This window comes from Neolamprologus brichardi, chromosome 16, assembly GCF_056152115.1.
Source record: "Neolamprologus brichardi isolate AB-2024 chromosome 16, ASM5615211v1, whole genome shotgun sequence".
NCBI lineage: Eukaryota > Metazoa > Chordata > Actinopteri > Cichliformes > Cichlidae > Neolamprologus > Neolamprologus brichardi.
Genome location: NC_142119.1, coordinates 5279118 through 5533207, shown reverse-complemented (window position 1 = coordinate 5533207; position 254090 = coordinate 5279118). Strand labels below are relative to the sequence as shown.

General features: G+C 39.5%; 10 protein-coding genes and 1 pseudogene across 15 annotated transcripts; 9 read left to right on the top strand and 2 right to left on the bottom strand.

Moving 5' to 3' along the window:
* The first annotated feature begins 23566 nt into the window (after positions 1–23566).
* On the top strand, positions 23567–25071 carry cxcr2 (chemokine (C-X-C motif) receptor 2). Its single transcript, XM_006793689.1, has 2 exons — positions 23567–23644; positions 23931–25071. Exons 1-2 carry the CDS (start codon positions 23573–23575, stop codon positions 24990–24992), a joined length of 1134 nt encoding a protein of 377 aa, XP_006793752.1. The 5' UTR covers positions 23567–23572; the 3' UTR covers positions 24993–25071.
* A 4431-nt stretch (positions 25072–29502) lies between these two features.
* Positions 29503–37598, top strand: LOC102793570 (fas apoptotic inhibitory molecule 1-like). Of its 2 annotated transcripts, none has more exons than XM_035909032.2 (5): positions 29503–29617; positions 31326–31456; positions 31592–31820; positions 33577–33626; positions 34911–37598. In XM_035909032.2, the coding sequence occupies exons 2-5, from the start codon at positions 31343–31345 to the stop codon at positions 35058–35060; spliced, it is 543 nt and encodes a 180-aa protein (XP_035764925.1). In that variant the 5' UTR covers positions 29503–29617; positions 31326–31342; the 3' UTR covers positions 35061–37598. The 2 variants fall into 2 exon arrangements, with proteins under 2 accessions (XP_035764925.1, XP_006793755.1); XM_006793692.2 differs by having other exon boundaries at positions 29506–29617; positions 31323–31456.
* LOC102793070 (protein mono-ADP-ribosyltransferase PARP9-like) lies at positions 37590–43190 on the bottom strand. Of its 2 annotated transcripts, none has more exons than XM_006793690.3 (8): positions 42773–43190; positions 40575–41489; positions 40139–40354; positions 39776–39991; positions 39491–39584; positions 38843–39327; positions 38564–38720; positions 37590–38474 (listed from the first exon to the last, which is right to left on the bottom strand). In XM_006793690.3, exons 2-8 carry the CDS (start codon positions 41472–41474, stop codon positions 38179–38181), a joined length of 2364 nt encoding a protein of 787 aa, XP_006793753.1. In that variant the 5' UTR covers positions 41475–41489; positions 42773–43190; the 3' UTR covers positions 37590–38178. The 2 variants fall into 2 exon arrangements, with proteins under 2 accessions (XP_006793753.1, XP_006793754.1); XM_006793691.3 differs by having other exon boundaries at positions 40575–41479.
* Positions 42998–55035, top strand: parp14rs1 (poly(ADP-ribose) polymerase family member 14-related sequence 1). Of its 2 annotated transcripts, none has more exons than XM_087830202.1 (17): positions 42998–43207; positions 43312–43412; positions 43943–43973; positions 45570–45830; positions 46323–46547; positions 46642–48869; positions 49086–49313; positions 49418–49639; positions 50315–50381; positions 50667–50816; positions 51181–51243; positions 51364–51540; positions 52132–52359; positions 52492–53106; positions 53298–53431; positions 53679–53853; positions 54271–55035. In XM_087830202.1, exons 1-17 carry the CDS (start codon positions 43030–43032, stop codon positions 54558–54560), a joined length of 5373 nt encoding a protein of 1790 aa, XP_087686328.1. In that variant the 5' UTR covers positions 42998–43029; the 3' UTR covers positions 54561–55035. The 2 variants fall into 2 exon arrangements, with proteins under 2 accessions (XP_087686328.1, XP_087686327.1); XM_087830201.1 differs by having other exon boundaries at positions 50315–50387.
* A 365-nt stretch (positions 55036–55400) lies between these two features.
* On the top strand, positions 55401–63227 carry LOC148098120 (protein mono-ADP-ribosyltransferase PARP14-like). Its single transcript, XM_087830013.1, has 12 exons — positions 55401–57065; positions 57282–57509; positions 57614–57835; positions 58512–58578; positions 58864–59013; positions 59378–59440; positions 59561–59737; positions 60329–60556; positions 60689–61303; positions 61495–61628; positions 61876–62050; positions 62498–63227. The coding sequence occupies exons 1-12, from the start codon at positions 55401–55403 to the stop codon at positions 62785–62787; spliced, it is 4014 nt and encodes a 1337-aa protein (XP_087686139.1). The 3' UTR covers positions 62788–63227.
* Positions 63228–69539: 6312 nt separating this feature from the next.
* LOC102783799 (protein mono-ADP-ribosyltransferase PARP14-like) lies at positions 69540–84337 on the top strand. The gene is made up of 14 exons (XM_087829578.1): positions 69540–69705; positions 69827–69927; positions 70420–70450; positions 70897–72578; positions 72891–73121; positions 73238–73459; positions 76508–76568; positions 76658–76807; positions 77021–77083; positions 77309–77485; positions 80980–81210; positions 81307–81785; positions 82059–82233; positions 83639–84337. Exons 1-14 carry the CDS (start codon positions 69540–69542, stop codon positions 83920–83922), a joined length of 4053 nt encoding a protein of 1350 aa, XP_087685704.1. The 3' UTR covers positions 83923–84337.
* A 3187-nt stretch (positions 84338–87524) lies between these two features.
* esyt3 (extended synaptotagmin-like protein 3) lies at positions 87525–100531 on the top strand. The gene is made up of 23 exons (XM_035909002.2): positions 87525–88039; positions 88692–88733; positions 89056–89190; positions 89303–89379; positions 89478–89547; positions 89630–89719; positions 89800–89855; positions 89962–90082; positions 90284–90460; positions 91912–91994; positions 92637–92685; positions 92814–92903; positions 93048–93110; positions 93432–93491; positions 95804–95875; positions 96665–96751; positions 96973–97122; positions 97247–97602; positions 97737–97835; positions 97929–98060; positions 98204–98309; positions 99140–99189; positions 99534–100531. The coding sequence occupies exons 1-23, from the start codon at positions 87692–87694 to the stop codon at positions 99565–99567; spliced, it is 2547 nt and encodes an 848-aa protein (XP_035764895.2). The 5' UTR covers positions 87525–87691; the 3' UTR covers positions 99568–100531.
* An 858-nt stretch (positions 100532–101389) lies between these two features.
* LOC102794147 (extended synaptotagmin-3-like) lies at positions 101390–116367 on the top strand (annotated as a pseudogene).
* Positions 116368–118937: 2570 nt separating this feature from the next.
* LOC102784073 (extended synaptotagmin-3-like) lies at positions 118938–142459 on the top strand. The gene is made up of 24 exons (XM_087830012.1): positions 118938–118962; positions 119816–120144; positions 120455–120496; positions 128389–128523; positions 130278–130354; positions 130455–130524; positions 130609–130698; positions 130785–130840; positions 130931–131051; positions 131252–131428; positions 132662–132744; positions 132977–133025; positions 134193–134282; positions 134423–134485; positions 134567–134611; positions 137283–137354; positions 137955–138041; positions 138335–138484; positions 138608–138921; positions 139088–139186; positions 139291–139422; positions 139560–139665; positions 140186–140235; positions 141699–142459. Exons 1-24 carry the CDS (start codon positions 118938–118940, stop codon positions 141736–141738), a joined length of 2502 nt encoding a protein of 833 aa, XP_087686138.1. The 3' UTR covers positions 141739–142459.
* Positions 142460–143043: 584 nt separating this feature from the next.
* Positions 143044–216488, top strand: dnah7 (dynein, axonemal, heavy chain 7). 2 transcript variants are annotated; one of them, XM_087830232.1, is made up of 66 exons: positions 143044–143354; positions 144302–144398; positions 144526–144706; positions 145469–145532; positions 146269–146449; positions 146656–146728; positions 146875–147000; positions 147321–147440; positions 148261–148444; positions 148559–148738; positions 148820–149092; positions 149361–149488; positions 150720–150798; positions 151088–151312; positions 151411–151557; positions 154651–154830; positions 156499–156639; positions 156733–157100; positions 158034–158220; positions 163656–163849; positions 165615–165813; positions 166083–166223; positions 166602–166814; positions 166913–167022; positions 167782–167950; positions 168591–168693; positions 169695–169822; positions 170045–170257; positions 171267–171365; positions 171685–171933; positions 172928–173077; positions 176040–176222; positions 178103–178279; positions 178549–178680; positions 181188–181409; positions 182143–182340; positions 185940–186095; positions 186279–186447; positions 187546–187672; positions 188203–188422; positions 188612–189238; positions 189340–189585; positions 189809–190038; positions 190211–190541; positions 190620–190966; positions 191607–191787; positions 192064–192249; positions 192956–193119; positions 196009–196163; positions 198255–198445; positions 200011–200144; positions 200264–200599; positions 200760–200886; positions 201184–201378; positions 204319–204411; positions 204495–204671; positions 204861–205022; positions 205110–205310; positions 205461–205622; positions 206634–206819; positions 207887–208024; positions 209861–210091; positions 211569–211721; positions 213479–213656; positions 214399–214502; positions 216208–216488. In XM_087830232.1, exons 1-66 carry the CDS (start codon positions 143286–143288, stop codon positions 216412–216414), a joined length of 11997 nt encoding a protein of 3998 aa, XP_087686358.1. In that variant the 5' UTR covers positions 143044–143285; the 3' UTR covers positions 216415–216488. The 2 variants fall into 2 exon arrangements, with proteins under 2 accessions (XP_087686358.1, XP_087686359.1); XM_087830233.1 differs by lacking the exon at positions 171685–171933.
* Positions 216489–217844: 1356 nt separating this feature from the next.
* Positions 217845–250847, bottom strand: slc39a10 (solute carrier family 39 member 10). Of its 2 annotated transcripts, XM_087829792.1 has the most exons (11): positions 250802–250847; positions 239310–239388; positions 234525–235751; positions 233488–233665; positions 225408–225583; positions 224409–224573; positions 224137–224245; positions 223758–224051; positions 223181–223261; positions 220860–221050; positions 217845–220689 (listed from the first exon to the last, which is right to left on the bottom strand). In XM_087829792.1, the coding sequence occupies exons 3-11, from the start codon at positions 235728–235730 to the stop codon at positions 220537–220539; spliced, it is 2553 nt and encodes an 850-aa protein (XP_087685918.1). In that variant the 5' UTR covers positions 235731–235751; positions 239310–239388; positions 250802–250847; the 3' UTR covers positions 217845–220536. The 2 variants fall into 2 exon arrangements, with proteins under 2 accessions (XP_087685918.1, XP_087685919.1); XM_087829793.1 differs by lacking the exons at positions 239310–239388; positions 250802–250847 and adding an exon at positions 238191–238265.
* Between the last annotated feature and the right edge of the window lie 3243 nt (positions 250848–254090).

The window sequence follows — 254090 nt, the reverse complement described above, 5'->3', positions numbered from 1 at the left end:
CACAGGGTTAACGTGGCAACCAACCAGCATGACTTTGGAAAAATAACCACCCTGTCTTCACTGTGGCCCAGAGAAGAATTCCAGTCTCCTACAGCCTGACTGTCAGCTGTGTAACCTCTTTTGTTTTCTTCTAATAAGTAAGAAATGGTAAGTATTAATTCACTGCTTTGCACTCTCTTTCATACTCTGTAAAACTCTCTTCAGATAGCTGATCCACCTGCACCTGTGAGGTTTTGGGCACTTACTTAAAATGACCCAGAATAATTCATTCCAGCAGTACCCAGAGTCCTAGCTGTAATATTATAATTCACAGTACAACAGGGAAGTGGAGCTTCCTGCCAAGAAGACTAATACTTTCCATCTGTGTGTTGTTTAGGAGCCAGTGTATCCCAAATAGTGCCTAATAAGGTTCTGCCTCAGATCAGAGTAACTCACTTCCACTCCACCTAATAACGCATCAGTAACAGAATGACGAGCTTATTAGCACCGGACAGGCATTTTAAAAGTTCACAGTTGTGCACATCAACATCTTATATGCATGCATGTGCACAACCAATGAAACAAAAAAAAGGAAAAAAGTATGCAGACAGGCCTAAAACTGTGCTGTATACCACACCGACGGCCCCATACATGGCAAAAAATAACCAGCTGTTAGTGCCAGGCCAAATGTAATTACAGCACCATGGCCACAAATTGCTTTTGGAATTAAAAAAGAAGAAAAAAAAAAGTAGGCCTCGCTCTTGAAGCTGACTGGAAGTAATCAGCGTGTGCTAAAAAAATATGTGTTATGCCATAGAATTTTCATCTCATTAATTAAATTAGATCAATGTGTTGTAATTGTATTCATTTTTAAGGAATGCGCAGCTTGAACATTGTTTTCGTTTCACATGTTTATTGATTTCTGTGGCGTCTGAGCATTTGTCTTCACAGGTACTGCTTACTTCCTCACAGGTACGCAGCTCCTATCTGTTCCTCTCATCTCAGTTTAAGAACAATGTTTTTTTTTGGGGGGGTGGTAAGTGGTGGTGGTGGGGAGGTAGAGTGACCAAGCACCCTGGATGGTAAAAGTGGGGGTGGCTGGGTTTCATTTGCGAGGTCACCTTGTCTTGCTTTGGGGGGAGGGGGAGTGATGTTCTCAAAGTGTGGCTCTTTCTCAGGTTTTTCTTTTTGTTTTTTTAAATCGGAATCTTTCCAGAATCTTTTTTAGAGGCGAAATTACCAAACATAAAATTCCTGAAGACACAAATCCCATTATGAAACCTCCTGTTTCTGTCATACAGTCAACATGAGCAGCACGTCTCGTCAGCATGGTCGGGTTACAGTTGGAACAGACTGCACGTGGGACACACAAAAGAAGCCTTACGGAGGAGGGGTACTGAGTTACCATGGAAACAGACAGCCCTACCCCGGAGCAGATGGTGGTGGTTAGGGTATCAGGGGCTGGGTGTAGTGATGGCGGGATCCACAGATGATTATCTGTCCCGGGTTTCTGTTCTCAAACAACAGCTTCTGTGTCTTCGTAACAAAACAGGTGGCTCAGGTTTGTGTTATATTGTTAATGCACAACACACGCAACTTCATGGCCTAGTGGAAAAATTTAGTTAACAGTCAGGCTTCATTTAAGGCACTGGAAGATTTCCAGCACTTGTTCAATTGTTTTGATTACAATCTTCAACATATTTTATTTTTATTTGAGCTAAAACTGGTTTGTCACTACTTGGAAGATTTTCATGATACATTTTGGTGGATTACTTAGATATCCACAAGGAACTGAGAGCTGGGCTCACTGCTCTTACCCTGAAGAAATCCTTCTTTTGCATAACAACACCAGGAAGATGCATGAGTCATCAGCTGTTGAACTGAAGGAAAGTTACTCACTGAAAAAAATTGCAGTCAGGAACTTGGAAAAAAAGAGTTTCTGTTTCTCTGATATTCAAATCTGCCTTTTACAAATATATATTTCTTCCTTTGCTTCCCTGACAGGCTGTATTTTATGGATAATTCACATAGACTAACTCTGAAAGCCATAAAGTGATTACTAACTAGTGAGGCTAGGGAATTTTACAGAGGAGCAATTGTCTTTAGCTGTTTTCAAGAAGTCAGGATGAATGATTGAATGATGATCAATCAATGAACACTGTCATTATACTGCCAACCTCAGGGATACTTCAACTGTGGGTATAGATCCATTTCAGGTGGGGTATGGCTGACTAGGGGAAGAATAAGAAGTTAATTGAAATAAATGTTATTTATATCAGAAAAAAAACTAAAATTCAGCTTGGATCCTGTTTTTTGTCAGTGTTAACAATTCTGGCCTTTTGAAGTGAAGCATGTCTGAAAAGGTTTGGAAGAAAAACTGGTGTTTCTCAATCTCAAAATATTATATCAGAATCAGAAAGACTTTATTTATCCCCAAGGGGCAATTAAGATACAACAGAGCAGCATGATGTTGAAGATAAGGACAGGGCATAAACAGGCAATGTATGCCACACATACTTGTGATAAACTCTAACTCAGCTTCCTACATGTTATATCCAACCAGTGCATAAAACAACAAATGTCATTTGTAAACACTTCAAGGTGCAGGAAATATAGCTGGTGAGGATGGCCTCTGGGCTCTGCTGCTGCTTACGACACTCTGAGAAGCACGCTTCCTGCCATTTGGATTTTTTGGCTTCCTTAAATGTAATTAAATGAGATAGAAAAAAAAGAGAATTGGTTATATGAATGAAGCATCATGTTAAATGTGTTACTCGTGTTTTGTTTTTAAAGCATTTTTAAGTGCAGCTGTGTGCATATTTCATCATTTGAAATAACTGAGGGCAACGGTTTTGTTTTACCATGAGTGCAAAAAACTGTTATGGGAGTATCACTTATCAGGCAGTTATCTCCATGCGCTTTTGCATACTCTCCTTTAACGGGGCGATTGTCGCTCAAGAGTTGGGAGTTCGCCTTGCAATCGGAAGGTTGCCGGTTTGAGCCCCGGCTTGGACAGTCTCGGTCGTTGTGTCCTTGGGCAAGACACTTCACCTGTTGCCTACTGGTGGTGGTCAGAGGGCCCGGTGGCGCCAGTGTCCGGCAGCCTCGCCTCTGTCAGTGCACCCCAGGGTGGCTGTGGCTACAATGTAGCTGCCATCACCCGTGTGTGAATGGGTGAATGACTGGATCTGTAAAGCGCTTAGGGGTCCTTAGGGACTAGTAAAGCGCGGATGATCTGATATCGTCATGTTGGTGTTATTCCCAGATCATCATGAAAATGTTGTTCCAGGTTCAACATTGCAAGTGACCAATCACATTATTGTGACGTTATTCTTTTGTGCACCAACCCATTCGTGCATTTATGAAATTCCAATGTTGCAAGGACAATATCAATTCTGCTTAGCGTTTATTAAAGGGTTAGGGTTAGGGTTAGGGTCCGTTGATCGGCGGACAAAGGCAGTTTCTCGCAGCTTAAGTACAGTATGTTTTTTTACGCCGGTTTTTCCCGAAGTCGCAAAAGTATGACATCACAACATTCTGATTGGTCACTTGCAATGTTGATCCTGGAACAACCTTTAGTATGATGATCTGGGAACAACACCAACACGAGGATATCAGATCGTGCAGTAAAGCGCTATATAAATACAGGCCATTTTAACAGATTCTATTTGCACCTTAGTCTGGTTTGGAGGACATGTAACTGTAAATTGTCTCTTTCTATATCTCTACGCACTTGCATGTGGTATAAATACCAACCAAATAGCAAACTATGCTAGTAATTTTCCTACATTGAGCCTCTTAAACTCCTCCACATTCTTGTCACTCTGATGGCGTCATCATGACTGTGCAAAAGACTCAGAAATGCGTAAAAGTATTTTTTGGAGCAAGTCTTTGAATGTGGCCAGACAGTGAGGAATTATGAGTGGGGTAAAAATGCTAAGATCACCCTTGATTCAGCAAGTACAGAACCTCTCCTCCTGGATGACAGGAAAATGGGAGCATCAATCAAAGCAGCCGTGCGAGATGGCAGAGGAGCAGAGGATTTGTGGCTACGGAGCCATGAAAATACAAAAATGAGGCCAAGCTTCAGTATCACTGCCAAGCGGAATAAGTCAAAATTAAATTACCCTGTAAATTCCTTGTCGTGCATGTTGGGGTAATAGTTAATATCCATCAACCATTTCAAACATGTCTGACTAATAAAGAGTGCTTTTTGCCCTTTAACCTTTTTTTCAGGTTGATATCCAGTGACAGATGAGACTTCCGGTGATGAGATGCATGTCCGTAGAGTTATGGGTAGCTTGGACGTGGTCTGTATCGCACATGTGTTTATTCCATCTGGCTCTGCTCATGTCTGAGTGGTGATGTCATGATAAGAGGCCTTTGGGTCTCACAGCTTCTTATTACACCATAGCGCTGGGTCAAAGTTAGACTTTTGGAAGGTTGTGTTTAAGTGTGGGCAAAATTACAACATTGAGTTACTTTTCCAAGTGGAAATAGTTCTCCCAACTGTTGGAGGACATGACTACGGGCATGAGCACAGCTGAAACTCAGGGCTCTGCCCTTAGTAAACAAGTGACTGAGAAAGCAAACAAAAGAATACCAGATTGCCTTTTTACAGTTATTCAGAGTGGATCATCCTCACCCCGTTGTTGCTGTAAGTGCAAACAGGGCAAGAGGTGTTAAACCTGATTCTATGCAAATGCCTCATCTCATTCTCATTCCTCTAAGCTGAAGTAATCATTACAGCAGAACTCTCAGAGCATTTTTAAGAAGAAGGTGAGGAAACTTGAAAGATGTGTCCAGAGCAGGCAACTGGGCACTTCTCAAGCCCAGATAAAATCCACATACTGTAAGTGTAAGTGTCCACTGGCCAAGTAAGCAAGCATTAAACTTGAGTAGAAATATGCCACCAAAAACACAGTGACTTCCAGATGAGAATGGGAAATTCTTGTGGCCTTCTTTCAAGCTTTCCAGCCTGCAGAGACCTAATTGTCTGAGGATCCCATAAAAAAAAGGCTCTTAAAAGAGAAGCTGGGTATTGTTATTCTAATTTCAGTTTACAAGTGTTTTATGCCTTTACAGAAAAAAGTGCAGATTGACAGCACAAATGCAGAAAGGAGACGCGGAAAATCACTTCCTTTCAGCTCACAACAGCCAGTGGTCACCACGTATAGCATGCTTCTCCAGCGATCACAGGAAAAAATGGAGGGAAATGCAACGCAGCTGTCAGCAGATTCAAATCAGTACGTGACAGAGCACAAGTGAGTATGCTGTCAAAAACGTGTTATTTGAGGTTTGAAACCCTCCTTTGTTTGGAAGTATTGGTCCCACCAAACTTTTCGATAATAAAGTAAAAGCAGAAATTCTGCTTTAAATATACAGTCATGGCCATGTAAATTAAAAGGGTAAGCAACAAGTCATCAGCAAGTGTGAGGACTTATATAAAAGCCCAAGTGTTGACAGTTTGCTGGTCTGGAGCTTTCTGGTGTGAGTTAACACAGTGCCACAGAGCAAAAACATCAGTGAGGATCTTAGAGAAGCAACTGCTGTGGCTCATCAATCTGGGAAGGATTATGTAGCCTTTTCCAAACAATCTGAAGTCCATCTACAGTGAGAAAGATTATTCACAAGTAAAAGGTTTTCAAGACAATTGCCAGGAGCCAAGTTAGATGTCAGACTCTACAGGCCTCAGTTAGCATGTTAAATGTTCAATGATAGCTGTCGCACAGCTGACTGTGGAGTAAAATGTAAATAAATGCAGAATCCAATCATTTGCAAATCTCATAAACCATCTTTTAGTCACAATAAAACACAGAAGACATAGAAGACCGAGCAGTCCTGGGTCTTCTATGCAGTATTTGTTATTTCATGATGATCCTCCAGATGTTTTCAATTGGTGAAAGGTCTGGACTGCGGGCTAATTCAGCTCCCAGACTCCTCTACTACAAAGGCATGTTATTGTAACAGATGCAGTTAGTGGTTTTGCACCCTCTTGCTGAAATACGCATGGCTTTCCCTGAAAAAGACACCATCTGGATGGGAGAATATTTTGATCTGAATCCTGAGTATGTCATTCAGCAGGTGCAAGCGGCCGATTCTATAGGCGCTAACCACCGCCATGCCATCAGAGATCCAGACTTCTGAACTCATCCCTTATAACACGCTGGAAGGTTCCTTTCCGCTTTAATCTAGAGAACCTAAGTCTACAAGTGTCTGTGCTGTCCAAAAAGAAATTCAAAAGATTTTCAGAGTTCAATCCATTCAACGACAGAGCTGTTTTCCACTTTTCCTCTGTCCATTTTCAACGAGCTTTGGCCCAGAGAAGATGGTGGCATATCTGGATCATATGTATGCTTTCTGAAAGTGGTCCTGAGCTCACACACTGATTCCCATGACAGAACCTTGCCTGTTTTTTTAATGCAGTGCTGGAAATACTGCCTGAGGGCTTGAAGATCATGGGCATCCAATTTTGATTTTCAGCCTAGCCTCTTCTACACAGAGAATTCCCCAGATTCCCAAAAGCATTTGATAATTTAATAGACCGTAGACGATGAGATAGCCACAGTCTTAGGACCGTTATTCTGAAATTGTTCCACAATATGTTGAGGTGGTTTTTTTTACACAGACTGGTGAACTTCTGTCCATCTTTTCCTCTGAGAAGCTCTGGCTTTATAAGATGCTATTTTTTTTATGCTCACTTACTTTAGCGATCAACTTACCGATTTAATTGGAATATGTTCTTCCAGCAGTTTCTTTTGAGAACCACTTCCTTTTCCATGAAACAGTAAAATGTCTCATTGTAAACATTTGGTTTGCTTTCTTGTTCTATTGTGAATATTTCTTTAATTTGTTTTTTTAAAAATTGAGGTTCCAGAAAAAGAACGAACAAGTATGGCTCGTTTGGACGGGTTGTCATGTGAAGGCCTCTCCTCTCTAAAAAGAACATGGCAGCATAACTTAGGTTTGCAAAGTTGCATCTGAACAAACCACAAGACTTAACAAGAGTGAACCATGAATATCTCTATTTGCCAGTTCTAGAGTCAAACATGTGGCCGTCTGTCTCACAGCTAAAATGGGATCATGCAACAGGAAAATGATCCCAAGCAGACCACCAAATCTACAAAACAATGACTGGAAAAGAAAGACTCAAGATGTTGCAATGATCCAGTCAACGTCCAGACCTCAACCTCATTGAAAGGCTGCAAAGGAACCTTTAAAAAGTTGTGCATAAACCAGTGCCCATAAACCTCAATAAAATGAAGCAGGTTTGTAAAGTACAGTGGTTGAACAGTTCTCCGCAACAATGTGAGAGACTGATAAAGTCATGCTGAAAAAGATGCTGTTAACTACACAAACTTCTATAAAGACCAGAAAACCTTAAAGAAACTCAATAGTTCAAAACTACAGTTCAGACTCATTGTCTGCTAAGGTAGGGAAAATATTAAATAGCTATATATGTGTATAATTACTGTGTTTAGTTAGTTTTGATGGTTAGTAAAGTTCCTGTCATGTCTGTGTGGGTACTCAGGCTTCTTTCCACAGTCCAAAGACATGTAGTTAGTGGGGTTAGGTGAAGTGCTGATTCTAAACCGGCCTCAGGTGTGAATAGTGGCTTCGATGGATGAATTCTGGGTTTAAGTATTTCTCATCAGCTGATCAATGGCAATGAACTTTTGTTCATATTCATTCAGTGGAATCAATCTGCGACAGTCTGAATATGTTGTCACATCTATGAAATGCTTCTTTCTTACGTCATTTCTGGTCACCATCCAAATGAAAGTCTGGTGGTTCAGAGACAAGCAGAGTTTCCAGGCCAGATTGTCTAAGCCACCATGAGCAACCATGGTCTCACCATGTGACTAACGCAGTGGGTTCATATGAGTTAAACACTTCACCCTTTTATATAGTCATGTGGAGAAGTTTCACGTAAGTCAGACCAACGACGGGAGCAGCTGTTTATAAAACATGAAAATAGCTTTATAGTCACCACTGTTTCCACCTCCCGAGCCTGTTTGTACAAGCAGTTGTAAAGTCAGCCTCCACTGATTGATTTTTTTTCCAAGTGAACTGAAATCCTCCCTGTTTAGTTTTCACAACCATTCAAACAGAGCCAACACTAACACAATATTTCCTGTGAGATTTAAACAGGTTGACTGGAGCACACAAATCAGATAGAAGCCCCCCTTCAGTGTTAGTATTCTATATATATGTTATGTTATGTATGAGCATCTAAGACAAAGACAGAATTTAGCAAATTTGAAATGAAAATCTAATGTAAACAAAAAACAGGTTTGTGACTCTCCCTTACATGCTAATGATATGCTTGTTATCCTTGCCCTTTCCATTTCAGTGGTGTTATTCCTGATGACACACGCCTCAGCGCTGATTCAAGTGGACAGTATTTTGTAACCTCCTTGTAGAGCGACAGGTACACTGGAAAGACGTATGAGGTGCATAAGCCAGCAAGCAGACCTGTCTGCTGATGCACCTGTGATCCATCACGGTGGCAGCATTAAGCTCCCCAGATGGCACAGCACCAACCAAGGGAGACTGGAGCAGCAAAAGATGAAGTGCATCTGTACAGGTCCACTATAAGGTCAGAGCAAAGTAAATCTTCAGCAGTTATAGACGAGGCTCTGTGTGGATCCTCAACTGTGGAGCGTCAAATGTCCTTGCAGCTAACTGAAACTAAGCAGTGTTGGTCAAGTTACTTGAAAAAAGTAATCAGTAACTAATTACTGATTACTTCCCCCCAAAAATAATCCCATTACTTTACTGATTACTTATTTTCAAAAGTAATTAATTACTTAGTTACTTAGTTACTTTTTAAAAACACGATTTACAACCCGAATAGGTGATAAATAGATCTTTCAGCCCAATTCTACTTTTTCTGCATAATCCATCATACAAAATGTAATCAAATGGAAAAGTCTCTTTTTAAAACTTGTTTTATTAGTTTTAATCTTTTAACTTTATGCATCAAGCAAAATTTTAATTATATGCACCATTCTCTGACTGGAAGAAATTTGTTTAACATTTAAACCTATTTTCTGCACAAATAGATGCAAGTAAAACACAGCAGAAAATAAATAAAGTCAAAGACTCGCGGTCCTTTTGCTCTATTTTCACCTGTAAAGCAGGAGTGGGGTAGGCGGAGGTTTACCCTGGTGCAGGTGTGCCGCAGCGGTCAGTTGAAGAATCCGCGAGTTTCTCTGTGAGTTTCCCATTACGTCGTAGCGCACTCGGTGCTTGGTTGGAGGTTTAGGGGTTTCTTTTCGCTGTAAAAAGAAGTTTTCTTCCCACACACAACAGACGCTAATGTTTTTGTCACTTTTTATGGAATCAAACTCAAAGTAAGGTCAGTACTTCCACGCTTTACACGCTGCATGCTCATACTCTCTCCCCATTCGATATATTAACCATTGTTGATCTACACACAGCTGTTGTCATGAACGTCGCAATCGCTTACGTCACTGTCATGAGACATTCTCGCAAAAAAATCACAGTTTCAGTAACGCATTAACGCAGCGTTCCTACGGGAAAGTAACCGTAATCTAATTACCGTTTTTGCAATAGTAATCTCTTACTTTACTTACGTTACTTGAAAAAAGTAATCGGATTACAGTAACGCATTACTGCCCATCTCTGCTACTCAGTAATCAATAATACTCTAGTGCTATATTTTTGACTTACATTCAAATGTATAGTGTACATAATATAACAAACTCACATGCATCTGTCCTGAATAAGCTGCTAAAGGCTGATAGTGTATGGAATTATGTAGGGACTCATACAGTTCAGATTTTTGTGCATTCTTTGTGACAAAACACACTTATTATGTTGAGTTTGTGGGATAAAGATTTTTAAGCAAAACCAACTGCTAACCCAAGACAAGGAAGGGTAGAAAGCAGCAATAGAGGAATTTAGTAGAGGGGGGGAAGCAGGTTAACCACCAAAAGTTCACTAACTCAGCAAAGTACTGAGAAAATCAACAAAAGAGAGAAAGAACAAAGCCCAAGAGACTCAAAGGAGCTGAGGAAGAGGAGGTCAACGAAAGCATGTACTGACAAACAACAAGAAAAGGCACACCGACTAAATATGCACAGGGAAGAACAATGGCAGGAAATAAAACACACACCAGGAAAAAACCTACAGAATAAAATTACTTGAAACACCACGCAGACATACACATGTAGAGAACAGGCAGGTAGGAAGCACAAAAAATAGAAAAATAAAAACTAAGAGATACTTTTAAAACCACCAAATGTCTCTCATTCTTTCTGTTTGTTTTTGTGCCACCCTGACTGCAAAATCATCTTAGTGATGATGTTGTCTTTCGCCTTCCATCTACCGAAGTTTAACTGTGGAAATGTCGACTTATATCAAAGACTGAACGGCATTATTAAAACAAATTGGGCATGTGTCCTTAGAATGTGATTCAGTGATAACATCCCTATTACTCTATTCAAGCCTAGGTTTTGGTAGCCAACAGCAAAGAGCAAACATGATTATAAGTTGCACAAGAAACACCTGAGGCTCAAACAAAAACAGCTGTTTTGCCTTTGATTCTTGGGAAAGGAGTGTGTGATTAAGTGCCTGTCTTTCCTGAGCTTTTGTAAAGTGGAAATTCAGGAATTGTGCTTGAGCAAAGTTAATATAGAGTGACAAACATGTAACTCTCACAGCATTACCGCAACTACAGTGGGGCAAAAAAGTATTTAGTCAGCCACCGATTGTGCAAGTTCCCCCACTTAAAATGATGACAGAGGTCAGTAATTTGCACCAGAGGTACACTTCAACTGTGAGAGACAGAATGTGAAAAAAAAATCCATGAATTCACATGGTAGGATTTGTAAAGAATTTATTTGTAAATCAGGGTGGAAAATAAGTATTTGGTCACCTCAAACAAGGAAAATCCCTGGCTCTCACAGACCTGTAACGTCTTCTGTAAGAAGCTTTTCTGTCCCCCACTCATTGCCTGTATGAATGGCACCTGTTTGACCTCATCATCTGTATAAAAGACACCTGTCCACAGCCTCAACCAGTCAGACTCCAAACTCCGCCATGGCCAAGACCAAAGAGCTTTCGAAGGACACCAGGAAAAGAATTGTAGACCTGCACCAGACTGGGAAGAGTGAATCTACAATAGGCAAGCAGCTTGGTGTGAAAAAATCAACTGTGGGAGCAATCATCAGAAAATGGAAGACATACAAGACCACTGATAATCTCCCTCGATCTGGGGCTCCACGCAAGATCTCATCCCGTGGGGTCAAAATGATCATGAGAACGGTGAGCAAAGATCCCAGAACCACACGGGGGGACCTGGTGAATGACCTGCAGAGAGCTGGGACCAAAGTAACAAAGGTCACCATCAGTAACACACTACAACGGCAGGGAATCAAATCCCGCAGTGCCAGACGTGTTCCGCTGCTGAAGCCAGTGCATGTCCAGGCCCGTCTGAAGTTTGCCAGAGAGCACATGGATGATACAGCAGAGGATTGGGAGAATGTCATGTGGTCAGATGAAACCAAAGTAGAACTTTTTGGTATAAACTCAACTCGTCGTGTTTGGAGGAAGAAGAATACTGAGTTGCATCCCAAGAACACCATACCTACTGTGAAGCATGGGGGTGGAAACATCATGCTATGGGGCTGTTTTTCTGCCAAGGGGACAGGACGACTGATCCGTGTTAAGGACAGAATGAATGGGGCCAAGTATCGTGAGATTTTGAGCCAAAACCTCCTTCCATCAGTGAGAACTTTGAAGATGAAACGAGGCTGGGTCTTCCAACATGACAATGATCCAAAACACACCGCCCGGGCAACAAAGGAGTGGCTCCATAAGAAGCATTTGAAAGTCCTGGAGTGGCCTAGCCAGTCTCCAGACCTCAACCCCATAGAAAATCTGTGGCGGGAGTTGAAAGTCCGTGTTGCTCGGCAACAGCCCCAAAACATCACTGCTCTTGAGAAGATCTGCATGGAGGAATGGGCCAAAATACCAGCTACTGTGTGTGCAAACCTGGTAAAGACCTATAGTAAACGTTTGACCTCTGTTATTGCCAACAAAGGTTATGTTACAAAGTATTGAGTTGTATTTTTGTTATTGACCAAATATTTATTTTCCACCCTGATTTACGAATAAATTCTTTACAAATCCTACCATGTGAATTCATGGATTTTTTTTTCACATTCTGTCTCTCACAGTTGAAGTGTACCTCTGGTGCAAATTACTGACCTCTGTCATCATTTTAAGTGGGGGAACTTGCACAATCGGTGGCTGACTAAATACTTTTTTGCCCCACTGTATGAAGGTGTGAAAAGTGCGTTGAGAAAAATCCCCAATTACAGCTTGTAAAGCAGAGGTGGGTGAATTGATCCAAATATCAATAATATCGACACTAATACTGGTATTGGTATTAAATCGATATTAGTGCACTAGGATCAATAGTTTGTTTCTATCCTTTAAGTTCAAAATGTCGCCCACTGGACTGTGCTACATAAAAAATATGAGTTTTTTTTGGAAATATAACCAAAAAAATAAACCGGAATAAACTCGTGTTCAGAATTTGCAGATTAACGATGCTTAATCTCATAAGTCACAACACGCTGCTGTTCCCTACATAAGCTGCCTTTATAAGTTAAAAGTATCAGTATCTCTATTTTAATTGAATGAATATCAAAATTTACACTGTTGCACACCACTACTGTAAAGTTAAGTATCAATTAGTTAAGGAGCCCCAAACTGACCGTTTCACCAACAGCTGAAAAATAAACCATGCATTAATGCAGATATTACTGTGTAAACAGTCAATATCATTCCAGCACAGTCCGAACAGTTTTAGGAAGGAGGAGATTCCACGGAAGAATGAGGCTTCCAGGTCAGTGACTTAATCTTGCTATTAGTCAGATGGATCTTTTCCTTCTGCGTGTCCTCTGGCACAACGTGGGATTTATTGAATGTATTTCTGCAATAATTTATCGTATGTGGAGCGAAAGAGTCCACCACATGTCTGACTTTTGTTCTTCTGCCAATATCAATCATTGCTGAATAATCTGTGATGAACTCAACCACAGAGGCACGCCATATTTGTTTTATCTCACTCAGAGAACTACAATATCATGTGACCTGTCAGATTAATGAGGCCTGCTCACTCCCAAACATGGCTCCACCCACCATTATAATGCCTGTGCTCTGACTGCACCCTTTAGGGCATATTATACATGTTCACTATTAACCTTCTCACACTGAACATCAAAACTCCTTCCTTCTCACAAAATCCGTGCCACTTGTTTTTGTTTAGCTGGAGACATATGGGTGGGACAGCTCTTTTCTCAGTCACCTGACACTTTATTTATGAGTTTTAGATGAAAGGTTGGGGTGAGGTCTCCAGAGAACCTGATATTATTATTACAAACATGTTGTTCTAAATCTGTAAAAGGATACTTGTGGCTCTGGATGGGACAGAACTAAACATTTTCTTCCTTTGTAAGCTCTTGGAAGAATTGGGCTCCATAACTGCACAACAGCCAATTTTTAAAAGAGTTTTTCAAGTGTTAAAAGTTAACATGTTGTATATAACTTTAATTACTTAAGAAGAAGAAGAAGCGAAATGAGGCAGGGCTGTCAGCTCTCAAGACCCTCTTTGCTGCTTTCAAAGGAAAGAGCTGTGGGTTTTGTGGCCTGCCGATTCTCTTTTCATCAGCTTGTTTCCAGCTGTTTTTAGTAGAACAAACTTCTAATAAACTGACTGCTATAAATTGACAGTAAAATTATGCAAGTAAAAACTAGAATTACTGCCTTGTGGTTGTATGATTTAAACAGGCAGTCAAATGCAGGCTTAAATTTATGTCTTGATTTATTTAATGGTCAAGGACCTTACTTAATTACTTGCATTGCAGGAGGAGGCAAAGAAGTGACACGAGGAAGGGGAGTCAAGAAATGTCTCGCATGCAAAGTATGATCACCATTTCCCTTCTTTTCTATCTCACTGATAAAATGTGTCCTTGTCAAACATATGATGTCAGAGTGAAACTGTCCTTTTGTGACATTTTGTCACAGTTAGTGTTTGAATACTTGAAATATGAACAAAAGCGTGTTTGTGTGTTCCAAGCAAACAATTATAACATAATAACAGATATAACCATAGAGCAGATGTTCCTGTAATTCCACGTTTACAACAACTAGACCACGAATTTTTGTGATCACAGTGACTTTGATTTCCAATCTTTGATCATCAAAATGTAATCAGTTACTTCTTAACTCCAAATGAATGACTGCCAGATTTGAAGTAATTCATTTCACTATGAAGTGAATGATGGAAACACTCAGCGTCCTTTAACAGTAATATTCACTTTTTGTGAATCTGCAAAAATGGTGTTTTTTTTAAAAAAAAATGTTTTTTTTTATTTTTTGTTTTTAGTAAACAACTAATTTAGGGTCACTTTTAGCCACTTAGGGCCATCATGTGACAGTATAATCTTTGAATTTGGACAGTTGTCTGGCTTGGAAGGAGGACATTCTGGATCCTTCTCTTATAACGTGATAAGTCATCCCTATTAAGGCGTCACCCTCACTGTGCTGGGTCACTCTGACTAAATCATGATATATTTTAATCCTCCATGAAAGTAAAGATTAAAGCTCTCTATAAGCCTGTTGTGGGAACAAAGAAGTGGACTCATGTAGTTGTGGCAGTTCGTGATGCCTGGTCTGTACTGCATGTTCTGTACTCATAACCGCTACCAGCAGTTTGGAAATCATCCTACATCCTTCTGTGTGAGGGCTGCTTTGTAAAATGACACACCAGTTTGAGTTACAGAGCAGGCAAAGCTCTGGCTCACTGCCACACTGTGAAGCTGAACCTGGAGAAACAAAAAGTGTTTACGAGTGAGGACTGAGTTGGGTTTAAAGTGTCCAATCGCTCCGCATCAGTGTGCAAATGGCTCCAACAGGACATACACAACAAGCCTCAAAGCAGTCCCAAAGTTTTCCTGTTGCTTTGAAAGACAATGGGACGCTCCCGACACCATCCCCCGTGACACCATCCAGCGGCTCCAGTTCACCGGCTTCACCTCCCCCACCAACCACAGCAGGAGCCTTTGCACAGCTGGCCACCTCAGAGACTTTATTCATCCCCATTCCCACCAGGACGTCTCCATTCCAGAGGGATTTATTAACAGATTCTCCAAGAGAGAAAACCCCCTCAAACTAATTGGGTGATACTTTGTCTCACCATCAACCCTGAAGCACTGCACCGCTGATCAACTGTCTCCAGACATGTTTATCACCATCACCAGAGAAACATCACATTCCAGCTTGTTTCAAGGCCCCCATTATTATCGCCATTCCCAAAAAGTCCAAGGACCACAGGGTCTACTAACTACCGACTACCCCCTCAATCTTATTGTAAAGAGGTCATACGAGCACCTTGTGGTGTTCTGGTGAACCTAAAAGTTGCAGTATTTTTTGTTTTAAATCCGTACACGTCTCACACTCTGCCTCCATCAAACCCTCTTGTTTCCTTCTCTTTCTGAATCAAGAGAAACAAGTGGGCTCCTCTCACATTCTCCTTTTCACTTCTTCTGATTGTCCGCTTCATACAAACATAAGATGTTAAACACCACAATGGAGTGGTTCTTTTGGACACAGCAGGAGAAGTTTGCCTAACCATAACCGTACTCGAGATAACTCCTGTCACTGACATTGTGAGAATCAAGAGTGGAAAAAAACTGTCTGAAGTCTGAGCTTTTAGGTTACAGATTAGTCACCTGCACAAACTTGTGCCTCATTATTTTTAAGAGACCATGTTAACATGAGCATCTAACATTGTAGCAACATGCACATAACAAACGATAAGGAAAAGCATAATAGACCACTGGTGACGCCTTTGCACGACCAGCTGTTTGACTTTATGTCCGGATCAATTCCAACTCCATCCTCTAAGAACTGAAACCATAGGAACCTGCCTTGTTTTCGGATTTTAATATGATTATCAAAACTGCTGCAGAACAACTTCTTAAACCTGAGTGTGCCTAAGTTTGTGTCAGGTAAAAACTAAACCTGTTGTTACACATGCACTTCACTTTTTAGACACGCCAAACCAGAGCTACACTTGAAAACCTCAAATGTGTAATACAGCAGCTAACAGTGTGCCCTTTTTTATTCACAAACATGTCTGAAATCTTCTTGTAAACACCCAAAGGAAATTTATACGTGATGAACATGATCTTAATACATCCATCTGACAGCAGTGTAAATCTGAAGACTATTGCAAATGAACTGAAAGTTCATAACAAGGCAACAGTGTCCCAAATGTTTTCTCTATGCAACCCCTACCCTTTGTTAATGCCCTTCATCAAACTTCCACACACATATCCACACTCAAGACCAGTTTACAGCCTAGCATGCATGCCTTTGCACTGTGACAGGAAACTAGAGTAACCCAGACCAAATGTCTGCAGGTGCAGGAAAAACATGCAAACCACATGCAGCGAAGTCCCAGACAGGATGGAACACTGAACTTTCTTGCTGACTGAATGTTCATTTATTGGACCTCTAAAACTCAGATCTATTACTGCTTCTTATTTATGCATAGCTCCTGTATCTGGGCTTGCAAATGTTTGTGAGCTAAGATCAGTGACTGTAGAAATGGCTAAGATAAGATATTTTAGACTTAATTTGAATGGCTGAAAATGCCCTTAATAACAAAGTAGTTAACCTTGGTTAAAATATGTTTCTGAATGTATATGCTGTGTCAAACTCAAGTTCAGTGCACAGTTAACATGGAAATCTACCCACTGCCTGAGGCATCTTGTGTGCATATCTTTGCATTTGGACTTTATTATTATTATTTATTACCATCTTCCTGTATAAACTTGTTTGACGTCCGACGCTATTTAAAGGCATCATGGCTAGAACATAATACTTACTTAGCCTGGCCCTCATTACTTGATCTGTTGTCTTTCAGAGAGAACAAATATTAGAGCAATTTTTGTATCACTCAAATACCTGCTTCCAATATGTTTTTCAAATTGAAGCTTTACATCTGACCTAACTTTATTCCTTTGAAGTTTGAAAAATGTCTACTGTACATCCCCACATGAAAACAACTTACATAACCATGAAACTGGTTATATAAGGGAGGGCCATATCGCTACGGAGGAAAACAAGACAAAGCTCAGCCACTTTGTGCAATTGGCCTGCACCCTGCTGGACTGTCTTCCAACGTTTCACTTTGAAAAATAAGGCGAGGGCTGAAGTTTTGCACAAGCATCACTGTGTCACATTTTAAATACTTCCACATGTAAATGTAATGAAAAATGTAAAATGTAACTATAACACACTTTAGCTGTACATCAATGTGCAGACCTGGAAGAAAAGAAGCATGAATTTTGTTGTTGACTGGATTTACAGGACACTGCCGTATCTCACGTGGTAGTCAGTAGGAACCAAAAAGTGAGCCGTCACTGTCACAACAAAGGTTTTACCGATGAGGGGGAGTGTACTCGTGCTACTGTTTAAAAAATCCAGCTTAACCCGAGTTTAAATAGACACAACCTTTCGGCAGTGTGGTCACAAGCTAATCTCCAACCATCACGCACACAAAAACATAAGCAAACAGAGCAGGATGTGTAAACAGGAGTTCTGTATGGATGGTCTTATTACAAACTGACACACAGGCCGCTTTGTGTGCCGGATTTCTCTTTTGTGACATATCCTAGATTGAGGTATTAAAATAGCAAAGGTCTCCGTATGCCCTTGTATGGATCCTGAACAGAAGGGTGTTTTGTGACAGCTCCCTAATGTCACAGCTAGCAGGTTAGAGCCCCTCAGAGATCAAGTATGGTAAGCAAATAACATCAATCTGGTCTTCAGTATCTTTAAATACAATTATGGTGAGAGATGACCCCTTTTCAAACACATCTAGAAACAGAGTTAGTAACTTGTAAGAAATGTAACGGTAAAGGGATAAACGCATCCAAACATACTTATTTGTTTGTATTTGAGGTGTGTTTTCCTGTTGGCAGCCTCCAACATCTTTACTTGTGGGAAAAATGCAAACTGGTTGACTGGTTTGGTTACTCCAAAAGAAAACAATGATTTTAATGGTTTAAAGTAAAGAAATTAATGACTTTTGTTCAGTCAGTGCAAACAAGTTTAACTGTACATTCAAAATCCCTGGAATATCTTAACATCTAAAAAAGAAAGCAATTTCAGGAAAAATCCATCAACACGAATTCCTCTCATCATACATTCATACATACACACATTTTTTACTTCTTATCTTGGATCACTTCATAGGGGCAGTGTCTGAGCAGAGACGCCCAGACTTCCTTCACCCCAGCCACCTCTTCCAGCCCATCCACGTCATTCCCAAACCAGCTGAGCGATATAATCTCTCTTTAAGACATTCCTTAAAAACCTCATCTAGGAGGTGTCCAGGAAGCATCGAAGTCAAAAGTTATGGTCAGGCTATTATAGACAAGACATATGCAAGAAGGATATGTGCAAATGTGCAAATATAGTACAGGAACAAATAGCCAAACCAGGTCAACTGGCTCCTTTTGATGTGCAGAAGCAGCGGTTCTACTCTGAGTCCCTTTCAAATGACCTCACTTTAATGGGAGAGAGTAGAGCCAACCTTCAGATTCTTTCAGTCACTACTCAGACCTCATATCAGTCTAAATTCATAATCTCACAGGTGGTTAAATTGACAGCTCCATTTTTATGCTCAGCTCTCTCTCTCCCACAACAGATCAGTACATTCCAGTTGCCCAGTCAGTCAGTCTGCACCAATCTGTCTGTCAGTCTCATGCTGCACTCGTCCCAGCTTTAGAACAAGACCCCAAGGTGGGCCATTTACCCTTTTCTGGCTGAGAACCATAGTCTTAGTTTTGGAGGTGCAAGCTGGAAATTTCCACCTGATGAAGCCAACAGAACCGCATCTTCTGCAAAAAGCAAAGATGAAACGACTGCAGTTGTGACTGACTTAGCTTATGTGTGGAAGAAGAGTCAAATGACGTGTAGAAACCCTCCCTTTCTCTGAGTGCCTCATTCACATAGTCACAACAGCCTCAGTCAACGCTTTTATCTGACTGAGGTTTCAAGTTTTGTTTAACCTGATAACACACAAAACCCTGGCTCTTGAGAAAAATAACTTGCTACATAGTCCATCTCCCTGTGATGTTCTCCTCGTCTGTCTATGTTTGTATTTGCGCCAAGTTTGTGAGTTCTTGTGTTGCAGGGTTTTAATTGTAGTAGCAACTGGTGCAGTGGAGGTGGAGTATTAGTGTTAGTGGTTATATTAGTGTTAGTGGATTAGTGGAATACCATTGTATATTTGTCTGCCATTCACACCTTACGTCAGGTGACCTGACAGGATGAGGCAAGATCTCACAGTGGTTTCACCCAAAATCTGTGGCGATAATGACCCGAACCTTCCCCCAAGCATTGGCTCATGTGACAAGGCGCATGATTAAGAGTAGGTCAACACCCATTAGGGTTTAAATACCTGTGATTCTCCAACTTCTGGTTTTAGAACTGAAGAAGCCACTTGATGAGAGGTGAAGTGTCTTTACAAAACTTAAACTCCAGTCACATTTTTTCCAAGCTCCTTACACTACCATGCTGTGGATGACTGAGAACCTACACAGACATTTTATGAGCCTTCATTACTTTATCTTCATGTACCAAAAAACATGTTTTGTGTGAGCGTTGTATCAGTTTCATCAGCATAGTCACTGTTTCTGAACTATATATATATATATATATATATATGTATATACATATAGCGAAATGCCCCCCCGGTGCATTTATAAGAATATAAAAAAGTATATCTGAAAGAGATCTAAATCTAGGAATTAAAAATAAATAATAACTTGCTAAATTTGGGTAAAATTAGGAGATAAAAAGGTACAATTACTAACTATACAATGCTAACTATATAAAAAAGGCACGACAGAGACACTACGAAGTGGATTGTGCAGTAGGTATTGAATACTAGGTTCAAGTTATGGTCAGGATATTGTAGACAAGACATGTGCAAGATGGAAAATGTGCAAATATAGTATAATTTAGATGTGTGTTGTGTAACTATGTGACTGAGTGTGCAAATAGGTCCAGTCTGTAGTGGGTTTGTGGAAGTTTTTGTTGTTTTTCAGTCTTTTGGTGAGTATTGTAAGGTGTTTGTAAAAGTCTTTGTGTATATCAGTCCTTCGGTGGTAGTTAGTTGAGAGCTCTGACTGCTCGGGGGAAGAAGCTCTTGCAGTGTCTGGCCATTATGGTTCTGATGCTGCAAAACCGTCTGCCAGATGGAAGGGGGGAGAACAGTGCATGTGAGGGGTGGAAAGTGTCCTTCACTAAGCTGTTCAAACGTCAGATGTGTCTGTCGTAGAGCTGGGAGATGGATGGGAGAGGGCGTCCAATGATCCTCTCTGCTGTCCTCACTATCTGCTGCAGAAACTTCATTTCAGCAAAAATGCATTTCCTGTACCAGAAGGTGATGTAGCAGGAGAGGATGTTCTCAGTGGTTCCATGGTAAAATTATGGGAGGAGGAAGACTTGCCTTCTTCAGTTTCCTAAGAAAGTAGAGACTTTCTTCGTGATGGTGGTGGTGTTCAGGTTTCAGGAGGAGTCATCTGATATGTGCACACCCAGGAACTTCACACTGTGGACCATCTCAACAGCAGACTGTTGATGTGCAGTGGAGTGTGGGCCATTAAGCTCTTCCTGAAGTTAACAGCCATCTCTTTAGTCTTCTGAACATTTACAGGCAGGTTGTTATTCTGACACCAGTCCACCTGGTGTTGTACCTCCTCTCTGTGCTCAGTCTCAGTGTTTATATGCCTGGAAGTGTTTGATGTAACTAAGAGAGGCCTTGTTTTCTACGTTGTCATGTCAAGTTCTTGCAGATGAAGTTCTATAATGCACGGCAGAAAAATATATCCCTATTGCCAAAGGATGTACTGAAAGGTTTTACAGTTTTAACCACTGTAAATGCAAGATTGTTTAACTATCTTCTCTGGGCATCTGTTGGGTTTTGTGGTCAGTGTTTCAGACTAGAATCTGCTGATTAGACCAGCATGTGGTCCTACAGGTGGAGAAAGTCTTTAAATTGACACAGCAGGGTTATTATGGGAAGTGTTTACATTTAGTATGTGCTGAGTAGATAGAAGGGTGGTCAAGGGTCATGAGGATTCACAAGTGAATGAGCTCTATGGTGGTGATGTCAGAACACTCAAGGAACATCTGTGGTGGGATGGGCCTCCTAGATAACAGTGCTATTATTCAAACTCTCATTCGATTTTCCTTTCATGTGGTCACTTTGTGTAAGAACCACAAAAGCATGGTTTAACAGTGATACTCCTGAGTGGCTAGAGGTCTCTCACTAGTCATGTATCTGTGGATCAGATGTTCCATTTAAAGGTCAAAAAAGGAACAGAATCACATTTTCTTAAAATGCCAGGAGTGTTATCTCTTCCTTTGTGTTCTTTGGTGAAGAAGGTGCAGGTATTAATGTTTTATTCATTCTACAATTTTGAGAATGTAACTATACGATGCATGAATAGGCATAGACTATATACATAAGAAAAAGTACTATCTCTGTTCCGAAGCCTTGTTGCTATTCCTATACTGCAGATTTTAAATACTGTACAACTCAAAATGCAACTGCATGATGCTGCATGTCAGGAGTCGATAGGGGCAGGAAAACAGGGAACTTTGTAGAAACCTTCAGGGACTGGTGCAGTAGGAGCTGCCCCCTCCTCAATACAGCTAAAACCAAGGAGATAGTGATGGCTTTTAGAAGTTCTAGGCCATTCCAATCATCAGTCTCCATACATGGGCAGGACACTGAGGTGGTGTACTCTTATAAATATCTGAGGGTCCTATTGAAAGACAAGCTTGACTGGGCCCAAGAGTACTGATTCTCTTTACAAGAAGGGGCAGTGCCACCTCGCCTTCTTGCAGCTGCTGAGGTTCTTTGGTGTGTGATGAGATACTGAATATGCATTTGATCATACTGTGGTGGCCAGTGCTCTGTTTTAATGATGCTGTGTGTTGGGGCCCAGCTTAATGGACAAAAACACTAAGCAACTGGGCAAGCTGGTGAAAAAAGCCACTGAACAAACTGAAATCTATAATGGACAATGTCAGACTCAAGTCCTTTTAAACATTTTTTTTTTTAGTTTATTTATTTATGGTTATGACTGGAGAGATGTTTGTGCCTGGATGGAGAAGCCGGATGTTTGAATTTCAACTTGGGGATAAATAAAGTATCTATCCTAAGAGTTTGAAAGCACATGATCTATTCTCTGAACACAGATAAGTGCTGCCCCCTACTGATGAAAAGGTCAAAATTTTAAAAAGCCCACCAGTTCAAAACTACTGTATAATGACAACTTATCAAAAACACACTCCAAATGTTAAGTTTTAGATGATGATGATGATGATGATGATGAATAATGCTCCAGAATCTATAGAGGAGATTCTGGATGTAAAACATTTGAAGACTTCACAGACTCTCATTAGACCATATCAGGCGCTCAACTTGTTTTTTGTTGTCCATATTAGATACTGAAAGTTAAGACAGGAAGTCTTGGGTTAGAGGTTTTATTTCTGGGGTTGGATTGCATATTACGTGAAAATTCAATAAATTCAACCACGCAAATGCCAAACTTGTGTGTCATTTGACATCCCCCTGAATTCTTAGTAAATTGGCAAATCAATATAAAGCAATATTGCAGCAGTTCTACATTTACATAGTTTTTGCATATTCACAGTATTACCTGTATACTCATGTACCAATGTGTGGAAAAAGAAGAAAGAAGAAAACTTCATTTCTAGTGAAGTAAAGGTGAAAGATGTGCATAACAAAATAAGACGATTCCCAAGGCCGCAGACATGCACACGGTAACTAAGCATCAAACAGGAAATACTAAGTTTAGAGGGGTTTTTTGCCCTTGTTTGAAACTTCTAACAAGGAATTCCAAACAAGGCGTTTTCTCTGATAAAAACACGTTACACAATAAAACAGAGGCAATGATAAGTTTCCATTTTGTGGGAAAAACCCCCAAATGAACAATTTTGAACTTTGATGGTTAAATGCAACATGGAGTGAAAGGTAGCACTAAAATGGAAACTGAGCTCCTTATCTGATGGGGCTCTGGTGACTGTAGTAATGTAGACATGTATTAGACATGTATTTTGCACGTGCAAATTAAAAAAATAAAGAAATAATAATAAGAAAAAAAACAGTTTAAAGTTTAAATTATCTACATTTTCTGCCAAAGGATCAAATTAGACAAAGTGACTTTTACATAAAGTGCCTCACTGGTATAATGTTTCCTGTCTGACATTTACCTGAGAGATCTGTCAAAATGGTTTAGAAGACAACCTGTTGTCATCTTATTCATGTAGATCGCCACAGGCAGATAGTGTGTGTGGGTTTGCCCACTTCCCTTGAGCTGAACAATTTGCTAATAAAGCACCAGCAACACAGCTCTGCACAACCATTTCACAAGGACTTTAACCACATCTCTGAGCAAAAACAACACTCCTGACAAAGTGTTCAACTTGTGCACATCACAAAGAAACGATGGAACAACGTTTCATACTTTTTGTTTTGAAGTGTTTTGTTCTCACCAATCAAGCTGTGAAAGGATCAGAGGTAATCAGTCGATATCTTTGACATTCGTGCACTTGTTGTGAATGTGAGCAAAAGAAAAGGGGACTATGGATGTGTGCTAGACTAAGAAATGGTTTTCTTGCAAATTTTATTTCTAAATATTCTGACACAATGATGACTGCAACGTGCTGTTTTATTGTTAACTTGTCTCCATCTTAGTACTACCGACTAAAATAGTTGGGGGTAATATTGCACCATCTACTTTGCGCTGTACTATTTCTACCTGTATCGTAGTATTAACACATTGTTATGTTTTGCCCCCCTGCAGGTCTTCACCGATATTGAGAATCTCACTTTAAATTACAGTTATGGCGAGGATGAAGAAAATTTTTCAGAATCTTCTCCTTGCAATAAAACAGTGCCTGGATTTAACAACATGGGGATGACCATCGTCTACATTATCGTGTTTGTTTTCGCCATCGTAGGTAACAGCGTTGTTGTCTTTGTCGTTTTCAATATGAAGAAAAGTAAAACCAGCACTGACATCTACCTGATGCACCTGGCGATTGCAGACCTGCTCTTCTGTCTTACCCTGCCGTTCTGGGCTGTGAAATGTAACGCTGGCTGGATCTTTGGAAACTTCCTGTGCAAACTCCTCTCAGGCTTTCAGGAGGCATCTGCATACAGTGGCGTATTCCTGCTGGCATGCATCAGTGTGGACAGATACTTTGCCATTGTCAGAGCTACGCGGGTCCTGTCCTCCCATCACCTGTTGGTCAAAGTTATTTGCAGTATTGTGTGGCTGGTGGCTGTAATGTTGTCCTTACCTGTGGTGATTAAGAGGGAGAGCATAGATACTGAATTTGGAGTGTCCATTTGCTTTGAAAACGTTACTGGTGAAAGCAGCGATCGCTGGCGAGTGACTCTACGCGTTCTGCGGCATACACTGGGCTTCTTCCTGCCTCTGGTGGTCATGGCTGTCTGCTATGGCTGGACTGTGGTGACTTTGTTTCACACACGCAACCAACAAAAGCACAAAGCTATGCGTGTCATCTTGGCCATTGTGCTGGCATTCATTCTGTGCTGGCTGCCTTATAATGTCACTGTACTGATTGACACACTCATACAGGGAGGATCTCTGGAACTGACTACATGTGAAACTCATTACACAGTGATTGCCATGCTGAGTGTCACCGAAATTCTGGCCTTCATGCACTGTGCAGTGAATCCGGTGCTGTACGCCTTTGTTGGGCAGAAGTTCCGTAACCAGCTGCTCTCAGCTCTTTACAGACACGGCCTCATCAGCAAGAGGCTCCAGATGGCTTACAGGAAGGGCTCTGCTGGCAGTGTAGGCAGCTTAAGATCCAGAAACACCTCAGTCACAATGTAAAAAAGCCCTGATGGATGATTATTTACAGGCTCAGGTGGTGGTCATTTTTTAAAATGCATCTTCAACTGGTCAAATGTCCTCAAAGTGCAATGTACTAAAGATCCAGAAAGTACGTTGATGCATACACCATCATCCCTAAATAGCAAATTCAGAGAAAGTAATAACTAGGTGTGTCACATTTTTTTACTCCATAACTGCTTTTGCAAGTTGTGTGAATTTCCAGGAACAGATATCGGGGGAGCGAATTGTCTTTTTCTTTCTTTTGCTGAGATTGAAAAGGTAGCAGAAAGCAGCATCGCTTGGCTTAAGATAAGATAGCAAACAGGAGAAAACATCTGTGTAGAACGAAATCTGGTGGTGAAAATAGTAATATGCAGGTGTTTCTGGATGTTAGCATTTCACACAGCCAGTTCAGCTGTTTCCTTTCCTTTGGTTTTGTTTTCTAAATAACTGGTTAGTATTTCTCAGTTTAACTCATTCCATTCTATTACTAGAATTTCCAAACAATACCCAAAATGAACTTGGTTCATTAGTAACAATGTTGCTACCAGATTTGAAATAAAATAGTCAGTTCAGTGCCTCACCTGGATGTCTCGTGGTGTAATGTATGGTGTAACTTTTGAAGTAATATTTCAGCATGAATATTGATTACTGAATCTAAGCAGTGCAACATTCAGAGAAAAAGAACGCAGGTGTTCAAGTTAAAAAGAGAATCAGATAACATGGTTAGCACTGTCATATAGCAAGAGAGTTCTGAGAAAGACAGTCGGGGCCTTCCTGTGTGGAGCTTGCCTTGTCTGCCAGGGTTTCCTCTGGACACACTGGCTTTCTCCCACAGATATTCATGTTAACTTGTGCTGTAAATCACTGTAAGTGTTTAATAAAACTGTATAAAAGTGGTATAGAAATGTTAGTTTGACAGGTTTTGTGCTTTGAGGATTCACAAAAATATTGTTGCTGTACATGTTCTAATGACGCTTTAGTGTGTTTGTTCATTAAGAATAAAAAACATTTAAAAATCCAGTGTTGATGTGATATTATGCACATTATTCTGAGGCTGTCCAGTAAATATTTTTGCCTTATTCTACGTAGTAGTGGAGAAAAAAAAGTCTCAGTCTGATATTATCTTTCACACAGGAAGAAGCAGTGGTGAAATCTGCCGTCTGTTTCAAAAACAAGCTGTGTTTGTTTCTTTGATGAAAAGGTTTCATTTAAGTAACAGAAACTCTGTAGAAACTGATAGTTTGTGTTGTAATCAGTGCTAAGATACTGTTTTGTCCAAGACGCTGTTTCTTGCACGATCAAACCAATGTGTATTTCTTTGACTCAGTTTTTTTACCTAAGTGTGAAGTGATGTGCGAATGAGTCTGCAAAGTGTTGCTTCAAAATTAAAACTGCATGATATATGTGCACCGCACTCTGCTTCAAAATTAAATGTCTCCATTATGCAAGCTTATTCTTGTGTTACTACTAAATATGTGTTTAGGAAAATGTGGTATATCCAGATTTGTTTCTATTCAAGCATATTTGTCAAATTCCGTCTGCAGCTAAACTCGAATAAACGTCGTCTCACACTTTGTGGTAGTCTGGCCATTTCCCTGTTTCCGGTTCTGCATCTTGATAATGAACAAGCTGTCTAACAATCATCTTTTGCACAACCTAATAAAGTGACTAAATCGACATTTGACATTTGAGTATATTACAAAGGAAAGTTCAGCACTGTGGCAGAAAATCTTTTTGAAAATTCCTAAAGATAGAGATCTTCCTCGAAGAGGCAGATTTCAAAATGAAACTTTATTGCAGATCTCAGATATAACGCCCCCACTACAGTCTCCACTCTATTGGAGTTTTTTAACAGAATTAATCATATGTAAACACACATGTGATGGTTTCAAAGCACCTTTTCCAAAAACATGTGGAGCAGGCCCACCAGCTGTAAGGCTTTTCTTCTAGGAGATGGAGCTGTATTTTGAGATAATCAACAGCATACAGCACTGCCAACTTTAACCCCTGAACAGCCTAATAATGAACTAAAAGTAACTAAAATGCATGTGAGGCAGCAGTGCATCAAATATTCTGCTGGAATTAAATTACTGGGAATATTTTGACAGACTTGCACATAAAGGTTAAGGAAAAAAAACAGAAAAAAAATGAACAAAGCTTAGGTTCAAGAGTTCAACCAGCTCTTACAGGTGCTTCCTCACTTTCAGAGCTCTTAGATGTAATCAACGCTTCCTTTAGTTAACAGAACAGATGTATTTGCCCCTGGACTTACACAGAAAAAACATTTCCTAATAACAAATGTGTGGATCGTCATGACACTAAAGGTTAACGCAGATAAGCAGGAACTGAAAGTGGCTGCAGTAAAAGGCAGAATGGAAGGAAGTTGTATATTTTAATCTCAAGACAATGAATACAGTATTTGGTGACGTGCATGTCTTCAGGCACTCATTGTTAGCAAAGGGTTTTAATCCAAGGATTAAAAAAATACAGTTGTTTGAGCCTCTAAAGATGACGTGTGTGTTTGTGTGTGTCTGTGTGTGTGTTTGTGTGTGTGTGTGTGTGTGTGTGTGTGTGTGTGTTTGTGTGTGTCTGTGGGGGGTAAAAATTGCACAATACTTAATACAATCATTTTAGTAAAACTATTAAATTAACTTCAATCATATCTTGTTTTTTTTGTTAGACTTAAAACACCCTGTGGTGATGCACAGAGGCAAGACTGCACAAAAAGCATATTTCTGGAGCTGGAGCTGAATATACTTTGTGGTGAAAGGAATTACCACAAGAACACACCCACGCACACACACAGGCTGCACAGTTGTGACCTTAGTCACAGAGAAGCAGAATGAAAAAGGAGAAGGAGGATGTCCCATATTAGGACATTTTTCATGCCAGTGGTGAGGCATCGTTTCCATATTTAGAGGAATTTATTTTTGCTTATCTGTGTCATAATTTTAAATCGATGTTGCGTGACATTTTTGTTTTTAGTCAGTCTCTGCAAAATAGTCAAAAACACCATGAAAACAGTCACTTCAAAACACAGGTGTATGCTAATCACAGAAAACACACTGACGCTCTGAATCCCACACAACTTGCTTGAAAGCAAAATGAAATACAAACAAAACATCATTGCATTTTATTCCACTATGTTAATACTATAAATAAAAACATTTGCTGCACAAATCAACACACAAAAGCTCATCAGCGTTTTGCCCCCCAGGTCAAATGTCTGAGGGGAGGAGTACCAGAACCCCAGAATGTTGTGCTAAAATATTAACTATTAACTATTAACTACTGGGCTATTTCTAGTGTATTGATATGTGAGCTGTCCTTCACGGGTGGCCCTGTTTCCAGGACATGCTGATGTGCTTTGTCTTATATATTTTTGATGTGCTATATATATAATTATATATCTATATTTTAACTAAAAAGAAAAGCTGAAAAAATGCAAATAATGTCAGGAATACAAAACAAACAAAATAATGAGATATACAAGAAAAAGAAGCTAAAAGGAAGATGGAGGTATGTGTTCACTGTGAGATTTGTTGCAATGCAGTGTTTTTAATAAATAAATAAATAAAAATAAATAAATAAATAAAAATAATAATTTTATCTGGTGATTGATCATTTGCATCAAGAAACAAACAAACAACAGAACTTTTGTCCAACTATAAAATACAACCTTCTTTTCATGTGTTATACCAAGTATTGTGCAAAAATCTTGAGCCACCGGTTGTTTCTTCATATTTTATTCCCAAGAAGCCAGACTTTCTTATCATTTTTTTTTACAGTGCTCAGTAGTTGATGTTGGTCTTTCAAAGTTATTTGCTGGAGATTGGAGATTTTAAATAACATTTAGGTACATTGTTTCTAGCAGGTTGTCAGAAAAATACATACTTTGCCCATTTCTTTATCTGAATCTATAAAAAATGCCAAAGATATCACAGTTCAACAGACATAAAACAGCATTTTTGCACCAATAAAGTCATAAAGAGCTATTAGCTGAATCTTTGGCATACCTCAGCGTGGTGTGCAGTGTGTCTCAGTTATGTGCAGTAAGTGAAGGCGATGATCTTAAGAAATAAAGAAAACACACTGCCAGTTCAGTAGTGTTTTCATGGATGGGCTTAACCAGAGCCTGGGCCTCTACGTTAATGAAGCAGAAAAGATCATCGTTACAGAGAACAGAACAAAAGGCAGAGACAAAGAAAGACCTCTGAATGTCCTTCAGAAGAACCCTGGAGAACTACTGCTGAAGACAGTTAAAGAAATTACAAAAGTTCGGACTCTTGAATTTTATGTTTGCTATAATTGTACAAACTCTATTTTTGCATGACAGACTTTATTTCCAGGTCTGTTTACGTGGAAATAAAGTCTTGAACGATATATAATATATCGTTAACTTTTGCTCCTACAATCTAAACACATCTGGTACCTGCGCTGCTATTTCCGGAGTGGGCGGGGGGAAGCCTGCGCGTAGGCCGATTCTATGTTACCATAGTAACAGCATAGTCGCAGCTCATCTGTTGGTTGTCCGCAGGAGCTGTGGAAAAACTGCGATAAAGTGGTTGCTGGGCCATTTCTAAGCGCCGCGGAGCTGCAGGGAGCATCTCAGGACCGGGCAGGTAACATGAAGCTGTAATGGTGGATCGTATTCCACCAGATAGCGTTTGAGGTCATGCTTTCACAGCGCAGATGATAACGTTAGCGGTCAGAGCCACTAATTGTGATCAAGCCTGCAGCAGAGTGCGTTACTATTGGAGTAAGACTTCCGCTTTATTTTCAAAATAAAACTACGTTCAATTCAATTTTATTTATATAGCGCCAAATCACAACAACAGTCGCCCCAAGGCGCTTTATATTGTACAGTATATCCTATAATAATAGATACAGAGAAAAATCCAACAATCATATGACCCATATGATAAAATTTTCTCATATTACTGTGAAATCAGAAATTGCGTCAAGCTGTAAATTAAAAAATATAAGTGCGTGAATGCTGATTTTTTTATGTGTGCTGGTTAAAGTGGTTAACAATCGCAGTTAAGGGTCTTTAAATACTTAAAAAGAAATAATTAAGTGTTAGTAAGTGTTTCAATGTGAAGACAGTTTAACACAGTTTTCCCCAATTTTATTTTAAATTGTTTCTCTTAGCAACCAGTTTAATAGTTTAAATATTCATTATAATATTTTTCTGCTCCTTGTGCATGTGACATCAGATGGGCGAGGCTATTAACATCAGAGCATAATAACTTATATTAAAGAAACATTTCAAGGAAAGATTTTTCACTGTGTTAAACAGTGTAAAACATTGACCAAAACCACCATTAAAAGAAATTTTTTAAAAAGCTGAAACTGTAATGGTGCATACACACTGAACATGATAGACACGACCAGAGCTTCAGGTGTGAAAAATATCTCAGTGACATCTCTTATATCACTCCCCTTTAAATAGCTGTCCAGACAGCACAAAAGCGTACATTATTTGTTGAATTGTGTTTCTTATTTAATAAGCACTCCTTTTAGAGAATATTTGATGACTAGGTAGAAAAAGTCTCTTACGAGTAATAACCTTAATATAATAAGTTATATAACGTGTCTAGATAGAGTTATGGTGTTATTTTCCAGGAATTTCATTTTTTTCATTTTATAATACTAGTCACAATAATAATTATTATAGGAAGAAAGTAATTAATGACTTATTAATAGCTTATCTGCAATTATCACACTCTGAAAAGGCCTAGAAGTGGGCGATCTAATCCTCAGTACACACTGCAGTAGTTGCACATCCTTAATATCTGCACAACCTGTGCAGTGTGAACAACACAGTTTACAGTACAATTTCAAGCATATATATTTAATTTGTGTTATATACTGGGAGTTATTCTATTTTATAACTTTATAATATATGAAATTATTTAATTTAGTTTAGACAGTTACTGTTCTTCCTTCTTCGAGCAACTATAACCACACAGTTTCCTCAAGGTTTAATAAAGTATTCTGATTCTGATTCTCTTTGAGGTTTGACACCCGTTTCTCCACTTTTACTTTGAAAGAACACCCCCGAAACCGGAAGTTTAGATGCCACAAAGAGTAACATTGTAGCTGCGCTCTTTAGCCGTGTTTCTGTCACAGTTATAACTCGCTATTAATACTCTAACGTCGTAGCTGTAGTTGCTGTAATGAAGTAGCCGGGGGGATTCATGCCGGCGGGCTAAGAGCCGCAGAGATACGAGCATTGTTAGCTTTCATTTCTTTAATAGCAGCTGAGGTTAGCACAGGGTGTTAGCTGCCCTTGGTTTCGGTTCACGCTGTAGTTTGGTTCTCCAGCAGGTTCTGAAGGACTCACGATGTCTAATGATCTCGCTGGAGTGTGGGAGGTGGCGCTGAGTGATGGAGTCCACAGAATCGAGTTTGAACACGGGACCACCACCGGAAAGAGGGTCATCTACGTGGATGGAAAGGTGTGCAGTCATACTGTTAGCCGGGGAAACACTGGACGTGTTTTACTGGACTAATCTTATTTATTAATTTATTTGAGTTTATTTGAGTGTTTCTGAGCTTCATCAGCTCCTGTGATTTTCTGATTTATGCTCCAGGAGGTTCTGAGACGGGACTGGATGTTCAAACTGGTGGGGAAGGAAACTTTCAGCGTGGGCAGTTCAGACACCAAAGCCACCATCAATATAGATGCAGTCAGTGGCTTTGCCTATGAGTACACCCTGGAGATCAACGGGAAGAGCCTGAAGAAGTACATGGAGAACAGGTCAAAGGTCACCAGCACCTGGTTGCTCAACTTAGACGGCATTGACTGCAGAGTGGTCCTGGGTGAGCTCCTCTCAGTGTTTGTATCATTCAGCTCTTGTCCTTTTACTTCTGTTACTCTGACAGCTTATAATTATGATTTTTTATTCATGCAGAAAAGCTCTATATTCAAGATTCTGCAAAAATTATGCAAAAAAACCCCTCCCAACAGCCCAAAACATGATCTCATAGGAGAAAAGATGCAACTTATTTTATAGCTTTAATAGGTTACAAAATACAAATATATATCTAAGATACATAAAGCTTTAATTCATCTACATAGTCAGTCAGGATAGATATAGACCTGATATTTAGCACAGTGTGATTTATGCCTCTTCACAGCCACCCTCTAATATTATGCAGTAGCTGAGCCTAAGCTCCTTAACTACTCTAAGCTTGGACCATATACAGCCGTGTCTGTGATCTAGGCGAGTTAATCCTTCATATAATTGTACTGCTTACAGTGGATCAAGTGGCAAACTACCTTGAAAGCACATGTTGCAAATAACCACTGTGCATTGTCTGCATTTGTAACAGAGATATCCCAGCTGGGAAAGAATGGAAATATTAAACTAAACTTTATATTAAAAACAATCTCTGTGGTTTGTCTTTCACTGTATATAGTACATTTTGTACTGTGTTTTATCCAGCATGTCTTGTTCAACCATTCACACACATTCATACAACCACTTCTACGCCTAAGTGCTTTCCATCTAACAGTCACACTCTGATGAGCACATCGAAGAGCAACTTGGGGTTAAGTATTGTGCCTAAGAATGCTTCGGCATGTAGACTGAGACAGACAGGAAAATGTAAATTAATCCAGAAACACTTTGTTCAAAGGATTCTGGCAAGAAACAGTAAATACAACTTTTATTAAAAGTCAGGTTATCATGTTATATATCCATTACCCTGATGTTGATCAAGATAACTGTGGTTGTGATTTTTGCCGTAACTGAGCAGCCTGAATTTGGTTCTTGTTGAGAAACAGAAACAAACAAAGATTTGATTTAAAGTAGCCAAACAGAGCTCAGCAACTCTTTGGAATAATATACAGCATGAACAGTATATTAGATTAGCACAAAGATAATATCTCTATGAAATGAACTCTAATAGGCTGTAATTGTGTGTAATTACTCATTACTCAGTATGTAGCAGCCAGTGTTCTGCCATTGGAGGCATTTTCCATTTTTCTTTTTTTTCTTCCATTTTCATAGACTCATGTGGTCCTGCAGGTCTGAAGTCTTTGCTCTTCCCTGCCTTCAGTGAAAGTAACTTTATTAGCTCTGTTTAGTGTTTCACTGCAGAGAGCAGATGAATGCAGATAAAGATGAAGGCAAACAAGGGCGTTGCTCAGATCAGACGTTGCATTGCCTTTCAGTCACAAAGTTAATGCTGTGGCTCTTTAACAAATGCCAGCTGTGGTTTTATAATATAATATAAAGCGCTATATAAATACAGGCCATTTACCCTTTTTTATAATGTCATGCGGAGAATTCTGTGCTGGTGCAGACCATAAATCTGGCTCTTAGTTTGCAGAAACCACCTACACGTGATTAAATACGCAGAATAGATATGAGTCAGACTAGGACTGGAAACCACAAGACAATCAGATAATCTTTCTCATTCCAGCACCCAGCAACATTACACCTAAAGTTAAAGATAGTCACTAACCTGCTCTCACTGGCTCAGCAGCTGTGTGTTGGCCAGTTTACTTACATTTTTTTTAATTGCTTATTTGGTAAATATTAATTTAAAAAATCTGTCTTTTTACTTGCAGAGAAAGACACCATGGATGTTTGGTGTAACGGACAAAAGATTGAGACTGCAGTAAGTAAAACACGAGTGACATAATACAGGTTGTTATTAGAGCAGCAGTTCCCTTAGTAACAGACCACTAGGGGTCTGTGACCCGGGGACCCTGCAAGAGAGATGGTATAAATCATAGATTCATTAAAGAGTGCTTATGTTGATGGGAGGCTTTCACATTAAGGATTAGAATCAGAATCAGAAAGGGTTTTATTGCCAAATGTTGAGCAGGTTTACAACATTAGGAAATAGCTGCGGTACTTAGTGCAAACATACTGTCATATAACGCTTAAATAGACATGAAAATAAAAATAAGAATAAGAATTGAAAGTGCTAAGCAGATAGATATATACATGAGTGCAGGTGGTGATCAGTGCCAAACATGGCATGATGCAGTGAACACAGCGTAGGGTCATGTGTTAGTGGTGGGAACAGTCATACGGTTATTGTTCATGAGTCCAACAGCAGAGGGGAAGAAACTGTTCTTATGGCGAGAGGTTCTGGTGCAAATGGACCGGAGCCTCCTGCCTGAGGGGAGCAGGTCAAACAGACTGTGTCCAGGGTGAGAAGGGTCAGCTGTGATCCGAGCTGCACGCCCCAGTGTCCTGGAGGTGTACAGGTCCTGCAGAGATGGAGTCTGCAGCCAATCACCTTCTCAGCAGAGCGCACAACACGCTGCAGTCTCTGTTTGTCCCTGATAGTGGCTCCAGCGTACCACACAGTGATGGAGGAGGTGAGGATGGACTCGATGATTGCAGTGTAGAATTGCATCATAATGACGGAGGTGATGGTGGGCTCCCACTTCAGGTCCTGGGTGATGGTGGTACCCAGGAAGCGGAATGAGTCCACAGAGGTGATGAGGGTGTCAGTCAGGATGATGGGGGGGGAGTGGGGCTGTGTGCTTCCTGAAGTCCACAATAATCTCCACTGTCTTCTGGGCATTCAGCACCAGGTTGTTGTGGCTGCACCACAGGAATTAGGGTGTGTGTACTTGTTATGTGTATTTGTATGTAAATTTGGTTTGGATGTTGTCTTTGTGTTCGGATATGTAATTTTATCTGGGGTGTTGGTCTTATTATATTGAATAGTTAACTACAATTGTAAAACCATAAGTTGTTTACTGATGATTGTTTGTGTATTCCTGGTTGTTGTTTTATCTGCTCATTGCCTTTGAATATAAATTGATTGGTTGCTTGTGTGGTGCGGCGCATTTTTCTCTTTTGGGATATCATATTGGATCATTATTTTCGTTTGGAACAGGACGCTTCCTTTCTTAGTTCACGCTTTTGCGATTTGCGCCTGCAGGGTGAGTTCGTGGACGACGGCACAGAGACGCACTTCACACTGGGAGACCACAACTGCTGCGTGAAAGCTGTGAGCAGCGGGAAGAGACGAGACGGGATCATTCACACGCTGCTCGTGGACGGCACGGAGATCGCCGAATGCACAGAGTGAGCGTGACTGCGCCTGGATGAAAGCAGAGATCTGGTTTTGTATCTGTGACGCCGAGTGAGGGCGCGAGGTGATTTAAAGCTGATGAAGTCAGGGACCAACTGAGAGAAACAGTGCATTGCTGCTGTAGTGTGCGGGGTATGTTAGCCATATATATACTGGTGAAAGCTGTCCTGTAAATAGCATAGCTGAAGACAGAAGCTAAGCTTGAGCAGTTTTAGAAGACCGAGGGCAGCTACTAATGCCAGAAACAAGCATTTACTGTCTCCAAATGTTCACACTGGATATTTGATGTGTACACTGGTCTTTATAATCATATTAACACTATTAATCTCAGTAATATCATCAACACGGGAGTCCAGATGTGCCACATTATTCTCTCTCAGCCAGGGTTTTAACACGAGCAGCTGCTTTTGAAGAAGTACTGTATCACACAGCCAAGCGTTACTAGTGAGCTGTCCCAGTAAACCCTCACCTCATTCTCTCTTACCTTAGCTTTCTTGTATTTTCAAATGTTGTGGAGTGGGAGGTTCAACAACAGGGTAACTTTATTCCTTGAATGTAGCAGTGGACTGGTTCCTGTTCTGGTGTTGGCCTGTTACATGCTTTGTGTTTCCATTGGTTAATTCTGTTGATATGAAGTGATTAGCTTCCAACGGCCTGCTGCTGATGTGTCTGAATATTTACAGGGTGCGTTGTTCTCAGTTTTCACTTAGGCATAAATCATTTACACAGCTGCAATCACTCACTGATGTCCAAACATACTTTAAAGACGTTCTGTTCTCTTTAGAAAGATCTGTGACTGTGTTGTGCTGTCAAATCATGCGGTAGTATCATAGAGTGTATGATGGACAAAGCCACTGTGATGTCACCCACATTTGTCAAAGCCACATTTTTGGACCCTTCAGCTGGCCACTGTGACCCTCTTAGGGTTTTTAAACCAGATGTCACAGAAGCGGGGTCGATCAGTCATTGCCCCCATTATCGTCTTTTTGAACATCATGTATTAGATATGATGTAAATGTAGTGATTGATACCACTAATGAAGTGTTTACCGAGGTCACAGCTCAAATGACAGAGGGCTCCTTTTCCACTGAAATCTGTTGAGTTTTTTTTCCTGCTAACTACAAGTACAGAAGTCGCCCCCTGCTGGCTATTAGAAAGAATGCAGGGTAAGGCATTGGCTTCATTTTACCAGTATGGAAGCTATGTCCATCTTATACATGCAGTCTATGGATAATACAGAACTTGAGCTAAACATTTTTATAAAATCATGGTTATCAAAGATTGAAGATTTCTCCAATGTATGTGAAACAAATGTTTGGTAAGAGACGTTCACTAAGGCTGTACTCACACTAAAAAAGCCGTGCCATGCCCGAGTATGTTTGTTTCCCATTTTCCAGTTTGTTTGACCAGACTGCTGCATGCTCCACCCCGGCAGGGTTACATGAACTGCTCCAGTCCAGGTTCAGTTCATGTGCATGTTATGTGACCACTAATCGTGCACAAGTACTTACATGTAACTCTGGCAGTTGTTCAATGACAGCTGCCTGTGTGAAAATCACTGTGTTCAGCACTTCACAAATCTATAAGGCATATGAGAGGATGAAGTGTCACCACTTTAAAATGAAACTGGATGCATAAAATCATGAACGTCACTGTAAACACACACTGATGAACACTCTGAGCCCAGACTGTTAAGGATGAATGCAGGCGATCAGTGGAGTGGTGACGAGGCGACAGCCATGATGTGTGTGAGTACATCCTCACTGTTAGAAATTGGAACCCAGATTTACTCAAACACTGAGCCAATCCAAACTGGGTTTAGGCATTAAAGAAAGTACTGTTGGTATTTAGAAAGAGAGCGCAGTGACAAGATGACATGTAGGAGATTTTGAACTGAGATTTTTGACCCTGCTGCATATATTTCTATGAGTTCCTTTCCTTTGGTGCAAAATATACAGATAATTATCTGTATATTTAACTTAAAGCTCACAAATTGATGTACTAATGTTTGCAACACAATTTATTGCTAATCCTGATAATATTTAATCCAGAATAAAACATGAAAATGTTTCCAATTGTTATTTTTGTGCTTGATATTAAAATGAGCTGACTGTGTGTGTGTTGGAAACATAATATGTTTTGTAAATCATCGGTAGAGCTAACCACACCTTTGAGCTCACATGCCGTTTTGCCCCATTTAGTAAATCTGGCCAACTTAGCAAACTTCATCTGCTGATGTCTGTGAAACTGAACTGAAATGCAGCTGAAAGCTTCGTGAAACGGACACACTATTTGTTTTTCCTGTCAAACTGTTTCAAGGGTCAAAGGTGAAAATGTTTCATGCTCAGTAGACTGTGACATAGTATAGTTATGATTACCGTCTCACTCTGTTTTTCATGTGACAGGAATAATGTTTATACATGTATTTCATTTTGTAAGTTGTTTAAATTGTATTTTATTTCATTAAATTTGTGTAGTTGATCAGGTTTTGTTGATGAGCTTTAAGTAAAATAAATCTGGACACACTTAAAGCTTTGCTGTGTTTAATAGTTGTTTTTCCATATTTCAGTAAATGTTGTTACAACAAAAGTATAAAAACAAAACATAAAATAAGTCCAGATTCCTCAAACAAACAACAATTTTTAATTTTATTTTGACATCAACATCAGGAAAACTGTAACTACTCATGTCCATTATGACTCATTCTCCCATTCATCATGGAGTTCACCACCACCATTATTATTTTATGGACAAACAAAGCTAGATTAAAGTCTTTTCATATTTATTGTGGTATTTGCTGTTATAATCATGTCTAAATTTATGGAGTCATGAGATGCCACTAAACAAATGAACCCTTTCAATCTAAAAACTACAGTGTTGTTGATATAAAACACACATTATTAAGCTCAATCTTGATTGATAAACATGTGATTGGTTCTACTCCTTGCAGTATTGCTATGATAAAATAGATTTTGATAACTTGCTGCTGCCATTATTCAGCAATACATTATGAGAAAAATGAGCCCAGTCATTCCTTCATATTTTGCTACTAATATCCATTATATCGAGTCTATAACTGATACAAACATTTCTTTTTTTCTAACAGTAAATATGCTCATTTTGGATATCCATGAGCTTGTTTTTTCTCACAGGTGATGATGTACCTGGGCAGGGCTTGATAACTGCTAAATATGACAGAGATGTTAGACCCTCCACTCACACTGTCAAACCTAACTTGTGGATCTGTCCCTTTAGCAGGTGGCAGAATGAGACCTCGCTGACCCTCGGTGGGCGTCCCTCTCAGCACGTCAGCCTCCACAAAGTACAAATACTTATCCTTTTCCTCCTTCCAAACATCCATGGCCTCCTTCACTGTCCCAGCAAAGTAGATGCCTTCTCCATATTTTGGGTCTAGATCCAGACAGGGATAAATATCTTTTGTTACTAGGTGTGTTTTAATTATATTATCTGTAGCTTTGATATATATAATGTTAGCATACCTTCAGGTGGTGCACACTCTGCATGGGAACCAATCTGGCTAACCATCTCACAGAACTGTGCAGGTATGCGCTGAAACATTTTCTCAGAGGAGCACCCCAGCTGGTTTTTCTTGAGGTCAAACAGCTTCTTCAAGTTTGAGTTCTCCACTTTATCCACCTAAAAATAAAACATTTCATTTTGAAATAAGGCACAAGGCTTATTTATATAGAGGAAGAAAGTAATAAAGCTTAATAGTAACCCACGAAAAGTTGAGGAACATTTTATGAAACATAATTTACCTTTAATATCCACAGACCAAGATTTCTAAAATCAGATATTCTTTCTTTGAACTCCCGGCTTGAGTTGTCCACTGTTTTTGTCTTTCTTTCTCTTTCACGTGGCACTTCAGCTAACAACTTGCACATTTCATCCTTTTCCTCTCTGACAAACGCCTCCTGGACAGTGCAGAGCATGGCCTCCGCCTGCAACGCAGCATCCACAACATCCTCAGCCGAATCCCCATCTACTGTTAGGCAGGCGTGACCCTTGGACAAAAACTCCTCACACTTAACACCCTTTCTAGTTAAATGAGAGAGCTGCAGGTATTCTCTTTCACCGAGGTGCTGGATGAAGTTGTTGTAGATAACCATGGGGCGAGGGGGCCTGATGAGAAAGTGAGTGAGCCATTTTTCAGCCTCATGTAGTGATTCTTTAGAATAGCTTCTCAAACTGATCTTTGGAATTGGAGCTTTGTTGAATCTGAAGTCTTCTTTGTTATCATATGCTGGTGGAAAAGGCAAAAAGAAACATCCTTACTCATACCACTGGACTCTATGGAAACTCAAGCTTTGATATATGCTACTTTTTTTTAATACTTGTATCTTGACTAAGAAAGCTATTCATTTAGGACACATTCATTAGCCTTGCTGATACATAGCATTTCTGACCTTGCCTATGGGAGCTGAAGTGTTTCACTTCATCTTGTGTGATGCTGGTATGGGGTGTGTTATGCTGGAGAGATTTAATTTTTTCCTTGAAGGCCTGGAAAGAAAAGGGCATTAACAATATATTTCTTAGCATGCGACAATTTGCAAAACATTAATAACATTTCTCTTTGCTTTTTTTGCAACTTATGCCTAAAAATAATCGTTGTTTAAAATATTACAGATCAGATATGGTAACTGACATGGTAATTTGAATCTAAATTCTTGAAAACATTTTTGAAATACAACCTGAAATGTGCCATAGTCTGAAGGAAATATGACAAAATAAATCTCCATCTTCCCCCCAAATTGTTTGGCAAACTCAACCACTGCCTCGGACATAATGCATGCAGCTTCTTTTTTAGTGAACCCAAGGTTTCCTGTGCCAATAGCAGGAAAGGCGACAGACTTGTGTTGACTTGCAGCTGCTGTCTGTAAGCATTCCAATACTGAATTGAAAAGAAACTGTAAAATAAATGGAGAGAAAGATGCAATTAGATTTGTGAGTCCAATGAGACTCCTTAACACTTTGGAGTGCATCATGATTACTATAATACACCAGACTTTCTATTTCCATCAAAATGATCCATAACGTATCAACTTATAATGTACCTTATGTGCTGCTTCTTTTCCATTATTAATGCAAAATGTATGATACACCTCTCTACACCCCAAGTTGTAGGCTTTTGTGACGATGATATGTTTAGTCCGAGGAGCATTTTCTATTTCATCTTGCATTTTCTGACCAGCTTTCTTCAGCAAAGCTTTAGAGACCTGACCGACTTTCAGGTCTCGTTCCAGTGATGTTGTGTTTACAATGACATCGGTCTGAAAGGATACAAAAGATGCTTAGAAATAAAAAAATTGTGCTAGAACAAAACTGTGGATTTTAGGTACTTTATATCTTCATAAATCCTAAAAATAGCTAACTCAAGCTCAATATACAAGAAATGATTGGCATGAAGGTAACCTAAACTTGTCATTCAACTAAAAAGTAAATAGCAATCAATAAAAATGATTATTTTGAAGAAACAATACAGATTTTTACCTTCTGTTCTTCAATGTTATCACTCTTCAGTGCCAAAAGGACATTCCTAATCTGGATGGAAATGTTAGATGTTTTGGTAGCACCACTGGTGTGGGTTCCTGGTGCCTGCCCTTGCGGTGCTAACTGGTAGTGCTGGTGAGGGGCTAGAATCTTATGGCAGGCGTTCATCATTTCTGTGACCGTTGGCTCATCGTGGTTCACAAAGAGTATCTCTCGAGGAAGATTCCAGCGGGAAGAGGAGAATTCATAGTAGTCTCTCACAGTTGATACTATAGTTTCAGCACATTCTGACAGGGGGTAGTTGAACAACCCAGAGCTTATAGCTGGAATGGCAACAGTGTCCAGTTGATCTTTTTCAACTCTGTCAAGAATGCTCCTGATAGCCTGCTCCAACTGTCGTTTGGCTAGTGAAAATTCAGAATGAGTGGGCTTAATTGGCAGACATGGACCCACAGCATGAATTATCTTCTTGCAAGGCAGCATCCCAGCATTAGTGACAATTGCTTCTCCTGTTGGTATGGAACCATGTTTGTGTGTGTAATCATCACACTCTATTTGGATTTGAGGACCACCAGCTTCACACAGAGCATATGCAAGGCCACCACCATGATGAAGATTGGAGTTGGCAGCATTAACAACAGCCTTTACTGTGAAATTGGTGAGATCAGCCTTCCACACGGACACCTCAACGCCTGCACGCAGCTTGACAGAAAACCTCTTCTCTGGGGCAACAGTCTGCCTCTTCTGCTGTCCAAAACTCACATCACTCTCAAAATCCACACCTTTGAAGGCGGCCTCACATCCAAATTTTCTTTCAAGGATATGACTCAGAGCAGATCTACTTTGTTTTACAATGTTGAGTGAAGATTCATGAAGAACAATATCTGATGTATGGGCCATGGTTCCTGAAGAGATCTACAGAAAAAGATTGTGTAGGTGAATCACAGAATGACAAGAATCACACCTCAGGGTTTTAGAATGAATCAGGACCATATGCACGGAGTGAGCATAAATGACACACCTTTAGCAAACAAATAATTGAAGCTGAAATCTATCTAAGAAGTTTGTACTGTTGTGGATTTAGTTAGTGCATTAGTATTATTTCACAATATTGGTCTATCAACGGTTTAGACTATATTTTTAGTGTATGCACATATATATTACCACTCAGGTCAGGGTCATTTAGCAATGTCCTTGTTTTTGAAGGAAAAACACAGTTATTTTTAATCTAATACAAGAAAGATTATAACTAATTACTTAATGGTCAACAGAGTCATTAGTTGGCCATTAATTTGACTGATCAGTTAGGCTCATGTTAAGTCAAAAGGGATGTTATTGAGAATGTCTTCAAATCAAATAGTAATTGCAGAGGAGTTATTAATCCAAACCAGAACACCATAAATTTTATTAATAAATTAAAGTATAGGAAAGTAGGCAAGAAATTGATTACTGTTTAAATAAAAACACATTATTCAGCATATTATTGTAATTTTATTACATTACTTTTACTATATTACAAAAGTACATAAATTTCTCTGTACAGTATGTGTGGAGCCTGTGTGCAACTTTTATTTTCACTGGAAACACAACCACCAAAAACCCATTCACTCTAGGCTGCACACTTTGGGGTTAGTAGTAATGATAATACCCATATTTATTTAATACTTTTTACAGTGTCATCAAATCAAACATATTCTCCTTTGCGACGAGCAATAACTTGAAATGAAGGGGCGTAGGTTTCCATAAATTGCTGTTATACCTTCACTACAGTAGAGGGAGACAAAGACGAACAAATGACACTCTGACTTAGGGATTTTTTTTTTTTTTACCAGAAACAAAAGGTTGCACACCTGCATACGTCAATATAAACAGTTTATTGTGCTTAAATAGCGCTTGAAGCTTTTTTTTTTAAATAAAAAATATTTTGATTAGTTTCTTAAAATAGCACCCTTACACGAAAAGAAGAAAAATAAATCTTATATTGTTTCGCGTTTGTGTGACGTTTCACACAAACTGTCAATGTCGACTTTTATTCAGCGAAAACCCCGAAAACGTTGACGAGTCAACAAAACAAGTTGCTGGATGCAAATGACTAGCGAACCCTAATCGATTACACAGAAAAACCATTAATTTAAATAAATCATAATTTTAGTTTAAACAAATAAAGAACGTTTATTGCGCAGACGCCAGATACTCACCGTCGCACACTTTCAGCTGGAAAGTACCGAAGTGAAGGAGAAAGCGAAAGAATGAAAAGAGGGCGCGGACGTCTCCAAACGGTGGACCGCAGCCAAGTGTAAAAAGTTGTTTTTTCAGCCCTTTCTCTGTAGCTGCACCCTGTTCTGAGCCAACCCTTCAAGGCCAAACTCAACAACACGCCAATAAAAACTGCGTTTCGTTTCATAGGAAACAAAAGTGAAACTAGTTCAGAGCACACAGCAGCCGGCCTGCGAAGATGGCTGGCGTACACTCCTATCCTCTGCTCGTTGAGCTCGAAGAAACCAACATTCCCAGATTAAAAATCAAGTTAGTGAAATACTTTCAAAGTAAGAAATCTAACGGTGGTGGCGAGTGTGAGGTGGAATATGAAAATGGCAGCAGGACGGCGATGGTGCGCTTCCGGAGAGAGGAGGGTAAGCTTGTCACAATAAAGTCATGTTTACTTTATTTAAGCAGCTACAATATCATTTATTATCAACGAAGTTATGTGGTGACATGTGTTTGTGCTGTGTCACAGATCAGAGAAACGTTCTGGCCAAAGAGTCGCATCAGATCAGTTTGGAAAAAGGCGTTTTGAAACTGACGGTTCGCTTACCCACGGAAGAGAAATCATCACGGGTGCGAAAAGTTTGTCATGAATCATTTATCAACAGCTGTTCTGTTCTGTGTACCTCAAATCTGTTCTTATATTGACGATGCTATTTATGAGATAAGGTTTCACTGTTGATAGTGCACCGTGAAACCTGCGTGCCTCTAATTTCTGTCAGACCGTCCTGTTCTCAAAAGGAAATGCGAGAATATTCAATTCCTCAGTTTTGTGTGACACTTGAGCCCCTCTACAGACTCCAAATTATCAGTCAGTTCCATTAAACGTAAATCTGACCATGTTTATCTTTTACTGGAAGTCATGTGACTTTATAAAGCTAAAGCTGTGCTGCACACTGCTTCTCTTCCTGTCGTGCGGATACTGTAAAAGTCAAACTCACTGCTCGGAAAGCATTACTGGGTGCGGTTTGCTCGACAAAGCAGATAATGAATTTGTTTGCATGAATTACTTTTTGGACCAGAAAATATTTACGGCGCTCACACACACACACGCTCGCTATAATTCTAAACAAATGTGACTAACGTGTATTTTCTTTATACAGGAAACTCCGTCTGATAAAGATAAGAAGAAATGTAAGTACTGAGTGAAGTGAACAGAACTGTGTTTATAACCACTAGTGTAAGATCAGGAAGTCCTTTCACTTGTCCACCCCTATAGTTTATCTACTTTTTAGTATACACCACTGTCCACTTTATTAGGTACACCTTGTTAGTATCCTATTGGACCCAAATTCTGACCCTAACATACAAATATCATCAGATTAATCAGACATTGCTACACTTTCAAAAAAATGATTGTCCAGTTTTGGTGAGTCTGTATGAACTGTGGCCTCAGTTTTCTGTTCTTAGCTGACAGGAATGGAGAACAGTGTTGGTCTTCTGCTGTTGTAGCCCAGCTGCTTCAGTCTGTGACATGTTGAACTTTTCAGTATCCCTCAGTTGTAACAAGTGGTCTGACCATTATCCTCTGATGGCTGAGATCACAGAGCCATTGCTGCCGCACAGAACTGCTGCTCACTGCAAATTTTCTCTTTTTTGACCATTCTCTATAAACCCTAGAGGTGGCTGTGTGGGAAAGCCCCATAGTTTGTGAAATATTCTGATCCACCCACCTAAACACCAACAACCACAATATATACTAGAAAATCTCTAGGTTACACTTAGCAGGCTAACTGTGCCAATGTTAGCTATTACTGCAGTAAATGATAGTTGTGCATCTTTGCTTTGAGCCATTACATGCTTTACTGATGGCTAAAGTTAGCGCCATTTGAAATCATTTAGTATCATAGGTAAAGCAATTTCACAAGCTAGCATTTCTACTTATGATTTTACTACTGATGACTTTCGCAAACAACGTTCTGTTTTCCAGCTAGTTGTTAACTTAACACTTCACAAATCTAGCAGTGCTACTTTGTGACACTGGAAAAGCTGAGTTAACACAACAGCCCTGGGCGTTTGAATTAATCAAGTGATCTCATCCACTCGAGGCAGGTTGTCTCAGGTAGTTTTCTCAGACATTCACTTTTTTTTTTTCATATGAATAGCAACTGCCCACCACCAAACACCATTTGGAAATAATCAGTGTTTGTATTGTATTACAAGTCCATCATCTCCTATTTGGCTTGCCTTCCATTTATACTGTTTTAGTTGAGTTATCATTTGAAGTTAAATATTTGTATAAAGGAATTAATTCAATACGTGTGAGGCCACTGAAAGTACCTCAGGTTCTGTGACCCTTTCTGAACTAGATATAGCTAGCTTGTGATTTGTCTGTTTAGCTAGCATTAGTAAGTTGAAAACAAAACAAAAAAAACTGAATCTGTGGATCAGAGATTAGACAAGCTGACAAGCTTTATGAGATAAAACTGCCTCTCCCTCAATAAAATATCCAAAGCTTCATGCTGTTTTAACATGGTGTGCTTTACACTTCAAAACTGGTAGGATACACTAGATGTCTCCTAGACGTTACGTCAATAAGACCATACAAAGTCTGATTATTTTTTTAAGTCAATATTAATGATTATTTTTATTTTAATTAATTTATTGATTAGTGTGAGGCAATAGCTGTGAGTGAAACACCAAAATAAGTCATTAAAATATAAGTGTTTTAGTCTTGCACTATCTAAAAAGTATATGTTTGTTACACTTGGCCACATTTGTCTTTAACAGCAGATGTCGCTGCAGACAAACAGCCGAGTGCTGGTAAAAGCAACCTGACAGGCAAAGTTGAAACAGAAACAGAAGGCGGAGACGATGATACAGCAGATGAAGAGCCATGTTCCACCTCAGCCGTTTTAGGGAATATTCTTGATAATACCAACCAGGAGTTCTTGGAGATGCTGGTGGAAAACATCACAAAATCTCATGACTTCACTTTGGAATTCTTTCCTGACATCTCCTCTGCTGTGGTGACTTTCCAGAGTGGAAAAGGTACCCATTTCAGAATGAAAAGTTCTTGTTTATGATATGATAAGATAAAGTTTAACCGGCCGTTTGATGCTGAAATCTGAATTGCATAACCAGGTCCAACACTCATTAACATTAAACAACATAAAAATATGCCACAAATGTAATAAAGGAATTTTCCTGGACAATGTGGCCATTTTATTTGCCTGAGCTAGAATGACAAAGTTTTCTAGCGCACTAATGCACAGGATAGCAAAGCAACACAGACTACTGGTAGTGTAATGTTGTGCCAGCTATATATATATATATATATATATATATATATATATATATATATATATATATATATATATATGTGTGTGTGTGTGCAATATACCTTGCTAATTATAAATGTGCTGATACTTCATTCTGAAAAATGGGTGTACTCATTATTAAATCAACAAAGAAGATTTATCCTGCAGAATTATTTTTTTTTATTAAAAATGCCTTAAACCGTTTTTAATCTTTGTTTCACAGAAAATGCTAATTTTGTGGCAAAATGCCCCCAAAACAAAATGTTCACCAAGAAGGGATTTTCTGTTCAACCTCTCGAAGTCCCAAAGCAAGTTCTAGTTGACGACATTCTACACTTCAGTGAAGAAGTTCTTCAACTTTATTTTGAAAATGAAGGTGGGGATGTGGAAGAGGTCTTCCTTAATGAAGCGGAACAGTCTGCTGTCATCACATTTAAAGATCATCGAGGTAATTTATTCACACTATACTGTATGTTCCTGCAAACCTACAGTTATAACATGTGTGAATAATAATATACAGTATGTTACATTATTTTTTCCAGCTGTTCAAAAAATCTTCAAGAAGAAGCATTCCATAAAAATGGAAGAAATCAGAGTTTATCCTTTTTATAAAACTCTGGGCGTGGCCCTCTACGGCAAAGACAAACCTTCACTAAAACTTCCCGCTGCCATCTCACAGCCCATTGACAGTGCTGTCCTCAGATACCTAGCTCAAAATAAATCAGCAGCAGAGGCCATTTGCAGTGAAATGGACAAACACTGCTGCATCGTGAACCTCGGCCAAACTACTGTGACCTTGAGTCCTGTGTCTTCTTTACTAAAGCAAAAGGATGCCAAAGCCATCATCAAAGAATGGACTGCTACTGTGAAGCCAGCATTTGCACAATCTGCGTCAAAGTTCAAATCTGTGAAGTTCTGTCCAGATTCAGATGCATGGAAAGAGTCTGAGAAAAAGATCAGAGAGATGTTGCTGAATGAAAATGTGATTGTAGTACCTGATAAAGACAGTGGTGCTTTATCAGTGGCTGGTCTTGTTAGTGATGTCAACAGACTGGAGAAATCTCTTTCTGAAAATATTAACAAGATTGCAAAAAAGATCCACAGGGAGAAATCAAGTAGAACTGAAGAGATCAAAGTGTCACCATCAGTTTTTCATCTGCTTTGTCAGGATGGCCTCATGGACAAACTTCTACTTGTGTATCCAGAACTCAAATTGTCACCAGAGAGTCCTAATCTGAACATAACTGGTTTAGGGGAAGAGATTAATGCAGCAAGCAAAGTTATATTTGATGCAGTACTTGCATTAAAACGACAGAATCTGGAAGTAGATAAATATGTGCTTGAACTGTTGAAGGATGAGCAACAAGAGGAGCTTACAGATGCTCTCCTCACATCTCACCAAATAAACGCAGCGTTTGAAATCAGTGGAAACAGGGTGCAGCTCCTTGCTGTTTCTGACAGAGATCTGTCTCATGCTCAGGACCATCTAGGACAGCTGTTAACAACTCAGTACATTAATGTTGAAGACAGTAATGTCCTGAAGAAGCCAGAGTGGCAGCAGCTGGTCAGTCACTTAGAGCAGGCTAACAGTAAGCCATGCAGAACTCGAATCAACACAACTGCTCAACAAGTCGTAGTGTCAGGACACGAGGATAGAGTCATAAAGGTTCAGCATCAGCTTGGTGACTTCTTAACACAGAACGCTCACATAGAAGAAACTGTTGTGGTCAAAGCTAATGCTGTCGTTAAATACTTGGAAGATTTTAACAAATCTTGGATGGAGAAAGTGAAAGACAAGGTGAGAGTGTCCTACAGAAATGAGGCCATCTGTCTGAGTGGATCCAGAGTGAATGTGACACATTGCAAGACTGTGGTTGAAGGTGCCGTCTCTGCTGTAGTCTTTGACAGTCTGAATGTTTACAAGTCTGGGGTGAAGAAGCTCTTCCAGGAAAATGAAACTTATTTTTCCACAATCAAAACTGAAACTGATTGCCTGGTTCAACTAGTTGATAAGCCAGGTGGTGGACAAGACAACGTTAAACAAGTACCAACACCTTTATACCAACTTAAGATGCCTGGAGGAGTAGAAATTGCTGTTTACAAGGCAGATATGTGCAGTTACCCAATAGAGGCAGTTGTGAGTCCATTTAATCAAGACTTGAAACACAGTACTGGTCTTGCAGCAGCACTTTTGAAGGCTGCCGGCCCTCAGTTACAAGATGAATTTTACAAAATGAAAAAAACAAAGGGTCAACTCAAGCCAGGAGACTGTGTCATAACTGATGCAGGAGGAACACTTTGTTGCCAAAAGGTCATCCATGCTGTGGCACCCAAGTATGAAAAACCACTGCAAGCTTCAGCTCAGTTGAACAAAGTTGTTAAAGGAAGCTTAGAATTTGCTGAGGCCCACGGATGCGTCTCAGTAGCTCTTCCATGTATTGGCAGAGGAATGCGCTGCTTTCCCCTCAAGCAGTGTGAACTCACCATTGTTAAAGCAGTGAAGGAGTACTGTTATGAGAACTATGATGAAATTACCTTGCAGAAGATCCATTTCGTAAACAATGATGACATTGCTGTTCAGGATATGGTGGCTGCTGCCAGGCAGGAGTTTGGAAACCTCAGTGACTCTCATTCTCAACAAACTCCTCATCTCACTGCTCCCACACAATCAGTATCACAGTCTACTGGATCTGACCTGTGTCTGAATCGTGTGCAGACCAAAGAAGGCGTGGACATCGTTCTTACAAAGGGAAACCTAGAAGCTTCCACGGTAATTCAGATTTTGGCTGTTTATGTCTAATTAAAGTGAATAATAAATAAATAAATTAAGAGGCAAATTGTCCAGTACAGGAACCAACGACTTCATGCATTAACTATTAACATGTTGCTATCAAGTGTCTTTATGTTGAATAAATTTCAGGGGTTAATTTGGAGGGGGGGTTAGTACATGATAAATATGTACTAACAGTCTGCTAACCATTTTTAGACGGAGGTGATTGTGAACACTGTGTCTTCAGACCTTGACCTCAACAGAGGTGCAGTCTCACAAGCCATCTTGCGTGCAGCTGGACCCAAACTTCAGCAGTTAGTAGATGCGCAGGGTGCTACTGGAAATGTTGGTGAGATCATTGTTACTGATGGCTGCCAACTAAAGAGCAAACAAGTCTTTCATGCAATCGCACCTCACTATAAGGATCAAGCCACATCTGAAAAGGTGAAGTACCTTACATTATAAGGTAAAAGTTTAAGCTTCAAGGTTAAAAAGCCTGTTTGATCCCACTTTCATGATGAATGTCTTTATATATAACTGTCTTACAGACTTTGAGAGGAATCTTTAAGGACTGTTTGAACATGGCAGAGGATAATAATCTAACCTCCATATCCTTATCAGCCATTGGTGCTGGAAACTTGGGTTTCCCAAAAGATCTTGTAGCCTCTTTGTTGTTGGATAAAATCTTAGAGTTCAGCAAAAAGAAACACCCCAAGCATCTGAAGAAGGTTGTGATTGTACTTTACCCCAGTGATACACAAACTATCCAGGTAAGAAAAAATAACAAGCTTTGAAGCAACACATTCTCAGTGCTAACCAGAAATCTTTTAGGTCAATAAACCATCAGCATTTTTACCCAGTAAAATCTATTTTTCTTTTGTTTCCATTGTAATCTTCTTTTGCTGGGGGTAGAAGTGACCATATGGGGACAATATTATCATCTAATGCCAGAAAACCTGGCATACTGCATCCATATACTCTGATATTTTATCTCAGAGAGTTTTATACTGTTCTTCTTGTTTTTGATCACTGTGTAGTCATTAGACAATTTTAGCTACCCTATTGGTTTTTTTTTATTGTTGTAATTTTAATGTTTATCGTATATGTTAAATCTCAATGGGAGTACTTATATAAATGAAGGTTGAATTAAAAAAAATAATTGGCAAGAAGTAACAAAAAATAAATAAATTAATAAAATACTAGTATTTAACTCATCAAAACGTCTTGGAAGGCTGTTAGTAATATTAACCATGCTGATTCAAGTTAGCAGAGATAAAGCACAGCACACAAATGAACACACATATTTCTTCTATGGGCATAGGGCCTACTTTTGGAGACAGCGTCCAGTAGTAATTAAACTTGTTCTGTTGTGTTATTTAGTTTCAGGTTTGGTGTCAAATTGGTGAGCTTCAGTTGAAGTAATCGCTCTTCTTTTCTGTCTGCAGGCTTTCAGTGATGAATTTCAGAAGAAGTTTCCCAGCGCCTCAAGTGGTTCAACAAGTTCTACACAAAGTAAAGGCAGGCAACACTGTTTGATATGCAGTTGCTATAGAATGCTACCAAAGAAAAGAAGCAAACACTCAAAACAATACAAACAAAACAAAAACTGGATGTATTTTTGCCTGTTTTCAAAGAAATGTAACAAAACAGTTAGTACAAACATTTGTACTAACTGTAATAATAAACTGTATTATTTGTACATATCCTAATGGACAATTAAATTAGTAGTCAAAATTAATGAAGTTCTATTTTGTAATAATTTATTGCTGATAATTCTTTATTTTTGTCCATTTCCAGGAGGCCCCTTCTCTAAAATCACCTCAACCCCAGACATGCATGAGACCAAAATGGGCAATGTGACTATACAGGTAGTCACAGGAGACATAACCAAGGAGACGGCTGATGTCATTGTCAACTCCTCCAATGAAAACTTTACTCTTAAGTCAGGTAATAAAACTTTACTCTTAAGTCATCATAGTAAGAACTACAGTGCTTGAGCTGTGCCAAACCATTAACAGTGGTTGTTATTATTATTTTTCCTGCTGTAAATATTTATTTTGACATATACATATAAATATTAAAGCTATTATAATAATATTTAATTTAATATTATATATTAAAATTAATATATATTTATATATTAATATTTAGGTACAATATAGAGGATAATATTATGTAAATATAGTCCACATCTTTAAAGTATTTTTAGATAATAATACACAAATAAGAAAGAAGGTCACACAGTAATTGTATCTTTCAGATTATGTGTACAGTATGTATTCAATGGTGATGTAACCTTTGCCTTCTCCAGGAGTGTCTAAAGCTATTCTAGAAGCAGCTGGTCCGGCTGTGGAAGTGGAATGCCGCAAACTTGGTAGGAAATCACACCAACTTTTTATAACGCTGTAACTCAGAGTTGGCACCAGATAGTATGGCCTTGTACACACTGAAATTTTTAATAAGGCTCATTAACATACATTACCTTCACCTTTAGGTGCTGAGCCCAACCAGGGCATGGTATTGACGAGCCCCGGTAACCTGAAGTGTAAAAAGATCCTCCACCTGGCTGGACAGACAGACCCAGTAAAAATCAACAACACTGTGAAAGATGCACTCCAGTTATGTGTGAAAAGCTCTTTCACCTCTGTATCGTTTCCTGCCATCGGCACAGGTGAGGTTTGAAAGCATTTTGTCACTGACAGGTCACATATGTAAATGTCAGTTTTAGGCCATGATATTTTTTGTGGGTTAAGCTAAAATATGTTGACAGGCTGCAGCTTGTGCTGTACTGGATTGATGTAATTCAGGAAGTTGTGATGAATGCTATGATTATAAAAGCCTCCTAACCTCCTACTGTAGCTTTCTAATTGATAAACACAGGGTGATGAATAATCCTCTGTTTTCAGCCAACTAAAGGCATTTTGTTATCTTGGGGTGAACTGTTTCCTCAAATGTATGACATGTTGTGCTCTTTCTCTATTGACATGTTTGCATTAGAAGGAGGCGTTGTGTACTCAAATACAATTTAAAATACTTTTATTAGATTCTTTGGATTTAATTTGCAGTTAGTTTGTGTTTAGAAAGATGTGCATTGAGAGATACATCAAATTTCCTTATCACAGAACAAATTTGACATCAAGTTCAAAGAAGGTTTATGGAGAAATTTTAGAGCCAGGAACAGTGAAAATAGTGTTTTAATGGTGTCATCTGTCGATGTGGCTCGCCCCAGCAGTCTTCAATGTGTGCTGTCCCTTTGTTTTAGGTCAAGGCAATGCACAGGCAAGACTGGTGGCTGATGCCATGTTGGATGCGGTGACTGATGTGTTGAGCCAAAACACTGCCAGCCCCCTGACTACAGTTCGCATAGTTATTTTCCAGAAACCTATGCTTAAAGACTTCCACAGCAGTATGCAACAGAGGGAAGCTGCTGATCCCGATTCTAAGGATAAAGTTGAGTGGAGCTTGGGGTACATTGGCTCCAAAATCAAAGGTAAATGGCTCAATAAAGTCAAATGTAAATACACAGAACAAAGAGCTTTTGGTTTCACATTCTCAAATCACATATCTCTAATCAGTTTCAAATGTTAAGTTCTAATGTTGTTTTTGAAATTTGTTATTTCAGCAATCTTTACTGGTGGAAGTGCTGACAAACCAAAGAATGACAAAGATTTTGTCATTGACAGTCTGAAAGTGGAGGCTACTTGTTTCCACATTTGCGGTGACACACAAACCAGTGTTGACTCTGCAAAGAAATGGATAAATGACAAGATATCTAAAGAATATTACAGCACGGAAATTGGAGACAATGCCATCCATAGTTTCTCTGATGCAGATCGACAGAAAATTGTTGACATGCAGAAGACCATGGACATCAGCATAAGGACTGAAAGCAACAAGCCGAAAGCCACAATCACTATAGAAGGACTCAGCAGGGATGTGCTCAAAGCTAACACTGAAATCCTTAAAATGATGAGTAGGGTGAGAGACGAGGAGGAAGTAAACAGGAAAGTGGAGCTGGCCAGCGCTGCGGCAGACTGGCAGTATCAGCAGTCTGGGTTCCAGTTTCAGAGTTTTGATGAAATGACCAACTTCCACCTCGAGGAAGCACTGCAACAAAATTTACAAACTGTAAAAATTACATTCAAGGGTCAAAATTACACTGTCAACATTCCAAAAGGACCTGCCACTGACAGCCAGGGAAATATCATGGAGATAAAGAGAATTGACAAGCTAAAAGGTATTTTAATAAAACCAAGAGTAGTAAAGTAAAGTAGTAATAAGAGATCAGCAGTGTGTTAGCATTTGAAATCTTGCATGATTTCGCCTACTGGTAGGTCTCTCAGAGTTTTCACTACTGAAAGCTGAAGTATCTCCCCAAAAGCTATACAATTTTATTTTGTTTTGTTTTTTTAATTAATTTGTTACTAGGTGATGTTCCTGAGCACTGGGATCCCATGCAACCTAACGCCACCAATCAGGCTTTCCCATTACAAGCTGGGACACAGGAGTATGATGAAATCCAGAAGCTGTTCCAGGCCTCATGCAAACAAACCATTATCAAGGTAGCATCAATCACATTGTCTATTGTTTTAGCACATTAGCATTAGCCCATCAGATTACTAGATTAAAGTGTTTTTTCAGGTGTAAGCTAACTTACAATGCAGCAGGTGACACAGAATTTATATCTCAATAAACGACATTAAAATGTTGTTCATTGAAAATGTAAAAGTTGCCCAGTAATATTCAAGTGTTAGTAGATTTGACACTGTGTGACGATGTTATGTAAATTATTTCTTTTCCTGCTCTTAGATTGAGAGGATTCAGAACCCTGCATTGTGGAGCGGTCTACAGGTTAAGAAGCGTGACATGGAGGTGAGAAATGGTCACCAGAACAACGAGAGACGTCTTTTCCATGGCACCTCCGAGGACACTGTGGCTACCATTAATGACCGTGGCTTCAACAGGAGCTACGCTGGAAAGAATGGTGAGACGTTTGTGGGCATTTACTTCGATTTTGTCAGAGAGCTAAGGAGATAGCAGTAAGCTAAAAAAAAAAAAAAAAAAACAACTACTAAAAGAATTGATCTCCAGGAGGCCCCAGAAGACTAATTAATAATAAATAACTGTTTTTTTGGTCTCTACTGGAAACATGAATTTAATGTTACATGCCTGTTAGGTCATAATGCTTTTAAGAGTTGCAGGTCATAAACACTTTCAAAAGAAACTTTGATTTACACAAGTTTCTCTGATGCTTCATACCCATGCGGTATGTTCAAATTGTAGTCTTTGAGAATATCTACTACTGCTACTGGTAGAACAACAAAAATAATAATAATAATAATAATAATAATAACACAAAATATGTTCGATCTTTTTCATTGGCTTTCTCTTCTATTTTCAGCTGCATGCTACGGCAATGGAACTTACTTTGCTGTCAATGCAAGTTACTCTGCTAGCAATACCTACTCCAAGCCTAATCAGAATGGGGAAAAGTTCATGTACGTCTGCCGAGTTCTGACTGGGGACTTTGCTCTTGGACAACAAAACATGATTGTACCGCCAACAAAAGGCGCCAGCACCATTTCCACTGGTCTGTACGACAGTGTTGTGGACAACATGGCCAATCCCAGCATGTTTGTTGTCTTCCATGATATCCAGGCTTATCCTGAATATTTGATTAAATTCAGGTGATGCAGCTAGTGAACAAGATTGCAAATCTTAACTAGAGATCACCTTACGTCATTACATATAAGGTGATTACGTTTCTCCATATTTTTATTCTTGGACTCTCCTCGAGTGCCTTTACATGAGTCACAGTTGAAAATGATTACATTAGATGAAAGATTTTAATTATGTAAGAACATCAGCATCAGCTTGATTTAACCAACTATTATACAAGCATTAATCAGTGAATGGGAAAAAAATATGAAAGCATTACAAAACAAAATTTGTAATGCACTTTGTAACAAAAGTTTACATGTTAATGCAGGTAAAGCTCAGATTAAGAATCACTTTGAAAGGAAACGTGTAAAAGAAATTAGTTGCTGCTCACATAAACAAACCTGCAGAAATGATCAAGCACAACAATTGTTCTGAATGTTTAAAGTATAATAAATTTAAAGTGGCTTATGTATGCTTGATGTTGTCTCTAATTTTTTCCTCTTGAAGGTAAGCTATGATTTTGAATTTTTAAATTTTTCAGTTTTCCAAATAGCATCTGTTCCAGATTTCTTTCTACATTTGATCTTTTCAATGTGTATGTTTTTTGTTTTGAACCTCAAAAACAGAAGTGTGACTACTAAGATAGATTCTGATTAAAGTTTTGTTTCCTCCAATCAGAAGTAATAAATATTCAATCTCTCTCTTTTATCCAATTCCAAAGGTTTGTCTAAATTGATTACATAGTGTGATCTATTGATCAATGTGATTTTTTTTTAGCAGTAAAATTGAATTTGAAGACATTTTCTGTAAGCAGTACGGGATCTCATTAATTCTTCCACAGTCCACAGGAATGTAATGTCATTATTAAGCATGAAGTTTTACTCCCAAAGACTAGCCGCTTCAGAAAACAAAACAGCAGTAGCACAAAACGTATATATATATATTTGTGTGTGTGTGTGTGTGTCTCTAGAGCTCAAAATATCACCAGAGAGTCCTAATCTGAACATAACTGGTTTAGGGGAAGAGATTAATGCAGCAAGCAAAGTTATATTCGATGCAGTACTTGCATTAAAACGACAGAATCTGGAAGTAGATAAATATGTGCTTGAACTGTTGAAGGATGAGCAACAAGAGGAGCTTACAGAAGCTCTCCTCTCATCTCATCAAATAAACGCAGCGTTTGAAATCAGTGGAAACAGGGTGCAGCTCCTTGCTGTTTCTGACAGAGATCTGTCTCATGCTCAGGACCATCTAGGCCAGGTGTTAACAACTCAGTACATTAATGTTGAAGACAGTAATGTCCTGAAGAAGCCAGAGTGGCAGCAGCTGGTCAGTCACTTAGAGCAGGCTAACAGTAAGCCATGCAGAACTCGAATCAACACAACTGCTCAACAAGTCGTGGTGTCAGGACACGAGGATAGAGTCATAAAGGTTCAGCATCAGCTTGGTGACTTCTTAACACAGAACGCTCACATAGAAGAAACTGTTGTGGTCAAAGCTAATGCTGTCGTTAAATACTTGGAAGATTTTAACACATCTTGGATGGAGAAAGTGAAAGACATGGTGAGAGTGTCCTACAGAAATGAGGCCATCTGTCTGAGTGGATCCAGAGTGAATGTGACACATTGCAAGACTGTGGTTGAAGGTGCCGTCTCTGCTGTAGTCTTTGACAGTCTGAATGTTTACAAGTCTGGGGTGAAGAAGCTCTTCCAGGAAAATGAAGCTTATTTTTCCACAATCAAAACTAAAACTGATTGCCTGGTTCAACTAGTTGATAAGCCAGGTGGTGGACAAGACAACGTTAAACAAGTACCAACACCTTTATACCAACTTAAGATGCCTGGAGGAGTAGAAATTGCTGTTTACAAGGCAGATATGTGCAGTTACCCAATAGAGGCAGTTGTGAGTCCATTTAATCAAGACTTGAAACACAGTACTGGTCTTGCAGCAGCACTTTTGAAGGCTGCCGGCCCTCAGTTACAAGATGAATTTTACAAAATGAAAAAAACAAAGGGTCAACTCAAGCCAGGAGACTGTGTCATAACTGATGCAGGAGGAACACTTTGTTGCCAAAAGGTCATCCATGCTGTGGCACCCAAGTATGAAAAACCACTGCAAGCTTCAGCTCAGTTGAACAAAGTTGTTAAAGGAAGCTTAGAATTTGCTGAGGCCCACGGATGCGTCTCAGTAGCTCTTCCATCTATTGGCAGAGGAATGCGCTGCTTTCCCCTCAAGCTGTGTGAACTCACCATTGTTAAAGCAGTGAAGGAGTACTGTTATGAGAACTATGATGAAATTACCTTGCAGAAGATCCATTTCGTGAACAATGATGACATTGCTGTTCAGGATATGGTGGCTGCTGTCAGGCAGGAGTTTGGAAACCTCAGTGACTCTCATTCTCAACAAACTCCTCATCTCACTGCTCCCACACAATCAGTATCACAGTCTACTGGATCTGACCTGTGTCTGAATCGTGTGCAGACCAAAGAAGGCGTGGACATCGTTCTTACAAAGGGAAACCTAGAAGCTTCCACGGTAATTCAGATTTTGGCTGTTTATGTCTAATTAAAGTGAATAATAAATAAATAAATTAAGAGGCAAATTGTCCAGTACAGGAACCAACGACTTCATGCATTAACTATTAACATGTTGCTATCAAGTGTCTTTATGTTGAATAAATTTCAGGGGTTAATTTGGAGGGGGGGTTAGTACATGATAAATATGTACTAACAGTCTGCTAACCATTTTTAGACGGAGGTGATTGTGAACACTGTGTCTTCAGACCTTGACCTCAACAGAGGTGCAGTCTCACAAGCCATCTTGCGCGCAGCTGGACCCAAACTTCAGCAGTTAGTAGATGCGCAGGGTGCTACTGGAAATGTTGGTGAGATCATTGTTACTGATGGCTGCCAACTAAAGAGCAAACAAGTCTTTCATGCAATCGCACCTCACTATAAGGATCAAGCCACATCTGAAAAGGTGAAGTACCTTACATTATAAGGTAAAAGTTTAAGCTTCAAGGTTAAAAAGCCTGTTTGATCCCACTTTCATGATGAATGTCTTTATATATAACTGTCTTACAGACTTTGAGAGGAATCTTTAAGGACTGCTTGAACATGGCAGAGGATAATAATCTAACCTCCATATCCTTATCAGCCATTGGTGCTGGAAACTTGGGTTTCCCAAAAGATCTTGTAGCCTCTTTGTTGTTGGATAAAATCTTAGAGTTCAGCAAAAAGAAACACCCCAAGCATCTGAAGAAGGTTGTGATTGTACTTTACCCCAGTGATACACAAACTATCCAGGTAAGAAAAAATAACAAGCTTTGAAGCAACACATTCTCAGTGCTAACCAGAAATATTTTAGGTCAATAAACCATCAGCATTTTTACCCAGTAAAATCTATTTTTCTTTTGTTTCCATTGTAATCTTCTTTTGCTGGGGGTAGAAGTGACCATATGGGGACAATATTATCATCTAATGCCAGAAAACCTGGCATACTGCATCCATATACTCTGATATTTTATCTCAGAGAGTTTTATACTGTTCTTCTTGTTTTTGATCACTGTGTAGTCATTAGACAATTTTAGCTACCCTATTGGGGTTTTTTTTATTGTTGTAATTTTAATGTTTATCGTACATGTTAAATCTCAATGGGAGTACTTATATAAATGAAGGTTGAATTAAAAAAAATAATTGGCAAGAAGTAACAAAAAATAAATAAATTAATAAAATACTAGTATTTAACTCATCAAAACGTCTTGGAAGGCTGTTAGTAATATTAACCATGCTGACTCAAGTTAGCAGAGATAAAGCACAGCACACAAATGAACACACATATTTCTTCTATGGGCATAGGGCCTACTTTTGGAGACAGCGTCCAGTAGTAATTAAACTTGTTCTGTTGTGTTATTTAGTTTCAGGTTTGGTGTCAAATTGGTGAGCTTCAGTTGAAGTAATCGCTCTTCTTTTCTGTCTGCAGGCTTTCAGTGATGAATTTCAGAAGAAGTTTCCCAGCGCCTCAAGTGGTTCAACAAGTTCTACACAAAGTAAAGGCAGGCAACACTGTTTGATATGCAGTTGCTATAGAATGCTACCAAAGAAAAGAAGCAAACACTCAAAACAATACAAACAAAACAAAAACTGGATGTATTTTTGCCTGTTTTCAAAGAAATGTAACAAAACAGTTAGTACAAACATTTGTACTAACTGTAATAATAAACTGTATTATTTGTACATATCCTAATGGACAATTAAATTAGTAGTCAAAATTAATGAAGTTCTATTTTGTAATAATTTATTGCTGATAATTCTTTATTTTTGTCCATTTCCAGGAGGCCCCTTCTCTAAAATCACCTCAACCCCAGACATGCATGAGACCAAAATGGGCAATGTGACTATACAGGTAGTCACAGGAGACATAACCAAGGAGACGGCTGATGTCATTGTCAACTCCTCCAATGAAAACTTTACTCTGAAGTCAGGTAATAAAACTTTACTCTTAAGTCATCATAGTAAGAACTACAGTGCTTGAGCTGTGCCAAACCATTAACAGTGGTTGTTATTATTTTTTTTCCTGCTGTAAATATTTATTTTGACATATACATATAAATATTAAAGCTATTATAATAATATTTCATTTAATATTATATATTAAAATTAATGTATATTTATATATTAATATTTAGGTACAATATAGAGGATATTATTATGTAAATATAGTCCACATCTTTAAAGTATTTTTAGATAATAATACACAAATAAGAAAGAAGGTCACACAGTAATTGTATCTTTCAGATTATGTGTACAGTATGTATTCAATAGTGATGTAACCTTTGCCTCCTCCAGGAGTGTCTAAAGCTATTCTAGAAGCAGCTGGTCCAGCTGTGGAAGTGGAATGCCGCAAACTTGGTAGGAAATCACACCAACTTTTTATAACGCTGTAACTCAGAGTTGGCACCAGATAGTATGGCCTTGTACACACTGAAATTTTTAATAAGGCTCATTAACATACATTACCTTCACCTTTAGGTGCTGAGCCCAACCAGGGCATGGTATTGACGAGCCCCGGTAACCTGAAGTGTAAAAAGATCCTCCACCTGGCTGGACAGACAGACCCAGTAAAAATCAACAACACTGTGAAAGATGCACTCCAGTTATGTGTGAAAAGCTCTTTCACCTCTGTATCGTTTCCTGCCATCGGCACAGGTGAGGTTTGAAAGCATTTTGTCACTGACAGGTCACATATGTAAATGTCAGTTTTAGGCCATGATATTTTTTGTGGGTTAAGCTAAAATATGTTGACAGGCTGCAGCTTGTGCTGTACTGGATTGATGTAATTCAGGAAGTTGTGATGAATGCTATGATTATAAAAGCCTCCTAACTTCCTACTGTAGCTTTCTAACTGATAAACACAGGGTGATGAATAATCCTCTGTTTTCAGCCAACTAAAGGCATTTTGTTATCTTGGGGTGAACTGTTTCCTCAAATGTATGACATGTTGTGCTCTTTCTCTATTGACATGTTTGCATTAGAAGGAGGCGTTGTGTACTCAAATACAATTTAAAATACTTTTATTAGATTCTTTGGATTTAATTTGCAGTTAGTTTGTGTTTAGAAAGATGTGCATTGAGAGATACATCAAATTTCCTTATCACAGAACAAATTTGACATCAAGTTCAAAGAAGGTTTATGGAGAAATTTTAGAGCCAGGAACAGTGAAAATAGTGTTTTAATGGTGTCATCTGTCGATGTGGCTCGCCCCAGCAGTCTTCAATGTGTGCTGTCCCTTTGTTTTAGGTCAAGGCAATGCACAGGCAAGACTGGTGGCTGATGCCATGTTGGATGCGGTGACTGATGTGTTGAGCCAAAACACCTCCAGCCCCCTGACTACAGTTCGCATAGTTATTTTCCAGAAACCTATGCTTAAAGACTTCCACAGCAGTATGCAACAGAGGGAAGCTGCTGATCCCGATTCTAAGGATAAAGTTGGGTGGAGCTGGGGGGACATTGGCTCCAAAATCAAAGGTAAATGGCTCAATAAAGTCAAATGTAAATACACAGAACAAAGAGCTTTTGGTTTCACATTCTCAAATCACATATCTCAAATCAGTTTCAAATGTTAAGTTCTAATGTTGTTTTTGAAATTTGTTATTTCAGCAATCTTTACTGGTGGAAGTGCTGACAAACCAAAGAATGACAAAGATTTTGTCATTGACAGTCTGAAAGTGGAGGCTACTTGCTTCCACATTTGCGGTGACACACAAACCAGTGTTGACTCTGCAAAGAAATGGATAAATGACAAGATATCTCAAGAATATCACAGCATGGAAATTGGAGACAATGCCATCCATAGTTTCTCTGATGCAGATCGACAGAAAATTGTTGACATGCAGAAGACCATGGACATCAGCATAAGGACTGAAAGCAACAAGCCGAAAGCCACAATCACTATTGAAGGACTCAGCAGGGATGTGCTCAAAGCTAACACTGAAATCATTAAAATGATGAGCAGGGTGAGAGACGAGGAGGAACTAAACAGGAAAGTGGAGCTGGCCAGCGCTGCCGCAGACTGGCAGTATCAGCAGTCTGGGTTCCCGTTTCAGAGTTTTGATAAAATGACCAACTTCCACCTCGAGGAAGCACTGCAACAAAATTTACAAACTGTAAAAATTACATTCAAGGGTCAAGACTACACTGTCCCCATTCCAAAAGGACCTGCCACTGACAGCCAGGGAAATATCATGGAGATAAAGAGAATTGACAAGCTAAAAGGTATTTTAATAAAACCAAGAGTAGTAAAGTAAAGTAGTAATAAGAGATCAGCAGTGTGTTAGCATTTGAAATCTTGCATGATTTCACCTACTGGTAGGTCTCTCAGAGTTTTCACTACTGAAAGCTGAAGTATCTCCCTAAAAGCTATACAATTTTATTTTGTTTTGTTTTTTTAATTAATTTGTTACTAGGTGATGTTCCTGAGCACTGGGATCCCATGCAACCTAACGCCACCAATCAGGCTTTCCCATTACAAGCTGGGACACAGGAGTATGATGAAATCCAGAAGCTGTTCCAGGCCTCATGCAAACAAACCATTATCAAGGTAGCATCAATCACATTGTCTATTGTTTTAGCACATTAGCATTAGCCCATCAGATTACTAGATTAAAGTGTTTTTTCAGGTGTAAGCTAACTTACAATGCAGCAGGTGACACAGAATTTATATCTCAATAAACGACATTAAAATGTTGTTCATTGAAAATGTAAAAGTTGCCCAGTAATATTCAAGTGTTAGTAGATTTGACACTGTGTGACGATGTTATGTAAATTATTTCTTTTCCTGCTCTTAGATTGAGAGGATTCAGAACCCTGCATTGTGGAGCGGTCTACAGGTTAAGAAGCGTGACATGGAGGTGAGAAATGGTCACCAGAACAACGAGAGACGTCTTTTCCATGGCACCTCCGAGGACACTGTGGCTACCATTAATGACCGTGGCTTCAACAGGAGCTACGCTGGAAAGAATGGTGAGACGTTTGTGGGCATTTACTTCGATTTTGTCAGAGAGCTAAGGAGATAGCAGTAAGCTAAAAAAAAAAAAAAAAAAACAACTACTAAAAGAATTGATCTCCAGGAGGCCCCAGAAGACTAATTAATAATAAATAACTGTTTTTTTGGTCTCTACTGGAAACATGAATTTAATGTTACATGCCTGTTAGGTCATAATGCTTTTAAGAGTTGCAGGTCATAAACACTTTCAAAAGAAACTTTGATTTACACAAGTTTCTCTGATGCTTCATACCCATGCGGTATGTTCAAATTGTAGTCTTTGAGAATATCTACTACTGCTACTGGTAGAACAACAAAAATAATAATGATGATGATGATGATAATAATAATAATAATAATAATAATAATAATAATAACAGAAAATATGTTCAATCTTTTTCATTGGCTTTCTCTTCTATTTTCAGCTGCATGCTACGGCAATGGAACTTACTTTGCTGTCAATGCAAGTTACTCTGCTAGCAATACCTACTCCAAGCCTAATCAGAATGGGGAAAAGTTCATGTACGTCTGCCGAGTTCTGACTGGGGACTTTGCTCTTGGACAACAAAACATGATTGTACCGCCAACAAAAGGCACCAGCACCATTTCCACTGGTCTGTACGACAGTGTTGTGGACAACATGGCCAATCCCAGCATGTTTGTTGTCTTCCATGATATCCAAGCTTATCCTGAATATTTGATTAAATTCAGGTGATGCAGCTAGTGAACAAGATTGCAAATCTTAACTAGAGATCACCTCACGTCATTACATATAAGGTGATTACGTTTCTCCATATTTTTATTCTTGGACTCTCCTCGAGTGCCTTTACATGAGTCACAGTTGAAAATGATTACATTAGATGAAAGATTTTAATTATGTAAGAACATCAGCATCAGCTTGATTTAACCAACTATTATACAAGCATTAATCAGTGAATGGAAAAAAATATGAAAGCATTACAAAACAAAATTTGTAATGCACTTTGTAACAAAAGTTTACATGTTAATGCAGGTAAAGCTCAGATTAAGAATCACTTTGAAAGGAAACGTGTAACAGAAATTAGTTGCTGCTCACATAAACAAACCTGCAGAAATGATCAAGCACAACAATTGTTCTGAATGTTTAAAGTATAATAAATTTAAAGTGGCTTATGTATGCTTGATGTTGTCTCTAATTTTTTCCTCTTGAAGGTAAGCTATGATTTTGAATTTTTAGTTTTTTCAGTTTTCCAAATAGCATCTGTTCCAGATTTCTTTCTACATTTGATCTTTTCAATGTGTATGTTTTTTGTTTTGAACCTGAAAAACAGAAGTGTGACTACTAAGATAGATTCTGATTAAAGTTTTGTTTCCTCCAATCAGAAGTAATAAATATTCAATCTCTCTCTTTTATCCAATTCCAAAGGTTTGTCTAAATTGATTACATAGTGTGATCTATTGATCAATGTGATTTTTTTTAGCAGTAAAATTGAATTTGAAGACATTTTCTGTAAGCAGTACGGGATCTCATTAATTCTTCCACAGTCCACAGGAATGTAATGTCATTATTAAGCATGAAGTTTTACTCCCAAAGACTAGCCGCTTCAGAAAACAAAACAGCAACAACAGTAACACAAGACGTGTGTGTGTGTGTGTCTCTAGAGCTCAAAATATCACCAGAGAGTCCTAATCTGAACATAACTGGTTTAGGGGAAGAGATTAATGCAGCAAGCAAAGTTATATTAGATGCAGTACTTGCATTAAAACGACAGAATCTGGAAGTAGATAAATATGTGCTTGAACTGTTGAAGGATGAGCAACAAGAGGAGCTTACAGATGCTCTCCTCACATCTCATCAAATAAACGCACTTTTTGAAATCAGTGGAAACAGGGTGCAGCTCCTTGCTGCACCATGAGATCTGTCTCATGCTCTGGACCATCTAGGACAGCTGTTAACATCTCAGTACATTAATGTTGAAGACAGTAATGTCCTGAAGAAGCCAGAGTGGCAGCAGCTGGTCAGTCACTTAGAGCAGGCTAACAGTAAGCCATGCAGAACTCGAATCAACACAACTGCTCAACAAGTCGTGGCGTCAGGCTACAAGGTCATAAAGGTTCAGCATCAGCTTGGTGACTTCTTAACACAGAACCCTCACATAGAAGAAACTGTTGTGGTCAAAGCTAATGCTGTCGTTAAATACTTGGAAGATTTTAACACATCTTGGATGGAGAAAGTGAAAGACATGGTGAGAGTGTCCTACAGAAATGAGGCCATCTGTCTGAGTGGATCCAGAGTGAATGTGACACATTGCAAGACTGTGGTTGAAGGTGACGAAATAAAATCAATAATGGGTCAACTCGAGCCAGGAAACTGTGTCATCACTGATGCAGGAGGGCAGCTTTGTTGTCAAAAATTCATCCATGCTGTGGGACCCAAGTTTGAAGAAGACAAACTTGACACCAGCTACAGTACAACAGTCAGGTCTTCTCAATAATAAATTGGAAATAAGTTTAGCAGTTTAGCATCAAAATCTTTAGTGTTAACATAAGATTATCAGGAGAGCAAGTATGACCTTGTACACACTCAAATTTTTAATAAGGTTCATTACCTTCCATTATCTTCACTTTTGGGTGCTGATATTAGCATGATATTGACGAGCCCCGGTAACCTGAAGTGTAAAAAGATCCTCCACCTGGCTGGACAGACAGACCCAGTAAAAAATCAACAAGACTGTGAAAGATGCACTCCAGATATGTGTGAAAAGCTCTTTCATCTATCATTTTCTGCCGTTGGCACAGGTGAGATTGAGAAAACATTTTGTCACTGAGTCTGTTGGCATCTGCGAACTTCAACCTCAACATTTTGTCACATTTCCAAATGTCAGTTTTGGGCCACCAGATTTTTGTAGGTTAAGCTAAACCATGTTGTGCAACTTGTGCTGTACTGGAATGCAGTCATTCAGGAAGCTTTGAGGATTGAGGAACGTACTGATTATAAGGGCCCAAGCTAACTAAAGTAGCGTGCTAACTGATAACTGAGCAGCTGATTAAACACACTGTGATGAATAATTCTCTAATGTTTTCAGCCAAATAAAACCATTTTGTTATCTTGGGGTCAGTTGTTTTTCTCAAATCTATGACATGTTGTGCTCTTTCTTGACACACTCACATTAGAAGAGTGTGTTGTGTGTGCCTAAATACAATTTATAATCTAGTTATTGCATTTCTTAGCAGTCAGTTTGTGTTTAAAAAAAAATCAGATATTTTCTCAAAATTCCTTCTTATCATAGAGTAAGGTCATGGAAGACTTTTGGGTTTGTTTGGTTTTTTTTAGATTGTGTCATTTTTTATTGTCCAATCCAATTTTATTTCTGAATACATTTTTTAAAACAAGTTTAACAGAGTACTGTAAAAAGTAGCAGCACACAACAGATATAACAATATAAACATGTCAACAACAATAATAACATCACATCAGATTATATCACATTCATTCTGAGTTAAAAGCCAAGGAATAAAAATGAGTATTAAGATGTGGTTTAAAAACAGGTGTGAGGAGGCCATCCTAACATGGGCAGAGAGATCTTTCCACATTTGGCCCCTGGATTTCAGCTGGGGCTTAGGGACCACTAGAAGCAGCTGATCAATAGACCTTAGCTTTGATATTTATGGTTTTCTTGATCCATTAAATGTTTTTAAAAGAAATGAAATCTTAAAATGGATCCTAAACAGGGAACCAGTGGAGGGATCTGGTCCTGGTTAAAAGACTAGCCACAGCATTTTGGATTAACTGACATGGAGGTTAGTTACTGTTGGTTTAACGCTGTAGAGTCCCCAGGTCCAAGAGAAGAGCAGCACACACACCACTAGTTCTGAAAACAATAACCTCAGTCTTGCTTTCATTGAATTAAAAATTCAACTCTCCCATCATGCCTTGGGACATGTGCTGCTGTTTAGATGTTCTTGTTTTATTGTTTATGGTTATGTTACTTTTAACTGTTATCTTGAATGTTGTGTTTATGCTGTGGTGCAGAGTCACTGACAGTTGTTGTATTGTAGAGAGAGTGCTGTACCATGAGTTCTGTTGTGCTGTTGTTGACCACTGAGGCACATTGTGGCACTGGCAAGTGTTTTAAAAAATCACCCCCAAGGGAAGGAGGTAAAGAGAAAAATGGATTGGCCCAAGAATTCATTTGTGGCTTCCTCAACTAAGAACTTTCCATTTGGAACTGAATCCATAGTGTTCTAAGTAAGACATGACAATGGTCACTGCTGTGTTGAAGCAGCAGTCAGATCTAGAAGCACAAGAATGTAAAGCCACCTGAATCTGTAGTTAGTAAGAGATCATTAAGATTTTTTTTATAAAGTTCTGATTCATTGTTGTGAATAGTTTTAAAATCAAACTGGAAATATCCAGAATTAGTCTAGAAAAGATTGCAATTGCAAAGATACAGTTCTCTTAAATTTTAGACATAAAAATGCAGTTTTTAAATCTAAAATCAGAGAGGTTAAAAGGACAGTTTAAATGTTTTTTTTGGGTTTTTTTAATCAGACGATCCACCATATCTTTTTTTTTATATAAATGGGTACAACACCAGAAGTAAGACTGCTGATAGTTTCTGGTTTTCTGGTCCTCTTAAAGCCCACAATTATTTCATTGGTCTTTGTCACGTTGAGCTGCAGGTGAATATGTTCACCACAGCCTGGTACTCCATTTCCTCATCCCACTGATACAACCGACCACCACACAGTCATCAGATGACAGGTCTCTGTGCAGTGGCTCGAGTCCATGGTGTAGAAGATCAATAGGAAAAAGGAGAGGATGGGCCCTTGTGGTGTCCAGGTGTTGCTGATCAACTTGTCAGACACACTGGTAGTCTACAATCTAGGACATGAGAGCGGCATCCACCTGCATCGCTGTTAGCTTCTCACCCGGGAGGGTCAGCCTGATGGTACCATAAGATAAGAAACATGACACTAACATGACCCACAGGTCTTCGATGATGAAAACCTTGTCATATCTTGGCAAGAGGTCAGAAAAGTCATTCATGAAGTCTGTTGTATTTAGAAGGTTGGTATATCACTACACATAGCGCTGGACTACTCCAGCTCAGCTCAAACATATCCAGCTCAAAGCTGCCAGGTTTCACAAACAAAAAGGAAACCCAGTTTTTGGCAGATGAAGAGGTTGTTCATGATGAATGAAAGTCTTGTTTGTGATAGATCTATCACTTATCTGGGCACACCAAGAAGGGCTCTTGGAGCCCACTTCACCAGATGGTGTAGACTTGGCTCATCCCAGCAGTCTTTAATGTATATTGTATCTTTTTTAGGTCAAGGCAATGCACAGGCAAGACCGGTGGCAGATGCAGTAATTGATGTGTTGAGCAAAAACTCTTCCAGTCCTCTGACCACAGTCCGCATAGTTATTTTCCAAAAACCTTTGTTAATACAGTGGGCTGGTTTCAGTCATTATGCAAATGTACTGTTTATAAGATTGGGGAAACCTGCAGTCAGCTGAGACTGAAGAAGTCACTTGGATGAGTGATGAAATGTTTCTCCCAGAAAACGTTACGTCCAGATGAACAGAATCAACTTTTGGAGATTTATTTTCCTGGATGATTGAGAATGCATCAAGAGGTGTTACAGATCATTCACACAAGAGGATCTGTGTGGTTCCACAGCACAAGTGAATCAGTGGTGCAGATTAGAAAAGACAATTTGGCTTAAACAAGCAAAAGTGCAATTTCTTCTGATAATCCATGGTCAGTAATGTGACTTCAAGAATGAATTAAAAAGTGTTATGTGTTTATGTTCTCTAAATAACAAATGAAAGCTAATGTTGGCTAGATAATATTTATAAGATTATAGCTTATTTTAACCTAATTAATAGCTGCCAGCCAAGGAGCTGATTTACTTTGTTTTATTTTGTTAATATTTGAGATTCTGGATGAACTGGATGAATTATGGTATAGACAGAAACACTGACTTATTGGAACTTACCTGCCAATGGCCACAATCAGTTAAAATGTTGCCACAAACTTTATTGGGTTGTAAATTTATTTTCACTGTTGCATTTGCCTTCTGGGTGTCAGCACAAAGAATCACAGCTCACAATAACTTCTAATGTGAGCTTCAGTAGATTTTCTTAATGTACAGGTTGTGATCAGCTGACTCTTTGTTTATTTATACAAGTGAATTCCACAAGATGTCAGCAGTTCCACAGGTTGTTGGCATATGCCCTACACTGACAGTATATACTGTGTTTATACCAGACAGTATACAGCTGGTATAAGGGTGGAATTCAGTAAATTAATCTAAGCATCATCAGATTTAAATTATTCTCTGCTAATAAATTAAATAATACAATATGTTACAAAGTCAAAAAATATAAGAAATAGCTCTAATATATACAAATAGTTTAATTATAAATATCCAAAATATTACAGGTGCCTACAGTTCCTTTTTGACACCAGAAGAAGCCCATTCGTTAATAAATCGGACCCTTTATAATGACAGCTTTGTTTTAATGAACTTTGTTGTATGAAAGACCCATGAAGTGACAAATGGATTTAAACCGATTATGTTAACTGTGCATATTTTGAACTTCTCTTGGAAAAAGGAAAAAAAAAAAAAAGTTTGTCTTTTAGTGGAATAGCTAATAATAAGGGCACATTTATAATAGAATAAACCTTTATTATTCCACGGATGAGAAATTTTGGTGTTACAGAGCTCTTAGCAAGGGAAAATAAAATATAAAAGGTGGGTGGTCCTATAAACATACAGGTATATCCAGGCAACAATGTACAATATATGTATAGAAATTTTGAAAAAATTGTACGGAGATATGTATAAAATGTACAGTAAACAAACAAGCTGGTGAGTAAGATGACCAAAATAATTTTAAGCTTTTACTTTAAATTTCCAATTTTAAAATTATGTCAATACTAGACAACGGAAGGCAGCAGCAACACTCCAATCACATTGTCTTCAGGTTGTGGAAGCATATTTGTTGCATATTTTTTGCAGTCGTTGTTGTTGATTTCAGTTTTTCCTCGTAAACATGCTGCATCTTGAATCTGCAATGTGTTTTTCTTAAATGTTTAATTTTTTAAACAAGAATTTTTTCTTTTCTTTTCTGTTTTTTCCCAACATTTTGGGAAATTTGCTCGTCTGTCTAGTCAAAGTTTGTTTTGGGTTTTTTTTTTTATAAATGGACGAGTTTATTTTTCTAATAATACCGCCAATATAAACAGTATGTTAAACATTAAAATAGTTTTGTTTGTTTGTTTGTTTGTTTGTTTGTTTGTTTGTTTGTTTGTTTGTTTGTTTGTTAAATGCATTTCAACCTGTCTAACGCTGATAATCGCAGTTTGTTTTTTTTTAGTTTCCACCATGGGAGGAACCAGTCCTACATGTAGTCTACTACAAGTGAAGCAGAAAGTGAAAGACTTTATTCTTCTTTGTGCGTCTTCCCGGCCTCTAACGATGGCCGAGGCACACTCGTATCCTCTGCTCGTTGGATTCGAAGAAACCAACATACCCAATTTAGAAACAAAGTTACTGCAGTACTTTCGTACTGTCGGTGGCGACTGTGAGATTGAGTATGAAAATGGCAGCAGGACAGCAATACTGCACTTCAGGAGAGAGGAGGGTAAGTTTGGCTCCATGAAGTAAACTGAAAATACTACTACTACTAATAATAATAATAGCTTCTACGCCGTATTATCAGTGGAGTTCTTTACTGCCGACTTTTATTCTCTCTTGTGTCACAGATCAGAGGAGTGTTCTGGCGAAAGAGTCGCATCAGATCAGTTTGGAAAAGCGCGTTTTGAAGCTGACGGTTCGTTTACCCACTGAAGCAAAATCATCACAGGTATTATTTATGATAGGCCGGTGTAGTCAAGGGAGGTTTGCATACCAAAAATGTTCAAGAATAGTTTTGTATGCCCTTGTCAATATAAATATGCTAAAGTAAAATATAGTAATGTTACACTATTTGTGGGGGTGGAAGTTGTTGAACCTCCTCCCCAGACTTCGAATTTAGGATTAGTTTATATTAAAAAACGATCTGTGTCTCGGTTTTGAGCTGTTTATCCGGTTCTAGAGGTCACGTGACTTACCGTGAACGCAAAGCTGTTCTCTCTTTCTGCTGTAGGAATATTACAAAAAAAAAAAAAAAAAAACAAACAAAACCATTACTGTGTGTCTTTTGTTTTGTTTTGCTTTACACAAATTAAGTATAATTAAATCTTTTTTCCATTATATTTCTTTAAAGACCAACAGCTATTTATAGTACTGGTCACACAAGATTTCAGTATAATAAAAAAATGGTGAATACATTTATATTTTTATTTGTTCCACACAGGTATTCCCATTGGATAAAGACAACACGAAATGTAAGTACTGAATAAAAACAACACCTCAATCTTATGCCATGCGTGCTATATATGTAATGAAGGTATTTAGTTTCTCCATAATATTTTTTTACAACCATGTGTTTGTCAAAAGCTTCTAGAAATCTCTAACTGTTATTTAAGGTGTTTTTTCTCTGATTAAGCATGTCTGGGTACATGAAACATTTTCCTGCTGTAATTTTGAATCGAGGAATCACTCCTCAACTCAAATACGAATTTTTGTCTAAAATATGAATTTGTCAGTTCTATTCATTTGTCTACCCCTCTGTTTTATCAGGTTAGAATGTGCTGTCATCGTTTCACAGAAATTGTGGCCTGGCATTGCAATTGTTAGTGATAGCTGATGCATGCTGTTGAGCTGGGTAAATAGAAAAAAAGGTCTTACATATCTAAATTGTTTTACATGTTTGTATTTTTTTTCATTACAGCTGTTAAAAACATAAAGACGAAGAATTCCATAAAGAATGACGAGGCCAGAGTTAATCGGTTGTCTGTTTTAAAAAGTTTAAGAAGGTCATTTAAGGGCAAGGCGTCAATAAAACTTCCCGCTGCCATCTCAGAGCCCATTGACAGTGCTGTCCTCAGATACCTAGCTCAAAATACATCAGCAGCAGAGGCCATTTGCAGTGAAATGGAAAAACATTTCTGCATCGTGAACCTCGGCCAAACCACTGTGAATTTGAGTCCTGTATCTTCTTTACTAAAGCAAAAGGATGCCAAAGCCATCATCAAAGAATGGACTGATACTGTGAAGTCAGCGTTTGAACAATCTGTGTCACAGTTCAAATCTGTGAAGTTCTGTCCAGATTCAGATGCATGGAAAGAGTCTGAGAAAAAGATCAGAGAGATGTTACTGAATGAAAATGTGATTGTAGTACCTGATAAAGACAGTGGTGCTTTATCAGTGGCTGGTCTTGTTAGTGATGTCAACAGACTGGAGAAATCTCTTTCTGAAATTATTAACAAAATCCACAGGGAGAAATCAAGTAAAACTGTAGAGATCGAAGTGTCACCATCAGTTTTCCATCTCCTGCATCAAAATGGGCTTTTGGACAACCTTCTACTTGTGTATCCAGAGCTCAAGTTGTCACCAGAGAGTCCTAATCTGAACATAACTGGCTTAGGGGAAGAGATTAATGCAGCAATCAATGTTATATTAGATGCAGTACTTGCATTAAAACGACAGAATCTGGAAATAGATAAATATGTGCTTGAACTGTTGAAGGATGAGCAACAAGAGGAGCTTACAGAAGCTCTCCTCACATCTCACCAAATAAACGCAGCGTTTGAAATCAGTGGAAACAGGGTGCAGCTCCTTGCTGTTTCTGACAGAGATCTGTCTCATGCTCAGGACCATCTAGGACAGCTGTTAACATCTCAGTACATTAATGTTGAAGACAGTAATGTCCTGAAGAAGCCAGAGTGGCAGCAGCTGGTCAGTCACTTAGAGCAGGCTAACAGTAAGCCATGCAGAACTCGAATCAACACAACTGCTCAACAAGTCGTGGTGTCAGGCTACAAGGATAGAGTCATAAAGGTTCAGCATCAGCTTGGTGACTTCTTAACACAGAACGCTCACATAGAAGAAACTGTTGTGGTCAAAGCTAATGCTGTCGTTAAATACTTGGAAGATTTTAACACATCTTGGATGGAGAAAGTGAAAGACATGGTGAGAGTGTCCTACAGAAATGAGGCCATCTGTCTGAGTGGATCCAGAGTGAATGTGACACATTGCAAGACTGTGGTTGAAGGTGCCGTCTCTGCTGTAGTCTTTGACAGTCTGAATGTCTGCATGTCTGGAGTGAAGAAGCTCTTCCAGGAAAATGAAACACTGTATGTTTCCTCAATCAAAACTAAAACTGGTTGCCTGGTACAACTGGTTTATAAGCCAGGTGGTGGACAAGATGACACTGCTGTTCAGGATATAGTGGCTGCTTTCAGGCAGGAGTTTGGAAACCACCGTGTCACTCATTCTCAACAAACTCCTCCTCCCAAAGCTCACAATCCACCAGTTTTTCAGCCTACTGGATTGGACCTGTACTTGTATCATGTGCAGACAAATGAAGGCCTGGACATTGTTCTTACAAAGGGAAATATAGAGGCTGCCATGGTAATTTGGATTTTTATTATACTTAATTCAGATTAGATAGTTCCCTTAAGACAGAACTTTTCTTACCACAAGATGACAGACTGCAAGAGTATGTATGTAGCATTGACTACTCACCCTATCAAACTTTAAATTATTATATAAATTATTATATAATAATTATTTAAATTATATAAATTATTATTATTTTTACTAAATTATATTTTTAGTAAATGGGTTCACTGTGTCTTCTTTTATTATTATTTTTTGTTTTCTTGTTTATAATAGTTATTTGCACTGCTGAACTGACGACTGATCACTTTCATAACATTTTAGACTGAGGTGATTGTGAACAGTGTGTCTCCAGACCTCAACCTGAACAGTGGTGAAGTTTCAAAAGCCATCTTGCGTGCAGCTGGACCCAAACTTCAGCAGTCAATAAATGCACAGGGTGCTGCTGGAAAGGTTGGTGAGATCATTGTTACTGAGGGCTGCCAACTAAAAAGCAAAAAAGTTTTTCACTTAATTGCACCTTACTGGGATAATGGACAAGGCACATCTGAAGAGGTAATGTACATTTTTAATAATCATTACAGTCTAAAATTGATGACATATGCATATTCCTGAAACTAAATGTCATTATCTTTAATATTATTAAATAGTATTTATTTGTTGCCTTACAGTGTTTGCAAGGACTCTTTTTGGATTGTTTAGACATGGCAGAGAATAATAATCTAACCTCCATATCCTTGCCTGCAATTAGCACTGGAGACCTGTGTTTCCCAACAACTGTCGTAGCTTCTTTGATGTTGGATACAATCTTAGAATTTAGCAAAATGAGACACCCCAAGCACCTGAAGATGGTTGTGATTGTACTTTACCCAGCTGACACACAGTGTATTCAGGTAAGAAAAGCTTGCACCTTAATATATCATATTTAAATAAACAGCAAGTCAAGTATTCTTTGGACATTGGCTGCCTTTTAATTTATTTTCAGACCATTTTCAGAGGATTTTTTTGTTTTGTTTTGTTTCTCTTGGCACTTTACACTGACCTATGAATCATGCAAGCATAACAAACTCATGGGTTGAACCAGTTTTGTATTCACATATTAGTAAAGATGTGAATACAATTATTTTTCTTTAAGCATGTCATGCCTGTCAGGCATGTTTGTTCCCATTTCTGTGCCTGACTCTACATAAAATATCACAGATAATACAGTTAGACAGACATAAAAAAGGATTTTTCACAATGATATTCAAGCGGAAAACTTGCATTGGGTGCAGTTTGTCCTTAAAAAAATCTGAGAAAATTGGACAAGCGGACAAGAAAGGAAGAAGTGGTGGGAATCTTCCTCTGGGCATAGATTCAACAAGGTGCTAGAAAGATTCCTCAGAGATTCTGTTCCATACTGATATAATAGCAGATGTAATAATGATGTAATAACATATATAAACATATATAAATTATATAATTATATATTTGTCTCTTTCTTGTGTTTTAGATGTATAATTTAATGCCCCCCTCTTGAATCACTATCTTATCATAGTAGAGGAGTTTGTATGTTCCAGGTATCCCAGAGGCTATCTTGTCAGTAGGTCTTCCCATGGCAAACTGATCCTGGGTGAGGGACCAGACAAAGAGTGATTTAAAAACCACAATGAGAACAAAATCAAGGGAACAGTTCACTCTGCCTGGGATAGGTTTACAGGAGCCCCACCCTGGAGCCAGGCCTTGAGAGGGTGCCTGAGGGCGAGTGCCTGATGACTGAGCCTTAGCCCATGGATCCCAGCCGGGCACAGCCCAAAAATGCGACATGGAACTAGCGTGTTGTAGGCCTACCACCCACAAGAGGCGGTGCAGTGTGCGCTAAGCGGCAGCCAGGGATGGAGACCCCAGCAAACCCATCCCTAACTACCAAAATTAGCATTTGGGGCATGGAACATCACCTCTCTGATGGGGAAGGAGCCTGAGCTAGTGCGTGAGGTCAGGAAGTACCGGCTAGATATAGTTTGGCTGTAGTTATCCAAGGTGAGAGGCGGTAGCCTGGGGTGGGTATCTTAGTATCCCAAAGTTTGCTATCTGTACATTAGAGTTTTCCCCAGTGGATGACAGGGTTTGTTCTCTGCACCTTCGGGTCAGGGAAGGGTTCCTGACTGTTGTCTGTGCCTATGCGCCAAACGCATGTGCTCCAACTATAGGAGGATCACACTCCTCAGCCTCCCAGGGTCATGCCAGGGTGCTGGAAAGTAGAGTCTGTCCTTTAGTCAAACCTCAGATACAGAAAGAACAATGTGGTCTTTACCCAGTTGTGGAACACTGGACAGGTTCTTTACCCATTTGAAGATACTTCAGGGTGCATGGAAATTTGCCTAACCAGTCTACATGTATTTTATGGACTTGAGAAGGCATTTGACCGTGTCCATCTGAGTATTCTGTGGGAGCTGTTTCTAGGTAATGGGGTTTCTGGCCTGTGCCATGGACATTTGATCCTTATTAGCTGTTCCCGTTGTCAACAGTTCTGTTCATACTTTTTATGGACAGAATTTCTAGGCGTATCCAAGTGGCGGAAGACTTCCACTTGGGCGGTTTCAGAATCCTGTCTCTCCTTTTTTCGGATGATGTGGTTCTGTTGGCTTCTTTAGGTGGTGGCCTCTAGTGCAGTGATAAAAAGAGGTGGTGATGTGTTTATCAGTCGATCTATATCCATACCTTCACCTATGGACAAGAGCTTTGGGTAGAATGACATATACAAGTGGTGGAAATGAGCTTTCTCCAAAGGGTGGCTGGCCTTTCTCTTAATGATAGGGTGAGGAGTCCAGCCATTTGGGAGGGGCTCAGAATAGAGCTGTCAGACTCCTGGGTGAGGTGTTATGGGCATCTCCCACCAAGAGGAGGTCTTGGGGGAGACCCAGGACATGTTGGAGAGATTAATTTAATTTTCATTTGCTTTATACTTTGATTTTTACTCACTGGTTAACTGTTGGCACAAAAACTATATTGTTAGGTTTATAAAATGGAAAGGAAATTAGAATTTTATTGCACATATTCTTCATTTAACGATACTAAAGATCTGTTTAAAGGTTCAGTAGAAACAGTCTTCTATGATGAAACAGTACCTAAGTTTTGTTATCTGTAGTACAATACTGGACCCTGTTATTAGTATTAGTTTGGAAAGTAGTTGGAGTTTCCATATAATTATGTCTTCGTTTCTTAGCAATGCTGCTTCCCTGCTGACATATTCATAGTGCTACGTCTTGTAACACTGCACGCTACATCGCATATCTAAAACACAAGATGGTACCAAGGCCTCTGTAATGTCAGTTTTGATTCAATAGTTTTAGACTGACATAATATGCCAAAGCCTGATTGCATTCAAAAAGGTCTTGGACAAAATCTAGAGATTCTGCTACATATTGACATGAGAGCATCACACAGTTGCTGCAGATTTATTAGCTGCTTATCCCAAATTCCCTTTCAAGTACGTACCAAGAGTGCTCTGCCAGATTGAGGTCTGTGGAGGACACTGGTACAAAGTATTTTTCCAGTCTTCTGTTGTCCAGTGTTGGTGAGCCTGTGTGAATTTTAGTCTCAGTTTCCTGTTCTTAGCTGGCAGGTGTGGTCCCCACTGTGGTCTTCTGTTGCTGTACCTCATCTACTTCAGATGTGTTGTGCTTTCATAGATGTTTTTCTGCATAAATGTTTTTTCGAGTGGTTGAGTCATTGTTGCCTTCAAACCACCTCAAAGAAGTCTTGCAAGTGTTCTCTGACCTCCAGCACAGAGATGGGCTCTACAGCTGCCCTCAAGTGGCCTTTTAGGAAATTGAATTCTGTGTGAACTTTGTTTTTAAACTCTGCAGGCTGGTGCTTGGTATATTGCATCGTTTAACTTCTATCTTGGTTTAAATATTAGTGAATTTTTTCAGTTGAAGAATTTGGTTTTATTTTTGCAGGATTTCAGTCAGGAATTTAAGAAGTTTCCAAATGCCTCAGGCGATTCACGTTCAACAAAAGGTGAATGCACATAATATTGTTTGTTTTTAATTTTTTATCACAACTTTTGCAAACATTTCAAATGTTTTTTTTTCAATTGTTGATGCCAGGAGGCCCCTTCTCTAAGCTCACCTTGACCTCAGATATGCATGAGACAAAAATGGGAAATGTGACTATACAGGTAGTCACAGGAGACATAACCAAGGAGACAACAGATATCATTGTCAACTCTTCCAATGAAAGCTTTTCACTTAAGTCAGGTAAATCATAGAAAAAAGTGGAATATTCAAGTTTTGAAAAATATTTATAGTTATACATATTCTCTCCTCACTACTGCACAGTGGACATAGCAGTCAACAGAAGAATTAAGCATCTTATTAAATTAAGTATTAAATTAAACAAAAGATGAATCCACCTACAGTAATCATTATCTTTAATTTTTATTATGTGTATAATTTTTCCACTTTATCCAGGAGTCTCTAAAGCTATTCTAGATGCAGCTGGTAAGGCTGTTGAAGTGGAATGCCATAACTTCAGTAAGAAATCACTTTAACTTTTAGATTTTATGACACTGTAACTCAGAGTAGACTCAACCTACAGTATAACAGTTTTTTTAAACAATACAAATGAAGCTGACTTAATAGAAAGCCCAATTTTGTAATCATACTCTAAGATTGCCAATAAAGGAAATATGGCCTAAATAAGCATTCTCATGGTCATTAAGGGTAAAAGACATAAAGATCCACTATCTCCACATTTAGATGCCAAGTCCAATCCAGGCATGATAATGACTCAGCCAGGTAACCTAAAGTGTAAGAAGATCCTTCATGTGGTTGGAGATTCTGACCCAGTAAAAATCAACAAGGTTGTGCAAGATGCACTTCAGATGTGTGTGAAAAGCTCCTACACCTCTGTATCATTTCCTGCAATTGGCACAGGTGAGATTTATTCATGTATGTCATGTAAGTTCATGATATGGGAAATCTACATACCATAGTTACGTTAAGCTTATACCAGAGACTTGTATTATGAAAGAGGTTATGCTTCAGATTAGAGATCAACAGACATAAAATCACCACCTACTGACCAATCAATTCTCTGCACAATAGCAATTAAAACAATTACTTTATAAGTATTAATGCGTGATCCTAAAACTGGACATGAATTTGCACTAGTTAACTTTATGTCAAATTTGCACATAGTCTAAGCCGGATCTTTACTTACTGTCAAAGCTTTAAACACCAACACCATACATGCAGCTGAAGGAACCTCTGAACTGAAAAACTATTATCAGCAGAAAGTATAGTTGTGGACAAATAGTATGTTTACACATGAAGCAAACTTTTCACTGATAGTAACTCAAAAATGTAAGACCAGACTGACCAGTCTGTGCACTGCCTGTGTTAACTAAAAGAAAGACTACAACTCATGGCCTCACACATGGATCTTGGAATGCCTAGAACAATACAAGATCAATGGGACCATAACACTCTTCATGAGGAGTTTGATGGGGATGTGGCGAACAACAGTATAGGCTAACTTCAAGACAATTGCACATGTCACTGTCAAGTGCAGGATTTAACAAGGACTTTGGAGGCTTTGGCAGTGGCTAAAGAAAAACTCTGGTGTTTGAGGAGTTCAGTGAGGCAGTTGTAAAAGACTTTAAGACTGCCTCAAGGCAATTCTGGCAACTCAGGATCCAACTGACACATCTTTCAGCAGAGTGTGGGGATGAGGGAATGAGTCATCCATCACTGAGGGTGAGGTCAGTTAAACAACTCCTTGTTAGCAGCCCCTGGGGTGGATGAGGTTAACCCCAAAAGCCTGAAGGATGCTTTAGGGCTGCCTTGGTTGACTTGCCTCTACATTGTTGAATAGAAATCTGAAGCGATACCTCTGGACTGGCACATTGGGGTAGTGGCTATCTTCAAGAAGGGGGACTGGAGTATGTGCTCCAACTATAGGGGAGTCATGCTTCTCAGTCTGGGTAAGTCTATGACAGGGTGCTGGAAAGGAGTCTGTCCATTAGTCGAACCTTGGCTACAGATAGAACAATGTGGTTTTTCGTCCTGTTTGCAGAACATTGGATCAGTCATGAGCACTGGGTAGTGACCAAAAGAACGAGATCATGGCTAAAGGTGGTGGAAATTTGCTTTGTTTGAATGGTGGCTGTTCTCTCCCTTAGAGATGGGGTGAGGAGTTCAGCCACCTGGGAGGGGCTCAGAGTAGGGTTGGTTCTCCTTCACATAGAAAGGAGGTAGTTGAAGTGGTTCAGACATATAAAAAAAGATTCTTCCTGGGCGCATCCTGGGTGAGATGTTACAGGCACGTCTCGCCAGGAGGTTTGCCTGAGGCAGGCCCAAGACATGCTGGAGTGATTATATCTCTCAGCTGGCCTGGGAACGCTTTGATGTTCCCCCAGACAAGCTGGAGGAGTTGGCTGAGCACAGGGAGGTCTGGGCTTCTCTGCTTAGGCTGCAGCCCGTGACCTTGGTCGGAGAAGAAAATGGATGGAATGGATGGATGGATTTGGTTTTGGCGTTTACATCTGGACAGGATTTTTTTTAAAAAACAAAAATGGAAAATTTCAATTTTCAAAAACAGTACGTATGGACGTAGCCTCAGTCTCTGGTTTCGACACCTTCTCAGATATATGATCATCATGGATAACAATAGTAGTAGTCGTGGTGGTGGGGTATTCTTGTTAGACTTTCTTTTTCAGAACCAGACAAACTTTAATTGGGTGATGTCACAGTGTTTTGAATTTTGTGTGGAATTATTATTCTTTCCTTTGCATTAAGACAGGGGTGGGGTAACTCCAGGCCTTGAGGGCCGGTGTCCTGCAGGTTTTAGATGTGTCCTTGATCCAACACGGCTGATTTAAATGGCTAAATTAGCCCCTCAACATGTCTTTAGCCCCTTTTCCATTAGTACCTACTCGGATCGACTCGCCACAATTCGACCTGGATAGACAGGTTTTCCACTACAATCCAGTACTACCCAACATGCTTTGTTGTTGTTTTAGCAATGTGTACTGGCGTCCCGCGACATAATTAATATGTGACACCAACGCTACAAAAAAGATGGACGTCGAAGTAAGAATAGAACTGCTGCTTAGTCTGTGGCTTTTCATCAGGCTCGGGCAACACAGCGTTGTTTTTTCTGTAGCCATTTCCCTCGTTGTCAGGTTTAAAAAATGGCAGTTTTAATTTTTGTGAATGAGATGCTCTCATGACTGACCAGCCAATCGGTGCCATGCAGTCTGACGACGTCACATTGTAGTACCTGCTCGGATCGCTGGGAACCCAGGGGGAGCAGGTACTGTGTTCTAATGGAGAACCCTGAAAACCATGGCGAACTCTGCCAAGTCGATCCGAGTAGTTACTAATGGAAAAGGGGCTTCTGTTTCATCTTTTGTCTCCCCAGTCTGACGTGTGTTTCCATGTTTGTCCCTGTCTCCAGTCCCAGTCTCGAGCTCACATGTCCTTGTCTGTCTCAGTCTATGTGTTACTTTATGTTTTATTTTGACAGCTCAGCTTGTGTGTTATGTTTAGTTTTCTTTCCCTGTCTTAAGCGGTGTTTCATTCCCGATTTACCTCGTGTGTATTTAAGTTCTCAGTCCCCCTCTGTTTTTCGTTATATTATTGTTTCTTCCTTTACGCTGTTTGCTTTGTTTCCCTACTTTTAGTTGTTCCTTTATTTTGTATCTAGCTCCTAGTAATCCCCCCCCCTTAACACCTCTTAACCTTTCTGATGAAACAAAAAAGTCTAAAACTCTCCTTGGCCAGTTAAAAGGACCTCAGATTTACAAAAAATGCACTCCAAACTGAATTGTTTATCTTTTAAGGTAGAGAACATGAGGCTGGGCATTGGCAAAATAAGTAAAACATCCAAAGGCAGGTTTTACGCTTCTGTAAGAATAGCTAAAGAATTCTGACAGAGCTGAACTTGTCACTCTGGTTCATCCAGTAAACAATGAGACTTATTATGTACGCAAGTGCCTTAGGTCCATAATGACAAACAAAGTATGGAAATAAAGTGCAACTTATCATTTTTGAAATGAGGCAATTTTCTGCGTTGATTTTTTAAATAGATTTTTTAAATTATTGTTAAATTTTGGAATTTATAAGTTGAACATCACCATTTATGGAAAATTCCATTAAAAAACAAAACAAACAAATAAAAACAGTGTACATAGAATTAATGTTTCAGTAAAATACTTGATTAGCGAAATTAAACTCTAATAACTTCTACTGTAAAAATAATATTCTGACATCTAATCTTGTTAGAAGAGAAACTTGCTGGCCTATACACCTCATGATTTTCAGACTGCATAGAGTTTACTAACAAAACCTGAGACTACACATATTTAGCATGTACCTTTAACAAATCAGTTCTTCAAATTATAATAATAGTATTATAATATTTTTAGGTCAAGGTAATGTAAACGCAAGAAGAGTAGCAGATGCCATGTTGGATGCAGTGATTGATGTGATGAGCCAAAACTCTTCCGGTCCCCTGACCACAATCCGCATAGTTATTTTCCAGAAAGCTATGCTAAAAGATTTCCACAGCAGCCTGGAACAGAGAGAAGCTACTTATCCTAATCCTAAGGATAAAGGACAGGGAACCTGGGGAGGCAATGGCATTGGCAAAGTCCAAGGTAAAAAATATGTAGAAGAAAAATCCAGTACTGTTCTGCTGTCTCCAGTCAATGTTGAACCTTAACTTCTAATGGTTTTGAAATTTGGTTTTTCAGGAATGTTTACTGATGGAAATACTGAAAAACCAAAGAAAGAGAAAGACTGCACAACTGAAGGTCAGAAAGCTGATGCCACTTGCTTCCATATTTGTGGTGTCACTCAGGCTGATGTAGATACAGCCAAGAAACTATTGTTTCAAGAACCTGAGACCACCACAATTGAGGACGAAGCCATTGGTAAACTCTGTGATACAGACCACCAGAAAATTGATGACATGGAGAAGACCATGGGTATAAGCATAAAAATAGAAAACAGTAAAGTCAAGCTCACTATTGAAGGACTGAGCAATGATGTGCTTAAAGCTACCTCTGAGATCAATATGATGCTAAGCAGGAAAAGAGAGGGTATTCCTGAGCAGTGGGAACACATGCCAGCTGAGGCCACATGTCAGGCTTTTGCAGTACAAGCCAAGACATCAGAATATGATGAAATCCTGAAACATTTTCAGGCCTCATGCAGTGGATTTGTTACAAAGGTAACATTTGTTATTTATCACTCAGATCATTAGAGCAAAAGGTTTTTGTTGAATGGATCATCAAATTGATACTGACTAATCATTTCTAGATTTAAATTTAAAATGTATTTTCATGCATCTGTTCAAGTCTTTGTGCAGTCAAACCATTATGAAGTTAGTGTTAAACATTTTTTAAACCTTTTTTTAAAAAGTTTGTTTCACAAGAAAGCCAATAAAAGCAGTAAACATAAATCTACACCAGACTACACAAAAAAGCACTTTTCTTCCTCTCAGATTGAGCGGATCCAGAACCCTGGATTGTGGAAGAGTCTAGAGATTAAGAAGCGTGAGATGGAGTTGAGAAATGGTCATCAGAATAACGAGAGACGTCTTTTCCATGGTACCTGCGACGGAGCTGTGCCAAATATTAATGACCGTGGGTTCAACAGGAGCTATGCAGGAAAGAATGGTGAGATATTTGTGGGTGGGGGATGTGTCAGTGTGCCAATTGCTGTTTTCAGTTTGATCTTAATGCTACCGAGAGTTACAGAGTTGGCCATAAACACTTTTTCAAAATCAGCTTTAGACTACAGAAAGAATGGAATACACAGGATGTGGAGAAAACTTGCACAAGGAGCAATGCTGATAATAAATATTTTAGAAGACAGCGAGAGGCAATAAAAGGTGGGAATGCGGAGATCAGAATAGGGATTATAAGTACTGGGACTGTGGCTGATAAAGGGAAAGAGCTGGCTGATATGATGGGCAAGAAGGAAGGTAGATATATAGTGTGTGTAGGATACCAGGCGGAAGGGAAGCAAGGTCAGGAGCACTGGGGGTGGATTCAAGCTGTGCTACAATGATATAGATAGGAAATGAAACAGAGTAGGGATAATCTTGAAGGGAGAGAATGTGAATAGTGTTGTGGAGGGGAAGAGAGTGTCAGACAGAATCATGGGTTTCAGGCTGGAAATCAAAGGGTTGATGTTGTCAGTGTGTCTTCAGGGGGAGAAAGTGGTGATTGGAACAGTCTTCAGTGGAGATGTAGGTGAAAGGAACAGAGGTCAAATTTGGAAGAACAGATGGAAGTGGGTTTTGCTAAAAGGATGAAAATGGCTGTGGCCACCAAGTAAAGTCAAAAATCTAATACATGGGTCCACAGTGTTTGGGTTGTGGCTGCCCCTCCGGTGTACTTGCTGTAATTTCTATCTGTGGAACCCGAGGACTGAATCTTCAGATGATGTCTTCTGCTCATCACAAGACAGAGAGAAAAAAAACGACCGCATTTTCCGAGCCGCCTTTTTTATACTCTTTTGTCCTGTTGCCTGTCTCTCTCCTCCTGTCTGTTATTTACATATATCCAGCCACACTCTATCATCCTCTCCATCTTCAACCTTTCAGTCTCTTTTAACTAAGGCGATGGTTATTTCGTTGAAAGCACTTCCTTACATCTTCTTCTTTTCCATATTATACTTAACAAAATTTGTCAATAAATACACCGTATATGAACTTTCAGTTGTGTATTCAACAGCACTTAATACCATTTCTCTTATTCAGAATCATGTATAATGATTGGTTGGCAACATATTTCTATGTCTTTGACTACAAGTTAATTTGATTTACTATTAGCAGAAGCACACAGAAATAAACTCTGTTTTTGTATCAGACATAAAAGACTGGATGTTAATATTTTCTACTCTCTCTGTTTCTCAACAATTGTTAGTGTGAGTTTAATGTGAGGTTAACCTCAATGTGAGGTTATGGAAGTTTGAGAGGATTTAGTGTTTGATTTTCAGACTGGTGCAACTACTGGGAATAACAGAAAGCGTGTCAAAGAGTTTTTTCGTTGACTTTCTGCTGCTCTTCATTTTCAGCTGCATTATATGGCAATGGCACATACTTTGCTGTCAATGCTAGTTATTCTGCCCATGACACCTACTCCAAGCCAAATCAGAACGGGGAAAAGTTTATGTACGTCTGCCGAGTTCTGACTGGTGACTTCACTCTTGGACAGAAAGGCATGGTTACACCACCAGCAAAAAAACCCGGATCCACTGACCTGTACGACAGTGTTGTGGACAACGTTGCCAATCCCACCATGTTTGTTGTCTTCCATGACACCCAGGCTTGTCCTGAGTATTTGATTACATTCAAGTGATGGTAAATGGTAAATGGTCTGTATTTGTATAGCGCTTTACTTGGTCCTAAGGACCCCAAAGCGCTTTACACTATACACAATCATCCACCCATTCACACACACATTCACACACTGGTGATGGCAGCTACATTGTAGCCACAGCCGCCCTGGGGCACACTGACAGAGGCGAGCTAGTGAACAAGATTATGAGACATAATCAATTTACATCATAAAAGTGAGCCCATTATGCTACTTTTTAACTCTATATATTTATTCTTTGACTCTATTAGACTAGCTCTGCATGGTCCACAGTTCAAAATCATTTGAGCCTTTTATTGGCTCAAATTGTGGTCATCAGAGTTTTGTAACCTTGTAAACCAAAATATCTGAAAATCTTGTGTTTGTGCATCTATAGATGATAGTTTGTGTGCTTGTAAAAAAAATATTTACACGTTACACTTTTTTTTTTTTTGTTAAGGTCTGTTTACAGATACAAAGCAAAAAATTACATATAAAACTCTGCACTCGAGTTCCCTGGCTGTGTGTGTTTCAACTTGCAACTACGAATTTTGACCTGATTTTTCTTCCTTTCAGCTGATTGTTAAATTTGTGATTGACATGACATTGACCAATCCAGCCAGAGAACAGATGGGTTTGGCTGTCAGAGGGGTGCTTTACAGGAATACAGGAAAAATAGAGGAAACAATAAAACATAAGATGGTCACAGGAGGAGATAGAGGCCCCTGATCTTGAGACACAAAAACTCAAAAGCATGGAGGTCTCCACCCAAAGTCCAACTTTCTTTTACTGTTTTCGCCTCCTAGGCATTATAAACCCTGCACAGGTTTTTTTTTGTCTTCTATTTTAAGTACAGATGGTTTTTTATGTGTTTTATGTGTTTTTATGTGTTGATTAAACATACAGTTTAAGGTTATCAAAGAAAGACTAAAAAGAAATAAAATCCTATTTTAAACTCTGCACCTTCTGTTTCTGCTTTTACCTCTTCAGTATTGTATCACTGGAGGATCTTTACCTTCCAAAGCGACTTGATGTGACTGCTGCTGCCATGTAGTGCTATATAAATAAAACTGAATTGAATTAAACTAAACCAGCTTTAACTTGTCACATGTTGTGAGTGTAGCTGTGTATCCATCTGAATCCATGGAAAGGTTTATCACTCTGTCCTAAATCTGTCTTTAAACTTACTTTTTTGGTTTTTGGTCTGGCTTCCCTTAACTCTGTACCAAAATGCTTATTAGGACCACAGTCAGTCATAACATTTCATCTGGACAAACATTTGAATGCTTGCCCATCCTACAAGAGGAGATGAATTGTTCTACTCAGGGGAGATGGAAAGGCCTTACATGCTAAAACTAAACTAACCTTCACACTAACCTTTAAAATTAAATCTAGTGCAAACTATGGATAGTGTAATACATTTCCCATTTCCTTACCATGATGCAAGTTGTTTTTAGTGAAATAAGGGTGGGGATGACAACATCAGCACACTCATATATGTGTAGTTTCACTTAAAAATTCATTCAGTTAAATTTCACCCTATAGGGTGAAATACTGTCTCCTTGTGGAAGACAATAACAGTGTTCATCATATTCTGTGATTCTTTTCAAACAAATAACATCAATACCACTTTCTGTTAGAGCAGGGGAGTCAAACTCAAATACACAGTGGGCCAAAATTCAAAACTGGAACAAAGTCGCAGGCTAACGTTAATATTTATTGAAATATATTTATTCCTCCAGATATAAGAATGAATCTTTTCTTATGGACTCAAACACGTTTTGCTGAAAAACTGAATATGGAACAAGCAAAGCTTAATACTAAACAATATATATATATATTAGCTGTATAATACCAGTAGGCCAGCTCTAATAGTAATTTGGTATGGCTTCACGGGCCAAATGTAATTAGGCTGCGGGCCAAATTTGGCCCACGGGCCAGAGCTTGGCACCTATGTGTTAGAGGAACACAAACATTTTCTGATAATTGTATAACAAATTTTGTGTATTTTCAAGGTATGAAAACCCCTCACATCATTGTGAATTAAGTATAGAATTGCTTATAGGCTGGGTTGACAGATTTTTAATTTTGTCAAGTTGTCAGTAGCCCAAATTTCAAATAAAATAACATTTTCAGAAATTAATTTCTCATCATAATAAATGCATCTCATAACAGTTAAAATGTAAGCCCTGTTTATCAGTAACCACTATCCACCTCTGTGAAAGAAATTTATGTCAGGTTTGGCCTCATGTGTAACTCTATATCGAAATTAGACACATGAGACAAGTGAGATTTGTGGTATTTTTTTTAATGCTTAAACATTTTTATTTCTAATATTAAGTATCAGCAGTACTGAAATATAACTTAAAACACTCTTTGAATATCAATTTTCAAACAAAGGATAACCAACTAAAATATGTCTCCGTCCTAAGATGGAGTGGAACTCAAATAGGTTTTAAACGAGCTTACTGAAAGTTCTCACCACCTGTAACAGGCAGCGTGGAAAATAAATCCAGAACATTACTTAATATGTCTGTGAAGGTTCTCAGTCATCCAGGTCATCGTAGTCAAAGGAGCTTGCAAAGAAAGGCGTCTGGACTTCTTTAAGTTGCTTGAAGACGTTTCACCTCTCATCGGAGAAGCTTCTTCAGTTCTAATGTATACCTGGCCTAGCAGGTCGTCAGATAAGTGATCGTTTGTACATAGAAGCTTACAAATGGTCTGTCTGCACTGATGTTAGGTAAAACAAGCCAAACATTATTATTTTTTAGAAATGAAGTGAGCTAACTAACACCGGGAAAGTCAAGCAGTTTCTTTCATGTGGACTTCGCTATGAGGTAAATTTCTTACCTGTCGCTTTTGAAGCCCCGATTTCCCTTTTAACGGTCGTCCTACTGTTAGGTAGCAGCGCGTGTTAAAAATGACAGTTTGACTCTTCGGCTGTTTTCTAGGGGCCTTGTCACTCATGAGCCCTTAGAATTAGCCCCTGTCCGCTGTTATAGTGTCCCGCGGTTTGATAACCACTGAGAGAAATCACAGAGTTGCCATCACAGAGCTTTATTTAAATCAGAGTCTCTGGTGTAGCCTGCACTCTGGCGCTATCTGCAGCACACAGTGAGTCACTGCACTATTATATCTGGATTTCTGCTGCGCCAAAGAGTGAAAGAGTGCACGCCATTTGAAAAAGATTTTTCTTTATGTGTGTGCGCGTGCGCAAAAGCCACGCTTATGTTTTTTTTTTCTTGTTTATTGTTAGGGTGGAGTTTTATTTTTATTTTTTTAATTGTCAGACAGAATCATGGGTTTCAGGCTGGAAATCAAAGGGTTGATGCTAAATGTTGTCAGTGTGTCTTCAGGGGGAGAAAGTGATGATTGAGATGGAGATGTAGGTGAAAGGAACAGAGGTCAAATTTGGAAGAACAGATGGAAGTGGGTTTTGCTAAAAGGATGAAAATGGCTGTGGCGATCAAGTAAAGTCAAAAATCAAAAATCTAATATATGGGTCCACAGTTATTGTTAGGGTGGAGTTTGATTTTTATTTTTTTAATTAAGCTGACTGTATTCCCCACCCATGGGCGCAGGTGTGTCTACCTGCCATGAGAAGTTTCGAACGCGGAAGTTTGTAGGACTGTCATGGTTGCAGGGAGAGTGCGGCGGACTGGTTTAGCTGCTTTGTAAAACGAAATACGCAAAACAGCAGCTTGTTCGGGCGCTGCGCCTACATAGGTTTTCTGGACTTCCTGACCCGAGTCGTCAGCCGTACAACGACCCAATGGCATCTCCCGGACCGGGGAGTACCAACGGCCCGGTGCAGGGAGCGGGGCTCGGGGAGAGCCCGTCGATGAGCACTGAGAAACTGAGCTCCTCGGCTGTCAATCGCATGTTAATGGAGTTTCTGATTTACTGCGGGAGAGCCGTGTTCGTCTTCTACCCCGTATACCTGACGGGTTACCTGGGCCTCAGCATTAGCTGGGTGCTGCTGTGCATGTTTGTGCTCACTTGGTGGAAGAAAAATCGCCAGTGGAAGGACGCCCGGATCGGATCGGCTATTGACTTTGTGGACAATGAAAAGCACACGATCAACACCGAGCTGAAAGGTTCCCTACAAATGGCATCTTGGGTAGGTTATGCGTAAATATGTGTACAGTAAGAAACTGTCGCTCTGCATCTGTTTTGCTTTAGAGCACTTCAGCAGCCTGGCAGCAAAGCCTTTTAGGTCAGCAGCTCTCCAGTCATCGTAGAAAAAGCTACCATGTCATTTATTTGTTTAAAACTGTAGGAAATAGTATCGTTCTCCCTTGCACTGTTTTGCATAACAAGACACACTCAGGCTGGTCCATTTTTTATTGCACCACACTCACCCAAAAGAGTGACTCATGGCACGCAACAAGGGTTAGGACAGACAATGAAAGAGGTTTCTTCTAATGTTACAGGAGTTCAGCATGCACAGTGGCTGTGAAACCAGGTCAGAGTTTACTGATGGCTGTAGTTTGTGTCTTACAGGCTTATCTGTTCGTGTGTCCATGACCATGTAAGATGCTGATGATAGAGCCCCTGATGACAATTAAATCAAAGTCTCAGTTCGTGCAAGATAGATTTTAAATACAGCACACCCAAATTCTCATTTTAAAGCAGTTGGATGAGTTCATTTTAAATGAATTAGATTTGCATGACTAATTCTGCACTCTTTATATCAGCATGTTGTGCGGACAGTTTCAACGGAGATTATGTTTACAAAACCACTTCTAACTTTAATCTATTTTTTCCTAAAGGTGAATTTCACCGATGTGGAGAAGGCTCAGTGGCTTAACAAGGTATAGTACTGAAGTTCACTTACTCCACCTCATCTGAGCTTTATGAGGTATGACACCAAGTATGTGTCCCATCAACACTCTGGGAGGGCGGGGGCGGGGTTCATTGATAAATTAGCTGAAAGCAGACTGAATGAGTGACGCTCTTTCATTTAATTTATATTAAAAAAATCGTATTAATTGGCTGAGACTTTGAAATGATAAACAAAGGTTTAATACTATACGCCTTTTCGAGTTCACCTAATTTAAAAGTATACTGTAAGTAAGATTCCATTTACTGTTTGGTTAAGGTGTTTTCACATGGTGTTTTTCATTATGTGTTCAGGTGTTGGAGCAGGCGTGGCCCTTCTTTGGGATCTACATGGAGAAGCTTTTAAGAGAAAACATCCAGAAGTCCGTCAGGACCTGCAATACTGCACTCAAAGCATTTACTTTTACCAAGATCCATTTTGGACACATGGTGAGTTGCTGTGATTTATGCACCATTCCTTTTTGTACTGCTTCAAGTCCACTTTAATATGCAATGAGTTTTGTGACTGAGTGAGTTTCTTTAAATGCTTGTTTATTTTCAGCCTCTCAAGATCACTGGAATAAGAGCGTACACACATGAAGTGGAACATAGGGAAGTGATTCTGGACATGAACTTAAGGTCGGTCAAACACATTTTTAAAATATAAATTCCAAGTAGTCTGCATGTTGTTTTCTCTTGCTATCATTTATGTCTGACCAGCTCAGTTCACTCTGCAGTTATGCTGGTGATGTGGACATCGATGCTCAGGTGAACTCAGCAATCACAGCTGGTGTGAAAGGACTTAAAGTGAGCATCTCATTTTTCTGTCTTCTCTCTATCCATCTGCGTCATATTCTTACTGTTCTAAAACTTTCTTTAAATCTTCCAGCTCCAGGGGATGATGAGAGTTGTTTTAGAGCCTCTTATTGGTCAAGCACCTCTGGTGGGAGGAGTCACTTTTTTCTTCATTCGCCGCCCTGTAAGTGGCCACAGATTTTAATCCGTTATGTGATTAACATTGCTTAAATCTCCATTTGATCTCCAATTGATTTTTTTCAGACATTGGAAATAAACTGGACTGGCATGACGAATGTTCTGGACAGCCCTGCTTTTGGGTAAGAAAATCCCAGAGGTGCTTATTGAATCATTCTCTTGTTGTCTCTTTAGGGTCATCCAGACTTTTTGATATTTATTTGTCTCACTCCATCTTTTGCCTTACAGTTCACTGTCAGAGGACACTATCATAGACATCATCGCTTCTCTCATGGTGTTGCCCAACCGCATGTGTATTCCCCTCATAGACCAGGTCAAAATGGACCAAATGAGGTTTCCACTTCCTCGTGTATGTACCATCACATTTCCAATTCACACATTTAGCTTCACCTTATAACCAGCAGCTACTTGGATTTTTTTGAGTAAGCACAGCGAATTTAAAGACAACATACGTTGTATTTGTATACTTTTTGCTCTTTTAACCTATTTTTACTTGTTAATTATACAAAGATTCTATCATTAACATGAATCATGTGCTTTTTCTTCCTAGGGGGTGGTGAGGGTCCACTTGCTGGAGGCAAGAGATCTGGTGGCTAAGGATACATACATGATGGGTTTAGTGAAAGGCAAATCAGACCCCTATGCCACACTCAGAGTGGGCAACATACACTTCAAAAGCAAGACCATCAAAGAGAATTTACACCCAAAGTGGAATGAAGTGTATGAGGTAGGCTAACACAAACACACTTCAGTGACACACACTTTGATTTTTAGTAATGGGATTACTATTTGATTCTGCTGTTTTTGTCCCTCTTTTAATTCCCAGACAAACTTGATTTCAGGTCAAATCAGCTGTTTTTTAAAACAATTTCTGCACAACCGTCTCTGATCTGCCTAAAACATTTTGAACTTCTATAATGAAAGCTGTGAAAGTTTTGCTTCACACATCAAATCATTTTCAACAGTATTTTTTTCAAAATTAAATTTTTAAAACATTTTTTAGCTGTCAGAGTCCTCCAGGGCAGTAAGTCTCGAAAATGACAAATATGCAGATATTTATCAAAAGTATTTTCTCTTCAGTTTGTAGTAAGGACCCGACGCACACAAAGGTCTTTGCTGTGCTGATGTTTTATTATATATGAAGGCACGCTTGCATCAGGAGGCAGCTCCTTCCTCAGCTCCTCCACTGCACACTCACATCCCCACCATCTCCACCATCCCCAGATATATAGAGAGAGCGACAGTCATCAGTCACAGCACGCACCTCCTTTGCCACACCTACGCAGGACAGACAAGATAACATTTTAGGCTTTTATCTTTAACAGTCTTTGAGATATTCATGTTCAAACATTGCTTCAGATTGTACACAAAAAGGCTTGAAAGTGGCTCAACTGGGGATGGTGGAGATGGTGGGGATGTGAGTGTGCAGTGGACCATTTACCCAAAAATATATATTGAAAGGTATCTGATGGTAAATGGCCTGTATTTGTATAGCACTTTTCTAGTCCCTAAGGACCCCAAAGCGCTTTACACAACCTGTCATCCACACATTCACACACAGGTGATGGCAGCTACATTGTAGCCACAGCCACCCTGGGGCGCACTGACAGAGGCAAGGCTGCCGGACACTGGCGCCACCGGGCCCTCTGACCACCACCAGTAGGCAACGGGTGAAGTGTCTTGCCCAAGGACACAACGACCGAGACTGTCCAAGCCGGGGCTCGAACCGGCAACCTTCCGATTACAAGGCGAACTCCCAACTCTTAAGCCACGATCGCCATATGCGTTTTTAGCTTTGCCATATGATATGCAAAGCTAAAATCTTTCAAGAATCATTGTATATATATGTATATACAATGTATATGTTCAAATTTGTAAAATTTGTACGTAACTCGGAGATGGTTGAGCAGATGGCCTGTGCAGATTTGATGCGATCATCCTAACACAGACGTTTTTCTTACACTGTAATCCCGTCTGCATCATGCTATTGAAGACAGAGATGCTTGTTTTTGGTTGTAAAAAACAAATAACTCATTATTTGAAGGCTACAATTTATTAGTATCTAATATCCCATTATCTATAAGTAATCTACTAAAAACCTTACCCATAATATTCTGAGAAATCAGACTCATTAAACATGAAAGACATTTTGAAATATCTTTGTTTTTTTTTATGCAGTTTGTTGTCCATGAAGCGCCGGGCCAAGAGCTGGAATTAGAGCTCTATGATGAGGACACAGACAAAGATGATTTTCTTGGAAGGTATTTAGCATACTTGTGCCATTTTGTGTTACCTCTGATTTCTTTGGTTCTTAGCCCTCTGCTGATATCAGTAAAAGGCTGATAGGTTGTTGTTGTCATCCTGCCAGGCGGGCAAAGGGGACACTTGAGGTTGTAAATATGATGACCAGAAAACGAGGTGACGTAGGAGCTTTAAATTGATACCATAGCTGTATGCACTACAAGTCATAGATGAGTTTGAATCTCAGTAACCCTGACCTCAAGGTCAAGGTCAGAGGTCAAGTTTTGTGAAAATTTTGTGACTGCAATAGCTCAAGGAGAAAGTCACCTAGGAGTTTAAAATAGAAAGGTGCATCTAGTTATAGGCGGGTAGCACTGATAGACTCCAGTATTTCTACTTACCTCATCATGCTGGTCTGAGTCCTGGTGTAGAGCCACGTCTGCCTCAGTGCATTTGAAGAACCAGGCAACAGTTTGAAACTGTTGAGGTCTTTTTTATGGTCAGAAAATCATATTGGACAGAATCTGTGGATAGCATCAATCATCTTGTATTAGTCCTTCCCAGAGTCATTGACATCAGTGGATTTGTAGCTATGAAGGTGATATAAACATGCAGTTCTGACGCATTATTGACGTTATGTTTTTATTTCACATCTGCTTTAGATATAACCTCGATTTGGGAGAAGTGAAGAGGGGAAAACAAATGGATCAGGTGAGCTCTTTTATCCTGAATAAGCTCAGTAATCTCTATAACACAACATGTCTTATCAAATGCTCCTGTATGTGTTACTATTTTCTATAGTTTTGTATTTACATTAAAGCATCCTCTTATTCTCCCAGTGGTTTGCTCTGGAGGACATACAGCACGGTGAAGTTCATCTTAAGCTCCAGTGGTTTTCCCTTCAGACTGACACCAGCCTGATGAAGGAGGTACAGCAGCCCAGTGTTTCTTCAGTCTCGCTAACATCCGCGTTCATACATTTTACTTTGAACTAAAAGCTGCGGCAGGATGTGCACTGCGCTCAGCTGCTCCATAAATCACATTATTTTTCCCTCTCCAACACTTTCTTCCAGTCCACCGACAACCTTGCCTGTGCTATGCTTGCAGTGTATCTGGACAATGCCACTGATCTACCAGTAAGTATCTTCTAATGCAGGGGTGGGCAACTCCAGGACTCGAGGGACGGTGTCCCTGCAGGTTTTAGATGTGTCCTTGAACCAACACAGCTGATTTAAATGACTAAATTAGCTCCTCAACATGTCCTGAAGTTCTCCAGACGCCTGGTAACGAACTAATCATGTGATTCAGGTGTGTTGACCCAAGGTGAGATCTAAAACCTGCAGGACACCGGCCCTCGAGGCCTGGAGTTGCCCAACCCTGTTCTAATGGGAAATATTGCTGTTGTTGTAAGGCATTGATTCAAGTGTGCTCAGCTATATTCTTCCACTTCTGTATAGAAAGATGGCCGTGAGGCTGCAGACCGTCATAAACATGGGAAGAACGCCAAAGAAGAACGGGTAAGACGAGAGTGTCGTTGCATAACTGATGCCAGTTAATAAAATTGGCGTCATTTCTGCATTTTCTACATTTCATTTTGCTTGTTCAAAAAAACCACATTACATAATTTTTTTCCTTCTTAATGATAAATCAAGAAGATGTTTGCCTCAAAGTCTGTCGTTCACATACGCAGATGGTTGTTTTCTTTGACTGTCCAATAAAACTCTCGGCTTCTGTTTCATTTTAACACTGTGCAGTTGATAGCGCTTTCGTATCTTGATGTCTCGGTCAGATTAGCTTTCTCTTGTAGTTCTAGGTGTGGTTGTGTCTGTGAAAGCTGGTCCTTCCAGTTTGTCTGGTGCATGCCTGTCAATTTGTATGGGTGTGTTATTGTCAGCTGGTTTCCATATCACCTGAGGCTTTTCCAGGTTAAGTTTCTCACACTCGCACTACTCATCAGGACTGTGCTGAGAAAAACGTAGTCATTAAACTACTACATTTTTAAACTAGTTGTAGAATGATGTTTCTAAGGTAACAATATTTACATTTTTCTTAGACTTTATGAATAAATATGAATCCCATCCATCTGATGTTTTGGGCAATTATAGGAAACTGTGGGAATTATTTAAGAAAACGTTTTTACTCAGAGCTTTTAAGCTTCCACTTTGTGCAAGGTGGCATAATTTCATTGCCTCTGACTGTCCTCTGCTGGTCATAGGATGAAAAAGCAGTCAGAAGTGTGTGAAAAGTAAAGTGTGAGAGAACACTGAGTGTCTTGAGTTAAGGTTTCATTATCCTGAAATGCAAAAAATGAGGGTTGGCCATTGTAGTTTGCATGTGTGTGCGTGTGTGTGTGTCCCCGTGCCTCTAATGAATCTCAGCTTACACTTCTTTTTCCCACTCGTCCCAGTTTCTGTGGTGTGTTTGCATTTAATACTGGGTTGAATTCATAAGATTCCAGTCTGCTTGTTGACAAACACCCAAAGTTTGTAGAACCCACATAGAATTTCAATGACAGAAGGCAGACTGCCGCTGAGTGTCACATACTGCAGCCTGCCTGTCAGGTATGCAGTGATCCATGAGATAAACGACGTGTTTAGTGAGATTTCCTGTGGCTTCTGTCTCAGTAGAAACCGCTGAATCATGTTAAATACAGTTGAGAAATTCCAGAAGGTGATCTTCACCTTGTAGCTATTATTATCTAGATCTTATGTGGATTTTTTGTTTTGTTTTTCATCATCAATCCATCCATCTTCTTCCGCTTATCCGGGGCCGGGTCGCGGGGGCAGCAGCCTTAGTAGAGAAGCCCAGACCTCCCTCTCTGGGAGGCATCCTTGTCAGATGCCCAAACCACCTCTACTGGCTCCTTTCGAGGTGGAGGAGCAGCTACTCTACTCTGAGCCCCTCCCAGATGGCTGAAGGTCTCACCCTATCTCTAAGGGAGAGGCCAGCCACCCTTCATAGGAAGCTCATTTCTGCTGCTTGTATCCACAATCTCGTTCTTTCTGTCACTACCCACAGCCTCAGGGACATAGATCGACCGGTAAATTGAGAGCTTTGCTTTTACAGACAGCTCTCTCTTCACCACAACAGCATCCGCATCACTGCAGCCGCAACACCAATCCGCCTGTCCCCCGATCTCCCGCTCCCTACTCCCATCACTCGGGAACAAGACCCTGAGATACTTAAAGTCCTCCACTTGGGGCAGGATTTTGTTTTTTGTTTTTTTTGTTCAGTTTCAGCAGTTTTGTTGTACTTAGTTATTCTTAATATATATATATGTGCTCCTTTATAGACATTTTTTGTTCACTGTGGTTTTGCAAATGGATGGCATGTGTAAAAAATCTGTAAAAAGGATGAAATCAAAGGTAAACAGTGACTTAAGCTCACAAGCACAGGTTTGGCCACAGCTGAAGAATTCATACCGTATGTCTGTGAAAGTTCTCAGTCATCCAGGTCATCGTAGTCTAAGGAGCTTGGAAAGAAAAGCATCTGGACTTCTTTAGGTTGCTTGAAGACGTTTCACCTCCCATCTGAGAAGCTTCTTCAGTTCTAGGGTAAAATGGTGGAGAGTCCCACTGGGTTTAAATCTGGGACTCTCCCATCTTAAATCTGGGACCTAAAGAAGTCCAGACGCTTTTCTTTTCAAGTTCATACCGTAATTATGACAAAATTTCACACGAAAAGATGATGGACTGGATGTAAACTGCAACTTAACTGTTATTAGAGGTTTACAACTGCAAGTTGGTAATTCTGGTATTAGTGTTGACATAGAAGTCAGTAATTAGAAAACTGATACTCTCACTGTCTCACTGATTTGCTTTATTTTCAGCTCACAAAGAGAGTCGCCTGCCCCAACTCATTTGTTGAATTTTCCATTGACAAGGATGTTAAGAAAAGCAAGGTATTGCTCTCACTTAAACATGCTGATACGTCGTTTTCTCCTTTAAATGTTTCTGTTCTTTATATTCTTGTTCATATGTGATGAATCCAGATGGTTAGACTTGCTGATTTGCTACCGTTTATCCACTTTACAATTTTACAATATAGTTATGTTTGTGAACACTTTGTGTGATAATATTTCCCCTTTGTTCATAATGTAGCAGATTATTTTTTTAAACCAGAGAATGGTCTACATTGAGGAGCTTTATTATGAAATATGTTAGAAAGCATAGCAGGTATATTTCAAGTAAATTCTCACACACACAAAAATCCCACTTATGACAGAAATGTGTCTGTTTGTGGAAGAACAGAGATTATCTGTATTTCACTGCTCCAGATCCTACGAGTCACAGTACTGACAACAGCATATTTTAAAAGAAAATATTAGTTGTGTAATGTTTTATAGATTTCATACCGTAGCTGCTATTAAGAAGGCGTTTAATAAATTCACTTTAAGCCCAACATAATTAAACCTGAATGAAGTACTACAGCATTTGGGTTGTAGTACGTCAGGTGTTAAAACACATTTTAGTAATTTCTAGTTAAATCAGAACTTTTAGTTTTCGGACTGACTTAGCATTGGGGAAAAAAACTAAAGCCCCCAGCAACTCTAAGCATTATTTTCTCTAAAGTGGCCTAAAATTGAAAATGTTTGACTATTTTTATTCTAGAAGCACTTTGATCTTTGATCAGTAATATATATATATATATATATATATTTTTTTTTACTACTCGATTCACTGTTTCCCAGGTTGTGTATGCTTCCAAAGACCCGGTGTGGGAGGAGGGCTTCACCTTCTTTGTGCGTAACGTCAAAGCGCAACAGCTCTCCATTCAGGTTTGTTTTCTCTTTCTGGCAAAAAAAGCAACAAAACTATTCGCAAATTTTTTTATTTATTTTTCTAATTGTATTTACCACATTCTTCAGTCATTATTTTTCCACAACTACTTTATGATTCTAAAGCATATTCTGAAACTAGATTCTTTCAATCTGTCTGATCTCCTCATGAGGTTAATGTAATTTGTATTTTTCATATTTTCTTTGTTCGTGTGGTTCAGGTCAAAGAGCCTGAGAAGAAGAATCCACTCGGTGTTCTCAACTTGCCCCTCAGTCGCCTCCTCAACACCTCCAACCTGACTCTAGACCAGCGCTTCCTGCTGGAGCGCTCTGGAGCAACCAGCCAGATCAAACTCAAGGCCACGCTCAGGGTGGGCATGCATACATACACACAAAGCAAATGATCTCTGTTGGTTTCCCCATTGTGTTTTCCACCTCTCTCATAAGTGATGGTTTTAGCCACAGTAGCATTGCTCATGTCTTCAACTCACACAGATTCTTAAATTGGAAGAGCCTCCACCAAAGCCTATCGTCAATCCTCCTTCAGAAGTCAAACAGCAACAGACCAAACAAGCAGGGAATACCTCAGTCTCCAGTCCCTCCAACGCTCCATCCTCTTCTAACGCAGTTTCCTCCAAGGAAATTCCTGTTGTCTCTACTCCGAAACAAGTGCCATCTTCACCAAATGAAGGTTATTTAGCTCAACGCCGTGGCTCCTTCCAGGCGCCGGAAAACAGGAAGGAATCATCTTCATCAGCAAACTTGCGTCGGTTCGACTCTCACAGCCTGCTGTCGGAGAACTCCATTGCTTCATCACGATTCGACCTGTCAGATGGAGCCACCTATCCCGAGTGAGACTTTGTTCTCTGCATGTTCTGTTAATGTCGACGTCTAACCTTTCTAGAAATGTGGTGAACTGAGGCAGTTGCTGCATTTTTGAAAGAGTAGAAATAAAAGTGACCTTTGCATATTTGTTCCTCTTTAGGGCCATTAGGAATTATCAGGGTTCGTTTGGAGAGATTGAGCTGGTTATACGCTACGCAACCCTGAGACATAAGCTTGTTGTCATTGTTAACAGGTGCAGGTATGTCCCAACAATCTGTCCTCAATAGTATTTAATTAGTAAAAAATGTAAATAAATATTCAAAACTTAAATACCTTGGCCTCTACCACACAGGGATCTATTCCCCTGCAGCGAGAATGGCACAGACTCTTACGTCCGCCTGTATCTCCTCCCCGACCAAACCTGGAAGCATCGTAAGAAGACGCATGTCAAGAAGAGGACAACTAATCCTGTCTTCAATGAAAAGTACGCTTACCTGATTCATTAACCATCGTGTACTAATTTTTTCAAATAGGAAGAATTGACAATTTATAGTTTGCAGATTGTGTATCTTTAAAGCTCAGCCATTGACATGGTTTCCTTTTTGTCCCAACCTGCTTTCATCACAGGGTTGAGTTTGACGTCTTACTCGAGCAAGCACAAACTAGGAAGTTGGATGTGTCTGTGAAAAATAACAAGATGTTGGTTTCCAGAGAGAGAAAGGACATTGGCTCGGTGGGTAATGATACTTATCAATCAGAGTATTATGTTTCCAGCTCCGTGCTTGACTTTCTTTGGGTCATACTCAGCATTTCCTTCCTTGTAAACATGGAAGAAACTGATCCTGTAGGTGTGCTTTATAAATATAATGAATTGAGATCAGTAGTATCTTGATTGATTGACTGTAATCACAGTAAATTGGTAGGAGCCAGAATTCTTGCTTGGTTTTAGTCAATCAAATTCGTTTATAACTTTTATGATTTTTTTTTCTGGATTTTTGATAAATATTATGTCTTTAAAATGAAACTACCAGAAAAAAAAATTGAGACTGTCAATTTCTTTGTGTGAAACTTACTTCCCTTTCTATATTTTTGTTCCTGACCTAAGCTTTAAAACTACTTGCAGCTGTCCAGTGCCACTCTTGGCCACCTAGTAGATAAACCTATGGTATAAATTTGAAAGTCCTTGGTAACTTCCTTCTTGAGTTATCACATTAACAAGATTCTCAAAAAACTTTACTTTTGAAATGCACATTGAGGTTGAGGTCACTAACTCATACAAGATTTTGAGGAGATGCAGTATCAACTTGAAATTCCTACATCGCCACTGGTGTCTGTCTGACGACAAGACCCCAGAAAGCCTTTTACAGCTGTGGGGTAAAAGGTTGGTAGTGAAACTGCTTGGTGCACGGTGATTTGTCAGACAAATATGCAACCTTTCATTTTCCAAACGGGCTCATGACAGTTTTCTTTTTTATTGATCCCTTTCACGTCAAACTGTCTTTGGCTGTCACTCTTTTGCAGCCTGTTCCAGATCATTAATGGCACTTTTGCTTCTGTCCACAGGTAATAATAGATCTATCAGAAATAGATCTAGTCAAAGGCATCACAGCGTGGTAAGGGGACACTTTTCTTTTTGCATGGTTTATGTGACACTAGCTACAAACAAAATGTTAGTAATTCCTGATGTGTCGCTCTGATTGCCCATTTGCTGTTGGGCACTTTTTTCCTGTTTCTTTTTTTTCTATAACTTCCTGGACTATTGCTGCCGTTATGGAAGTTTTATAGCAATATAGCATAAACAGTTTTTGTACAATTTCCCCGATGAGTGTAATTGTGGAGGGCATAGAGCCTATCTACCTGATGGCAGAAGGGAATTAAAACAATAGAGGATAACCTTTGCTAATTTTTATTTTATACTTATAATCACATAAACATCCGATATTTCTTTTCTCTGAAGGTATGAGCTCACTCTACCCGGGCTGAAGAAGTGAGTGTAGCATGTACAACTGAGAGAAACTTCAGCTTGAAAAGCTGCTGCTGCAACCGCTGCAGAGAAAATGACAGATGTTCATACTCCTTACTCATCCGAAACACAGCAAACCAAGATTTATTTTTGTGTGTGTGCGTGCTTTTTTTTTTTTTCTATATTTTGGTTATTTCATCTGAACCAAAGTTCATCTTTAGTGTTATATTGTAAATAGATTTATTGACAGTTTTTATGTATATATATTGGGGGAAATCAGGTAAAAGCCAAATGTTTGTTACAGCAATGTAGATGAGTGAGTGCATGGTGAGGAAGGATTACACACTTTGATAAACACTGAAATGCACGAAGTCCCACTAAGCAGATTTTACATCGAGGCAGCTGAGCTGTTCTGCAGCTCATTGGAAGTAAAACTGCATCCAAGAAGGGCACAAGCCAAGTTCTTTGGCCTCAGTTACTGACTCAATAGGATGTCATTCCTTTTAAAGCCAATCCTCTCAGACCATTCAAAATAACATCTCAGTACGCCGTCATTCTCTTTATGAAGGACTACAGTTCTGAGCTAAGTAGTTAATCAGAGGTTCGACATAAACACTTTAAAGAAAGGGTTTTATTTTGTATTTATGTATTATTTAAAAAAAATCTCAATTGTAGTTGGTAAATTTGTTACAACAGGTGGCAGAATATTTTTAGTAGAACTACCAGAGATCTATAGTGGATAAAGACTTTGTCTTGGCTAATAGTTTGTTTTTCTGTTTTACATTAATTATTGAGCAGGGAAGCTGTTCCCAGTTGTTGTTTTTGAGCTGAAGCTAAAAGGGACATTCATTTTCAATTCATATTTATGGCAAATAAATATCTTCAAACTAATACATGGTTGATTTGACATCATTTCAGTGTGAGAGTGTGATTGTGAAAAGAATAAATCTCTTCAGGCAGCTTCCCAGATGACCAGCTGGGGGTATAGAGTCCCTATTCTCCCCCATGAACGCAGGGAGTATGTAATCAGTCACGTTTGTTCGTCTGTTTATTAGCAGTCTAGCGTCCAAAGCTTTCCAAGATATCCTTTTCAAATTTTGTGTGATGGTAGATAATATGCATATCCAAAAATAAAGATTGTAAGTGTCATGATCTTGGGTCTGGTGAATATTCTCTATTTTGTGGTTCTCGTGGCTTAGTCTTTTGTATTTGTAGCTCCCTAAGTTAGCTTTTGTATTTTGTGATTTCTAGGCTTTAGATTTTGTTACTGTGCCTCCCTGAATTCCTTGTGTTATGCCTGGTCGTTTCCATGTTCGTGAATTTTCTTGTTTTACTTTGACAGTCCTGCGTTCGTCTATTCTGTTTCACTTTCTCCCTGTCTCATGTGTGTGATTAGTCCCAGCTGTGTTCCCTGTTCCTGTTTCCCTCGTTACCCTCTTGTGTATTTTGCCCTCTGTCCTTTATCTGTTGTTGGTTTGTCTGATTGTGTCCCTCCATGTTTCCAGGTTCCAAGTATCATACAGTGTTTTGTAGTTAGTTTTTCCAGTAAAGAAAAAAAAACGTGCAAAATTGTGAACCGCGTTATAGCGAGGGACCACTGTATTGCTATTTTATTGCTTATTATATTCCTCGCACTGTTTGCAATTTCCATATGCTCTTATATGAGTGATAGCCTTGAAAAGTAGTAGTGTACTCTGACTGTACTCTGGGAAAGAGTCGCTAGGGGGCAGTACCACCACATATACAGAGTCGGCTTGCTAATCTAAACAGGCGTTCCTGTTGAGGTGATTTGTGATCCTGTTTAGTTAAAAATAACATAACACCGAAGAGGAAAAGCAGTTGAAGCGTACATGCGCGTGGGTCCTCTTGTTCACAGGCGTTAGGGCGAGTTAATTGATTACCTAGCAACGGCGCTGAGTTTCTCTAAAGAGTTTATGATAACTATGAACCTTTACAGATAGTTTAACACATGTAAGTGAGTGTTAAACCAGGGTTAACACAGGTACGTTCAAAATACTACAGCTGTCTGTTTCTTCTGATACAGCATGCCCCTTCTAAACCATCTTGCACGAGGTTTTAATCATCGCTGTCTATTCAATTTGTGTTGAACACTGCCTGAACAATGACTCAGCAGGCCAAAACTGAGGGAAACTGAAGTGCCTTTAAAAACAATCACTCCAACACTGTTGTACACAGCTCTTTCATATTATTCATGATATGCAAGCTTTGATATATAAGTGCTTGAAAAATTATTTGAAAGGACATTAAGGTTTGTATGCAGAGAAGGTGAAAGGCGGTCCACTCCCCTCCCTGGACTTAATTGCCAGCTCAAGATGTCTCTCCAGAGCCAGGGCAAGTATACAGGACCACCTCCATCTCTCCACCACCAGTTTCAGGTGGTGGAGAGATGTTCAGATCCATCAGGTGCAAAAACAGACTAAAGAACACCTCCTTCCCGATGGCTGTCAGAACTCTTATAGACTTGTCCAACACATCCACTCTGACACTGCTATTGATCATCCATGTGCAATATCTCAATCTTTCCATGTTCTGTGCAATATTTGTTGGGCTCATATGCAGTATCTTTGGTATGTGCAATATTTTCTGGTCTTGTGCAGTACTTTGGTCTCAGTAGAATTACCATCTCCACCTTAAATGACCATAGCCCCTCCACCCTTATTTATTTATTATATTTTATAATTGCCCTTGTATGCAGACCCACAATGTTTCTTATGCATACACTATGTATATAGTTTCACTCACATATATGTATACATATATATTGCTTTTTATTATTATTTTTCCCCCTTGTTGTATATTGTTTTCTCTTCTTACTTTTGCACCTTTGTGGTCCATCTACCCAATTTCACTGTGCAAGAAACTGCACAATGACAATAAAAAGCTCTAAGTCTCTAAGTATCATTTCTGACTGAAAGATATTTACTGCATTTATTATTTTTTATGCAGTATCATATAAAACCTCCAGAGGGAGGCATTGGGTGGAAAAAATCCTACACCTTTTCATTCTGGAGTTGTTGGAAATCTGCCTTTGTGATGCTGACTGGCTCTTGCTCTGGGAGGTTGCTGCTCTTGGGCCCATGAGCCACTTGTTGCTGTTGTGTCAGGCATCTCCTTCCCAGATGAAGAACTTGGCCTCTGCTTTTCTGCTGTATCTCTTCAGCCTTGGGGCCAGATCTGTGAGCCTTTGTTTGGCAGTTTCTAGAGTCTCGATTACAGATATCTCTTTGTACCTTTTTCATCCAGGTCTCATTTTTCATAACACCCTGCTGCATTTCAGTTAGCCAACTATTAAATCCTCCCTGGCTTCCCCGAGTTCAGCTTCCAACTTTCTTCTCTATTAGAACCTTCCTCTAGATGCTTTTTTTATTTTATATATAAGTCTGGGATTGCTGTGGCAGTGCTGTATATGAGCGCAGTGGTTTCAGTAATACTGGTAGACAGGTGTTCACATTTGTGAGCATATCCTTTGATGGTTCTTTGTGAGTGAGCTGGGGGAGTTGGGTGACATTTGAGTTGAGTTTTTTTTTTTTAATGTAATATAGTGCAAAAGTCTTGAAATGGTATTCAGCTACTCGATTCCATAATGTAATAAAAGTTCAAATAAGACTGATTTCCAGCTCTTATTCACTGAGCTTTACTCAAGTGAGACTCTGATTTTCGCTCTGCCTCCATCTGCAGGACAGACTCCATCAGAGCAGATACTACTTTGTATGTGATTCTCCTGAATTGCACAACAGGATACACACCATGTGAAAATGTAAACTTTTATTAAATTAAATTGCATCTATAAAAGTCACACATGATGTTGTTGTTCAAAATTATGTTTACAGTGCAATTCATCTTTTTTTAAGCTGAACACATTCTCCACATTCCCCTCCCCAAGTACGCCTACCTGCACTCAAGAAGTTTCAACACGAATGTTTTTGGATTACGATGGTGGCTGAGTGAGTGCAGTAGACTGATTTGTCTACTCTTTAAACCAAAGTAAGACACAAGAAAACTCATTTGTTCAGACATTGATCCAAAATAGGTTTGCTGAACGTTTGGCAACTGGTCCTCACGGGGAGTACGACCCGATGGCATCCACCGGACAGTTGCCTCCAAGCAACCCAGCACAAGGAGCAAGGTCCAGGGAGAGTCCATTGATCCGCGTGAAAATGTTCAGCTCCTCAGCTATCACTCAATTATTAATTGATTTCCTGATTTACTGCGGAAGAGCCATGCTCATCTTCTACCCGGTGTACCTGACAGGTTATCTGGGCCTCAGTATCAGCTGGGTACTGCTGTGCATGTTTGTGCTCACTTACTGGAAGAAAAATGGCCAGTGGAAGGACGCCCGAATTGGATCAGCCATGGAGTTAGCGGACAGTGATGTGGTCAACACCGAGCTGAAAAGTGCTTTACAAATGGCGTCCTGGGTATGTAATGAATTAATATGTGTACAAAATGAGACAGTTGATGGGCATTTTTATTGGGGCGATCTGTGTATGCTGCTTTGCTTTAAAGCATTTCAACAACCTGGTATCAAATGTATTTAACTGACTTGTGGGGGAAAAAAAGAGAGGTGATAGAAAATAAGATAAGCTTCTTCTTATGTCACAGGATTTCAAAATGTATAGGAGAAAGAGAAGATGCTTCTGCTGATAATGACAGACTTCATGGATTTAAATCTAAATTACAAGTTTGACTTCATGTACAATTCCATTTAAATACAGAAGTCTTAATAAATGTACGTTGAGTTGTATGCAACTTTTTGTAAGACTTAAAATAAATTATACCATGCTTATCCTCCATATCCATTTTATTAAAAAATACCCTAAATATTGTTGAATGAGAACTATCGGGGTTATTTCTTTGAGTTGTTTCCACCACTCTTGGAATCATTTAATTTTTTTCATTTTATTTGAAAGTTTTTATGATCTGTTATTAAGATTTAATGACACCAATACATTTTCAACATCATTCTGCATACTCACTGTGTTGTACAGACAGTATTAATTGAAAATTTGATTCCAGACCCACTTGTATCTCTGACTTTATGTTTTGTTTTTTCCCAAAAGGTGCAATACACTGATGTAGAGAATGTTCAATGGCTAAACAAGGTACAGTATTAAAGTTATTTTGCCTAACATACCTCAGGTGAGGTATGTAAGTCCCAGCAAAATGTATTTGTTTCAGTGACCTATGATTTTTGTTTTATTTTAATCAAGACATTGGAGAAAAGTGTAGTAGCAAACGGCAGTTTGAACAGAGGATCAGCTAGCCGGCTAAACAACACGCTCCTAATCATGATTTTTATCGAGTAAAAAGCTTTAACAGAGATATTTTAGTAGGTAAGTATAATAGGTATATTTCCCACTCGCCCCTGCGGGTGGTCTATCCTTCAAGCTCGGGTCCTCTACCAGAGGCCTCAAAGCTTGGCAGTCCTGCGCAGTATCTTAGTCGTTCCATCAGAGATCTCTGATGTTGTTCCCGGGATTTGGTGGAGCCACTCGCCTAGCTTGGGGATCACTGCACCTAGTGCTCCAATTACCACTGGGACCACCGTTACCTTCACCCTCCACATCTTCTCGAGCTCTTCTCTGAGCCCTTGGTATTTCTCGAGCTTCTCCTGTTCCTTCTTTCTGATGTTGCTGTCATTCGGAACCGCTACATCGATCACTACGGCCGTCTTCTTCTGTTTGTCTACCACCACTATGGTTAGCCACCACCATTTTGTCCGTATGTATCTGGAAGTCCCACAGGATCTTAGCTTGGTCATTCTCCACCACCCTTGGGGGCATTTCTCATTTTGACCTCAGGACTTCCAGGTTATACTCGGCACAGATGTTCCTGTATACTATGCCGGCCACTTGGTTATGGCGTTCCATGTATGCCTTGTCTGCTAGCATCTTGCACCCTGCTGTTATGTGCTGGATTGTCTCTGGGGCATCTTTACACAGCCTGCACCTGGGGTCTCGCCTGGTGTGATAGACCCCAGCCTCTATGGATCTTGTACTCAGAGCTTGTTCTTGTGCTGCCATGATTATTGCCTCTGTGCTGTCTTTCAGTCCAGCTTTGTCCAGCCACTGGTAGGATTTCTGGATTACAGCCACCTCCGCTATCTGCCGGTGGTACATACCGTGCAGGGGCCTGTCCTTGCATGATGGTTCCTCGTCTCCCTCCTCTTTCTTGGGTTTCTGCTGCCTGAGGTATTCACTTAGCACGCTTGATGTCTTTGTGGATGTTCCTTGTCTCATCTTGGACCGTGGTGCTGACACTCACCAGTCCCCAGCCTTCTTCCTTCTGCTTAGCTTACAGACATACTTACAGTCCTTGGGGTGAAACCCTCCATACATGGTCAGGAGCTTCCTTGTCATTATGTCAGTGGCTTCTATCTGCTCCTTTGGCCAGCTTATTATCCCAGCAGGATACCTGATCACGGGCAGGGCGTAGGTGTTCTTACCATTCAGCTGACTCCTCAGGACTTGCCTGACCCTCTGCAGGTACTTGGTGGTTGCAGCTTTCCTAACGGCCTCTTCATGGTTCCCATTTGCCTGTGGGATCCCCAGGTACTTGTAACTGTCCCCAATGTATGCAATGTTTCCTTCTGGTAGTTCGATCCCCTCAGTTTTGACTACTTTCCCTCTCTTTGTTGTTGTTGTTGTTATCATCCGACTACGTTTTCATTGCTGTATATCCTGGTGGAATCGATGTTTTGTTCACTCTTGGCATACAGCTTGATGTCATCCATGTAGAGGAGGTGGCTGAAAACTGGCCCACTTTTCATCAGGGTGCCCTGGTTCCTCAACACCTGACGCGGACCTTGTTGATCTGGGTGACGTCCGAACCGGCATCCCTTCATATTTATGTCTCGCTCATGTCTGCGGTAGGCTCGCTTAGCATACAGTGGCTTGCAAAAGTATTCGGCCCCCTTAAACTTTTCCACATTTTGTCACAAACATGAATCAATTTTATTGGAATTCCACGTGAAAGACCAACACAAAGTGGTGTACACGTGAGAAATGGAACGAAAATCATACATGATTCCAAACATTTTTTACAAATAAATAACTGCAAAGTGGGGTGTGCGTAATTATTCAGCCCCTTGAGTCAATACTTTGTAGAACCACCTTTTGCTGCAATTACAGCTGCCAGTCTTTTAGGGTTTGTCTCTACCAGCTCTGCACATCTAGAGACTGAAATCCTTGCCCATTCTTCTTTGCAAAACAGCTCCAGCTCAGTCAGATTAGATGGGCAGCGTTTGTGAACAGCAATCTTGAGTAAAGTAAAACACATTCTGGACCACAAATCACTCCACATTCTCTATTGTTCCCTGATTGCACCGTATTTGAATTACTGTGCAGAGGTGTGGGGCAATACTTACAAATGTTCGCTATCATCAATCTTTATATTACAAAAAAGGGCCATAAGGATAATCCATAAAACTGGTTACAAAGATCATACAAATCCACTATTCTTAAAATCAAAAATTCTAAAATTCACAGATCTGGTTCATTTTCTCACTGCACAAATTATATATAAAGCAATAAATAACCTGCTTCCTGACAATATTCTAAAAATGTTTTCTAAAAGGGAACGGGGATACAATTTGAGGGGGGAATTAAATTTAAAACATCCTCGTATCCGTACAACATTAAAAAGTTTTTGCATCTCTGTGTGTGGAGTGAAGCTGTGGAACAGACTAAGTAAAGATATGAAGCAATGTCCGAGCATGGCGCAGTTTAAAAAGCGGTTTAAGGAGATGGTTTTTACAGGGTACAGGTAGAGATTTAATAGGGTGTTCTTGTCTAATATTTTCATGTGTGTGCGGGTGCACGGGTATGTTGGTATGGGTATATATATATTTGTAGGTTGTGTATCCTTTGAGGTGTTAATGGGGTTATTGAAAATGTGTATATGTGCGTATGTGTATATACGTATGTATGGATAGATAGAAACATATATGTATATATATATAATAAAAAAAAAGAATAATAATAAAAAAAAATACACATGACATATAATGTAATTGCGAGGAGGTATTTCTATTGATTTCTTGATAGTGGAAAAGGGGTGGGATTAAATAAGCTCATGCTTCTTCCTGCTCCTTTTTGAACATGAAAGTTATTTGTAGTTGTGGTTGCTCGTTTTCTTTTTGTTTTGCTTTGTTTATTTGTCTCTTTTAATTCTATGTTGTTGTACTTTTTTAACATGTTCAAAATAAAGATTCAATCAATCAGTTTTCAGATCTTGCCACAGATTCTCGATTGGATTTAGACACCAGACAGGTCAAAGATAACGTTATTGAGAAATTTAAAGCAGGCTTAGGCTACAGAAAGACAAAATATTAAAATAAGTTGTCATTTTAAAAAGTTAAATAAGCCATTTGATACATTAAGCCTTTTTGTTTTCACCTCATATAAGAAAGCAAGTAAAATTCTATGTACCATGTGATCTCATAGGGGCTGAATCAAGTTGCTAAAGTGGTGTGGGTTTTTTTATGTGTTCAGGTGTTGGAGCAGGCGTGGTTGTTCATTGGGATGTACATGGAGAAGCTACTTAGAGAAAAGATCCATCCATCCATCAGGGCCTCCAATCCTGCACTCAAAGCGTTCACATTTACCAAGATCCATTTTGGATACAAAGTGTGTGGTTTTGATTTATGCACCATTTTTATTTGTTCTGCTTCAATATTCAGTGACATTCATCATTGGAAGTGCATCATAGGCGATATATTGTGGCCGAGTGATTTTTTTTAAATTATTTTGTTTTTTTTCAGCCTCTCAAGATCACTGGAATAAGAGCATACACACATGAAGTGGAACATAGGGAAGTGATTCTAGACATGAATATAAGGTTGGTCAAATGCATTTTTTCACCTTAGTTTACAAAGTAGTGTGATGTTTTCTCTTGTCATCATTTATGTCTAACCAGCTCAGTTTACTCTCCAGTTATGATGGTGATGTGGACATCAGCACTGATGCAAGCCTGGCAATCACAACTCATGTGAAAGGACTTAAAGTGAGCATCTCATTTTTCTGTGTTCTCTCCATCATCTATATCACATGCTTACTGTTCATGTTAAACTCGCTCTGAATCTTCCAGGTCCAGGGGATGCTGAGGGTCATTTTAGAGCCTCTTATTGGTCAAGCACCGCTGGTGGGAGGAGTGACTTTGTTCTTCATTCACTGCCCTGTAAGTGGCCAGAGACTTTCTCGCAGTCTTATTATGACGAGTGGAGCCTTGTAGTTAGTAATGTTTAAAACTCTAAAAATTTCTTTCAGACTCTGCACATAAACTGGACTGGTATGCCAAACCTTTTGAGCATCCCTTCTTTAAGGTCTCAAATAATATTTTAAATATTTGAAATGAATGATTTTATTACTCGGTGTTGACTTGTTTGGTTGCTGTCCTCTCTCATCACATCTTTCACCTCACAGTTCACTGTCTGAGGAGACAATCTTGGATGCTATAGCTTCCATCATGGTGTTGCCCGACCGCATGTGTATTCCCCTCATAGACAAGGTCAAAATGGACCAGATGAGGTTCCCACCTCCTCGTGTATGTTAAATAGTTTTGGAGTTATTTTCATCTAATAACTTTCAGCTACAGTAAGCAGCAGTTCACATTAAAAAACAGAATCCTATCAAAATAAAAAGTATAAAAATCTTGAATGTTGTTTTGACTATTGCTAGTTTTTTGCTCTTTCAGTTTACCTGACTGTAAATGTGAATACTTGTGCTTTTTCTTCTCAGGGGGTGGTGAGGGTCCACTTGTTGGAGGCCAGAGATCTGGTGGCTAAGAACACACACGTGATGAATTTAATGAAAGCGAAATCAGACCGATATGCCACACTGAGAGTGGGCAGCATGCATTTCAAAAGCAAGACCGTCAAAGAGAATTTGTTCCCAAAATGGAATGAAGTGTATGAGGTACACAAACACACTGCACTTATCCACACTTTGATTCAGTAATCGATTACTGTTTGATTCTGACACTCTTTTTTCCCTTAACAAAAAAATGTGTCACTTAATTCTCATGGACAAACTTGAAAACACAATTTTGTGAAGTTTGTTTGCATTTTTGCTCAGTATCTTATATCCACTTTTTCTTAATGTAACCTACTGAAATCCCATTCAGTAAAATTTAATCAAAATACTTGAAAGACAATTAAAACATTGTTGTTGTTTTTGTGTGTGCAGTTTATTGTCCATGAGGCCCCGGGGCAGGAGCTAGAATTAGAGCTGTACGATGAAGGCGCAGACAAAGATGATTGTCTTGGAAGGTAAATCGAATATTAAATGGATTTTGGCCAAATTCTTTAGGCAGCATCTGCCAATCAGTCATCAATAGATTTCTCGTTATAGTGCCTCCTGTAGTCACTGATGTCAACAGATCCAACTTAAAGACAGTTTTATCACTCAATATTGAACATATTTGATTTTTGTCCATAATATGTCATTTACTTGTATTTGTATAGCACTTTTCTGGTTTTACTGGCCATACATGACCAATCAAAGCTTTCACGCTTCTGGGTTGTTTGACCCAGCATTTTCTGTTTCTGGTGTTTTTGTATTATTCTGTATTATGATTTAGGTTCTGATTCCTTAGTTGTGCTGATTATTATTCTTATTATTGTAATCCTTATGTTAGGGTAGGTTTAGTTCAGTGTTTTGTCTGTGCCTGCTGTGTTTCCTGTGTTAATTTGAAAGTCCGTGTCTCATGTCAGTGTGTGTAGTTTTGCTTTCTTTTCAAATGTAGTGATATGATTATTGTTTTGGTATGCATTTCTGAGCTAAAATAATGATCTGTCTGAGTTCTGATGTTATTGTACATTTCTTGTCTAATTTAGATATAACCTTGATTTTGGAGAAGTGGAGAGGGAGAAACAAATGGATCAGGTGAGCTTTTTTAACAGTAATAAACAACTAACATCAGTATTTCTGTGCTAGAGGACATTGCAGGATTTATGTAGTGTTTGAGCTTCTGTTATAATTTCCTCTAGTTCTAGATTTGTGTTTAATCCTTTTACTCATGCAGTGGTTTCCTGTGGACGGGACACTGCATCGTGAAGTTCATCTTAAGCTCCAGTGGTTTTCCCTTCAGAGTGACACCAGCCTGCTGAAGGAGGTACAGCAGCTTAGTGTTTCTTTGATGTCACTAACATCAGGATTTTATTATTCAACTTTTAACTGCCGCTGTAGCTCAGCGTCCAGCTGCTATGTAACTCACGTTCATTCTCTCTCCCAACTCTTCCTTCCAGTCCACGGACAACTTTGCCTGTGCTGTGCTTGCAGTGTACCTGCACAGTGCCTCAGATCTACCAGTAAGTATCTTCTAATAGGGAGTATTAGAAAATACTGATGTAAGTCAGTGATGCAAATGTGCTCAGCTGTATTTTTGTACTGCTCTACAAAAAGATGGCCATGAGTCTCGAGAAAAGTAGTTTCACTTTATTATCTTCTAATTTTATAAGAATATTTGGCACCAAAGTACAGTATTAGAGCGCTTTATATTTAACCGAGTGTTGCGCCACTGAAAAACGGGGTAATACACAGTAAAAGTGTGTTTATTTTAAATAAAAATTTGACATAGGTATATAAAAAATTCAAGCTTTGCTTTACTCATTAAAATAACAGAGAGTGATATATTTTACTTCTCTGCAGCGAGCACATAAACATCTAACTTTCTGTGTGATTGCACATACTGTTTTTAAAACCAGCCCACTGGTCATAATGGAGATATTTTTTCATCTGATATCAGATAAAACTGGCGTCAGTTCTGAGAATGCATTTTGTAATTTAATTTCTGCTGCACTAAAAAAAGAGAAATAAATCACATAAATTTGTCATTAATGAAAAATTTCGATATTGGGGGGGGGTTGTTAAATTTCTTTTCTTTCTACTATAAAATTGTCCAAAAATGTAACTCTCTTGAACAATATTTCAACTTTGCATTCAAGTTTGTGGCTCATAACCAAGGACAGTCATTATCTTTCATTGGTACTTAGCTTTTCTTTCAGTTTTGTGTCCTAGAGTTGATGATGCTTTTGAATGTTGATGTCTCAGTTTGATCAGGAGCTTTGTGTTATCACTCCAAGTGCTCTTGTATCTGTGAAAGCTGGCCTTTCCCGTTTGTCCGTTTGTTTCCCGTTTGGCAAATGCCTCTGATTTTCCGTAGCTGCGTTACTGACAGCTGGTCTTCCTCCTGAGCAATGTTCAGGTTACGTTTCCTAGCATAAAGAAAAATGCAGAAAGTGAACATAGTCGGGAACTTTTGAGGAAATTAGAACTATTAAATCTTTTTTTTAAATCAGACACACACTGACATATTACCAAGGTTGCTATACTCACAGATCTTTTTATAGTTACATGCTATTATGTGTGAATCCATTCATCTTGTTATTTACTGGAAGGCAAGCAGCATGTTTTCACAGAGACCTGCTAAACATTTCTGTTCTGTTGCCTTCAGAAGCATTGCCTCTGACTGCCCTCTGGTGGCCATAGTGTGACAACGCAATAACACAGTGAAGTGTGTGGGAGTATTTTTGCAACGGGCTGTCATTATATCAGATTTCCGTGATTATTGTGGTATTCCCCAAAACAATTGTATTCTTATTTTTGTAGATATTTATTTATGTATTTTATTTGATATCCAAATAGCACCAATAAAACAAAAATGCCCTTAGAGTATGATTGTAAGGCAGTGGAGAGAAGCTCTTCAACCAGAACTGTACAGAAGTTCATAAAATAAAACAGAGAGAAGGTTCAGGTTTGAATCCCCCATCTGGCCAGGGTTTTTCTTTGCAGACTTTGCATGGTTCTCCTCATGTCTGCGTGGGTTCTCTCTGGCTTCCTCCCACAGTCCGAAGTCATGCAGGTATATAAGTTAGGTTAAATGGTGATTCTAAAACATCCATAGGTGTCAAAGTGAGTGTGAATGGTTGTCTGTCTCTGCGTGTTAGCCCTGCGATAGACTGGCGACCTGTCCAGGGTGTACCCCACCTCTTGCCCTGTGCCAGGTGGGATAGGCTACAGCTCATCCCCCTTGAACTGGATAAGTGGAAGAAGATAGATGGATGGTTGGATTCAAGGATAAACTGATTTGTTGGTCAATGATAAAAGCTCACTAATATCTCACAAAACACATTTTGCCTATACCTGAAGAACTCCTAGCCTAATTGTGACAAAAATGTCCCACAATTAATGAAATGAAATAATGGTATGTATAACACTTACCTGGCTGGCACAGGTTTATATGTGCAAGGGTTTATTTCTGGTTTAAATGTTGACAGTGGCTCACAGAAACAGAGACTCAGCTAACAGTCATTGTAAACTAGAACAGATGTTCTCACTGCCTCACTGGTTTGCTTTTATTTCAGCTCACAAAGAGAACCACCTGTCCCAACTCCTTTGTGGAAATGTCCATTGACGACGACGTTAAGAGAAGCGAGGTAGGTATTGCTAATACGCCATTTCCACCTTTAAGTGCATATGTCCTTTTTTCGATTATTTTTCTACTGTAAAAATTTAAAACACTGGTCAGTTCATCTGCTTCAGAGATTGCAGTTACATCCACACATCACAGTGACCGTCTCGCTTAACTAATGCTCTCTTTCCACAGGTTGCGTATGCATCTAAAGATCCAGTTTGGAAAGAGGGTTTCACCTTCTTTGTGCATAATGTCAGTGCACAGGAGCTCATTGTTCAGGTTTGTCATTTACTCCCTACTGTTTGTAAAATAAATCATTTAAAACCTTTAATTTAATAACCTAATTAGAAAAGTGATAGCATGTTCTCACATTTTTTTCCAGTTTTTAGTCAGATATGCTCTTCATACAGTTTTTGTTTTGTATGTCTGTAAACCAATCATTCAAACCTTGTTTTCTCCAGTGTGTTGCCAATGTTACAACACCATATTCCATCTGATCTCTTCATAAGTTTAATCTAATCTTTGTTTTTTTATATTTTCTTTGTTCATGTGGTTCAGGTCAAAGAGTCCGAGAAGAAGAATCTATTCTGTGTTCTCAACTTGCCCCTCAGTCACCTGCTCAGAACCTCCAACCTGACTCTAGACCAGCTTCATGCTGGAGCACTCTGGAGCAAACAGCCAGATCAAACTGAGGGCCACTCTCAGGGTGGGCATGCAAGGCTAAAGATCTCTTAGGTTTCCCTGTTTTATGTATTTTTGTTGTTGTTTTTGTCCCCCCCCCATTGTGTTATTCACTAGTACTGCCAATACAGTACCTCATCAGCTCTGATGTAAATCTCACACAGATTCTTAATTTGGAAGAGCCTCCATCCCAGACTATCTTCAGTCCTCCTCCACAAGTCAAACAACAACAGGCCAGAAAATCAGGGTACAGCTCAGTCTCCAATCCCTCCGATGCTCCACCCTCCTCTCACACAGCTTCCTCCAACAATATCCCTGCTGCCTCTACTCCGAACCTGGGCGGGAGCATCACCAAGCGAAGGTTATTTGGCTCAAGGCTGTGGCTCCTCCCAGGCGCCTGAAAACAGGAAGCAATCATCTTCATCAATAAACTTGCGTCAGTTCGACTCCCACAGCCTGCTGTTAGAGAACGTCATCGATTCATCGCGATTCGACCTTTCAGATGGAGCCTCCTATCCAGAGTGAGACTTTGTTCTCTGTGTGTCCATTTCTGTCCTCTAACGCTGACTTTTAATATTTTTACAGATATAATGAACTAAGCAAGATGCTGCATTTTCAAAAGAACTGAAAGAAAGAAAAAGTGACATTCATATATTTATTTTTACCTCTAAAGGGCCATTAGGAATCATCTGGGTTCATGTGGAAAGATTGCGTTGTCTGTACGATATGCAGCCATGAGGAACAAACTCATGGTCTTTGTTAACAATTGCAGGTATGTCACAGCGATCAAGCAGCACCAGTTATGATTTGCATTTTTAGTGTGCTGACATTAAACTCTTTTTCTAATAAGCAACATATGTTGAAATAATATATATACACATAGGTCCAGGATATTGAAAATATGTCATGTAATATGTTTGCAGTAGCTGGTATAAGTCATAAACAGGCTTAATTTAAGAATATTAAGATATTCATTATTTTTGTTTTAAATGATCTGAACTCAACACATCAGATGAGAAAAAGGCAACAATTAGAAATTGTAAATTGCACATATAATATACAGTTTCTTTTAAAATCCTCTGTCACACAGGAATTTATTCCCCTACAGTGAGAACGGCACAGACTCTTACGTCCATCTGTATCTCCTTCCTGTCCAAAGCTTGAAGCATCGCAAGAGGACCGGTGTCAAGAAGAGGACGATCAATCCCATTTTCAAAGAAAAGTAAGCGTAATAAACTAATTCTACATATCCTGTTTGTTTTTTAAAAACGAAGAGCTGGGCGTTTTAAAGTTTGTGCACAGTGTTATTTTCTTTTCCTTTTCTGCCAATCATCTTTTGTCACAGGTGTAGCTCTCTTCACGACAACACAGACACAGGTCGGTTCTTTGAAACGGGCGTTTATTACTTGGGCCTTCTCTCCTCAGCTTCACCATCACCAGTACGCCGATACGCCATTACGCCAGTACGCCGTGAGAACTGGTCACGAGCGAACAGTACAAACCAATTAGCAACTTTACAGTACACATATTAAGTCTAAACACAAATAAAAACATTTCTCAAATGACAAATACCTCGTTGGCTGCTTGTCCTGAAAAGAGGTCCTTAAGTCCTTTAGCTTAAAATCGCTTCATGAGAGACATCTGCTCCCTCGCGGTCCATTCAAAGTCTCGTGTACTCTCGTTAAGGGTATTCTCACGAGACACTAGCTCTTACACCTTACACATGTACATTTCGAATAAAGAAATTTCAACACAAACTATATATATTCATGAAATTATGTAACTTATTATAAATCAGTCATCTACATCATGAAATCTACACAGAACATTTAACAGCATTTACAACAGGTTTCAGTTCGATGTGACACTCAGGGAAGCACAAACTAGGAAGTTGTATGTGTAAAAGTAACAAGATGTTGGTCTCCAGAGAGAAAAAGGACATTGGCTCGGTATGTCATGCTACGTCAGGGTAAACGGCATTGATACCTTAAAAATAATAAAACTATACACTGAGGAATATTCCTATTTGTAAATAAACATTTTTATAGTAATTAGAGTGATATATGCTTCTGATAAAACTAATCTTAATTTTTTAAAAACATATTAAGAAATAATCAGTATTGGTGTCATTAAAATTGTAAGAAATATAATTTGTATTTAATATAAACAACTCATTTTTTCTGATACAAGCTTTAAAAAGCAGTTTAATCTATTTGTTATCTATCTATACATACATATGTGGGTTGTTACATTTAATGCAGCTTATTTTGGATAAGTAAAAGACATTTTGTCATATTCTACAGGTAATAATAGATCTCTCACAGATGGATCTGGTCAAAGGCGTCACAGCATGGTAAGATCAAGCTGTGCAGCAGAGTTTTTTTTTTTACTTGTGTGACACTCTAGCTGCAAACAAAATGTGAATAAATTCTGTTGTTTTACTCTGAATGGAACACAAAGTTGAGTGCCAGTATGAAGCATCTTATAAAGGGCACTATTTCCTTGTTTCTGGGTTTTCGCCAAAATAACCACTTTCAGCACCAAATACAAACTGGTGCTGGTTTCTTTGTTGATTGCAAGTCATGGACATGGACTCTAATGTAAAACAATGTGTGGCTGATTATTTGTTTTTAGATATAGTCATGTGAATATTTCACACTTGTTTCTCTAAAGGTATGAGCTCACTCTGCTTGGGCTGAAGAAATCCATCTAGCAAGTGGAACTGAGAAAAACTTAAAAATCACCTCATCAGCCACTGCAGGGAAAACTGCAGACATGATGCTTGAAGAGTTTCATACTCCTTTATGGATTTTTTTTTTTTTTCAAAAGTAGCAGAAAAACTATCTTTCATAGTGTAAATAAGGAACACTGATCACAGGCACAAAATTCATCTTCCAATCTAGTAACACTGGAGGTCTTACTTGAAACTGACTCACTTAAACATAAGATTAAAACAAGTTTGTGTCACTTTTTGTATGCAAGAAAAGACAATTTGTCAGAACTATAACTGATGAGATATACAAGCAAAAATCAGCTTGTTTTTCAATGCTAAATAATATTTTCACAGTTTCCATCAAACTGCAGTAAGTTGAGGACTTGACCATTAATGCTGATGGTTGATCAGACAGTACCACTAAGTTAATGAGTGTCATGTGCTCTTTGGTCAACATGTATCTGGTCCCACTATCCTCGCAAAAATGCACCTTGGACATAGCTTATGGTGTTGAGTTGGCAGTCTGCACATAAATGAAGTTGCTTTTGGTGACCATAAGTCACTCTTTTAATGTTCATTTTAACGTGTTTGTATTAGGATCTCGCATTCAATTGATGACTGTTATTTCAGAGATGAACGTTTGATCCTCTTCTTTATTTGAAAGATCCTCTCCACTATTATAATGAAGCAGTGAAAGGGACTGGATCTTTTTATTTCAGCAATCTCAATCTAATTCTGACAAGAATAATCCCAGGATGACTGTAATGTATTTCTCAATCATTTTGTAAATAAGGTGACAGCGTTACCATAAGATCCAAGTTATGTTCCTCAGCATGTGAAGATGGCTCTTAGTGAGCTGAGTCCTTTACGTCATTCTTTCCTGTTATTGTTGATGGCTTAGTTACAGTAATGGGCTAGATTAAACCCTCTTCATACTTATTAGAGATTTTACCTCTAATTACCTAATCTCTATTAGATATTAACATTTTACCTGTTTGGGACTTTTACAAGTATGGTTCTTCATTTCTAACTACTGTTAAAAACTCTTTGAAGTAAGGTTGTGGCATTCCCTCTTTTAAGCATTCCGAGCCAGTTTTGTTACTTTAAAAAAATGTAATCTTGATGCCAGTTCTGTTGGGAATTATCCATCTGTTTCAAAATTGCCATTTACTCTATCAGGAGATTATTAGAAACAGTTGTGGGGAGTCAACTGAGATCCTTTTTATGCAAAAAACAGATTTCTGACCTGTTCCAGTTTGATTTTCCAAAGCAGCACTTCCTTGAGATTGAGAGTCTATGATGAGATTCTAATGGTATTTGATTCAGGAAATTGTTCTGTACTCATTTTAGTTGATCTCAATACAGCCCTTCACACCGTTGACGATGGTATGTTACTTAATAGGCTTGAGGTTTGGCTTGGTGTTAGACTTGTTTTCCTCCGATTTTTCAGACAGGACTTTCTCTCAGGGTAAGCAACTCTAACATTGCTTCTCTAACCTGTGAGGTTCCACAAGGTTCAGTCCCGGATCTCTTACTATTTTCTACTATATTGCTACATCCTTCCTTTAGCTGCCATCGTTCAACCTTTCCATTTCTTATTTATTTATGCTGACATTCAGCTGCTTTTGTCTTTTAAGCCTTACCAGCTCAAGAGGCTATCCACCTAGTTCAATGTCTATCCCAACGATTGATTTGTTTTGAATTTCAACAAGACTGAGGCCATGATTGTAGCTCCTCCTGAACTACACTGAAAAATCAGTCAAGTGATTGCTTCCTTTTGCTCGTCCAGCATTCATAATTTTGGTATAGTATTTGTTTCTTCTTTAGGCTTTAACTTTTATATAAAGTCTATTTGACATTTCTGTTTCTTTCATTTAGGTCTATAGTCTCCTCAGCTGAACTGGAGAAAATGATTCATGCAAACCGTAAAGTCCTTTTTACCGGCTTAGTTAAATCATCTATTTTTCACGTCCAATGAAAACCCTCATTCCCAGTCATTCCCATAACGGCATCCAGACCAGTTGTCTTTCCATTCTCCATCCTCTTCACAGCTGCCCTCACTTCCTCCTTACCAATCCTCTGCACTTCCTGATTCACTAACTGTCCTCCCTTCTCTCTCCTTTTGTTCCTTTCATCTTATCAACACACTCTCTTCCCACGCATATTAGTACATTACCATCTTTGCCCTTACACCATAACCTGCTGCACATCCTTTCCAGCTCAATCTTGATGTCTAGCTTAAGTGAAACTGGGACTGTTGTGGGGGGGCCACACCAACCACACGGAATTTGATTCTGCTCAATATATTTTCTCTTATAAACTGCTCCTGGTAAGAGTAGATGTTTACGAGTAATAAAAATGTGAAACATGCATAGTGAAAATGCCAGAATTAATTAGCATTGCCAAAAACAACTATGAAGAAAATGTGCACTGACACAAACAAGAGAAAAAGAATACAGTGAAAAAGAGTAGAACACAAACAAACAAACAAACATTTGTACATATTTGCAGAGTTTGCATTCAATTAAAACTGGGTGTGAGTTTCATGTGGTTGAACCCACTGCGTGGATATGGGGATCTACATTATGTGGTTAGGTGAGTCATCATTAAATAATAATAATAACAATAATAGTATTAAAAATATTGGTAATAATAACAATATAAGTAATAATACCACCGCCAGTGCTATTTGTACCACTACTGATGGTAATGATAATACTAAGAAAAAGACAACAAAAAATCAAATGAAGCTAAATAAAGATATTAATGAAAACATGAATTGAAATAATGATAAAAGAAAGATGAGAATTGGTAACAAAAAATATATATGAAGTTTCCTTGTTGTTAATTACGTCATCTGCTATTTCTCCGTTCCTTTTTTTTCTTGTCCATGGAGAGAAATGCGGTCTGTTTGGGACTTAAACGAGCGCAATAAAGCCGGGTTCAGTAAGAGAGGATCTGTATCTGCATTTGTTAAACTTCATCACTGAGGAATTTTAAGATCCAAAGAGAACCGACACCTTCTCCGTGTGCGTGGAAAGTCCTGACTTGAAGCGCACTACTGACACAGTAGGTGCCAGTAAGGAATCAAAAGTGCAACAACGTGCGTGTGATTGTGCACTCGTGCCCTGATGACGTTACTGTGTAGTTACAACATCAACAATATGGTTCGGGGTGTTTTGGCACTGACTTACACAGCACCTCCCGGTGCAGAATAGGCATACAGCGTGAAAATCTAAGTTCCAGGTCTGGATTTATTTCCGTCATTTTATCCTGCATATTTAATTTTGTTTTTAAAAAAAACACGGAAAATGTTTAGGACTACTATGAGCGCGAGGTAAGTGTGGAGGACTGGTTTGTCTACTTTTCAAATGAAAATGAAATGAAATACGCTACACAGAAAGTTGTTCGCCCACTGATCATACAATAAGTGCGTTTTCTGAACCAGGTCCTCAGACCGTGTCTGACCCGATGGCACAAAAACCGTCCGAAAGCATCCAGTGCACGGACAGGCTGAGCTCCTCGACTGTTAACCACGTAATAATAGAGTTCGTGATGTACTGCGGGAGAGCGGTGTTCATCTGCTACCCTGTGTATCTGCTAGGCTATCTGGGCATCAACATCAGCTGGGTGTTGCTGTGCGTGTTTATGCTCACCTACTGGAAGAAAAATCGCCAATGGAAAGTGGCACGGATCACATCAGCCATCGACTTAGTGGACAATGAAAAACGCGCGATCAAAACCGAGCTGAGAAGTGCCTTACCTATGGCATCCTGGGTATGTTCTGTTTTTCTGTTACAGCCTAAACTTCTGAGGGAGGTTTTTAATCATCACACCTCTTCATCTTCCACCAATGCCGTCATGCATGACACTGTGACACGTCAACTTTTAACTTTAATGTCCAAAAGTTGATTCTGTTCATCTGGGCGAAGCGTTTTGTGAGGGAAACGTTTCACTTGGATGAGTGACGAAACGTTTCTCCCACAAAACGCTTCGTCCAGATGAACAGAATCAACTTTTGGAGATTTACTTACCTGGATGATTGAGCATGCATCAAGATTTTAACTTTAATGCTTTTCCCCCAAAGGTGCAATTCTCTGATGTAGAGAAGGTTCACTGGCTTAACAAGGTACAGTATTCAAACATTTTTCACATGTTAAGAGTGATATTATCTATTAAGTCCTTTTTTAAAACAGGTTCTCCCGGTGAGATTGAAATCTCTTTTTCAAGAAAGATACCAAGACTAAAAACAGGTGCAAGAGTAGTTGCAGATGCACAAATACAACAATTTAAAATTTTCACATTATGCACTGTAATACGCAGAATTTAATTCAAATTAATTCAATTCAAATTAATTCAATTCAATTTTATTTATACAGCGTCATATCACAGAGTCTCAAGTATCTATAACAATCAACTGTTTCAGCTTTACAACCATAAAAGGTTTGAATATGGACTGTAGGGTGATTCAGTTAAAAGGACTAGATGTTACAGTCCCTGATAATGCACTGCTTTAGATGGAGAGACTCTTGAGGGATGGCTGTTATGAGGAAAGGCAGCCCAGAATCTTTGTCAGCAGCACGCATCGTTGTGTGCCTTTTACCCAGGCTAATCTGACATTTTCCTTCCTTGGTTAGGTTTAGGGATTAGAGATCTGATCTAGCTTATGATTTTAAAATTTAGGACAAATCGTCAGTAGTGGACCTTGGATTCATCGGGTATTTCGGCCATTATCACTAGACACCCTCATCCAAGGAGGCCCTGCCAGGGTTGATCAGGCCCCGGAGTGTGCACTGGTTAATGTTAACTTGTTATTTCTCTTCTTCTTTCTTCTGTTTAGTTTCCTACAGTTTATTTTCTATCTATTCACTGCAACTGAGAAATAATACTTACCTCTTTAGCATTTATGGAGCCTAACTTCTTGAAAGGGATAGAAAAGGCGATAGAGAGAAGTAAGACAAAAACAGGGGGCGCCTGATCTGGCTTCCCACACCTCCCTGCCGGATCGGGCTGTACTGGATACCTTTAGGTGACCTCATTAAGATCAAGTAGAATCCCACCCATATTTGTAATGTTTTGTTCTTTTGATGCATTTTTAGGCTAATTTATGACAATTGTCATCTTTATTTTGACACAAACATTGGAAGAAAGATGGAAAATGTGGGAGAGAGAACATGTAGGCACACTGCAGCCATTCCAACAGTGGATCTGCTGCGTATGCCATATGGAACCTAACAACATGCACCAAATAATGATTTTTAAAAAATTTAAAGCAAAATCTGTTAGTTTCATATAAATGCAAAATTATGGCATGTTAAAAATCAGTCAAAAAGATCAATTTATTCAACAATCTAGTTAGACCTAACCAGAACTTGGCACCACTTATTTTTTAAATGTACTGTGCTGCATGTAATGAGAGTCAGAACTGCCTTACTTGTCCCATATTTGGGGTGTGTGAAGTGGTAGCACCATGACTCCTGGTTTGAACCTTCTGTCGTTCTATGTGGCGTTTACATGCTCACCCTGTTCCATGCACGTTCAGTTAATTGGTGATTTAATTGGCACTGAAGATATGTCCAAATAAGCCCACATCAAATATCATAAAATCTGGTATCCAATACATCAGTTAGTCTGTAAATATTGCTACACTTAGGTCCATTAAATCTTGGACAATGATAAGTTTTACTACTGTAACTTGCACTCTCCACTTTCTGCTGTGACACAACAAATTTCCTACGTATGGGACTAATAAAGGTTTGTCTTCTCTTCTCTTCTCTTCTTTTTTAAAAATAATTTTTTGTCTGTATTTCGCAACAGTGGATTTGAAATCAAACAGTCAATATATGATAGAAGTGCTGACTTCCAGCTTTACTTCTTTTTTTTTTTCCCTCTTTATTTATAAAGTTTTGCACATGTAATTTGACATACCAGGCCCAATACAGCAAGTACCAACCGATATAAAGACATATATCAAAACAAATTAGGCCATTAAGATTCGGATGATAACAATAAAACAGAAAAAAGAAAGAAAAAAAAAGGAAGAAAACAACAAAAAAACAAACAAACAAACAAACAAAAAAATAATAATTTAAAAAAAATCAACTCCCTCCCAAAACCATAACAAAAGGGAACCTGTGGTACAAAAGTTTAGTCTGTTGTAAGTGTTTTCAATGAGTTAAAGTAAATGATAAAAGGCTGCCACATCTGTGAGAACTTATTAACATTTCCTCTGAGTCTAAATTTTATTTTCTCCATTTTTAAAAAGAACATAACATCTTCCAGCCAACGTGATCGGGCTGGAGGGTGAGGAGCTTTCCAGGACAGCAAAATTCGACGCCGTGCCAGCGGTGAAGTGAAAGCGATAATATCCAGTTGCTTACGACTAAGGTTCAGGGTGGCGTCCTCAGAAACAGGTTTGAGAGTAACGCTCAAAACATGAGAGAGCACTTCAGAGTAAAAAGTCCAGTATAATTGAAGTGACGGGCAGGCAAAAAACATATGAGTTAAATCACAGGGGGAGGTTTTGCATCTGTTGCACAGGTCAGGAATGCTGGGGTATATTTTAGATAATCTAGATGTTGAGAAGTGTAATCTATATACCGTCTTAAACTGAATAAGGGAGAGTCTTGCACATGAGGCTGAAGAATGAATTCTGTCAATTACTTTGTCCCAGCAACCTTCAACAAACTGAAGACTAAGTTCCTGTTCCCAACTCGAGGCAATTTTCTTGGTTGAGTAATTGCCCGATGCCATAATTAAAGTATATATTTGTGATATTAGAGCCTTACTGTGAGGCTTCAACTGGAATAAGTCTTCCCAAAAGTTTTTAAAAGTATAGTATTTTCAGCTCACCTTGCAGATGAGTTTGTGCAGTGATGAGGTGTCTGTCATCTGTCCTTCCATCCACAATTCCCAGGAATCATTCCTGACAGATTACTGATCAGAGTTTATGATCACCTAATGAACTTATGGGAGTTCCTAAAATATGCTGATGCATGTGAATGCATCTTTATGAGTGTGATGGACCGAGCAGTGAAGGAAAAATAGACACAGGTTGACGTCCAAAAAAATGATTTTTTATTTAACCCAAAAGAACATAATTAGTTAAATCATGACAAAAGAATCAAAATCTTGGGCCCATAAAAGAGGTCAAAATAACAAAACTCTACTCAAAGTACTGATAACTCAAACAAACTGACCTCACTTAACAAGACAAAGGGGAAACTTAAATAGTGGCTGATCAGCCCACAAAAACTGGAAAAGGGGTAAAATACACAAAACCTAACTAAACCAAACATAATAAACTCCAATTCCCCCCCATGGTCCCGAATTATGGCATGCACCAATTTGTATTGTTCCTTTAAAACTCGCTCCGCCCCTTTTCCACCTCTTGGCTCCTCAATCAAGGGACTGGAGCAGCTGCAACTAAGGTAACTCGGAAAACAAAAGATTAATCATACATAACAGTGTAAACTAAAATGTGCGCACTTATTTTAGAATACAGTGTCATGTGGATATGTGAATTAACTTTAAACAAAAACCAGTTATTTATTATCCTGTAAACTAATGCCTATATTTAAAGAAAGACAAATGTGAATGTTATGTTACTTATAAGCCTCTACAGACATGGTGGGCATTACCACTGTGGGGCTGTAGTTGCAGCCATCACAATGAGACTAAAAAAACAAAACAAAACAAAACAAAACAAAAACCTTTCAGAGAAAGAGAGAGACAGAAAGAGCACAAACCTGCAGCCAAATTAACAATCTGGTATATTCTTACAAAGATTCAATGCCCTAGCCAGCTCAACAACACCAAAAGCAAAGAAAGACCACAGAAGACAACTAAAGTGCATTATAACACAATTGTTTCCATGGTTAAGAAAAATTTCACTGCATCTAACCAGGCCAAGAACACTCTTAAAGAGGTAGATCTATCATTCACAGAGCAAAACCCAACACAGCATGCTGAATGCAGTGACACAAACAAGCAGCGACTTGTTTTTTGGAATGTATGTGGTATTTGTTTTCAGGCTGAAAGAATAATAGTTCAGGAACATGTGACAAAACAAAAGTTCTCCTCATACAGGAAATGTTATAGATTTTAATTGTACCCAGGTCCCTATTCATGGACATAACTAACACAAAAAGAAAGAGTTCATAGAAACAAATGATTTTCTTTGTACAACTCCTTTTTTACTTTGTTAAACAGAAAAAGCAAGAATTAGAATAGAATAGAATAGAATTCAACTTTATTGTCATTGCACATGCACAGGTACAGGGCAACGAAATGCAGTTTGCATCCATCCAGAAGTGCTTTAGTGATATAGATATATTACAATATATATTAGCAATAATATAGATATGTAAGTATGTTACAGAAATGGGTCTATTATGGTATGTTATAATGTACACGGTATGAAGTATGTTATGAATATTCTATAACTATAAGTATGTACAGGCTGTAGTGAGTACAAGCTATGTACAGGCTATGAACAGGATATAAATATGAAATAAAAAAAAACTATACAGAAATCTGAGATATACAGTTATACAGAAATGTGAACTATGCAAGTTATAAACAGTTGTAGGATTAAAAATTATCGTATGATTATTTACACAGAACTATACAGTAGTGCAGTTAAGATAAGTGAGATATGTGGATAATTTCTACAGAGGCTATATAAAGTGCTAGTGATTGTGAATGGTGGTTCAGTCCATGTTATTATTGTGTGTTTGAGGGTACGGTTGTCCATTGTGTGTGTGTGTAGGTGGTTGTGGGTGTGTGTATGTCCAGTCCATGAGTTTAACGTGGGTCAGATGTCAGGAGGCAGAGTTCAGGAGTCTGACAGCTGTGGGGAAGAAGCTGTTCCGGTACCTGGTGGTCTTAGTCCGGAGGCTCCTGTAGCGCCTCCTAGAGGGCAGGAGGGTGAAGAGTCTATGTGATGGGTGACTGGGGTCTTTGATGATTTTCCCAGCCCTTTTCAGACACCGCTTCCTGTATATGTCTTTTATGGCAGGAAGTGGTGCTCCGGCGATGCGCTGGGCAGTTTTCACGACCCTCTGCAACGCCTTCCGGTCCGAGGCAGAGCAGTTCCCATACCAGACTGTTATACAGTTGGTCAGGATGCTCTCGATGGTACAGCGATAGAAGTTCACCAGGATGTCTGAGGACAGGTGGTTTTTCCTCAGAGTCCTCAAGAAGAAGAGGCGCTGGTGAGCCTTCTTGACCAGCTTGGAGCAGTTGGTCGTCCAGATGAGATCTTCGGAGATGTGGACTCCCAGGAACTTGAAGCTGCTCACACGCTCCACAGCCGTCCCCTTAATGTAGATGGGTGGATGTGGGTCAGCATTCCTCCTGTAGTCCACGATGAGCTCCTTGGTCTTCTCTGTGTTAAGCAGCAGGTTGTTTCTGTCGCACCACTCAGCCAGACGATCCACCTCCTCCCTGTAGGCGGCCTCATCGTTGTCACTGATGAGGCCAATCACTGTGGTGTCATCTGCAAACTTAATGATGGTGTTGGAACCATCAGCAGGTCTGCAGTCGTGGGTGAAGAGGGAGTAGAGGAAAGGGCTCATCACACAGCCTTGTGGTACAATGTGGTTCATTGTGATTGTAGATGAGCAGTGGTTATCCAGCCGGACATGTTGGGGGCGGTTGGTCAGGAAGTCCAGTAACCATTTGCAGATGAGGGAACTGATGCCCAGGTCTGTCAGTTTTCTGATGAGTTGTGAGGGGTGGATTGTATTGAATGCTGAACTGAAGTCTATAAACAGCATTCTGGCGTATGTGTTGTTGTTGTCCAGGTGTGAGAGGACAGAGTGCAGTGCGATGGAGACTGCATCCTCTGTGCTCCTGTTCTGGCGGTATGCGAATTGGTGGGGGTCCAGGGTGGGGGGGAGACAGGATTTGAAGTGTGCTAGGACCAGCTGCTCTAAGCACTTAGTGATGATGGGGGTGAGTGCTACTGGGCGGTAGTCATTGAGGCAAGATGGGTTGGAGTTTTTGGGTATCGGGACGATGGAGGTGGATTTGAAGCAGGCCGGTACCACAGCGTGGGCCAAGGACAGATTGAATATGTCTGTGAATACTCCTGCAAGCTCCCCAGAACACGCTCTGAGAACACGCCCGGGGATGCCATCAGGACCTGCAGGGGGAGAGAGTCAGAGGTTGGTGGTCTGGCGTCATGTCTGTTTTAGTTGTGGTTGTGGGGTTCCCTCGCTCAAAACGAGCATAAGAGTTGTTGAGCTCGTTGAGGAAGGAGACATCAGAGGATGCGGGGGAGGGTTTGGTGGTCCTGTAGTCTGTAATGGTCTGGAGTCCTTGCCACATGCGTCGGGGGTTGGAGTTGGAGAAGTGTTCTTCTACCTTCTTTTTGTAGTGGTGTTTGGCTTTTTTGATGCCCTTCTTTAGATTAGCCCTGGCTGTACTGTAGGCGTGTGCATCTCCTGACCTAAAGGCAGTGTTGCGGGCCTTCAGGAGGAGACGAACATCCCGGTTCATCCAAGGCTTCTGGTTGGGGTACATGGTGATCCGTTTCTGGGTGGTGACACTGTCTGTGGTTTCGGAGATGTAATCCAGTACAGATGAGGCGTACTGGTCCAGGTCTGTGTGGGTGAACATATTCCAGTCTGTGTTTTTAAATCTGTCCTGGAGCACTGCGTCTGTCCCCTCTGGCCACACTTTAATTGTCCTCACAGCAGGTTTTACACGTTGGATGAGTGGTGAATACCGAGGTGTGAGGAACAGGGAGAGATGGTCCGACTGTCCAATGTGGGGGAGGGGTGTTGCTTTGTAGGCTCCAGCCAGGTTGGAATACACATGGTCTAAAGTCTTGTCTCCTCTGGTGTGGCAGGAGACATGTTGGTGGAATTTGGGGAGGACTGTCTTTAAGTTGGTGTGGTTGAAGTCGCCAGCAACAATAAAAGCAGCCTCGGGGTGTTTATTCTGGTGTTCTCCTTATAGAAGAAAAAACTGGACAAAAATTGGAATGTGATATTGAAGGAAAAGTAAAAAAAAAAACTAACAGACAGACACATAACAAACCCAAGCCAACAAACATGGGGAGAATTACAGAATATTTTATGTAAGAACACAACCTAGAAATAACAATTTCAAAGAAAAAATTAATTCAAGCACATTCCTAGCAAATCAACTCCAGCTTAACAAAGGAAAATAACTCACAGTCAGACATTCAGCTGGGCAATACACACAACAGGACATTAATAATACCTTTTATAGTCCATCCATTCGCTTCCGCTTATCCTTTTCAGGGTCGCAGGCAGCACTGGAGCCTATCCCAGCTGTCATAGGGCGAGAGGCGGGGTACGCCCCTGGACAGGTCGTCAGTCTGTCGCAGGACTAACACACACAGAGACAGACAACCATTTGCATTCACACCTATGGGCAATATAGATTAATCAATTAACCTATCCCCACAAACTGCATGTCTTTGGACGATGGGAAGAAGCCAGAGTACCCGGAGGGAACCCACACAAACATGGGGAGAACATGCAAACTCCACACAGAATGACCCCGGCCTGATGTTGGAATTGAAGTCAGGACCTTCTTGCTGTGCGGCAACAGTGGTATCCACCCTGCCACCGTGCTGCCAGATAACTTTTATGCCTTTATATACCTTTTGTAGTTATTACTGTGATTTCTATTCTGCTGAAAATAAACACAATCCAGAAGATATTCGGTTATTCCTCTATAACACGAACTAGTTAAGGCCCTGCTGATCTAGAGTACACAAAACCTACACCTTGATGCAAAGCATGAGGACAGAAGGTCAAAGTCAGAGATAAATTAGCTGAAAGCAACATGGAGACTGCAGGAAGTGCAAACTATATTAAATAATTACTAACAAAAACATTTTACAACTAAGTTGTAATTTTAGAAAGCTAAGCAAAGCATTTGATACATTAAGCCTTTTAGTGTTAATCTCAGTTAACGTTGTGAGTAAACTTCAGTTTGCTATTCTGATTCTGTTCACATGTTTTTTTGGTCATGTGTTGTCAGGTGTTGAAGCAGGCGTGGCCTTTTTTTGGGACGTACATGGAGAAGCTACTTAGAGAAAACATCCAGCAGTCCATCAGGTTCTCCAGTCCTTCACTGAAAACTTTTACTTTTACCAAAATCCACTTTGGGCGCATTGTGAGTGTCTTTGATTTGTGCAGTTCTGAAAAAGAACTGGGTCTGTCACGGTCCTGTGGCTGCTACCCAGCATTTTGCACTTTGAAGTTTTGTTTAGTTTAATTATTTATTTCATTCCTGGCATATTTAGTGTTTACATTTACTTCATTTATTCCGTGTTCTGTGTATTTTGTTTTGTTCCTAGTTCTCAGTTGCTTTAGAGTTTAGTTCTTCCCTCAATGTCACTTCCTGTTGCGTTGAGTCTCCTTCATTGAGTTTATTTGTGTGTTTTCCCTGTTAAGTTTTGCTTTTCCTGCTTTATTTTGGGAGTTGGTTGCTTGTAGCGTGCTTCGTTCCACTGTGTGTGTGTGTATATATATATATATATATATATATATATATATATATATACACATATAGTTTCTGTCTCCCCTTCTCAGCACTTCTGTTCACTTTTCTCAGTGTTCCATAGCCTTAGTATGTTTCCAGGTTTGTTGTTTTTCAGCAACTTTTCGGTTATACTGTGGTACCTTATTCTTTGCTTCTTTTCTGAAATCTGTCAACGATCTAATCAATGACTCGTGTTCAGTCTGCACTTGGGTCTTCATCTCCCTACACATTACAGGGCGACTCTAATGGAAATAAAAACAGAATGCAATGCAAATCTCATAAATCTGTATTTCATTCACAACAGAAAACAAAATATGTCTAATTTTTCAACTGAGAAAATACATAATTTAAAGTAAAATGTTAGCTCATTTTGAATGTGATAGCAGCAACACATCTCAGAAAAGTTAGGATGCAGTCATGTTTACCACTCTTCTTTCTGCTTCTAATGTTTTTAGTTGGTGAAAGTTCTTCTACTGCAGGCAATTCATGTTTTTGCAGTCCATCATTACTTCTTAGAAACTCTCTCTGTCACAGTCTGCCGGGGCAAGCCGTGTGGTAATTATTTAGGACCCGGAAGCGGCAGCTCTGGTGCAGGTGAGTATTTATTTACAAAAGAAAATACAACAGAAATGGCGCGGGTGAAGCTGTAACAGAAAACCTAAACTGGGCAAACTAACAAAACAAACCAGAACAAAGATGCAGGGAGGTCCAGGGAAATATACACAGAGAGATGGATGGAGAGACGCAGGGAGACCGAGGGGAAACAACACAGACGAACCAGCAACGACTAAGACAGAAGACACGACTTAAAAACACTCAGAGAACACAGGGAGATTACACACAGGTGGGGGACACAGCTGGGAGTGATTAACGTGAGGAGACTAGGGAGGCAAACTGAAAACACTCACATAAGACGCAGACCTTCACAATAAAACAGGAAACACACACACGCAAAGACACAGACTAGGAAACGCGGACTTAACACAGGAATAGATGGGCAGAACAGAATAACACTAAACAGAAGGAACAACAGAACCAAAATCACTAATAGAAAACACAAAACGCTGGGTCAACAGGACCCAGGATCATGACACTCTCTTTCCAAGATGCTCCAAACCTTTTTAAGACACGGAGTTCAAAATGAGCTATGAGTATTTTTTTTCTTAAAATGGTCCATTTTCTCAGTTCTACTGTGAATAAATTATAGGTCTGTGGGATTTGCAAATCATTGCATTTTGCTTTTATTTACATTTTAAATCGAGTTTGTATTTGTTGTTTCTGCTGGAAACCCACCCTAATATCCAGTGACATTTATTCATTGGAAATGCGTTGGAGGTGATGTGTTGTGGCTGAATGGTTTTCTTTAAATGCTTCTTTATTTTCAGCCTCTCAAGATCACTGGAATAAGAGCGTACACACATGAAGTGGAACATAGGGAAGTGATTCTAGACATGAATATAAGGTCAGTCAAACACATTTTTTTTTACTTTAAATTCTAAGTCATGTGCAGGATGTTTTCTCTTGCCATCATTTATGTCTGACCAGCTCAGTTTACTCTGCAGTTATGATGGTGATGTGGACATTCGTGCTGACATGAACTCAGCAATCACAGCTGGTGTGAAAGGCGTTAAAGTGAGAATCTCATTTTCCTGTCTTTTCTCCATCATCTGTATCACATGTTTACTATTCTTGTAAAACTTTCCCTGAATCTTCCAGCTCCAGGGGATGATGAGAGTTATTTTAGAGCCTCTCATTGGTCAAACACCGCTGGTGGGAGGTGTCACTTTTTTCTTCATTCGCCGCCCTGTAAGTGGCCACAGATTTTCTCGGTGTGGAGTTGTGAGAAGTGTAGTTGTGTGTTTAATATTATCTAAAGCGCTCTTTTTTTTCAGACATTAAAAATAAACTGGACTGGCATGACAAACCTTTTGAGCAGCCCTGCCTTTAGGTTAGAGAATCTTTAAAAATAATCCTATTATTACCGATTCGTCCAGAATTTTTGATGTTTGCTTGTCTCACTCAATCTTTTGCTTTACAGTTCACTGTCAGAGGAGACCATCATGAACATCATTGCTTCTTTTATAGTGTTGCCCAACCGCATGTGTATTCCCCTCATAGACCAGGTCAAAATGGACCAAATGAGGTTTCCACTTCCTCGTGTATGTACCATCACATTTCCAATTCACACATTTAGCTTCACCTTATAACCAGCAGCTACTTGGATTTTTTTATAAGCATAGTGCATTTTAAGATAAAAAAAACATGTTAACTATTTGCTCTTTAAACCTATTTTTACCTTTACTTGTTACTTATACAAAGACACTATCATTAATATGAATCTTGTGTTTTTTCCTCATAGGGGGTGGTGAGAGTCCACTTGCTGGAAGCCAGGGACCTGCTGGCTATGGACACATACGTGATGGGTTTAGTGAAAGGCAAATCAGACCCCTATGCCACACTCAGAGTGGGCAACATACACTTCAAAAGCAAGACTGTGAAAAAGAATCTACATCCAAGATGGAATGAAGTGTATGAGGTAGGCTAACACGAATTCCCCCACACAAAATTCAAACACATGACTGTATTTCATACCCTGTAATGCTGGGTGCAGTGTTGGTCAAGTTACTTGAAAAAAGTAATCAGTAACTAATTACTGATTACTTCCCCCAAAAAGTAATCCCGTTACTTTACTGATTACTTATTTTCAAAAGTAATTAATTACTTAGTTACTTAGTTACTTAGTTACTTTTTAAAAACACGATTTACAACCTGAATAGGTGATAAAGCGATAGATCTTTCAGCCCAATTCTACTTTTTCTACATAATCCATCATACAAAATGTAATCAAATGGAAAAGTCCCTTTTTAAAACTTGTTTTATTAGTTTTAATCTTTTAACTTTATGCATCAAGCAAAAATTTAATTATATGCAACATTCTCTGACTGGAAGAAATTTGTTTAATATTTAAACCTATTTTCTGCACATTCCAGCACATAAAATAAAATATTTTTTGTGTTTACACTCACTCTTTCAAATAGATGCAAGTAAAACACAGCAGAAAATAAATAAAGTCAAAGACTCAGCGGTCCTTTTGCTCTATTTTCACCTGTAAAGCAGGTGGGCGGAGGTTTACCTTGGTGCAGGTGTGCCGCAGCGGTCAGTGGAAGAATCCGCGAGTTTCTCTGTGACTTTCCCATTACCTCATAGCGCACTCGGCGTTTGCACGGAAGTTTAGGGGTTTTTTTCGCTGTAAAAAGAAGTTTTCTTCCCACGCACAACGGACACTAATTTTTATGTCACTTTTTATGGAATCAAACTCAAAGTAAGGTCAGTACTTCCACGCTTTAAACGCTGCACGCTCATACCCTCTCCCGCACTCGATATATTATCCATTGTTGATCTGCACACAGCTGTTGTCACAAACGTCGTACTTGCTTACGTCACTGTCATGAGACATTCTCACAAAAAATCATGGTTTTAGTAACGCAGTAACGCAGCGTTCCTACGGGAAAGTAACGGTAATCCAATTACCGTTTTTGCAATAGTAATCCCTTACTTTACTCGTTACTTGAAAAAAGTAATCAGATTACAGTAACGCGGTACAAGTACCGCGTTACTGCCCATTTCTGGCTGGGTGTGTCACTCATCTTCGGTTTTACTTGTTTCATTGTATTGTTGTACAGCATCAGTATCTAATATTCCATTTTCTGCATGTAACCTTGTCGTCTTAGTGCTTTTAAAAACGTCCTCGCTTTCTTTATCTGTGCAGTTTGTTGTCCATGAGGCTCCTGGCCAAGAGCTAGAAGTGGAGCTGTATGATGAAGATGTAGATAAAGATGATTTTCTTGGAAGGTATGTCGTACAGTTTTGAGTTATGATGATGTTTTTCTTGGCTTTTCCTTATCTCATCATGCAGGCCGCAGTCCTCGTGCAGAGTCAGTTATGCCTCAGTAAATTTCTAAGAAAAGCCCTTCTCAAAGTTCCTGGCATCAGTGGATTCTTACCTATGAAGAGCTTATAAAATATCTAACTAATATTGACATTAACAATGTGATTTGTATTTTACATTGGCTGTCTGCTTTAGCTATAACCTCGATTTGGGAGAAGTGAAGCGCGAGAAACAAATGGATCAGGTGAGATCTTTTACCCTGAATAAGCTGACAAACGAAAAATGTATCTAAAATCAGGGTTAATGGAATTGAAACTGAAAGAGTGTACGGAAATAAATTTCTTGGAGTGATAACTGATGATAAGCTTAGCTGGAAGTCTCATATAAACCATGTGAAAGCAAACATTTGAAAAAACCATTGCTATTCTCTACAAAACAAAGCATGTCCTGAACAAGAAATCATTATACACACTTTATTGTTCTCTGTTGCTTCCATACATGACTTATTGTGTGGAGATATGGGGTAATGCATATAAAACAAATACTCTTCCTATTTCCAAGTTATAAAAAAGAGCTATAAGAATTATAAATCAATCGAACTATATAGAACCAACTAACATTTTTTTTATTAATCTGAATGCCCTGACATTTTATGATTTAGTTGAATATAAAATGGCACAGATAATGTATAAAGCACAAAATAACTTGCTTTGCCGCAGTACCCAGAAGCTGTTTAAAGTCAGAGAGAGTAAATGTGACTTAAGGGGAACAGATTTCTTAAAGAAAAAACAAGATAAGGACGAACATAAAGCAGAGATGTGTTTCTGTTAGAGGAGTTAACTTGTGGAATAGTTATGACAGTGATTTAAAAAGGTGGAGTTCATTTTCCTTGTTTAAAAACATGTTTAAAAATAGAGTATTAGAAAAATATATAAATCAAGAGTGAAAAGAGCAATAATAATAATACTGATTGGTTATTGGTTATTTTGCTTTGATTAATGAAATTTAATTTAATGTAGTTACTCATCTCAGGTGGAAAGTTTTTGCTTTGCTTTGTTTTTTGTTTGTTTGCTTGCTTTGTTTTGTTTTACTCTTTGCTTCGAGCCCTATGTACATGAGCTGCTTGCTAAAAGAGCTTCTGTTGGTTGGCGTAATAAGCATGTGCTTCAGCCAATACCTTTTGATTAGCCTTGTCTCGTGCTTTCTTGCTTTGTGGTAGATCTTTTTTCTGCATTCACTGAGATATTTGAATGCTAATCAATAAATCAATATTCAACATTCAATAGGTTAATCTTCATAACACAACATTTCTGTACCACAGTGCACTGTTTCATATAAAATGCGCGTGCTACCATTTTCCCTGGTTTTCTGTTTGCACTAAAGCCATTCAAACATCCTCTTACTCTTGCAGTGGTTTCCTTTGGAGGATGTGCCACACGGTGAAGTTCATCTTAAGCTCCAGTGGTTTTCCCTTCAGACTGACACCAGCCTACTGCAGGAGGTACAGCAGCCCACTATTTCTTCAACATAACATTCGAATTTGTTTATTTCACTTTGAACTAAAAGCAGCAGCTGTATGTGTGTCAGTGTCCAACTGCTGTGGAAATCACATTTCTTTCCTCTCACAACATTTTCTCCCAGTCCAATGACAACTTTGCCTGTGCCATACTTGCGGTGTATCTGGACAATGCCACAGATCTACCTGTAAGCATCTTCTGTTGATAAGTAGTATTGTTCTTGTTGTTGTCATGCAAATGTTCTCAGCTGTATTTTTGTCCTGCTCAGAACTCAGACCAACAGAGGCTCAGGAAGAACTCAAAAGAAGCGCGGGTAAGACGACAGCTTTTTTAGCATTAATGCATCAGGCTGTGTCCTTGTTTTTCTTGTTGCAATTTGTTTTAATGCCAAATTTATACAGATATTTGGATCAAATGTGCAATATTAGCTCTAATAATAGAGACAGCAAAGCAAGTCCTTCACTATCACTTGTTTTGATCACGTTAAGGACCCTTATATCTTTCTGTCCTAAACATGTTTATAAAAATATCCGTCATTTTTGGGGGTTATTGGGAGCCCAAAGCTTATTGAGTTTGCCAGTGAGAGTATGTTTTCTTTTACAATAATAGATGAACATGTTAAAACAAAAGCTTTGTTTTACTTTTATTTACTTCATTTCAATGTCCTGCAACTGATAGTGCTTTTGTATATTGATGCCAAAAAGCCATATCAGTCAGGTCTTCTGCTTTCTGTAGGTGTTCTAGATGTGCCTGTGCGTGTTCAGAGGTGGTCTTTCCAGTTTGTCTGGCGCATGCCTGTAATTGTATATGCCTGTTATTGCCAGCTGCTCTTCATCTAACTCCTTGAACCGAGACATGTTCAGATTAAATTTCCCAGCCTTAAGAAACATGCAGGAAGGAAACTTAGAACATGGAGGAAACAGACTTTAAAAAAAAAATTAAGGTTCTACTTTCACAGATTTCATAATTGATATAAATTCCATTCATTTGGTATTTTAGCTAATTATAAACCAACTGGTAGAATTATTAAGGATTTTTTTAAAATAACAAAACTCTTTTACTATTTTCTCAATTCAAGGTGAACTAATTTTATTAGTACTGTCCTCTGCTGGTTATAATGTGAAAATGCAGGATAAAAATAAACTGAAAACTTAATTTCTTATCTTTATGCATCATTATTTGGAAGTGTAAAGACGGAGGTTGGCCATTATTATTTTTTCCTGCTTCAGTAATGATTGTCAGCATAAATGTTTTTCTTCTTCCTCGTCTTAGTTGGTGGTGTGGTTTATTACAGAGTTGAATAAAGAACGTTGCAGTTTATTGTTGGAAGACTCCCAATTTTGGTTTTGTACGAGCCAAATAATATTTTTATGAAAGGAGTGTCATAGGAATGCTACCAGAGAATCCAGGTGAAGTATGAAATAGTAAAGTAGTTGCAATTATATGTTTATATAATCCCACTTAAACTCATACATACATTTGATAAATGACATTTACAAATCCATAGAGACACTGTGAACCATTCTCCTAATGAGGACTTCATCCTGAGTGTTCGCAGGATTCCTCGGTCACTGTATTAATTAAACACTGCTTACAATTGGTTATGCAGCAATCACATTTATACGGAGCCCCTCTGATGACATCCTCCAAAAAATAAATAAATTGTGGAGACAAAATACTACTTCCTGCCCTCGAAATAGTATAACGTGCCCACGAAATACTTATTTGTGGCCACAAAATACTATTTCGAGGGCACGAAATAGGTATAACGTGCGCACGAAATGCTAATTTGTGGGCACGAATTGGGTATAACGTTGCAACAAATTACGCATTTGTGGCAACGAAATAGATGACGTGCGCACATCATATTGTAATTGGACAGCTGTGTAGAGACATAAGCATGAGAGTAGGCTAAACCTATACAACATGGCCAGAGACAGTATGATTGAGGTTTTTTTTTGTCATGGTCTGCGTGGCAGACCGTGGGTGTGTGGGGAAGGAGGACCCAAAATGCGGAACTCTGTGCAATTAATGCAGTGCGTTTATTTACAGTGAAGTAAACAATACACAATAATAGGTCTAGGTCCCTCAGACCCAGATCCCTGACAATTTTAGGCTGGAAATGAGCTGCAGATGCATTTTGAAAAGCCTGGCACTGAAAGGAACCATTATTATGGAGAGACATTTAAACAGGATATTGAGAGCCCAGTTGCTTTGCAGACGCAAGTACGACCCGGACGTTGGGATAGATTTTATTGTCAACCAACTGCAAGGGCCTGGGAAGGATCACGGTTATTGGTCAAGTGTTTCGTGCCCAAAAATTAACATTTCGTGCGCACGTTATACCTATTTTGTGGCCACGAAATAGTATTTTGTGGCCACAATTTATTTATTTTTTGTACCATGTCATCAGAGGGGCTCTGTACATTTACTATAATTATTCTTTTTTTCCTGTAAAAAAGCTGACTTGTTACCTCCCTTTTGTGCCTACCTTTAAGGATTTGTGGGTAAATATAATCAGACAGTAATTTCAAATAAAATTCTGTGAAATTCCATTTAATTACATGGGACTTGGTCTTGGTCTAAATAACTGTTACCAAAAATTTGAACGTCTGTTTTCTGCAGAATCAACTACATTTAAAATATGAGTATAAACAACCAGATAAACTAGTTCTTCAAAACACATTTAAAGTCAATATAGAAATCCCAAATATTCACCCAGTTATAGGAAAAAGCTCACGGAGACCTCACAAAGCACACAGAATTCATCACATAATTATGACAAAATTCATACAGAAAACAGTAAAAAATATGGTAGTAAACTGCTACCTAACCTGGTTGGCAGAGGTTTACAATTACAAGGCAGGTTATATGTTTTTATATATTGACACTGACTGAAAGAAACAGATCCACTTAACTGTATTGGAATGGAAATAGAGCTCTACTGATGTTCTGACCAGGTCATTGTTTTGCTTTGTTTTCAGATCACAAAGAGAACAACCTTTCCCAACAGCTTTGTTGAATTTTCCATTGACAGAAATGTTCAGAAAAGCAAGGTATTGCTCTCACTTTACCATAAAAACACATATCTTTCCCCTATGATATCAAATATGATAATTAAAGCTGTTATTATAGCTGTATGGGCACTTGCTTTAAATGGTAATGCTTCACCTTTTTTCATTAAGTTACAATTTGTTATGAATGAAAAAGATCACTTTTATGATATTTACAGATTTTAGGCCATTTCCGCTACCAGGAAGAGGTCAGAGTAGAGGTCTACAGATCAAATAGAGATATCATTTCATTTGAAATTTGATAAAAGCCTAAATTCAGTAAAACTGAAGAATAGTTTGGGATGAGAACCCATCTGAAAATAAGCACCTACCTGCATTTTTGGCAAAATCTAAGTCTTAAAATCAATTTTTGTCATTTCTGGTTTCAAATAAGAACGTGTGTCACTTACCTACCAACAGTTTTAAGCAACATTTTTAGGTTTAGTGATCCAAAATAAATCTGGAAGCATTTTGACTCTAGATCAGTGAAACTATTATAAAGTCAGTTGAAAAAATACTGCAGTTACAAACGCAAAGCACAGTAACTGTGTCATCTTTTTGCAGTGAATAACTTGAATTACTATTGATGCACTGTTTCTCCAGGTTGTGTATGCTTCCAAAGACCCGGTGTGGGAGGAGGGCTTCACCTTCTTTGTGCGTGACGTCAACACGCAGCAGCTCTTTGTTCAGGTTTGTTTTTTAATCCAGAACAAATTGCTGTCAAAAACAACCATTTGGAAAGTATTGTTTTTAAAAATTTGACTATAATCACTGCTGCTAATAAAAAATATATATAGTGCTATATTTATCATGTTCCCATTTAATTGTACAATTTTGACTCAGAATAAAACTTTTACTACAATTGACACAAATGATTCTGAAGCATATTCTGAACCCAGACCTCTTTCAGTCTATCTGATCTCTTCATGAGGTTAATGTAATTTGTGTTTTTTTTAAATATTTTTTTTGTTCATGTGGTTCAGGTCAAAGAGCCTGAGAAGAAGAATCACCTCGGTGTTCTCAACTTGCCCCTTAGTCGCCTCCTCAACATCTCGGACCTGACTCTAGACCAGTACTTCCTGCTAGAGCACTCTGGAGCAAACAGCCAGATCAAACTCAAGGCCACGCTCAGGGTGGGCATGCACACACACACCCATCTGTCTTCCTGTACAAAGCAAATGTTCTCTGTTGGTTTTCTCATTGTCTTATTCACCTCTGTCATAAGTAGCATTGCTCATGTCTTCTATCTCACACAGATTCTTAATTTGGAAGAGCCTCCACCTAAGACTTTCATCAATCCTTCTTCAGAAGTCAAACAGCAACAGGCCAGAAAAACAGGGAATACCTCAGTCTCCAGTCCCTCCGATGCTCCATCTTCCTCTCACACAGTTTCCTCCAACAATACCCCTGGTCCCTCAACTCCGAACCAAGAGACAGCTTCACCAAATCAAGGTTATTTAGCTCAAGGCCGTGGCTCCTTCCGGGCATCTAAGAAAAGGAAATCATCTGCGAATGTGCGCCGGTTGACCTCTCACAGCCTGCTGTTACAGAACTCCATCACTACATCCAGGTTTGACCCCTCGGATGAATTCTTATTTCCAGAGAGAGACTTTGTTCTCTGCGTGTCCTTTAATGTCAACTTCTAACCTTTCCAAAGATATCCTGAACTGAGCTGGATGCTGCATTTTCAAAAAAATATAAAAATGAAACTGACCTTTGCGATTTTTTCTCTTTAGAGCCATTAGGAATCATCAGGGTTCATTTGGAGAGATTGAGCTAAATGTACGCTATGCAACCCTGAAACATAAGCTTATAGTCTTTATAATCAGATGCAGGTATGTCACAAAAATCTGTCCTCATTACCATTTAAGTTATTAAAAGGCTTTAATTAAAATATACAGAAACAGTTCTCCTAAATGCCGTGGCCTCTCCCACACAGGAACTTATTGCCCTGCAGTGAGCACAGCACAGACTCTTACGTCCGCCTGTATCTCCTCCCCCACCAAACCTGGAAGCATCGTAAGATGACGCATGTCAAGAAGAGGATGATCAATCCCGTCTTCAATGAAAAGTAAGTCTAATACGCTCATTCACCATTTGTTTGTTGTAAAGGAATAATTTATATTTTTATACTTTGTAGTTTGTGTGTCTTTAAAGCAGACACTGAGATGGTGTCACTTTCTTTTTGTTTACCTGCTTTCATCACAGGTTTGAGTTTGATGTGTTACTTCAAGAAGCACAAGCCAAGAAGTTGGATGTGTCTGTGAAAAACAACAGCATTTTGGTCTCTCGAGAGAGAAAGGACATAGGTTCTGTATGTTAAGCTGAACTACTCATTTGGTATTGATGTCTTAAAATATAAAAAAATATATAAAACTATATATGGAACAATATTTATACATGTACATTTTTTTCTTATACATATTTATGCTGACATTAGCCTTTTATTGAAAAAAAATCCTAAACATATATTGCATTGTTTATGAAAATATAACTTGAAAAATATTTTTTAAAATATTTTTAAATAACAAGTACTGCTACCATAACAATTGTAACAAAAATAAGCAACATTTTTTGTGCTAATAACACTCATGCTGCTCCTGGTAAATTCTGCATTTTTCTTCCTGTCACAAGCTTCAAAGCCTTAAAAGCTTAAAACTCTCTAACTCAGCTAAACTGCTTTATGTGTTTACTCATTCTTCAGACAAATACAAGACCTGTCATTTTCCTACTTTTCTTCATATGTGGCATAAATTGAAATCCTAGCTGCTTTCACTATCACACTTTTGCAGCTTGTTCCAGACAACTAATGGCAGTTCTGCTTCTTTCTGCAGGTAATAATAGATTTATCAGAAATGGATCTAGTCAAAGGCGTCACAGCGTGGTAAGGGGGCCAGTTTTCTCTTATTACGATTAGATTTATGTGAGACTGAATGTGAATGTGCTGACTTTAAGTATCAATACTTCCTTCTTTTATTGTCTTGCGGTCATCAGTTTGTAAAGAAAATCCTCCCTGACCAGCTTAATTAAAGGAACAGTTTGAGGAAAATTCACATATTGACTTTCTTGCTGGGAGTTAGATAAGATTGATGGTTCTCTATTCCTCTGTCTTATCTGGTGGTAAATGAAGCTCCAGCCTGCAGCTCATTGACTTAGTACAAATAATGGAAACAGCTACAGCGGTTTTGTCCAGCAGTAATAAAATCTGCCTGCACCTTTGTTGCTGGGCACTTTTTAACTGGTTTCCTTTTTTCTATATAACTTCCTGGAACTTCCTTGCTGCTTTTATGGAAGTCTCACATTGTTTTTGTACCAATTACACAATTGTGAGGCATAAGAAGACAAATGTTCCTGTGTTTTAGTTCATTTAGCTGAAGCACAGATAAACTTGTGGTAAGATTATTGGTCAGATTACAGAGAACAATCACAATTCCAAAAATGTTAGGAAACTATGTAAAACATAAATAAAAATATAATTCAAAATGATTTGCAAATATATATAAACCCATAATATAGAATTTAAACATGTGAAATGTTTAAACTGAGAAACCTTCAAGAAAGTATTAACTTATTTCAAATTTCATAGCTGCAACATGGTCCAGAAAAGTTGGGAGAGGGCAAGAAAGGGCTAGAAAAGTAAGTGAAACTGAAACCTTTGGCAACAGGTTATTAAAATATTCAAATATATATATATATATATATATATATATATATAAAAAAACAAGTAAAGACTTGCAATCTAAGGGCTTACACATCTGGAAAGTCACTGTCACTGCTCAAAGGTATAAACAGGTTTTAGAGGAACTTATGCTCTCGTCCAGGTGGTGCCTTTTTCAAGGAAAGGCCTTGCATATTTCAGCAAAACAATAATAAACTGCACCTGTTAAAACAGGATGGCTGATCTCTTCAGATGGCAAATGTTTGTGTGCTTTTAAAAGACGAGTGTTAAACATGATTTGGAAACAGTTATGCTATGGTTCTTAGGTAATAATGGTTCCAACCTGAACTCCTGGTGAAGTTGCATATTTGCTATTTTATCTGCACTTCTCCATTTTGTCCATTTTCAATTTTCACAAGTCAGATTCCAGTGAAACAAGATCAATTTTTCATGACTGGGACTCTGCGAGCCTCCTTGACATCTCAGTGGAAATGAATTCGTATTATTTTGTGCAATAGAGCCACCCAGTAACAAGAAAACTCATTTAACTTGCAGCAACAAATACATGCTTTTTAAATAACTGGTTGACCAAATCTGGTTGTAGGGCATGGACCCTAAAAAAACAGAGTGTGCATGCTTATTTGATGCTTAATGATCTCATAAACATTTCATGCTTCTTTTCTCTGAAGGTATGATCTCACTCTGCCTGAGCTGAGGAACTCCATGTAGGAAGTGGAACAGAGAAATACTTCTGTGTGCTGCGATCTCTGATATAAGAAGTCAGTCTGGTTTCCAGACAGTCCTACTGAAGATCTTACTCGGAATAGAATAAACCTGAGAGCATTCTGGTTCTCTTGTTTCCACATGTTTTCTGGATAATATAACAAAAATCAGTGGTTGTTAATAATATAATTTCTAGGCATTAGAAAATATTTGTTTCTCTACAGAAACAAGGCAGTGTCTGTATTTTTTATGTTTTATCCGAGCCAAAGCTACCTTTGTAATTTTGTGTAAATAGTTTTTACAGTTTTTATGCAATATACTGAGGGGAATAAAAGAAATAAAAGAAATGTGTAGATGAGTCAATACAGGGCAAAGAATGTTTACACACTTTGATAAACATTGAAATGCACAAACTCATACTTAAAATATTTTACATGTCAGTTACCGATATAGGGAGAAGTACAGTATGCATTTTAAACCTAAAGACCTCAGACCAGCTACATTAATCTATTTTAAAAACTCACTCATAGCCTTTATGAATAGCTTCAGTTGTCAGTTGAATAGTTCATAGCTCAGTTGGTATTTGGTAAATTGGTTTTAACAGGCATCAGAATATCAGAGTGACTCTATTATTAGACTGTCAAACATTGATGGTGGGATGGTAAAGACTTTGTCTTGACTAAAAGTTTAATGTTTTGTATTAATTATTGCGCACAGAACCAGTTTCAGGTTGTTGTATTTGAGTTGATGTTTAAAGTGACTTTTATTTTTACTAATATTTATGGCAAATAAACATCATCCAATAAACACATGGCGTATTTGAAATAATTTCAATAAATAACAGATTTCTTCATCTTGATCTATCTTTGTGTATCTTTATTTTACAACATCATTCATTCTTTGAATGTATTGAGAAAATAAGAATAGGTATATGCAGGCACAGTGACTGTGCAGGAATGTTTTTTTTCTATATTCAGTTATTATAAGATAGAAATATCTCAAAGAATGCTAAAATGAAACCTATGAAGAATAATTACGAGGAGTGTAAACTAAAAAAATGTTTATGGGAAAGTATACAGTATTATATAGAACATATGAAGTGCATCTTTATTAAACACGGTTTTGTTTTTATTGCTTTTCTTATTGCTCTTAGTTTCTCTGTTTTCCACTTCCCAGCGCTGTATCGGAAAGGGGGCAGTACCACCACGTGCCACACAATGAAAGGACTCGCTCACCTAAACATTGACGTTGCCAGGGGAGATTAAAGTCTAACAGACCCGCGAGGACTTTCACGACATAACGTGAAACACAGAAACAGTGTTCACGACAGACACAAAAACTCCAGAGAAAAGCAAATAAAACGTCAATTATTTTAAATATGAAGCTTTAGATTTTTGTTGCTGTTCTACCCAAACGTCCACGCGCGCGGGTCTTCCTGTTGTCCACAGGTGTTTACGCGAGGTCACCGTTAATCACTTGGCAACTGCCCTAGCAACGGCACAGAGCTTCGTTAAAGAGTTTAGCGGTGGTTTTATGGTTACTTTGGCACAAATATGAGTTCAGCGAAGAAAAGAAGAACTATCACAGGTAGTCGCTCACTTTTGCCACTGAGTCCAGCACAGGTAAGTTCAGAATACCTGAACTCGAATATCGTCTGTGTTTCTGTGCTGCTAACTGACCGCAACAAAAAAGTTAGGAAGCCGGTGTTAGCGCACTGCGGACGTGAAGTCCAGCCTATGTGTGTAAAGAAAACAAATGAAAGCTTAACCCTGGTTGTTATAGCAAATTATTAAGATAGCTAATTATTAAAGTTAATTGTTTTATTTATTCACTTACTTATTTTCAGGTGTATGTGTATGCCTGCTTTCATTTAGGTTAGCTTAGTCTTATTTGTTTTCGGGGGAGGGCGGAGGGGGACTTACCTTGAACTCCTCTGTTGTACCATAATAGATTCCAGTATTCTGGAGTCAAATGTCAGAGGTCATTATTATTATTATTATTATTATTATTATTATTATTATTATTATTAATATTAATAATAATAATAATAACAGTTAAAGCTTGGCTGGTATTGGGTCTTACAACAGGACAGTGATCTGATGCACACCAGTAAACCTCCAACAGAGCGGCTGAAAAAAAAGAAGAATCCAGGCTCTGCAATGGCCCACTCAAAATTCAAACCTCAACCCACTGAAGTGCTTTTGTTGGATCTTTAAAAAGAGGTGTGCATAAATGACTGGTCTCAGACCTTGCTAAGCAGAACCAACTGTGAAAAGTTGAGTGGACCATAATTCCTCCACAATGATGTGAGAGACTGAAAGCCATACAGAAAACCCTTACTGTTACTTCACATTATTGCTGTTAAATGTGCTTCTGGGGTGTGCTTTTTTTTTTTAAGGGACTGCTTTGAGTCCTGAGGAGACTTTATTTCATATGGCTGTGTATTTAATTTTTTTAGAGTTTGTTTTTATTTTTCTGAAGTCTTGTATTTCTGTTAACTCAGCAATTATCTCAATTTCTAATTTAGTTTAGTTTTTGATAACTCCAATAACCTCTCTCCACTGCCCAGGTCCTCAGAAAGCAGCCCTGGATGGAAGCAAGACCTTCATTTTCGCTGTTTCCTCTAATCACACAGAAACCTGATGGGACTGAAACAGCTTCAAAACGTGGGTTCATTCCTCTAGGTTTTGAGTTGTTGCCTTTTTTTTGGATGGTTTTATGCCAGCAGTTTTGTTTTTGTTTTGTTTTTTGTAGCTTTACAGTTTACCTTCCTGAACTGTTTCTGTGCTGTAGGAGATGAGTTAAATGATGAGGCAGGCAGCAGGGCCTTTCAAAGCCATGGCAGACCTCAGAGTCAGTTTGAGGACAGAATGTGGATGCAGACCCGTTGGACCTCCAAGCGTCGCAGCAGAATCCGCAAAAGCATCAATCGAAAAAACCTGAATCTCAGAAAAAACCTGGTTAAATTTATATGGTGAGTTCACTGTTTATTTCTGGTCCTTTATAAGTACTTATTTGTCTGTTATAGTACAGATATCAATCTGTTTAAAATATAAAGTAAAGCATGTTTATCTCCTCCCAGTGAATGGTGATTTCTTTCACAGTAATACACTAATTCAAACTAAAAAGCAGCTAAAATAAACATTAAATAAACTGCTAAATGGATAGATCTTTATGTCAGATTTCTTTTAACTTTTGCAGAAGGCTGAGAGCAGCCAGTCTGTCTCTTTCTAGCAGCAGTGAGGGTAGCCTGCAAGTGAAAGCACAGCTTTTACTCCACTGCATTATTTTAAAACCTTAGATGCTTTATTTCTAATTGAAATATGATATCTAAATTATGCTAAGCTTCTACCAGTATGTAAAGTAATTAAAGTTGCTTTTTTGTGGGCCTGGAAAAAAACATATTACTGGTTTGGTTGTCCAGCATGAAAAAAATGCTCTGCATGCTGACACCGGGCTTTGAGTTTGACATGTGCTGTATGCTTTGGCAGCATGGAAGGGATGTGACTAACCACTTCACCACACATTTATGGATGGTTTTTACATTAATGTTGAATATACATTTTATGTTCTTACTATAATGTATAATCAGAAAACTTTTTCAAAGGCAATTTTTTACTACAAAGCATAACTGAAATTAAAGTATTGCGGCTTTAATGTGTTTAATATATGGAAATACTGTTTAATAGGATAAAGTGGCATCTGTTTTTACTCTTATTTGCATTTTCTGACTTAGCCGGCAGGAGGAGGAGGAGGAGGAGGAGGATGGCAAAACACCAGCAAGTAGAGACTGTGAAATGGTAAAATTGAACTGTGTGCTTCATGTTCGGTCACTTTTTTTATTGTGTATATCCTCATTAACAAGATGTTGGACCTGAAGTGTAACAATTCTGTAACAGAAACAAAAATCCCCATCCAAATGTTTGCAATATGGTGATGTAGTCCCAGCTTCCCCTACACTGACACCCATGCTTAGATTTTAATGCACAGATAAAGGATTCAGGTTTAGAGATCATTTATGTAACAAGTTTACTGGAAACATAATGGTAAACCAAATCCTACAGGGAATTTGTAAAGACGACTTTTTTCTTCAATTTTTCTTGTTTACTTCGATATCATCTCGGTTGTGGTTTTGAGCAGTTCTTTTTGAAAATCTTTATACAATATATTAATCATGTTTTCTCGGTTAAGTGCTTGCAGTTGGTAACTGCAGGATTTTTTTTTATTTACTGTGAATGATTTCCTTTACTTAAACATGCATTTTGATTTGGTAGTATAGTAAATGCAAGAAGTAAAAACACATTAATTTGAACTTCCATAGTGGTGCACCTTAAATAAATGAAAACAAGTAAAATACTAAGAATATATTGCAGGCCATTCAGAAAGCATGCACAAAGAAAAATGTGTATGCCCAGTAAAAATGGGATATTCACATGTTGAATCATATCTTTGAGTTGCATATAGGTGCAGAGTGATTCACTGGATATAGATGGATAATTTTATCAACTATTTTTTGGCTTTCTTTTGTCCTGTCAGAGATATAACTACTACATTGAGAATGGTATAGACCTGGACCATGTGTCACCTCTGGAGGAATCTTGGGTGGAGAGCATTATGAAAAGGGTCTCCCCAAACCTGAGGTGCCACAGCGCATCACTGGAACTGCTGGTTGATGAGATCAAGGAAGACTATTTGCACAGCATCAAGACAGCAATCTGTATTTATTCATATATACTTAATATATACATATACTTTTAATCCGCAAATCATTCTGAGAATTGTTTATGAAATCCAAAACTAATTTATAGTCTTTTTTTATTGGGTTAATATGTTGGATTAACACAAAACCTGAAGAGTTTAGTAATAATAAGAAGAAAGTGTTTTCAGTGTGGGGTTTGTGTGTGTGTGTGCATATAATTGCAGTGAAATATACATTCAGAGAATCAAAGGAAAGTGACAAAGAGAAAGAAAAAGATCTGCCCCCTCACAGACTAGAGTAAGTCTGCAGGTTATTTATTGCATTAAAAACCTCTGCTAATATTCTTAAGCAGTAACTACAAGACTAAACAAAATGTTCTAATTGTATAAAGGCTCGTGGAAAATATTTTTTTTCCTTACTGGCCCTTTATTGTTTACTGTCAGAGTGGAAAAGGTGCCAAAACCATGGAACAAGTCTTTTGTCCATGCACGCAAGAGGATCGGTGAAAAGCTTTACTCTGTCAACCCCACTGTGCTGAAAATACTCTACCTTTGGCATTTCTCCTTCAAGTGAGTATGGTTGGAAACATGATAGCTTCAAATTAATTTGGTTAAAATGAAATATTTTCTAATTTAGAAACTTTTAAATTACAAATGAATATTTAATTTAGTCACATGCACTCTTTGTTGCACCTTTATTCCACTTGTCATAAGTTAATGATTCTGGTTAAAACAATATTGTTGGGCCATCCATCATATTTCATATATAATAATATTTAAGAAGCCATTGCAAGTCAAAGTCCAGTATGCTGAAAATAGACTGTTTTTACTGGTATTTGGAAGCTGTTATGTAATAATTGATGGTGTAATTGATGGCTATCTGGTTACAGAAATCTCCGGCTGATAGATGTAGAGGAGTTCCACCGCAGAAACGAGTCCATAGAGCTTTCTGAGTTTCAGCAGATTGTTGCTCGACATGTTGACAGTGCCAGAGGAGTCCTCCTCCAAGAGTAAGTCTGCTTTATCACTAAATACCAGCATACCTGTGCTCAGTGAAATAACAGTGAGAAGATAACTTTGCACAGATTTCATTAATGGGGGGGAAAAAAAAGCATAAAGGTAGCTAAAAGGTAAGTACCCCCAATCGAACCACTGTTTATTAGTTGTGCCTCTCAAGCAAAATAGGCATTTTACAGTATGGTTTACTATTCTCTGACATCAGCTATTTGAAATTCCACCATTTTCGGTTTGAAACGCATTTGGTTGTAAGATGTTTAATGACTTGTTTCATGTACTGCCTGTTTCAAATCCACCCACCTCATTTCATTAGGATTTAAATCTGAGCTGACTCAGTATTTTAAAACCCTCCATTACTTATTTTTGAGTCATTTTTTGCAGACTTTATAAGTCACAGTTGAACCAATGGCTAGAAGGTTCCACTCACAAAGGCCACAGCAGACTATCCCAAAAGTCCTTTGCCTATGCATTTAGGTATGGTGGTGGAGTCGTTGGCATGGTCACAGGAAAAAGTTTCCCTGTTCAAAGCTTGACTGAGGCCCGTCTGTTCGGAATTTTCATGTTCCCCCTATGGCCTGTTGGGGTCTTCACCTTTGTCTCACAGTCAGAAGACATACATGTTAGATTAACAGTTCATTCTAAATAGGTCAGGGTAGATAAAATGCTTAAAGTGAATAGAATAAAGTGCTGTATTAATGTGGCTTGTAGTTAAAGTGCTTTGAGTGGTCAGTCAGACTGTCGGGTTTCGACATGTGTGGTTCTCATTAACGTAATGTAATCTTGAAGCTGATGTTGTGTTTCTTTTTGCCCTAGTTGGCTCCTTGAAGTACAGAACATTTACCACCAAGGGTGCAAGCGTGAACTGGTGCCTTTCAAAAGCAACATGACCAAACTAGAATCTTTTTTCAACTGTGTGGCTGCGCTGATGACTTCCCAACTGCAGAATCTTCTAACAGATTCAATCATCGACTATACACACTTAATTTCACAAGATCCGGTAAGAAGAAACTGAGTAAGCTAAAGGGATTTAAATATATTTTGTTTATATTTTATGAGAGGGTGAACACTTTTTTTTTTTTTTTTTGGATATCATTTTAATTTGGTCACCTAGCGTTCAGAACGAGCCAGTGAGCACTCAGGCTTTGTTCTGCATCTGATCTTGGAGGACAGGGAAATAAAGTTTGAGCCCAACCTCAAAATATATGAGGAGGCCTTCCTAAATGTGTACGAGTTCATGCTCAGATCTGTCAGCGTGATACCTCGTGTGGAAACCAAACTGTACTCTGACTGGGTAAGGAGACAACGCTATATACAGCCCTGTTTAATAGCACGCTTCCCCCTGATTTTTATACCTTACTTTGCTTTTCTCCAGCCAAGCTCACAGTTTGGAAGTACCCTGAAGCCCATCATCCTTCCAGAGGTCCTTCATGCCCACCAGGAGGAGGTACGCAGGGTATTCTGGGCTGAGTGTGTCAGGCCCAAGGAGTACATCCACAAGTATGATAAATATGCCACACTGGTATCGAGGCAGGTGGAAAAAGATGTGGAGCAGGTCCTCCGTGACCAGCACTCTTTCCAGGAATTTATGGTGCAGGTGCTATACTACCAGAAGCTTATCGATGAGATCCAGTATATGCCTTCCAAGGTAAATGCATTAAAAAAAATCCCTAAACCTAGGTCCAATAACTTACTCTGTAACTATTCATGTTTCCTTCCAGTTATACTGATTATATATTTTGCTGAAATAGTGTCAAATCAAAAAAGCTAAACAGTGGGAAAGCTTAAAACTAATAATCTAATTCTTAAATCTGTGTTTCTTTGATTGGGCTTATTTAAAAGCTCTTGCATCATTTATCACTGGTCATTTCTTAAATTGTGTTAACTGTGTCACTTATTTATACCATGGATTTTAGGTGGTACGACTTGGCATGTTTGAGGTCCAGTCCTATAAGCTCATCCAGTCTCTTGTCAAGCGTGCACAGGACATACAGCAGAAACTGGTTACACGGATGCTAGATGACCATCAGAAAGCCAACAAGAAGTTAGTTGGTTCTCTTTTTTTATTCTCAGTGTAACAGGGCGGCCCTTAGCGGCTGGAAACACAGTGAGGTGGACCAAGACAAGTGTAGTGGAACAAAGTATTTATTTTCTATGCAGCTCTCCTTACAACAATTTGTCGAGCTTCTTCACAGCACAAAAAAATCCACAACTAATGACAACTGGCAGCCTTAAATATGTTCAGCTGTCACAGACTTAACCATTATTCCACTCTCAAGTTATTAAATCCCAACCTTCCACCACAGTATACAATATATCAATAAGAATAAATAAATACATAAATACATTTCACATTTACATATTAATAAATATTTCACACTTTAATATTACACCAAACCCAATATTATAAAAACCCAGAAACCCAAGCACAAAAAGAGTCACCACACTCTCTTTACCAATGGTCTCTCCCGGAACCTTTAAATGGTGTCTGGACCCCCGGGGAAACATTTGCCCAAACACCTTGAAGAGGACACAGGCAAGAAAGGTGAGTAATCATTATCTTACACTTATTTGCACTACTTTTATCCCTAGATTTCACACACATTTGCATCAGTTTTCCTTACTGGTAAACCTTTATCACAATTTCAATCACCATTCTTTTCTCCTGACAGACAACCACCACATTCCTTGATGAGGAGCAGCTGTGCAGGATCTGAAATAAGGCTACCAACTGATTATAAAATTCCCAATAAATAGTCAATAAATATTTAAACTTCTTGTGTGCAAATGTTTTACTGTGCAAATCCATGCTTAAAGTGCAATGCTAAATAAAGTGCTTGATAAGGTGCTTTTAATAAAGTGAAAGGTGTGCTCTAAAGTGCTATACAGATAATATAATATAAATAAATGTAGTAAGGGAGTCCTCTTCCTTACACTCAGCAAGAGTGTTTTCTCTCTACATTAGCATAGTTCACCAATACAGCTGAAGGAAGTTATCATTAAAAAAAGCTGAGAGGGATTAAGCAGCTTCTGTTTGGCAGATACTACTGAAATATGCATAGGGAAGCTTAAGAGTGCAGAGCTAAGCTGGTCACTCTAAAAGAATACACTGTGTGAAAGTCATAAGGGATGTCGTTTAGTGCTCTTTGTGATTTTCGGCCCTGTGTTAGCTGCTCTGTGGTGTTCTCTATTGCCAAGCGGTGCCATAATAAGATTGTAAATCTGTGAAATCCTCCGTATACATCACTGAATTAATGCCATTCTTCCTCTCACAGGCTCTGTCATGAATTTGAGCAGATTTCAGAGAAGGCACTGAGCACACCGCCAGATACTCAAAAGCTGATGGAACTTAAGGTGACTGCACCAAAAAAATCACACATACCAGGCTTGTTGCATTATGCCATGCACAATTGTCCTTTACAGATTGTCCACAAAGCAGTTATGGAGTGCACTTAACACCAGTCAGTAAACTTTGTCTTTTATTTCTTTTCTTGTGGTTTTGAGTGTTTTTGGTAGTAGGCCCTCAGCTGAGGCTACAGAAAGCCTGGAAGGTCTTGCATTCCTTCACACTTATGAACTACCTTAGTATGGTTGCTGTACATTTTTTTTAAGATATAAATGACAATTGTTTTTTCTTATCCAGGCTTATATTACAAAGGTGGAGACCACAGAGATGCCTCTTTTGCAACAAAGACTAGCAGACTCTGCCACGCAGTTGTGTTTCCTGGTGGAGTTTGCCACCCTGTCAACACTGGATATGGAGCTCAATACAAAGACAATCCAGTGGTTTAAACGTATGCCATCCATCTTTGAGGAACACCAACAGATAGTTAGCAAAATGATGGAACAATATCAGAATGGGCTTAAGGTCTGTGTTTTTCTGTTTCAGTGTATTTTAATGTTTAATGTAGAGAAAACATACTGGTGGCTAAAATACAAGGACATCTTTCCTTACCCTCATTCCAGTTGTACCGTGAGCACTTGTTGCAAGAACTGGACAGCTACAGTAAACAAGTGGAGGAGTTTAAGGCCTTTTGTGAGATAGCCAATCTCAGCAAGTACCTGACAAAAGCTCAGGCCCTCAATACCAAACTGGAGTTAGCTGCTGAAAAGGTATATCACAACTTGTTACCTGCAAGCCTAGAGAGATATCTGTACAGGTAGCGATTTTTTACATAGATATATATTAGGGGTGCAACGATACACAAAATTCACGGTTCGGTTCGATACTTTGGTGTCACGGTTCGATATTTTTTCGATACAAAAAAAATGTTCATGCCTTTTTAATTTGTCATTTATTAAATTTTCACGGCACATTCTGCACCAAATCTGCGTTCATCATTTGTTTGAAGCCAGCTCACCTCCTGCAACCGCTTTTCCGAGAATACGCGCTTCTTTTGTGGTTCGGACTCCTTCTGACATTTCTTTGGAGGTGGAGGAACATCACAGTAATTGCTTAAAGGAGCTTCTTCGACATCTTTAAGAGTTCTAAACAAATGTCTGTCCTCCTCCAGAAAATCTTATGTACGCAAACACGCTTTGCAACTTCTTATCTTGTGCGCGTTTTTTATTTTGACAGCGAATGCGCACCTGCGGACCACTTATGTGCACCCCTGGTTATTTAGGTCGTCATGTTGCAGCCACAGAATTTCTTTTGTCCATGAAACCATAAAGCTGCACTTTCTTTTTGCCTTATAGTCTGATTTGTCATAACTTTTCCGTTTTGTGGTAAGCTTTTCTTTGGCTGTCACTTCTTCACCCTGACCTGTCTTATTTGGCTCAGCAGAACTAAAATATATATCCTGCTGCTTTTACACAGGCACTAACATAACACTCAGCGATTCTCTGCGCGATCAACCTCTCACATGTTTAAGCTTGCTGCGGGAGATTTCACTTGTCATGTTTGCATAGTAAGCTAACGATTGATAAGACGATGTCAGAGGAATTGGTGCGCAAATTATCATCACTCACCAATCAGTGCTGTCGCTCTCTATACACAGTTCGCGCGATTGCAAAGTGAAAGCAAAAAACAAGCGCAGATTCAAACGCGATTTCAATGTTACATATTGACAGTGGCTCACCAATGCCAATGACATAATTACCCAGCTACATTTCTGAAAGAATGCAAAAGCATTGACATAGATTTTTCCTTCCTACGATAGCCCGACGGGCAGGGCAGAGATAGATTTTGGAAGCCCGACTGGAAAAATCGCTAGCCCTGGGACATCGGGCTAGCGATTTTGCGAGCCTTGTATCTGATTGAGGAATCACTCATCTTTGGAAAAGAGAGTTTATTACAGAGAAATGGCTCTTTCCAAAATAAAAGCTATACTATACGCTTCTTCTGGGCTATATTCTCAGCAGCATATTAAACATATCAGGTCCCCATAAGGAGAATCATGTGCTAACGGCTGTCTAAATGACTCGGGTAAAGTCTGTAGCATGCATGCTTGTTGTTTTTCTCTGCTTCTACTTGTCTTTGCACTAGGATGATGTCGGCGTAAATGTGCAGTCATATTTGTTGTGTTCCCACTAGTGCTGTCAGCGTAAATCTCGTTGAAATGACGTTAACGCCACAACACGGCAAATCTCCGTTAACGAGCTACCGCGTGGGGCTGGACGGCCAACACGTTAACGAGCTAACTGCGCTAACACACTAGTTCCCACCCATGTAATTGAGCATTGCTGGCACATCCAACATACTGTTTTACTTTAGTCCATGACGCGCTTACCTTCAGGGTCATACGTCACATGAAAACCAAAAAAGTTCCAAATGCCAGATCTGAATGAGGGTAGGGGAGGTTCAGTTTGCCATGTTGCAACGAGAGCTTAGCTTCTGTCTCGCTAGCTTGCCCTGCGCTCAGTGAATCTGCGTTCGACTACTCCTGCCTAGGCTGCACTGTCGAGCGCAGATCCACTGAGCGCTCAACACAGACAGCACCGTCAGAAGAAAAGTTGATCAAATAAATTAAAAAAATTTGTATTGTTCGATACATATGCGTACCGAACCGAAAGCACTGTATGAACGGTTCAATATCGATACGAGTATCGTTGTACCCCTAATAAATATATAAATATATATATATATATATATATATATATATATATATATATATATATATATATATACACACACACAGTGTTGGGGAGTAACGGAATACATGTACCACCGTTACGTATTTAAAATACAAAATATGAGTAACTGTATTCCGTTACAGTTACCGTTTAAAAAGGTGGTATTTAGAATACAGTTACTTTGTTGAAATAAATGGATTACACGGCGGTACTTCCCTGTTTCATATTGTGGCGGGTCAGGACTGTTTGGGTTTTGTTTGTCAGCTACGTTCTGTTGTTCCAGGTGGCAGCAGTTACAGGGTGACGCTCTCTCTCTGTGTGTTTCCTGGGTGAGAGAGCGCCTGTTGTTGTTGTGCTAAGCTAATAGGCAGAATGCTACAGGTTTAGCTCTAAAGAACGTAGCATCATAGGCAGTGTAGTCCGTGCTGCAGGGAGAATGGACTGCCATACCCGTTATGTGTCTGTGAGCGAGGGAGGGAGAAAAAGGAAAAGTACGAGCTGTCATTGAGCAAAAACGGGAGCTGGAAGCATGTAAATATAATAATAACCACTGCAGCCAAGAAGAGTGCCTGACGAGCCCAGTTGTAAGTAAGCTATTAAAGCTAGTTTTCGGCTACGAGCCTGACACAGAACCCACCGTATTAGTCAGAGGTCCGTTTACCGCGGTTCGGAGCCGCGGACCTTCAGTAACAGTAATAAATCACAGCAATAGTACATTCATGTAGTTGTAAACAGCATGATAATATATTAAGTAATCCAAAGTATTCAGAATACGTTACTCTCATTGAGTAACGTAACGGAATACGTTACAGAATACATTTTGGGGCATGTATTCTGTAATGGAATACATTTTAAAAGTAACCTTCCCAACACTGTGTATATATATATATATATATATATATATATACGTATGTATGTATGTATGTATAAAATGCTGCCCTCTAGAGGTTAAATGTATATTTAACCTCTAGCGGGCAGCAACAGGCGTTATCTCAGGCTGTATTATGTGTTTATGTCTTATTTATAAATCAACTATGCATCTACTCATTATTTTATCTTTTCTTTCCATGTCTTTGTTTATTTCTTTATTTTACTTCTACTCTTACCTTTGATCCTTACCTCTGTGGAAAGATTAATGATTTAAATCTAGACGAGGAGGCTTTCGGCTGGTCTGTTTCCCAATATCCAGAGCGGAAGAAGGCGCAGGAAAAGTTGACACCATTCCTGCGCCTCTATGAGACAGCTACCGATTTCATAAAACAGCGTGAGATGTGGCTGCATGGACCCCTCACCAGTGTGAACCCAGACAAGGTAAAAGCAGTAGAAAAATTACTTTGTATTCAATGCAGGAGTGATTGAGCTCAGTTCTAATTTTCTGATTTTCATTCATGCATTTTATCAAGTCCCTGGGAAGATAAAAACAAAAAAAAAACTGAACAAATATAAATGCAAAAATAACGCAGAGCTTATTTTGTAGTATTGTGAACATTCAAAACAGCTAACTTGGGTAGTTCAATAAGAAAGTGGTTGGTCAGAGTAAGAGTAGACTGAGTAAGAAAGCAACAAGATTAAATGGTGAAAAAAAAATCAAATGAACTTAGTCAACTTTCTTTGTATAACTAAAGCCCTTGAAGGAGCTGATGGATTTTTTTGACTGCATTTTTGTCTGTTTGTGCCTTCTTATTTGCATAATGACATCACTGCATGTGGTACTTATTAGTATTATTAGCACTGCCATTTCCCTTTTATATTACAGCCATTCTTCCACATACTATATATATATGAGAGCAGCAAAGCACTCAGCATTTTTCACTTCACTGATGTTGAGCTGCACAGAGCAGAGCTCCACATGAAACAATGTTTTCTGCTTAAACTCCTTTTTTCCTTTTAATGCTTATTTAAGTACTTCTTTCATTAACTACATCCTCAGCTATTATTACTATAAGTACCTCTGTAAGCATTGCTAACATTGCTGTTGCCTCTACTACAATCAATAATTGTACTATTAAAAACACATTGTTAAATCTAGCATTTAATACTTGCAAGCAAACACCCTAAATACTCATAGCAACCATCTACCTTTTCATCTTGTGTTGTGGAAGTTTTCCATTAAATAAAGCCTGCAGACGAGAGACTTCCCCCAACTTCCTTACTAGACCCCCACCATTTGTCTTACTGTATGAGTGTGAGACATGTTAGAATCCAGTGGCACCAAGCCATTATACAATAAAATAATGTGATTAGTACATAAGTAAAAGAAATTCCTGTACATCTTGGCAACAACAACAGTACAAATCTTGGAATAACCTTTAGCTTTCTGCCTTTATGTTCATTTGTTTAATGTCTGTGTTCTTTGATTTATAAAAAAAAATTAAAAAAGTAATTTTTCCTTTTGTATTATTATAAATCCTGCTGTAGAGTGGAGAACTAAGTTATGATGTAATGCTAGCAAACATGATTCCTAAGATCCACACACAGATAGCAAAATCCAAAACTGCAGTTCAGGCCTCCAAGATGGTCAGTCAGCTGACCACAGCTTCAGTCATTCATAATTTTAAACTATAATATGATTTTAAAGAGGGAGTCTATTTTTTAAACACCCTGTAACTGTAGTAATGGAGGAAACTCAAACCTTTTTTTTTGTACTAGGTTGTACACATATCCATATTTCTATTATAAATTTGGGCATTTTAACAAGGGAGTCTAAAGAAATTGACCTTTGGAGCGAGGATGAGAAGACAACTTTATTATTCAGTTTAATGAGTCATTATAACGTAACTTAAGTAGAAAAAGTTATTTAAATTTTTGCTAAAAGTTATTTTAACTTTTGCTAGAAGTTATAGCTATGATGAATAAACATTTGGTGGTACAAAAATATGACATAATTAATATTTTTATTGAATTACTTGATGTGAAATTTTTATAAATTCTATTTATGTCCTGTTGTTTTGTAAAAAAATACCCCCATTCCCAAAATAGGTAGAAGGTGATGTTGGCAACTATTGGCGCGCTCTATACAAGCTGGAGAAATCCTTAAGTGAAGTACCCAATGCCCTTAATATAGCAAACACTATAAAGGCTAAGGTGGAAGACTTCAAGGAGCACATTCCTATGGTGCAGGTGAGAAATCAAGAGTAAGATTTGGTATTTGACTTTAATACAATATCATTTGAAATTTTGGAAGTAATTTGGACTGGATGTACTTTTTCATAGGTACTGTGTAATCCCGGCCTGCGTAAACGTCACTGGGATGCCATGTCGGACTTGGCTGGCATCTACCTGGAGCCAGCTGATGATCAGGTGTCTGTGTCTAACTTCCTATCAATGCACCTGGAACAGCACTTGAGCAGCTTCGAAGGCATCAGTGAAGCAGCCAGCAAGGAGTACTCACTGGAGAAGGCCATGGAGAAAATGGCCAGTGAGTGGGATCACATGGAGTTTAATCTCCTTAGCTACCGAGAGACGGGCACCTCAATCCTGTCATCGGTGGAAGAAGTGCAGATGTTGTTGGATGATCACATTGTGAAGACACAAACCATGAAAGGCTCACCCTTCATTAAACCTTTTGAAGTGGAAATACGGTGAGAGTCAAGAGGAATTGTTTTTGAGTAATTTTGCTTTGCTTGCTTGGAAAATAAGTTTGGTGTAATGTTATTAAGGGGAAAATTCCATACACTCACTATTTAGCTGCAATCTGTTGGCAGTCTATGTATTGCTTGCTGCAGGGCTCGGCTGAGATTGTGTGGCAAACAGACATCTGTGCCCCACCGCCCTTACTGCTAATGTGAACTTGTTGCATAATTTAGCTGCCAAAATTGACTGTTTTTGTGAGCATCTGTGCTGCCCGAAACACCAGCAAAGAAGCCCAGAGATGTACGGCTTATTCACAGATGCTGTGGTGTAGTGAGCTAATGAGTTCTATCCAGAAGGACTTCACATTTAAACAGATGCCACATGTGGATTAAAGTACCCACAACAATCCCTGCTGAGATCAGAAGAACTTGAATCAGTTTTTCAACCTCTACAGAGAGGTAAAAGGTCTGAACTGATGAACTGAAACAGTTTTATAGGGAAACATTGCACATCATTGTACAAGTATAATAAGCAGCTATAGAAAATGTCTTATGGATGTTGTGTGAGTTTTCATCAAAGACATGGAAAGCACACGTGTGGTTTTGGTTTAGGTCTGGTCGTGTTTTTTTTCTTTTTTTAAATAACTGTGATCAGGATGAAGATGACAAATATTATATGTAATCATTGAAAACAAAAACTTTAAAAATCAGTTGGAATTTTTTTTTAAATGCACCAACCTTTTTTATTTTTGTGAACAATAAAATATTATATAGCAAAGGTTGCAAAACAAAACAAAAAAGAATAATAGCATGTAAAGGAATCAGTTTGTCTTTTACAAAGCTTGAATCTGACCCTCTGCCTCTGCATCTGATTGCAACATTTTAACTGCAAAATGACTACACATCAGTAAGTAATATTATTATTATAATTTTTATCATTAGGGAATGGGAGGGCAAGTTGCTGCTTCTCCAAGAAGTCCTGGACGAGTGGTTAAAGGTGCAGTCTACTTGGCTGTACCTGGAGCCCATATTCAGCTCCCCAGACATCATGGTTCAGATGCCTGAAGAGGGACGCCGATACACAACTGTTGACAAAACATGGAGAGACATCATGAAACAGGTTTCACTGGTGAGTGTTTTTGATCTAACACTATTGCCTTTGAAAAGCAAAAATCTGAAGGAGATTTGGGTTTCAAGACCTGTGTATTTGTACTTGTTCTGTGGTTTGAAATGCAAATATAGCTATAGCGCATCCAGCTCAGGACAAGTATTTATTACTAGACAGCATACACCTTAAAATTTCAAGTGTTCTACTGTAATCAGATTAAATTCAGTGCATTAACCTGAGCAGGTGGGTCAGCGTGCAGACACATAAACATAAACGCACACTGAGAGATTCTGAGAATATGTAGGAAAAGAACAATGTCAGCCAAATACACCGATACAGCCAAAGCAGAAAGGAGCATTCAGACAGAGGGAATGCGATAAGAGTGAATCAGTCCGAAACGGATGGAGAACGAGACAAAAACAACTGAGCGGGAATAGAAAGTGAGTGTTGCAAGAGCATCCTCAAAGAGTTTCCAAAGGGTAATTGGCGTCCTCAGTAGACCTGAAATGAGACACATCAATTTCAGGCAGTGTCCTCCGAAAGCCCAGCCTGACTGCACCATCAAATAGAAATTATGGATTTTGTCTGGAAGGGGCAGGGGTGTATGGAACCACAAAGAAAATGAGGTCACCGAGGGATGGGCAGCCTGCACACAAAGACACTCATGTGTACACTCTAAGCTGCTTTGATATGTTGCACTGTGTTATTGAGCATATCAGCATAAATACTAAAGCAGTACAGTTTAAACTTAATTTTTTTCCTGTATAATGGAGCTCAGTTTCTAAAGGCTATATGTACTTTTTTCTTTTATTAAAGTAACATATGGCCAAAATGTTGTATCAATATAAGGATTAAAAATTTAATAGAAAATTCTGTAAATAGAAAGATTTGTTGGAGTGAGAGAAAAGGATAGATTATGAAGGCGTGATCAAAAAGTTTGTGGATTGGTTCATTAAAAATCAGAATTTTTACCTCAATAAATTTCAGTGTTTCTCTATTCAAGGTCATGTTTTCAAGACCATCCAGATTGCTTCCAGTGTGGTGGATACTTTTAGATTGCTCCCTGGAAGTCCTGTTCTGACCACTTGGACTGTGCGTCTGGAATTTGGCTGCAGACCTTAAATTTGTCCAGAGAGCAGCCATCAACTTCAGTTTCAAATTTAGCCAGATTTTATTTAAAGGATCATTGGAGCTGGGCCTCCAGCTTCCACCGAGCAGTTTTCAACAGCTTTCAGTTACCGAGCCTGAGTGTGGTGTATCAGATTCAGTTCTGCACCGCGAAATCATACTCCAAAGTAAACCTATGCTCTAAATTGACCTTTCTGCAGTGTCCTGAAGCGTCATGTTGGAAGGAGAGCGTTCATCGTTGCGTTGTATCATGCCACACATACAGCACAGTGCTGGCCACAGTAACACAATCTGCAGGCAACAACTTGACTGCTTGCCAGATTTGGTTCATTGTAAGTTTGTCAAACAAAAATCTAACTATTTGGAAGCAGTGGAAGAGATGCATCGCCAATATATAGAGTATGAGGTTGGGGAAAAAAATTGGTATGGCATAGTATTATAATATTTTGCATGGGGGATATTGTATATATTAGTGCATTGAACCAAAGGGAAAGTGGTTCAGTGTGGCACCAGAAAATGATCTTAAACAGATCCCCAAAATTTAATTTAAAAAAAAAAATTTTTTTTGATAGAGTTTGATAGGGAATTCCTCTAACTTTTGATAAATTTGAATGTATAGCACTGCCAGTAATGACAGGGGGAAAAAGTTTGTGAACTTTTAAAAAAATGTTAGTTAGATAGCTAAATTAAAACAGATAAATAAATAACCAAACATCGCCTCCCAGTTTTAGTAGTCAATTTTGATGTCTCACTCTGACATGTCAGTGCTGCTGCTTCTCTGCCCTGGTGTTTGACACCTTGCTGCCACCCAAACATCCATCTGTGTGCTCTGTTGGGAGATTTACTCATCACTCATTAATTTCTGTATTTGAGGGCAGTGATGAGCTCAAAATCTGTAACTGTCCTCTGCTGCTGTAATACAACCCCAAATCCAGGCAAGCTGGGATGCTGTGTGTAATGTAAATAAAAACAAAATGCAATGATTCAATGCAAATCTCATAAACACACGTTTTTTTCACAGTGCAAGACTGAAAACATAACAAATTTTGTCAGTTTAAACATTTGATATGTTTTCTATCTTCTCTTGTGTATAAAATATGTATTTATTTCGAGTCATTGCGTTCTCGTTTATAATTTAACAGTGTCCCAACTTCATTGTAACTGGGGTCTTAAATCATTTCAAACAAGAGTTCCCCGACAAAATTGTAATTATGGCCATAAAAATTATGATTTTCTGCTTTTTGTTCTCAAATTTTGTTCATTGCTTAAAGCTCATTTTAATTCACCACCACACGAGTGCCAGTTACAGAAAAATACCTCCTTGGCATGATCTTGTACTGCATCAAAATCTGACAAACAGTACATCCATTCTCTTTGTCAATAAGACTGATCAGTGATGCATGAAATTAGAATCATCTCAACTACATGCTATGACACGAGTGTGAGCAAAGTCAGATCCTCTCTCCACATCAGGATGTCTTTGCCCAGGTTGTTGTCATCACATCAGCCACTGGGAGTTGCTCAAGATCCACTCATCTTCTAGCACCTTACAGCATCACCATCTTCACTTAATTTTTCTGGTCTTTTTTTTTATTTTCTGCTTGTATTAGTGTGTCACTTACTTTATTATTGCATGCTCAGTTGAAAGTACAAACAGGGTAAATCAATTTAAAAGATTTATTTCTATGAACCTGCTTCCTTTTAACTATGCAGCGCACCACACCCAACTTCCTTTGAGTGAGTGAAGAAGGAGAGAAACAGCTTACCTATGAGCACAAAGAGAAGACGACTGGCATAGTGTTTATTAATATAACCATAGATATAGATATACCTCTAATAAACCTGAGAATGAGCTAGTAAACTAGCCAAAGACTAGTTCACACTCATTGTGTAATAAAGGACAACAAAACTTTTGTCCTGGATGTGTGTTATTTTTTTAAGACCTGCTATATCAGCTGGGAACAGTTCCTACCCTTTACTGATTTGTATGGTGCATAAGAATCTACATTACCTCACAGTACCTCCATAAAGCAATATTAGCATTTCAACATAAAATATAACAATAGACCTGTTATTACAATGTACTCCTAAAGAATAGACCAAAATCACAAATGTTAAGATTCATAGTTCATCAATCAGGAACACTTTGTCAGAATAATTACATGCTGACAGAAATGCAATCAAATGTGCCTTGTCTTTGCAATTGAGCTTGAACGTCTGATTTAGGCTTTCATTTCTCGGTTACTGTATTTTAAAATTGTATCTTTTGGCCTGATTTAAGAAAGAAAAAACACGATCTAGAACAGTTTAAACCTCTCATTGTTTAAATGCTACTTTCACTATATTTGTAGGAAACAAAACCTTGGGAAAACTGCCTATACTTGGCACATTATACAAAGTCAAGAGCAACCACGTGTTAAGGATGACTAAATCATTGCAAATCAACATAAGGTGATACCGTGTCTGCACCATTTTTACCTTCAAGGTATAATCAGTTATCGTTTTGGCTTTCTCTTTCTTCTACATCTAACATTTGTTTGGCTTCCAGACGTCTCTGTGTCAAACCTTTGATCAAGTTATCCAGCCAGTATATATAGTTAGTTTAAGATATCCTTGATGCTTCTTTGTTTTACCTGATTGATTTTTCATGTGCATTACTGTATGGAGCCCCTTACCAGATTTGTTTTCTTTTGGTGCCAGCCTGTTTGTTCTTGTACATGACCAGCAATCGGGAGAAATGCCTCGTTCTTCTCTTACTCCATGTTTATGAAATTTTGCACAATTTTGAAAAATTCCCAATCTAAGGAGACACAAACACGGGTCATCTGACCAGGAATCAGACCGTGGGCATTGTGATTATGTGTTGTAACCATTAGACCAAATGTTCATCCATGTTTTTTCATGTTGACTCCACACTGGCTCTGCTCCTTCCTGTCTGTTATTTCATTCCTAGAAGATGATATCAGACTTCATTTCAGAACTGCCAAAATCTTCATGTGAGCGGGTTAGAGGTTCACTGTCCAACCTTGGAAATTAGACAGACTTTTTATTTAGACGCTTCCTGTGGGTGACAGCTCCAGAGGATATTGAATTAGTGTACAGATGAGATGATATGAGAGCTGAAATATTTCAAAGGTGCTAGACATGCCTCAGGTGAAATCTCTATTGCTCTCTCCCACCATAGATTTTTCTCTAGACTCTGTGTGACAGGTGGAACTCAGTGTGGAGCATAAAGTGGATTTTGTTAAAGGAAGAAATTGCAGTGTTTTAGTGTCACCTTCAGAGCAGCATTGACAACTCTTATGCAAAGCGGAAACCTAAAAGGAATGTGTTTTTCTCCTAAATGTTAATGTTTTATAAATAAATCAACTCACTCCGATCACTATTATTTAGTCATCGGAGTAACCACTTTTGCATTTTTCTCACTTTTCCAACATGGTAACTTTATTCATTTGTAATTCTGGTATTTATGTTGTGCTTTAAGCTGTCCAGGGTGCACAGCCTGCCACTCAAAGACAACTGGGATAGACCTCAGGCTGTGTTTTACACTAATTTTCTGACAACATTTGTGGTTAATAGCTGTATACTCAACATTTCTGTTTCCAGGCTGCCACACTGTTGAGCCAGTTGTAAAATAGCACATTGTTCCTCACCAAATGCTGCCGTGCATGTTATTCGTCTCATTATCCCTCAGAATTTTGCTCTTCTGATGGATTTGAATTTGCTCTCTCTGTCAGTGGGTCTCTGTGCTGTGTATTGATATGAGCTGAGTCCTGAATTTGCATCCAGGATGTTTCCAAACTCTTATGTATAATTGTCAGTGCAGCCTCACCAACTTGTATGCAGGAAAGATGTGAAAAAGAAAAAAAAGAAACAGTTGCTGATTCATCCAGGACTAGTATTATCACAGGACTCTGTATGGTATTTCCTTTTAACTAGAGCTTTATCAGACATTTATCTGACTATGACTAAGACTAGTGCTACTTCTCATTGAACTAAGTCATGGTGCTGTACAAGATTGTGACTATCTGGGAAGCTAATGTGATATAACGTTTGTATTCTTGTATTAATAGCTAACCCAGTGGAAAGCTTCATGTTACAAATAAACCAACATAAAAAAAAACATTTTGGTAACACACCTGTGAAACTGCAGTGTGTAGCTGCCTGTTTACTACCCAGAAAAACATAAACTCAGAACTTAGAATAATCCATTTCAAACGTTTTGTACTAACTAGTTTTTTAAATGTGTTGAAGTGAGTTGACAATGAAGATCAAATTTCCCGCATTGACAGTGGACAAAGCATTAAAGGTGATTCTCTTCAATGCAGAACAAGCACGTGTTGGCTGTGATAGCCATCGACAAGATCCTGGAAAGACTGCAAATGTCCAATGAGTTTCTGGAAATGATCCTCAAAGGTCTTAATAACTACTTGGAGAAGAAACGTCTCTACTTTCCACGGTTCTTCTTCCTCTCAAACGAGGAGTTGCTGGAAATCCTCTCTGAGACCAAAGATCCTACAAGGTAAAGAACTATAAGTGTGCACACAGATTTATTTTTTATCATAACAATAATAATAATTTTTATCAATTAGCTAGGGATGTTATCGACAACCCTTAAAGAGACCCCCCCCCCCCCCCCCCATCAAAACTAGCTTTGTACTACAATGTATAGCATATAAAAAGGCCTCAGAACAATTTCCAGTAAAAAGATTTGAAACTGAGATTTATGAAGTGAAAGAAGAAACGCAGAAAAGGAAATGGAAGACTGTGATTGGGGGCTAGCTACTATAAATTAATCATAACAGCCCTTTGTTTTCTTGTGCTTACAGCAGCTACTTTACCTTCATAGTGGTTACCCAGAAATCCTCACTGATAACCAACACTTGTCTCATTTCACCCTGGGCGTTCAGTTAATAATAAATGTGATTTGAGGCAAGATGTTCAAGCCTCTTACTTTCCTCCTGTTATTTCTTTTTCTCATTTTATTTTCATTCTGCTCTCCCTCAATTCGCTCTCTGACTGCTGGGACTTCACAGTACATCTGTACAGATACACAGTCATCAGCTCTTCTGTAAAGAAGGGATTTCTGCAGCACTGATGTGGATGGTGGGTTTGTGTAGGCCACAGAGGGGTAATTAATGTTGGGGGAAATTTGCATTACTTGTCACTGAATGTAATGTCCTGAGAAAAACACTTTAAATTCAGGGACTTTTTTTTAGCAAATGCCACAGACAAATGTGGCATTTACAACATAGCAAACCACAGGACATGAAGCGTTAAATTAGGATGCTTGACTGAGAGTCATCTCTTTGAGGTTTTATAGGTCCAAGCATATGAAAATTCTCCAACTAACTAATTTCAGTGATTTAATACTCAAAGAAGTCATAATCATACACTTGTGTACCTTTTGGAAAGTAACCTGATACTATTAAGACCTAAAAAAACCATGCTTCTTTGCCTACCTATGGATAGAAAATCATGTAGCAGCTGGTGTCTTGTGGCAAACTGAAGGACACTGAAAAGTATTGAGACTTGAGTGCAGTTATCTTTTTTTCATGTGTGCTCTCTTTTTCTTTTTAAGAATTTCCGTCTTTTAAACTCTTCTGTAATTGACAAATCCAAGTTTTATTATTCAGTACAACAAATGAGACCTCAGTCAGTATAAATGCAGACTAATAAATCACCCTCATTGCTGGGGACATAAGCATCAAATAAAACCCCCTTTGTACAATTTTGTTTCAATATTCTTTGAAATGATTCTGTTTGCAAAAGTTTCTATTAGTAGAAAATTATACTGTTCAAATAATAATCCATTTTTCTGTTGCTTTGAATCAGTTTTCTCAATTTCCTCAGATGAAAACAGGAGAAAAGATTTATTACGCAATGTCTTTTTGAATACAGCAAAATCAGAAGTTTTCAAACTCTCCACATGGGGAATTTTGCACATAACGATATAGAAATTGTCTGGGTGATATTGATCCAGACACACAGACAATTTACTGCTTGTCTCACTGACAGTGCAGTAAAAGAGGAGCATCAGCAGCTCGCAGACAAAGCTGTAGTTTTGTCTAAATTCATTTCAATCCAAATTTCAATCCAAATTAAGCTTCACAAAGCTAACAGGCTAACAGACAATTGTATATATGGCTGTGTGCAAGCTTGATACTGTGTTAAAGTGAGGGACAGTGTAAGTTGGCATATATTTTGGCCATTTGATCAGATATACAGGCCTGTGGACCTTGAACCGACTTTGAGTGATCCACTTTTCTTGCATTCCTCTCCACAAGGGTGCAGCCCCATCTGAAGAAGTGCTTTGAAGGCATTGCTAGTGTGTTGTTCACTGATGTGCTGAATATCACCCACATGAAGAGCAGTGAGGGTGAAATGGTGCAGCTCCTGGATGTCATTTCCACCTCCAAAGCCAGGGGACAGGTGGAGAAATGGCTTTTAGAACTGGAGAGTGGCATGACTGCCTCCCTGCATAAGGTGTTGTGTGGATTTTTTTTTAACTATTTTTAAAGATTAATTCATTTATAGCATAGAGAAACATTTGAAAACAACATATTTCATACCTCAGATGCTGTTTTTAGATTTATAAAAGTAGTAGGTTTGAGAATTTGCTCTTATGTGTTATTTCTGTTTCCAGCCACAGTTGACCGCGTATGTTCCAGGTTGCACCAAAGCCTATGGGTGCAGCCAAACCATCATGATACACAGTTATTTGAGTGATTTGCTGCTATTGTGGTCAATTGCAGGTAATAGGGGAGGCTATCGAGGCATACCCCAATGAGCTGAGGATAAACTGGGTGCGTGCTTGGCCAGGCCAGACTGTATTGTGTGTTTCACAAGTCTACTGGACGAAGCATATCCACAAAGCTATCAAAACAGGACAGAAGGTAATCTGCTCTCTATATCTATATATCCATCCATCCATCCATCCATCTTCATCTGCTTTATCCGAGGCCATATACAGTATATCCTGAATATGGGCTAAAAAGTTGATTGTTAACAATATCACCAGATTGGGCTGTTGTAACCAGCTGCTGGATGGAAACATCTCACAGAATAAATATTTTTTTAATATCCGTCAGAAATTTATTTCACAGGATTAAGGACATAGCCAGCCAATTAGAGCACTAAGAAAAATGCAATCTCTTGATTTTGGACTTTTTTTTTAAATAATAATTTCAAAGATTGAACTTGATGCTGTTTTCTTTCTGTCTTGATGAACTGTGTCTTCCTCTTCTTTCTGTTTAATGATGTTTCTCCCTCAGGCTCTTGATGCTTACCTGGAGCAAAACAACAGACAGATTGATGACATTGTGGGTCTTGTGCGTGGAAAACTGTCCAAGCAGAACCGGGTCACCCTCGGAGCCCTTGTCGTGCTGGATGTCCACGCCAGGGATGTGTTAGCCACACTGGTGCAAAAGGGGATAAGTGATGAGAATGACTTTGAGTGGCTTAGCCAACTGCGCTATTACTGGGTGGTATGTGAAAGGAGTGATTGGGGAAACTGGGCATTCATGGCAACTCATAATACCATTGCAGTCATTTACTTCAGACTCTGCATCACACGTTTTTGCAGGAAAACCATCTCCAAACCAAGATGATCAATGCTGGTTTGCCATATGGCTACGAATACCTGGGCAACACTCCACGTCTGGTCATTACACCACTCACAGACCGCTGCTACCGGTAAAGCTACTACAGTAACATACCCAACAGTTAACTACACTGTTAGTTAGTCTGCTGTCTTATTACTTTTAACACAAAGATACATTTTTTAGACTTTTCCTTTCATCTTAAGGTGATATAATGTTACAGGTATAACAAGAACCAAACAAGGCTTTCACTTTCAGTTTTTGTTACTCTTCAGCTATGCAGAGAAGGGTGAGGGTATATTCAGTGTAGAGGCTACATAGTGTAAACATTTGCATCTGGCAAGCCAAGAGCGTGTTGTCTGTCTAGGATACGGTACACATATCTCAATGCTTACTAGTAAAAGAAAAAGTACTTTAAACAGGAAAGGGTCCAAGAGGACCAAGAAGTTGCTGCAGTTTAATTTTTTTGTAGTGAAGTTTCTTGCAAATTATTACAGCCTTATTCTCCCTGACAGGAAGAACGTTAAAGAGTATTTGACATTAATGTTAAAGATTCTGTGCTGTAAGTCCACAGGTGAAGCAAAGTGTTTCAGAAAGCTTGTTGCTGTCGTCTGTGGCAGTGTCCAAAACAGTTGGAACAAGAGTTCATATTGTTGCAGTAATGTTAAAATACTATAAAAGCTGTGCACACTCCTTCAAAACATAAATGGTGATCAATCAATGATTTTGGAAAATAAATATACAGCTATACAATAATATACAGCTTGTAAGCCATCAAACATTCAAAGTTATATTTTCATTTACCTGAGAACAATAAATTCATTTTACTTACTGGTCATTTTTCCTTTTTCAGCACGCTGTTTGGAGCACTCCACCTTCATCTGGGAGGAGCTCCCGAAGGCCCAGCTGGCACAGGAAAAACAGAGACAACCAAAGACTTGGCCAAAGCTGTGGCCAAGCAATGTGTGGTCTTCAACTGCTCTGATGGTCTGGACTACATTGCTTTGGGCAAATTCTTCAAAGTGAGTAAATTGTGTTAATGTGAGTAAGTCCCAGCAGACATACGCTACAAAGTTTTAGACGTAAGTGAAACGTGGCACTCGAAAAGATGTTTTACTTCACATAGCTCATCAGAGGAACATATTCATACATGCTGTTTCCGTCTTCTTTGGATGGAAGTGCGGCAGAACACACACATCTACCTTGGAATGTCCCACTGGTGTAACTATTAGCACTTCAAAGATGTAGATAATAGAAGAAGACACAGGGGTAAGGTTTCATTCTTACAGTGTTTCCCCTTCCCCACATGGCACACAGCCCTTTAAATGTCAGCCTCTTCACAGCCTGTTCTGAAAAATAAAATGTGGTACAGTGGTGCATTTGTTTGTGGTATACAAATATATGAAGACTGCACCCGCCATAATTTTCTGATGTAAATATTGTGAATATTTATCCTAACAATAGCACTACACTAATAGGCCAGCAAGGCCGCCTCTTCGGCTGATCAGTGTCATGTAATTAGAAATGATCAGAATAATATAACTCCTTACACACACTTTTTTCCACGCTGATCCAAAAAATAGTTTGGATAAGAAGTAATGCTTACTTATTTACTTACGTGCGCATGTGTGTGTGTTTGTGTGTGCGTGTGTGTGTGATCAGGGCCTCTTGTCCTGTGGAGCTTGGGCCTGCTTTGATGAGTTTAACCGCATTGACTTGGAGGTGCTCTCTGTGGTGGCGCAACAGATTCTCACAATACAGAGAGGTTTGTGTTTGTGCCTTTCTCTCCCTTTGATCTTTAAGAAAGTTGGCAGCACACCTGAAACAAATTTGACATAATCTCAGCGGTGAAAAAGCAGGCTTTTCTACAAAGCACACTAACACTGAACTAAGGCAATTTGTGTTGGTCAGCAGAACTTCAAGCTCAGCAGTGTTTAGCAGTATGATCTCTGAGTGCTGCGGGCGTTCAATGACTTGTGTCATGAGATGCAGCCATGGCGATGCCCAGAATTTCTCCCAGAAAAAAATTTAATGTTAGTAGGTTTTGGTTAATTAACAGATGTTAGGATGCTTGTTTTAACAGTCATACATAAACATAGAGCTTTTCCTTGTTTGCTATTATGTCAGATTTTGGACCAAATAAAATTCCCTTGAACTTGTCTGGCCTACGCAGCATTGTTTTACACCATGGGAGTATTTATTTTTTATTATTATTCTTTTTTTTTTACACAGACGCTATAACTTTAAGTTGGATAATCTGTAATGTTATTAGCCTGCTGTTGCCATTAACCATTTCACACACATAAAACCAGCTAAACAAACCTAAAATTCTAAAGAACCAAATTATAACTTTTACAGCATAGTCTATGTAAATAAACTGGTTTCTCTCTTTTTTGTCAACTACTGTACGTGCAGAGATGCAACTAAGGCCAACAGAGCTGTGCTGTTCTGTTCGTACCTAAAAGCTACTATTATAGCATACTGCTATCCCTATCGGTTTCCAAGTTGTCCTCCCCCGTCGCCCCCACTGGCACCTTAGTGCCAGTCGAAGTCAGTATTGTTAACTTTTATTACTGGAATCGTGCTAAGTTGACAGATTATTGAGTTTCTTAGCCTGCTGCCGCAAATGTTAGTATATCAATTCATGTTTATATGTGCCACTTATGGAAATGTGCTGTTAGGAAATTCCCTAAATCAGCAGTTGGATTGAATCCAAAATCCATTTGTAGCTGACTATATTGTTTCTAACTGCACTCGTGCCCTCAGGAATTGCTGCCCACACCGAGATGTTGATGTTTGAAGGGACTGAGCTTAAACTGGATCCCTCTTGCGCTGTGTTCATCACTATGAATCCTGGCTATGCTGGACGGTCTGAGCTACCAGACAACCTTAAGGTACAGTATCAGTTCTTGTCACTGTTCCTGTTTTAATTGTTCAAAATCTGATTCTTTTTTTTCTGGTAATTTAGGAAATGGTGCTGTCTTCTAAAATTAGCTCAAATTAGATTAGATTGTTTTATGTTTCTCTCTTCTACTACTTCAGCTCAGAATCTTTTGAGCCTTAAATCATGTTTTCATTTAGTACATCTTTAACTCATTTTTTTGGTTTCATACCAGGCTCTGTTCAGGACTGTCGCCATGATGGTACCAGACTACGCAATGATTGCAGAGATTGTCCTCTACTCATGTGGTTTTGTTAGTGCGCGACCCTTGTCAGTGAAAATAGTGGCTACTTATCGACTCTGCTCTGAGCAGCTCTCCTCACAGCACCACTATGACTATGGTATGAGAGCTGTCAAGTCTGTGCTAACTGCTGCTGGAAACCTTAAGGTACGTGAAAACAGATTCACACTCATATGAAGGGAGACTGTGTTCTTAATTAGAGGGGCAGGGGGAGGGATCACCGATCCGGGACAAGCTTCGAGCAGCAGAGAGCAAAATGGTTTGAATGTAAGCAGGCAATGTTTGCTCTGTTCCTCAAGCTCACTTCTGTGTGCTTTTTGTTAGGAGCAGCACACATGTTCAGTGTGTGTATCCTCAAAACTGCCCTATTCTCAAGTCAACAGTGTTTAGGGGACATCTGTTAATTGAGCTCCAAAAAATAACCAGATTTCACTGTCAGCTGCGAAACTGCTAGACTGCAGTGGTTGAACTAAAGGACCAAAAAGTAAGGAAAGCATAATTGGGGTGTGCAACATTTCTCAGCTCTTGCTCAGTCTTTCCTGATAAAAGTGGTGCTGAGCAACTTAAAAGGCAACCACTCACATAGCTGAGTGTAAGGAATTGCTTCACCCTAAAAGAGATTTACTTACATTTTTAATGCACCAGAAGTAAGTTTTAAGTCAGGTTGGGTTATAAGTTGGTGTTTCTGGGGTATTATTTTTTTTTAACTATTTTTCCCCAGGAGCAATCTTTTAAACACAAGAGTCTGAGCACTGGCCCATATCAGTGCATTTCAGAAAAACAACATGACAAACTGTTTTGCAGAGTACTGTAATTTGTGAAAGAGAGGGATGTGAGTCATAGTGACCTTATGCATACTGAGAATTTTATCATCGGGTTCTGTACAAGCATAGCAGAAAAATTAAGCCTGATGTCTTTTAAAATGTTTGTTTTTTTGTTTTGTTTTGTTTTTTCATATGGAAATGTGTTTTGTGAGTTCACTAGCAACAGCTGCTGATTTCTCTTTTAGGCAAATATGGCAAATATTGTTTTTCTATGCATTACATATCTTCATCCTTTTCCACTGTTGTGGTGTTTAGCTCTTTACATTTATGCTCAGAATGGTGCCTTGTCTGATTCTCTTCCCTTCACCTCAGAGTTGTTTGTTTTACTACAGCTCACCTTTCCAGAGGAGAATGAAGACACCCTGTTGCTGAGATCCATTATTGATGTCAATCTGCCCAAATTCCTGGACCACGATCTGAAGCTATTTGAGGTGTGTGGAGCTCAGCTCGGCTTGATAAATGGAGTCGTTCACATCAACTGATGTCAGCTCAAGTTAATTCCAGTCAGTTCATTTGAACCCATGATGCACAAGGACAATTTAAGCACCAGTCAGAACATTTGACTGGGTTATACGTGTGTTTGCATGAGTGAACGAATATTTATGTGTCTATCATTTGTCCTCAGTCCGAACATCAAAGTCAGTGTGTGTTGCTGTTGTATGTTGTGGTTAGTATGTAAGGATCTGTATATACAGTATGTTCCATCATTCCACTCCAGTATTCTCCACCAATTCTCATTTTTTATATCAGGGTATCACCTCTGACCTCTTTCCGGGAGTCAAACTCCCAAAACGTGACTACAATGTTCTGCTGGAGGCCATTGAGGATAACTGCCAGCAAATGAACCTTCAAGTCACAGAATTTTTTGCTGAGAAAATCCTGCAAATCTTTGAGATGATGATAGTGAGACATGGCTTCATGTTAGTGGGTGAACCGTTTGGTGGAAAGACCAGTGCTTACCGTGTGCTGGCAGCTGCCCTTCATGACGTTTTTAAGAAGGTGAGATGTTGTTTTAAATCTAAAAATCTAACCAGTGGATTGTAAAATAGAAAGTCCCAGCTCTATTTGCACTCTATTGACACTTGGACTTAACAGGGGTGGTTTGAGTGGTTGAATAAGAGTCATGATTGAAGATAATGGCAACAACAGCATAAGTGGTTAAAAGTGGCACTTGGCCTTAGGTTGAATGGCATTTAATATGTTCACATATCCTGTTCTGAAAGAAATGGAAAACAAAGCTTATTTTTAAGTGGCTGACAAAGCAGAGTTAGTAGTTTTTAATAGTGCTACCCGAGTCCTTAATACATAAATTTAATCTGTGAAAGAAAAAAAAACCTAAACCTTTGTGTCAAGTAAAAATATGTCTTACATGCAATATTCAAGGCTTATCTGAGCTACATGATTGTCCCAGGTAAACACATCCATCCACTTTGTCAGAGCTGTAGTCTTTGTTTAGTAGTTATCGATCTCCCAGAAAGGACCAGAACTGGCTTGTTGTATTTACATGGCTGAGAGGGCTGAGAGGCATCCCACCAAGGAGACAGATGAAGGCCTGCTGATGGAGCGCCTGGGAATGCCACATTTATCATCGTCATCCTTGTCGCTGCACATCCACTGATCATGTCCAGCCTCCCTCCCCTCACGCTCCATTTTTGTTTTTTGTTTTTTTCCTCCAGCAGTTTTTAACTCAAACTGACATCCTGTCTAAAGTGCCATTTGAAGCAGGTTTTGCTTCTCTTCTTCAGTTAGCACGAATCCTGTCATACTGGCAGTAATTTTGTAAGCAATTTATGTGTCAAGGCAAAGACAGGTTGGTCAAATGAGTGTCATAGAAACACATTTAGTCTGTTTTTGCCTCAACTACGGAGTGCAGTCGTCTCATGTGTAATCATGTGGCTCACGTTTGTCTGATTTGTATTTGTCTGGACAGCTTTTGTTTTTTCCAGTAAGAATATCTCTTTGCACGCATGGCTTTTTTGTGTTGTTATATCAGGGTCTGATGGATGAGAACCAGGTACAGATCACAGTAATCAATCCCAAATCCATTACCATGGGCCAGCTGTACGGCCAGTTTGACCCCGTCTCTCACGAGTGGTCTGATGGCATCCTTGCTGTCAGCTACAGATCCTTCGCTGCCTCCCAGGTAAGACTGCTGCCCATGAATGTTTTGCAAAAGCCTGCAGAGTACTAGCAGGAGATCATCAGAAATTTCAGGTCAGAAACAATCAATGAGTCAAAAAGTTAAAGCAGCCAAGCAGTGGTTATTCAGCTACATGCACTTTCAGAGTCATACAGATGAACATGTTCAGCCTGGTGAGCTGTGCGATTATGTAGTGTGATTATAAGTTCTTGTGAGGAAAAAAAAAACTCTACTAGTACTTACTACTACTGCTACTACTACAGGTATCTGAGCACCAAAATATCAAAATCAGCTGACCCTTTGCTATGCTAACTGTGCTCAAAACAGGGTTATAGTGAATCCTTTTTTCTTTTTGCATCATATTTTTCCTCTCCCAGTGGTGGATGCTTGTTTCAGATATGAGATAAATAAGGATTATTTTGAACAGTTAGTCATGCACAGCTATTTTATCAGGGTCCAAGTATAAAAGTATGAAAATGGAACTGGGCAGAACAGGTTCAAGTTCAAGTTCAAATTTTATTCGCCACATGCAGGTGTACACTAAACCCTTTTTTTCTGTTGCTTTTCTTTTTGGACAAAATGCTTTTCTGTTGAGAATATAATTAGCAGTTTTATGCATGTGATTTTAGTGCTTGCAGTTTAAATATATTCTGCAGATAGTGCAGAACTGTGATTAAACTGTTAAAGGTCGAGTAAGCTTTTTGAAATTCATGAACTACTGGACTAGCTGTCTCTTTCTCGTCCCTGGATCCAAGCAGCATCATCATGCAAGGATGTTTTCTATGTGGAGTAAAAATCGACTATACTTTATTGCCGCATTATTTTAGCATTTCTGTAACATTATTGCACTTATCTGTCAGTTCAGAAAAATGTTTTTGGAACAACTCTGTATCAGTTAAAAGTAAAAACCAAAAACCAACAAAAACAATTATTTATTATTTGTTTGTCTTCATGCAGATAAATAAAAATTTTGAATGGGAATGTTTGCCAGTGTAGATTATTCTGACTTTATTGCGAGGCAGGCGGCAATACAGCATATGCTTTGTTCGTAATGAGTAATTCAGAACTGAATCAGGAAAGCAGGAAACTGCTGTTGCACTCCCCCCTGCAAGGTAAAACTTTAAAGCACATGGTAATTGTGGTACAGTTGGACCAAATGTCCTATGTGCATCCACCAACTGTTGGTAGCTGTGCAGGAATAAGATGAGATCGAGATACATTATTGTCTGCTCACCCTCAGTTAATGAGTTTTGACGGATCTTTATACAATAGGCATGACATTCCAATTAATTGCAAGCTAGTAGAAAGAAAGGCTTCAGTGGCAGGTAAACAAGAGAAACATTCGGCTGTCTTGTTAAAATTAGATCTTTAATAACTCTCTTTCATTGTGACACACACACTAGACACACACAGGCAGACAATTTACAGGCTGCACTAGAAGCATGTCCTAATGGAAAATCATTTCTTCCCTTTATTCTCAGTATTTCCAAATTAACTTGTCATTTAAAAAAGTGTTAGTATATAAAGCTGTCATATTACAAATTGTAAGGAGTAACATTATATACTGATGCAATCAAAACAGAAAACAAATCTAGCTTTTTTAAAGTCATTTTCTTCTGCAGACAGTGGTCTTCCTTTGTTTTTGCTCTCTTTTTCTGCAACACATTTTACTAAACTCATTTCATGTGCACTAATCTGGAGTAAACTGCGTTGTAGCGTATTAAATTTCTGCATACAAAATGCTTTTTTTTTCAGATCATTAAATTACTGCATGTTCACTTCCCTCACAAGCACCAGATGGCCCAGGCCCAGGCATCTCCATTTGTTTATATTATAACAAATCAATTTAAAGTACAGCTCTTGCCAGCCCATTTAACTGGAGAATTGACACTTGTTGTCAGCCCCCATTATGACAATGTGGGTGTTAATTTCATTTATTTAGCAGACATTCTTCACTTAGATTGTAATTCACAGGAGTTCAGTTGTGACCTTGGAAGTATGCACAATGATTTCAGTGTGAGTGGAGTATGTGGACAATACTGGCACATAAAGTTGTAAGACATGCACTCTTTTCACAAACCTTTAAACCCATTTTTTCTAACCCTGAACATCATAATTATCAACACTCGTGTTTTTCCTGGTTTCTCTGATTTTTTCAGACCACGCCCACCTTCTTCTGGGAAAATTCCTTAATGTGCATGATCCTCAAACTTTATTTTGAATATTTGTTTTGTTGTTAAATTTGTTGATTACCAAAGTTTCCAGATCGCCATGCTTCATGCACGGCATACATGACATACAGGTAAAGCCCACACAACCTGTTGGTGCAACCGGGCAACATGCATTCGGACTGAAGGTGTATATGTGCTTGCTAATCTGTGCACAGGCAGGACAGACCGAATTATCTCGCTATCTTAGCTGTGATTTTGATACTTCAACTCTCTCCTCACAGACTAAAATAAATAACTGCAGGTTGAGTACATGTGCAACTCTTGGGATGCTGAGAGCTGTTGACTTTTTTTTTTCCAGCAACAGAGTGAGTAACAGCTATTTTCAAAATGAGCTGGACATTTCATACTGATCTCTGACTGTAGCTGGCTGTGAGATGAGTGTGCAGGGATCATCTATAAACTGCAAAAATGAAGATACTACAAAAATATAAAACTTACAGAGTCACCAGAATGATTTTACACGTCACTAAACTTCTGTTGGTTGTACTAAACAGTCATTTTTAAAGGCTTTATATTTCACTGTACAACAACTTCAGTGTTATACAGAGTCACTTCACTCATAAATGGTCTTCTGATGAATATATCAACATACTGCTGGCAAGCCAGCAGGTCATGATTGTGGTTAATAATCGTAACATTACTTTATGTTTTGACCTCACAGCTTAACAATTTAGCTTCAGTTGTGTTGAAATGATTTCTTATGGTATGAATTTCATATTCCTTGTGTGTCTCAGAGCCCTGACAGAAAATGGCTCATCTTTGATGGTCCAGTGGATGCTGTGTGGATCGAGAATATGAACACAGTACTTGATGACAACAAGAAGTTGTGTCTGATGAGCGGTGAGATCATTCAAATGTCACCACAAATGAGCCTCATCTTTGAACCCATGGACCTGGAGGTGGCATCTCCAGCCACGGTGAGAGACTCCTTTAATTTAGACTTCATAGTTTTACCCAGTTTTTATTAGATTTTGTGATATTTATTTTATTTTATATAAATATCATTTTAGTGTGAAGGATTTTGATATTAAACAGGGCCACTGAGTTTGGTGTGCTGTCCTCATTATCACTGAATGTGTGAGAGCCAAAATCTCCACCTTTTCACTTTCCAAATGCTGGCTATCAGGCAGGTTCTACTTGTGGCTCTGTATGATGTCAATGAGTGCAGATACCTCTATCATGGCACACAGCTGTGCCTTCAATCTGAAGAAAGCCTTGACGGTAAGGTGGTCTTAAGCTAAAACAGCTTATTTCAGGCAGAAGATGAACCGAGGTCCTGAACCAAGGCCAAGCACAAGATAAATAACGACAGAACTATAAATCATGAAGCCACCTTGAAGTTCAGTCATTCATGAATACTCTGGTCAAAAGCCTGTTTTAGAGGACTCGACCTCTGCGGTCTTTGGGTTTGTTTATTGGGATTTTTTTTTGTTCTATTGAAATTCTCTTTTTTTTAATGTTTCAATAATTAGAATGACAGATGTTTCTGTTTTGTTGTGGGACTGAAGAATTTTATTCTTGGGAATTCAGCCCCCTTTTCTGCCTTTTTCTGCCATTTTGAAATGTCATATTAACAACATCAGTGGGACTTATTTGACTGGTTGATCTTCTCTGTTTGCAGAATTACTGAAAATCTGAACAGATATATGTATTCACCCATTCCATGTCCTGGTGAATACAGTTATACAAATAAAAACGGTTCTCAGACATAATTTTCAAGATCAAGATGGACAAACACAGTCTAAATGAGGTTCAGGCTCGCGGTTCATGCATGTATTTTGAGCCTTTGCAGAGGTATTCAGTCTTTGAATGCTACTTTTCTGTTTGCACTGTTGTTATTTGTACAGCCACCTCTGCTATGGGCTTTGGGAGACTCTAGACAGCAATGCGCTAACATAAGCCACATTTCTTTACGAAGCCACAGTGACATTTATCAGGAGGGCATAACACTTGAGATAGTATCCTCCCCAACCTCCTCCTCACCGTTTCCACCCTCCACTGTGTAATTTCAAAGGTGCTAAAGGAAATGTGTGCTATAGGGTGCGTAATCTGTCAATCGTCAAAACAAGAGATCACAGGGGTGACACACCTCTCTTCCATTTGAAATAACCTGCAGTCCTTGTGTACCTGTAGTTTTCTTGCAGTATATATTCTTTGGTTATTTGTTGTGAGGCAGAAACAAAGGATGTGCTTCAAATGCATAGATGTCTTGAGAGAATAGCTTCTGCCTCTGCTTTTTTTATTAAACAGACTTCTATTTTTGATTCTCTATAGCCTGGCATCTATTCCTTTCATTACGCTGAATGAAGAGGCATCAAACATTTTGTGATCACAGTGAACTCTTCCCAATTTGTGCACTTCCAACACTTTTGTGCACTATTGATCCCTCAGTTTTTATTTCTCTGTTTAAGAGTATGTTTATTAAAACCTTAACTTATTTACTGTTTTTGATAATATCTTCTAGCTTTATTAGTATTTCTTTGCCAAGCTATTAATGGGATGTTACAGAGAACTTCTGTCTTAAGGCAGCAACTCTTTCATTAGATAATAATTACAAATGATGTGATGAATGCACTGTGCATTAATTCGCACTATCAGTATATGTTTTTTGCTACACTGCTGTTTTTATATCACATCTACTTTCAGCATTGTATACCTTTGTCTTCTGATAAGGAGTCTATCATAATTCTGCCTGATGGTTTATAGTTAATGTTATTTACGAACAATATTCTTGTGAGTGATGAAGGATAACTGTTTGCATGTTTATTTTCTAATGTGATATAAATGATTGTGGCAGGTGTCTCGCTGTGGTATGATCTACATGGAGCCACATATGCTTGGCTGGCGGCCTCTCATGCTGTCCTGGCTCAGTACCTTGCCTCCTACAGTCAGTCCTACGCACAAAGACCTCATCACTGCCCTCTTTGACCGCCTACTGCCAGCCTGCCTACAGCTCATTCGAAAGGCCACCAAGGTGCTTAGAAACTTTTTTTTAACACTTTCAAGTTGCCAGTACTTCGATTTTAGAGCAGCAAGTGGTCCAGTCAGCCAGGAATTGAACAGCCAACAACTACTGCCAGGGGCATTTGCATGATTTCTTTTGCAAATTAATTTTGTGTAATTTTAGTTTTATGCTTCTGTTACTTTCAGATGTTTATAGTTGCCTTCTATACTAACAAATTATTTTTTTCTGGTTGACTTTTTTTTTTTTAAACATCATTCTTATTCCAAATTTGATTTTAGGAGCTGTCTTCAACATCTGACACCAACCTAGTGAAGTCCCTCATGAATCTGATGGACTGTATGATGGATGAATTTCAGGATGAAGCAAAGATTAAGAACATGGATGAAAAAAATATTTGCTCCTGGCTGGAGGTTTGTGTCCACACTACTGCTGCTAATGCTGCTATTTGCTATTAAAGTAATATAAAACATAGTAACATATGAAATAAGTAAAGGGCTTTATACCTTTTTAGCATTTTAGCCCAACCCTAAAAGATGGCTTTACAGAGCAGTTCACAATATACAGTTTTCACTTCCCACAGTCATTGCAGCTCTGTACCTCTTTGATATGCATAATTCGGCATACAGCATTTTGGCTAATTAGTCGATATGAAACAGTACAAACAGAAAAAGTCAAACTCGCAAGAGCTTAGAAATACTGAACCAACATCCAAGACTCCCATTGTGTCCGTTCTCATTTGATCACATTAAAAAATACGCGGTGTACTGCAAATCTGAGTCCTGTTATATGCACAGAATACAAATTGAGAATATGTCTCATAAAAAATTGGCACTGTCAGGTTCTGTTTTGTGTTGACGCTGTAATTCTGGGATGTTGCTCTTGGAAGTGTAAGGAAATGCTTACATGAACGCAAATGAGAAAAAAATACTGCTGTTACTTTGATACAAAAAAACTGTTTGTTTCTAAAATCATACTTGAGTAATACAAATTAATACTGTAGTTTAAAGTATTACAGTGTGGAACTTGAGCATTTATTTTCTGTAATCTGTAGCTCAGTGTTAACAATACAGATATAATACAGAAAAGAAAACATTCCTTTTGTCTTTCTAAATTTACTGTATTAATAGGGTCTGCCCCGACAAAAAACGGAAAAGTTTTAGCAGATGAGCCCTTTCACACACACCATCCACCCCCCCCCCCCCCCCCCCCCCCCCGGTTCCAATTGATTTTTTGCCTCTGAATCATGTCTTTTGAAAGCACTGCTATTATCCCCCTGTGGCATACTGCACTGATGAATGCCTTTCAACCCTCGCTCCTATGTTTCTCAGCTAGTCATTATCAAAGTGTTGAATTAATCAGCTTTTTAACAGCAGGAGCTATCATGAGGCTGCTAAGCTTCATTTCCAATTCCTACAGTATCCCCTGCTGGGGTTTTTTCTAACAAAGGTCCTCTCTTTTTGGATTTTGTTTTTTGTCTCATTTAATAACCTGTACAGTTCTTGGAGCTGGGCTGATGTGCATGAATGCTTTAAATTAGTATAATAAACACAACCTATGACTCTTTAGTAAAATGTTTTAGAACAGATTCTATATGTCCATGGGATTTTATTTTTATGCTAGACTGGTGGTATCTGTTTACCTTCTCATGCCCACCAGAATATGTAGTCTATTTAGTTGTCTAAGACTGCTTATTGGGTAAATATACTGCGGTGTAGAAGTCTTTCACCAGGACATTCCAGGAGACAGGTGGGCCCTAAAACATGTCCTCCAGCAGGCGATCACCTAACCAACCATCAAAAACACACTTCATGAAGGTGGCCTCAGAGCCTGACATCCTCTACTGGGCCCTGTGCTCACTGCATGGAGCTCAATTGGCATTTGCCATAGAAGTGGCAGGTCCACCACTGGAATCCTGTGCTTTTCACAGATTAGAGCAGGTTCATCATGAGCACATGTGTCAGGCAGGATCTGGAGAAGGCATGTTCAGTTTGACTAGTTTGGTAGTGGGTCAGTGACAGTCTGCGGAGGCATATCCATGGAGAGATGCACAGACACCCTAAGTATTTGAATGAAATCCTTGGACCCATCGTCAGATGCTGTTGCATTGGGTCCTGGGCTTCTCCTGGCCTCAGGTAGTGAGATGATTCCTCGAGGATTAAGGAATTAATACTACTCAGTGGCTCCGCACAGTTTTTCTCATCAGACAATTTTAAATGTCTTGGAAAGTTGTCTTTTCAATGTATTTTAATGTTGTTTGTGGTGAGTGGGATGTGTTTGCTCATAAACAACCCCAGTTTCCTGAGTAGGAGTAATTTATTTTTTTTTAACTTTGAGCTTTCGCCATTGATTTCATCAATCATATCCACAATATATATCCATACTGTAGGCGCCAGATGTCTGCTTTATAATTTTATTTACAATTGAGTTCATATTTGTTTTATAATTCATAGATTCATTACATAAGTCATCTTTTCAGGATTAATAAATATGAAAATATATGTTATGTTTACATAAAGTAATGTTTGGGATTGGAATCTAAAAGGGGGTACCTCTTACTTTAAGTATGTAAGTGCAATAGTAGCATGAAACGCTGTGTGAGGGGGAAGGGGAGGAGCATGGACAGAGAGGTTAGGAGTCTCACGGTTTTCTGACCATGTGCACAGGTAGTTCTGGATAACTGCCTTTTTTTTGGAACTTTCATGCTTATTTAGGAAGGAGTTCATTGTTACATCTTCAGTTTGTGATAAATAAACAGTCTTCAAATTATAATGCAACTGGAAGCATTTCTTTTGGAAACCAGGAACACGCGTCAGCCATAGACTCCCTTTTTGAACTTGGTTTATTGGAAATTACCCTACACAAACTTATGTGCGTGAGCAGTCAAAACCAGTAATGATGTTCCTTTTCTTTTACAAAGGGCATGTTTACGTTCTGCCTGATCTGGTCAGTGGGTGCCAGCTGTGACGATTTGGGCCGAGTAAAGTTTGATGCTCTGGTGAGAGAGTTGATGAATGGCCCCTTAAGTAAGGAGACAGCAGCCCGCCATGGCATTCTGGTCACTGTGGAGGCTCCACCGAATCAGCTTATACTCCCCTTACCCACTAAGGGAACCCTCTACGAGTACTGCTTCGTTAAAGAGGTAAGAGTGCAAGAGGTAAGATACTTTTGTGCATGGTATTTATAAGATGCTTGTATATAAATTTTAAGTGTTTTAGGATTAGAATAAATCCTAACCCTGAATAAAATAGAATAAAAACAAGAAACCTGAAGATAGCAGTGGTTTTGTTTTTGCCATAATCACAATATGTGCAAAAAAGAACTTACCTCTGAGTTTTGTAATCTAGATGGAGTGACATACTAATATAAATCTTTCCTCCCCTGAGATTGTTGGGGAAAAGGGACAGTAATTTATTGTCTGTCTGTGACCTTTATGGTTGCATACTGCAGTCTCTTTCACATCCCTCCATCTGGCTTTAATGTGCTGTAAATTTTAGAAAATTTTTATTTTTCATTCAAGGATTGTTTTCTTAGAAAAAGGTTAGTTCCCTTTTCAACACGGATATTTGAGATATTCTTAATATCTGCTTAGAAAAGGACATATGTACATGAGAGATAACATACCAGATGATGAAACACACGCGTGCACACACACAAACAGGTTGTGATCCTTGTACCCTCTTATTTTTCGTGCTTGTGATCTGAGAAGAGCAATTCCTTCCTGCTTTAAGCAGCAGTTGATTAACTGTTGATAAGCCCGGTGGCCATTTCATCAAATAGATCTGTGATTAGTAGTCTGGTACTGTATGTGTCCAGCACTCACTGAGCTTTATATCGTAAATGAAAGTTTCGTCTTTTCATTATTTCCATGTCAGGGCCCGGGCAGGTGGGAGCTTTGGACAGATAAGTTAAAGGCTGCTCCCCCCATAGGCAAGGACATGCAGTTCAATGAGATCATCGTTCCCACTGAGAACACAGTACGCTACATGGCACTGATGGAGCTACTCGTCACTCACCAGAAACCCACTATTTTCATCGGTCCCACTGGCACTGGCAAGAGTGTCTACATTACAGTGAGTCATGCAATACATCTACTTTACAGATCGAACCTTTCGAAAGCACTACAGTATTTTGTGTTTACGCAAACTTATTTTGAGGTAATATACACAGTATAGCAAACTCTATGAAGCTCAAAGCTGTTAGTTCAAATGATGTCAGACAAGAACAGTCTTTTTACATTGCTGTAATAGAAGGATGTAATCATTACTTAGTGCCTAATTTGTAGTTACATTTAGAATAAAACCACTTTTGAATGCGAAATTGATCTAAGATGTTAACAGTCCACATTATTATAATAGCTGTCATTTAATACAACCTTTGTTAAGTCATGCCTACCCACCCTGTCTCCCATCGTGGTCGACGTGATCAGCAACTCTGTAGAACTCATATGGTAACAGCTGCTTTCTGCCTCTTTCTCTAAAAAACAAACAAACAACAAAAACAACTGTGTCACCATATGGCGACCTTCCACTGATGCTCTATTGTATCTCAACTACAAATTGTCCAATTAGCTCCCTCCTCTGGTTTTGTCGGCTGGTTGAATGACATCAGAATTTCAACCAACTTTTTCAAAATAAAGAACAGTCAAATTGAACTATTGGTTGTGGCTTTCAAAACTTTGCCCACAAAAGTGGCTCATCTTCATCTTAATGTGGGTGGATGTTCCATTTCACACACATTTCTAGAAGTCTGCGAACTGGGTGTCAACCTGGACTCTGCTCTCTTTTTTCCCATCACATGTCAAATCCATCTTTAAATCTGCCCTTTACCACCTAAAGAACTTCTCCAGACAATGGCCTTCATTCTCAGACTGAAACCCACACTCATATCTTCATCACCTCCCTCCTAGACAGGCAACAGTGTACTGCTTGCCTAACAAAGCCCTTGGACAGTATGTTCAGAACTTAGCTGCCAGTCTCTTACCCACACTAAGACCTGGCTCTGTTCAAGTTCTTCTCCTCACCTGCAAATACATACATGTCCTTGCTCTTACATGTCATCCTGAACTCTAATTTTTAAAATGAATGCCTTGATTATACTTTATTACAAACACTGATACAGACAGCTGGCAACCTGATGGCCTAGTAGTCTTTCCTGGTATACTTTAGGGCAGCTGATTTAAAATTTTCTAGTTTTCTTTTGTGAATGATCAGAAAACCAATCAAAGATCCAGGATTGCAATAATAGTGTTTCCTACTTTACTACAGTTCTGTGAAAAGCTATTTAATTTGTAATTGAAGGTGGTTAGTTGTGACATTTGGAGTGTACATAAAATTAATTTGGTTGCATTTTTTTTTACATAGGTTAAATATTTCTTTCAGAACTCTAATGTTGCATTTTTCTATTTCCTGTACTTAAGAAGTTATGAATGCTCAGAAGACATTAACTTAGTGATGCAGTAGGTCACATGTCCACAAACAATGATGATAATATCCGGTCATATCTTACATAGTACAAACAGTTAAATAAGTAATCTACGAGTAATACATATTGCTTTGGCAAAATGGCAATATGTATGTATTTTGCTGGCCTGTAACTTTTAAAAATTGAATTGTAAAAAGGTAAGGATTATTCAAATTTTGATTAAATTAACAGAAAATCAGCTCACTCTGATGTGGTCTGTTAGGACATTTTTCACTTTGAGACAAATCTGAGACATTGCCGTGTTCTGCTATTATTATCTTGTCCACTTTAAAGCTGTTTTTTATTTACATAAATTGTTATCAGATACAGACAAATATTGCCTCTGCCACTGATAGCATCACTAACTCAGAAGATTAAACTTATGTGTAGGACTTGCAGTCCCAGGCTAGAGTAAGTGCTGCGAGCACACCAATCATTTGGAGGCAGCTACAGAAGCCAGATGTGAAATGACCACCTTGGAAGAATACAGAGTATCTCTCAGCAGTGCTTTGACTATTTATATCAAGGACTAATCCGTCCTCCGTTCCTTTGCTTCATTAGTTCATCCATTAGCAAGTTCAAACTTCAGACTCTGGGGTGAGTGGAGATCATCTCACTGGGGAGTCTGCCTTGTACTCCACTGTCTGTCTGCCTGGCTGCTTGCTGAAGTGGCTCTGTCCCATGTCATAACCAGCAGACCTTGGCAGAATCCCAAATCTGGCACAAGTGATAAACACTCAGACTATGTGAATATGTATGGCACCGTGCCCGCACTTGTATCCTCGACCGACTACTTAAAGCAAATTCACCTGCACCACACTAATCTGGGGTGAGACTCAGACGAGTGGTGCTGCTGGTTTATAAATTAGGGAAGAGGGTGATATACTTTGTCTGCATCTTGTGATCATTCACATCACACGCTCCCTTTGATTAAGCAGCTCATTATTCAAATAGTTTGACAACCTCCATATGACCGCTTAATATATGCTTATGCAGAAAGCAAGCTAAGGATGTGCTCTGAACCTAAAGATAAAATCCTAATAAAATGCATCAGCTCTCTATGTATGCTATGTTCCCTGTTCATATAAACACAGAAGGAGGTTTGTTCAGTGGGTGCCCGTTATTTTGAGCTTTTAGTAAAATGTCCTTTCTGTAAACTCATGCAGTTTGAAAAAGTCACTGATTTTACCGTTTTAGCCTGTGCACCATTACTTTAGAGCTTCTCCTCAGGGAGACACCTCATTTCACTATTTATTTTGGAGTCATTTTCAGGGATTAACTGAGAATTTTTTCTAATGAAATACATACTGACAGCCACTTTTAATTTTAATTAGATTAAAAAGCTTATCATAATCATTTATCCAGATAAAATTGAAAATGATTCCTTTTTATGTGTATTTGTAACAGGTACTTTTGAGCACAGTGTTTTTTGTTTGTTTGTTTGTTTGTTTTTTGTTTGTGCGGCAATCAACAAGGTTATTAATTTTCTAGAAGTATTACTACTACTGACATACCTAGTTCTTTATAAATCACTTGTAGGATTTGAATAAACCAGAAAGAAAGCCTTTATGAGTATAAACCCTCCACTGAATACAAGAGCAAAATTTCTGTTTGTCTCATGTCTTGGAGTGTGATACCTTGTTGTCGAAGTCAAAAATATTAAGCCAATTTGATGTAAATATCCAGAGGAACTTATACTTAGTGCCTCTGATATCGACTTTTTAGGTTAACAGAAGGTTTCAGTTAAGGCTGTGACATATACCTGGTTATAACATAGAGAAGATCAGCAGGAAAGGAGAGGAAGGTGATTTATTTTATATATAAGTTACACTAAAAGTAAATAAACTGAATAGCTGGAATAAGTTGGTGTGACCAATCTGGTGTTACTAACGGAACACCAGATCTCTGATCATTAACACATTTCTGTGTGATGTGTTATTAGTGTTTGTTCTTGCTTTATATCTGTGTATCTTTTTTATTACAAAGTATTATGTGACCTGCCCTGAAACTACAGATGTAAACTAGCAGGTTTGCTGTAATCTGTTTATATTTTTGATACACTGATGTCCATTAAGATGCATTGCTCCTGGTAAATAAACAAATAATAAATAATGAACAAAGAAAGAAATGTAATATACTGTTTACCGTATGCTCCCATACCTTGAGATCTGATGATAACTTGTGTTCATATTTCAAATCTCTTGCCTAGGACTTCCTGTTGAATAAGATACAGAAGGATGTGTACACCCCATTGTTTATCAACTTCTCAGCCCAGACTACAGCTGCCCAGACACAAAACATTATTATTTCCAAGCTAGATAAGCGGCGCAAAGGAGTGTTTGGTCCTCCAGTGGGGAAAAAAATGGTAGCGCCTCTTTATTACCTACATTTTTATTATTTTTGAACATCTTGTTTCTTTGCTGGTGTGCACTCGATCTATTGAGCGTTAAACAGTGTGGCAGCGTACAGTTTTAAATACACCAGATAATTTCTTTTTCTCTAGTATATGCAGTTTAAGTTTAAGAATACTAATGTTACATTCTATTAGGTGGTATTTGTGGATGATGTAAACATGCCAGCGAGAGAGGTTTATGGTGCACAACCTCCTGTGGAGCTGCTTCGCCAGTGGCTTGATCACTGGAACTGGTATGACTTGAAGGACTGCTCCATGATTAATCTGACGGATATCCTGATCATATGTGCGATGGGACCACCTGGTAAGTAGCCGCTCTGATACTTAAAGGTTAATTAGAAATGCCATCAGCCAATGACAGAAATGTCAGTGCTTGATTAAAATGTTTGTAGAGTGAGTATTCTTGTTTTTCTGTTGCTCGAGCGACTGTTGAGTCAGTGTCACAAACCATTTCCTGCAGTTTTGTGAGCTTCTCATTGCCTGAAGGTTTTTACAAATGGAAAAAATGCTTACCACATCTGTCTCCAATACAACAACCAGTGTAAACATGAAGGCAACCTCCTCCACTGAAGCAGCTGGCAGTGACAGCTGCAAAAGGAAGGGGATGGGAGCCACTCTCAGGTGGCCACATTTTTGGTGATGCGTGAGCTGACAGTTTTTTAGTTTTTCTGAGGTCTGCGAATCTGTGGCAGCCACTGAAACTAAATGCTGTCCCAAGTGTTTACCAGCTGCCACGGTGATAGCTGGTCAAGATGACTCATCTCAAGAATTCAAATAAAAACAAAAAAAATTCACATGTTTAATTAAACCAATAGATTTTATTAATGTATAATTTTTATGTTAAGTTTAGATTTTTTCTGGCCATTGTTTGTCCTAATCGAAGAAGGTTGGAGGGATTGTCAATCTCAGGTAAAGGAGAGAGGAGAGGTACTGTGGCCTCAGTTGAGTTTTTCATTGATTTGACTGCTAGGTGCCCACCTTCTACACTTTGTTTCCCTGCATTAAACTATGACAGCAGGCCTCTTGTTCCTCTGGAAGCTGCTTGGTAGTCTGCCAAAACCACACTGGTTTTGCTGAGCTTCAGGTGATCGCAGTAACACCATGTGATCGTGGCTTCTATTGATCTTCTATACTCAACCGTAAAAACTGTCTCAAAGGGGAAGCCAGTATGTTTCTCACTGGAATCATGCCCTTCATTATATTGATAAAATGTCAATATATTAATAACTTGAGTTTTGCAACAAAATGCGCTCAAAGCCTTTGAACAAATTCCTTAAATTTTTACTACATATACTATACTGTGTAAGTCTGGACAGACAAGGATGTAAAATACTTGCTTTATCAGACTTCAAACTGTGAGTTAGTAATTCCAGTTTGTATTTTGTTGTCTGCTTTTTTTTAGGTGGGGGGCGTAACCCTGTCACTCCTCGGTTCCTGCGTCACTTCAACATGATCACCATTAATGACTTTGATGAGAAGACCATGTATACAATCTTCTCCAAGATCACAAATTGGCATTTTACCATACGGTAACACTAACAATTAGGATGTTGAGACAGTAATTTTATTCAAATTTACCAAAAATATGTACCTGTATATATAACCATGCCTTGCATTTACAGGATAATCAGTTACTCAATACTGCAGAAGATCTTTTTGAGCAAAATATAGTAAATACCAGCTAGGATCCAATTATTCTGTACATCAGTGTCTGTGTCAGTCATTTGAGGATTAAAGGTGGTACTTTTGCTCCCCCCTTTTTGCTCTGCCACATTGTTTACTTCAGAGACCATAAGACCAAAAGCAATCAGATCTTTTGGACAGATTTCAGATCTCCACTAGCACTCATCCAGGCACATATGGCAGCTGCATTTTAAAAATATACATGTTTTAAAGATGTTTTTGCATTTCGAAAACAGTTAGATTTGTTTGAAGATAGATTTTTGATAATACCATATATTTATGAGTTCAGTGTTTAGTTAAAACAACAATTACAGATTCATTTTTCTGACTAAACTCCAGGAACAGGATCTCAACAATGAATTCATTTGATTTGCAGGTTTTCATTCCCCAAGGCATTTGCTACTCTGACCTCTCAGATCGTCCATAGCACTATGTCAGTTTACCAAGAGGCCACCAAGAACCTGCTACCAACCCCCACAAAGTCCCATTACTTGTTCAATTTACGTGATGTCTCCCGGGTTATCCAGGGCATCTGCCTGTCACGGCCAGAGACTGCAGAGGAACAGTCTGTCATCAAACGGCTCTGGGTCCATGAGGTAATATTGTGCATTACAAACAGTATGAGGTACATGAAAGCAGCATAACTAAAGTAACCTAACGTATTGCTGTGGAAAGTGGAAATACATTATAAAATAGCTTCAGTCAAGCCAACAAGATTTGGTGTTGAGATCTGTCCATATCTGTCTCTGCATGTCTGTTTCTTTCCTTTTCTTGTTAATCCACAGGTCCTGAGGGTGTACTACGATCGACTGGTCCACGACACTGATCGATCCTGGCTTGTAAGTCATCTACAGGTTGTGTGTCAGACTCACATGAAGGAGAACTTCCATCAGCTTTTCCAGCATCTGGACCAGGACCAAGATGGAAAGGTGACTGAAGATGACCTGCGCAGCCTCATGTTTTGTGACTTCCATGACCCCAAAGGTGAGGACCGCAGCTACCGCGAAGTTCATGACTTAGATCGGCTACGACAGGTTGTGGAATCACACTTGGAGGAGTTCAACAACACCAGCAAAGCACCAATGAATCTGGTGCTCTTCCGTTTTGCCATCGAGCATGTGTGCCGGATTTCCCGCATCCTCAAGCAACCCAGTGGCCATGCCCTGCTGGTAGGGGTTGGTGGGAGTGGGCGTCAGTCTCTCACCCGTCTGGCTGCCTACATGGCAGAAGCAGAGCTTTTCCAGGTGGAAATATCCAAGACCTATGGAACCACTGAATGGCGCGATGACCTGAAACAAATCCTGAGGAAGGCTACGGAAGGAGAGGCTCATGGCGTTTTCCTGTTTACAGACGCTCAGATCAAAATGGAGTCATTCTTGGAGGACATTGGCAACTTGCTCAACACTGGTGAGGTAAAGTGGATGGAAGAGAGAGACTGACTACTTCATTCGGGTGAACAGATGGTGAAACATGGAGAAAAGGTGCAAAATTGTAAATATTTTCTTATTTCCAGGTGCCTAACCTGTTTGCGGTGGATGAGAAGCAGGAAATTTGTGAGCGAATGCGTGTGCTGGACAGGCAGCGTGATAGAGAAAAGCAAACAGATGGCAGGCCCTTGTCGCTTTTCAACATGTTCTTAGAGCGCTGTCGCACACAGCTGCATGTGGTGCTGGCCATGAGTCCCATTGGAGATGCTTTCAGGGACCGTTTGAGACGTTTCCCTGCACTTATTAACTGCTGTACTATTGACTGGTTTCAGGTGAGTGTATGTATGTTACATACATGTTTTGCTGTGCTTTTTGTCCCATCAGAGGTTTGCACTAATAGTTGACCAGTAAACACAGAGCATGTAGTGTATTTCATGCTCCATGCTTCATTAGTAACTGATAACATTACCAGTACCACATAGCAGAGGGTAAATAGTAATGTCTGGAAGCACACCTGTTAAAAACAGGAAAACAACCTATTTCCTTCCTTGTTAGACTTGGCCTGAAGATGCCCTGCAGGCAGTGGCCTGCCGCTTCCTGGAGGATGTTGAGATGACGGAAGAGGCCCGAGAAGGCTGCATCACTATGTGCAAGAGCTTCCACACCTCAACCGTTAATTTGTCTCACCGCTTTTTGACTGAGTTGCAGCGTCACAATTATGTCACTCCAACCTCATATCTGGAGCTCATTTCCACCTTCAAAGCTTTGCTGAAGACAAGAAGAGCGTAAGATCAAGATATATTTTATGTATCTCTATTCATTTGTAACGTTTTTCATTCAAGTGCTGCTTTTAGGTTTTAGTTTAAATTGACTTCATCAGTTGATGTGAATCAGCGGCACAAAAATCTAGTTTGCAGGTGTAAGTGTTTCCCTTTAATCCCTCTGTCCTTTGCTCAGTGAGGTGATGAAGATGAAAAGTCGCTATGAGGTCGGTCTGGAAAAGCTGGAATCAGCTGCAGAACAAGTGGCTACCATGCAAGTTGAGCTAGAGGCTCTACAGCCACAGCTGCTTGTAGCTAGCAAAGAGGTAGATGAGATGATGGTGGTGATTGAACATGAATCTGTGGAGGTGGCTGAGACAGAGAAGGTGGTGAAAATAGATGAAGCAGTGGCCAACGAACAAGCCATGGCTGCCAAAGCTATCAAGGATGAATGTGATGCTGATCTGGCTGTAGCTATGCCCATCCTGGAGTCGGCCCTGGCTGCGTTGAATACTCTGACCCCTCAGGTAAAAGCTGAATATTTTAATATGGCTCAAAGGCTAAATGTAGTGTACAGCAAATAGTGATTATGATTCTGTCAACAGGATATCACAGTGGTGAAGTCCATGAAAAGCCCACCCACAGCAGTCAAGCTGGTTATGGAGGCAATTTGCATTCTTAAAGGCATCAAACCAGATCGTGTGCCGGACCCCTCAGGCTCTGGTAAAAAAGTGGAAGACTTTTGGGGCCCAGCCAAAAAGCTTCTGGGAGACCTAAGGTTTCTCCAGAGCCTCCATGAGTATGACAAAGATAACATTCCTCCAAATCTTATGGCCATCATCCGCACCAAGTACATTACCAACCCAGACTTTGTGCCAGAAAAGATTAGAACTGCATCCACTGCAGCTGAGGGTATGTGTAAGTGGGTTTGTGCCATGGACAAGTATGACAAGTAAGTAATATTCTCATCTTGTGTTCTTAGTTCTGAAAACTAATGTATATGCACCAAGCCTGGGCAAGCTTTTCAGCCGTCTTAGTGATTAACATGAGGCTTAGTTAGCTTCAAAGGGGTAATAAGTTTCTGCCTGTATACCATGAATATGCCAGGTCCCAAGTGATTCATCTGCAAGGCCAATTCCAAGATATGACTCATTGAAAAGGAAATGTTAGCATCATTATTGTTGTGACATTCTTAAATGCTACTTTTATTTATTGATGCAAAGTTTGTCATAAAATTAAATTTTCCTGTCTGCAGTGAAGTTCTTAATATTTCTCAACAACATTGTCCGGTTTTATTATAAGGATGGCATCGGGTGACACTTTCCATACACAGTAAAAGCCTTAATTTAAAAACAATAAGATGAGATATTATTTAATTCATATTTTCATGCTGCCACGTAGTATGAAGTATTTCATCTTTTATGTTCTGAAAGCAGTCAAGAAGTTGCAGAACTTTGATGTCTGTTAATTCATATTCATGCAGTGTAGATGAGTAATTTTGTAAAGATAAACTAACTCTTTTAGAGTTTAGATGATTAGATCAAATGATTAGATCATTTAGATTTATGAAGATATGATTATATGTTTTTCAGAGTTGCCAAGGTGGTGGCTCCAAAGAAAGAGAAGCTGGCACAGGCTGAAGGGAAGCTAAAGGTGGCCATGGAGGGCTTGAGGAAAAAGCAGGCTGCTCTAAAAGAAGTCCAAGATAAACTTGCAAAGCTTCAGAAGACTTTGGATGCCAATAAAAACAAGAAAGCTGACCTAGAGAGTCAGGTTTGCTATCACTGATGGAGAATCCAATTGATTTTAATAATTGCCATATTTGAAATTTTAAACAGATCTGATCACTGGAAATGATCATATCTATTACGTGTTCTGTAAATGTTAAAATATAACAGTCAGCCGTTTCTCCACTGAATGTAAACAAATGTATGCAGTTATTCATCAACACCAAAAAAAACAACAAAGAAAAGAATATGACACAGACAGGAATCAAGTACACTGTTGTTGAACTGTTGTTCAGTTTCCTTTTGTAATGACATCTTCCAGGTCGATCTTTGCAGTAAGAAGCTGGAGCGAGCAGAGCAGCTCATTGGAGGTTTGGGTGGGGAGAAGACTCGCTGGAGTGAAATGGCCTTACAACTTGGAAACCTCTACAATAACCTGATTGGCGACATCCTCATCTCAGCAGGCATAGTAGCTTACCTGGGAGCATTCACGTCAAGCTACAGACAGGTACAGACCATAGATTGTATTGAAAATAGCTTAATGACTTTTTTTATGGCTCTGCCATAAAAAGCTGATGGTGTATTGTTGTCACTCTAGCTGGAAGGTGGCGAGAACACCTGCATTTGTGAACGCAAGTTTCAAGTTTTCTGAAAATCTTATGAATGTGATAACTTGAAAACGCGGTGAACGCTCTGTATTATTGTAGGGTCTATACCTCAGAATGTAAAGTGCCTTGAGGCCACTTTTGTTGTGATTTGGTGCTATATAAATAAAACAGAAAATTTGTACCATAGGTGCAGCTACTAAAAATCTTAGATGAGTTCAAATCTCAGTGATTTCCACTTCTCTGGGTAGAGTAAGTTTTCTGAAAATCCTGTGAATGTGATAACTTAAGAACAAGACGATGTAGGATTTTGAAATTGATACTATAGGTGTATCTGCCTGGAGTCTGAAGGGTAGCACTGGCAGTCACCAGTATTTTTATTGTTAGCTATTGAAAGCGAAATGCAAATTAGCATTTTAACCCAAAAGATGAATTTCAGCAGTGCTAACACACTAGCTAAACTAAGCTATCAGAAATTTAAAAAGAACACTGGATACACCAGTGTCTTCAGATAAAATGGGCAGGTGATGTATTTGGTAGCAGGTTAGTGTGTTTGTCTGCATCTAGGAAAATGAAGAAAGTCGTTACTTGTAATCTGCTGCTTTCCAGGATCAGACACAGGAGTGGATGAATCTTTGTAAGAGCAGAGAGATCCCATGCTCCCGCAACATGTCTCTAATGAAATCGCTGGGTGATGCAGTAAAAATTCGCGCGTGGACCATCGCTGGCTTGCCCTCGGACAGCTTCTCCATAGATAATGCAATCATAATCTCGTAAGTCCAACTTTCAAAGGCCCAAATATTACAGTAATGTTTAACATTGTATTTACTCTGACTTAAATGGACTTGACTTAAATGATCTTGTTTGTGAATTCTTTACAGAAAACTGAATTAAATTGAAAGGAGAAAGACAGGATTTTGAAAATCTCTCAAAGGCAAAAATAGAAGGAGAAAAGAGAACTTGAAATAGACTTTTCACCAAACTGGCAACCTTTCTGATGATGTGTGCCAGTCATGTGCCATATAATTGCATTAGCAATAAATTTAATAATGCTCTATATTAACAGTTACACACTATATAGAACAACTTTATAGAATTATATTTATTCCCAGATGTTGGCAGCTATCAGCGAATAGTTATCAGCTATTTTGAAACAAAAAAAGATGGCATGTTATCCATAACAGCAAATGAACTGTACAACAGAAAATGCAAATGCTATTTATGGTCTCCTTACAACAATGATAAGAAAAATAAACTGAGCGATATGGCATGTTTGTTAATACAGGGATACACATGTTAATCTGATCTCTGGTCTCCCACTCAGAGACACAGGTCTCCGAGTGTCCAGCGTTCAGACGGCTACCTGAGAGAAAATCTGCTCACACAGATATGTAGAGCCAAATACTGTCAATAATGCCTCTGCAATATTCTGAAGACAGTTAAACTTGACAGGTAGTGATGTCCAGCAGCTGATAATGCAATCTCCATGAACACGCTCAGCTATGGATTCCAGCTGCGTTCGTAGTTCTGCAAACCCCCACATAGTCAAGCTTTTCAGTTCAATCAGCTGCATTTCGATGTCCTCTGTGTCCAGCCAGTTAATGCGAGACAAACCCAGCTGCTCATTAAACCTTTCTGGTTTGATCAGAAAAGAAAACATTGGTCCATACACCTGTCCTGAAAGTCCTGAAAACACATAGTGAATTCTATCTCGAGTCTACGGATGTATCTGTGTATTTCCGTGGGGCTGATGCTGCACTGAGTGGACAGCTCCAAGTGTTGGAATTTAGCCAATTACAAGTTGAATCTGGTGGTTGGGGTTGTTAGCTAAGATACCGTCATTAAGAAGCGGCACAACTAATGTGCCTATGCGAGCTAATTTGTGATGTGCACCGCTGGCCCGGCCATTTATTTTTTTAATGCACCTTCTCAGATTAATTCACTGTCGTGCCCAGGGCTGGACTGGGACAAAAAAATGACCCGGGCATTTTGACTAGAGACAGGCCCACCAGGTATTAAAGGAAAAGCCATAAAGCCTTTGAATGAAAACAAACGCTGTTGTGACAGTGATGTACACTGTCTTGTTGGTATATGTATGATTTCTATACATTTTACATCAGATAAAAACTTTGGTTGTAAGATTCAGATAATTATTTATTAAAAGCGAGACATTTTAAATGAGAATAAGAAAGAAAAGTATTTTTTGTGCCCCCCTCTCCCTCTTAATGCCCTACCTGGCCCCCTGGCAAAACTTTGCTAGACCCACGCCTGCACATTTACCAGCTGTCAGCTACGTAGAAAAGAATCCTGGTGTTATTAGTCTCTCAGAAACAGTTCATGACTTCCCATCAACTCATTCATGTCACCTAAAAGGTAAAGCTGTTTCTCCATCACCTGTTCAGCTCTGATGATTCAGTAAGGACGTCTCCTGGTTTCATCTTCATGTTTCCCTCTCACCAGATATGCAAACCGATATCATGACCAGCAGCTTTACAGCTGTGGCTCCAGGAAACATCAGCTGATACTAGAAATTAATATTAAATAAATTCTAACAACAGCTGATCAAGCTTAAACGTGCTGCTGTTGTTTAGCGCGACATCCGCTGGTTTCCTCTTTCTGGCGCAAAGTGGGCGATAAACAAACAAGAGAGAAAAGCTGATCAGCTGATCATTGATCATTGAAATAGCAAAAAGAGAGGGAGTGGGAGAGAATGAGAGAAGAAGATGCAGCTGACAGCGTAACGACAGAATAACTCCAGCTTTGTGTCTTTTGCATCCTAGCTGAAGTACGGGACAAACTGTGTTCCTTTTCAGCTCAATGTGAAACGCGTAATATTTTCTCTGAATACCAGACGATTCAGTTTTTTACGGGACGGTTGGCAACTCTACTAACGAACCTTATGAATAAAATAAAGTTCACTATCAGCAACATCAAAGCACCCACCCAGCTGTATAGAAACTCCGTCATGCTAGCTAGTAGCAGTACGAGTTATTGTAACTGACTGTAAAAAGTCAGCACAACGAAAATAAACTCCACCTAAACTTTGTTTATATCTGACCCAGATAGACTGCAGGTCATAACTTCTTACCTAAAGTTCAGTTCATTGAGGAGAAGGGTCTCTCCTCCTCCTGCCTCCCCTTTCCCTCATCCACCTGCTGTCCTCGTTGGAAGCTCCTCCATTGCCACCACCAAACAACTGAGTTATTTTTACACATCTGCCAGCATCTGGCCAATCCACTATCTTTCATTGTTTATACCGTAAAAAAACAACAACATAAAAACGAAAAATCACCATTGGGCATACCGGGCCTGGCCAGTCCAGCTATGGTTGTGCCATCAGTTGACCCTTCGTGTGCCAGCTGTGGTATGCATGCCCAGGGTTGCCAACCCCTGCTGTAAACGAAGAACAAAATTGTCCTGTAGTCACAGTACTATTGCCACTGGGGTTCTATCCAGCTGTGAGCTGTCCAACTGCGCTCAGTCGGTTTTCACCTCTCAGCTGCTCTCTGCATCGCAGTTGTTGTTCTTCAGCATTCCCCCCAACCCTGTATGTCTCACAGTTAAAAAGATCTTTCTCATTGACAAGGTGGCCTCATTTGATCACACACTGCTTTGTGTGTGTGTGTGTGTGCGTGTGCGTGTGCGTGTGTGTGTGTGTGTAGTAATGCCAGGCGGTGGCCATTGATGATCGATCCTCAAGGCCAGGCCAACAAGTGGGTGAAAAATATGGAGAAGGCCAACAACCTGCATGTTATTAAACTGAGCGATGCTGACTTTGTACGCACTCTGGAGAATTGTATCCAGTTTGGCACACCAGGTAAGTATAATAATTCTTCTAGTTCAATGTGTCTGCCATGGCTGCCTCGACCACACTGTTGCACTCCCTGTTACTGCCTACTGAGGTCTCTCTTTACCACAGAAACTAATTACTGCTGCCCCAAGACTGCAGCTCTCTTTTGTTCTCTGTTGTTCTGTAGTGGCAAAATTGAAATTAGCTGTTTCTGAGTGAGACATTTCTGAGTGAGCCTTTATTCGGCCTAATGTACTGTTAATATGTCAGACCACTATAGATCACATAAAAGCTCAGGAGAAATCAATTATATGTTCTGCATTTATTTTTTCTCCTGCCCAGTGTTAGACTTAAGCTGCGATGTGTAGGCAGATGTGATGATGTTTTTGGACCATTTTTATGTGTCCAAGTGTGGTTGAGGCAGCCATGGGTCTGATTTTATTAATCTCTGTAGCCCCGAAGTGGAAAAGCATTCAATCCCCAGTGCTGCTGTGTAGATGTGACCTTTTGGTCCTCAAACTGGTTTCAGAAAAGAGCCCACCATGTCTCATAGAAAAGTATACAACATTTTTTTAAAAGTTGTGGTATAATATTGTGGATAATTGCTTCTCATATTATTTTGAAGGGGCCACGGGGGGCAACTTCAAGAAGGAATTAAGACTCAGAAACAGAGAAAGCTGCACCACCATTACAGATACATCTAAATAATGAGCTGACCCAGCCAGCCGCTAGGTCTTTGCTTACTGCGAGGCTAACAGCTCAGAGAGTAACTTGTCCTTTTATGGCGCAAAAGAGTCCCCTGAGGGTACAGTTTCATCCTTCACAGCCTGTTTTCTTATTTCACAGTTTTACAGTTTCTTGCTGTTTGTATTGCCACTTATAATCCTGATGATGCACTACTATTCTTTCTTTTAGCACGGTTGGGCTGGTGCTTTCATGGCAAATCTCCTAGGATATGCATGTGTTTATTAAATTTAAAAACATGCTTTTTAATCTGGTAACATATATTAAATATTTATGCCTATAAAGGGTTGACCTGCTTTGGTAACTAACTTGTAAGAGAAAGTTCATCAGCTATCACTCCATCTGAAAACTGAAGAAAAAGTTAGTTACCACCTAAAGGCAAAATGTCAATTATAGATGGGCTGATGTTGGTAACATGAGAAGAGCATTATCATACTTAATGTGAAATCGTATTAATAATGATGTCATGGGAGTAAGGTGATTGCATTTTCATGTGCTTCACTGATTTCTTGATATTACTCATGTATGCAACTGCAGTGGAAGTTCACGGTTGAGTACTAATCACAGAAAGCTGAAAGACAGTTTGAGTTTAACTTTAATTCATCACATAACTTATAATATATAGTTTATGCGAGCCAGGAATGCATCAGCACAACTATTACAAGTCTCTGTATGGAGTATAAACTTTCGTTGTTGGGAAGGGTCTCCCACTGCTCCTTAATATGATTTTAAAGATTTTTAAATTGAAAGAACATTTTCAAGCAAGATGCAGAGTACTTTCCAGAGGCAGGAACATGGCCACAATGACATGAAGTGAGAGTCCTGCATGAAATAAATGCACCATGAAATAAGTAAAATGACAAGCCGTGACACAATGCAGTACAGCGCATTTAAATCAAAACAACTGAATAAAACTAATATTAGAGAGAGATGTAAAATGAAACATGACAACAGTGAAATGATAATGGTGAAAAAAAGTTGTATTAGATAGTTAAATTGGGTAAAGAATTAAATATCAAAGCCAAAAGACCAGATTAAAGACCATTTATAGTGTATTTTTAACCAGAAAGTGAAACATTTGGTATGAAGAGTCTCTTTTTCACAGGTAGAGCAGGTGACCGTATGCAGGGTTTGAATGCGTGTTTCTCCCAGTTCTGCCAAAATGGCTAACTGGTGATCTATAAGATACTGGTAAAGGTGTTGTAGGTAAAATGCTTTGTCTTGGCTGAAGAGTTTAGAAATATTTGAAGCTTTGAAGCAGCTCAGCTGTTGAGGCAGTAGTGTTGGTCGCCTTAGACAGTTTGACAGCTTTTTATATTTATAAAGACGTCTCTCTTGATTAGAAAAAATATTGATTTGAACATTTTCTGTCAGTGCTGCTGGAGAATGTCGGTGAGGAGCTGGATCCCATCCTGGAGCCTCTGCTGCTTCGACAGACCTTTAAACAGGGCGGTGCATTGTGCATCCGTCTGGGAGACTCTACCATTGAGTATGTTCCTGACTTTCGCTTCTACATCACTACCAAACTACGCAACCCTCACTACCTGCCTGAGACTTCTGTCAAGGTACTGTAGGGATACTGCCGTCACCACTGTTCTGCTTTTCTTCTCCCTACTATAGGATAAAGTGCAGTAATTATAACTATGAAACCTTTTTTCATGTACTGAAGTCCATTTGGAAGGTGCAGTAGGTTGCAGGACTGGTAGTGCAGGTTTGCAGCAGTTTCATTATAATGGCTTGCTGGGAGTTTCACTGGCCCGCTTGTTGGATCAAGTATCTGAACATCCAGAAAGAACTTGAATGGATAAAATTCCCGGCGATTAGCTTTAATGTTTTAATTCTACGTTGTGGAGACACAACAAGTTTCAGTGTTGCTGTAACGAGCCGTATGCAGTCCTCCATGCATTCTTTACTAACCTCTTCCACACAGATGGAGCTACAACCCTTTAATTGTGTCACAGCTAAGGATAGATGTATCTACCACAACAGAGCCAACAAAGAAGGGAATAATAAAACACAAGCACACACATAAACCAACAGAGTCATCTGCAGGCTTCTGCCTTTAAAATATCAATAATATTAGTGATAAATAGCATCATTTAGAACTGATGTTTGATTTTCGTTTTGTTTTTTTATTTAAAGTTTTCATTTGATATCAGATGAGATCTACTTTTCTTCTTTGGCTCTTAGTTATTGATACCACCCAAATGACATTTTTACCTCAATAACACAGTGAATCATTGTTCAGTGATATCACCTATATCACCTTCCCAATGGAACACAGCCCCCATCCACTCTGAAAAAAGGATTCCAAGAAAAGGAGCATTAAAGGAAAATTGCATTACTGAGAGGCAAGGGGTTGGAAAGCATTACAGAAGATCACATTTCAAGCATCTATTTGCAGGGGCTCTCCTCTTTATGGGCAGCCATTAGATTGATTCAACTCATTTTTCACAGCTGGCTCAATTCTTCCCTTTTTTTCCCTCATTTTGCTTAAATCTTTTTTTTGTCTTCTGTACAGTACACTATGAGTTTCCATTATTCCCATTAAACCCTATTTGAAATGCAATAGCTCCAAATACAAGAGTGTAAGCATCTAGAAAAAAAGCCCTTAGAAACGCAAGGGACGAGGCGAGGCAAAGAAGGAGGGTGTATGTGTGAAAAGGACAAACTGGAGATTTATACAGGCTCTGAGTCTTTACCACCAGCTGAGTGGGTCTCACGGCATCAATAGAAATGGAATTAAGCCCCGAAGAAGTGCACTCGTTTATTAGGGCAGAGAGTAGATAGCATATATAGGCTTTTAACCTCCGGGTAAGTGCAGCGCAGGATGACTACGCCTGTGGTAAAAGACACTCCTTCAACTCCTGCAACACCTTTCCACAGAAAAGGAGAAAAAAGTAAATGCATCCTACCTGTACTTTGCCAAGGCTGAAGTAGTTACTGGAATTGATTGGGTAGGAGGTTTGGCCAGGAGAACAGTTCTAAAGCCGAGATGATCAACACTTCACTTTAATGGCTGAGAAAAAGGGCGGACACCTTCCTCTGAAACATACACACGTACATCACTTATTCTTCAACGATTATGTCTCCATAGTTGTACGTGAAGTGGATATTCTGTGTGATGTAGGTGACTCTGCTAAACTTCATGATCACTCCAGAGGGCATTCAAGACCAGCTACTGGGCATTGTGGTAGCCCGGGAGAGGCCTGACCTGGAAGAAGAGAAACAGGCTCTCATTCTGCAGGGAGCAGAGAACAAAAGGTACAGAGGCATATGTTAGACCAAGGTCTAATCCATTCAACTAATTAAATAAAATCTCTACTTCCCAGAGTGAAAAATACTGTAGACTATTAATTCAGAGTTTCTTCCTTTTTTTTCAGACAACTGAAGGAGATTGAGGACAAAATCTTAGAGGTCCTGTCCTCCTCTCAGGGCAACATCCTGGAGGATGAGACTGCCGTCGAGATCCTCTCTGCTTCCAAGGTGCTTGCCAACGAAATCTCAGAGAAGCAGGCCGTGGCCGAGGTGACAGAGAAGAAGATTGATGAGACCCGCATGGGTTACACACCTATTGCCGTGCATTCGGCAATCTTGTTCTTCTCTATTGCTGACCTGGCTAACATTGAACCCATGTACCAATACTCCCTCACCTGGTTTATTAACCTCTTCATCAGCTCCATTGAGAGCTCAGACAAGAGTGATGACTTGGAGCAGAGGTAGGCAGGCCTGACTAATGTACTAGCAAAATACTAGTTCCTGCTGGTCACCAAAACAGTGTTTTAAAGGTCTCTGTTAAAAAAAATTAAATGCAATGCTGGTGACGGTGCATTAATGTGATTAAAGATTATTAAATGATGGCATGCGTCTCTTTTTCAGACTGCAGATCCTGAGAGACCACTTTACCTATACACTGTATGTGAATGTGTGTCGCTCTCTGTTTGAGAAGGATAAGCTACTTTTTTCCCTCTGCCTCACTGTCAGCCTGCTTATGCATAGCAAGCTGGTAGGAATTTACACATGCACAGACACACATTTGATAATGGAGAACACACACATATTGTTTGGGTTTTGTTTTTTTTTAAATAAGTGATTAGATAATCAAACAAGCTCCTTAGTGTCAGTTTTCAGCTCTGGTCTTCTCGAGGATTGTTTTAGATTATCTGTTTCTTCTATTTCCAATTTGCATAAACTACTTATCCAAAGATAATCCCCCAAATTGTCAAGCATTAATCCACTTAATTACAAATTCTGGTCATTCTGCTGCTGTGTTAACAGGACATGTCACTAATTAATGTTTTAGGTGGAAGAGGGGGAGTGGCGCTTCCTTCTAACGGGTGGTGTGGGCCTGGACAACCCCTACTCCAATCCCTGCACCTGGCTGCCTAAAAAGTCTTGGGATGAGATATGCCGCTTGGATGCGATGGAACATTTCAAAGGCCTGCGTCAGGACCTGACAGGCTGCAGAAATGAGTGGAAACAGGTCTATGACAGCCCAGTAAGTCGCCTCTCGCTGGGTTTGTTGAATATAGTAAAAAAAGTATGATGACATTTTTCATTTATTGTTCTAGATTAAACTGCTTTGATGTAGTCTGTATTAAGTACACTTGAAATGAAATATTCAAGTCGGTTTATGTTTTAATTGTGATGATTATGGTTTATAGCATATGAAAATCAGAATTTCAGTGTGCTATTGGTACCATTGCATTGGCAATATTAACAATTATAGGGAAGACTGCTGATTCAAGAAGTAGAATCTGCCTCCATGCACAGGAATGGAGCTACAACTGTCTGAGCCAGAGACCACATCAGAATATTTTACCTGGACTTTTGCTCAGTGGTTCAAAGTCTTCTTTTCAGATGAAAGTGCATTTTGCTTTTTATTCGGAAATCAAAGCATCCTACCGTCTGGAGGAAGAGTGGAGAGAATCAAAAGGTGTTTCAAATCCAGTGAAGTTGGCCAGTGTTGGGTGCTATGTTATCTGCTTATGTTGGTGGTGGTTGGCCCACTGTGTTTTATCGAGTCAGCCATCTACCAGAGCACTTCATGTTTCCATCTACAGAACGCTTTATGTGGATATTTTAGGAAGTGTGTTAACTTCTAGGTGGAAGTGAGTTTGGTTACAGTTTACATCAAACTGGTCCTCTTTTGGTGTCAACAGAGTATTGAAATAAAAACATCTGTCTGCAGTCTGTTAGTTTGATAGATCAGAGTGGATCCACTGACCCAAAGTTTACTTTAGAAAATTAATATGTACATCAAAAGATTTAACAATTATTATTTTTTGTTTGTTTCTATGTTTTTCATCTCGCCCTCTTACCCAAACCTTATAGATTAATTACTTGACGTATTTTTCGGTGTGGGTGTTATCGGTCTGGGCTATTTGTGCAGACTGTGTCCAGCGTGTGGCATGGTGGTGGTTTCCTGGTTTAAACGACCACCAGCTGTTTGAGGCCTTTCTTTGTGGAGGTTGCATGTTCTCAGCGAGGTCTCTTTGAGTATTCTGGCTTCCTCCCACAGTCCAAAGATGCATGTTAACCGGTGATTCTAAATTGTCTGTAGGTATGAATGGTTGTGTCTCTGTGTCACCTTGTTACAAGCTTGTGAGCCTGTCCAGTGTGCACCCTGACTCTTTCCCTGTGACAGCTGGGATAGACTCCAGCCCCAGAATTGGATGTGTAAGTGGAAGAAGATTGATGGATGCATTGAGTGTTTTGGAAGTGCTTGTCTTGTAGACACAGACTAGAGTAAAAGTTGCTGCTTTGCTGGTGAAAGCACAACAAGAAACAGAGTCTTAATGTCTTCTTAATATGAGTAAAAGTGTTTGATTGGCTGTGCAGATGCAAAACAATCAAACCTTGGGAAAACAGTGAATGAGATAAAATAGCAGCATTAAACACAAGGCCAGCTTCGCCCAACTTTAAGCTTAGCAGGGTGGCTCTGTGGAATCTCACAACTGGGGTGCAGCGGCGCTCCCCCTTCCCTGCCTGGGAACAATGTGGATGCAGAGTACTTCAGTTTATATATTCAGTGTAGCATGTATGCTTTGACTATTTTACCACCTTTTGTCTTGGCTAGATTTTTTTTATTAACCATAACATGTGTTCTCACTTTGATTCCACACACATGCCATAATTTGATTCGTTACATTGTTATCTCTTTTTTCTTTTTAGTTTTGTCAATACAACATCACTTCAAATATTGTATTTTTTTTTAAATTAATGATAGATATGCCAAACAAATCATAGGATTAGTTGTTTTCTCATACTGTACCCTCCTATAGTACAAGAAAATGTCTGATTCAAAAATATTGGCCCTGTTCAAATTATCTTTTTTATTAATTTTTAAAGCCACTGATTGATCTGATTTATCTGATTGAAGTTTTAACTTTGTACTTTGTTTTAAGATGCTTTTTTTCAGTTATTATACGTGTAGTGAATATAAAGGGCATACAGAACAAAGGAGGTTGAAGAGGGAAACATTTTCCTGTCAGATTATGATGCACACAGAGACATGCACACAGAGCCTTAAGTCCATCTTTGAAACACCGAGAATCACAAACTGAGGTTTCATCTAATCTAATCAAATCTATTCAGCTCCTGTTGTGCTCCTCACATCTATGCAATCTAAATGCAAGAACAGCTGCTTAATCAATGTGTGGCGCATTCAAACATGCGTGCGGCGTACAGACTTGTGTCTTTACCGTCGCACATACGTACACACAAACCATCTTTGATTTATAATCAACAAAATCAGCCACAACACTTCTGTCTAATTAAATCGAGTTTGTTCCAGTTGTAGAATTCACATTTATTCAATTTTGATGTAAGAACAGCTGTTCAATCAAGCACACGGGCACTCACACACGCTAACACACCCTGTTCACACAGTGAATCCCCAGGAGATCCTAAATAGGTGTATCCATCTCAAAGCACCTGCCAACACACATAGCCAGAAGTCTCTTGACAAACAGCCTGGGGGAAATAATTCCAAAAGTTCCCTCTACCATTGCTCACTTCCTCCGGTGCACTTGTTCCACTAATTAATCAAACATATTGCTGTGACCTAAAACCCATTTCTGTTTTTTTTTCTTCTCTTCCCCATTTCTGTCTGCTTCCATTTGTTGCCTTTCTTCATGCTTTTCATTTGCATGTCTAGTCATGTACAATATTTCTCTATTTTTTTGCACGATTGCACTGATTAACCTTGCCTGTCACCGAAAACTTGACATAATTATTTCTCAGCTGGTATTTGATTAGGATCATTTTGATCAACAGATTTAAAATATCTAGTGCTTTTCTACAGCTATCGCTTAAAATATATATTTATGACATATGACAGGATTAATATTTGGAAAGTTATGCAGTGTGAAACTAAAAGTACTTCCCATGCATACTTAGTCTGAATCAAAACTGACTCTACTTTGTCTATTTACAGGAGCCCCATCAGACTCAGTTTCCTAATGAGTGGCAGGAGAAGCTGAGCCAGTTTCAGAAGATGCTGGTGATTCGCTGTCTCAGGCCAGACAAAGTCAGTCCACATGGGGAATGATCTCTTTTTATAACCTTTTTTTCACATAAAACCTCTAAAACATTCCTTTAACTTGTCCTCAGATTGTTCCCATGGTTCAGGAGTTTGTTTCAGACAAGTTGGGCCGTCACTTCATTGAAGCACCGCCCTTTAACTTAAGTAACACCTTTATAGATAGCCACTGTTGTGCCCCCCTTATCTTCATCCTTTCCCCTGGGTCCGACCCCATGGCGGCTTTGCTCAAGTTTGGAGATGAAAAGGTACAGAGACATTACAACTATAGCTGTCATCCTGCTGTGTGCATCAAACTGTAAATGAAATCAAAATTGCCTCTATAAATGAAAGAAATTCAATCTTAATATTTACCGGGTCTAAAAAAAAGAGAGAGAGAGAGACCTCAGTCAAAAAGCAGCTAAAAAATGAAGTGCACCACTCTTCTTATCTCTCAGGGCTTTACTGGTAACAAACTGACGTCCCTCTCTTTGGGCCAAGGCCAAGGTCCTATTGCTATGCGCATGATTCAGACAGGCATTAATGAAGGCACCTGGGTGGTTCTGCAAAACTGCCACTTGGCCACTTCATGGATGTCAACACTGGAGAGAGTTTGTGAGGTGAGGACATGCACTTTTTCAGTACACAGCAAGTTATATTGTTCCAATATATGCATGTATTTACTTGCTTTTTGCCTCTGTGAGCAGGGGCTGAACCCAGATACCACCCACCCAGACTTCAGGCTGTGGCTTACTAGCTACCCATCTCCCACATTCCCTGTGGCGGTGCTCCAGAATGGTGTTAAGATGACCAACGAGGCTCCAAAAGGTCTCCGCTCCAACATTGCACGTTCCTTCTTAATGGATCCCATCTCTGACCCAGAGTTTTTTGGCAGCTGCAGCAAGCCGGTCAGTATGCAAACATGTCTTGGTGGCTTGCTGTGCATGTCTACCATGGCTCCATCAGTGGGTGGATTTCAGGATGTGTGTGTTTTAGCAGTGGGATACGAGCACCACTATTTATCTTAGATCACATCTTTCATCTGTTCCACCTCCCAGGCTGTGTTCAAGAAGCTATTGTATGGCTTGTGTTTCTTCCACGCCCTGACCCAAGAGAGGAGAAAGTTTGGACCTTTAGGCTGGAACATTCCATACGAGTTCAATGAGACTGACCTCCGGATCTCTGTACAGCAACTACACATGTTCCTGGAGCAGTATCAGGTAGATGTTCTTGAAATGTTTCCATTCACGGGCAATTTTTTTTGCTTACTGTGTTTTTCTCTCCAAAAAACATTGTATTTCATCGAGTGAACACAAGCGTTTAACCAGTTACAAATTCCATGCAGTCTGGGATGTAGTGCTTTCATATAAACTTTACATAGAGCTGTATGAAGTGAGTTTATCTCACATGCAGACCCACATCCACAATGTACTCCTATATAGCTGTCAGCATCTAAGCTCATATTAAAAATTCTGGCTTTTACAACTACCGTCTGCTTTGCTCAAGTATTCCTTTTCATAAGCCATATTCAAAACCCCTCTTGACATTTTTCCACATACAGATAGCACTCCAATCCTCCACCATCCCCTCTTCCTGTGGAAAAAGCAGTAGACATAAACTACTGAGGATCTTTTTGGAACGCAGTGACATTTTCAGCTTGTGGCTGAGTGTTGCTCAGTGCATTTTTAAGTGAAGTCCTCCTCAAGAAAATGCCAAACTGGCCACAACTTCACCCTTCTGCATCCTCACATGCTTTTTTGTGTGCAAATGCTGGTTCTAAAGTGACAGGTGTGTCAGGTCACAGCATTATAACCCCCTGACAAATACTGTGTATGTCCCCTTGGTGCTTCGAAATACTTCTAACCTGTTGTGGTTTTGAATGTGATAGTTTGGATGTTTTATGGTTTCTGGCAGTGGGCTGTAGTTGGATCCTCGGGTTCTGTGGATTGTGGGGTGGGGTCTTTGTTCATCCGGCTTGTTTTACAGCTGTTAAGGATTTTTTGCATTGTGACAGAGCACATTGCTCTGCTGATGAAGCTTCTACCATGAGGAGGGTTTGCAGCAGTGTTGGCTGGTACGAGTCAAAGTAATGTCTGCATGAATGCCATAAGTTTCCCATCGTTTTGTTTCATTTTGCAATGAAGCTGTCTGTGTACATTGAAAATCAACTACCTTTCACTTACCCGCTGTTATGTTCTCTTATGAAATGAATGATTTATTGTGTTTTACAGGAAGTGCCGTTTGATGCCCTCTGTTACATGACCGGTGAGTGTAACTACGGCGGGCGAGTGACTGACGACTGGGACAGACGAACCCTGCGCACGATCCTCTCGATCTTTTACACCCCAAAGATCATCGAGGACCCTGGCTACACATTTGACCCCAGTGGGCTGTACTATGCACCAACTGAGGGAGATGTAAGATATACATAGTCTCAGATAAGATTTTTTTTAAACGAATCACCTCTTTGGTTAAGGTCTGGCTGTAGGCAACAAAATAAGCACAGGATTTATGGTAATATGTCAATACCAGGGAAATGTTTTTGCAGTATTCATGATGCAAAGTCTCACTGATCTGAGTTGACACTCATAGTTCATAGTTTTGCAGATTCTCACTGAAGCAACAATGTAAATAGTCATGAAAATAAAGAAAAACCATTCAATGAAAAGGTTTGTCCAAACCTTTGACTGGTAGTGTATGTATGCTGTATGAATGGATATATGTGATTGGTGTTTTTGTTTTTTATACTTTCTATTCTTTACCCTGCTAATCAAAATGTTGCATGTAGACTCTGATGAAAACTACATGCTGAATGCATCAGTGAAATAATACAGTTCTTCTGTATAAGTGTTCCTTCAGCTTTAACCTCTTCACATGTTCTACTCCTCAGTATTTGCCTTGATGTCACAATATGACCAGGTTTAAGTGCAGTCTGCTAAACTAGCAGATGCTGAGTTTGTTCATGCTGTTGAATTTTTGATATATAGTACAGCATAGGTATGTTATTCACTCGTGTTTTCATTCATATTCAAATATCAGTTACAAAAAGCTGCTGGCAGTATCATTGCCTTAAAATTCAATAAAAGTAAGCTTGGCAGTTTTTCAAGGAAGCATATCGCAGGACTCCTTTGCATTGTTGTTGAGCTACCTTTAAAAAGTCATTAACAGATAAAATGTGTGTAACAAGGCACAGCAGGAAGCCACCATCAGTGAGGGCTGATATATTTGTTAACACTAGTACAATCTATGGTGCACACCATTTTATTTGGCATTTAGTTCTCCAGCACTGCACCCCCCTCCAACCACATATTTTATTCATGAAGCCACATTTACATAGTCATTAAAATAAATGTCAGCAATCTAAGGAGCCGACTTGTTTTTCAGCGAGTGTTATTACTCGAGATGTTTCCTGATGTTGCGTTAAAAAATCGTCCTCTTACTTCACTCGTCCTCTCTCCCTCTGTTTTCTGCATCTCTGTCGCAGTATGACAACTACATCGAATATACCAAGTCGCTGCCACTCAATCCGTCACCAGAAATTTTTGGCATGAACGCCAACGCAGATATCACCAAGGACCAGGCTGAGACTCAACTTCTGTTTGACAGCATCTTGCTTACACAGGTAACGGTACCTTGACCCTTGATAAGTCTGTATTGTATTGATCAGCTGTCACAGGAAGTTCAGACACACATGAGTAATCTTTTAGGAAAAATAAACGGGTATATCCAGGAGTAGTTTGTAGAGATCTTTTTTTACTACCACAGAAATGTAAAAAAAACAGCACTGAGGCCAGACCTCGGCACAAATTAAAAAAAAGAAAGAGCCAGCAGCCTTTGGATGCTTCCCAGGCCAAAGCGCCCCCTCTTGGCCAACATCCCAGATGCTCAGCTGGAATGACCCCACCCACTCTGACCCCGCAAATACATAACACACAAACAAACACAAAATAGACAGACCGGAATACATGCATGGGAACACATTTACCTAGGCACCGAAGCTATTTCTCCCATAAACACACACAGCATCGGTATGCCTCCTGTGGATCTGTTCTAAATATTTTATCGGCCTGCATTAAAATGCACCGTGCAGCATTAATTAAAAACAAAAAAAAATCTAAATAAATATTGCAGTTGCTTTTAGAGAGACTTCTCAAAGAGCAACATTGTGCTTTGAGGCTGCAGAGACACAGTCACAGTGGCTTTGGTGGAGCTGTGTGATCCAGCATCATTATAGCTCAGCTTTGTTAGACGAGGTTAGCTTGTTCAGGATTATATATCTTACTGCTTCCCCGCTCCAGTCGATGTTTGATGGAAATCAAATGTGAGGGATTTTGCATCAAGGCCTACTCGAACATGAAAGAAGTGTGGCTTCTACTGCAAAGTGGAAAGGGTTTTTTATTTATCTGTGTATCCATTTATTTAAAGAACCACCACAGTGTCTTTGACTTCTGAAAAAATATTTCTCTATGCTAGAAGTTTTAAAGTGGATCGACACACAACACTAGAGAAAAATTCCACATTCAGCTCAGCATATATAGTGAAAGTGTATTTTTATAGCATCAGACCTGCGTTGCTACAAAGAGAGAATTATCTCCACATGCATCGTGACTTCTGGATCTCAAGTTAAAATTAGAGCTCCGTGCAGTCTGGCATTTATTCGTATAAATTCCATTCAACAAGATTAATAATGGCTCCAGTCATGTGTGGACTTCATTAGCATCTAATACGATCTCATCAGTCTCAATGACCGATAAACAGGGAGACACTTCAAATGGAATGAAGCAGCTATTTATCATTCTCCTACTGTAACCCTGTTGCCATTAGCCAATGATTATCCATTACCGCTGGCTAGTGACTAAGCATCATATAGGTAAATGGTGCAAGTTGGACTAAGAAGAAAAGCGTAAGAATCACAGATTAGAGTGAATAATTATCACCGTGAATGATCATTATAATTGTTGATAAGAGTGTGTCAAATTACTGCGTGGGAGAAATCGTGGGTAAAATGCAGTGAAGCCTTTCATCTCGCGCTGTATGATGAAATCCTGAGATTATACTTGCAGTGATTCCTCTGTGGACAGTGTTGCAGCTATAACCTGAGAAATGTGTACAAATTAAGAAAGAGAAGGTAAAATAAAATATAAAAACGTTGATATTCTGTGTCATTCCGTGTTCTTTTAGATGCATAAAATGTGAATCACTCAGGCACAAAGATGATGAAATATAAGCAAAGTCGAGTCAGAAGTCAGGCCCTCTTAGCATCAGGGTCTTTTCAGGATCAGAATAGCACCAGTGCAAATGAGTCTTTAAAAGAGAATACATAATTTGACAAGTCAAAGACAGCAAATGGTAATTTTCCCTAAAAATTATGAACTGTCAATCGAGTGAGAACCCCACATCCTGCCTTCCCTTCTCATCAGCCCTCTGTCGCTCTGTTGTGCTCTATGTCTCTGATCAGTCCCGCTCTTCAGGCGGAGATGCCAAATCCTCAGATGACATGGTCTTTGAAGTGGCAGCTGACATCCTCAGTAAGCTGCCTAAAGATTTTGACTTGGAGGCAGCAATGAGCCGCTTTCCTACCAGCTACAACCAGAGCATGAACACAGTGCTGGTGCAGGAGATGGGTCGCTTCAACAACCTGCTCGGCACGATCCGAGACTCTTGCATCAACATTCAGAAGGCCATAAAGGTACGTGGAGAAAGGGCTGGAATGTATCTGCAGTAAATTTGAAGAGTGCCTTTTTTTTAATCATTTTTCACAAGAGAAATATGAAAATATCAAGAATTAAGTGTCGTCACTCAGCAGCCATCTGAGCAAAAGCCTCTAACTAAATAACTGAAAAGAGAACCATAAGTCTTATTTCAGTGGTCATGGGACATAAAAACACTATTATGAATTACTTATAACTCACTTCAAAAAAGCAACACGATCAAAGTGTGTGGCTCATCCCACCAGAGCACAGAGAAAATGTGCTGGTTTACATTAAGGAGACTGTAAGATGAGAAAAAGTACTCCTGGCTAGATCTTTAGTATGATAACAGATATATCAGCAGCCGCACACTTGAAACTGTCATAAACTTCAACTGTGTACTTGCAAATGTACAAGTGACTGGATCATATGTTTCCCAGTTGGGCTCTGTGGTGGCTCTCTGGGAGACAGGTGAGACACTTGGCATTCAGGAGTTTTCCCATCACTTTCTATTGATCGTTTTGAGAGTGCCACGCCTCTCCTTTATACCGCCTCTGGGTAATACCTGACCTACCAGAGAGGGGAGTAAGCATTAAGTGTTTAAGTCTGGTCCAGGTCTCAGGAATCATTGTTGTCTGGATATTGTCCAAATGCCAAATGCTGTGTAATTGCAGTAAATTTGTTTAAGAAAAACAGTTACGCCAAATGATGAATCATCATTGATTTTACATTTCTGTTCAGTGAAAGTAATAATTCATGTGTGGACGCACACCTCTGCTGAATGATTATAGAGGAAACACTGGTAATGCATCCTCAGAAATCAGATACTATAAACATTCAGCAGAATACAGTTGGGTGCTACAACCTAATACACATCCTCTCTTTGTTAAACCAGGGAAAGTGTAGACATTATCCTGCATATAATTTTTGTCTACGTAAAAGTCTGTGTGTTACTGTCATCATACAAGCAGTGTTGCTAAATTATACACCAGATAAATCCATGAGCAAGGATCCACAAGTATTACAGGAGTCTGAGCAGTTGCACTCCCAAATAGATTCTAACACCTTCATATAATTTTGATTAGTTATTTTATTATTTTCTTAAATTGCGACAAACACACTTGGAAACAGCATTCCAGATTGACTGTAATTAGACTAAATGAAATTAATAAAGCAAAGTTCCTCTGCATATGACTGCAGTCCTGTTGTTCAAAGGTTAGAAAAATAAGCCTAGACACTTGCGTGCTTCTCTTTGTAACTTTAATGAACACATCTCTTTCTGAGATGTTCCATCGTCACCCAACTGAAAAGAAAGCCCAAGTCTCAGCAAGGGGAACAAAGCACATCATAGTTCATTGTGGTATCAAAGGCCCCCCACAGAACAGTAAGAGTTCCCCATTACGCACCTGTCTGTCTCCTGCTAGCTTGAAAGAAACTAATCACATGTGTGTGATGTGTGGGTGTGTTTGTGTGCAGGGTCTCGTGGTGATGTCTGCAGTGCTGGAGGAGGTGGTCAGCAGCATCCTGAAGGGTCGCATCCCAGCCATGTGGATGAAGAAGTCCTACCCCAGCCTCAAATCGTTAGGAAGCTACGTCAACGACTTCCTAGAGCGACTGACGTTCTTGCAGGTGACTAAAACAAGAGAACTGCATCAAATAAGTGGGATTCTGGTCTGTTGACTGGAGTTTGGCTATAAGGATTTTGCTTTTTTTTGAGCCAAAGGTGAGCATACTTGGATGAGATGGTGGCTAGTGAGTTTGTTTAGGAAGCTGCATTTGAAAAGTGCACAGGTGTAACAGAGAAAGTAACATTTTACTTCCAGCCCATCTAAGTCCTTTACTGTGAATTAAGCTCATGTACTTACCAGATCAATGCATTAAAATTTTCCAACATGCAGCAAAAGGCGATAAACATCACCAACAGGTTCAGATCAGCTCTTCAAGTTACAGGAGCGAGGCCTCGCAGACCGTGTTGTTCAACCCTAATGTCGATAACTCACCAGGTTAAACTGGAAAAAATCTATGCCTACAGTTTTAATGGATGAAGGTATTGTCTAAAACTTTCGGAGAGCATCTTGGGGTTAGTATCTTGCCCAAGGATATTTGGCACAACTGGAGCAGACAGGGATTGAACCACCAGCCTTCCAATTAGTGGAGAACATGAGCTAAAGTCATGCCTTTATATAAGTCAGGTATTATCACAGCACAAAATAAAAATAGTAAAGCTGATTAAAAATTAAATAACAACATAAAAATGTTTTAATAAGGTATTAACTGCATTTTTTATACATAAGTGATATGGATGAAAAACTTAAGTCATTGCATACTTTTGCTGTATAACGATCTGCCTTAAGCTGTGCCACACTTGGCACGCTCACACAAGAGTGCTTTATTCCACAGTGGCTTATCAACACGGAGGAGGCAGGGAGATCTGCTGTATTATGCATTTTAATCATGAGCAGAGTTGGCACTGGAAACACTTGCAGCCACATGACCTACCATGTGAGTCTGCAAAGTGAAGCGCTTCATCGAACAGTGCTGTCAGTTCCCACGGCAGAAATATCCTCCTCCTGTTAGTACCCACTCAAATGAAAAGAATACTGTGTGTGTGTGCATCCACTCACAACTCCCTAAAAGTGAGCTGGAAAGTGCTGTGTTTCTTAACTGTGACTGCATGTTTGTTTAGGAGATGTTTCTGTATTCATAAATGTTAACAGGGATTATTATTTTTACCAACAAGTAAAAAAGGAGGAAAAATTAAACTTTTGACCCCACAGTGCGGGGATTTGGTGTTTTGTTGTTCTGTGAGAGGATTTTGCTGGCGTGGGTTGGGTCCACCTGCAAACCAGTACAAAGTTGCTCTAAAGATCATATTCATCATCTTTTCCAGGAGGACAATGCCCCCATCCAGACGGACGTGAGGGGTCTGCGATTGGATGAAATTGTGATCGCTTTTGTTTGAGGGCTGGGGGTCGAAGGCTACAAGTGTTTTCCTATTCCTTTAGTGATTTCCTGAATTGGCAGGTTACATTTATTGTAATACCACAGCACTAGCATGTGGCATGCTAGTGCTGTGCCTCAGTGTGTGTCGCTTGATTTGTGGTCCAGACTGAAACATCTCAGGGATCAAGTGAAGAATTCAGTTTTCACATTACTGTCATTTAAATAACATATGTGCTGTAATTCCTTTTGTTTGTATAAGTCAGGAATTATCACAGGTTAAATTAGCAGCTCAACATAATATTAAACATATTGTACTTTAGTTACCTGCAGTGTGTAATGTTGACATGGACTTTCTTGTTCTTCTGTGCATTTATTTTTTGACTTGCTTTTTCTCCCTGACTGTTTTGACTGTAAATGTCTTCTTTTCCTCTGTGTGTGTTCAGGACTGGTACGACAAGGGCGCGCCTGCTGTATTTTGGATATCAGGATTCTTCTTCACCCAAGCCTTTCTCACAGGCAGCCAGCAGAACTACGCCAGGAAGCACACCATCCCTATCGATTTGCTGGGCTTTGACTTCGAGGTCCTGGATGACAGACAGTACAATCGGCCTCCAGCGGACGGTAGGATGCTGCTAGGAGAAAGAAAACAGCAGATAGGATGAGGGAGCGTGGCCTTGGGTTAATAGTGTAAGCAGGGTATTAGGACAGGTTTTCTAAAGGCCCCTCTCTTTAAATGAGGGTAAATAAAAGATACGGGGAAGATGGAGAGCACTTGTAGTAGGAAGGAATCTGAGAGATGAAAGAGGGGAATTCAAAATGAGGTTTCAAAGCAGAGAGCGAAATGAGAGGAACACAAGTGGTGGGTGTAGGAGAAGAAACAAACAGATGAAAAGTGACACAAGGCTGACTGAATACGAGAGGAGCAAAGTATAAAGCGAGAAAGTAAGTTAAAGTAAAGCATCCCTGCCTCTCTCTTACATGCGGGCCTGCATCAGCCCCTCGCTGTGCCTCCAGCTCCGCTGTGAGATTCTCAGTCAAAGTCTCACATAAAGTCTCACCCTCAATCAGCTCCCTGCTGGGCCCCCACCAAGCTAACACAAGCTATACTGCCAAGCTACAAATCTGACAGTGTGTTTGTGCATTTGGGTGTGTCATACTGTAGGGGTGCCAACATCTAGTTATCTCTAAGTCATGCCCCCTTTTCCAGCCTATTAGAGGAAGAGCCTGCTGCACTCTGCAAACAAGCAGAGGTCAGTTCAGCTTAATTCATGTAGAAATGTGTTTGTCCAAAGCTGCAGTTTGTAGAAGGTAATTTGCGGATTTTAATACCACAGTAAGAATGAATTGTGTGTGTTTGTGTCAGGTGTGTACATCAGAGGTCTGTTCCTTGATGGGGCGCGCTGGGACAGAAAGACCAAACGTCTTGCTGAGTCCTATCCCAAAGTGCTGCATGACTCCATGCCTGTGGTGAGCATTCGGCATTGCATTCATGTTTGTCGTCACCTTTTATTTCTAGTAATTTTGTGCGTTTTATTGAATTTTTTGCAGCTGTTGTGAGCCCTCACAAGTACAGCGCATCCTTATGGAGTTTTTCAGGGCTGATAAACAGCCTAAAGGCATCATTTAGTTTTCACTCAGCACTATTTTCTATTCCAGATTTAAGCACCAGTGTCAAAGCAAAAAATCATGATGTGTATGGCAGAATAAGAGGAAAAAAGCATTATTTGTAACCAGCTGATAATTCAGTGGAAAAAAAACACAAAACTTTGAAATGACTGGATTTGAAAGGCCTCGGTTGGAAGGTAAACGCTGCAGCGCGTGTGTGAAACTGGCTTATGAATGCCTTCCTGGTGAGGCCCCATGCAGAAACACGTAGAGAGAAGCGTGTTGGTTTACACTTTATATTACAGCTAGTGGATTTGAAAGCTCATTGTGGGCACTGTTAAATGAATTTGTGGAGCTGATAGCAAAACACTGCAGGCACCAAAAAGGCCCCAAAAAGCCGTGTTGCATAACAAATTCTTACATAAAGTTTGCAGGGAGGAGGTTTATTGATTGTGCTTGTGTGAATCCCTCTGGCCATCAGAAAGAAAAAGTTTTTAATTGTTGCGTTGCTCGTAAACCCCAGTGCGACAGCTATTACTTAAGAAGGGACAAATACTGCAAAGGAAGCGAGCAGCAGCCACTGTGGGTGTAGCTGCTGCTTCACCCAGGACGATGTTCTCTGGACTCGGCTGCAGCCTCAGCACTATTTTACATTCTGCCTGCAGGACACTTGTCTCCTTCCCATCCTTTTATTAATTAGCAGGGCATGCTGTGGCATATGAAAGCAGACTGACAGAGTGATGGAAGTAAGAGCCGGTGGCTCAAAGCAGCCACTGATCAAGTTTTCCTTACGGTTTGAATCTTTTCCAGTCTCTCTTCTTCACAATGCAGTCAGCGCCTATGAATTATGCACGAGACTGACTTTTTTTTTTATATTCAGACAGTTCAGGGCAAGTTATTAACAGAATCAGTTCTTGACAAGAGCGGAACTTAATTAAAAATGTGTTTATTATTTGTGGGGAGAGAAAAAAGCAGCACAACAGAGGCTGCCGCGCCTGCCTTTGAAATGCAAATCTTCGCTGAGGCGCCCGTTATGGAACCAGATGAGCAGTTTTTCAAGCTGCAAGTCTACAAACAGTTTTTGTTTTTTTGTTTTTTAAAGATGTTTTTTGGAGTGGCCCAGTTTATCCCTTTTGCATAACCAAGACTTCTTAATAGCCCAAGGGAGCTCTTGCTCGTTAATGCTATTGTTTTATAAGTTTATGTCCCCAAAGTTCCAATTTGTAAGTTAATGTTTGGATAACAAATCGAGAGCCAGGTTAGTTTCCACTGCAGCGAATGCTTATCGCTCCATCCTGACCTCTGAACCCCTTTGAAGACACCCACGCCCATCACAGTGCATTTATCCTGCAATCGGGGCTGTTTCCTTTTGTGTGTCATGAGTGGAGGCGAAGCAAACCCCCAAAGCCAGCTGAATTATTCCACCAGTCAAATCTTATGAAAGGAAAAAAAACCTCTACACGACCGCGGCTGCTTTCCAAACTCTAAACAGATCACACCCCAACACTTTGAGGTGCGACCACCCCATCTCGTCCCCTCTGTAACACTCTGTGCTTCTCTCTGTCAGATGTGGTTGAAGCCCATGAAGCGAGGCGACATTCCTGAGAGGATGTGTTATCTGGCGCCAGTCTACAAGACGAGCGAGCGACGTGGCACCCTGTCCACCACTGGACACTCCACCAATTATGTCATCGCCATGACACTCAACTCCAACGTTCCTGCAGAGCACTGGATCAGAAGAGGGGTCGCTCTACTCTGCCAGCTCAGCTCGTAGTCTCAGCTTTGGCTTACGTCTGGATTTGTTTCACACTCTGACGTGTAATTAAAAAAATCGGGAACAGAAACCGACGCAGGCTCTCTGGGCTTTTTTTCAGAATGTCACAAACCTGCAACACCAAAAAATGACACCAATAATCAGCCACAAAACACACAAGAGCACGTGTCGTACACAATGTCAGTGCCACGATGCATCAGCTGGACGACATCAGTGAGGCTGGTCGAGCTCCTGTAAAGGACCTCTTCACGCTGCACTGGATAATAACACAAACCACAATCTTCTCCTAAACCTAACCAAGCTTATTATAGTTAAATAAAACTACAACCAGATATCAAAAAGAAACATTTTAGTTAACTGGTTTTGTGAACTTGGAAAACTAAAATGACTTAAAATATGGAGGTAATACATTTGGTTTTAGTACCAGTTAAAACATTTATTAAAACTTGCTGATGAGGCACTGATGGACACATTTCTTGAGGCTTTGAGTGTCTACAAGACCAAAAAGACATATGCCCTCCACACATAATCATAATCATTACAAAGTCTGACAGTGATCTAACAGAATAAAAACTAAACTCAGTCTGTTTCTGCCGGAGGTTTCTTCCTGTTCAAAGGAAGTTTTTCCTTCCCACTGTCGCCAAAGTTCTTGCTCATAATGGGTGATATTGTTGGGTTTTCTCTGTATTATTGTAGGGTTTACTTTACAATATGAAGTGTCTTGAGGCGACCGTTGTGATTTGGCGCTGTATAACTAAAATTGAATTCAAAATTGAAAACTGTAATAACACTGAACTTCAAAAAGTTGTTTCTTAACACCGAAAGTGAAAACCAGCAAATCCATCATAGAGACAAAAGCTGCACTCTCATACTTGTTTAACCTTAATTTACTTCACTGTCACCTCCTGATCTCAACTCCTTATAGAAGGATTCTTAGCGCCAATAGTCCTGATCTAGATACCTGACACCGTGTGCAATAGCAGCATCGGACAGATACATGCGAACCCTGGAATAAAATCACAGCTTTTCTAATGAACAGGGCACTGACTCAGCTGCACAGTCTGTTTGGTTTCTTCATAGATCCATCTTCCAGGTCACTCATTTACAAACCAGCTTCAGCAGATAAAGTGAGGGGAGGATTGGCAGGAGTGCTGCCAACAGGGTTTCTCTGCTCTCTTCCGCCAATTTGTGCCGGTGTGGATAAATGTGAGAGTCAGAGCGCAGTTTGACGGGTTTAAGAAGCAATTATTACGCATTAGCTCGAGCAGATGTTCAGGTGATATATGTGAGAAGGAAACTGGTGGACAGAAGGTCTGTGGACTACATCTGCCAATTACCGGTGAATTTGTTGTGGTAAATATAAGAGACGGGCACCAAGGGGCAAGATTATGGCAGAACCATCAAAGATCAGGAGTCCACGAAGTTTCCAGAGTTTATTTTCCTTCCGTAGGGGAGAATGTACAGACAGGCAAAAAGCAAGGATATCACATTTTGCATTTTATATCCAGGTCACTAAACAAATATACACAGAGCAAAGCAAATATGATCATGGTCTTTTTGCCTGAGAAACAGTGAGGAAACTTTGGGCGATGTGTCACAAAGTCTTACTGAGCACTCAACAGGGTGGTAAAGGTTTAAATTATTTAAAAAAATAAAAATAAAACAGTCAATATTGGAGAAAAACAATCAAATAGATGTAAACTTATATTTTAAAAAGGGGGAAATAATAAGCTTCATTTGATTCTGAATTAAAATACATTCAGGTCCCATTGCACTAAAATTCCATGTGAACATAAGATGAAATAATAAAACACTTATACAAAGAATAACCGTGCAGATAATAAGACGACTGCGGTCGCAACATAATCTGCTTCAAAATAAAAAATTTTTAAAAAAAGGCTTGTAACACCGTCACAATACACCCTGGACAACCTCCCATGATCTTCACACAGTTCATTTAAAAAGGAACAAAAAGTTTTCACCGTTTTTACTCTTGCAGTACAAAGAATAAAACACCCAACACATCTGTACCGCTTCACTCATGCTTCATGCATGATTCAGTCAGATCAGTGAGACTCACGACGATTTACAGCCAGTTAAGACAGACGATGGATGTCACACAGTGACAGGATAACTGAAGTCTGCGTGCTCCAGCAGCTGAAGCTAGGATTGGTAGCTTTAGCATGTGAGCCACAGAGCAGCCAATGGAATGTCGGGGTGGGCGGGATGATGGGTGGCGTCAAGCACCAGCTGCTGAAAATCCACACTGTGGCCAGTTTGGGCACAGCCAGCACAGTGACTACACATGGTTGGAAAAATACTCCCATTAAATAACCTTTGTGCTTTGGATCGATAACCTGGTTAATCGATTACTAGAAGTGCTGGGACGTTTAGAAGCACTGGAGTGTACTGCTCTTTGCGTCATCTGTCACAGATTGTCGGGAATTCATTCTTCAACAAACACTTTTAGCAGGAAGAATTTTTAGCTTCAACTTTTAGCTGCACAACAACTGACGCTAGACAGACCTCATGTATTTACAGTACATCTACAGATGTATGCCTCATCAGTGAAGATGAGACAACTGAACCTCCTACCATAACTACAGACCACAGTTTGGTCCAATGGGACAAAGCACCTTTCAGGAACTCAAAGAGGCACCCTAAACAAAAATCGAGTAAACTACAACACTTGTTATGAAGATAAAAATAAGTTTAATTCACATTTTGAAGTCGGTGACTCTCAAAGAGGCCTAAGTAAGAAACGTTCTCATTTAGCTGAAGATAGTTAGACCCTTACAGAACAAAGTTGGCTGGACGTTTGCAGCATTTGGTTCCCAAAGTAGACAAAAAGAAAACACTGATTACTGTAAATGCTAGTGTGTAAAGGCTTTGGCAGCTGTTAGCAGCAGCTGTCAGTAACCCTTTTCAGACACGCTTTAAAAAAACAACAACTTTCATTTACTGGATCTGAATGTTCCCAATTTAGTTTTTAGATGCGCTCCATACAGACATATTTTGATGACTTTAGTCACATTGGCTTTGCGTGTATTTGCATCTACTCCCACTAAGAAACCTTTGGGTTGGCGGTCTGATGCCAGCAGCAGTAAAAAACATTAAAAATCTCTAAAAACAGTTTTTGTCTCAATTATAACAGAACTATTCAAAGCACTGAAGAAGAAGAAACCTATGTTTGAATTACAGAATACTGTCACTTGTTACCTATCCCATGTCTGAAAAGGGCTACTACAAACTACAAAGGTTTAGTAGTCTTAAAAAAATTAGGCGGTAAAACGTAATTCTAAGGGCAAAACTAAAGTTAATGGCAGCAAAAATAAAATAAAAACTGAGTAATTAAGACAATCTCCCACACACAAACAGCTGAATTCTTTTCTGTTTTGATACTGCAGCTTAAAACTGTCAGCGTATTTTGCAGGTGAAGCAACACCAGCTAAAATAGTTTATTCCACATGTAGCAGCCAGCGTCGCTTTAAGGGCACTGTGCGATGCAGCTGTGGAGCTGCTCCAGTGGCCGGGGCTTGGCACGACGGCGTTTGATACACGACGTGATCACATAAGACGGCGACGATGGATGGCAGGTGAAACACACACCACAGATGTACGCGGCACAGCTGACAGGACACAGCACAGAGGGGATGAGAGACGAGGACACGGGGAGGTGTACGACGACAACACACTAACAACAGGTGATGATGGATAGGCGGCGAGCTGCTGAGCCGTGACAGCTGCCTCTCTGTATGAACACACGCCCTGCACCACCTCACTATCTACATTATTTTATTCTTTTAAACGTTCAGAACAGAGGTGTATCCTGGTTGGGGCATAACTTTGCTCCTCCGTCACTCTGCCTCTTTATGTTTCACAGGGAGCAGACAGATTGGAACTGACGGAGGAGAAGTGATGGAGGAGCAGAGTATGAACAACACTACCAGAGTCATGAGATATGCATAAGCTACCGCAGCATGTTTGGAATGGAGGCACAGGCCATGAACGAGACACGTTGCATGCAAGACCGGGCCGTTACATTGCAAACAGAGCAAGTTAAGGCCAAGAACAACACTGATACATCCAGCTCTCCCCTCCTTCTGCTTCCTCTGTCCTCCACTAGAAGCCAAAATCGAAAACAATGCGGTCTTCGAAGATGGCGATGAGCAGCATGATGGCGAACCCAGTCAGCATGCCCAGGTTCTGCAGGATAAAGTGTCCCAGCTGGCACCGCTTGTGGTCCTCACTGTCCCCGTGAAGCATTTCTGGCAGCTATAAAAGAGACAAAGTAACCAGTTGGGATAAGACTCAGACTTTCTGGGATTAGCGTTGCAGATCAGGAGGCAACGAGAATACGAGCGACTGCCCGTGTGTGGGAGAGTAGAGGGAGTTAGGGGGACAATTATCACTCTGGGGCTGTGGAGCACGCTCAGCCAACTCACCATATCCACCAGAGCCACATAAAGGAACATGCCAGCTGTGATGGCGAAGATCCAGTTGGTGACATTGTGCGTGTACTGGCCCACCGCGGTGCCAATCAGCATGCCAACGTAGGCCATGAGGGCTGACAGCAGATTGTAGACAATAGCCTGCTTCACCGACATCCCGGCTTTCAGCAGCACCGCAAAGTCACCTGTCGGCCAGAAGACACACTCGTTTAAACAACAACACACACACACACACACTGTGTGTGAGGTAAAAGCAGAATAACAGCTGTATGTCCGAGTTCTGTTTACCGTCTAAAAAGTGACATACTCTTTGTGGAGTACGAACTCACTTCGTGTAGTTTTACTTATTTTTCCGGTTTATTCCATGACTCACTTCGCCTTCAGTGATGAGGTGAGCTTGTTCTAAACAAACCTTCCCACACGCATCCACCACCACCACTTTCTGTCTTCACATGGGTGGGGAAAAAACCAGAGTCGCACTTCATATACTTATGATTACATATGCATGCAGTAGCCTCTCTACCCTCTTCAATCATCGCTGGGGCCAAATGCGAGAAGAGGCCCGAGTCTCAGCGGAAACGCCCTGGATTTGGAGAGAGAGATGAATACTGAGAAGGGGGGTGGCCTACATTTCCTGCGCCGTGTAACAAGCGGCCTCTTTTCCTCGCTAATTACCACAATGAATATATTACCACTCTGCTCTCATCCATCAATCAACCCCGGAGAAAAGAGGAGAGAACTTAACAGAGACGGTCCACGCACACCTCGCTTCACTGGCATTTTTTTTTTTGTCAGCACCCCTCTTCAACTTTTCCTACTTCCCCCCGTTCCAAACCGTCAGACACTCAGACACGCCTGCTGCCGCCTCATCTACCGCAATTAACACACCCATCACTGCCAATTAGTTTCACTCTGGGTGGTTAAAGAACCCTTATAATCATCATCTTTTCCATCCAGCTGCCAGTCAGGGGACAGTCTTTGTGTTGAGGAGGAGCTGAGAGGTGCACTTGTCAAACTGCTGCGTTTGTTTGACAGGCTGCCCGACGGGGGTGAAAGCACGACAGCGAGCGCTGCTGAAGAAACGGGCACCGAATCAACAGGAAATGTGAAATTACACGGGGACAAAGGGACCGAGCTCGCATATCTCCACATAACGCTCGAGACGAGATTTCGGTGCTGCAGCAGTTAGCCATCTGGAAACTTAACATAGAGATAAAGGATTTTTAAAAATGCGTTCTTTATATCTATATATAGATATTTATATATATCTATAGCAGCAGACAGATTGGAACTGACGGTATCTCTCTCTCTCTCTAGAGATAGATAGATCTAGATATATAGATCTATATCCAGAAATATATCTATCTATAGATATATATAGATAGATAGATATATATGCTGATTTTTTAAAATAAATTTTGCAGACACAGTCATTAACTGGTACTTTCTGCTAAGCGCTTTAATATTACAGACTCAAAAGCCTGTTTCTTCTCCTCTACTCATTTTCCCTCTAAAAACACAACAATAAGAGAACAGGGTGCTCTTGATCAACACAAGGGGAGGGGGCAGCCAGACAAACCTAGGTTATTATTCACCAGTTCACACGCAGCGGTAACTGACACTAGTCTATTCATCAAGAACACAAACGAGGCAATGAAGCTGCGGCACAATGAGACACATCATCAGTACTGATCTGCTGTGGACGGGCCCATTGTCTGTCTTCTTTGCCCCATCCTCTTCCTCTCTCTATAAACAAACGGGCAGAGGAGAGCACTGCGGCGTTATTTACAAAAAAACAAGCATCCCTGAACAAAGCTGCTCACTGCTGCTGAATCACAGTGAATCAAACGGCTCCTCAGAGGAGGATAGCTGAATGCAAACGAGAGCACCGGCAGCTGTATTGAACAGCGTGTGCCAGGCTCAGTATATCATCTGCTCTGACAGATATTGGCGAATCATCTCAGTGCCGTCATGTGAAAGCCATTAATTTACCAAAAAACCCCAGCATTTTTCTGGAGTGAAGAGCACAGCGCTGATTATTGACGCCACTGGTTTTTTAACAAGTTTCAAGGGACGGAGGGTTGCGAGACTCGCTCTGATTGAAGTTTCAGTTCAAGTAAGACGAGAGCTTTTCAGCGCGAGGCGGTGATTTAGACGCTGATTATCATTACGGGAACCAAAGCCTCCACAAAACAGCTTTGTTCCACTTGTTGAATAAATGAAGCGTGCAGTGTCTTGTGTGTAATGAGTAAATGAGTTGCTTTTGACAGTTTTATTTATTTTATCCCCCCTTCACAGTGTCTTAGTGCACGTACCGAGTTCATGAGGTAATTCGTGGCAGAAAACAGCCACTGATGTGCTGATGCCACCTGTCAGGTTTGCACTGAACGCAGCGCCTGTAGAGTTCAAAGTGTCAGAGAAAAGAGAAAGAAACAGACCATTAGAGGAAACTACAGACTGCTGTGCGTCTACCAGTTAAATATTAATCTTCTGCCAAAAGACTGCTGGTGGTAGCTTCATGCTTGGTATAAAAAAAAACAAACCATATTTTATAGTAAAGCACCATGTTTCCAGACTTCAACATGGACCCATTAGGCCTTATTTTCTGTCAGACATGTGCCGTTACATGACTGGATATTAATATTAAATGACTAAAGTGAAGAATTTCATCTATTTAAAAGTGATCTCAGATCTAAAAGCTCAAGCTTTTATAAACTCTAAAACTAAAAGCTCGAGAGACAGATATGGGAGCTGGGAGTGATGTCAAGCCCAGCTCCCACTGCTTTCCTCATCTAATGGGCATCATTTGGAAAACTGCTGGTATTTCAGTCTCTGCTTTCAGTGCCACTAGATTTAAATCCTGTATGCTGGTGAGTTACAAAGTCGTGGTACCTATGGCGAGGCCATCGCTGAAATTGTGCATGCCGTCTCCCATGATGACCATCCAGGCAATGCTGGCTATCCCAGCGTCCTTCATCTCCTGATCCGAGTGGCAGTTTCCTCCATGAGAGTGACCGTGTCCGTGCGAGTGCTTCTTGGTTTTACGTCCATTCTCCTTGGCGGGGGACTGACCGAGGTTTGCGGGTGCCAGCGGCGTCTTGTTGGTGGGAGAGTCGGGCGTCTGGAGCTCGGTGAGCTGCGTGTCGTTGTGGCTGTTGTCGCAGGAGACAGCTGTGCTGTCGGGGTCTGGCAGAGGGAGGAAATGTTAACGGGAGGACCAAAGGAGCTAAAGCTGGCGAGCTGCTGTAAAGATTCACGAACAAACACTAACCTTCATTGAGCGGCTTAAGGTGGAGCCACTCTGCATCCGAGCGCCGATTTAACTTATGATCTGACAACTTCCTGCCAATCTTGCCCTCCTCATTCACCTTCTTCATGCCCTGTGAGCAACAATGCTCATTATATATATATATTTATACACATTTCTTACACTGTGTTGCTTCAAAAGAGTTTGAACAAAAGACAAAACCTAAAGCAGAAACAGAGGTTTAGCGTCTGGTAACGGCCCACTCCATCACCTGCAGCTGGATCAAGGTAACTCACCCTCTGGTCTTTGTAGTGCTTAAACATGCCAATACAGTGTTCGATGATGAAGAGGAGGTAGATGCCGGCCAAGGCTGTAAGCCCCTTCCACACTCCATCAAAAGCTGTTGCCATATCTTCTTCCTGGTCGGCCCCATGTTTGCTGTGATCGTGCTGCCCTTGAGACTGAAGACAGGAAGAGGAGCAACAGATGACTGAGTGACACATGACATTCACACATTCATCAGAGCAGTTCAACCTCGACTCACTAAGAGGAAACAGTTACAAAACTGTTCAGTGGAACGGACGTTTTCATGTCATCAACATAAAAAATAGATGCTATAATTATCCACAGTATACAAGTTTAACAGAGTTAACAGTTGCTGATTTCCTTTTCTACATAGATGTTAAGGCTGTTAAGTCTCGCGTCAGGTCAGAGGTGACATAACATTTGCAATAAATTCTCAAGATCATTTTTATTTTACTCAAAGGGTTTTTAATTCTATTCTAATAACGTTTAATATAAAGAATTTCTCTTTTCTTTGACTTCATTAAATGTCTGTTTCCATTTCACAGCGATAACATCAACGTGTTAAAATTAACTCTACGAAGCCCGAACCATGAACAAACTATATAAGTATTTTTAATATGGAGCAAGCAATTTTGTTTTTTGGGGGACAAAAAAAACAAAAACACACTGATGATCTGGAGGTGTCTCACAAAAACTCAGGTATCAAATATCACAATGGATGTGAATGAAAGTCGTTTGTGGTTCAGTATTTAAAAATGAAGAAACATGAAGCCACCGTTCTTCTGATTAACCCACAGAATCCACACGTTCTGGTTCAATTCATTTCCACTGACGGAGCAAGTTGTGCTTGTAGTTTTAGGCTCTTTGTCACAAAAAGGTCATTTCTGTTACCACTTTAACCCACTTCCATCGATTGCACAGGGGACGCTAAGGCACCACAAAGACATTATTCCTGTGTTTAGAAGCTGCCGTCTGTCTTTTGTACTTACGTGAGGCAGCAGGTGAAGGAGAGCGTCACCACTGAGCGTGCCCACTGCCAACGCTACCAGAAAGGTGAGCAGGAACTTGAAGCACGATTGCTTGAGGATGGGCACGAGTACGACCCCCAGCAGAGACAGCAGGCTGATGATGGTGATGGACACAAATCCCCAAATCCAGACCCACACTGGAGGAGGAACAATAAACACAGAATAAATTAAATGATAAAATATGAGTATTATTTATCGGACAGCTTATTTTTCCCCCCATTTGTTTGGTGAGGACTTTTTATTTTAGAAAAGGTACAAAATAAACGCTTTTTTCATTTCCAGTCAAACAACGAGAGACGACACCATCAGCTGCAGCTTTATCGTCACATGGCTCGTGGCTGCAGGTGTTTTCCCCCACATTGTTCACACGTGAAGGGAAGCACCCTCCAGAGGTTTTAAATCCATGTGTCCTTGTGATGACACACGATGCCTAAAGCAAAAAACACGAGGTGACATTTCAGCAGAATTCTTCTCGCCTCATTTTTCATTCAAGGCCAGAGTCAAGAGACGTGAAGCGCCAGAGAAAAAGTGAGAAAGGTACACTATCATTTAAACTGTCAGTCGAGCTGTCTGCCAGGACGGTCTCAGAAGCGAGAAAAAGTTTTGTCGTCAAACACGACAAAGTGTTTAATGTGGTATGAAATTCCATGTCGCACCAAAGCTGGTCTGTGCTCTCTAAAGCGATGCTGGTCCTTCACTGCTGACATTCACCTAAAGGACATCTATTGACTGAAACACTTAGTGCATGTAATGCACATATTACAGACAATTGACTTCAGGGAGGCTATTTGAGAACCATGACACGAAACACAAACAACACTCACCAGCATATTTCAGAGACTTTTTTGTTAACTATGTTAACAAAATGTTCAATGTTGCAGCTGTTTGTGAGGCCAAACAAGTTTTCTCCAAACTGTTTTCCATATGACAAACAGGTTTTGGTGGAGCTTCAGTCATGCATACAGCCGTATCACAGGTGACACAGAGCCAGCAGGAAAAACCGACAGGCAGACCTTCTCTCCTCTTCTATTTGGTCCCAGGTGGCGGAGCTTTTGAAGACATGATCTGAAACGTGCCTTACACCTGACGGTCTTTAAAGAGGCTGAATCAAGCTGTTACTGTACCATTACACAGCTGTGGGATTAAAAAAACACTGCCAAAGACATCTCTCCCCAAGCGCCAGGCTCACTACTCAGAAACAGGAGGCTGGAGATCCTCCTGGGGAAAGTATTGTGTACTGTGTACAAGTAGTGTGTCTGATGCTCCGAATTAGCTTTTGGGAAGCTACTCTTTTCCTCTGAAGCCATGAAAAAAGTCAGTATTTGACTTTAACAAATGGTATATTGTCTTACATTGTCTAACATCTGGATTAGATGCACGCAACTAATTCAGACTCTCCTTTAATTTGCCACCAGGATCTGTGTGCGATGGATTTACTTGTTGACGCCCCTTTGACAGTGGAGTGAATTCAAAGCACAGGTCGAAGCTGAGCACTGAGACTCTTTGAGCCATTTGGATTCAGGCTGTAACGTGCACGACATTGTGCTGATGTTTTTTTATTCCCTCATTAATTAGACCGACTTGGGCTAAAATCCTCATAAACCTCCCAACATTACTCTCTGCAGTTTATACACCGTAATGACGGACATGTTGGATACAGTTCACCAACATCAATTAAAAGGTTCTCCTCTCGCTGGCTCCTTCCCTCGGCTCTCCCTGTTCACTGTGTTCCCATACAGTACTTTGTGTAACATCACGCAGCATCATCTTTTAGTTTGTTCAATTAACTCGTGCCCGCAGGACTTCAGACTACTGGAAAATGCTTCGTTTTGACGTTTTATTAAAGTCTTCACAGATATATTCATCTTGGCCACAAGGCTCTGGGTGTGAACTGAAAGCCTGCCCACCTTCCATTTAAATCTTCTGTTTGTACAAGGCAGCCAATCGGATGAAAGCTGGCTTTAAAAAAAAAAAAGAGAGAGAAAGAAAAAAGCCTCGTTTGTGTGTCTCAAAGACCCAGTTTAAGATAAATAAAGATGATTTTGTTTGTGGATGGTGATCATGTAAAGCTACTCCAACGTGTTCAGAAAAGTGAACAGAAATAACCAAATCTTGCCTTTAATTCGAAATAATCCTGCCATCAAAATATTTCCTCTGAGGAAAATGTTCCTCTCAAACTGGCAAAAGGGCGTGAATGACGAAGGCTTCTAACACGCCCACTTATAACATATGATTGCTCCTGGGCTCGCCATGTTTCCTCACACTGCAGGCGTGAAAGAAGAAAGAGCGTTTCTGAACATTTTACGCACTCGACTCCCACGAGAACCTTTGAAAAGTCAGCACTCTTTGCTCTGTCCTCTGCAGCTCACTCAAACAGTATGCTGAACCCGGCAGCGAGCGCAGCACAAGCCACGTCCTGCGTGAAAGCCCCTTGAGGCAGAAGCTGCTCAGCGATTTGACAGAAAACCAGAGAGCGACGCTGAATATCAAGACACCTCCGACGCCTCTGGAGTTTTCTGAAGGTGGAGGACTTTTCCCTGCTGAAGTGGACTTTAGTTTGATGAAGGCAGTCACAAACAGAATCGAGTCGAGCTCGTCGTCCCCCTCCTTCCTTCTCTCTTAATATCACAGGACGATCCTGCCATCTGCACATGTGCCAAGCCATACGTGGGAGTGAAAAGAACGAATGCGGTCCGATGGTGCTTCTATTTAAAAATGAGCACGGCTTTGCAGAATCCCACTAAATAAAATAAATAAAATCATTTTTTTATATAAATTCATCTCATTCCTGCCCTGAGGATGCTTCAAACAACAGCTTGTATTTTCAACCCCTGAAATGCTGTTTTATTTTATTTATTTTTTATGTATCTGCAGAAATGTCACTGTTACCACTAGCATCACAATGCTTGCATCACAATGCTAGTGTCCCCCCCACCTCAGCCAAAAGTGGACCTTTCTGTGTCTGTGCATCATCCTGGTATTTTGGGGCATTTTAGGTATTAGTAACTGTATAATTGTTACAAACAAGAAACCCTCCTTATAATCACAACGGTGAGATTGATGGCCAAACCCTGATTGGTTGGTGCCAGCAGTTTTAGAAGCGTGACAGTAGAGTTATACGAGTTCTTCACAGCTCAGAGAACATGTTTATAAGTGCGCTCTACCTCTTGAAGCAGCAGACTACAGCTATTAGTCTCTTCAGAGCCGCTTTACTGATTCCACACATTACAAAGAGCGGCTCATCGTGAGACAAAACGGTCAATCTGTATTCAAATCTCTTCACTAACACTCACTTTGTTGTTTTTGTCATAACCACCATTTTCAATGTACATTATATAAGTGAAGTTTTACAGATGAATGCTTTCTATTTGTTGCTATCATGCGGAACAACGTGTAACCCTGAGAGGCAACTGTACATCAGCCAGACAGTCCATCGCCACATCACCGCAGGTCCTTCACACTCAAGCAGCTCATCTCCCTCTCTATCTCATTACCTGTATGCAGCTGTGGTTGTGTGGGCTGGTGTATGTATGTGTGTGTGCTTAGGCGTAGACATGGAGGTGGGCAGGGGGTTGCAGCAGGGCGATTTAAAGGCGGTGATAAGGGAACAGAGGAGAGAACGAAAGAGACCAACTTCTCTCCAATTACGCATCTCCTGTGAGCCATGGCTCAGAAAAATGGCCCCCGGTGTCGCTTAGGCTCTCCTAATTGGCACGGCGCAAAAGAAGAGGGGAGTGGGAACCAGAAAGAAGTTAACTGCAAATTTTCCGAGCTCCCCCGCGGATGCCGGCAGGAGGTAAATGAGAGGCAGCTCTGCAGCTTGTGGTGACGTCTATGGTTGAATCTTGGTGCACCATCTCTGAAAATCTAGCGCCTCTAGTTTTGCACTAATGAGGAGCCGTTGCTGCCCTTTTGACTTGTTTGTGCAGTCCTCCTCGTCATCGTTACGCTTTTAAAGAATTATTATTATTAATGTTTTCAGGGGCGGCACACTTTTGCCTGAAGCCCGTATGACACAGGTTTCTCCAGGAGGAAGTGTGTGCTTAACAATTAAGGCACTTTGGGAATTTCTCCAACCTCACAGCTGAACTTCAGTCCCTTTTGTCTAATTCTGTCCCCGGTGTAAACCTATCAAGTGTAAATCTGTCTTTAGTCACAAAAGCCGCTCCTCTAATTAAAAGTAAATCTTACGACCCAAAGTCACTGTGATGTCTAATTTGCAGCATGTACACGAAAACAAACACACTTACACAGCAGGGGTCACACAAAACATGAGAACTCACAAATTAAGACAGAACTCATTATGCTTTTCCCTAATTTTCTGTCATACACAAACCATTATAATGCTGGATATTCATATTTGGCTAAAGTTTCACATAATGAGGTCAGTCCATAGACTCATCCCACAAAGCCAAAAGACTCCGGCTGCTCAATTACAGCAGAAATCATAACTACAGTAATTACAGTTATTTCCCACCAATAATAACTATATTCAACTGTTTAATTTAACACCATGCAGCAGTAGCTACACTTGACCGAGATGAACACCATGTCTTAAGAGACCAACACGGAGACAGACAGAGTAAACTGTTAATAATCCTTCCACAGGCTCACCAATGGTAATTCTGGAGCTGCACTAAACAGCAAGTAAGTCTGAGCTTTCAGGACACCGCTGTAAAGGAAGGAGGTGGGTGTGATTGCTATAGAAACGCTGAGCTTTGCTGCGAAAATTCATGGGAAAAAGTCTCATTGTCCCCTGGTTTGACTCACAGCTAGCTGCACACAGCAGTTCCTGTTGTTAGCCAAAGTCTGAGGACAACTAGTTTTATTAAGACTGAGCTTGTAGTTCATAGTTTGACTTAATACCACAACTACAAAGAGATGCTGCTGCTAATGATGTTTCTCAGGAGTTTCTGATCCTTGAAGGTTAAAGTTCTGAATTTTTTTCCTAACCTTGAAAAGTGACGTGAAATCAGTCCTTGACTAAATCGAAAAACGTTTTTTTCCTTAAAATGTTTTTCTTGTAAATTTATTATTTTAATCTAGAGATTTTTTTCTCATTATTATCCTTCTTCACACCTTCTATTTGCACGGCACAGACACTCTGAAATAACTTAAAGGGAGGCTGGAGATGAACTCACACTGAGCTTACAGAGGATGAGCTACACCGAGGCCCATTAAGTTAAAGAAAGATTATTTTTAAATGCGAATCATGCAAAGCTACTCTAGCAGAATCCAAGAAAACAAATACAGAGCTGGAAACGAGCATAAGATCCCCTTTAACTGCCACAACGTGATTAGACTGATTATTACACAAGTTTACAAAATACTGTAATTCCAGATGGCTTTGTGTAATCTATTCTGAGATTTGCATGCTGAGTCCACCAATATAAACACATTAATGTACCGTAAAGCGTAAATTCAAAGAAACCCAAAGATGTGCAGTCTGTCTTGTATTTTTGGTTTGCAGTAGCTGAGATTACTGCTCCTCCTTTGATTTGTACGAAGCTTTTATGGCTTCGAGTTTTATTTCACGACCTGTAACTCATTAACTTTTAAACGCTATGATTTTATAATTTGCATTCCCATAAACCTGCAAACGTCGTAAGGTCTCAGAGCAGGACTTAATACCGACCTTCTGTCTTTATAGCTCCGCTTTTGTCCTCTTTTGGTTTTCAGATTTTCTTTTTTTGAATATTATTGATTGGAGGATGTGATCAGAATATAAACTGAGAGAAGAAAGCTCACTGAAAGAAAGAAGTAGTTGGTCACTCAAAGGGACACAAATGGTCCTTCTTTGCTCGATTTAGAAAAGACAAAAAAGGACCACTTCACTGCCATGGCAACTGAAATAATTTAATAAGGAGAACAGACAGATGGAAAGCTCCAAACACAGATTGTGAGTGCTGCAGTTAGGTGTGTGAATAGCCCAGAAATGTCCCGTATTAAGATGGCTGCAAGAAGGCCAACTATAGCACATTAATGGGGTGATTCCACTATGACCTCCCTCCTAATCAGCTCCTGATGCTCACGGTGAATTATGACAGCCTTTTCATATATACAAAACTGTAAACTTGCTTATACAGTTTTGTGTTTTTTCACATATTTTTATTTTTTTCTGTTTAAAACAAAACCACTACTTTTAAGTCAGTTTAGTTTCACTTTGTTTACAATTTTAGTTTTTGGCGCTCAAAGTCACAGATTTCCTAGTCTCAGTAAACACACCAAAGCTGCCACCCTCTGTGTGTTGAAGACTTAAACTAAAGACATCCACAAATACATGTTTAAGTCTATGCTTGATCTATAGTTCAGTTAACTCAAACATTTCCCAAACTTTTTGCTTTTTCTTTAGTTAACTATATAAAAAAAAGCCCTGAACCACAGATGAGATTCACAGTGGTTCCACCAACCTGACAGGCTACGCACTGAGCAGAAGCTCATGAGGTCAGCGTCATGCCTACAGCAGCAGACGCCATAAAAAAACTCTTGAGTGGTTTTAGAGGAAGATTTCCATCTTGAACAAAGGTTAGTGTGAGACAACCGTGCAGCAGGTTTGATATAAAGAACAAAGTACATGTTTAGCAGTAAGCAGGAAAAAGCCTCCTGGACAATGACGACACTGCTTTGAGTGACTCGAGTCTCAAATTTCTCCAAGTCTACATTATTAGCAAGAACTGATGTTACGCCTTCCTTCAGCTGTAAATAAAACTCGTGTTGTGTAAATACATGAAGCAATTTGAGCATAAGAAGCACTCTTCAATGACTGCTCTGGCTTCCAATACTCAGTTGTTCTTTTTTGTTAAACTAATGTCACTGCTCAAACTGCTCTCCTGTGTCTCCTCTGCAGCTCTGCACAGCAGAAGGATGCCGCAGAGGTATAGTTACACAAAAATCACATTTTCATTTCCAAAACCTCGATCTTGGAGTTACGTTTGAGCGCACAAACACAAAACTGTTTTATTCATTTATTTGAATTAAAACTTTTCAAATTGTCAAAGTTGCCAAAATGAAAATGAATGACTGTAAAGAAGACAAGACGTCACCAGTTTAATGTTAAGTATATTATAAATTAAATGTGATCAACTCTACTCCGGATTAGTCTTAATATTGATTAAGAAAAACGCTATATACACCCACCGGCTGCTTCATTTGTTCCACCTTGTTAATGTGACAGGAGTGGCATCTGATATGGTCTTCTGCCGCTGCTGTCACCTTTCTGCTTCACAGTTTGCTGTGTTGTGAGTCAAACCAGAGCAGAGACGCTTTTCTGCATTGCAACAAGTGTTTGTTTGTATTGCTGTTGCATTCAAATCAGCTCAAAACAGTTTAGCTATAAGTAAAAATGTTCTTTTCCCCTTTTTTTTTTTAAGTATTTTATATATTATACTAAATATTTTAACATTTTTATTTATAACTCTCTGTTTTGGGTCCAGTTTGGCACACATTGCCCTGTCCCCTTGCTATCAGGCTCTGAAAATTAAAATAAAATAAAATCAGTAAAAGATAGCGGCAGTACCAGAAAATAAAAGTCTCAATATAAAATACGGCTTAACCATTTTAAAGAAACATTATACATTTTGCAGATCTTCCACTCTTCCCTAAGAGAGGAGCTCCAGGTTACGTAAAGAGAGCATTACATTAATGTTTTATGATGGGAGTCCCTGTGGTTTTACACTTATGAAGAAAGCAGTTTCCTATGGCCGATGGCATCAGACAAAAACCCTGACTTACAGTGTGCTTTGTTAACCATGTTTTTTAATGGTTCACTGTGACTTTTTCCTCTATTCCAATTGCTTACCACCATATTCAGAGTCTCAACAATTTCATAATAGTAGACTGCTTAGCTTGCTGGTCTCACACCAAGTATCCAAAACAAGGATAAAACACTGGCTTCAGCTGCATTTTGTCATCCAAAAGAATGAAATGAAAATAAAATGAGCACCGTGGACTGAACTAAGCAGCTGACACTCATTGAAATTAATATTTCTCCTTTATATGTGTTTTTTTTTTCCCCCGAGCAGATCAATAAGTTTGCTCTTACCAGAACTGGCAGGCTCAAAGGCTTCCTGCTCCACATCCATCTGCTCATAATGGAGGATGCAGACCCGCCTGTCTATTTGGTAGAGCAAGGCAGGACACAGATACGCAAACTGGCGGGGGGAGATGAGCGAGTCGGGATTGAGGCCGTAGTAAGTGAGGAGCTGAGTGAGGTTCAAACACTGGAGTGAGAAGGTGAGAACATGAAAATATAAATAAACGCAGGGAACCACTGACAAAACTGAAAAACATTACAAATAACAGAATCACTTCTTGTAAAGTCAAATTTCACTCAAACACAATGTGAGCTGCAGCAAAAGACAGATTTTATGTTAAGGGAATTTCACTTTGGCAGCACTGACTGATCCAAACACATCCTCGAGGAAAGCCAACAATTCATTTAAAAATGCTGAGAGAGTCCAAACACAGAAAATCAACACGATATAATAACTTAAGCAGTAGTGGCACTGATAACTTATTAGAACAATAGCATTTAAATAAAAATCTGGTTTCTTGTGTCTGTTTATTTAATCCTTCTTGTTTTTTGTCCTTTTGTGAAAAAAATACACATTATTATAAACAAGTGGACTGTTTTCAAGGCTTTCAGATTTCCTCACAATATATTTAACTTCATCAGGGTCGTTATGTAATAGTTTTAGTTTGTCTGTCTGTTTTTTAGCGGGATTGCTTAAAACTTTATGGACAGTGTCACATGTAAATTTGACCAGTTAATTGTTTTGATGTTTCCAAGAAAATCTAAATCTAGTCCAGATTCAAATATCCTGCTGGATCCATGGGCTCAATTAATGTATGACTTTGATGTTATTTGTTGGCAGGAGTAAGAGATCAATAAAATAAAATAAAAATAATGGCACAGGCTGCCAATCAGAAAATAGGTGGGTTAAAGATGGGGGAAAGGAATCTTCAACTACTTGTTTCACACAGCGGAGGAGCTCAGAATGACGCAAAACTATCGCAAAAGTTAAAAAAGCAAATTGGAAATCACAACAGGTGCATTTAATAAAAAAAAAAAAAACTTACCTCCTCATGCTGATGGGTTAATCCACCTGGATGACCAGCTGGCATGGAGACCGGCAGAGTGGGCACGGGAAGTGCCCCCGGTGCCTCTCTCTTATCTTTATGAGAGTGGCTGTGACCATGTGTGTGGTTATGGTCATGAATGTTGTCGTGGTCGTGGTCATCAGATGCAGGTGTGTGAGAAGATGTGGTTTTGTCTCGCCCTCGCTGTCCCCTGACTCTTCCCGGTTTCCGGGGTTTCTTGGGTCGGTTTTCTGTCGGGGTGGGCTGCAGCCTCTGGGGCACCTGAGATGGCTCCAGCTTTTCCTGGTCGAGGTGAGTGCCGCCTATTTCTGTGTGCACTTCATGAATATGATTGTAGTCATGTTCATGATCACTGTGGTTGCTGTGGTCGTGATCAGGGTGAGGCTGAGAAGACAGGTCCCTGTGGTTAACCTGCTGGTGTTTGTGCTCTTCATCATGTGTGTGATTGTGATTGTTGTGGTCGCCAAAGTCGTGTGTGTCATGTTGATGGTCATTCTCCTCTACTTTAGTGTGATTGTGATCGTGATTGTGATCATGGTCATGTTCATGGTCATGATCGTGATCGTGATCATGGTCATGATCGTGATCGTGTTCGTGATCATGTTCATGCTCTGTTGGTCCAGCAGTGGTTTGGCTGCACCGAGTGGGAGCTCCTTCTGTGTGTGGATGCTGAGAGTCTTGTTTTTGGTGTGGACGCATCTGTGTGGTGTGACTGTGCCGGTGGCCCTGGCCCTGGCCGTGGTTGTGGCCAGCGTTAGTGGATGAATGTCCGTGCAGCATATCCAACACCTCGAGGTGGGCTACATGGTCATGGCCCAGATCCTCATGATCCAAACCTACAACCTTCACTTCTCCCAATCCCAAGCTAAACAACAGACTCTGAAAGCCCTTGAAATCTAACCGGTCTTCCTGGCCATAGCGCCTGAAAAGCTGCTGGATGTAGAAGCGCTGTTCCTCCTCAAGAGCATCCCCAGCGTGCCCACTCTTGGACCCTGGGGACTCTGTGACCCCTCTCACGTATGGAGCCTCAGAAATCTGCAGGTCACTGTGAGCGCTGTCATGATCATTGTGGTGATGCCCATCGTGCTGATGGTGGTGTCCTCCTTCATGGCAGTGGCTGCACTGATGGAAGAGGAACGTGAGCACACACAGGAAACAGAACTTGGTGTGCATGTGGACTCGCATTGTCCCCTCAATTCTCGTCACCTGCAATAAATAAATAAATGGATAAATAAGTAAAAGACTGTGACAAAAGCACTGAACTGATCTAAAGCCTGGATTCCTGTTGTACTTGCCTGTTATAGCATCAGGCTCCCATGGAGCTAATGCATACTTCTATGGTACACTGTAATGTAAATTCTCCATAGATGGGTCTGCGTGGTCTCACAAACTAAGCAGACATGTGGACATCAACTCATGGACACAAGGGGAAGTGTTAAGTGTAATCTAGCCTTTTTAGTCCCAAGTAAAACTTCACAATTAATCTTTTCTTTTAAGATAATCAGCACCACACTGCTGAGTTGTACTATGCTGATTAGTGCATCAGCAAATCAATCTACGAGAACAAATAAAGGCCTTTTATTTAGCTTTGCATTTCATTTACTTTTACTTTTAAGTTGATTGTATTTTGCATCTTTTTGTTTTCCTTGATAAGTTTGTAGCGCAGTAAAAATCATTTTAAAAATAATGTTGTTATTTCACTTGTTGAAACCCATTTTAATATACTTGATATAATTTTGAGTCTAATGAGTTTTAATTTGTATTAATTTATGTGGCTACACAACATGTTTGATCACAAGTAAAAAAACAAAAACAAAAATCATACTTATTCATTTGGAATATTATTTTTAGCAGTGAGGATATATTTCCTCATTGTCACAAAATCATAGTGAGGATCCGAATCTTGATTTATTCATCTGGTAGCTGTGTCATTACAAAATATGTATTTATATGCAAACAAAGCTTATTTAGTTTGTTTCCTGTTACTGTTTCCCTTGATTTGTTCTCTTTAGATAGCAGCTTTGATTAAACAGTCAACGATGATTAAATCACCTCAATGAGACTCTGGTTACAGTCAACAAACAACACACCTTAATTATGGTCTGGCCTTAGGCAAGAACAAATAAAACGGACACAGTTTCACAGTGAAACTATGCTTTCTTTGCAACAAGGAATATTAAAATCTTCAACCAAATGTTATTGGTCTATGGTACATACGGGAACACCATATAAAATAAGAGTAATTACAAACACGAGCCACTAGTATCAGATTACACAATCCTGAGGTCATTAAAATCTGCGATCAATATCAGGCCTGCTAACACAATAACACACTGACATCCTCCAGTTTAAAAGTTCACATACAATGTTAGACACACACAAAAAGATGCGAGATAAAAAGCTGGCACACCACAGACAAAAAGACGATTCAAAGCTGCTACCTCCAGCTTAGAATAACAGATCTAATGACTGAATCACAAAGCCTTCTGGAGCAGAAATTTGTGTAACAAATTGCTTGTTTTCCCCATACTTTAAAATGCCTGAAGCAGCAGTATCATTCCAGTCAAATGATCCTCATAAGGTCTCTCGTGAAGCCCGTGGGTGGGTGATGTGAGAGAGGAGGGGTGGAGAGAAATAAAGAGAGGTCATATGAGGAATACTGCTGGATAATGGTGCGATGGCACACAGAAGAGACCAGACAAATGTGTGTAATCGCTCCTCCACACACACACACTTCAGCTTGTTAGTAAAGTTTATAGTGGATTTACAGCATGCACATCATGAGGGAATAAATCTGTGTTGTGCAAACCGCAAATACTGTTGAAAACAAAGAGGATGATAGATCCTTCTCACAGCTGTCAAGGCTACTAACAACAGACTGCACACTGTAGGCATGTGTGAGAACCACAAACAAAGAACATCACAATTTAAATGCATTGATTTCTTTCTGGATATCCACAAAACAGCAAGAAATATCAAAATAGAAACTCAAAGGAAAGGAAAGAGATCTGTGCATAAAAACTTTCCTTGGTTAAGAGTATAATGAGAATCTATCCAATGACAATATTTTATTTTATCTTAGGATGATGCATAGTTTTCCTTCCTATAAGATAAAAATATCTCCTTACATGCGTAACACAAGAGTCACACCCACAACAAAAAAAGCCTTTTAAATCTATGCACTCAACCAGTGACGCCTTCTGATACAAATATATTTCCACTCAAATTTATAACAAAAGGAAAATTCTAGAAGAAGCCAATCAACATAAAATCAAAGCCCCATTCATTCATCAGTGCCTTAATCACTGTCCAGACAGCATCAGTAGCTTATCAGCCAAAGACTATTAGCTCACAATGGAGTTCAGAATCAGTGTGTTACAGACCTTTGCAATATAATGCCATTTTTTTGTTTTAAATCAGAATCAGAATACTTTATTAATCCCGAAGGAAATTAGGGGAAATTAAATGAACACCATAATTGTTGCTCTCTGCACCAGTTACAGTAAACAGACCCAAACCTCTACAAACACATTTAAACCGCATTCAAGCAAACACCTTCAAAAGGTGGTTAAACATTTCAAAACCACAAAAAATTCAGTTACTTAATCCCAGCCTTACTCTGAAACTAAAACCAAGCCAACTTACCACCGTGTGCTCTTGAATGAATGGTGTGTGAAATTTGAATGAGGGCGTTCTGACTCAAGGTTGCAGTAGTTATGTGTGGTTGGAAGCATACTTCGTCGCTGCCGGCAAGACGGTGTTTATAAACATGAGACAGCAGTGACCTATGAACCTTACAGCAGATAGGTTGGGGCAAAGCAAGACCTATTTTTAAGAGCACACCCTCTCAGCAGCAACAGAGCCTGCGATGTTTCCTGACTGGAGTCTTTGTTGTGCTTCGCCTTTATTGGAAACAACAGAATCTCTATTGAGTGCTACAGTTTAATTGTGTGTTACAAAAACTAATGTAAAACGTAAGCAAGACAAATCAATTTTAAGGGATATTTTTTTCCTTTTTTTTATTTTTTATGTTCACATATACATGAATTGAATATAAAATTGATTTCACTGAGCGGTCAGTGAACTGTTTAACCGCAGTTGTTTCAGTACATGTTAAGAAAATAATCCTATTATCACCAGTGTTTCCCACACACACTTTACTTCCGTGGGCTGCTGAGGCGTATAAACAGGTGCCTATGTACCTTGTTTGGCAACTCATATTAGAAATCTATCTATTCCTGTCTGAGAGAACAGAACCAATCAAACAATCCTTTAAATTTGTGTTTAAAGCCCCAGCTGTCATGTTGTCCCTACAGGCTGTCTTGTTAGCCAAGCTACTGTTGTGGGAATCCTTGATATCATTCAGCTGCTTTCCCAGAGAGGACATTGTCCCACGCTGGGATGAACTCCAACACTGTGTTGTACTGCAGCTGGTCAGTAGATCCACTATCAGCTAGATCCACTAACAGAATCTGAAGCAACCGACACCAGTTTAAGCTCAAACACAGAAAGTATTTTGTATGAATGATTTGCAGAGGGAAAAATAAAAACAAACTTGTTACCCACCAAACAGGTTTCTGCCTTTCAACACAGGTAAGTCAGACTCTTTGCCTTAAACTAAATGTAGACTACGTGTTCACAAGGCAATTTTGAGCCAAGAAAAACCCTGACACATTTCCCCACATCCCCAACACAGTCACACACAGAACCTGAAGCTGTGGGAAATCTGATTACACAGCACACTGCAGTAAGTTTTTCACTCACCAAACACTTCTTTGCCTGCTTGGCCCCCAGTCTTGGTGTAATTAAATGGGGGTGTAACAACTCTTCTGAAACTTGCACCCTGAAAAAAAAGGGAGGCAGAGAAGTGAGAATCAGTCTTTCACATAAAGAAAAGGTGATGAAGCATTATGGCAGTAACAAGCTCAACAACATCTAGGCGTAGCTACATGGTGGAGGGTCTCCACTTTGGTGACCTAAGGATTTCCTGGTCATGCTGGCTTCATCAGCTGTTGACCTTCAACTTGCACTGAAATGGTTCATGGCCCAGTGTGAAGCAGCGGTAATGAAAATCAGCACAACCATATCTCTACTATGTTTCTTAGGTGGAAAAGAGTGGAGTGTCCAATCGTGGTCTGGGACAAGTTGATGCCCCAAGTATCTCGGGGTCTAGTTCATGAGTAAGATAGTCTGTCACTCTCACACTCCATTCTAATAGGGGAAGCTATATTGATATGTTGCGGTGGAGAAAAAGCTGAGTGTAAAACCTTTTGATTTAGCGGTAAATCTGGGTTTGTACTCTCACCCATGATCATGAACTCTGGGAGAATGAGGTTCCGGATACAAGCTGCAGAAATTAGTTTCCTTCTAAGGTTTGCTGGTCAGGGTTGCTAGATCTGCTGGTCCTCCACCTGGAAAGGAGCCAGTTGAGATTGTCCAGCTCTTCCAGATGGCCCACCATCTAGGTGGATGGGCAAGAAGAGGTGGCCAGGATGAGGGAAGTCTAGGCTTCTCTGCTTGGACTGCTGCTGCAAATTGCCTCTATCATTCAGATAAGTGGTAAACAATGGAAGGATGGGTGGAAAATCAGACTTCATGGACATATCTTCTGGGTCTGAAAAGGAAAGCCCAGCTGAAAATGGCTTAAACCCAAATACCTGCAGGGAGTGACTTTCCTTTCCAAAAGACGTACTAGAAATGTGTTTACTGAGATCATAGAATAAGGTAACTGGAGATTAGTTATATATACGCTTCAAAAGAACAGCTCATGGACTCGATGGGGGGGCTTTCAAATTTCAGTGATATTCATAGACAAATTCATTTTGTAGACTTTGGTCTTCAAAAGGAGACACAAAGCCAGCCTGCAGTGTGAGCCTGTAGTCTCACAGTTTCAGTGCTCATAACATCTGGTTTCAGAAAGAAAACATGACAATGGCAAAAACACTCAGCTTTTACAAACCAATGAATAACATCACAGTGATGTCCATCTTTTATATACAGTCTAATGTAACCTGCAACATCTCAGTACCTTCTGCAGGTGACACAGACCGTTGTACTACTGCATAATCTGTACTTGATCTTGTTTCTTTAGATATTTATACTTTAGATATTAGGAATTTGGGGGGAAAAAATTACCTTGTCAATGTAAACCTCTAGTGGATAAGCAGCACAACCTCTGGCCAATTTGCCCAAGGAACTACAACCATTATAATGAGACAATAAGTCCAAAAATAGAGCAAGGCCACATCGAGGTAAAAGAATTAGATCTTGAGTGATACATATTCCCTGAGGACGATGGTGGCCAAATTTAATCTTTACACCTGAGGACAAATGGATAAATCTCACAACTAAAACAGCACACACAAAGACAGAAATGTGCACTTGCTTTCTTGTTCTCAGATGGTGTGTGCGTGCATGGTGCAAGAAAGAGTGGATGCATTGTTAACTTCTTTTATTTAATAGTTTTTATTTAACATTGCTGTTTTCACCTTCTTGTGATTGCCAGACACAGCAATAAAAAGAACAAGAAAGAAGTGCAGTTTCACCGAATGTGAATCTGAGACATTTACCCGAGAAGCGGAGAAAAAGAAATGGGTTTTTTTATGTTCTCAGCTCTGGGATCACAAACAGAAGCAAAACAACCGAAAGGGAAAGGCTATCAACTCTAAGGTGACAGAAATTTAGCTTAGCTAAGGGAAGAAAATTAAATCATTACGCATCAGCGCAGTAATTTATAGTACCCATAATCACCAATTAAAACTTAGTAAACACTAAATGTCTTTCAGTGGCTAACTGCACATATTAGCACCACCTGTATTAATTACCTGTTTTGACTACACTCTACAATATTAGGCTTGACCTGACCAAGAAAATGATCTGAAATCTCACTCAGTTTATATGGTGGAAATGTATTTTTTTCTATAAATGTTAAGAAATCTGACATCAGAACATGCCAAGAACACCATCATGTGCCCTGACCTTTTAAAAAAAAATGCTGCATCTAGGGCTGTGCAATATGACCAAAATCTCATATCCCGATATAAGACATCAATGGTCCCGATAACAATATAAATCACAAAAATGTAACATTTTCTGTAAATTCTGTGAATCTCGGGCAGCTCGACTTGGTGAAGTGTTTCCAGCTGGGCGGCGTACCTGGAGTTGAGTGTTTTAACCGATGAATGAAATGATACATTTTTAGACGTAAGTTGTAATGGCCACCATTTTCTTTGTGAGTATTTATTACACATTGTGCTGCGGGGAAAAGCCTGTTCTATAGCGTGGTTATATTAAAAATAAGACAAAGAGAGAACTTTAGGAAATTAATATAGACACTACAGTGACCATCACAACCATGAAAAAATATTGCCGTAAACAGTTTATTTTACGACACCACAAAACAAACGATAGCGTAACATGAAACGATAGATGTTTTTATATCGCCATCCGATATATATCGTTATATCGAACAGCCCTAGCTGCATCTGGATATTTGTAGCTTAATCACCAGGCTGGGTGGCTTTTCTTTAGCACCTTCTGAGATAAAAGTGGTAAATGGCCAATGGGCTTACATGAACAGTATAAGGCAATACACCAAATGAAAACTGTTGAATATTAAGGCTGTTCTTCCTTCCCTGAGGACTTCAGGAACACTGAATTGTGCCATTTATGCGCCCCCAAGGAGGGGAAAGCTACAACCCAACTGTGCATCTGCAACATAGACCAGATGCTCCCATCCCCATTTTAAAAGCTTTTGACCACTGGCAGCTTTAAAGTCTCACCCTGACTTTAAACAGTATCTAGAAATCTCTCAAAGAGATGAACAGATGAAGAAAACTAAAAAACACACCACTGCTGAATTCACTGATAGGTTCTTACGTATGTTTGTTTCATAAGAGGAGCAAACCTCTTATTCTGGTCCACCAACAGCACTCAAACCCTGAAGGGTTTTACTTAAGCACACTTTGGTCCAGAAGTCAGCTGTGTGTAATATTAGTTTAGGTGATACTCCAAATGACAATGGTGCTATATTATATTAAAAAAGAGACACTGAGCATAACTACTATTGTTCTACAACACACAAAATTAGAGAACATCTATAAGGTCTAATAATCGTTTATCTGACTGACTCCTGATTCATTCTGCAAACTGGAGCTACCATATGAGCAGGAATGTGTTATCTCATTGCCAAATGACTAAGCCGTACAGCTGAAAAAGCTAGCATTATAATACTTATAAATTAATCTTTAAAAACATGTCCTCGTTTCTCCTCAAAGTTGCTGATAACTAAAGGAATGCTGTTATTTCTCTGCAGGAAAAAAAGAGAAAGCCCAACTTTGACCCGTAAGCTGGTTCATATGATTCTCACACGACCATACACATACCTCTCATCTCGGCATGAGGTCGGTGTCTGCAGGGAAACAGGAATGAAGCAAAACATCAATTCTGGTACTAAAGACACGTAAGTGAAACCTCTCGTGTTCACTGTTACAAAACAAGTATATTGGTTTGTGCCAACAAGACCAATAAAAGAAAAAATTTAATAAGAGATTTGTGAGGCTGGGAGATATATGCACATGGGTACTTTGTCACACTGCGTATTTGACTACAACTCCTTAGAAATGTAATTCTACTTAAAAAGCAATAAATGTACACATGGTTTCCCAGGTATTGCAATATTTTGAGCCCTTGAAATGTGATAAATCCCCCCAAAAGTCAGGCAGTTTTACAGACCTGTGATGGTTACATCAGAGCGGATTAAGCCTCCACTTTTTGATCCACACCACTAAGCCGGGAAGCTACATAACTAAAACCTTGAGCCAAGTGGGGAATGGGAACGCAACTTTTTTCTTGAGACAGGAAAAAAAACACAACATGTCAGAGAAGAGGTTTTTCTTAGTAAGGCCTCAGGCCCACATAAGAGGGCAGATGTCAGCTGCCACATGGACAAAACTGCCAGCAGATGGTCTGAGGAAAAAATGAAGGACCACAGTCACAGTCTGGCGTGGCAGGAGAGGAAACATATGACACACCTGAGTTTAGGTCATGCATCTCTGCAGACAATCACCAAAAACAGCAGGGAACATAATAGGTTGTGAATTGTTTTTTATCTCACACATAACTGCTGTCCTAAGCAGTCATTCAACAGTGGTGAGACATTACAGCACTGACACACAACAGCAAACTGTTACAGCCTAGCTTAACTGCCTCATAAAGCACAAGCAAGCCTACACTTTGCGGTTACAGAGGGACTACTTTTGTCAAACCGTGGACAAGCATTTACCAATGTTATTGGTAACAACAATGATAAAGGTAGTCATCTCAACAGGTGAAACCAGCAATCCTCTTATCAGAAGTAGCTATTCTGTATATGCATCACCTAGCATACGAACCATCTCATCATGAGCTGCAGTGCAGGTTTCATTGCAGCAGACTCAGCACAGGTGGTAGGTGAAGACATGTTTTACTACAAACTGATCCCAAGGTACTTTGTCAGCACCTGAAAAACATGGTAAATGAAGGAACAAGAAATCCTTCCAAAAGCCCTTAAATGTCCATGTAAAACAAATCTGAGAAAACAAGGTTGGCACATGCCATATGGCTAAACCCCAGTATCCCACTGGGATTTGAAAATAGGTTGTCGGCTTCAGTGACACCTTCAGGTTCACATGTAAACAGACCGCAACGCCCCTTAAACTCCTTGCAGTCAGAGAGCGTGACAATGCTGTACAAACATAAACATCTTTTCTGCATGATGCCACTGACTCACGCGTACACTGATGCTGAATTTGCTGTTTACAGCCATGGATTCTGCAGGCAAATTCAAGAAGCAGCTAAATGACACGAGGTTGCTGTGGTGAGACGCAGGTGCATGGCTGATGCTCTGTGGCCTGGAAACGTGCTCATCACAGTGCAAAAACAGATTCAGACTGCAGTGCTGGATAGTGTACATACAAGTGAACTCAACTAACAGCAAAGGAATACACAATGCAAAAAAGACAACAAAATAAAAGAAATATAGGGTTATCCTTACCTCTGATTTAAAAGTATGCCCAAAACATTTGGACAAAGGCACAAATTCACGCCGGACAAATGCAGAATGTGGACCGCAGCACTAACAAAGGTAACAGGTTGACTGTTTTGAGGCTTTTGAGTCCAGTGATTTAACTAATTTGTGCAGAGAGGTGGGAGGCACGGAGGGGGAACGTGCGTGTCTGAGCAGTCAGGGATCGACCACCTGACCAACTACTTGTGCATAGATGTGTGAAAACAGCTTGATGTGTAATACCAGGACATTCTGCCCATTTTATTATTTGACTTTTGATGTAAACTAGTTACTTGTAAACCAAATGCCCCCTAACAGTGTTGTCTCATATCTGTTCATGAAAAATTTAAAAAAAACAAATAAAAGAATTTAAACTCCTGTACCTCCTGATGTCTGCACCACTGACCCAAGTCATGTCTACTCAAGTTTTTCTTACACAAGACTGAGATTAGATTAGTTATATTTATTATCATTTCGCACATCTCTGTATCTGGGGCAACTGGAAGACATTACAAACATTCAACAACAACAGGCTCCAAAACAGTAACTTTACTTTAGCACAACAACGCACAAGTAACACACCTATCACCTTCCAAAGCACACAGGACCCACAGCACTGTGTTTTTCTCAGCACAATTTTCTTGGACACTTAAAATCTTACTGAGTCTGCAATAAAGCAGAAGGCTCGAATACTTAACAACTGCTAGTTTTAAGTCACATAGTCAGCTAACCACAAAAGACACTTAGCTTAATTTTCTGAACATACTACCTTGTAATACTCAAGAACACGCTAATCCTCGTCACTGGGCTGATGGTGAAACGAATAAATACCAGGACCTCTGTGTGGACGCTCTTCAGTTACAACATGGCACCAGTGATACTCTGTGCGGAAGCCTTTGTAGTACTGACTTTACCACAATAAAGTATCTAAACTTTGCCCTCAGCACAGGTGTTGCTTAACTAAAGGTAGTTCAACTCCAGACAGTGAAAGTTAAAGCCACTGGAAAGACTTTATCACCCAAATCAGATTCCAAGGGTATTGTCACCTGAAGCTAAACTAGAAACTGAAATCAGGTGTTAAAAAAAACGTAAATGGATAAGGAAGAAAAAAACTAAAGCAGTATTTTGCACTTACAAACCAACTGCAATGAAACATACACTTAGCCACTCTATAGCACCGCACCATGTTCTGCATAATTTCCTGATTTAATTACAGTTAACAGGGAAGTAATGTAAGTAATTAGTAAGACTACTTTTGTGGTCAAAGTAGAAAAAAAAAATCAAGTGACAACGTTAGATTTAAATCAGTGGCTTATGGTGAAACAAGAGAACATTATAGCCAAATGCCATTTTAGCAATTACACTGCAGGACAAGCCTTACAGAAAAAAATTAGTTATAAACAAAAAACAAAAACACAGGCTACAAATAATGTACAAGCATTTATTAGAGAAAAATCACTAAAAGGAATTGTAGGGTTAGTCCCGGGCTTGTTAATCACATTAGTGTTTGCCCAGTTAGACAGTGTTGGCCTCCCTTTGGCAATTATTGCCCAGCTCTGGCACTCCAATTGTGTCAGCCAGACTTGATCCAGCCTTGGTCTTTGGTAAGTGGTGAGCAGCAGTAAGTGGTGTCCTAGTTCATATAATACACACTCAGGACAGAAACTTACTTTGTGATGTGACCAGTGGGTTTTTTTGGCGCTTGCCATCTCTGTATCCCAGTGTAATCCATAAATAAGCAACAAAACCATCTTCAAACACTTTCACCTACATGCCTGTTTTTTCTCCACACAGTAAGCCCACTTTAGAAGTTTAGCAAGCAAAACTGAGACCAAAACACAATTTAAGCTTCTGCATTCAAGCTAGTGTGAATGTGAATTTGATGTGAAAGATAAATTTGGTCCCACACTCATAATAGATGAACTAAGAGGGTTCCCATCTGTACTTGCTGGAGCCAGATGTTTTTTGTTTTTGTTTTGTTTTTGTTTGTTTTTTTTTGTTTTTTTTTGGGGGGGGGGGGGGGGGGGGGGTCCAGCACTGTTTCAATCATATATCTGCCTCTTAAGATTCTTCAGAACTTGTAGTGGTTCTTTAGTGCATTACAAGGCAGCACTTTTTCATTCAGCCCATTGAGCATGTAAAATGTACAATGATTCTTCTGTTTCTTTACCCAGTATCAGACAAACTTTGATTGTCAGCTGATCGTCTGACATTTGACTCTAGAACACGTGAGTGAACAGCCCAGGGTGTTTGACTTTGTCATATGACCAAAAGACGTTTTGTGGCTTGTTCAGATGCAATTTTCCAAACCTTTGCATTGCTGTCTGCTTATTCAGAAAGAAGAGGCCTTCTCCTGGGAGCCTCTTTCCAACAAGTTATACTTGTTTTTTCTCATTGTAATGTCATGAACTTTAATGTTCAACATGCTAAGTGGGGCTTATAGAGCCTAAAATGCAGGTCTTGCTTGTGTTTTCCCCTAGTTTTTCTGACCACTGACCTTGGGCTGAATTGGCTGGTATGTTGACTTCTGGGAAGATGGACAACTTGAATGTTTTCGAGTTGTGAATAACTTTTCTCCATGTGGAATGGTAGACTTCCAATTGTTTGGAAATGACCTTATAACCCTTTTCGCATTGAAGGGCAGCATCAACTGCTTCTCTAAGCTCAAAGCTGATGTCTTTCCTCCTCAGCAACGTGTTAACACACCTGAGCGATCCAGACCACGAAAACTGCCAAAACTTCTTTTAACAAAGAATCACATTTGTATTTGCTTGGTGGCACCTGCCTGCTACTTACCCTCTTAACCCCCACAAAAGAATTTCTACTTAGTTTTTCCACATACAGCTTCTACACCTTGGCATTATTTATTTTGTTAAATAAATAATGGCATAGTATAAAAGGTTGTTTTACTCACATGAGGTTTCTTATCTAACGAGATTTTTTGTTTTGCTGTAAAAACCTTAAAATCAACAGAGGCCACACTGTATTCACATGACTGCATATGGCAAAAAAGTTTAGTACCTAAGCTTAAAAATTGCAGGATAAACAGACCTGTATTGTAGAGTAATCTCAGCCTTGGTTTAAGACTGCTGGTTTACAACAACCCTTGTATTATAAACTAAAGCCTTAAGTTTGAAAATCAGTGGTATTTGCAAACTAGAGAAAGTCTAACATAAGTAACTACTTATTGCATTATGGGAATTACAGGATCCAACATAAGCTACTCTTATTAAGGTGCCTACACACTCTGATTTCAGCAATCTTATAAGTTCATCACAAGTTACACTGAGCAACACGAATCTAATAAACATGGACATCAACTTTGATGCAAGTACACTGTATGATGATAGCGCCTGCTATTGAATCAAGAACCACGGCTGTTATTTTTTTTTCTATTTTCTACATCCTCTTTAGTTGGAGAACAAATTATACACACGTTTCTTCTTAGTCAGAATCAGTTTTCCTTTTTCACAATTTTTATTTCATTTCATACTGTTGGTTACTAGCAGACATAGGTCACACATTATCCAAATTTCCTGGATGTCTTTGTAGGTAATGGAGCATAATCAAGAGTCCAAGGAAATGTAGATAAACAGACATGATTCCACTATTTAGTCTATGAATAATGATCAGTATTGGCTAAAATAGCTACGTATATAATTTCTGGGATTATAAAGGGCCACCAATGTGGTGCCACAACATTTGGGACTGCCCAAGACTCGTCTAGTATGTACATGGCTTTAGGGATTAAAAGTCAGTATATCCCAGGAGCCTTTCTTTATTCTGATCCTTCTAGTCCTCCTCACTCAAAGAGTATATCTGAACAAGGAACCACACTAAAAAAAGTTATTTAATTTAATTACCTAACTAAGCAGAACGCATATGTACCGAAGTGTGGACATCTAAATGCTAACAGGTGCTGCACTTGTGAGATCTTTAACCTACTCCCTTAATTGTGGTTGGTTTGGATATGACATGTAATGCAGTGGAACCACACTGGGGTGGGGATGTAATAAGCCAACCTTTCCAGCTTATTCATTATCTTAAGTACTGGTTAAATTGTGCAGACCAAGCCCTCAACGCACAATTAAGGTTATATAACATTAAACTATAAGTCTTCTTTTTCCTGGCCTCTTCATTTGTCTTGACATAGACCAGCATTACCAGGATGTATCAGTATAGTTATTCTGTTAACCAAGTTTAGCAATTCAGCCAACGGCCTTAAGTCAGACCAAAGCACACCTAAATAAACGAGTGTGTATCCTGCAGTAGCTGTTTCATCAATTTTCCACCCAAATGTTACACATATATTTTAAGCAGAGTAAATATGATTCAGTACATAGCTACATACTTCAATGTGACTCACTGTATTACATACACCCAATAAGGCACTGTGCTAGGAAGTATTTTTAGCCTTTCTGGTTACATAGAGATGTGAAACTCAGAGTTGCATTAAACTTCATGACATCACTTTCACAGTGCCCACATTACATAATATTTTTAAAAGTGTTAGACTAGAAGCTATTTTGCCACAAGGACCATGACCAAGGTGAAAATCTAATTAATTTGTTGAATTTGTCTGCCTCAAACTTATTACAACGTTTATTCGTTTTTCTTCCCCCTTAATTTTTTTAATTTTCTATAAAGGTTAGTTTCAATTATTTTATTTAATTACTATATCATAGATGGCATTTGTCACGTGCAAGATTTAGGGATTTCAGATTAGGTATTACAACCTTCCAAACACCACCAGCCACACACTCGGATCCTTGCCAGGTAGAACTCGCTGTGTTAAAATAAAATAAAAATAAAAAAAAAAAAAAATTACATGTATATTTCTTGTTTGTTTTTTTTAAGTTTGTAACCAACCAATATTAAAAGCCTACTTTCATTTTTTGTTAGGTAATTAGAACAAGTTTGCACAAGTAGTTTTTGTAAATAAATTCCCAGTAATAAACATTTTTCCCCTTTCAGGATTCCTTATAGGCAAAAATTAAATGCCAAAGTATCATTATACCAACTTAGTACACCTTAAAACTGCAACTTAATATCGAATGAACTGGGTTAAAGCACTGCCGCTGGACCGAATGTAGAGGAAACACACGCACGCAACCTTTTACTCATGCTGGCTGTTAATCAAGACGGTCAAACATGGCAGTTGCAATTGCAATAAAATCAGCACTGCACGAAAAGTAAAGGGGGGGGGGCGCATTTACTCCACTGCATCAATTTTAAGCTTTAGCTATTAGTTACTTTGAACATTTAGTTTTTTAAAACAAATATCCAATCGTTATAGTAATACAGATGAACTTAAATTAGTTTTACGCGGGTCAGTAAACTCTGCTGGCAACAGGAGGAAAATAAATGTTGGACGCTGAAAAGGGGGATCACTGATTCAATGAGACAGACGATGAGAAAATGAACAAATGTGCGGACATTTCACCCGGATCACTTTGACGATGCTGATTTCAATTAAGAGCTTATAAAAAGACTTTGTGGTGATGCTCAGGAATTTAGTACAATAGACTGAATATTTATAGAGAGGGAGGGTACTGTTTGAATGTCATATTTGCATATCACCAAATGCAGTCGCTTCACAATGGCAGCTCTCCACGCATGCAGTGTTCAGCAAGGTGGGTGAAAGCGGTGTAATGTCTACAAGTTCAATAAAAATCAGAAACAGACCAGTCACACAAGTTAGACTAGGGAGAACCGTCTGCTGTTGAGGAATCGCAGTAAAACCGCCAATCACTCATCAATAAACTGATCAGAGGGAGGGCTGAAATCCGCACGTGGTTCGAATATCAGACTAAGCGTGCTACACTTCCGCGTCCTTGAGACGTGATTTCAACACGACAGCGTTAAAAGGCACAAAAATGAACACTTGAAGTAGCCGCTTATGTTCAAAACACCGGAATACCTCACAGAGGTACTATTTCAAAGCCCCTGACTCCACAGTCAGCCCGTTCTCGGAAGGCTAACGCTAGCCTGGAAAGGAAGACAACAATCCAACCAGCTAACATAAGCTAGCAGACGACTCACAGGAAATTAGCTCACAGTCTAGAAAGACCAACGATATAAGGAACGGTGTTATGTTTCGTTACAAATGTTCGCAACAGCGGCGAACAAAATCCACGAGCCGTGGATAACACTGCCCGGGTCCATGTTGTGGGAGTGAATGATAACAAATGGGTTTTTTTTATATAGTTACCTCACTCGAGTGCCGTGTGCATCTCCTCTCCGCTCGTTACCAAAAAAAAAAAAAAAAGTCGTCCAGCTTTACGTCAACGCACGAGAGACCAGCTCATTCACCAACGCCTGCTGAGAACTTTACGTGGAGTTCGTGGGGGTGGTCCTTTAGTCTACGTAAAGTGCGCAGTACACCAATGAAAGCGCTGACGTTTCTTTCCGCCAAATGGTGTCTGGTCTGTCATATGACTGTCTGAGGAGTTCACGTTCCTTTTTCCCTCAGGCTGTTTGTAAACAAGAACACGGCAAATAATTAAATATTACAATTATTAATGTTACACTTAAGGGAGACGAGGCGCAAATTATAAACAGTTATTATTATTTTACTTCATAAGAAATATATGCGCAGTAGGTAACAGCACAGTTTCAATAATAATAATAAATATTAAATAGCAAAAACAGTTTAAAAGCAATCACGTTAAATTAAACCACTGTATTTTAAATAAAGTCAAGCCAAAATCATATGGTTATAATCAGTTCATTGATTTTACCTCTGCTCTAACTTTATAAAACAAGTTTGTGGAGCATTTCACCCTCTTTGTTATATTTTCTTGGTCTAGTCAAATGACTTTCAATCACCAATAGAGCCAAAGTGACCATTAAAGGAACTTAACTTTTGCTGTTTTTACCACCAAATTGTGACTGGGTGACTGGACTGTCATATGACTGTCTGAGAGAGATCATGCTCCTTCTTCTTCTTTTCCAGGCTGTTTTCAAACAAGAAAACCATAAAGGAATTATAATTCGCAATTAGGAAAAACCAATGGCAATTTCATAATTAAAATTTCTTTGTTTATAAGTTACAATAAGCAACAATACAATTTAAATTTACAAATACAAGTCTTAAATAAACTGCATATCGCAATGTTTTTGTTACTTATTTGTGTAAGAATATAATGAAACAGTTTGGCCTTTGTTTGAAAATCATGAAATATGTGTATCAGGCAGTTCATCTTCTTCGCTGACATTTAGATGAACTTTGCATTGGCTGTTTCTTTCTGCCAAACTGTGTCTGGGCTGCCACATGACTCTAGAATAATCTTCTTGATTCTTTTTTACTCATTTTGAAAAAGAATACTTTACATTCCTTAATAACTTATATATACTTATATAGGCTACAACAGATAATGAGCAAAGTGAAAGTGTCTTGGTGAATATAATAAAAAAAATACATAATTGAGCAGTATGTATATTGTTTTTAATAGATCTATAACCGAAAAAGTTAATTCCTTTTATAAGAGGTTTCAGAAGAAGAGATGGGAACTGAGAGAACTGTACAGCCAGCAACAACCTGAGAAAGTGAACAAAGCCTTCATCAGATGAATACACCCTCTAATTTCAACTCACATCCTCATTACTTGCGATCGCTGGCTGTGTCACATTAAGGTCAGCACCTTTGCTCTGACAACAAACATGCCGTGATTACAGGGCGTTAACAGTGTATGACAAAGTGTTCAACTGGAGTTTCTAGTTTTGTATCAGTCATCCTTTTCTATGAAGTGAAAACTACGTCTTAACATTCTGTCCATTTTACTTTAGTCTTCACTTACTACACAAACATCTCCGTGGCCCACACACCAAACATTCAAAGCAGTCACACAGAAGCACAAACAAGGGGGTCTATTAGAAATCTCATTTTATATTCTACTCAAAATAACCATCAGTCTGAACTAAACATGACAAAATGGGAGCAGCTCTGCACTCCACCAGACAGGGGCTGTACAGAGGCTGAATAAGTAGCTTAAATAAGCTGAATCTTCCTTTTTTTTAATGTGCAGGTTCTTTATTCACTTTAAACAAAGACACAGCTTGTACTCCAGCAACAGAGTATTATAAAAGTACAGGAAGCATACAACAATAACAATAACAACATGAAGCCACATGACCATCAGAGGACCATAGCTACCGCTGAAGGCACAGAGGTCATGTCCTCAGCACTGTCTCTGGGAATCAGGGATTTTTATTCACCTAGACAAGGGTTTATATTTATATTACATTAGAAAATGTGTCTCCTGATGTGTGCCTCAAAAAAGGAGAAAGAGATCTTTGAAGACTTACCTTCAAGACTAAGCTCAGCTGATTTTGCCAAAAGAGGATCTTGACCTTGGATATCACGCAGCAGCATTTATCATCTAAAAAAACAGAACTACTTCTGGGTCTGGACAAACAGCAATCACTGAGGGAGTCGTTCATTTCCATCTTCACCAAGATATCTTGGAGAATACTTTCAGTGTGGCTGCCTGCCAGCTGTAGCTCAGCAGAAAGCTTAGTGATGCAGTAAAAAATGACCCCAAAAATAAAGTAAAACAGTTACCAAATGAATTTACGTAAGAAATCCCACCAGTCGGAGTTACTCAAACCATATAAAGCCAAAGGTATTTGCTCGTCTGCCTACTGAAATATATATGTACTTGAGTGACATCCCATTCTTAATCCATACGGCTTAATGTTGGTTCACTCTTTGCAGTTGTAAAAGCTTTCGCTCTTCTCGGAAGGCAAAGTTTGAGGAAGTTTGGAGGTCTGTAGCGACTGACAATGCAGAAAGTCGGTAACCACAGCCTGCTCTGTGATTTTACATGGTCTACCACTTTGTAAGTGACTTACTGTCATTTCCAGTCAATTCTACTTTGTTATAAGACCACTAACATTGACTTTGAGGTATTTTTACAGCTGGATTTTATGCGCAGAGGTGGCATCCTATCAAGGCAGCACACTGATTTTGTACAGTAAGACTGCACAGATTGGAACACCTAAACTGAATGATTTGGATGCTTGAGTGAATCCTTTTGGGAATATAGTGTAATTGTCTGTAAACGCTCCCTTGAGCGTGATCCAGTTTTAACATACTAAGTTGTTGAAAAAGCCCATTAAAGTGAGTTATTAGAATAATCGCTATTTTTTGTCATGTAATCTTAAATTTATCTTATTAAAACAACTGTATGACAAAATTAGGGGTAAAAATAGTATATTTATGGCATGAACACTAACTACCTTAGAGGCTTTGTGCTAGTTTCACCTCTGACCTCTCAGTTTGGTCGCTGATGTATTTACTCTGGACTTTTTATACAGTATATTGAGGCAATGAGATTTAAAACATAGCACTCCAAGGAATCCATCAAGGTGAAATGCACTGAGCTTTCATGTCTGGTCATATTATGTGGTACGGTACAGAAGAGGCTGAGCACAGCTGACCTTCACTGCCTGTGTGTAGGTGGCTCTGAGTGTGTGTGCGTGCTTGCATGTGCAGGTGA

Bases quoted from the DNA above. Each gene is read 5' to 3' on its own strand.
- dnah7 (XM_087830232.1), top strand. From the start codon at position 143,286: ATGAGTTCAGCGAAGAAAAGAAGAACTATCACAGGTAGTCGCTCACTT. The intron at 178,681-181,187 runs GTTTGTGTCCAC...TCTTTTACAAAG, and splicing joins ATATTTGCTCCTGGCTGGAG to GGCATGTTTACGTTCTGCCT. The intron at 210,092-211,568 runs GTACGTGGAGAA...GTTTGTGTGCAG, and splicing joins ACATTCAGAAGGCCATAAAG to GGTCTCGTGGTGATGTCTGC.
- cxcr2 (XM_006793689.1), top strand. From the start codon at position 23,573: ATGGAACAACGTTTCATACTTTTTGTTTTGAAGTGTTTTGTTCTCACC. The intron at 23,645-23,930 runs GTAATCAGTCGA...GCCCCCCTGCAG, and splicing joins AAGCTGTGAAAGGATCAGAG to GTCTTCACCGATATTGAGAA.
- LOC148098120 (XM_087830013.1), top strand. From the start codon at position 55,401: ATGAAGTTTTACTCCCAAAGACTAGCCGCTTCAGAAAACAAAACAGCA. The intron at 57,066-57,281 runs GTAATTCAGATT...AACCATTTTTAG, and splicing joins GAAACCTAGAAGCTTCCACG to ACGGAGGTGATTGTGAACAC. The intron at 61,304-61,494 runs GTATTTTAATAA...ATTTGTTACTAG, and splicing joins GAGAATTGACAAGCTAAAAG to GTGATGTTCCTGAGCACTGG.
- esyt3 (XM_035909002.2), top strand. From the start codon at position 87,692: ATGGCATCTCCCGGACCGGGGAGTACCAACGGCCCGGTGCAGGGAGCG. The intron at 90,461-91,911 runs GTAGGCTAACAC...TTTTTTATGCAG, and splicing joins AGTGGAATGAAGTGTATGAG to TTTGTTGTCCATGAAGCGCC. The intron at 95,876-96,664 runs GTATTGCTCTCA...ACTGTTTCCCAG, and splicing joins AGGATGTTAAGAAAAGCAAG to GTTGTGTATGCTTCCAAAGA.
- parp14rs1 (XM_087830201.1), top strand. From the start codon at position 43,030: ATGGCTGGCGTACACTCCTATCCTCTGCTCGTTGAGCTCGAAGAAACC. The intron at 45,831-46,322 runs GTACCCATTTCA...TTTGTTTCACAG, and splicing joins GACTTTCCAGAGTGGAAAAG to AAAATGCTAATTTTGTGGCA. The intron at 49,640-50,314 runs GTAAGAAAAAAT...TTCTGTCTGCAG, and splicing joins GTGATACACAAACTATCCAG to GCTTTCAGTGATGAATTTCA.
- LOC102793570 (XM_035909032.2), top strand. From the start codon at position 31,343: ATGTCTAATGATCTCGCTGGAGTGTGGGAGGTGGCGCTGAGTGATGGA. The intron at 31,457-31,591 runs GTGTGCAGTCAT...TTTATGCTCCAG, and splicing joins TCATCTACGTGGATGGAAAG to GAGGTTCTGAGACGGGACTG. The intron at 31,821-33,576 runs GTGAGCTCCTCT...TTTTACTTGCAG, and splicing joins TGACTGCAGAGTGGTCCTGG to AGAAAGACACCATGGATGTT.
- LOC102793070 (XM_006793690.3), bottom strand. From the start codon at position 41,474: ATGGCCCATACATCAGATATTGTTCTTCATGAATCTTCACTCAACATT. The intron at 40,355-40,574 runs GTAAAAATCTGT...GTATCCTTTCAG, and splicing joins ATAACATTGAAGAACAGAAG to ACCGATGTCATTGTAAACAC. The intron at 38,475-38,563 runs GTATGCTAACAT...GTCTGGATCTAG, and splicing joins AGAGTGTGCACCACCTGAAG to ACCCAAAATATGGAGAAGGC.
- LOC102784073 (XM_087830012.1), top strand. From the start codon at position 118,938: ATGGGGATCTACATTATGTGGTTAG. The intron at 130,355-130,454 runs GTCAGTCAAACA...TTTACTCTGCAG, and splicing joins ATTCTAGACATGAATATAAG to TTATGATGGTGATGTGGACA. The intron at 132,745-132,976 runs GTATGTCGTACA...TGTCTGCTTTAG, and splicing joins AAAGATGATTTTCTTGGAAG to CTATAACCTCGATTTGGGAG.
- LOC102783799 (XM_087829578.1), top strand. From the start codon at position 69,540: ATGGCCGAGGCACACTCGTATCCTCTGCTCGTTGGATTCGAAGAAACC. The intron at 70,451-70,896 runs GTAAGTACTGAA...TTTTCATTACAG, and splicing joins GGATAAAGACAACACGAAAT to CTGTTAAAAACATAAAGACG. The intron at 77,486-80,979 runs GTGAGATTTATT...TAATATTTTTAG, and splicing joins ATTTCCTGCAATTGGCACAG to GTCAAGGTAATGTAAACGCA.
- slc39a10 (XM_087829792.1), bottom strand. From the start codon at position 235,730: ATGCGAGTCCACATGCACACCAAGTTCTGTTTCCTGTGTGTGCTCACG. The intron at 224,246-224,408 runs GTGAGTTACCTT...TGTTGCTCACAG, and splicing joins AGCACTACAAAGACCAGAGG to GGCATGAAGAAGGTGAATGA. The intron at 221,051-223,180 runs GTACGTGCACTA...TCTGGCCGACAG, and splicing joins CGAATTACCTCATGAACTCG to GTGACTTTGCGGTGCTGCTG.